At 47.4% G+C, this 288358-nt stretch overlaps 3 protein-coding genes across 4 annotated transcripts; all 3 read right to left on the bottom strand.

Moving 5' to 3' along the window:
- Positions 1 to 24131: 24131 nt before the first annotated feature.
- Positions 24132 to 32268, bottom strand: ADORA2A (adenosine A2a receptor). Its single transcript, XM_090257388.1, has 2 exons — positions 31762 to 32268; positions 24132 to 25865 (listed from the first exon to the last, which is right to left on the bottom strand). Exons 1-2 carry the CDS (start codon positions 32091 to 32093, stop codon positions 24959 to 24961), a joined length of 1239 nt encoding a protein of 412 aa, XP_090113514.1. The 5' UTR covers positions 32094 to 32268; the 3' UTR covers positions 24132 to 24958.
- A 13627-nt stretch (positions 32269 to 45895) lies between these two features.
- SPECC1L (sperm antigen with calponin homology and coiled-coil domains 1 like) lies at positions 45896 to 167142 on the bottom strand. Of its 2 annotated transcripts, none has more exons than XM_090257387.1 (16): positions 167024 to 167142; positions 142000 to 142186; positions 132542 to 132695; positions 126288 to 127921; positions 124823 to 125030; positions 116774 to 116847; positions 115506 to 115681; positions 111726 to 111889; positions 107724 to 107815; positions 103138 to 103228; positions 89890 to 89973; positions 87950 to 88106; positions 84701 to 84803; positions 51278 to 51394; positions 50302 to 50361; positions 45896 to 48598 (listed from the first exon to the last, which is right to left on the bottom strand). In XM_090257387.1, the coding sequence occupies exons 2-16, from the start codon at positions 142150 to 142152 to the stop codon at positions 48509 to 48511; spliced, it is 3357 nt and encodes a 1118-aa protein (XP_090113513.1). In that variant the 5' UTR covers positions 142153 to 142186; positions 167024 to 167142; the 3' UTR covers positions 45896 to 48508. The 2 variants fall into 2 exon arrangements, with proteins under 2 accessions (XP_090113513.1, XP_090113512.1); XM_090257386.1 differs by lacking the exon at positions 167024 to 167142 and adding an exon at positions 139799 to 139898 and having other exon boundaries at positions 142000 to 142048.
- An 11238-nt stretch (positions 167143 to 178380) lies between these two features.
- Positions 178381 to 287717, bottom strand: BCR (BCR activator of RhoGEF and GTPase). Its single transcript, XM_090292724.1, has 23 exons — positions 286337 to 287717; positions 230373 to 230554; positions 223323 to 223427; positions 222669 to 222854; positions 217437 to 217544; positions 214290 to 214350; positions 213069 to 213121; positions 211218 to 211358; positions 206773 to 206894; positions 205546 to 205714; positions 204322 to 204441; positions 203291 to 203366; positions 200507 to 200611; positions 199947 to 200021; positions 197392 to 197489; positions 195377 to 195508; positions 184676 to 184735; positions 183659 to 183768; positions 182213 to 182352; positions 181182 to 181316; positions 180383 to 180488; positions 179759 to 179921; positions 178381 to 179440 (listed from the first exon to the last, which is right to left on the bottom strand). Exons 1-23 carry the CDS (start codon positions 287643 to 287645, stop codon positions 179351 to 179353), a joined length of 3846 nt encoding a protein of 1281 aa, XP_090148850.1. The 5' UTR covers positions 287646 to 287717; the 3' UTR covers positions 178381 to 179350.
- Between the last annotated feature and the right edge of the window lie 641 nt (positions 287718 to 288358).

The raw sequence follows: 288358 nt of genomic DNA, 5'->3' as shown, positions 1-288358 counted from the left end.
GTCGGGAGGCAGTGCATGCCTGCTTGTGCACAGAGAGAAGGTGCCCCAGGTTGAGGAAAAGACACACAGACGGAGTTGAGAGACCACCGCCACAACCTTGGCTTACTTGAGAATCTCACCCAGCCGAACAGATATAAGAGCCCCTCTAGAACTTATTATTTCCACAGCTGTGACTTAACTGCTGCTTATCTTTTCTCCAGGAGATTCCTTGGAATGAAACCAATGGGAGATCAGGGTCTGGGAGAGTCTCATCAGAGCAGATGGGCACGCAGCCACCAGAAAGCTTGTTGCCTTTGGCTGAGAGCAGCATCCTGGAGCTGAACGTCTTGTGAGTAAGCCCCAGCAGGATCAGCCTTCCGCTGCAGTGAAGTTGGCCTGCTTCTCCTTGAGGAAGAACCTCCTATACTCCCCATCTTCTCTCACCTCTTGCGCATATTGAAAATCACGTTCTCAGAGAGCTCTTCAATTTAAAACCATGTTGCTGGTTAACAGCCTGGGAAGATGGCTTCTTAGTGCTTTTGGTCCCTTGGTGTATTTGGAAGTACCCGGCACGGAGGGTCAGGAGGCCTGGGTTCTGGTTCTTCCCCAACCACTAATTTTCGTTGGGACCCTAGGCCACAGCTTTCTCAGCTGTAAGGTTGTTTATAGTAATAATAGTGTTCACTATTACATATCAGACATGATTTCCTGGAAGTCTTTCAATAGTCCTGTGAGATAGGTACTGATAGGATCCTATGTAATAGATAAGGAAACTGAAGCTTAGAATTCTCATATCCTGAACACCCTACTTAAATCACCAACACTCCTTTCTCTGCTTTGTTTTAGCCACAGCTAAATAAATACTCCATACTCACTTTTTTGTTTTCCCTCTCCCCCTAACACTGTAAGTTCCATCGGAAACGGATTTTGTCTTTTTGTTAATTTTTGTTGTTCATTTGCTGAGTTCTCAAGGCCTAGAATCGTGCCCGGCACATGGTAGCATTCAAATATAGGTTAAATTTTAAGAAACGAGTGAATGAATTCTTGGTAGGAGTATAAATTGGTATAGGCTCTAGAGAAGTCAACTTAGCAATGCTAATGTTTAACACGCATTAATCTTTTGGTCCTGCAATACCATAACTAGGAGTTATCCTATAGATGATATATTCACACATGTACCTAAAGCCATAAGTGCAAGGGTGTTTACTGCCACACTGTTTGCTAAAAGACTAAAAACAATTGAAATGTTTATCGGTTAGGGAACTTAGTAAATAAATTGTGATGGGTCCCCACAGTGGAATTCTACACAGGAGCAGAAAACAGTGAAGTGGATCTGCATGTGCTGACAGGCAACAACCTGAGATATATTATTATGTGAAATAAAGCAGTCCCAAACAGAGCATCACTTCCTCCATTTGTATTCAGAGAAAAATATATGCCAATTGTTAAACTATACTAGTTTATGGCTGGGCTGTTTCCAGAAGGAGAGACAGGAAACAAATAATTGCCTCTGGGAAGAGGGGTTGGGATAGAGAATATACTCTTTATGGTATATGATTTTTGTTTGTCTTTTGTTTTTTAGTTTTTTTCCAGCAATTTATTGAGATGCAATGCACATAACATATAATTTTATCATTTAAAGTGTGCCATTAAGGTTTGTCTTTTATTACATTGTTTTTTAAAATTGTAGTAAAATACATATAACATAAAATTTGCCATTTTAACCATTAAAATTTTTAAAATATGTATATTGATTTTAGAGAGAGGTGGAGGGGGAGAGAGAGAAACATTGATGTGAGAGAAAAACATTGATTGCTTGCCTCCCATATGCACCCCAACAGAGGATCAAACTTGCAACCTTGGTATGTGCCCTAACCAGGAATCGAACACTCAACCTTTTGGTCTACAACACCATGCTCCAACCAACTGAGTCACACTGGCCATAGCCATTTTAACTGCTTTTAAGTGTACAATTCAGTGGCATTAATTACATTCACAATGTTGTGCAACCATCACCATTATTCATTTCGAAACTTCTTTATATCCCAAACAGAAATCCTACAACCATTGTATTATAGTCTTTTGTAATATTTGATTGTTAAAATCGTGTGCATGTATGTATTACTTTTTTATTCTAAAACTAAAAAAGAAAGTGAGTCACGTTTAGAAAACTAAGTAACTTGTCTGAGATCCCACAGCTTACACTCCATGGCAATAACCATGAGTTTTATTATGAAATAATAAAAATTCTTTAAAAGTTTCAGATTTTAACCATCTTTCTGGGTGCTGTAAGAGATGATGGATATCACCGAAGCTTTCATTTTACAAATGAGATAACAGACTCACAGAGGGGAGGTGGTCACCCTGAGTCTGGAAGTCCATCAGAAGCAGGCCTCCCAATCCAAAGGACAGTATTCAGAGTCAGTCACAGAAGAGATCTCTTGCCCCTTGATAAAAGTGGGGCTTCACTCTCTCCTGCCCAAAAGGGAATTTAGGAGTCTCCCACTTTAGATGTCTCTGGTGTGTCCTATGTACCTGTACTGTCTAGTAGTAAGGAATGGGGCCACTGCACCCTGATGTCATAATTTGTTTATTTGAAACTATGCAGCAAACCTTTAGCTCCTGTCTCAATTTCTACTTCTAAGAAAATATCTCTGATTGCCCTAGCACATCCAAATCTTCACTTGCTTCTTAACTCTTATAAGCATTATTATTTCAAGTGCATAATGAGCAATCAGAGAATGGTGTGAGATGTTTTATGGCTCTGTCAGTTTGAGTCCATCCTGCCCACTGGTGTGAACTCTGGGAAGACAGGAACTGGGTGGTTGCTTTCTTGTAGCAGGTACCCAATAGATGGCTATTGTTGATGGGGTTAATTGAGCTGAAAAAAGGCTGTGGTATGAGATGTGAGTGCTTCAGAGGGGTTCTCTGTGCCTCCCAGAGAGAGAGATGCCTCGCTGGACCATGGAACACTTGAAACTGATGGAAGTTGTGACCATCCCTCTGTCACCAAGAACCAGCTACGATCCTTTCTTTGTCGTGCTTTTCTTGGCATCAATGACACCCTCATCTATGTGATCGATTACAATTCATCTTCTCCTCCTCCTCTCCACCCCCAATAGACCGGAAATTCCATGAGAACATAAGCCACGTCTATGGATTCACCATCAAAACTCCAGCACCAAACTGGTACATAGTAGGTGTTCAAGAAATATTTTTTTGAAGCAATGGATGAATGAATATATCACTTTGTTTTACACATCAGGAAGCAGAGGCACAAAGAGGTTTGGCTTCTTAGTGAAAAAGCTGAGATGAGAAGTGAGGTCTCCCGGTTCCCAAGCGAGCCAGCATTCTTTCTGTTTTCCTTTGTGTTCTCTCAGTGTTGGAGTTGGGACGTCCTGGAGTCTTGTCCAACCCTTTCATTTCACAAATAGAACACAGAGGTCTAGGGAGGGGAAGGACTCACCCAGGTCACAGAAGAAGGCACTGGCAGAGCCAGGCCTAGAACCCGGATCTCCAACTCCCAAGCTAGTGCTCTTTGTAAAGACACAGAAAAAACAAAGCTGGGTTGGGCTTATTGCCAAGACCCTGCAGGAGGTCACATAGCCCAGCAGCTCTCAGAGTTCCTTGTCTATTCTTAGCCTGAACTTTTAGTGACTCTGGTCTTCAGCAGCCCTTTCCCCTCTCTTTCCTTTGCATTTGGTTTTTTGTGTATATGTGGTGTGTGTTTCCAATAAATGGTGCTGCATGTAGGAAATGGGCTTCAGCACAGCCCTGCTGCAGAGGCCCTGGAAAGAATAAACGTGAGAGAGGGGCCTTGAGAAAACAATTGGGTTCCCTTCTCTGAAGTGACCCCAGTGCCCCAGAGCCGCCCTTTCTCTGTCGCCTCTCACAGCTGTCAACAAAAGGCTATGCTCCTCACAATATGAAGGAAATCGCCAGAAAGAATTTACAAGGCGGACTGGCCATTAGTGTCGGCCGCTTATGCCTTGCTTTGATAAAGACCCAAAATGAGCTCTTCCCAGGCTGCAGTCCCTGTTCTAACTTACACTTCAATCAGCCACCAAACGTGAACTAAAAGCCCCTTTCCGACACAAAATTCTACCTTCCCAAACCTTCCTTCTCTGCTTTGCCAAATACTTGCTCTGAATGGGAGCTCAGGAAATTTAAGCAGCTGCTGATCTTGGGTTCCTTGAAAAGACCAGAAACAACAGAGGATCGAAGGTAATGAATGTTGTAACAGTGTGAAAAGACCAGTGAGAAGAACAGGTCTACATCAAGTTCAAAGGAGACAGAAGTTGCTCTGGACCAGGTGAGGTAAAAGGAAATTTGGGGGAGCAATTTGAACTGGGTCTTGTGTATTGGTTATCTACTGCTATAACAAATTTTCCAGCCTGGGGTATTAGTTGTCTATTGCTGTATAACAAATTACCTCAAAAGTTAATGATTTGGCCCTGGCCAGTGTGGCTCTGTCAGTTGGAGCACCATCCTGTGCACTTAAAGGTCGTGGGTTTGATTTCTGGTCAGGGCACACACCTAGGTTGTGGGTTCAGTCCCCAGTCGGTCCCTGGATGGGGAGTGTGCAGGAGGCAACCGATCAATGTTTCTCTCTCCCATGGATGTTTCTCTTTCTTTCTCTCGCTCTCTCTTTCGCCCTTGCCCTCTCCCTCTAAAATCAACAAATGTATCCTCAAGCGAAGGTTCAAAAACAATAAATTTAAAATACCTTCATGGTTTAAACCAATAAACATTTATTATCTCACAGTCTCTGTGTGTTGAGAATCCAGGTGTAGCTTAGCTGAGCACCTCTGGCTCAAGGTTTCTCACGAGGCTGCTCTCAGGCCCCCAGCCCAAAGGCTCAGCCGCGAGGAAGGGGAACCCAATCCCAGGCTTACTGGGGTGGTCCCTGACAGGCCTCATTCCAGGGCGGGGCAGGCCGTCCATGAGCTGCTTCAGCACTTGGTGCTGGCTTCCCCCCAGGGTGAAAGATCTAAGAGAGAGCACGTGTGACAGAGATGCAAGTCACGGTCCTTTTGTAAGCCCATCAGTTTTGCTGTTTCTTTTCTTTAGAAGCAAGTCACTAGGTTCAATTCACATACAAGGGTGTGCATGCCAAGAGGCAGAGATCACTGGGGGCCATCTTAGAGGCTCCCTACCGCACCTTGCTGGATGGATAGGATTTAAATAAGGTATAGAAAACATTCCGGGTAGAGAATAACATGTGAAGGTACAGAAGTTAGAAAGCTTTGACCAGGATGATTTGGTTGGAATAAGGCATTTGAGCAGGAGAATAGAAGGTAACTGGAGAGGTTGATGGGGCCCAGATTGAATTGGATTTTCAAATACCAGGCCGAGGAGTTTTATTTTTAGCCTCAGGCTATTGTCTATATTCCCTCACTCAACTGTAAGCTCTCTAAATATAGGAACTATGTCTATTTTATTCTTATTATGTCTCTCTGACTTATAATAAAAGTTGGCATATACAGTAGTAGGTACTCAAGAAAATTTGTTGACTGAATAAAGCTATGAAGTTCATGTATAAGGAGTAACGCAGAATTTTTAGATTTGCCTTTTTAATTCTGACCGAATTCAACCCCAAAAGAAGCCCACATAATTGCTTTGGGAACTCCCAATGAAGATTTAAGCAATGTCCCTTATTTCTAAGGCATAATTTTTCAAATTATCCAGCACATAACAAAGAGGAAAGTTGAGCTTTAATCATGGGCCAACATTCATCCCTTGGACTCGAAACGCTTTACACATTATTATTAGTATTCTGTTGAGCCTCAGAATCTTGGTACATACACAGGCAAAAGAAGGCGAACTTGGTATCTAAGAGCAGGCACATTGGGGTCCGCTCCCTCACTGGTTCAGGAGAACCAGGCACAATGAGATGGGTAAGCTCCTGACACCCGGGCCTGACCACTAGCCACACCACCTCCCCCACTTTGCCAGTGGCCAGAACGCCCCTAGCAACAATTTCTGCGCATTAGCCTTCAGTGTGAAGGGAGACTGTGTTCTGGGCAAGAGAGTAAAGGAAGCAGAACTGTTATATGGGTGTATTTGCTTGCTAAGGCGTTAACAGAAATTTATTTCTCACAGTTCTGGAGGCTGGAAATCTAAGACCAAAGTGGCAGCAGATTCGGTTTGTCCTGAGGCCTTTCTCCTTGGCTTGCAGATGGTCGCCTTCTCACTGTGTCCTCCCATGGCCTTTTCTCTCTGTGAGCACATCCCTGGTGTTGCTCCCTCATTTTATAAGGACACCAGTCGTATCGGATTCGGACCCTACCATACTGATTTCATTTACCCTTAATTACCTCTTTAAAGCCCATATCTCCAAATATGATCACATTGGGGGTTAGGGCTTCATCATAAGAATTGGGGATGGGAAGGGTGAAGGAAGTGGACACAATTCCATCTGTAGTGGTAGGCAAGGTTTATCATACAGGTGCCTCCAATTCCCTTACCCATGCTCTTCTAATGGAATGATAAGCTGCCATTTGCAGAGATGGTGATTGATAATTCTTAGAAATTCTTCACATCCACCAGTTCACGTGATATTACAACTGCCTCTCAGTTAGGAGAGGTGGTGTTATCTCTCCTTAACAGATGAGACCAGCCAGGCCGGTTCACAGTGTCTAGAACCTGGTTTCTGGCTCCTGGGCCAGCCTTCTCTGTGGTTCTATCTGCCTTCATGTTACCTGCTCGTACCCACTCAGGACCAGCCCGTCGTACCCTCACCTAGACTGTAACTGCTCACTTCTTTCTCCTGCTGAGCCCCATCAAGATCTACCCACCCTGCAGGGTCCTTTCCATCAAAGTAACAACTAGCTGGCTGAAAAAAACCATCATTAATAATCCGTGTTGCTCTGCTAGTGAGTGAGAAATTACTCAGGAGGGATCCTGGCCAAACAGATTAGCAATCTATATGCTATTTTATAGCTTGCAAAATAGTTTTTTCCACATACCACATCTAACTTATTTTAATTTTTTAAAAGATTTTGTTTATTTACTTAGAGAGAGGGGAAGGAAAGGAGAAAGAGAAGGAGAGAAACGTTGATGTGAGAGAGAAACATCGATCCGTTGCCTCTTGCATGTGCTCCACAACCAACAGGGGACCAGCCCGCAACCCAGGCATGTGCCCTGATTGGGAATCAAACTGATGACCTTTTGCTCTGCAGTACGACGCCCAACCGAGCCACACCAGCCAGGGCTAACTTACTTTAATTTTAACCAAAATTCTATAAAATAGATGCTATTATTATCCCTGATTTTTAGAGAAAGAAACGGACTCAGAGATTGGGTAGCTTGGCCCGAAGTCACACAGTGAAGGAGCGCCAGTGGGACTTAAACCAAATACTGTGTGCCCTTGTTATTACATCTTGCTCTCCTGCCAAATTTTACTCATTAGTTCAGAGTATATTTTTTTACACTGATGTTTCCCTCTAAATATTCAAAGATGTGGCTCCTTCCCTTCCGGCTAGTCTGTCCTGACCTACCCTCTATTGAGCTCCCACAGGGTTGGGCCTTGAGTCTCAGCTCCATTCCTACTTAGCTGGGGTGACCACAAACATATTTTTCCTCCTCCCTAGGCTTTTGTTTCTTCATCTTTAATTAATTTAATTGACTGGGCTCATTTTTCAGTTTCAAAAGTCTAACACACTGATTGGCTTTTATCTTTATCTTCCATTTTATTCATTCAACAAATAGTTATTGAAAACCTGCTATGTGCCAGGCACTGTGCAAGGTACTTTTTTTCTTTTTTAAGAAAATACAATCACTGAGTGTATCCTGCCAACAGAAAACAACAACAGGAGGCTCCTGTCCAGATGGCGGCGTAGGCAGACATGGCTCGCCTCTTCACACAACCACATCAAAATTACACTAAAATATAGAACAATCAACATCACTCAGAACTGTCAGAAACCGAGTTAAATGGAAGTCTGACAACTACGGAGTTAAAGAAACCACATCCAACCAGACGGGTAGGACAGGCACAGGCACAGAACGGGCTGGTCCCTCAGCCACCTGTGGTGGATAGAAGTTCCAGAGGGATATCTTGGGAGCAAGGAGTCTCAGCCCCACACCAAGCTCCACACCAGGCTCCCCGGCCAGTGCCAGGAAGATAAGTCCCCACAACTTCTGGCTGCAAAAACCAGCAGGTATTGAGTAAGTGGAAGAAACTTCTGGAGTCCCAGGTCGTTCCTCTTAAAGAACCCACACGTGGACTTACCTACTCAGACTCACTCTCTCTGAGCTCCAGAGCCAGGGTGGCAGCTTGAAGGGCAGCAGCGGTACACAGGGAGGAACTGAAGTGTCTGGCATCAAGGCAAGCAGAGACATTGTCTCTTTTCTGGGCCCTCCCCTGAGAGAACCAGTAAGCTAGTGCCATATCTGAGACTCCATCAACATGGCTAACACTGTTTGACCAGCCTTGGAGATCCCCAGGGACTCTGACCCACCCAGCTAATGGGCCCACCCAAGCTGCTTTTCCATATGAATGGTTGATCTTGGCTCCTGCTTCACAACTTCCTAAATCCTATCAAACAAGCAACAGCTGGCCTCAGTGAGCTCCAGGCCCAGCACTAGCAGCAGCCAGCCTAGGTTCACAGCTTGGCTTCGCCTGGGAATCTGCAAGCCCAGCACAAGTAGCAGCCATCTCAGATCACTTTAGAGCTCAGGCAGAGAGGCCTTGGGCAAAACACAGGTGGGGACTGACCTGGGCCTGCACCATCCAGGAAACCCCAGGGCCAGCAAACCCAGTGGACAGCTACAGACAATGTCAGAGCCCCACCACCCTGCCCCTTGCACAGCTGATCTTCCATGGAGGGCAGAGGATGGTGGTCAGTGGTCACAGCCAGTCCTTGCAGCCGACTGGCCTGGGTGAATCCCTCCCATTGACTTGCCAACAGCAACCAAGGCTCAACTACAAGAGGAGGGTGCACTCAGCCCACATGAAGGGCACACCTTGAGTACCCAGCTTGGGTGACAGGGAAGGCTGTGCCACTGGACCCTACAGGACACCTACTACACTAGACCATACTACCAGGACACAGAATCAAAGCAGCTCTACCTAATACACAGAAACAAACATAGGGAGGCTGCCAAATTGAGGAGGCAAATAAATATGGCCCAAATTAAAAAAAAGAAAAAACAACAACAACAGAACAAAACCTCAGAAAAAGAACTAAGGGAAATGAAGATAGTGAACCTATCAGATGTTGAGTTCAAAACACTGGTGATCAGGATGCTGAGTCTTTTCGCTCCTAGTTCCAGGTGTTCTTCTTCTATGCTATACTTTGTAATGTGAGTTCTCCTGAAACATGGTTTGTCTCAGCTTGCTAACGAGAGTGTGGCCTCTCCGTGGGTGTTTGTGCTTGAGCTCTGGCCCTGCACACAGTGCTGATTAGAGGCAGCTTACAACAGGACTCCCTCTCAGAAACCACCCTCCTGCTGTCACCATTTCAATATCCTAAGCAGAAACTCTCCTGTTTCCACTGCAATGAAAGGCGCGACTATACAAGAACCAGTATGATACACAGAGTACGAGCCAACCCACAAGCAGGACCTCCATGTTTTTTCCGTGTTGTCGGGGCTAGAGTCTGTGTGCCACTAGCAGATTACCTTCTTTTCCCCCCAGCTCTTCCACCCCTATCTCTTCTCCAAATTAGTACTAGAAGCAGCTGGCTATAGGTCTAGGCTCTGCCCACTCAGTATTCTGTAGACATTTGCTCACAAAACCTCCAATGCTCCTTATATTCAGTCTCTCAAGGTGAAGCCATGAGATTTAGGCTAAGTCACTTACTGAGGAGGCAGCAAGCAGTGGGGTGAGATCAGCCCCATGTAATTCCCAAATGGAAGCACTCTCAGACATATGTGTGGTTTTTTAAAAAGATTTTATTTATTTATTTTTAGAGAGAGGGGAAGGGAGCGAGAAAGAGAGGGAGAGATACATCAATGTGTGGTTGTCTATTGCGGGCCTGGCCCGCAATCCAGGCATGTGCCCTGACTGGGAATCGAACCAGTGACCCTTTGGTTCGCAGGCCAATGCTCAATGCACCGAGCCACACCAGCCAGGGCCATATGTATATCTTGCATAACACCTGGCGCCAGCAGGTTGGTACCTATATGTGAAACACCTGTTTACATGTTGGTTAATTTCACTACCCTTTCATCACACTCATTTTTAAAGTGATTAAGTTTTCTCTAAGTTATACAGGCACATAATTTAAAAAGTCATCTACAGTTCTACAAAGTTTATTAAGACTAAGTGTAGTCCTCAGCCTCCCTCCACCCACCGCACCCCACCCCACCCCACCCCCATTTCCCCTTCCCTAACGAGACCATTTTCAACTTGTTTAATCCTTTTGCCTATCTATAAATAATATGTTTGTATTGCTACTTCCTGATATTTAGGGTCAGACATTATCTGTTAACTTCCCCCCATGGGGGAAGAGGATTCAGTGCCCTTGCCCTTTTCTCTATTCACCCCCTCTATGCATACGCGCTCCTCCCAAGCCCCTCTTCTTCCCAATGTAGTTACAGTGTAATTTGGGGGAGTACAAGAATAAGTGCACTTGTTACTGGCAATGCAAACGCATATAGTCAACTCTGATGGCTTTTTCTGTTTCAACATCTTTGTTTTGATTATCTTGTTCTTTCCAAACAGTTGGGTTTCTAAGATCTTATTACTAATTAATCCTAAATTCTGCCCACTATCCATATCTCCTCTCAGTAAGTTCTTGGGAAAGTCTCTTGGAGCCTTCTTTCCTGCTGCACGGGCTGGACTGCCGTCCTGGGCCCGCTTCTAGCAGCTTCCAGGGAACTAATCCCCTTGCCACTTGCCTGTGTTGGATCAACCTGTTTCCAGGTTCCATGCCTTCTCATGTCTTGATTTCTTCCTTCTTTTTGGTGATATATATATTTTAGAACTTTCTGAGAGTGCATGAGAGGGAACTTTTTTGAAACCTTGCATGTCTGGCAATGTCCAGCTCTTGATTGCTTGGGAGTCTTGATAAAAAGTTTTTTTGCTTCAGAACTTTGATAGTGAGGCTTTATTGTGTTCTAGTTTCCAGGGCTACTTTGGAGGCCAAAGCCTTCTTTACATGTGACCTCGTAGGATCTCTTTGTCCCCATTGTTAAGAAATTTTAAAATGATGTATGTATTGTGCAGGCCACCCAGTGGCCTTTTCAATCTAAAATCGTTCTGCTTGGATTCTGGAGTGTTTTCTTGAATTAGTTTATATCTTTTGTTGTGTTTCTAAAACTCCTGTTATTCAGCTATTGGGATTCATTTCTCATCTGTTCTTCCCAGTTTCTGTCTTTTTACTCTGCTTTCTGGGCCATTTCCTCATCTGTCTTCTAACCTTCCTATTAAGTTTTTCATTTCTGTGGTCATTTTTTTTTTTTTCCTGACTGCTCCCACTGGAGACGTTACCTTTTGGGGGAAAAAGCCCTTTTAGTGGAATTTTACATACAGTGAAATTAGATGCATGTGTTTAATCCGCTATTTTTATTTAGTATCTCTATTGATAGTGGTTATTTAATAATTTAGCTGTATAGGCATATAAAATCCTTTGAGCTTTCATAATGGTTTTCTGCCAGTTAACACATTTGACCCTCACAACCTAGACTTGAGATATCTGGATAGGACCTTAGGATCATCTAATTCATCCCTATCACCTTAAGGAGAAAATACCTGATTCTCAGAGAAGTGATATGTCCTATTGGAAACTATTTATCTTCCAGAACTTACGAGAGATGTATGAGATGGATTATTTCGCAAGCACACTACTCACGTAGCTTTTTTAAAAATTCTTTTCCAAAAAGTGTTATTGAGATCTAACTGACACACAATACATAAATTTGCACATATTTAAAATGTACAATTTGATAAGTTTTGGTCCATATATACACTCCTGAAACTATCAACATAATCAAGATACTCATCACCCCCCTTTGCCCCCAGGTATCCTGTTAATTCCTCCCTCCTGCCTCCGCACCAGCCCTGCCCAGGCAACCACTGATCTGCTTTCTGTCACTATAGATTGATCTGCATTTGCTGGATATCAATGGTATCATAAAATAGATTTTTTTTTTTTTGGTCTGGCTTTTTTTAACATAGAGTTTTTGTGGGTATTTTGAAGCCCATACCTGACTGTCCAGGTGGAAAGGCTTCGTTAGCTCTACCTCCATTTAGATCCTTTCCCTTCTACCTGCTTCCCATCTTCCCGCCCCTGGGGCAGCCGCCTGCAACGTTCTCGTCTCCTCTCTGTCCAAGCCTGCTCTGAGGAAAAGACCGATTTTTCTACTCGCACTGAGGCGACAGATACAATTTTATATGTGTGATTTATACTATTGCACAGAAGACAAAAAACCATACTTGGCTTGTGCCGAAGAAATAATAAGGCTCTCGTGATGGATTTCCAAGCATGAGCAAAGAAGTCTGGAGGAGGTTTTTGGACAAGGGCCTCCCCTGAACCTCCAAAAGCACCCCGTGTAAGAGTCCTCGCGGGAGACTGAGCGCGCCTGCGGACAGCGTGCCGACAGACAAGCAGGATGCACTGAAGTCCCCTTTGGTCCCATTCAGAATTTCGGTTTCCTGCAATGTCAGCCATTTAGGAGCTAAGAAAAGAACTAATATCTTGTTGGCTTTCCTTCCTTTTGGTCTATTTGGCAGAGAAACAATCCTGTGTAGATAAAAGGTCACTCAGGAGGGCAGGGCTTCCCATGTTCCAGGCAAGAGGAGGGTCAGCTCTGTGGCCCCAGGCAGCCAGACCTAAGCCCCAGCTGGCAGCGGCCCAGGGAGTGCAGGGAGCCTGGCACAACAGCCTGGCTCCGGAGACGCCGGGCCTGTCTCACTTCTCTTCTTGCTCGTTTTCACATTTACTCTGTAATTCTTTGTTAATTAATTCCCATTTAATTCTTACAGCACTGCGGAGCAGGGAAACGGGAACTGTTTCTCCACTTTCACAAGGAGAAAAGAAAGGCAGCAGACACAATCTGCTCACCTCGAAAGCCTTTCTCAGGGCCAGCGCTCACGGCTGCTGCCCTTCACCTCCCTTTTAGCCCAACACACCTTCATGATATAATTTAAATTCAGCTTTTCCTTAAAACATCTGTGGGTCTTTTTAATCCTGACATTACAGATGAGAAAACTAAGACCTGAAAGTGTCGAGCTGAGTGGCAGAACTAGAACTGGAATCTGGTCTTCTGACTCCATGTACCATGTAAGGCTACAGAGAACCTCAGAGAATGAGAAATATAGAATGTATCTCACTTGGTCCTTCAGACATCCCTGGATAGTTCTAGTCTCAGCTGCTACAGCCCCTGGTAAACTGGTAAAGTGTTTAGATCTGGCTTCATCACTAAATCTCTGTGTGACTAAACCCGGGAAGTCAAACTCTCTGTGCCTTGGTTTCCTCATATGTTTCGTGCCAATAATCTCTGCCTAGCTAGAGCATGAGCTCATTGATAGGATCAAGTGAATTAAAGGGCCAGAAACTATAAATGTGTAAAATAAATGAGAAGTTTATTAACCTTTTATTATTCTTAGGCGAAATGCCTGCTCTCTAAGAGGATCACGAGTAGTCCAATTTGTAAAGAAATAGCCAGAGAAATTTAACTGGAGTACACATTAAGTGTTGACTTTCTGAGTTCATTCACCTTGTTGTCTGTATGATAGTTCCTTAGAGAAACAAACCACAATTTATATGAAGCCCCACCCTTCTAATCACATAATTGGGCCCTATCTGTGCTTTTTAAATTGTTGCCAATTGGCCGACTATAAGTGACTGCAAATATATTTTAATTTGCCTTTTTGTAATTACTAATGAAATTGAATGTTTTGCTTGCTTGTTTTTTTAACTTTTTAAATTAAATAAATTTGACATGTAACATTATGTAAGTTTAAGCTGTATAGCATGTTATTTTGATACATTTATATTTTGTAGTATGATTACCTATGTGGCAATATTTATCATATTATATAATTATAGTACAACATTATTGTCTATATTCTTTATACTGTACATTAGATTTCTGTGGCTTATTTACTACTCATTATAAGTTTGTACCCTAAAATACCATCAGCCTTATTCTCCCACCCCATCCCCTGGTAACCATCATCATAATCTTTTTTTTATTTTTTAGTAGGTTTGACTTTCTTAGATTTCACATATAAAGTGATATCATACAGTACTTATCTTAACCTGACTTATCTCACTTGGCAACTCAAGGTTCATCCATGTTGCAAATAACAGGATATCCTCCTTTCTCATAGCTGAATAATATTCCACTGTGAATATGTACCACATCTTTTTTATCCATTCATCTGCTGATGGGCATTTGGGTTGTTTCCATGTCTTGGCTATTGTGAATAATACTGCAACAAACATGGGAGTATATATATCTTGTTGTACTTCTGCCTGCTTTCTTTTCTTTTGGGTACATACTCAGAAATGGAATTGCTGGATTGTGTGGTAGATCTATTTTTAATGTTTTGAGAAACTTTCATATTGTTTTCCATAGTGGTTGGACTAATTTATATTACTACCAATAATGTATAAGGGAGTCGAACTTATTTTCACATGTTTATTGATCGTTTAGGTTTCATCTTTTAAATTGTCTGATCATAATTTCACCAATGTATCTAATAGTTTGTTGGTTTTTATAGGAGTTATATATTATGAACACAAATCCATTATTGATTATATGCATTGCAGATGCCTTCTCCCAGTCTGTGTTTTTTTCTTTGTACTTTATGTTGTTTTGCTGAAAAAAAAGTTTAAAACATTTTTAGTCCATTTAGCAGCATTTTCCTTTTTGGCTTCAGATTTGTGCTTTAAGAAACCCCTCTTTTCCCAGAGATCATATGTTTTTTATATTTGCTTTTAAAAGTATTCAAGGTTTTCCCACTTTTATTTGTTTTGAATTTTACTTTTCTATATGGAAACGCCATTGTGTCGAAACCATTTAACAAACACTCCATCTTTTTTCTGAGGTTTGTAATTCGACCTCTACCACATACACATTCCCGTAAACAGACAAATCTCGCTTTTAACCTTTACCTCCCATTCACTTTGCTGATTTGCCTGTTGCTGCAGCGCTCTGGTGCGGTGATTTGAACTCTATACTTTAGAGAGCTGTAAAGGCAAAGGTTCACCTTCTTCAAAAGGAAGGAAATTATTGTGGCTCTTCCTGACCCTTGTTCTTTTTACATAACTTTTTCTTTCTTTTTTTTTAATCAGAATTGTCAAGTTTTATGAAAAACCCTACTGGGATTTTTAAGGAAATTGCACTTGATCTTCAAATTAATCTGGAGATGATGGCCAATTTTACAGTTTTGACCCGTTCCCATCTATGAACATGACACATCTCTTCATCGATTTGAGGCTTCTTTTTTGTGAATACTTATTAGATTTATTCCTAGGTACCTTCTAGTTCTTGTTGGTATAGTAAATGATGTTTAAAAAATTACTTCTTATAACAGTTTTTACTACTACATAGAAATGCCATTGATTTTTTTATATTGGTCTTATATCCAACAGTCTTGATGAAATCTTGTTAGGTCCAACGTCAAAAAAAAAAAAATTTATAAGATTTTTCTACATAGACAGTCATTCAACTGCAAATAATGTCACTTTCTTTCTTTCTTTTTTAATTGTATTTCTTTATTTCTAGAGAGAGGGGAAAGGACGGGAGAAAGAGAGAAACATAGACTGGTTGCCTCTCTCACACCCCCAACCGGGGACCTGGACCACAACCCAGGCAGGTGCCCTGTCTGGGAATTGACCCATTGACCCCTCGGTTCACAGGTCAGCGCTTAACCCACTGAGCCACACCAGCCAGAGCAATGCCCCTTTATTTCTTTCTCAATTCTTGTATCTCTTCTTTTTCATGTTTTATTATGATATCTAGGACCTTTAGTACAATATGGAATAGAATAGTGGGTTGCTAATATTTTATCACTGAGTATGTTTGCTGTAGGTTTTTGAAAAATACCCTTTATGGAGTTAAGAAAATACATTTATATTTCTAGTTTGCTAAGAGTTTTTACTATGAACAGATAATGATTTTTTTAAAAAAATTCTCACCCAAGGACATTATTTCATTGCTTTTAGAAAGAGAGGAGAGGAGAGAAAAACATCAATCAATTGCCTCCCAGACACACCAGGATGAGGGATTGAACTCACAACCTGGGTATATACCATGACCTGAAATCAAACCCACAACCCTTCGGTTATAAGACGACACTCCAACCAACTGAACCACACTAGCCAGGGCTAGATATTAATTTTTAATAAAAATAATTTTCTACATCTATTGAGAGGTTTCTATAATAGTCTCGAATTTATTAATGCAAATAGCTTTGATTGATTACCTAATGTTAAGCCATCCTTGCATTCCTGGGATGAATCCTAATGGGTCATGATTTATGTTATTTTTATACATTGCTGAATATGGTTTCTAACGCTGAGTATTTTACATCTATATTCATGAAGATTATTAGCCTCAAAATTTTCTTTCTCATACTTTCCTTATAATATATATAAATGTAAATATACCATTTCATAAGAATTAGAATCATTAAAATTAGAAGGGAAAATAAAGAGCATCCAGCCTGGTCTCATTACCTTATAGTGGAGAAAACTGGAATTCAGAGAAATGAAATAACTTTCTAAAATCACAGAGAGTTAGAAACAGAGTTGGGACTGAAGTGCTTAGCAGAGCACTTATTTCAAATCACTTTTTCATTCATGATGTCATTTTATCTCTACAACAGCCCTGCAGGGAGAGTATTGCATATCACCCCTCCACTGATGGATGGTGAACAGAGGTCCAGAGAGATAACGTCATGAATTATGTGACCCAGCAGGGCTGGGACTAGAAGCCAGACTTCTGACTCCAAACCAGAGCCCTCTCCCCAACTTCTTTTGTTCTATACAACCCCACCGACAGGTCCATTTATTAGCCTGAAATGAAGGGAACCCTGAGACCTGCAACCAAAGTCATTATTTTACAATTGCCCAGCAATATCTTCACGAGCATGTCACACAGAGGGCCCATCTACAGGGAACCCCCAATGGGTTGGGATGAGGCCTTCACAGTCCCTAAGGGTCATCTTGGTGGAGGGACATGCTCAAGGCCAAGGTCTCTAAGAATGTCCCCTAAGGCAGAAATGGGTCCAAGGCCCTTAAGTGGAATCTTTCTTACAGGGTCCCAAAGGACCTATCTTCAACATCCACATGGGGTAGGGGGAGCAGTTTCTCTTCCAGCCCCCTTCCTCACCCTCTGGCCACCACCACCCCTCCCCCATATCTCTCAGCAAGCTGCTTCCTGCACCAGCACCCTTGTTTTGCTTGTGCTATTTGTGTCTGCTTCTAACAGCTGGCCCCAGCCTGGCAGCCCCTGGCTCTGAGGATTATCCAATTATCCCATTAGCGCAGCAGGTCCTTCCTTCCTCCAGGGCTATTAGCTCCCCGTCGCCCTTTTCCTCTCTCCCTCCAAAGGCTGGTCCATAACCTTCCTTGCTCCTTCCTTAGCCAGGCCCAGGGCTGGGTCAGTCCCCAGTCATGGAGATTCAGAGAATACCAGAGCTGGAAGGGATGTTTGCATCCACCCATTTGCTTCATCATTTTGCAGGAAAGGAAACTTAGCCCCGGTACCCAAAGTCACATGACCCATTCATACCAGCAAAGCCCTAAAAACCCGGGCTCCAAACCTTACGTCATGATTTTTTTCACCACTTCTGGTCAGCATGCCTCATCGTGTGCTCACTATGCTTAGCCCTGGAATGAAGGAGGTACTGGTCCCAGCCCACTCTCTGGGACCCTATAGTTGAGATTAGAACTTATGGTCTAGGTAGGGAGCTGGAACACACACTGGTGAAAACCAGCACATTATCCAGGAGGTAAGTCATACCTTAGCAGAAAAAGAGATGTTACCAGAAGTAAGTGACAAAATTCTGGGACATAGGACAGGACTGAGCGCTAAAGGAACTCAGAAGAGGGAGAAGAGGTTTTTGGTGGAAGGTTCAGGAAGGCCTCCTGGAGGAGCTGGTTCTTCAGGAGTCACTGAGGAATGGGAAATGTTTCGAGTAGTGGAGATTCAGAGGACAGCATTTCAGACGAAGGCTGAAAGGGAAAGGTGGGGGTGGAGGTGGGGTGAAGAGGATTGTAGTCTTCAGTTTGGCTCAATCAGGGGATCAAGGAGGGAAGTGGGTGGGCGGGGTCAGGGCTGGAGAGCAAAGCTGTGGCCCTGAATGTCATACCAAGGAATGAAGCTTAATCTGACACACGTTTGGGCCCCACTAAATGCCTGGAGCAGGGAGGGACATGACAGGAGGTGTGTTTGTGAAGATTAACCTGATTGTGTGGGCCAAATGGATTATGGTGAAAAGAGATCAATGCAGAGAGGTCAGTTCGGAACTTCTCCAGGTGGGTGAGAGATGATGGGGCCTCAGCTAACACCATGACTTTGGGAGGTTCTTGGGGGGTAGAATGGGTCGAACGGATTCAGAAGACGTTTTAAAAGAAGAATTAGCCGAATGCAATAGATTGGATTTTGGGAGATAAGGAAAGGAACCCCCTTTAGCAGGATTAGGGCAGTTAGGGGTGGCGGTGGAAAATATGGGGTAAAAAGGAGGAGGTGGGTGAGGACCCTCTTGTACTTCGCCCTCATTGGGTAGAGCATTTTGTAAAGTTGGCAGTTTGCTTAATACACTGCATGAAACTTTCTCTATCCTATATTCCAGCCCCTCTAACCTGATAAATCACGGGCTATACATACCCACTATCTGGCCGCTGCTGTCACCTCAGGTGGTTCTGGTGGGAGCAGGTCTAGGGCTTCGGTGCATTATGTTGATACAGGGCACTGGGCCCTTTTGATTCCTCTCAGTTCCCATCAGGTAATTGCCTCCACCTATACCCATAAACTTGATTCAGGTGATGAGTTTATTTTTTATACACTTTTTAGAACAGATTTTATTTATTTATTTTTAGAGAGAGGTTAAAGGAGGGAGAAAGAGAGGGAGTAAAACATCAGCGTGTGGTTGCCTCTTGCGTGCCCTCAACTGGGGACCTGGCCCGCAACCCAGGCACATGCCCCGACAGGGAATTGAACCAGTGACCCTTTGGTTCGCAGGCTGGCGCACAATCCACTGAGCCACACCAGCCAGGGCTATACTTTCTTATTCCCTCCTGCCTTATCCTCCATACTTGCTTTGGGTTTCCAGGACCCTAAAACTGACCACTCTGGCCAAGAAACATGAGCCATCCTTATCTGGCTTTGTGCCTTTGCAATTCAATGGGGGCTCCTTTAGGGACTACAAGGGTGTGCAGGCCCCTTCTAGGTCACTGAGCGCCTGAGAGCTCATGGAGTACACTGAAGACCAGCCATTAAATTGTAGCTTGAGGGCCTCAAACAGGAACTAGTTATTTCAGCAGAGCTGGAATTCCTACCGGGCTTCATCGTGCCCTCCAGAACAGCACAGGGCAAGCTGGTTCACTGTCTGGCCTGCTCACCTGCTGCCTAACGCTCCCCAAGTAATCTGCGACCTCACTTCCTCCAACCACCTTCAGGTTCCAGTTTCCAGACCCTTCTGATCTTGTTGGCCTTCTTTCAGCCACTTGTTAATTCTGCCAGGTGTATGAGGGACTTCCGTCCTGTGGCAGGCACCTCCACGTGGGGGATTTCAGTTTGTTGGGGAGCGGCCGTGGTGCTGAGAACCGAGCACCAGTCGCTGAGCAGGGACTCCGCAAGCTCCTCCAGCCTGGGGCTCCTGGTAGCCGTGGTGCGCTTCTTTCTCTGGCGTTTCCCACGAAGTGAGGCTGTGCTGAACTTAGCCACTGAAACGTCACGTTGTTTGGAACCGCACGACGCGAACTGATGTCTTCTCCCTGCGCATTTACTTCTTAAACTCAGTGCAGGACCTTACACCGCTCTTTGCTCAGCTTTATCTGTTTCGCCCCCTGAGGTCATTTTAAATCCTGATGCTGTCGGCCCAGACGTTTATAAATCCTTCCCTGTTCACTTCTTTGATAAACCTCAACTCCTCTGGATTCGAGATTTTAATAAACATTAAAGTGGGACAGGATGGGGCTGGAGACAGCAAATGACCCATAGCCAGTGCCCCCGCCTAAGTCACCTGCCGGTTCCCACACCCACCTCCCAGCCCCCCAAGACATCACAGGCTTCCATGCGCCTGCTTTAAATTCACACTAACGGTGCTTCTCTTTCTGGTGATGGCTGGGCAACCTCAGCAAGTGGCAGATAGAAACCAGGTGAGCGGCCCTCCTCCCCCTCCTGCCCCTCTTCCCGCCCTGCCTCCTTTCCACTCTTGGAGAGCAAGGACGCCAAAGCTGCGATTGCTTGCCCTCCTGTGTTTTCTGAACTGAGAATATATTTGTTATCATACTGATAATCATCCTGGGCATTTATGTTACAAAACCTTCCAAAACACTTTCACATTTATCCTGTTTTATCTAAAAGCAGGTCAGAGAGTGACTTGCCCACAGCCAGAGAAAACGTCAGTGCCGAAGCCAGAGTTCCAGCCTGACACTGACTCCCTCTCAGAGCACACGGAGGCAAGGTGGCTGGTGGTTGGACGGGGCGAGCGGAGGGACTATCGTGCATCTCTGGCCGAGGCACAAAAGAGAGTCAGGCTGAAAACCCCAAGAGATAGTCTGGGGATAACTGTAGAGCGCCCGGCCTGGCCTCTAGACAGTTCTACAACTGACATTGGCTGTGGGCCTGAATTTTCTGCCAGGAAAACTAGATAATTTTAAAAAATCCTGTCTAACTTGAACAATTCCCAAAATCCCTGAATCTAAACCAGGCTCTATCCCCACTCCCCGGCTCCCCTTTCCAACCTCACTGGAAAATGTGGGTGGATGAGCAGAAAAGAAAGATCAAAACTCTGACAGCCCTCTGACAACATTTTAACTTGAAAATTGCCTGTAACTGGGTGGCATAATTCCGTGTAGGCAGGTGTAGATCAAGCGTGGCACATTCATGCAGCTCCTTCTCTACCTCCTAACAACCCCCTTGAAAAGGCGCCCCGGAAAGGTTAACTCAACTTCAACCGGCCCGATTCCCGACTTGGCTGTGACCTGTTCCTCCTCTGAACTCCCAAAACCTGTGAGCTCGCGGCCAGCCCCGCCTGCTGCCAGGCCAGGTTGCGACTGGCTTCTTTTCCTTAGTGGGTTGAGGGCTCCCGGCGCAGGACCACCTTCCCCCTTCCCCCCAACCCCCAGGCCCAGTATTCAAAAGCAGGTGTTCTTTAAGCAGTTGTGAGAGGAACAGAGCCAGGAGGCGGGCTCAAGTTCTAGCCTGTTCTGGCCTAACTGCGCCTCCCTGAGAGCTCACCGGTCTTTCGGTGCCAGTCCAGAAAGCCGATTCTGCAAAATCCCACACATGCACACAAACACTTCCCTGGCAAGGCAAAGAAATGTAGATGTTCCATGCAAAGCCTTTCCCACCGGACTGTCCATCGGGGCCTTACCTCAGAGGGCGCTGGCTTAGTCCCTCCCATGACCAGCCCGGCCTCCGGCTTGATGGCACCTTGACCTGGTCTTTCCCTGCGCTCAGTCCTCCAGAGCTCCTCTTTTCTCCTCTGGTAAAAGAGAGGGTCAAGCCAGAGCATCTAGGGGAGCCCCCCCCGCACCTGGGCTCTGGGCCCATCCCTCTCCTTTGAGGCCAAGTCCCACGTTCTCCCACCCCTTCCCCAGCTCGGCAGCCTGGCGGGGGCTGTTCCAACAGCGACACTGCAGATGAGGAGTGACAGCTGTAGTGAGGGGGGCCTCAGGACAGGGGAGGGAGGGCCTGGTGTGGGGAGGAGGGAGTAGCCTGACACTTCCCACTTTTCAGAGTGATAAGGGCCCGGGGGGAGTGACCTGCCTCACAGCAGACCTCAGTACAACCTCTGCCACCAGCTGAGGCGTGTGACCAGTGTGCCCAGGCAGTGCTTGGGCCCAGCACGGGAGCTCAGGATGAGCGTGCCCCCGGTGCGGAGAACCTCAGGAGCTGCCATGCCGGGGGAACTGCGCAGCAGGGCAGTGTGGGAGCAGGTCCTAGGCTCAGAGTGCCACCCCGTGGGCCTTTCCTTAGGCCCCAGACCTGGGGGAAAGCTGCACAGAACGGTCCCATTCCCTGGCCTGCAGGTTCCTATTTCCCCCCAGAGTTGGACAGGAGGCCAGGATCCCAGCTCGGGGATGCCCAGCCCAGTGGACCCAGGGGCATCGTCAGCATCTCACTTCCTCTTAGGGCTCAGGCTGCCCCGCCTCCCTGCCCTGCGTGCCCCTGGTCAGCGTGCCTAGAGCTGAGGCTTCACCCTGCCCCCTGAGCAGACTCCTGGGAGCCTAGAGCATTTTATGTGAGGCCTCCCAGAGGAAAAGAGTCACACAAACGGGGAGAGCCACAAAGGCAGGAATTCAAGTTGAGGGGTGAGTGGACGAGGGGGAAGGGGAGCCTTCCAGAGGTCCTGTTCTTCACGGGAGCCAGTGATGAGCCCGGACCAAGTTTGAGCCAGGCCTCAGTTCCCAGGCCTCCCTGTGAGCCCAGTCCCACTTGCCATGGAGTGGGGCTGGGGCCGTCTCTCGGACAGGGCTCTCTGATGGGACCGTTGTCCTTAGGACAGGCCTGAAGGGAGCATGTCTGCCCCAGACCTTTGGAAAGAGTTGGGAGAGGGCAGAGGGGCCCTTGAGCAGCCCACAGCAGACATGTGTCTGCGCCCCACGAGGCTGGGCCAGGCTTCCTGTCTCCCTGCCGCTGCCACTGCGGACACCTGCTCCCGTTGAGCTGAGCACTGCCCACCATATGTGCGCGCGTTGACACGGGCATCTGTTCATGTCTGTGCACATGTACTTACACTCGAGATCTGGCTCACAGTGGGAGCCTGCGTGGAGTGGGTGTGGAGATAGGGCCCTGGGACCCCTGGAGACCCAGAGGGATGGTCACATGGGCCTGGGCTCCAGAGCCAAGCGAGGAGGTGGCCCCGAGAGGGCTCGAGGCTCCGTTGTCCTTGGAAGCCTTTCCTGAGCCCCTGGCCTGGTCTGTCCCCAACCCCAAAACTGCAGCGTGCTGCCCAGCACCCAAAGCTCAGGTCCCAAGGAGCCTCGGAAAAGGCTGGAGAGAGACCATGTTCCCTTCCCTGTCTTTGTGGTTTTCCTTCTGGGCTCTCCCCACCCGGGCGGCCATGCTCACGCCGCTCAGGCACAGCCCAGGCCTCTGCTCTGCCCTCAGTGCACACTCGGCCGGGCCAGGGCGTGTCAGCGGGAGGAGGAAGCCGGCCCGGCCAGGGCTGGGCTTGTGCAACGATTTCAGTGGTTCATAGCCTGGCTGTCCGTTAAGAACTCCCAGGAAATGTTTGCTGCCTGGGCCCACCCAGCGTCTCTGGGGCAAGGGCTCAGGCTTTGGTGCTTCTCAAAGCATTACTAAGGGTCTGTTTTGCGAAGCCAGCCTAGAGGACCTCTCATTGATGAAACAGTAAAAGAACGCTAAGGCCGATCTCTGCTGGTTTGGGGTTACTTACATAAGCATCTGTCTAGTAGAAGCATAAGGATGTGCAGTGGAGTGAAATGAAATCCAGGACAGTGGTTGTTTCCAGGTGCAGGAACCAGGGTAATAATATGGGGAGGGGTCAGGCACTTCCACTGTAGTTATAATGTTTCATTTTTTAATCAGAGTGGTGGGGACATGTTATCATTTTATACTTTACAGACCCCAGTGCGGCCTCTCAGCTGAGGCGTGGAGCAGGCAGCGGGGAGGGTGGGGCATGGCACAGAAGTGACTGAAGGATTTACGGAGGTAGTGACGGAGGGAGGGGCTGGGCCCCCACCCAAGGGGACGCCTGCTGCCGGGGGGTCAGCCTGTCCGGAGGGAGAGCAGCTGACAGAAAAGCCTCACCTCCCACAGCCCCTCTCTCACGGGGTCGCAGGTCTTGGGGGTTGAGCCTTGGTATTTGGATTCTGGTGCACCAGGCAGTCTGGTCACTCAGAGGACGAGAGCCCGGGTAGCCCCCCTAGGCAGGCAGGTGTCTGTCTGTCTACACACATGCACACTCTCTCACGCCTGCAACACACACCTACATATGTGTGCCAGGCCTGGCGGTGGGGCAGGGAAAGGAACTCAGACACCATTCTCGTTGGACAAGCTTAAAACACAACATGGCTCAATTTTTATTTTATCTCAGGAAAAAACATTCCCTTCAGAAAGAAAGGCAGTTGGGTAGGGCCTCTTGCTGGGCTGCTCTGAGCTACCCAGGCGCACCCGCGGCCGGCCGGCCCGGACCTCCTCCCCGAGCCCACTTTCTGACACTGCTCCGTCACAACTGCACCCTCAAGCCCGGCTCTGTCGCCCTAAGAGATGGCCCTGGGACTGACGGGGGAAGACGGCTCGGCAGCTTCCAGCAGTGAGAGATGGCTGCCAGGCCTCCCTGGGGCCCGGGCAGCAGCAGGGTGACAACAGACCCTGCATCCAGGGAGGGACAATGATAAAAAGGATATCGTCATACTTCCATTTTCTCCTGGGAAATAGATCAAACGCCACCTCCAGGCACAGCAGCGCCTGAACCCCAGGGAAAGTGGGGAGGGTTGTGTGTGTGTGGCAGGTGACCTACTGGAGCCACGCCCCAGCCCAGGGCCCGCCAGCCTGTGTGCCACAACTGCTCTGCATAAGACAAGGTGGCACTTCTAGATGCTTCTGGAGTGGGGACCAGGCCTTGCTCAGCCAAGATGCTCTGGTGCTGTGGCCCTGGCCTGGGGCAGGGTCTCCCAGCACGAAACGTCCACTTCCTCAGACTCCAAACCCTTCCTGCTAGGCCTCATGCTGTGCCAGCCAGGGCTCCCTCCGCGGGCCAAAGTGGGAACCAGCCACAGGAAGGGTCTCCCGGCACACTCACTCTTCTCCCAACATGGCTGGTTCCGCCATCCGGAAAGAGAAAGACTTCCTTCCCTCAGGAAGGGGCAAACACAGTGCCTCATCAGGACACTCCTGCTCCATCCTGGACCAGGGGGCCCTCAAGGCCAGGGGACTCTGGGCATGCCCCCCTGAGCTCATGACTGAGGAGTTCCACATCTGGGCGGCCTGTGTCCCCATGGAACTCGCAGGCACCCCCACCACTCACCAGCCCCAGGGCATAGCCATTGGGCCGCCGCTCAGGATGGGGGGCACCCCCGTTGGCCAACACCCCGGGAGGGTGGCCATTGAGGCGGAGGCTGATCTGCTCTCCATCGCTGCCATGAGCTGCCAAGGCCCGGGCACTGGTGCCAGCTGCCTTGAAGGGCTCCCGCTGCCTCAGGATGTGGCTGCGAATGATCTTGCGGAAGGTCTGGCGGAACTCACGGATGCGGTAGGCGTAGATGAAGGGATTCACCACGGAATTGGAGTGGGAGAGGATGATGGCCAGGTACATGAGCCAGGGGGGTGCGTGGTTGCACTGAGGGCAGAAGAAGGTGAAGCAGTTGATGATGTGCAGAGGCAGCCAGCAGAGGGCAAAGAGCCCCACAATGATGGCCAGTGACTTGGCCGCGTGGACTTCCTTCTGCAGTGTGGACCGAGTCCGCTCCCCTGGCAGAGGCTGGCTCTCCATCTGCTTCAGCTGCCGCCGGGCCGCCAGGAAGATGCGCAGGTAGATGCCCAGCATGAGCAGCAGGGGCACCAGGACGCAAGCAAAGAAGTTGTAGTACACCATGTAGTTCATGGGGACCACATCCTCAAAGAGACAGGCCACCTGGCCCTCCCCGCAGTCCTGTGAGTGGTTTCTGTCCTCTTGTGGCTGACTGCAGTTGTTCCAGCCCAGCATGGGTGTCAGGCCGATGGCAAAGGACAGCACCCAGCAGACGGCAATGATGCCCTTGGCCCTCGCACCGGTCACCAAGCCATTGTACCTGGGGAGAGGACACCAGCGTCAGAAACGCATGCACTACTTCCTGCCTCCAAGCCTCAGTCTCCTCTTCTGCTCAGTGGCAGGCCTCGCCCTGGACCTCACAGAGGGTACGAGAGAGCAGGCGCCCTGGAAACGAAAACCACTGCACAGATGTTCAGATGATTATTGAGGAGTATTACAAGTAGTCCTGGATTGAGGGAATTAATAAGTGGGGATTTGGGGGGGTAGTTATCACCTCCTTAGTTGATGCTAGAACAGGCTTCCCTTTAGAGTGGGAGCTGGTCAGGAGGGTGGACTCACTGGCCAGGGGCAGCGCCAGCCAGATCAGACCTGTTGGTGATTCCCACCTCTTGTACTCCATGCTCTTCCTTCCCCGCTTGTCTTAGGCTGTCCAGAAGCCCCCAAGGAGGGGTGGCACAGGGGATAAAGGAGGGGTGGAGGCCCCAGGCCAAATGAGATACCCTCTTTCCCTTCCAAATTCAGGTATTGCATATTTTCAAATTCTTGCGGCACAGCGGTTGAAAATCGCAGCTCTAGAGAGCCAGGCTCAGTCCCACACTTGGGGAGTGGCCTGACTTGCTGGCCAGGAAGCTGACCCCAGGTCCACAGGAAAAGTGGCATAGATTTTATTAAAAGAACCAAAGAAAATCTCTCTCACTGAGGAAGGTGGTTTCAGTGATCTCTGAAGGATGCCCCTGTTTCACGGTTCTGATTCTAGCAACACCAGATCACCCTCGCCTCTGCCTGGTAAACCCTACCCATTCTGCAAGTTCAGGCTCGACCGACGTCTTCTCGGAGAAGTTTCCTGCTGAAGCACAACTGATCCCTTCCCCACCTGGGCCCTGACAGCTGGGGCCAGGGGCAGGGCTCTCCTGCGTCCATCTCCACGTCACCATCATGGAGACAGGATACAGTCGTGCCAAGGCTGGGAAGCAACCACAGAAGCAATCTGTCCACGGGAGGCAAACACAGGGGCCTACAGGTAAGCGACGTGTGAGGCAGGCTGACAGGGCGTGCACTGTTCAGGAGGCAGCTGGCAGCGCTCAGCCCCTCACTGCTGCGCCCACTGCGCGCCCAGCGCTGTTGGACCTCAGGAGGGGCTGGGAGCTGCTTTTCTGGGTAAAATCTCCCAAGGTTTAAATTTTGTCAACTACTTCAAATTACGAAAACAACAACAACCTGGTGGCCTCGGACCTCTTATCTAGTCCTCATTTCACAGGTGGGGAAACTGAGGCTCAAGCAGAGGAATGGACTTGCTGTGGCCATCCCAGGAGCCCAAAGGTAACTCAGGCCATGGTAAGTTTGTCGATTCTGAAACTATGTCAATTCTGAAAGCAAACAGTAAGTACCTGGGCAGGGCCATTCCCAGGAGCTCCATGGCTCCACTCAGCGGGGGCGCGGCAGGAAGAGGGCCATAGGCTTTTGCGTTTCTGCCAAGAGCTCTCGCGCTCTGGAGCCTCAAATGTAAAGTAACAGGCTTTTCTTTTCCTTTTATTATTATTATTTTTTGCATTTAATACTTACATAGCACTTGCTCTGTGCCAGGCACTGCTTTTTTTGTACTCTTTTTCTTAATTTGAATTTATATACTCTCACTCAGTAAAGGCTCTTTTAATGTTAACATTTTCTTGAGAAAAGTATATCCCTCCCTGGGTTCTAGTGCTAGTGTGTTCCTGCCATTCTGCCTCTCTCAGCCTCAGTTTCCTCATGTGTAAAGTGGGACTAAGAATCGGGGCCTGTGAGCACTGGCCCGTAGGGCAGAATGCAAAATCTGTGGGTGGAAATTACAGGGAGGCAGGTTACAGAGACGCTCAAAGTAAAGAGCGTTTCAGCTGAGCTGTTCACAGGGGAAACGGACTGCCTCAGGCAGTAGTGAACTGCCTGTCGTTTGAGGCAATCAGGCAGAAGTAACAGTCATGGGAATGGTACAGAGGATTGTGGAGGCCACCTGCTTTGAGGATTTTCAAACTGTTCTCAGCAGCAGACCTTCTGGCCCACGAGGCAACTACAGAAGCAGCGCTGCTAGGGGAGGGAGGGGCTTAGTGATAGTTAACTGAACAAAGAGTGGTGGGGACACCAGGGCCTGGCCTGAGGCTTCTGAAATCTCTGGTCTGTCCTGTTGTTGAGGGACAGCCTGCCACTACATTCTCAAAAAAAAGCCCCTTGTGGGGACAGAAACAAACACATATTAATAGCACTTGCCTATGTGTGCAAAGAACATCTTGGGAAAAACTCCCAAGACTGCCATCCAAGAAGGGACATGGAGGAGAGGCAGGGGGCAAGGGGACAAGTGTTCTTTTTTGATGTTTTAGTACTCATAGGTATTATTTATTTAAAAAAACACCAATATTCAAAAGAAAGCCCTCAAGCTTAAGGCCCTGGACCCGGGTTCCCAAGGAGCTGGAACAGCATTGGGGCCCAAATGGAATGATGGCTGCACCACAACCTGACTCATCTGTGACTTAAAGCAGCTACATCTTGGCCTCCTGGGCCCCAGACATAGACCGTCCACTCGAAGAGGTGACACGGCCATCCAGCATGTTCCAAGGAGCCCAGGGGTGTCATAGGAAGCAGGTGTCAGAGCCGCTGCCCACCCCTGGAGGTACCACTGCCTCCCTGTGTCTTCCAGCTCACAGGCTGCCCCTCCCTGGGGGGTCCCTGTTACTGAGGGAGGGCTCACTCCAATATCCATGACTACCTCCCAATTGCAGGCGAGGCTTCATGTGCATTTGCCCTACACTGAGGAGAAGGGGAGCTTCCCTAAGTTGATCAAAAGAGCCAGTGATCCAAGACTGAAGAGCCACTGACCACATGCCATCATGGGCACTGGCGGACCTCACACTTCCCTGTCTGCCTGTTCTTCTGTCTCCACCCCCTCTCCCTGGCCCAGAACCCACAGGCTCATTCCTTCCTGGGGCCTCTGCCCAGGCTTGGACCCCTTTTGTTGTACCCCCTCACCCCCCATGCTGCAAAATCTATCAGCATCACCTCATCCAGGGAGCCCTCTCTCCTGATCCTGCCTTCCTTATAAGCCAGGGCACTCAGGTTTTGTCCCCATGGGGTGATTCTCCACATATGACTTCAGGCCTTTGCATCAATGACTGCCCTGTACTCAAGGAGAGAGGCTGCTCAGTGGGGGCTAATGTTACGGGGACAATGTTACGAAGTTCCCCAGGCAAAGAACGCCTTGGTCTCTCGCCATGGCCTCTCAGTCCTCTGGCTCCCATCTCTGCCTCTGGCCAGGCTTCTTTCTCCCCCATTTCCTGACTAGACCCTGCCCTAGCCCGCCAGTCTCTCTGTGCCTGGGAAGGAGTACACAGATTTTCCTGCAACTGAATTTTAGAAAGAAAGAAGGGAAAGAAAGAAAGGAAGGAAGGAAGAAAGGAAGGAAGGAAGGAAGGAAGGAAGGAAGGAAGGAAGGAAGGAAGGAAGGAAGGAAGGAAGGAAAAGAGAAAGGAGAGGGGAGGGGAGGGGAGAAAGGAAGACTGAATGGTGTAGGCCTGGGGCGAGGCACCCAGAGCAGGGTCAAAGGCCAGACCTCAGAGGAGCCAAATGGGTGAATGGAGTGGGAAATGGCACCAGAGCGAACTGGGTTCCCAGCTAGAAGGGGCAGGAATGGCAGCCTGGCCAGGCAGTGGCTGCAGAGCCAGCAGAAGCTCAGGGTTCTGGTAGCCCTCAGGCCCAGCTCGCCCTCAGGAGCCCTGACAAAGGCACCTCCACGTGCCTCACCCTTGCTGGCCCCCGCTGGCCCAGGACCCTTGAGGAATAGGAAGGTGGAGGGACCCAAGGGAGCCTGAAACAGTGTGAAGGGCCCTGGAGTCACCTGTGTCAGGGGACCCTTTTCCTTCTCCTGCTCTGGCCTCTCCAGGAGCGACAGGGGGGTCAGAACATCAGCCCTGGCCACGACGCCTGCGTGAGGATCAAAGGAGACGCTGCTGCACTGACATCCCCTGGCAACTGTGAGGGGGAGGCTGAGCAGGACCCTCTTCCTCATTTCTATCAGCTTCCAGATCCAAGAGACCCAGGCTGGGCCTTCCAAAGCTTTATCAGGTGAAGCTCTAATGGGTAAGATTTCGGTGGAACTAGGTCCTGCTCCAGAAGATCATGGGATTCGGGATAGGGGTGGGGCAAACTCATGGCTCCATCCAGGGGTTCGGCTCTGAACCTCCAGCAGCTCAAGAAAGAGCTGAACCCACACCCACCCCACCCTGCCAACCCTCCCACTCACTCACTGGACCCTCACAACACCTTAGTGAGCTCAGAGAGGCCTGTCGCCTCTTACAGATGAGGAAATGGGCCCAGAGGGGGACAGCTGACTTTCCACAGTCACACAGCATGGCCCGTCCTCCTACATCAGGGAGTCACTCTTCTGACTCTCAGAAAATGGAAACAAGAAGAAGCCAAGGCCCTTTCCGCTGAGCCCAGCAGCCTTGATCTCTCCCAGAATGTAGCTGCTCTTAGGGGAGAAAGTGAAAGTGAGGCCTCTGCTCTCCCGTCGGGCTGCCCAGCCCCCGCCCACACCAGCCTGCCCTGTGGTGAACACCGATCCTTCGCTCCCCAGTGCCGCTGGGGGCCTGCAGACACGCCTCCGTGTTTGGAGCCTGGACTCTGGATTCTGCTCGGCCACTGAGGCTGGCCCTCTGTTTTGACAAGGGTCCTAGGCTCTTCTGAGACATGGAGTGTCCTGGGTCACAGGGGAACCAGGCTCCTCTCATTGGCCCAGCCTGCTTTCCTCTTAGAGCCAGGTGACAGGAGTAGTCACCCGGTGCAGGTCCTGGGAGACTGGGGCCACCCTGTGACCCAGGTCCCCAAAGACTGAAGTCACAGTGGGTGGCGGGCCACATTTCTTCCCAGGCCCAGTCCCAGCTGTGCTACCAACTCATTGTGTGGCCCTGAGGCCCGGCTCCCTTCTCTGGGCCTCCTTTTTCCGGCCAGAAAAGGAGAGGAAATGACCTCTAAGGGCCCCCCTTGAGCTCAACACTAAATTTCCATTTGCTCATTGAGCTGCCTCTCCTCCCACTGAGGCTCCTGCAGCTGCTCCGCAGGTAGGCGCCCTGCCCGTTTGAGAGACTTCACCACGGGGATGGGGTACCCCCCTCCTTGGAGACCTCCCTGAGAGCCTGCAGCCACCCAGGCTGTCTCCAGGATACAGGAGCAAGGACATGCGGCAGGAGGCCCCAGGGTGCACCTTGGTAGGGACACTTCCTAGCCTCATCCTTGGCTGGGTAGCTGGAGGCCACACTAAGTAAACTTAGCCTCAGGGGAAGACTTCACTTACACAATATGTGCTGAAGTCACTTCACAAAAGATTCACCGTAAAAACACCTCTCTACCAGTCCCGCTACACTGGTGACCTAAGGAGCACAAGAATTTGCATATAGGCTCAAATGACTCACTGTGGCATGCAGCCAACTCACTTCCCCTCTCTGGGTCATTTTCCTAATGTGCAAACTTCGATGCCTGCCCAGAGGAGCTGGAGGAGGGCGGGCGGGTTTCTAGATCTGAGATCCTGTGGTTTCCCAGGGTGCCCCGCCCCACCCTAGCATCGTGCTGCATGGAGTGCAGCCCAGATACGCTGCCCAGCCTGGGCCACACACAGCTGCCAACAGCCAGCGCAGGGCAGCTTCCACATTGGGGGTGGGGGGGGGAGGCTGGGAAGGACCAGGGTTCCCTGTGCCCACAATGATCAGCTTAGATTGGTACGACTGCTGGTGAAGTGCCAAGCCCTGGGCAGCCCCAGACTGCGCTCCATGGCTCTGTCACCTCAGCACACTGACACCACAGACCAAACCCTGATCCCGGGGTCACCATGACCACAGGCACAGACCAGACCCTGGCATAGGCAGCCTGGACGTGAACCCAGCACCAGGTGCGCCCACCCGGGGCCCCAAGCTCACCGGAGTGGGATGCGGATGGCGATGTAGCGGTCAATGGCGATGGCCAGGAGGCTGAAGATGGAGCTCTGTGTGAGGACCAGGACGAAGCAGGCAAAGAAGAGGCAGCTGTGGCAGGCGGCACAGAACCCTATGCTGATGGTGATAGCAAAGGGGATGGCGAGGACCCCCACTGCGATGTCGGCTGCCGCCAGCGACACCACAAAGTAGTTGGTAACGTTCTGCAGGTTGCTGTTGAGCCACACAGCCCAGCACACCAGCACGTTGCCCAGAACGGCGAGCACGGCGATGGCCAGCTCCACCACGATGTACACGGACGAGCCCATGGTGGCCATGGCCGCAGGCGAGCCGAGTCGGTGAGGACGCGGGCCGGGCCAGCTCACGGTCCATAGCTGCAGTGCAGCCGGCCCTGCCCCGGCCCCTGAGCCCCTTCTTCCCGGGAGCTGAGAGCGTGCCTGCTAGTGAAGGGGGGGCTCCCTAAGGGCCTTTGCACAGCTGACTCGGAGTATCCAGAAATCTTGGCTCGGCTCAGCTTCAGAGTTCCCAAGGCACCTGCCAAAGGAGAAACCCGTGAGGAGCTGGACCACCACCGCGAGGACACAGCCGCAGGTCCCTGGGAGGGGCCCTTAGCCCCAGGTTCTGTTTTTTTCTAGGGCAGCCGGCAATCTTTCAAAGTTAGTCACTCATGTTAGTCCCCTGTGCTGATTCTCAAGCCTTTTGTGGCAGCCCTATTAGTCTCCCGGTCCCTCAGCTCGCTGCCACCCCTGTGACCCTCCTGGAAAGGCTCCCTCGCCTCTTGGGCTCCCCCAGGCCCACCCAACTTCTTTCTCAGCCAGCCTCAGTCAGCTCCACCCGCTGAGAGCTCCCCCTGGGAACTACCAGCACCTCCCAACACTGTCCAGGTCAGGAGCAGGCTCAGGGGCCCCTAGAGCTCCCATCTGGAAGGATCTGGGAGGCTGTCTGGTCCTGTCTCCCACCGCCGGCAGATAAGCCCTGTTGCCTCACCAGGGGCGCTGCACAGGGCGGTGGAGCAGGCGCAGAGGGAGCCCGCCCCTCAGCAGCCCCCGCCAGCTGACTGCACATCTGGGCGGGGCAGCAACATCACCTCCCTCCTCCCACGCCCGCTCCCCAACCTTCTCTGCCTGGCTGACACCAGGACAGACTGAATTCAGTCTCGTGCCAGGGAGAAAGCAGGGCCCTCAGCCAAGGCTTGCTAGGGGAACGAGGACAAGAATGTTTTTCCTTTCTGGGCCTCAGTTTCCCCATTGATATGTGAGGAGGTGGGACCCCACATAGCCTCTGGAGCCATTTCAGCTCTTGCCCATGATTCTATGAGAAGGAAATAAAAAAAAAAAAGGCTTCCCCAGAGTCCAAATGCCATAGAAACGTAAGGAATTATGGACACCCCTCAGAAGCAGAAGCAGAGGTCTTGGTCCCTTTACCTCAAACCCCCACTGTACTCCCCTGAGCTTGTGAGATGGTCTCTATCCCCCTGACAGCCCCAGGGACCTCTTCCCAGTGCCTCTGTCCCAACCTGTCACACTCATGTGTGCTCACAGTGCCCCCCCCCCCTGCCCCCGATGCCAAATTCACCCCCCTCCAATCCTGGGCTGCCGCCTGCCTGGGGACAAGAGGCCCTCAGTTTTTACCTGTACGTGGGCTCTGGGGGCTGCACCCTCCCTCCCTCCCCCAGGAAATGAGGGATTGGGTGGGACTGCGACCCTGGAAGAAGGTCGCTCCCTGTGTTCAAAGGGCCAGGCCACCCCTGCCCTGTCTGGCAGGTGACAGAGGGCTGCCATGGATGAGCCCCACGTTTCCTCCTGACTTTGATGTGCCTCAGGAGGCTAGAGCCCGAGGGGGCATTCCCTATGCCCACTAGGAGGCGGGAGTGCAGCCCCAGCCCCAGGGGGCAAGAGAAGAGGAGAGGAGGTCAAGGGTTCCCCAGCCTGTGGCTTCTCCCACAGGCTGGCACCAAGGGGCTTAAACAAGTCCCACTGAGCTCCCGCTATGCACAGGGCACTTGTCAGCCAGAGGCTCACAAAGTGAGTCCCACACAGAAGTGGGCTGGACCAAGTCTCTGGGTGCCCTTCTTGGCCACACAATGTCCCTCGGTGCTCCCAGACTGCAGCCCAGAGCAGCATTCAGCATGAGCCCCCCCCCCAACGGCAGCGGCTGTGTGTCCAGGCTCTCATCCTTGTCTGTAGCAGGAAAGTGATAAGCCCAGGACTGCCTCTCGCTGAGGTCTCCGGGCCCGGCAGCAGCAGCAGCAGCAGCAGCAGCAGGCCGCGCTTTCCAGTCAGTCCCCGCCAAGCCCAGCGAGCCCCAGGGAGTCTCCCAGCGCCAGGGAGTTGCCCACCTCCTGGGCTCCTCACAACCGCCTGCCGTCCTTCTGACCTCAGCATGGTCTCTCCAGGAGAAGCTGCACTAAGGTGTCACAGCCTCTGCCAGGCTAGAAACCTCACCTGGCCCTAGACCATCGTGCAGATTCAGACGGTCCTGCCAAGAGGCTCACGAGGTGGGGCCTTCAGTGATCCACCTGACCAAAGTATGTACCACATTTCTTTGGAGCTGAGACACACCAACAACACCTGCCCCGGATGCCAGGCTAACTCCGTGTGAGCCAGGATGCTCAATGTGGAAGGGCCTTCCACAGGCCTGCCCCGGCCCTCTGCTCAGGGAAGCTCTCCCAGTAGCCCCAGGGCCCTGCACGTGCACCCCAGTCCTCGGGGTCTCCCCGCCACATTCTGCACTCTGGGCTCCCGTGTCAAACAGCGCCTGGTACCAGCACCCTTCCTGACTAACTTGAAACTGCCTTCTTGCTGTCTGCCAGGCCTGGGATTCCCCCTGCTCCCCGCATCTCACTGGTGGTAACAGATCCTCTTGCCCAGGACAACCTTGCAAGGAGCTAAAAACAGACCTAACACCCCTGCTGGCTGGGTCCTAAAAACCTGCCTTGGTGTGCCTCTGGCTCCCCATCCACCCTTCCCACAGCATCTCTGCAGGCCCTTCCAGATGATGCTGGAACATCCCAGGTGAGGCTAACCTGGCCCCCAGGCCACTTGGGTACCTGCCAGCCCAGAGTCATCAGCCCAAAGTCTCCAGCCCCGAGCAGAGCCGCCCAGTGGAGGCTGAGGCCCTGTGGGGCAGACGGGCCGAGAAGAGGCCAGGCCGCTGCGGGAAGGTTAGGAACTTCTCAGTCCTAGGCAGGCCAATGGGCCTGGGCGTGGGGGCACTGTGACTTGTGGCCTTTGCCAGACTTTTGTGGTATATGTGTCCCCATTACGGCCAGTTTCGGGCTAATCACATCTCACTGACAGGAATTGGAATCATTGCACAAGCTGAGTCACTTTGAGACAGGTCTCCAGCCACCACAAAGCCACCAAACCCTGTGTTCTCCCAGGGGCTATCTGCCTGGATATACGGACCGCACTCCAAACCCTCTTAGCTGGCTTGTGCAGCCTGCCGGGGTGTTGGGGGTCATCTGTCTTCTAATTGTACCCCTGAACCTCATTTTACAGATAAGGAAAATAAGCCCCAAGGAAGTTAATGAGCCCAACCGCCTTCCCGTGAACATAAAAGGGTGGAATAGAGCCGGGGAAATGCCCAGGGGAAACACAGCAGCAGGAAGATTTCTAGGGGCCTCCCGGCCCTCCACTTCCCTCCCTACAGAAGCCTCTGACAGCTACAGAAAGGCTGGGAGCCCGTGGGCAGGGGTGGGGGGCCCAGGACCTGGCAATTTCCTAACCTCTCTGTTGGCTCTGTCCATCTAATTAATTAATCCTTGAGTCTTCTGTTGTTAGCCAGGAAGGGAAATTAAATATTAATCATGTATTATTTCCCGTGATCGCCCCTTGTTGGTGACAGAGCAGAGGTGAGATGCTGTCCCGTATAAACTAGAGACACAGGCTGGGGACTGCACATGACAGGCCTTGAAAGGACAACCCCATAGGATTCCTCATTGTCGTACTCCAAATGCTGCTTCTTCCTGCCTTCCTCCTCACCCTCACTGGCCTGGCCGCTTTAATTAAAACTCCATTTAATCAAAACCCACATATTTCCTAGCCCAATTCTGGCTCCTTGTATGCCAGACTAGCGAGGCTTTCTGTACACATGTCCAGATGGTGGCTGTACCTCCCAGAGCCAGCCGGACGGAGGTGCCTGCCAGCTTCCAGGCAGGACCCCGCACATCTGCTCTTGGGTGCGGTCAAGGGCAACAAACCAAGCCGAACTAGTGACTCAGACCTGTCACAGCCACGCCGGGCCCTCTCCTGGGCTCCAGATCCCGCCTTTAGAAACTTCCACTGCTCTCTCATAACAAGTGTTTCCCAAATACCTATTTAGTGCCAGGCAGCTGCTGGATCACAGGGAGCTCTGTGCCAGCTGCTGCTGAGCTTGGTCCCAGCAGGGCCCTGAGCCGACAGCAGGGGCCCTGAAGAAGGATGTGTCCTGTGAGACTGTCCTGAGAGCCAGCTGCTATCCTGGTGACTTTCAAAAACTTTAGGATCTTCAAAGAGATAAAGAAAGGAATAGCATTCATAAACAAGAATGAGAACTTATGAATCATTTGGCAGAAATAAGACAAAAAACAGGCAGATATGAATAAGAAATAATATCAAATCAAGAAATATCAGAAATGAAAATAGAGGGATTGAGACAGAGAATACAATCGTCCTGATGTGCTTCCAGAGTGCAATTGTGGATTTGAAGGCTACACAGAAACTTCACAAAGCGACAAACTCTATAAGGAGCTAGCTGAGCGACATGGAAGGCAGATTAAGAAGCACTGACATCTGTCTCATGGGACCTCAGTTGGAGAGTGGAGAGAACAAGCAAAGAAATAGTGGGACGGGCAGCCCAGCTCCTGCTCCCAACCACAAGCCTTCAGCTGGCTCTGCCATCACTGGCCTTTGTGGGGCCCAGGGACCCCCCAGCCCCTCTTGTCTGGCAGGCAGGTGTTTTCCGGTGTTGCCTAGAGGCGAGCAGCCAACAAGTACATGCTGCCTCTTCCCTGGGCTGCTGGTGGCTCCAACTTCAGGAACTTCATGTAGTCTGTGCCCCCGCCCCCCTTGCCCCTTGGGTGTGTGGCTGCAGCTCTCAGCCCCTGGGGGCAGGATGTGGGCAGGAATAGGGCGGAGAGCCAGCTCCCTGCACTGAGCCAGGCCCCCAGAGCAGACTCCACAACACCAGCCCCCAGGCTGCAGGGCCCGCCCCAGCTGCCTTCTCCCCACTGGATGCCCAGAATCCCCTCCCATCCCCACTGTCCAGGCCAGATGCCAGAGAGGCTGCAGGCCTCCCTTGTCCTGGCCTGGGGTGGCCACTCACTCCCTCACTCCCCACCTCACTGGACACCCCTGCCAAGGGGCCATTCCTCAACACAGGGTGCTGGGTGCCCACTCTCAGGTGGAAGGATCCCAGACAGGGCCCCCCTCCTGCTCCATCCACACCTCCTGAGACCCTGCGGGAGAGGCTTCCATCTGTGCGGAGGCCCCTCGTGTGTGTGCAGCAAGCCACGGGGGCAGGGGGCTGCGGCGCACCCAGGCTGGGTGACAAGCACTGTGATGTCTGAAGAGGGGACAGGGTGGGAGGAGGGGCTTCTAGATGGCCCTGAGAACACAGACTCTGGCCTGGGGTGGGACCCTGGTGGAGACGGGCCTGCTGAAGGAGCAGTGCCAGCTGCAGGGCCACAGAGGTTCCCTAGAGGGTCGCTACACTGAGGACAGGAGGGAGGCAGACCACTCCTGGCGATCCTGGAGGTGTGATGATGTGGCCCTGGAGGCTGAAGGGAAAGTGCGGGAGGGTCAGCCAGGCCAACTGAAGTACAGCCTGTGGGCTGGGCCAGGCACTGCCCCTGCTCCCTGGCCCACTCAGTGCACCCTCATACCCCATCCCGTTTGCAGAGGCCACTTAGGGGACACAGGTGAAGGTCCCTGCGACAGATGGGCAGAAAGACAAGAGCCCGAGTCGGGGCAGGGGGGCTCTAGGCAGAGACCGCCAGCCCAGACACCAAGAGGGCAGCAAGCAGCATGATGCTGCCGAGGTCGCCTTTCCCCCAGGTGACAGCTAGGCTGACTGGAGCAGCACAGAGGCCAGAGCTGCAGAAAGACAGCGCCTGCCCCTACCCAGCACTTTCTGAAATGCTCGTCCTGCAGAAGGGAGCCTGGGCCCAAAGGCATCCGCACGTCTCCTCAGAGGAGCAGCTGTCTGGGCTGGACCTGGAGCACAGGGAAGTGTGAGGAGAGGGGGAGAGGTTCCAGGCAAAGGCAACAGCCTGTGTGAGGCTCAGAGGCATGTCACAGGAGGCCTGGGGGTCCTGGAAAGCTGCAGCACCCTTCCTTCCCTGGGTGCCCCCCTTCCCTGGGCTGGAGTGAGGGACAGCTGCTCTTCCCTTCCATCCAGACCCTCCCATCCCTGGCAGGATCCCAGGGCTTCCAGGCCACAGGGGCCCCTTCCATGATTCTGTAGACTGAGGTGGGGGACCTCTTCTCCCCACCCTGAGCTTCCAGGCCCAGGATGATAGCAGTATCCTGGGGGCTCCTTTATGCATCTCAGCTCTGGGATCCTGCCCATTCCCCACTTCTCTTCTGCCATCTGGGCCCAGCACAGACCTCCAGGGGCCCACTCTTGGGCACTGTACCCAACTGCCTGGTCAACTCCAGACCATGGGGCAACCCCTCCCCTCAGTGGCCACCAGCACTTTCCTGGGCTCAGACCCCTTCCCTGGGAGCTAGGACTCATCCCCCACTTTTTCATCTTACCCAAGGATATGTTTATTAATGAGAGAGAGAGAGAGAGAGAGAGAGAGAAATCAGTGTGAGAGAGAAACATTGATCAGGTCGCCTCCAATACATGCCCCAATTGGGGATCGAACCTGAAACCTTTTGGTGCATGGGGCAATGCTCCAACCAACTGAGCCTCCTGGCCAGGGCTAGGACTCACCCTTTTACCAATTCAGCACCTGACTCCCGTGGTCAGCTCAGCATCCTGACACACACACCAAGGCCCCCTTTCCGTCCATCCTTCCCACCTGTGCTGGCAGTCTGGTCACCCTCCCCTCAGCTCTCATGTGTGCACATCTTTCAGCCCCAGTTGGAATTGTGGCAGGCAAGACAGATGTCATAGGATGGCTGGGATGGCATTTCCAGCTCATCCAGGGTAAGGTGACTCAGGAATTAGTGAGAGCTACTGCGGGGTCACTGTGGAGAGCCACCAAGGGGCTGTGGTCCTTACATAGCAGGCACTGCCCCACATCCACCCAGAGGCCCTAAAGTTTGCAGGGTGTAATGCCCTGAAGCCAGATGCTTGCTCCCAGTCCAACTGTGGTCTACATGTCCCTCTGCTAACAGCGATCCCTGTGGTGTCACCCAACCCCACAAGACTAACAGTCCCCGTCCACGGTTCCCCAGCTCAAGCGCAGACCCTGGCCTGTCCTCGGGTCTGCCCTGCCTCCTCCTACCTGGCCCCTCACCCCCGCCAATGCCCGTCTCTCATTCACTCTCCACCACAACTCTGCACAGTAAGCATTGCTCATGAGAAGATGGATACCAGGGGGAGCGATTTGCTCAATGCTGCCCAGGGAGTGAGCCAAGATCAAAACCCTGGTTTGGGCAGTAAAATCTCTAGTCCATTGGGTTGTCCATGGAGCCAGCCATTGACCTCTTTAGGCTGTGGGCTCCTAGGCTGCAGGACCAGGGTGTGGTTGGGGACCTGCATGTCACAGGCCAACATGAGGGAGGCAACATGCAGGCTCCCCAGAGCCACCCAGGACCAGCCTGACCCAAAGCCGATCTCCTGCCAGCTACCTGGGCTGCACCCAGCCTCCCAGGGGCTATGAACAGGGGAGCCAGCTTAGCTCAGAACCTGATCTGCATGAGGGGATGGGGATAAAGGGGTAGTGGTCTGAGGGACCTGAGACCCGGGAGGGCCAGGGAGACCTTAAAGGGCAAGGGCAGAGCAAGGAGGTGTCGGCACCACTGCTGGTAGACAAGCCTCAGTGGGGAGTTCCTGCCATGGGCCTGCCAAAATCTGGGATGAGGGGCTGTCCTAGAGGGCAGAGCCTTCCCGCCACCCCAGGCTTCCAGGACCAGCCACAGCTACCTCTGATTACAGAGCATCCTTCCTGGACCACTTTGCTCCTAAAGGCTCGTTATCATGGTCCTCAGGGCCAGGACAGCCAAGGACAGCTCCTGCCAGGCATGGAAATGACATAGTCTTCTGGAGGGTGCAGGGGCTGGGAGACCAAGGCAGCTGGGCAGCAGAGACCAAGGGGATGGCAGACTGAACTCCAGGTCGGAGGGGAACACAAGGCCCTGTGGGTGGAAACGGGCCTGGGTGCAGCCTGTGATGGGGAGGGAGAGGGGCTACAGGGGGCAGGCAACCTAATCCTCCCCCAGGAACCAGCAACGACTCCAGTCCTGGGGAAAAGGAGGTGGGGAGATTCGCCTTCCGGCCATCCCCTCCGTCCCCCCGCCCCTCGACCTCCCATTGTCAGCTGTACAGTGGAAGTTAAAGCCTAAAGCGGGGTGGCCTTGCCAGAACGCAGAGATGTCTGCTCCGCGGTCCGCACGCTGCCCCCTCCTTGATCCCTGTCCTGCGCCAATCCCTAGAGTACCAACACCATTCCCGCCATTCCTACCTCTGCTCAGGGCAGCCCGGCAGCCGGCCAGGACCAGTCCGAGGAGCGCACCCATCCCGCCCGTCCTCCGGCCTCTCCGGGTCCCCTAAGTCCGGTTCCCGCCACCACCGTTTATGGGACGTGCCCGCGCTCAGCCGGTCGTTCCGACTCCCCTTCCTTGCCGCGCCCCGGGCATGCGGGATGCCGAGCGTGTGCTCAATGTGCCTTCTCCGATATCGGCCCCGCCCCGGGTTGCGCCACCTATGGAAGCCCCCTCCTGTTCTCGGGGCCCACTCGCCTGCCCTCAGGCCGCACCTCTGCGTCCCCAAGCCCTGCCCAGCCCCGGCCTGGCGCCCAGAACGTTTCCCGAGTGTACCGGGGCCGGCCTGTGGCACCCAGACGGACCAACGGACGGTCCCGGCCGGTCACCTGTGGGTTAGTCCCCTCCACCCCCATCCCACCCCCACCCCGCCGCTGGGGCCGCTGCGCTCTCGCGCCCCGTCTCTTCCCCTGCTACCCCGGCGCACCTTCCGGGCCAGTTTGGGAGCGGAGTCCGCAAGCTGTCCCGGGCCCGGCTTAGGATGTGCGACCACGCCTGAGCCGCCCTGCACCCGCCATTCCAGTTGCCGCCGCCGGGCAAGACTCGGACCCCAGCCCTGCGAACTCCCGCTCAGGCGGCGAGTAGAGAAGGTCGGAGCGGCGGGTACCCTTAGTGGGAGGGGACTCGAGCCGTCCGGCTCCTACCCCTGCCTGGCAGCCCCCGACGGCCCCACACCCCCCACTCTCTTGCGACCCCAGGAGCCCGTACCCCGCACCCGGAACCCCGGCTGACCTGCTACTCACGCGCCGGCTCCCGCTGTCTTGGCTGTCGCTTGGGGCCCGGCTCCAGCTGAACCGCTCACGGGCGCCCCCTGCAGGCGGTTCCAGGACCCATGCTGTCCCAGCCCCGCCCCGCCGCGCGGGGAAACCGAGGCCCTGAGTGCAAGGGGGTGGCCGCGGGGAACAGGTGTAGCCTGCCTGAGAGTCCGGCGATGCCCACAGTAGAGTCCGGGCTGCTCTGCAGCCCCCGCCCGCAGCCCCAGCTTGCTCTCTCAGGCTCCGTCGGTTCCTAGACCTCCTTCAGCGCCACACCCCCTCCCCTATGATGAGTCTCCGGCCCCAAAAGCCCCCTCTGCCCAGTGAAGACCGTCGGGCCCGGTCCACACTTCCTCCCCTCCGAGAAGCTCCTGGTCTGTCCCTGCCACTCTGTTCCTTCCGAAGTTCTGCTGTCCCTAATCGTCAGGGCTGGGCTGGGTCGGGTTAGTGCCCGTGTGTCATCTCCTCCCCAATGTCCAGCTGTGACTCAGGAAGTGCCCTGCGCCCACTCCTCTGCAAATCCTTCCATGGCTCTCTAGTTCCTCAAGACTAAAGCCCAACTCCTTTACCAAAACTCAGGGCCCTCAGGGACATTCCCTGCCTGGTCCCTAGCTTTGCCCTTGGTGCCTGAATCTTGCTTTGGGCCGGTGGTGGTTGAGGGAGGAGGTTGGTCCCTCAGCTCAGGGGATGCCTCTAAGAAGCTGGCCTTAATTTTCAATGACCCCTCTGTTCTTCCAGCCCAGATTTTGGGCCAAGGCCCCTCCTGTTCTTACAGCCTTTGGTGGCAAGTCAGGCCCTGTGGCCCCTCCCCGACTTCTCTGAGCTAAGGGAGGAGAGTCGCTTTCTGAACCACAGACTAACCTGAAATCTCAGGCCCTTGGGTCAGGTGTTGCCTGCCCCCCAAGCCCAGGCCCATGTTCTGGAGACTTCAAGCTGGAAACGACCTCACATCCGGCCCCAGCCCAGCCATACAAGGGGACCAACCTTTGACCGTTGCATCTGGGCAGACTTGAAGTAACCTCAGGTCTGTGCACAGGATGAGCTGCATCAGACTGCCAGGGCCTTGGTGGACAAAGGCTTGCAGAAACCCTTGCACTCTTGAACTTCCTGGGGGTGGTGGGTTTCAGTGAGAGGCCTAGGGCAGAGGTACTTGCCCAGGGCCAGGCTGGACCCTGTGGTTGAGGCCAGGGCAGAAGGGTGGTCTGCTGTACAGGGGGCCTGGAGGAGCCAGCAGGTGGGAAGCAGGAATGCAAGCGCTTGGCCAGCACTTCCGAGGAGCCAGGGCTCTGAATTGTGCCATCGCTTACCCTGACTCCTGACTCAGCCTCCATCACGGGTTATTCCCTGGGTTATTCCCAGGGCCAAAGCCTGGCTCCTGTCCCTATTCAGCTAGCATGGCTCCCCTGGTCTCTCTCTCCCTTAATGCACATTGGGGCCCTCTGAGGCGGGTCAGGGACTGCAGAGGAGGGCAAGCTGGGAGAGGTCAGGACTTGGACACAGCTGGAGGTAAGCTCAAGACCTCATGGGGGCGTGGCCTGCCTGACAACGTTAGAAATGGGAAAATCCCTGTCCCAATGCCTTTGCAACCTCCAGCCTGGCCCTGTTCCAACTTCAACTCTGCCCCCGCCCCCTGCCCAGTTCAGGCTTTTGTGGAGCCCCAGCTGGCTATACCATCCTCCCCACCCCCATACACTTACCTCCTTTGAGAGAGAATGGGGACCAAAGGAGCCCACTGCTTTCTATTCAGGCCCTTGTTTACCCTAGTGAAGGAGCTCCCCCACCAGGCGGGGACACTGCCCCAGGGACTGCTAGCTGGGCTGCCCTGGTGCACACTTTCCCACGAGCTTTGCCTCACCTGTAAAATGAGACCGTCTTGTTCCTGCCCTGCTGAGCCAGAGTCAGACCAGGAGGTACCAGCAGGAGGCACTACCCAGCCAGAGGACCCTCTCCCAAGTCCCTCTGCTCTCTACCATTGCTTCTGGGCCTTCAGAGTAAACTCCTACAGGGGGTTTAGTCCCTTCCTCCACCTAATGGGCCCATATTCATTCAAGTCTTGAGTTACCTGGGTTCTGGGACTATTGGGGAGATCAAACTTCAGCCAATTGCAGGCGTCACTCTTGCTCCCTACCCCCCAGCATGGGCCCAGTGATTCTCTCCTCTGCCATTTTCATTCTGGGCCCAGCACCCTTCCCTCCCAGACCTCCCCACGTATGGCCAGGCCACACTTCTCACACAGTTTCCCACACTCAGGGACTGAAGGGTCCATTTTTGTAGCTGGCCCTCAGGGATTGCCAAAGCTCTCAGAGTGCACCCCTGGGGTCCAGCAGGCAGCTGGGTACCCCCGATCTGGGGTAGCTGTGTCCTCAAGCGAGGAGTGGTCAGGTAGGGCCTGGCTCACCTCCAGCCCCAGAGCCAGCTCGTCAGGCCCCTAGAACCTGCCTATCCCAGAGGTAGAGCCAGGTTCCCAGCCTTCCCCTACAGCAGAGCCTCTTGGTGAAGGGAGCTGCTCTAATGGTCCTGGATCATCTGTCATGTGCCTTTGTTCAGGTTTCCAGTGTAGCCATTGCCCAGAGACAGCACATGCCGGAGACCCTCCAGTTCGGTGATGACCAGAAGCAGACCCAGGGAGGGCTGTTTGCAAACTGCCTCCCCAGTAGAGCAGACACATTCACAGTTGACTCACATCTTCGCCAGGCCCCCCTGGGGGACCCTCTGCTGTTGCACCTCCCACAATATTAAGCGGCCTGCACCCTGGCACCAGGAGCCTTAAGGCTACTTCCTTGGTCTTTGCCCTGTGCCCTCCTTAGTCTTGAGAGGCAGCAGCATTCACCTGGGACAGTATTCCAGGCCTGAAGGAGCTCTGAGAGTGGGGGGCACAGGCCTGCTGCTCCTCCGTGGGCACAGGGATGACCCTGCCAGGCACCATCATCTTCTACTTCTGGGCCTTGGTTTCCCTGTCCTGCCCCAGGCCAGGCTTTGAAGGCTGTGGGCACCCGCCCTTCCTTTGGTCCAGGCCCGGGCTCCTGGGGCCAAACAGCAGGGGACAGCTGGGCTCTCCTGCTCCAGAATTCCATTCTCAGACTTCTCACCCCCTCCCCACCCCGCTGGCTCTTTGTTCCTGTCCAGGATGCACCTGGGTGGCCTCTGGCCCCTGATTGTTTGCTGTGGGGCCAGCTGGGCCACATTAGGGAGAAAGAAATGCCAGACCCAGGACGACGAAGCAACAGTGGGTGCTGGGGCCACATCATTGGGAACCAGCCAGGCCACCCTGAGGTACTCACCAACTTCTCCTCCAAAAGGGAGGGGCACCAAGCATTTCCTGGGGCTCTGGAATTGAGGAAGTGTCGGGGGGAGCCTCACAGGGTTCTAGGTTATGTTTAGACTAAGGCAGCCCTGAGAATCATGCCCAAGGAAGCTCCCCAGCTGCTCACAGCTATCGCAGCTGCAGAAGCAACCCCATCCTCCAACCCAGTCCCACAGAAGATGCTTCAGCCCATATTGGCTTCTGGGGGTCAAACAGCAACCCAACTAGGAAACCCATGCCTCTAGGCTGATTTGGGTGCATCTGTGAAGACGTGGAAACTGAGGCCCAAATGGGCATGGGCCTAGTCCTGGGCTACCTTGTGGGCTGGGGCAGCCCTATGCAAGCCAGTGCTTGTCACTCAACACCCTAAAAATGGCCCTAAGCCAGGCGCCCAGACACTGCTTACAGCAGCGGCCAGAGCATCAAACCGCCTCTCCTCCACACCCTGCGCGCCAGGCACCACCCCACCCCACTCACAGAGAGGGGAGTGCTTGGTAGCAGAGTCCAGGAGGGGCCCCTCCTTGGGATCACCATACTGCAGAGATGGGAGCATCCCCAACCTGTCACAAGTGTTGGTGGCAGACCTGTGTGTGGGGAGAGACTACACCCTGGGTGTCTAGAATCCTGCTCAGAGCAACCTGCTTCCTGTTGGATGGGTGCTGCGCTCTGGGCGCAACTCAATTACTGGATGGACCTTTGACCCTGGAAAGGGGGTTGCAGGCACAGGAAGGGTGCTCCAGGTCAGCCAGTACAAAGAAGGAGGTGGCCCCACAGGCTCCTCGGCATGTGACATGTGCAACGTGACAAGAGACAGTGTTGTTTCGGGCTGTGCTAACAGATTCATAATCATTCCACACAAGATGCATAAGAGAAAAAGGCTTGACTGGTTGCTTGCCTCTGAGTAGTGTAATTATCGATTTTTTTTTAGATTTCTCTATAATTTTATATACTCTGAAAATTATCTCCAAGAAGATACATTTCTAAAAATAAACCCCAAGTCCTCAAGGCACTGCCCCCACCCCAGAACAGCACGTGTTTGGGCTACAGCTGGGAAATGCCGAGCCCTTCAATCCTTGTGGTACAGCTCAGTGCTTCCAGGGTCTCAGCACCCGCTACAGAACCTCTGGGCTCACCTGGGCCAGACCCAATCTCAGGCCCAGGTAACTGGCCAAGGCCATAGCTGTGCACTGCAGCCCATTGTGGTACCTTTCCTGACACTGCCCCCCTCCCGCCCCCATAAGCCAGTCTGGGTGGAGGCTGGTTTTGGGTGCTCTGCCTGCCACAGCCAGTCCTGGTAGGTGGCCCACATCCCATCCACGTGAGGTCAGAAGGGCAGCAGTAGGTGGTGAACTAGAAAAGCCCAAGCCTTTCGTGTTTCGGCAATTTTAATACATTCAAGAATATTTAATAGAACAAAATTTAAAAGTATGATCAACAGAAGCCCATGAGCGAGAGAAACAGAAATGTTAACTGGCCCTTTTGCAGTGGAGCTTATGCTTGAAAGGAGGAAAAATGACTTTCTGGAAGCTTCACATCAAATGCCACTGGACCAAAAGCACTTCAGAGTATCACTTTTAGGTATATGTGACCATCTAGAATCATCCCATAAAGCCAAGTGTTACAAGGATCCTATTAGGAAAAGCAAAAAGTCACACTTCTGGAATCTTCTCACCTGTGGTCCCACATGCAAACATGGGCAGCCTGGCCAGGTACCCCTGCAGGGTTTGTTGTCAGGGAGACAGGTTGGTCCCCAGACAGGCGGAGTGCAGGCCAACCCCTCCCCTCAGCCACCCTCTGCCCTGTAGTGGACCCCAGGGCACCATGCTGGGCACTGCCAGCCCATCAGCAGTGGCCGCCCTCCTCCAATAGACATTGGAGACCCCCCGACAGCACAAGCAGCCAGGGCTGGCTCCCCTGGCTAGGAAAGGACAAAGGGGTGAACTGCAGACCCAAGAAAGCCTTCTTTTTTAGGACAAGACAGCCCCCCCACCCCAACACAATAAATAAACAAAAAACATGGCTGCAGATCAGACACACTGTGTCCAGACAGGTGCACAGGCCTCTGTGAGGGTAAATGGGAGCAAAATAAGAGGGGCAAATGACCAAGTTTGGAGAGACATTAAAGACAGTCACGCTCACCAGAACAGTCCCTCAGTGGACAGCACCTGTCAACAGAGCAACAAACAAGTACAGAACCCGGGCAGGGAGGACAGGGACAGGAGTCTACTGAGGTGTGCCTGTGTGCTCTGGGGCTGGGCTCAGCTCACCAGCCTCTTTCCTTAGTCGACAGTGGGCATGTCACAAAAAGTCTCCTGTTGAGGCAGCAGCCAGAGCAGCCAGGTTAGGACATCTGGACAGGGTGGAAGGGCATTCACCAGCCACCTAGTGACCATGGGCCAGCAAGCCGCACGCATGCACAGCCCGTTTCATAACATTCATGTTCTTTTCTAGAGTACAGACATGTCAAACTCCTGGTCTAGAACATCATGCTTGAACACAGAACCCTTATCCCACACTGGCTGGTGGCCTTCTGCAAGTCCCCTCCTTGCACCTGCGGCTGGGGCAGTGATCCTGCTTCCATTGGTGGCAGTTCTTCCTCCTGCTACCTTTCAGGTGCTAAACAAAGTTGTATTCTGGAAGCAACAGGTCTTGACATCATTCAAACCAACAGCTACTGTGTTAGATGCACGTGAGACTTGGGCTCCCCGTTTCCAAGAAGGGCTGAGTCCCAGTCTGAGCGTCACTTCCACAGAACACCTTGTAAAATAAGGCTTTGGTTCAAACTGTGCGGAAGGGGCTGTGGAGAGGCTGCCTGTTGCTTGGAATGTGGATAGGGTGGCATGGCAGGGGACCAGCTCCATCACCAGGCAGTGGCGGCGCCCGAGGCCCTCTGTGTGGTGACTCCCCTTGCAGCGAGAGTTAAGGCACTTCCTCAAATTCCTACCTAGAAGGCTTACATCCAGGCAACTCAGAGTGACTTTAAATTATACTGTCCAGATTCCCTCAGGTTGTTTAGTGTTTTATCCTACTTCCAACTCCATTCCTGGCTTTCGCCACGCCGACGTCCAGGCTTTGTGTTTTATCTCTATGCTTAGTAAAACAATTTAACTGTGGTGCTAATACAACAGGAGCTATTTTCCCTCAATATTGCTCTTGAGAAAAAAATATTTTTTTTAAACTAGAGAATTCCTTATGATCAATTCTTTTGTCCTGAAACCTGAAGTCAGAGCTGGGTTTCCAAGCTCCTTTAAGGCCAGAGGACAGGCTGGCAGAGCAGCGGCGAGGGGGCCCCGGCTCGTCTCCCGTCACCAGGGGCCCAGCTGCGTGGCTGTTCAGTGGCAGCAGAGAGCCAGGAGTGCAAGTCTTCATCATCTGTTAGCTTGGTTTGAAAACATCTAAATCATGTTGGCTAGGACAGCCCCGCCACATGAAAGGGGTAGCTGTCCCACTGCTGTGGTGACACACTCCTTGGAACCAAGCCCAAGTAAAGAGTTGAGGCCCCCTGCCTGGTGCCGGGAAGCAGGAACCTCTGTCAGGCGCCAGGTTCCCTCCTTGGTTCGCATGGCGACAACACCTGCCCTGGAGAGCAGTCGGGGTGCTGTGGCTAAAGCTTTCACTAACCCCTGTGAGCTGCCCACATCATTTAGCCCCCTTTCCCAAGTTTAGCTGTATGTGAGCCTTATTTCCACACCCTGCGGCACTAACATAGTTCAATATTCTCTTCAGAAGGAATACTCCAGCAGCAAACCAGTGTGCCTGATGGGTGTTGAGCCCACCCTGTGCTCTGACTGGACGGGTCATGTGGAAGGAGTCCGGTCAGAGCTGTGGGCGACAGAGGCCCAAGTTCTCCCAGCTTGGACGTCCTGGGCTGAAGGCTCACACGCTTTGGGGCAGCCTACAGAGTTGCTGAAAGCTTTATGGGGCGCGTAGCTAATGGTATTGGTGTCGCTTGGTAACTGGGGAGGGTCCTCCAGGTGTGCTCAGGTTTCGAAGTATTTGTAGATCGCCGTCACGTACAGCATCACGTTTTGCCAATCGGGCCGTTCAGTTCGCACCATTTCATTAATGTCCTGGCAGAGAAGGAAGAGACCTGATTACAATTCCATGTCACCTCCTGGCCCATCTCAACAGCCTCCTGGCCACAGCAGTACAGGCTCTTGGGGTTGGGCAGGGCCTCAAAGGACTTTGGTCTAAGCCTGATCACACATGCCGGAGGCCTGGCCAAGACGCCCGCTCCATTCCTACCAGGTGTCCTGGGAAGCGCCTACTCCCTGGGTGTCAGTGTCATCCCTAAGCTGCCCGTTCCTGCTCAAGTCCCACATGAGGGTCGCCTCCCCGCTCTCCAAGGCTGGGAGGGTTTCATTTCTTAGAACCCCCTCCCCTGCTGCCTCTCTTCTTAAAACTCTCCCTGTGGTCACTTCTGAGAGCCCCTCTCACCCCAGTCATTGTCCTGGGAGGGCCTGTGTAGTGAGGGCCCCAGAATTCGGCATTCCAATGCCCTTCACGGTGGCCATCATGGCAGATCATCAAAGGTCCTGCTCTCTCACTGCATTCTGCAGAACACCAGTGATCTCTGAGCTGTTAACTGATGTAGGGGAACAAAGGTGGGCAACCCCAGATGTTGTTATATGACTGGAGGTCTCCCAAAGAGACCCGCTGTTGCTGAAGAACATCCGTGACTTTCCAAGGGAGCTGGTCGGTCTGAACAGCATGGCTCTGAAAGGTTCCCTGGGTGAGGCTGGAAAGGCTGCCTACTGGTGACTTGGTGCAGAAAAAACACCACATCTGATCAATATAAGAATCTTGACTAAAAGTTTTTTAGGGTGGGGAACTGCCCACTTTTTATATATTAGAACTTTACATGTAATGAATGTAAAATATCCAGATAATGGACCTCTATGAGTTCAGAAGATGTATTTATGGAACGCCACATGAGCACTCTTGCATTGTGAGTACTTTTTCAAGTCAGGGTGATGGGTACCCTTGGGGTGGGGCCATGGCACCCGAAGGAGAGCTCGGTGGTCCTTGACCTGGCCCCATGGATTCTTCACTCTGTGGAATCCCCCAAACTGTGCACTGATGATCCCATAAGCAGGACCTCAGCAAACGGTTTATTTAATGACAGTGTCCCCAGGTATGAAAGGGCTGGCTTTGCATTCAGATGCAGCATTTTCTCCCAGCAAGTCAGAACCAGTGACAAGGAAAAGCCGGACAGAAGGATATCTGTTACAAGCTGTTGCAGGTGCCAAGCAGAGACCTAAACAAGACCCTGAAACATGTGGGTTTTTACAACCCATTTCTCGCACTGTGAGTGGCAGTTTCCCATGACCCTTGTGAAGTGCGGAGCTGCTTGTTCGGCTTCAAAAGCCACCTTCTGGGATTCCCTCTAGTTTGGCAAATTCAGACAGACTGTTGGAATGCGCCTTTGACAGTGACATTTATAAACTTGCTAGCATTTTTCTTCTGATCCCAAGGATTCAGTGAAGGAAGAAGGTGACTCTAAGGAAGAATCTGGCTCAAGGTTGCTGGGGCTGGAATCAAGAGCACCCCTCCCAATTTGGGGCACTTCCTGTGAGGCATCAAGTGCTGATGGGGCTGGGGTGAAATCCCGTCTGCACCCTCACCCAGCAGGGCACTTGCCAGGTGGGTGCAGGGCCTGTGCTGCTCCTTGTTACCAGGCCGCCACATCACCTGGCATCTCCCATAATAAGAAGTGAGCACTTCCTAATGCAAAGGAACTGGCAGGGACTCCTTGTGGGGGAGGGGGACTTACCAGGGTGGATTTGATGCCGACACTCTCAGCCGCCTGGAAGGCCAGGGTGAAGTTCCTTCGCTGTAAAAGAAACTGTGTGACTGAAGTAGACCAGCAAGGCCAGGAGAAAGGTAACCTAGACTATATAAGATGCTGGGGAAAGAAGGATGCACACCTCCACTTGGTACCCAAAACAAACTACAGGAGAGTACTCAAAACTCCCAACCGACACCAAGGGCCCAGCAACGTGCTCACCACCCCTTCGCAGGGCCCTGCCTGCTCCATGTGTAACTAGCTGTGGAATGACCCCCAAACACTCGTTCCTTCTTCACTACAGAAAATGGTCACTTCCAACACATTAGCCCCCAGCCATCTGAACCCCAAAAGCTAGTAAGAAATAAGAAACACTGGTTAAAGAGAGTTTCTTCCCTGTGGGGCTGATGCTGAGGTACACAGGAGACCAGAGGAGAGCTTGCACCTGGGTCCTCTCCCAGTGCCCATCTGGGCAGGGGCTTGTCCCCTGACCCTATCCCCAAGCAGTTCCCTGAATGGGACATCTCAGAGCACAGCCTGGTCTGCATGAATTGTGCTTTTAGCTAGTCCTGGGCCTGGAGGTGGTGGGAGGCTGGCCTAGTATGGTCAGTGCTGCCAAGCTGCTCATTCCTTGATTAGCTCTCCTCAGCCACTTCTTGGTAAAGCCCTGATCTTAAATGTTGTCATCGGGAATGACTAACGGCTCCTACTGGGAATGTCATTACTTGGGGAATTCTGGACCAGGCAAATGTCCCACACAAGGTCGGTGAGGGACTCGTTGGTCGAGCACTAATCATCTAGATCCAGAATAAGACCAAGCCAGAACAGGGCCATCATAAGCCAGCACCGTGGTGTGTGCACCGTGGTGTGCGCAGCGCCAATGGTGTGGCCCCCGTCAGTGGAAGGCTCTGCCTCCCCCGTGGTAAGGACGCCAGCAGCTGGGCCGTCGTGTAGCCTGCCTTACCTTATCTTGGCTGTTCAGTTCCTGATACGGAATATGGGCTGGAAGGTATGTATGCAGAAGTGCACAGAAGGCCAGCCCGTCGTTCCAGCTGCTGCTGAAGTTTGTAATGTCAATATTCTGAAGGAAAAGTAAAAAACAAACAAAAAACAAAGAACACTTAAGTAACACACCCCGTGATCTTCTCAGGAGAACTGCTGAGGAGGGTGGAGGAGACCTGAGATGCCACACAGCCTTTGGATCCTGGGCAGGGCAAGTCTTGGGAGCAAGCACAGTGTGCTGGGGGCCAGGTCCCAAGACCTGTCTGTTGTCAGGGACTGGCCCTCTCATCCACTTCCCGACTCCATCCTACCCACCACCTGCAGATCGCGGCCACCACAGTGGCAAAAATTTGAGCCACCCTACCCTCATCTGAAGAACCTTGGGCACATGTCCCATAGCTCTGCAGCCTCATGAGGCACTGGAGAATACAAGGTCTAAGTTAAGAAAAGTTCCAATTTAGCCTGGTCTCCCCTATTAGGGACTTAAGGCAAACATTTACAAAGTTAGAAACTATATTCTGAAGACATCATCAGCCACCATCTTGCATTATCTCACTCCATATTCAAAATAAATTATTTGCAACTAAAAAGATAACCTACCATTCAGAGTATTTTATTATATGATAATGTAATTCAGCTCATAGGCAACCTTTACCCTTATTTGCAAGAATCCTTTAGAAGATAAAACCCCACAATTAAATTTTGGAAATTCACACACTTTATGTAAATGCCACAAAATGAAAAAAGAAAAGCACTTCCCAAACCCTTCTTGTTTTCTAGCTCACTGTTGACTTCATGCCACCTTCAACTGCACCAAGAGTTAGCTTCCTAGGTGACTGAGAAAGATCACATTTTATCACTGAAGGCAAACCACCTGCTCCTGGGTACTAGTTCTTACTCCTCCCAGGAACATATTGGTATAGAGCTTTACAAAGCTTGCCACCTCTGATCCCCTTTTTACAGACAGTTAGGTCCTGACACCAAGTAGGGGACCTGCAGCTCACGGACGAGGGGCAGATGGAGAGGATGGGGACCAGGCCAGGTGACCGGTCCTTCGGTGGGCAACTCTTCATAGGTTCTGTTAACAAAACAACTGCCTGGCCCCTGACCGCAGGCACCCAGACCGCTGCCCTCTGGGTTCTTCTACTCAAACATAAGCCTTCTGAAGGGCAGCAGCGCTATGGACAGTTCTTCCAGAGGTCATTTCCCCTCAGTAACCTGATGATCTGCTGCTGCCAACTCGCAGATCTGGCCGGGAGGCACTGCTCATAAACTGCTGAGGAAAGTTACCAGGTAACAGCACAAGGGGATGCAAACCTGCCAAGAGGCACAGGAAAAGGTCGCAGTAAGCTTGCAGTGAATGTGCCATGTGAGAGTACACCTGCCAGTCACCCAATGACACCCAATGATGTGGCCTGGGAAGATCCCTGCCTCCATGCTCACGCTTCCTGGCCCTGCAGACACAACCCTGCTGCATTCCTGACAGGCCTGGGCCCCCCTCCACAGGGCCTCTGCTCTGATGACAGTAATACTCAGTGCCTCCTATGCAGGTGTGACAACCAACGCTTGACAGTTACTGTTGAATAACTGCCACAGCAGCACACTTGCCTCTTTTATCACATCTGGATCTCAGGAAGCAGCCAGCCAGGGGAACCAGCTCCATCTGGGAGAGTAGGGAAGTGACCTGTCCAAGGTGCTAGGCTGGCAGTAGGTGGACAGGGATGGGAACCCTTGTCCCAAGCATCCTACAGGCAGTATGTCATTTAATTCTCACAACACCCAGGAGTGTTTAAGGAGGCTGGGGCTCAGAGAGGCCCCAGCCACATAGCTGATCTGGGTGATTATTCAAACTCAGGTCTAAGTCCCAACTTCGACCGCGCTTTCCTAGTCCCCATGACTAAGGCCCCTAATGAAAGAGCCAAGGATACTGGGCGTCATCGCATGGATCACAGGACAAGGAGCTTCTTATTGATATGTCCCAGCTCTGTGCAAGGCCAATGGCAGCATGTGCTGCTGAGGACTCCCAACCCCTGCCTCCAGAGGTCACATTCACTTCTGGAGGAAAACAAATCTCCACTTCCTGCTGCTGTGGCCCCTTCTCCAGCTCCCTGAAAGGCAGGCGTCTCTGGCAGAGTCGCCTACGTGCCTCGCCTCACCGTGCCTCACGGCAAAGGCTCCTGCACAAGAGGAAACCACTGCGCCCTGGCTCTCCAGCTGTGGAAACCCAGGCCTTCCCCCACTTCCTCAAGACAAACCCAACACCAAACCTGGAATCTTCAGTCAGAGCAGCAGCCTCACTTACAAAACATGCCAAAGCAACTTACAGAAAGAGGAAATGACAGCTCCTTGAGTTCCAGGGCAGGGGGGTCCACTTTTAAGTACCTGACAACCAGACTTCCAAATCAAAACAACTCAGGCGCAAACCCAGGCAGACTAGCCAGGGCGACCACCTCCCTTACCCTCGGGGAGGCAAGAGGGAAGCCAGACTGGGTATCCCACCAGCAGACAATGAGGTCAACAAGCATAATACCCAAGTGGGATCTCAAAGCGCATCCCCCACCCCTTCCCCTGCTAACCTGGTCCAGAGAAACCCTGGGGGAATGAGCCAGGCCTTGGAATTGAGGTGCTTCAAAGAACATGGGAAAAGCCTTCAGTGTAAGCAAGCAAGCAGACCTGTACCCTCTGCTCCCCATCTCACTACTTATTTGTTTTTAATGTTTAAGGCTAAAAAAAAAAAAAAAAAAAAAAATCAAACTACTATAAAATTATGCAGACAGAATATAGAAGTATACTAATAACAACAAATCTGGTTTGGAGGCTGAAACACACAGTGAAGACAGGACAGTTCCCCTGGCTTTCTTTCTGGAGCTCTTAGTTTCATAGCGTTCACAGTCCGTCAATATTATGACAAGATTAACAGAAATAAATGTACGAGAGACACAAAATTGTATTAAAAGCTAGAGAAATGGCTGTCCCCACAGGAGCCAGCTCCCTTCCCACTCGATGAAGACCACTCGCCCCAAAGCCATGACTGGAGCCCAGTGAGGCCCTTGCTAGCACAGCTTTCCTCCCAGCACTGCCGCGCACACCTGGAGCCGCCGCCCAGGACCGTACATGCGCTCCAGACTGCCAGGGCAGAGAAGTGACAGAGCAGTGACCCTGGGGCCCTAACTGGGTTTCCTTGGTGATGGAGACCAGAGGGGCAGACATGTTTACCAGCTGCCACTAGAATCAGCCTCTCGCCATCTTCCCTCTTCACGCCTTTGCTCTCCACCTGAACGTCACAAAAAAGCCTGCGAGAGGTCTGGGGCTACACTTTCCCTTGCTGCTTTCTGTGCAGGGTGGCAATAGGCACAGGTAGTTCAATCTGCCTGTCACTTCCCTGTCCCTATAATTCGTGATTGCTTTACCTGCCCACGAGGGCCGGTTAACAGTGGTGACCCTGGATTTTGCTGGCGCTCAGTCCCCCAGGGAGCAGCTTCTCACCTATAAAGTGGGCATACAAACCCCCGCCCAGGTAGGGTGATGAGTTGTTAACACTATGAAAACTGTAAGATGGTTTACACATGTGAGGGGCTTTTACTTGTGGAGGAGATAGAAAGATACTCTGTAGAGATGGTACCAACAGCATCTGGGACAAGAGGCAACAGGATCCCTGAAAATGTCCCCGGCTGCTCTTAAATCACTGAAGGCCCTGCTCTTGGCCACACGGTTACAACTCTGCCGGCCTTTGCTGTACTTAGGTAACTGGTAAACCTCCGCCACCCATTGGGGCTTTCACATAAAAATATGGAGCGACCTATATGGTGTTTGAAATGGACCGTGAGCAGAAAGGAAGCCTCAGACCAAGCCTCTTGGAACTTGCTTGTGCAAGAAGCATGCAGAGAACAAGCCTCCAACAGGTCACATGGAGCAGCCAGACAAGTGGGAGAAACGCCGGAAGCCGAAGGTAGAGTGTTAAAATGGTCAATAGCATTAGTGCTCTGACAGGACAAGAAAACTTGAAAAATGTCCTAAATTTAGTTAACATCTGGGTTGCCATTAATCATGGTGAGCAATGGAAAATTATTATGGGAAGAACACTCACAAATTTTGTAAAAAACCACCTAAATGATCTGTAATAGTTTTACAACTTTCACAGACTTTTTTACATGTTTATACATCTCAAAGGTTGTCAAAAATGGAATTTCTATTTTCAGGGTGTGAGGAAAGGCACTGATTTTAAAACATATTTTCCAATACATCTCCCTCCAGGCAGAAGGAGCGTTTTATGCTCCGCAGATTAACCTAGGGGCTGGGCTGCAAGATCTGGGGCCTTTCTCCCTGCACGCATCCTGACTCCTTTATCGGCAGCTTCTGGAGCAGGCCAGCCAGCCCATTTCAAACAAACTATTCTTTGAGCCAAAACCTTGCTGCTTTGAGGGGAACATGCCCACTAATGGAAGAACTGTCCACTGTTCACTTATTCACAGGCAACGGTAACAAGCTCTCCAAAGAAACAACTTTTAAACTAGAGACACACAGTGATTACAATGGAAGTTCCTAATTAATGAATTCAGATTTTGCATTTATTTTTCAGGTCACTGCAGGGTTTTTCTGCTGTACAAGATAAGTCTATGCTTGGATCAGGGCAGAACAAAGCAAGAGGGTTATGGTACGTGCCAGAACAAAAGTTCAAAAAAGTCCCGAGTACAAATTCAAATGAGGCACTTTGCCCCATTTTCTCATAAAGGCACACATCCTTCCATCCAGGAAATGTCGAGTAAGGGATGATGGGGCAGACGAATATGGCCTGGTTCACAGGGCCATCTGCTGTCCTTTTCACGTTCATAAAAACTTAGACTTATAAAATCACCAGACAACCTCAGACCCTCTGTGGAACTGGATGGGCATTTTCTACTCAATGCTTCTTGAGCTGAGACAGAGCCCTCTCCCGCTCCTGTGACTAGATAGGATGCTCTCCTCTCTTTGTGACCTTCAGGTGGGCCTCACTTTAGTGCTCCTTTTTATGCACTGAGAGTGGAGGGGTGGGGTATGTGAGCTAAGAAATTACACAAATTACACACACACAAACACACATACACACAGAGTCATAAAATATCCTAAATTCTTAATTTGTCTGAAGTTTGGTAAGGGCCATAAAATACATCCCCAAATATCACGTGTTCTTTCAATAGTTATTAAAGTTCTGATCTATTTAAGGAAATGCCACCTTTATGGGCAGAGGGCAAGAAGCCAGAAACCATGACTCATCCCTCTGCTAACAGCGCACGCACCCCCCACAGGTCCAGCACAGACAGAGGCAGGGTCCTTCCCATGTTTGATTAGTGGGAATGACACAAACTGGGGGTCAGAGCCCAGCCTTCAGGAGGCAGGAGTGAATTATAAACAAAACCCCTACCCACAGTGGCCCAGCTGCCTCAGCCCCAGGCCGAGGGGCAGGATTTGGAGGGTGCTTGTGAATCGCAGTGTGGCAGGTAGGGCGTGCCTTTTTCTGTGTGGTGTTGTGGTGGATGTAATGTCTAAAAGAGAGGAAAATATTCATCAAGAGAGTTTTCACCACTGCCAGTGGTGACTGTTATATGCAGAAGGCCCCAGAAGGCCCTGGAAGTAACAAGGAGAAGCCCAGGGTTGCTGCTCTGGCTGCAGATCTAAGGCTGTCTAAGGGTGTCTGAGGGAAATTTAGTCAAACTCTGCTCCAGGTCAGGGAAGGGGAGGTGGCATGTGTCCAGGGAGAGTCTGAGGCTCGCTCACATGTGGTCCAAGTGTTAAAGACAGAGGAAGGAAGGAAGCCAGGGCAGGCAGCCCAGGGTGAGCCACCAACCCTGAGACAGAGTCTTTCTTCTTGTGCCCTGGGTGGTGGGAGGAAGGCTCCAGTATGGACCCTCAATCCTCACTGTGCAACAGAATCCCCTGCAAAGCCTTTTCAAGGGGATATATGCTTGGCTCTACTCGAGGGAGGCTCATCCACTGATGTGGGCATCGTTTTCTTTAAAGGTCCCCAGAAGACCTGAGTGCGCAGTCAAGAAGCAAGAAGGACCACCGATCTAAACACTAAAGGTGGTTGAAAGTGCAACAGACAGGAACATCTAAGAGGTCAAATCCCTGAGTTCATGATGATGCTCCTAGAAGTGCACTGGCCCAGCCTGGAAATCACTCAGGATCCTGAGTGCTGGCAAACCAAAGCAGAGAATCAAGCACTGCGTGAAACTTTCCTGACTACACTGGACGTGAAGGCAATCCAACAGCTGGGGAAGTGTCTCTACAAAAATGAATTCTAATGAAGGAAGGAGAGTGACAGACGGAATTAGAATGGCATCATTTGGCAATAACAATGCCAATGGCAGTAACATCAGAGAAAGAGAGAGTAGGTCCTGCTTGACGCTCCCTGGAGAGACACAACTCCACAGCTCAGGTCTTTCTGCCATAAACCTGAACTGGAATCAGAACTAACCTCCAGCTCTATCTACAATTTATCCAGGGACAGCACCCAGGGCTGCAGCCAGCAAACCCTAAAATGGAGAAGCTCTACAGAACACCCAATCCAGATCCTTCAAAAAGACAAACTGAAAGGGAAAAGAGCTGGGGGTGGGGGGGCAGGAGATTTAAAACAGATTTAAAGAGGCGTATTATCCAAATGCAATTTGTGAATCTTACTTGTATATTAATTCAAGCAAATCAACTGCAAAACTTTTTTAATCAGGAAGTTTGAACTCCATCTAAGTATGTGATGACATACATGGCTGGGATTTATTTGTTTTGGAATCACCCAGGTAGGGATGGAAGAATGAGAGGCCCATGTGCTGATGACTTTTGGCTGAGCAATATGTACAGGAGGGTCATTTTACTATTCTCTTACTTTATTAAGTATCTGAAAATTTCCATGAAAAACAAACAAACCTACAACTCAACAACAGAAAGACAAACAACCCAATTGCCAAATGTGAAAATGGGCAAAGGCCCTGAATAAACACTTCTCCAAAGAAGATAGACAAATAGCACATGAGAAGATACTCAACCCTATTAGTCACATTAGGGAAATACAAATCAAAACTACGACTTACCATTTCACACCCACTAGGATACATAGTATTTAAAAAAATGGAAAACCAAGTGCTAGTGAAGATGTGGAGAAATTAGAACCCTCGTACAATGTGTATTGCTGGCGGGAATGTAAAATAATGCAGACACTGTGGAAAAGTTTGGCAGTTCGTCAATAGTTAAACACAGAATTATCATATGATTTAGCAATTTCACTCCTAGATATACAATATTCCCTCACTTATCGCGGGTATTGCGTTCTAGACCCCCCGCCCCCCCGCGATAGGTGAAAATTCGCGACGTAGGAACCTCACATTTACTTTAGTATTTATACATATTTTAAGGCTTTATAAACCCTTCCCATACACTTATAAACCGTTCCCAGTCGCTTATTAACCTTTCCCACACTTTTATAAACACTGCTTATGTTCTTAAACATATTCTACACTCAAACCTATGTAACTTTAACAACATACGTATACAGTATACAGTACCGCAAAATCCCGCGATACAGTGAGGCTGCGATATAGAGAGGGACTGCTGTACACCTAAAAGAACTGAAAACAAGTGCTGAAACAAATACTGCACAGGAATGCTCAAGCTGCAACAGCCAAAAGGTGGAAACAACCCAGATGTCTACCAATGGAGAAGTGGATAAACAAAGTGTGGTCTCTCCATACAATGGAATATTGCTGAGCCATAAAAAGAAATGCAGTAGTGATTGATGTTACAATGTGGATGAATCCTGAAACATTATGCTAAGTAAAAGCTACTTACAAAGGCTACATATTATATTATTCTATTTAAATAAAATACCCAAAATAGTGAAATCCAGAGACAGAAAGCAGACTAGCAGTTGTCAGGGGTTGGGGGTGGGGAATAGGGAGCAACTCCCAATGGTGTGAAGGTTCCCAGTTGGGGTGATGAAAGTTCTGGAACTCGACAGCAGTGATGGATGCACAATACCGTGAATATACTTCATGTCTCTGGATTGTAGTCTTAAAAATAACTAAAGTGGTAAATTTGTTGTGTATATTTTATCACAATAAAAAAAACAAAACTGGCAGACGTTCTCAAGTAGCTCATGCTTAATAACACTATACACCAGGCAGCTCTCATAAGCAACTACTTTATCCTAAAATGTTTACTGAGAAGTAACATGCTTAAACATCATAATTCATGGGTGACTTTTATGGGAATTTATTAAGGTCATGCTTAATTTTTTTTTTTTTTTTAATTTCTTAAAAACAAAGCAGCTAAAGATAGGAGGCTGGGTATGAATCTGTTCCTTTACCACTAGGATAAACTGAACAACTCTGGTAAACCAAAAAGAAGCTGGTACGTCTTCCTCTGCAATCGGCTGCTCCCAAGTTGAGGGAGGGAAGCTGCCTGGGACTGTGAGAAAAGTGGCCACATTTAACCACATGCTGTTGCCCAGTAGGTTCAAAGTAGGGAGCACACTTCCAGGATACAGCTCCAACTATATTAAAGCTTCACAAAAACTACATCTAAGGTATAATAATCCACTGGGGTTTAATATGCTAACTTTTCTAAGTCAAATGAACCTATTTTGAGGGAACAGTTCAGAAAAAGTCAGCAAATATCACCATAAGAGACAGGATGTATGTCCCCACGTTTCCCACAAACCCCTCTAAAAGGAGACTTTGTGTGGACGAGCACACAGGAACCATGATGTTTGCTTTTTGAAAATCCATGAAACTGCCACTGGGAAGAGAGGGTGGGTGCAAGCTGCTGGCTAAGTCACAGCTGATTCATGAACCTGGGGCATGTTGTTAGCAGTTTTATTAGCGGCTTAGGACTTAGTCCTGCCTTTTCTAGATTTAATTTAGGTTCAGCAGGGGTTATTACTCACTAAAATGCAATTTTGACTCAAGGAGACACAGTAATCCTCAACGACGTTCAACCTGCACAGGCTCTGGGAAAGGGCTTGGGTGAAGGAAGAGAGGATGGAGTTGTGTCTCCTTATCCTGATCTCCAAAAGCTTCCTGAGAACAGGTGGGTTTGAGGGAAGAAAATCAAGCATTCCAAGGCACCGATGGGACAGAAGTCACCACTTCTGTACTGAGGCAGTGCAGCCTGGGTGGTGCAGGTCTTGAAGGCCACCCAGTAAGCAGCCACGACCTACATGGAAACCCTATTCAAACGCCTACTCTAAGAAAAGGCTCTTTAGCCTATGCTAGAACCTTCTGGTGACAGGAAGGAAGCTCTTTACCTCAGAAGGCTGACTTCTCCTCCACTTTAAGTTTATGAAGTTCTTTATACCAATTTGAAAGCACCTCTCTGTAGATAACGATCTGAAAAATAGGGGGGATGGCAGAGGAATCCTGGGTTTCAGAGTCCCATGGACATGGGCTTTGAGTGGTGGGCCACTTCTTCCTAGCTACAGAATTGGACATACAATTTAACCTGGAGGAGTCACAGTTTTCTCACATGCAAAATAGGGACAACACCCAGTTATGAGAATTTAATAAGTTAGTGTCTGTAAGGTATACAAAACAGCATCTCTGGCTGGAGTGCGACATGTACTGTCCCCTGAGACAGTGTTGATTCCACCTTCTAAAATACAAACAAGTGTGAACGGGACCGCTCCCCATGCCCAGAAGAGAGCGTGGAGTACCGCCGACAGCCACAGTGGTTCTGAGTCCCTCTCCTCTAGTCAATACCCAGAGGCCTTTAGGACACCTGCCATGTGCGCCAGACATGAAGGTTTGATGGTCCTGTGCGCAGTCACAAAGACGTTGGCTGTGGGTCTCCGATGTGCCTACCACAATGAACAGTACTTATAAGGCTTTGTTTCTCTCTCTCAGGCTGGTTCTTCACCAAGTGCTGAACAGAAAACCTGGCACACTCTTCAGGCAAAGTTTGGTGAATAATGTGCAGTTTAAGAAAACTCTGAAGGAAAGTTGAGAAATCCAGAGGATATGAGAGCTTCAATATAGAGACAGGACTTAAAAAAAAAAAAAAAAAGTCCCAGCTTCTAAAAATAAGGGCTGCTAGAAGACAAAAGTATAGACACAGAGTATCTCTGGACTTGGTTCAAATACCCTTAAATTTTATTTTTAAAATATTTATTTATTTATTTTTAGAGAGAGGTGAAAGGAGAAAGGGCGAGAAGTATCAATGTGCGGTTTCCTCTCACGCGCTCCCAACTGATGTGCAACCTAGTGATGTGCCCTGACTGGGAATCAAACCAGTGATACTTGGTTCGCAGGCTGACGTACCCTTAAATTTTAAAAATACAATTAATGCAAAAAAGGCTACTACTACACAGAGACTACAGTCTACTATTCATTCGATACAGAGAGCAGAGTAAGACTACGGCATCGGTGGTGAATCCCAAGCACGGAGGATGCCTGCTTGGACATATCATTCTTCTCCTGTGCTCACATGTCAGAGGAAGGTCGCCTGTCAGCCCTGCCCTCCCCCTCAGAACGCTTTCTGATGTGTGCCAAGGCAGTGAGCCTGGAAGTGGAAGGACCACTGGGCTTCCCCGGCATGGCACCTCCCACTTCTGAAATCACAGGTAAATAGGTCTGGTCTGACTCAGGGCAACGAAGTACAAGGCAGATGGGCGTGAAGTGGCCTGCAGTCCTACAGCAGCTTGGGAAGGAAATGACCTCAGGAAAGAGATGAGATGGCTCAGTATATGTGTTCAACTTAAAATGAACTTATTTTATTGCTTACAGCATAAACTTACGTGTTCTTTTAAATCTGTCAGTGTATTAGTTTCTACAGCTCCAAGGTACCATTTTGGCAGAGGGAAAATGGCAAAACATTTAAAAAACATAACACACCTGTGGTACCACTCACCCTCTTGTACTTGTCTCCAGAGCCCCAAACTCAATAGTTAACTTCTCTTTTCTGTAGTGCAACAAATTAAGAGAAATGGTAAAGACACTTTCCTTTGGACCAGCTATGATCAGGTACCAAAGGGTGGAAGAACGTGATGGCAAGAGGGAGCCTGTGTTCTACCAGGGCCCTCTGTCTGGCACTTTCTTCTGACCCCATACTTACTTTTTCTGGTTTTATTTTACATACGCGTTGGTTACAAACCCTATTCGTTGGTTTCTTTGTATAAAACTCTTTAGAATGCGGCCAGAGAGAGGGTGTTGAGGGCTGAAAGGTGGGCTGCAATGGCAGTTGAGAAAAATATAAAGACCCCTCAACCTGGATTCTACATAGCATAGCAATGAATGTTTGTAATGACAATATGAGTCATGAAAAAAGTTAAACTATATTGCGAAAAAGGTATGATTTTAAAAGGCCTAGAAATATTACGTTTCAGAAATAATTTTGAAAGTTCCCTGAAGGCAAAGATTATACTCTAGACTGCACTATATCCCTCTTCGTATTTAACGACTTCTCTGTGCACAGCAAGTTTTTGAGCCAAAAAATTTAAATTTTCACCAGTTTAGATGCTTGAAGGGGAGAGTTTGCGTTACAGAGATACAGCCACAAGAAGTCTCCCCCACAGCAGGCACAGACCTCAGGAATTTTTCTGTTACTCTGTCACCATGGCCAAGAATGGGAACTTGCCCTACTTGGCAACCTAAGGTCTGATACCTACTCCAACAAGGTCACATCCTTTGTTTTCTCCACAATTAATTTTCTCTCCAGAGTACTGTGGTAAAAAGTATGGTGCATTTTATCAACCAGAATCCGAAGCCCATTCATCTGCAATCTATCAAAATGTCTCTTCTATGAAACTATTGTTCTTTTTTCTCTGCTTTGAAACATCCCTCCCTTGGAGGACAGATATGTCCTCTTCCTTTTACCTGTGGTATTATGTGGCAGCTCTTCATTCATGTCTATTACATGCCATCCTTCACAACTTAGAGTACACATGATGAAAAATTAACCTCACTCACAGCTTTCACAAAAATTTACTCAAAATGGATCACAGACATAAGTGTAAAACCTAAAACTGTAAAACTTCCAGAAAAAGACAGAAGAAAAATCTTTGGAACCTTAGTTAAGCAAAAGTTTCTTACAAAGCATGTATTCTCCATAAAAGAAAAAAAATGAACGTATAAATTAGATGTCATCAAAGTAAGAGCTTCTGTGCTTTGAAAGGCACTTTTAAGAGGCTAAAAAGTCAAGCCACAGACTAGGAAAAAATATTTTCAAATCATATATTTATAAAGAACTTGTATCCAGAATATTTAAAAGAAATCTCAAAACTCAAGAAAAACAACATGACAAGAAATTGGGCAAAAGATCTGAATAGACACTTCATCAAAGATATATGGATGGCAAATAGGCCCATGGAAAGATGCTCAACACCACTAATTCATAGGCCACTGTGAAATTAAAACCATGATGAACTATCATACACCTATTAGAATGGCTAGAGGCCAACCTCACAAAATCTTGGCAAGAAGGGAAAGGAACTGGAACACTCGCACACCCCGCGTGGGAACAGGAAATGGCAGAGTCACTTTGGAAGACAGTTCGGCAGCTTCTTAAAAACCTAATTCCATACCTACCACATGAGCCAGATGTCTATACAAACACTGCCTGTGAATGTTCATAGAAGCTTTACTTAAAATAGCCAATAACTGGAAACAATCCAAATGTCCATAAGCAGCTAAGTGGATACATAAATTGTGGTGTATTCATGAACTGGACTGCTACTCAAGACAAAAAGGGGAAATGAACAATTGATACGTGCAACAATATGAATGAATCTCAAAATAATTATGCTAAGTGTGAAAAGCCAGAATCTCCCCCCACCAAATTATAGATGTTATGATTGCATTTATACAAAACTATAAAAAATGCAAATACTATACAGTGGCAGATCAGTGGTTGCCTGAGGATGGTGATGGATGGGGAGGGGAGGCAGGACCAATGGAATATAAAGGGCTTGAGGAAACTTTGTGGAAATAAATTTGTTCATCTTGTATAAGGATAGTTTCACAAGTGTATATATGTCAAAAGCCATCAACGTGTAAAGTTTAAATATGTGCAGTTTACCTTATATCAATTCTACCTCAATACATCTGTTCAAAACAAACAAACCCCAAGAAGTCCCAGGACCACAACCACATTTAGGTACCATACAGGCTCCCTCACCTTTTAAGCTTTTTTACTTATTCTTGGTGTTTCCTGGTTTGCAACTGAATGAAATACAGGGTTAAACCATGGCAGCCAGATGCAGGCCTCATACAGCCTGATAGAAGACACCCTGGGTGGTCTCTTAAAAGGCAGAGGGTCATGCCTTTGAGTGTTGCAGGACACAAGCTAAACAAATCTAAGTGATTTGCTACCACAGACCTGCAAAGGCAAACACATCCAGCAGGCATAAGGTAGAATTCTTTTCCAGATGGTCACTAACGTACCCAGGTTCCTTCTCATCTGTGGGGCACTGCTTTTAGAAAAAAGAAATCATTGTAAGGTTTTGCCAAGTTAGTGTCACATTATTCACTTCTCTACTTAAGTTAAGAGACGGCAGTCTCTGTGGCAGTTTGGATTTTTCAAAATGGCCATAGCAGTAGAAGCTTGCTGTGCCCACCAAGAGATAGTTTCTATCTCCTGTCCCCTTGTAGTTGAGCAGGCCTTTGTGACTGCCTTGACAAACAGAATGTGGCAGAAGAGATGCTGTATGACTTCCAAGACTAGGTCATAAAAGGAGAGGGGGTTTTTGCCTGTCTCTCTCTTGGGACATTTGCCCTGGAATGCAGCCAGTGCCCTGTGAGGAGGTCCAGGCTACATACAGAGGCCGCATTTGGGTTTTCGGACTCAGCCCGGTGAAAGTCTCAGCCAACAGCCGCCATCAAACACCAGACATGTGAGGGCGGGAGCCCAAGATGATTTGGCCCTCCAGTGCCTCAAAAGAACTGAGTGGAGTAGAGATGAGCTACCCCCACCAAGCCCCCACTCAAATTGTATACTTATGAGTTAAACGTCATCATTATGTTAAGGCATCAACATTTCAGGTGGCGTTTGCTATATAGCAGTAGATAACCAGACAAGCCTTCTTTCTCCTGAATCTGAAGAGCCCATCTGGAAAGGAAACTACAGTTGTGCCTTGAACAACTCCTCCTCCCCAGGGGGCCAACCCCCAATAGTAAAAAATCTACAGATAACTGACTCTCAAAAAAGTTAACAATGCTTGGTATCCATGAGAAATTGGTTCCATGACCCACCTGAGAATATCAAAATCCACAGATGCTCAAGTCCCTTATATAAAATGGCATGTATCAATGCATACAGTTAGCCTTCCACATTTATTGAAAAAAATCTGTTATTCACAAACTCACACAGTTAAAACCCATGTTGTTCAAGGGTTAATTGTAGCTCCTCTTCCCTATGTTATCTATGGTTAACTACCCTTCCTATAATTATATATCAAGACAGTAATACAGCATCTTTACAAATAACCTGCAGACAGGTCACCCTAAATTTCCTGAATGACCTCAGGCTAAATTCATCTGTGAAAAGACAGAGCATCACGTATAAAATGAAATTAGCCTGTCAAATTTCAACTCCTCTGTGGACTTCACATTATGTTGGCATCCCATCCAGAGTGGGTGAAGCACAAGGGAAAAAAGTAAGATTTCTCATGATATAAATAATAAAGAACTGCATGCTATTTGGGATAATATACATAAAGATTACTTAACAAAGATAACTTAATGATTCTGCTTTTAGCAACATAATTGAGCAGAAATTAAAAATGTTACTTCTCTGATTTCTGTTTCTTAGCACTACTTGTAATAAAAATACTTACCTACTGGAAACTTCCTGAAGAGCCTGTAACACTGTTGGGGAGGAGACAGCTATAAGGTCACCATTTCTGAATGTCTTTCCAAATCTGGGGGCCCTGAATGTACCTCTGAAAGATGATCATCATGAGAAGAGTGAAAACCAGCATTTAAGAACTGGTGTTATATGTAATTCCTCCATTCTTTCACCTGTTATAGGAAAATCTAACTGGTGTCAGCCACGGGGGTAAAAAACTTGACTGAGTGGTATCTCCTCCCACACACTAAGACAGTGAATAAATGAATGAATAGTGATGGTACTAAACAACTACAGCTGACCCTTGAACAACATGACAGTTGTGCCAACCACCTGCACAGTCGAAATCCATGTGTAACCTGAGTTGGTCTCCACAGGACTGGATTCCTAACCACCAGCTGATACTTAACAATGCAGATTTGAACTGCGTTAGTCACCTGGAAAAATGTGTAAGTGAATCTGCATAATCCAAACCTGTGTTGTTTAATGGTCAACTATAATTTTAAAAATTTCAGCCCTGACATTTCTGGAAATAGATGTTAATAGTTGCTGTCAAATCATATTTAAACAGAATGTAAGAAGAACATCATGATTCTGGGAAAACTTTGTTTCCCAGCTGTTATGTTTGGCACTAAAAGGAATCCCCTGAAAACAGGAAACAGTTCTTTCACTCCATTGTGACCATGAGGAGATTGTCTAACTTCCACTGTGCACAAAAAGGACACAAGCCCGGGAAGAGCCCATGATGTGAGCTGTTTCTATTCCCTGGGGCCCCTTGTAGACACGTGAACTTCTTGCCCAGCTGCTGTAAGCTTTCTGGATGAGGATATCATGTCATCAAGACAGACCATGGCAGTTTTGATCGCCTTATTGTAGAGAACTGTGAGTATATGTAAGTCCACATAAAGAATGGGTGGGACTAAAAATCTGGCTATTCTTTTTCCCTTTGTTCAAGTATTTTTAAGTCCTGGAACACAGTGATATTTACAAACAATAAGATCTTTCTGTATGGAACTTAGTTTCCATGCAAAGTGACAATGTAAAATTGAAAGAAAAAAAAAAAGACTTTCAACCTAGATTTGATTCAAATCAAAACCCTTATCTACTGCTTGCACCTTTAAAAAACTTTTTTTAACTCTGGGGAGCCATTTCTGTGACCTAAGATTCCAGTTATAGAAGAGAAAAATTAAATCAACTAAGCTTTACTTTAACTATCAGGAATTCTGAATGTATTATTTTAACTGCACTCTGTCTACTGCCAGAACTCCCAGCTTTTCTAACCTTTCCCATTCCACCCTTCCCTATCCCAGTTCTAACTTGGATCACAAAGAGAGGATGCTAGGATAGGAGAGAAAGAGAAGGAAGGACTGGGGGAAGGGCATTCTATAATGTTTTCCCAAAGGAAATTGAAGACCTCTTTAAAAGGAGTGAGGAGAGGTATCAATAGAAATAGCAGTCCAACCTCAATTTTGGGAAGAAGGGCCATGTATACAGAGGATGCTTCTCTATTTTCTGGCCCCTCCCAGCATGCAGTGACCAAGAATAATCACAAGGAATCTGTGCTTTTGGGGCCAATCTCCTTGTGTGAGGAAAGTTCCCTTTATATAGAAAATTCACTTACCCCCAAAGCTTTGAAATGTTGGGAATGAGTACCTAGCCCAAGGGAGTGTAGCTAACACCAAGAGACTGAGTTATCCAAGTAGACACGAGCAAGTATCATAAGAATACTTCATATGATTTATTAAAAGAACTTCCTTTATTTGTCTATAGACAATCCAATATTTCAAAGGAAGCTATGAAGGACTGAGTTAATTTTATCTGTCCATTAGTTCTTACTCTACTGGCTCTATTCAATCCACAGGGACATACAATTCTGGGAGGCTCAAGGACAAGTGCTCCTTTGTTGTTTAGAGAAAGAGGGTCAGAAAAATAAAAAGGGAACCCTGTGGTGGAACACAGGTTGACCAATCCTCTCCCTAAAAATCAAACATGACCTGGACAAAATTGTCCAAAAAAATCATTTCAGGGCTCTGGAAGTTAATCAGAGGCAAATAAATAGAGAAGCATTGTTCATGAAAAAGAACTAAAATTTCAGGTAAGTACTGGGAGTCTGTGACCCTTTTGATGAAGCTATCTTCACTTTTCCCCTTTAATTAAAAAATATATATATATTGTATGAAGCAATAATTATAACACTGTATTAATGTATTTATAACACAAATAAATTGAATATAGATAACAATAATAGTACAAAAGAAGAGGAAGAAAATGGACCTACACTGGAGCAAAGTTGCTATATTATTTTACCAAATTAAGTCAGAAAAACCTTAAGTGAACTGTGATAAGATGTATACTATAATTCCTAGAGCAATAATTAGGAAAACATCTTTTAAAAATAGTAATATGTTAATATTCAACTATATGCTACCTATAAGAAATGCATTATAAAAATATACATCATGCAAACTATAATTTTTTAAAAAGCTAGAGTAGGTGTATTAATATCAGACAGAATAAGAATAGACTGCAGAGCAAAGAATGTTATCAGGGATAAAGAAGTTCATTTCATAATGACAGAGGTAATTTCTCAAGGGGACATAAACCTTAACATTTATGTACCCAATAAGAGTTTCAAAATATACAAACCAAAACCATTAAAACAATAAGGAGAAATACAGAAACCTGTATTATAGTCAAGAGATTCCAATATACCTTGCTCAACAACTGACAGAGTAAGAAGAGAGAAAATAGTTAAAGATACAGATGTGAACAACAGTCTCAATCAATGGGATCTAATTGACATTTACCGAAATAGCATTTAAAAAAAACTATATACCATGTTCTGGGCCAAAAAATTATCCTCAATAAATTTATAAGACTGATTCAAGTCATAAAGAGTATATTCTCTGACCACAGTGGATTTAAATTAGAAATCAATAACAGAAAGATCCCTGGAAAATCCTCAAGCATTTGGAAACTAAATAATATACTTCTAAATAATCCATGGGTCAAAGATACAAAAGGGAAATTAAATTAGTATTTTTAACTAAATGAAAATGAATATACAATATATCAAAATTTGTGGGATAGCACTAAAGCAGTACTTGTGGGAGAAATTTTCTAGCAATAAGTAACTATAGCAGGAAAGAAGAAAACGTTCAAATCAAGATGACAACTTCTACGTTAAGAAACTAAAGAAAAAGAGCAAATAAAACCCAAAGTAAGCAAAATAAAAAAAAATAATATGGACCAGAGTATAGACCAATGACACAGAAAAACAAAATCAATTAAGGTAATAAGATAAAAAAAATGGTTCATTAATAAATATGATAAACTTTTAGCCAGATTAATCAGGAAAAAAGAGAGAATACACAATTGCAATACCAGGAATGAGAGCAATGACTACACCTCAGATTCTACAAATATCTAAAAAGTAATAAGAAAATATTATGAACAACTTTATGCCAATAAATTCAACTCAGGTGAAATGGACAGATTCCTTGAAAGGAACAAACCAGGATAGTCCTATATATAGTAAAGAAAAAGAAATTGAATTTGTAGTTTAAAAACTTTCCCACACAGAAAACTCCAGGTCCAGGTGGCTTCACTGGAAAATTCTACCCAACGTTTAAGGAAGAATTAATACCAATTATACATAAACTTTTCCAGAAAACTAAAGAAGAGAGAATTCTTCCCGACTCATTCTGTACAGTCAACATTATCCTGAATCCAAATATTGGTAAAGACATTATAAACAAAGGAAACTACAGACCAATATTCCTCATAAACACAGATATAAAAACTTAAAATTTTAGCAAATTCAATTCAACAATATAGGAAAAGGAAAACACATCATAACCAAGTTTGTTTCAGGAATGCAAGGTTGGCTTAACATTCAAATATATCCTAACCAAAAGTTAAAAAAAACTCACTAGGAAAATTAAAAAATAATTACAGATAAAAAAAAAAATTAAAAAATAACATACAAAAACTTAAAGGACACAGCAAAATAAATGTTAAGGGGAGATTTATAGCTGTAAACTCTTACATAATAAGAAATAAGAAAGGTCTCAAAACAACAAACTAACTTTATATCTTAAGGAGCTAGAAAAAGAACAAATTAAACCCAAAGCCATGAGAAGGAGGAAAATAATAAGATTAGAGGAGAAATAAAATAGAGACTAGAAAAAAAAAAAACAGGGAAAAAGCAATAAAGCCAAAAACTGGTTCTTGAAAAGATCAACAAAATGGACAAGCTTTAGCTAGATAAAGAAAAAGAGAACTCAAATTACTAAAATCAGAACTGAAAGTGGAGACACTACTACTGATTCTACAGAAATGAAAAGGATTATAAGAGAAGACTATAAACAATTGATTGCCAACAAATTGAATGACCTAGGTGAAATGAACATAGTCCTATAAACATAAGACCTACCAAGACTGAATTATGAAAAAATAGAAAATCTGAACAGACCTTATCTAGTAAGGAGATTGAATCTGTAATCAAAAGAAAGAAAAGAAAGTCATAGACCTGATTGATGGCTTCACTGGTGAATTCTACCAAACATGTAAAGAAGAAATAAAACCAATCTTTCTCAAACTTTTTCCAAAAACTGAAGAGGAGTGAACACTTCCTAACTCATTCTATGAAGCCAACATTATCTTAATACCAAAGCCAGTCAAAGACACTACAAGAAAGTAAAACTACAGACCAATATCCCTTATGAACACTGATGAAAAATCCTCAACAAAATACTAGCAAACCAAATTCAGCAGCATATAAAAATGATCACACACCATGACCAAGTTTGAATGCAACATATGAAAATCAAAGAATGTAATACACTACATTAACAGAATGAAGGAAAAAAAGCCCACATCATCTCAATTGAAATAGAAAAAGCATTTTACAAAATTCAACATCTTCCATGATAAAAAAATTCTAACAAACTAGGAAAACTACCTCAACATAAAAGCCATATATAAAAAACCCAAGCCAACATCGTACTCAATGGTGAAAGACTGGAAGCTTTTTCCCTAACATCAGAACCAAGCCAAGGATGGCTGCTTTCAACACTTATATTTAACATAGTACTAGAAGTTCCAGCCAGAGCAATTAGGAAAGAAAAAGAAATAAAAGGCATCCAAATTGGAAAGGAAGAAATAAAATTATCTCTGCAGATGAGATGATCTTACGTGTAAAAAAACCCTAAAAATCCACGACAAGCCCCCCTAAACTGTTAGTTAACAAATGAATTCAGCAATGTAGCAGGATACAAAGTCAACACACAAAAATCAGTTGCATTTCTATACACTAAAAATGAGCAATCTGAAAAGGAAATTTACAAAAATAACTCCATTTACAATAGCATTAAAAAAATAAAACCTGGAAATCAACTTAATCTAAGAGGTGAAATCTAGCACAACCACAAAACATGGCTGAAAAAAATTTAAAGACAAATGGCAAGACATCCCATGTCCATGGTTTAAAAGACAATTTGTTAAGATGTTAATACTACCCCAAGCAATCTACAGATTTAATGCAATTCCTATCAAAATCCAATCACATTTCTTTGTAGAAATAGAAAATCTCATTCTCAATTTCATATGGAATCTCAAGGGACCTCAAATAGTCAAATGAATCTTGAAATAGAACAAAACTAGACTCACACTTTCTGATTTCAAAACTTAACTACATAGCTACAGTAATCAAAACAATGTGATACAGTATTCCCCCAGTTATCATGGGTATTATGTTCTAGACACCCCCCCCCCGATAGGTAAAAATCCTTAAAGTAGGAACCTTACATTTATTTTAGTATTTATATATATTTTAAGGCTTTATAAACCCTTCCTACACACTTATAAACCATTCCCAGTCCCTTATTAACCTTTCCCAATCCCTTATTAACCTTTTCCACACTTTTATAAACACTACTTATGTTCTTAAACATATTCTACACTCTTAAACCTACGTACTTTAACGACATATGTATATAGTACCTCAAAATTCCGCCATATAGTGAAAAATCCACGATAAATAATTAAGTATAATATTTTTAAAAATCCTGTGATACAGTGAGGCCGCGATAAGTGAACTGCAATAGGTATAGAGAGGGACTACTGTAAAGACCAACATATATACCAATAGCATAGAATAGAAAGATCACAAATAAACCATAAGGTTATAAACAAACAAATGTATGTATGTATGTATATATGTAAATAGTTTTTGACAGTGGTGCCAAGACTACTCCATTTGTCATTTCAACAAAGTAGTACTGGGAAAACTAGATATGCACATGCCAAAGAATGAAGGTGAACCCTTACCCTTACACCATAACTCATGGAGCAGGGACCTAAAACTCTAACTCTTAGAAGAAAACATGAACTAAGGCTGTACATTGGATTTGGCAATGATTTCTTGGATGTGACACCAAAGACACAGGCAACAAAAGAAAAAGTAGACAAATTGGATTACAAAAATTAAAAATTTTGTTTATCAAAAGGTACTATCAACAGAGTAAAAAGGCATCCTGCAGAATGGGATAAAATTATTGCAAATCATATACCTGAGAAGAGATTAATATTCAGAATATAGAGAGAAATCCTACAACTCAACAACAAAAATAAACAACCTTGTTCAAAACTGGGCAAAGGACAGGAAGTGACATTTCTCCAGTGAAGATATATAAAAGGCCACTAGCATATGAAAAGATGTGCAACATCACTAATCATTAAGGAAATGAGATACTAGTGTACTATACACTGAAATATGGTTAAGATAAATTTTATGTGTATTTTACCACAATAAAAGACTTTGTAAAATAAATGATGTAATTCTCCATATTAACAAATTAAAAAAGAAAAATCTTATGGTCATTTCAACAGATACAGAAAAAGCATTTGATTAAAGAAGTTTAATAGATTAAACTTCTATTCCTGATTAAAAAAACAAAGAACAAAAACTCTCAGCACTCTGCGTATAGAAGGGAACTTTCTCAACCTGATTAAGGGCACCAACAAACCTAGAGCTAATGGCATACTTAATAATAGTAAAAGACTGAATGCTTCCCCCTAAGGTAGGGATCAGCAAACTATGGCCCTCCTGACTATTTTGATTTAAACACAGCCATTAATATTCATTTATCCCTGGAAAACTTTGAGGTACATGGCAGAGTTGAACAGCTGCAACAGAGACTTTTGACCCACAAAGTTTAAAATATTTACCATTTCGTCTTTTAAGAAAACAATTTGCTGACCTTTGCCTGAAAATCAGAAACCGGACAAGGATAGCTGCTCCTATCACTTCTACTCAACATTGTAATATTGTACTGGAGTTTCTAGCCAGAAAAATAAGGCCACACACAAAAAAAGGACATCAAGATTGTAAACGAAGAATTAAAACTGTCCTTAGTCACAAATGGCAAAATTATTTACAAAAAAATATGATGCAATTCATTTTCCCCCTTTCTCATAATTACTAGCTACCTAGTACTTATAACTCAGAAAAGCCTTCCTAGACCCCATTAAAAGTAACCACTATTTTGACATATCATAATAGATTGATCCTACTGCTTTGGGGGCTTCAAGTAACTCACACAGTTTGCACTTTTTTATACATATAGATGTGGCTGCTTCTCCTCAATATTATGTGTGTGATTCATCCATGTTGAAATATTTTGTTCTTTTTTGTTTCCATACAGTTCCCTCACCTCCCAGGGCTCCAATTACACATGTGTTAAACCTTCTATTATGTTGCATATGTCTATTACACTCTCATGTATTTTATTTCTTGTCATCTCTGAGTGCAATGCATTGTAGATATTTTTAACTGATCAATCCTCCAATTCACAAACACCGTGTCTAGTGTGTTGGTAAATGTATGTATTGAAGTTAATAAGTACAGCTAATGTATTTTTTAGTTCTAAAATTTCTATTTTATAGATTCCAATTCTCTGGTAAAATTCTCTCTCTCTTCATCTATTTTCTTGAACACATTAATCAGTCATTTTAAAAGCCTAGGAGTTCTAATATCTGCATCACCTGAAGTCTTTCCTACTAATCATTTCTTCTGATTTTCAGTCATCTGATTTTTTCCCCCCCTTTGGCATGCTTGGTATTTTTGATGGAATGTGAGACATTGTGTATCAGAGTTAGATGATGGCACCTCTGTCCAGAGAGGTTTTAAGTTTCTTCTTTTAGGCAACCGGAGTAAGGAATGATCACCTTGATCTAATCAGAAAAGTTTTGAAGCTGAATTTCAAGCTGATCTCTTTCAGCCAACTTATTTGTAAGGCATAGTTTGTTTGAGCCCTCTACTAAAATCCTGTGATATTTGCCAGGGTCATTCCTCTTTGGCTGGCCTTGAACTCTACTTTTTGTCTCTGTACTATGAGAACAAAAGTAGTGCTTAAGTTTTTATCCTCATGACAGTAGTTTCCTGCTGAATTTCTCTAAGTCTACCACTACACATCTTAGGATATAACAAATAACTTGAGGGCAAAAACTAAGTTCACTACTCTGAGATTGTCTTTTCCCTAGGATTCTGGACCCTCAAATCTTAGCTGCCTTCACAGCTCTGAATTCAAATTTTAGTCCTCCTGCTAAGTAATTCTGAAACAAGTTCTGGACCACTGGCCTTCTGTTTGGCCTAAGCCCCATGTCAGGATCTAGCAAATTCTCCAAGAGCTTAAAAAAGCAAGGGTAAATACAGTGTACAACTCAATGTGTTTTCTTTCTTTTTTTAAGTAAATTTCTGTGCTTTTTGTTTGTTTTTAAGAGAGACGGGAAGGAAGGGAGAAAGAGAGGAAGGAAAACATTGATCAGTTACTTCTCACAGGTGCCCCGACTGGAACTGAACCCACAACCTAGGCATGTGCCCTAACTGGGAATGAAACCTGCAACCTTTCAGTATGTCGGATGATGCCCAACCAACAACTGAGCCACATTGCTCAGGGTTCAATATGTTTTCTTTCTCTCTGCAGTTTTGGCTCCTGCCAAATTTGTCCTGGCTGCCTTGATTAATCCTCAATGCTTTAAAAGGTTTTTTGTTATTGTTTTTTTGTATTTTAAACAACTTTTATAGTAATTGTCAGATTTGGTCTGACATTCTCTTATAACCATAAACATAAGTTCATATTGAATTTTAATTATTAATATGTATTCTACTTACTAGTCCAAGGCTTCCTGAGAATATTAACTACCTTCTTATAACCCAATTTGTTTCAACATCCAGCACATCGTTTGGCTCAGAGCTTAATATGTATTTGATAAGTTAATTTTTATACTAGGAAAAACTGGTAGAATGTAAGTAAAGCAAAGCATTTCTAGATCACTCGTGCCCATCAATTCTGATTCCACTAATCTCCACTAAGAAATACACAATCTTTTCTTCCTCAGCCCAAACACTAATGGGTAAATCTCTCAATAAAACTGAATATTCTTAATGTCTATTTGAGATTAAATTACCTCAGGCAGTACTAAAAGCTTTTGTTCATTTATTAAAACTATTCTGTACTAGAGTAGTAATATTTTTTTCTGATATATCGCCTCGGACAAGGGAAACAAAAGAAAAATAAACAAAATGAACTATATCAAACTAAAAAGTTTTTGCACGGCAAAGGAAATTATCAACAAAATGAATAGACAACCCATTGAATGCAAGAACATATTCACCAATAATACATCTGATAAGGAGTTAATATCCAAAATTTATAAAGAACTTAAAAAACTCAACACCAAAAAGATAAACAATCCAATTAAAAAATGGACAAAGGACCTGAATAGACACTTTTCCAAAGAGGACATACAGACGGCCAACAGACATATGAAAAGATGTTCAGTGTCACTAATTATCAGAGAAATGCAAATTAAAACCCACAATGAGATATCACCTTAGAACTGTCAGAATGGCTACCGTCAATAAGTCAACAAACAAGTGTGGAGAAAAGGGAACCCGCTGTGCACTGTTGGTGGGAATGCAGATTGTTGCAGCTGCTGTGGAAAGCAGTATGGAATTAAGTTCAAAAAATTAAAGCCCTGGTTGGTGTGGCTCAGTGGACTGGGCACCAGACTGTGAACCAAAGGGTCGCCAGTTCGATTCCCAGTCAGGGGCAAATGCCTGGGTTGCTGGCCAGGTTCCCAGTTGGGAGCACGGAAGAGGCAACCACACATCGATGTTTCTCTCCCTCTCTTTTCTCACTCCCTTCCCCTCTCTCTAAAAATAAATAAACAAAATCTTTAAAAAAAATTTTAAATAGAACTGACTTATAACCCAGTAATTCCATTTCTGGGCATACATTTGAAGAAACCTGAAACACTTATTCGAAGGAATACATGCACCTCTGTGTTCGCTGCAATATTTACAACAGCCAAGATCTGGATGCAGCCCAAGTGTTCATCAGTGGATGAGTGGATAAAAATGCTGCAGTCCTTTTACACAATGCATACTACTCGGCCATTAAAAAAGAAGGAAATCTTACCCTTTGCGACAGCATGGATGAACCTGGAGACCATTATGCTAAGTGAAATAAGCCAGTCAGAGAAAGACCCATACCACATGATTTCACTCATATGTGAAATCGAATGAACAAAATAAACTAACACACAAAATGGAAAGAGACTCATAGATAGTGAACAGACTGACAGCTGTCAGAGGGGAGGGAGGTTACAGGGCCGGGTGCAAAAAAGGTGAAGGGATTAAGTAAAAGAAAGCCCCCCAAAACAAAAACAAAAACAAAAGTCACACGCACACACACAAACACACACATACACACACACACACAATCCTCACAGACACAGACAACAGTACTGTGATTACAAGCGGGAAAGAGGGTTGGGGGAAGACAGAAGAGGGTATAGGGAGGAAAATGGTGATGGACAGAGACTTGACTTGGGGTGGTGAACACAAAATACAATATATAGATGATGCGTTATAGAACTGTACATCAAAACCAATATAACTTTATTAACCAATGTTACCCCAATAAATTCAATAAAATATAAAAGTTTTTTAAAAACTGTTTTGTACTAGATTAAGTGATTTCATTATCCTTTGTGCTAACTAATCCATTTCTAGGTCTGGCATTTTATCAGATAACAAGGATATTTTTCATCCAAAAGTAAAGCTCTCTTTTATTTATTTATTTATTTATATTTTTATTTATTTTCAGAGAGAAGGGAAGGAAGGGAGAAAGAGGGGGAGAGAAACATCCATGTGTGGTTGTCTTTCACACCCCCCCAAGTGGGGACCCAGCCTGCAGCCCAGGCATGCGGCCCGACTGGGAACTGAACCGGTGACCCCTTGGATCACAGGTCAGTGCCCAATCCACTGAGCCACCCCAGTCAGGGCAAGCTCTCTTTTAAATTAACCTTTAGAGGCTATAAGAGAAGTTATTAAATATGAAATTTAGAACCAAAGAAAAGTTTGCTGAAAGCATAAATTGTTTTCTTCTATAACCTGGTTACTTTCATATAATCAATCTTATATTGTCAATCCCTAGAGAACCAGCTAAAAGAACTGAAAGTAGCTGCCTCTGGGAAGCAGAAATTACAAAGGTGATGTAATCGTGCAGTGGGTTATCACTTCTCTTTAAAAGTACTTAAAAATTATTAGAGTTAATTGCATACTTAAATTTTAATGTTAAAACATAATTGGGTACTAACTGAAGTACTGATTTTAAAATAAGGGGAAGACATAATCCTTAAAGCAATAGTTACAAAGGTTGTTTATATAATGCCATGAACTCATGATACAGCCTTAAGGAAGTAATTTATCCTTGTGGAGATTTCAGTCCTGCATTTGTAAACCTGACAGTAAGAATGTCTTGGCCTTTTCAACAGTAATATTCTAATATTCTAAAACATCAGTGAACAATAAGTGGCAGGGCACAATTTAAGAGAGAAAAATGTAATTGTTAGATAAAAGGCCAACTCACAAGGGCTTGTTTTGTAATGGGTGGTTAATGAAATTACAGTGATTAGTACAATTATTTTAGGATGACTCTTAAGAGAGTTAAAGGAAGGCGATACGGGTATTAGGGAATCTATCTCCGTCAATTAGACAGCTCCTAGATATAAAGCATGCATGGTCCAAACATTAATGATGCATTTGGGGCCTGAGAGAACAGTACGTGCTAATTGTCACGTAAGAGCTCCTGCTCTAGTGAGCTAGTCAAGTGTCACAACCTGCCCTTTCCTGCAGATTGTGAATAGCAGAGACCAAACAAATGGTCCTAAACGGCTAGCTCCAAAGATGGGTATGCTCACCCATATTTACAGCTAGATAAGCAAAGGGCTCTGGTACTTCTTATAGAGTTCTTAACAAACCCAGAGCTCTATCAGATACTTTTTTAGTTTAAAAAGGTTTCACATTTAGAATATCCAATTTTAACTCACAGACCTTGAAATAAAATAACCAGCATCCTGTCTACTTTTAAACAGCAAGAACAGATATCTGCCTTTCAGGAAACAAAAGCCAGACAAACAAAAAGCCATATATCTAATATGTCATTACAGAAGTGATCACAGAAAGCAAGCAAGGAAGCATTAAGACTGGTTAGTGTAAAAAAAGGTTCTTCTCTATATATGTTAACTACCCTGTTTTACATTATATTTCCTCCTACATAGTACATACCCAGTAAATTAAAAAACTTAAAATTATTTATTGAAGTTCTTAAGTAATTGATGTGTGTATTTATTTTTTAACCTAACACAATTTACCTTAAAATCATAGACTCAAAGAATTCATGTGGGAAGGAACCAAGAGATATTAGTTAAATCATTGATTTAATGTTTGAACTATCTCAATCAACTTGATTATTTACCGTAATTATTTAATCAATGTGATGGTTGGCAGAGTTCCATAATGAAAGGAGGTATTTTATAATGATAAAAAATGACTCAATTCAAGTAATATTCTAGGAAAACTTAAAGCTTATGTTAGAATAACATAGAATAATTTTAAATAAAATAACTTAAAAGTCTATTAAATGCATAGCATATGCTGGAAAATGTATGTGACTCCCTCAGTTACTCCTCCATTTTAGTGGAGGAAACTGAGGCTCAAAAAGGCTAAGTAGTTTTTGTAAGGTTGCACCGTAAGGAGCAGAGCTAACATTCAAAGCTTATCTGACACTCAAGTCCAAGATCTTAATCACTACTCTATGGGTGATTATTATTTTTAGTCTATGAATCACCTGCAGTGCTTTTAAAAACGCAGATTCCAGGGTTTCACTTTATACCTCTATATTATACATCTTTAGGGTGGGTCTTAAGAATCTGTGGGACTTCCAGTCAGGATGGAGGCATAGGTAGACAAGCTTTGCCTCCTTGAGCAACTATAGAAAGAATTACAAGGAGATCTCAAAACAAGCAACCGCCAGAACCATCAGAAAATTGAGCTATATGGAAGTCTGACAACGAAGGATTTAAAGAAGCCACATTCATCCAGAAGGGAAGGAGTTGCAGAGATGGGGTGGAGAGGTGGTGTGGCTAGGACAAGTGGCGGCAAATGGACAGTCCCACATTCACGTGTAGTGGATAAAAATCGAGAGGAATACCCTGCGAGCAAGCGACCCCAGCCCCAGGTCAGACCACGCAGCCCAGGATTCCAGCACTGGGAAGATAAACCCCCATAACCTCTGGCTATAAAAACGAGTAGTGGTTGGGGCAGCAGAAGAAACTGCCAGATTTTAGCTGCTTTAAGGGTCCACATGATCTTAGAATATAGGCAAACCCCAGGGCAGCAATTGGAAGGGTGCCAATCACATACGGGAATAGGGTGAAGTGACTGGAAATGGGACAAGTCCCAGGCAAATCACCAGAAGCCAGGCAGAGGCATTATTTTAGAGAGGAGAAGGGAGGGAGAAAGAGGGGGAGAGAAACACAGATGTGAAAAAGAAACATCAATTGGTTGCCTTGCATACAACCCTGACCAGTGACCAAACCTGCAACCCAAGCATGTGCCCTGACTGGGAATTGAACCGGTGACCTTCCAGCTTGTGGGATGACACCCAACCAACTGAGCCACACCAGCTCAGGCCCTTCTTGTCCACTGGTGTGAGTAGACAAAAGCTCACTCTAGAAAAAGAGACAGACATGCAAACTGACAACATCAATTCCCTTGTGATATACCCTGTGAGACTTGGGAACACAAGGAAAATGAGTCACAGATGCAAGACCCCCAAAGAATATACCCTGAGATACACAAAACACTCTGTTCTGTATCAGGTTCAAATCAAGGAACAGCTTGGTTCCATGAGCTCTGTGAGGAGGGAGTAATGGGGAGGAGCACGTGTGAGGGATGAACCCTCACAGGGAAGAAGTGGAGCAAAAACAATTTTGCACAGATGCTAACTTCTAAACTAAAGGAGCAGATGCTCTCCAGATGGGAGGGATAGAGTGAGAGGATAGAGGGGCATTTGGGGCCAAGGTGAAACCAGGATTTCACAAGAATAAGGGACCTACATGGGGTCCAGATCAATCATAAGGGGTCTTATTCTCTATGCCAAGGATCTTGGACTTTAACCAAATGACCAAGAGGAAGTAGCTTAAAGAGAAATAAGCAGATCACAGTTTCAAACCATTCTGGCAGCAGAGTTGAAGAACAGGAGGATGAGAAAATTACTTAGGTCCATGTAAAAACCTTGTATACAACATTCATTGCAGCATTGTAGCCAAAACAACCCAGAAGTCCATTAACAGATGAATGAATAACAAAATGTGGTATATCTATACAATGGGATATTATTCAGCCATAAAAGAGTGAAATATTGATAACATGCTAAAACACAGAGGAACCTTGAAAACATACTAAATGAAAGAAGTCAGTCACAAAGGACCACATATCGTGTAATTCCATTTATGTAAAGTGCGCAGAATAGACAAAGTTATAGAGACAAAAAGGAAATTAATGGTTGCTTGCAGCAAATGGGGAGTGACTGGTAATGGGTAAGGGATTTCTTTTGGGGTTATGAAGATACTCTAAAATTGTTCATGGCAATGACTGTACAACTCTGTGAATACACTAAAAAACAATCAAATGTACATTGTGGGTGAATTTACTCTTATATGAGGTATATTGTAATAATTTATGCTTGATGTTTCAGTTCTAAATCAAACTTGTAGCCACCAGCATTAATGTTGTTGCTACTAAGCAAAAGCTGAGACGATGGGTTTTATACCTGCTTTCAGGTCTGGAATATCAGTCTTTTAAGCTGGAGTTCTATTTTGGTTTCTTTCACTTAGCCTATTTTCAAAGTTTAGCCATGTTATAGCATATATCAAAATTTCCAATCCATTAACAAAGGATGCCTTCCAGTTACGTAGATTTTCTTTAATTTCTTTCAGCAACTTCTTGTAGTTTTCAGTGTATAAGCCTTATGCTCCCTTGCTTAAATTTATTTCCAAGTATTTTATTCTTTTTGATGCTTTTAAAAATGGAGGTATCTTAATTTCTTTTCAGTTTTCTTTGCTAGTATATAGAATTCAAGTGATTTATACTCTGACCTTATATCCTACAACATTGCTGAATTTACGAACTCTAACAATTTTATGTAAACTCTTTAAGGTTTTCTAGGTATCAATCATGTCATCTGCAAATAGAAATAATTTTATTCTTCCTTTTCAATGTCTTTTCTTTCTTTCTCTTTTTGCATTCCTGGGATAACTCCCACTTGGTCATGGTGTATAATTCTTTTTGGGGGGGGGCGGGGCGGGGGATTAGGCAATGGGTTTATTGAGGGGGAAAAAGGGGGAAGTAGGGAGGGGAGAGGCCCGTAGGAGCAAGGGGAATGGGGAGCAGAGAATGGGGACTCTCAGTCCTCCTCGTGGGCCAACAGGAGTCCCTTAATTCTTTATATTTACTGCTGGATTGTATTTGTCAGTGTTTTGGTGAAGATTTCTGTGTTGTAGTCTTTACTTGTAATTATCTTTTCCCGACTTTGTTATCAGGGCAACACTGACCCCACACAGAATGAGTTAAGAATGTTCTCTCTTCTATTTTTGGAAGAGATTGAGAAAGACTATATGTTTGGTAGAATTTAGCACTAAAGCCGTGTTAGTCCGGGGCTTTTCTTTGTTGGAGGTTTTTGATAACTAACTCACTCTCTTTAGTTGCTACAGGTCTATTTTCTTTCTTCTCCAGTCCATTTTGAGAGTTTGCATATTTCTAGGAATTTGTCCATTTCATCTAGGTTATCTAATTTTCCAGCATACAATTGTTCATAGTATTCCTTTTTAATCTTTTTTTTCCTCTAAAATTATTGGTCATGGTCTCTTTTACTTAATTTTAGTAATTTTAGTCTTCTCTTCTCTTTTGTCAATCTAGCCAAACATTTGTTGATTTGCTGTCTTTTCAAAGAACCAAATTTTAGTTTCATTTTATTTTCTCTGAGTTTCTATTTCCTTTACTTCTGCTCTAATCTCTATCGTTTCTTTCCTTCTGCTTGCTATGAGTTTAGTTTGCTCTTTTTATCCCTTACCCCTACTTTCTTAAGGTGAAAGGTTAGGTTATTGAATTGAGATTTTTCTTCTTTTTAAGGCAGGTGTTTATAGTTATAAATTTCCCTCTGAGAGCTGCTTCCGACACCTCCCAAGAGTTTTAGTATGTTGTGAATTTTCCTGCTGTTATTAATTTCCACTTTCATTCCACTGTGATCAGAAAATACTTTGTATAATTTCAGTCTCTTAAAGTATATTGAGACTGATTTTATAACTCAACATATAGCCTATACTGGAATATTCTTTGTGTACCTGAGAAGAATGTATACTCTGCTGTTTTTGGGTAGAGTGTACCACAGAAATCTTATAGGTCTAGTTAGTATATAGTTTATATACGTAGTATATAGTTCAAGTCTTCTATGCCCTTGCTGATTTTCTATCTAGTTGTATCCAAATCATTTACTTTTTATTTTTTGCTAACAATTTTTTTATTGTGTTAAAATACACATTAACATAAAATCTATCATTTTAACCATATTTAAGTGTACAGTTCAGTGGCGTTAAGTACACTGACATCACCACCACCTATCCCCAGAACCTTTTCACCTTGCAAACTGAAACTCTGTACTCTTCAAACAATAATTTCTCACTGGTCCCTGCTTCCAAACCCTGGCACCACCATTCTACTTTCTGTCTCTATGAATCTGGCTACTCATATAAGTGGACTCATAAATATTTATTCTTTTGCGTAGGGTTTATTTTATCTAATACAATGTCTTTAAGGTTCGTCATCTGTGAAATGTGTTAGAAGTTCTTCCCTTTTTAAGGATGAGTAATATGCCACTGTATATGTATATTGCACTTTGTTTATCCATCTGCTAGACACTTGGATCACTTCTATCTTTTGACTACTGTGAACAGTGCTGCTATGGACATGGATGTACAAATGACCTCATCCAGTCTAAGCTTTCAATTATTTTGGGTAGGTATATATACATTAGAAGTGGAGCTACTGGATCATATAATAATTCTATGTTTAATTTTTTGAGTAACCGCTACACTTTTTTCTACAGCCACTGCAGTGCACAAGCATTCTAATTTCTCCACATTCTTGCCAACACTACTCGTCTCCTTTGTACCTAATGGAAGCTGGAGACACGTAGACACTTAGCAAATGCTCATGGATTACTATGACTTCCTGAGAATTGAAAGTCCATTCCAGTACACTTGGCTCTCTACGCCTAAATGAGCTGAAGATCACTGCTTGAAGTCATGTATGAATTTGTCCAAAAGGGACTTCCTTATGCCAGATCTTAATCTGGTCCTCCACTACTTATTAACTCTTTTACATAAAAATTATCAGAAAATATTATAGCTAGATCTTATATGTCATTTTGGTGAGATAAGAATTCATGTAATGAGATCAAAAATATGAACTTTAATACCCTTCTCGTGCTGTATTTCTGTGTGGTTGCACCGAAATATGAAAGGCAACTGAGAACACTGGCTGAAGGCTGGGAAGAGTCTCTGTAACTAAAATCATATGTGAGGACACCGAAAATCTAACTATACTTTTTAGCAGTCTAGTGGATATATTTTAGAGCTTTCTATTGTGTGTAGAATGAGGATTTCCTCTCTAAATATCATATTTAACATCACTTAAAATAAAATAGCGAAAGGGGAGAGACAGACACAGACAGGGGAGGAAAGGGCAGGCTATTAAAATAGTCCAGATGCGAAATGATTAGGGCACAAATACAGCACAGTAGGAAGGGGGAAATATTACGAAAACAACTTAGGCCTAAGGAAAACTTCAAACATAATAATTAAAATATTAAAGTAAAATAAACATACTTTCACTCTTAAGTCCAGATGAGACCTCGACAAAAGCATTTTCACCAGGACTTACATACGAAAGTGCTACAACAGCCGAGTAACAGTACTGCAAAGGTGCGCTACTCTGGAAAGTAAGAAACTTGTTTAAGTAACACCACCGAATTCCAAGTACATTTTCAATGGATTAAATGTATTCCTGAAATTCAGTATAGGACTCATCATTTCTAATGTGAGATGTAGTAAATATACACCCCAGTACTTGATCTGGCAATTGCTCATGTGGGACAAAAACCATGGTTACCTGATAGCCTTCTGTTTTCTTCTGACACCACTTTAGCAAGGCGTTTCTCTTTGATCCTCCATATTCTCTTGCCAAGGCTGAGAGAGGGTCCTTCCTTTCTTCCCTGATGAATGAAAATAAGAAACCCGAAGCTGAAATATTTTTTATTGGAGCACCATTATCAACCAGAAATCCAACAAACAGAAAAGAACAGCATCGGTTTGCGTTCTTGAAGAGGATAAATGCACACACGAAGAATCCACAGGCATCATGTAGCTTTTCATTCATGTGATTTTACTTTTCAATTTTTACCGGGTCCCCAGAGACCCACCACTGTCAGGACTTTCTGCTATCTGAAGAGAGGGACTCTACTCATTACCCACATGAAAGCTGGTGAAGATGCAGTACACATGCATTCACAATTAATGGAATGCATTTCAGGATGCTCAGAAGGGGGAAAAGTCAACCTGATACTGGCAGTATCTGAAAACCGTCAGCGCTGCCTTTCATTCAATGTCTTACCTTTCCATAATCTTTGTGCTCTGGTTTTATTTTACTCATTTTGGTTCCACCTTTATGTCTATAATCATTTCACCTTAAAAAAAATCATTTATTGTAAATACAAAAGACAATGTTATGCAAGGAGAAGAATTATAAGGCACAGTTCCTGCCTTCGAGGTGCTTAGGAAAAGCAAGTAAGACAAAAGATGGCAATAAACATCCACACACTATCTCAGGTGTGTTACTGCTAAGTTGTACGCTCTTTGTTGACTGTAGATGATTAGAATTTTACCTTGCATGGAAAATGGAATTTTTCTGTGACCTCACTCATTCAACACCCGCTATTGAGCACCACTGTGCCAGGCAACGTGCAACTGCTGGACAAGGGATTGTGAACAACACAGGGCCCTGACCCCGCAAGGAATTTCAGAGTTTACTATAGGATGGACATACTATAGAAGCTTGGGGGGAAAATTCAATGTAACTCATTTTAAAAATTATACGTAGGACACTTTAGAGCACTGTTAATTGCCTTGGAGGCAGAATAAATATCCTGCCCCAGACGAGACACTGAATCAAAAAAAGATTTTGTGAGCAAGGGAGGCATCCAACTGTATCCTACTCATTAAACACTAAACTCCCCTGTCCAGCAGCTACTTTAGAAGTAGAACAGAACATTAAGGAATTCCTGGAGGGGAAGCTTTGTAAAATAACCTGCTTGTTGACAAATGGCATACTTGTAAAAACTTGGCCTATTTTTAAATGCTTATTTTATAAAGGAGAGATTCCAGTCCCAAGTTCCATAAACTTAAGCCCACTAAGTGCCCTAGAGGTTATTACATTACAAGTGGCTTAGTATTCTTCAGCGCGTTGATTTCTGTCTGTATTTACTCTTCAGAATACGTTAGGAAATCAAAGAATACACATTTAGAATTGAAGCTTTTCCAACTGAGAGGTACACTGAAAAAGCACCAATTTTTACTGTATCTTAGAACCAAAATTAAACACAAAAATATTTCAATATGCAGTTAAGACTGTTGCCATGAAGAAATATACTTTTATGTTCCTGCTTTGGTTTAAATGGTTCAAAGAAGTTTGTTATAACACTACTGAATATAGAAAAAGAGAATAAAGATTAAAAATTTAAGATAAGTGAATGAATGCAAGCCCCACCCCTAAAAAATGTCTCCATCATGCTTAAAATCAAAGTATCTACTATAATCAATGTGAAAAGTTCCCTCTGGCTCACACCAGATCTGTTTTATTATAGAAACAGCATAGCAAGAATCAAAGAAAGAGTAAACTTCATAGACACAATAAGAAGCTGCAGAAAAGAGCCTCTTGAGAGTTGGCGGGTTGTCTCTTAAAACTTCTTCATTGTAAGACGAGGAAACAAAGGCCAGGAGAGCACAGCGTCTCAGTGGGAGAACCAGGTGCCCTTCCCACAGGTACAAAGACGAGTACGAACAGCAGTCCCCCCTGGTCAGCCGGGGCAGAGAGCGACTAACCCGCATGACTGCAGCCCTACTTACCCCAACGGTGCACCGCTCATGGGACCACTATTCTAAGAGGCTTGTCCCCTAGAGGCAGGGCTTTACTTTAAAAGTAAGTATATAATTTGAGTCTGAGAGGCCAAATATCCACTCTGTCCTCAAACCTGTAAGTTAGTACATGGCTAAATTTCTGAAACCCATCCCTATCCTGCCTTCAATTCCTAATACGTCTTAATTGTTTTTAATTCCTTTTTATGCTTAATTCCGCCTATGAGTTTTTCCTCATTCCTATAAACAATGTATGCTAAATTTTGACATCTATTATCTTCTTCTAAATTATAAATATTTCTTAGTCCCAAATAACTTCTGACATAAGAGAAACAGGAATAAGAATAAAATATACTACTACATTTTCATGTATTGTTTCTCAATTATTAACACAGCCTCATGTTCTGAGCATCCAATCTAAACAATCAGGGCCACCTTTGGTAGCTCTCATTCTTTCATTCCTTTTCTAATTAATCATATTTCTGTTTGAAAAACCTCCTGCGTCCAACCCTCCCTTCACTTTTTCCACTGCTATCACCCAGGTCCACGCTTGAAAACTTTGTCACAGAAACAATATCCTTTAGCTGCTTTCCTCAACTTTGTTCAGAGTAATCCTTGCATCATCTCATACTAATTTATTTACCCCACTTTATAGCTACCACCACATCAAAGTGACTCAATTTGACTTTAAAGAGGTTCCACTGCTCAGCCACACCCTGCCTAGTCAATCTTCTCCCACTGCCCCGATGCGGTAGGTACTCACCTTCCTCTGGCTTTCTGTGCCCATCCTCTCTGCGTGCAGTACCCCCTGCTTGCTGATTCGTCCTTTGTACATTCCCTCGTCGCTGGCCTTGACCGTCCTGTCCAACCCCCATCCCCATTCAAATTCCACTTTTCTAAACTTCCCTAACATTCCACCCACAGCCCTAGTATTTGAATTTCACAATACTTACTTTTGTATTCAACCATTCTCTAATTTAAAAAACCAAAAACAGAAACAAAAACACCAGCTGCTTGGGGAAAGAAACTATCTCTTTAACTTTGTTTTACTTCTATACCATCTTACCCAATTCTGGGTATAGAAGAGGAGATCAAGAAATACTTAATAACACACAGATTTTTTTAAAAAAAATCAGTGTCTGAATGCATTACTTTATAACTTAATCATTTATTCTTAAAAGGCCAGGAAAGAGACGCATGTAATGCATCAATATTAACTGTTTTCTACCTTATCCGGCTTCGCGTGGTGGGGGTCACGGACGCTGTGGGAGAGGAGGAGAGGGAGAGCTGTGGTGACGTGGTGCCCATAGCCATAAGAGAGGCTGGTGACGCTCCATCGGGTGCAGAGATGTCTCGTTTCATCTCTTCACTACTTCGTCGAGACACTGAAAGTAATCATTGTGCATTTTATAGCAAAAATGTTTTAAACTGAGTTCTTTAGACATTTTTTCAATAGTTCCCAAAAAAGAGCAGAAATTACTATACAAGAGAAAATAAATTTTCTTTAAGTTAAAATAATTTATTTTTTTTCTTAAAAAGTTATAAAAATGATGCAGTAGTGGAAATATGCACTAAACCTCATATCCCCCGACAGTAAGCAGTGTGTCTTACCCATCCCTGTAACACTCACAGTTCCTATGTAACATACAGTAAGTACTCTGCAAACATTAATTTAATCACAAAAACAACTAAAAACCAAAGGCAGTACTTGACAACTATTTATTCTCCACTAAAATCAACATGACGCTTCTGAATTTAGCCAAAAACACTGTTAAAGGGACCCAAAAGAGATACGCGTACACTTAATTCTGGGTCAGGCTATGTTTTTGAAAACATAAATTATAAATCAATGAGACAGAAAACCAAAAGATGTCAAGTCAGCTACTGAGAAATAAAAGCAATCAGAAAAGTCCTACTTTGAAAGTCTGGCATAGTAAGACATAGTATCTCGTTAGAATTATAGAAAGCTCAAACTGTTGTGTGGAAGCAATCCCTTTGGCTATTGATAACAGAGCCACAATAAAAGCAGCTTTCTAGCAAGGATGTGCTGAGTACAAGCAGGTGCTCCCAACGCTGGGCTGAGCACAGTGAGAAATGAGCTATGAGACAAAGTTCCTGACCTCAGACAAATTCTCTCTTTCCTCAGAAGACACTGGATACGAGGGAGCCATTAACTGTATCACCTCTGGGCTGGTTGTAATGCAATCAATGTTATACAACAATAATTTCCCCTCGATTAGTGAAACTGCCTCCCTTTTATTGGTTAAATTTTTCCTGATGATTTTAGGTAACCACAAGCAGACTACAGGATCTTATTAGAATAAAAATGCACTTACATATTCTGACATAATTTTATCATTATTATTTGGTATCTTTTAGTGGTATGCTATGAAACTGAATGAGAACACTTTTCATAGTTTTATATAAAACAGAAAAAACAGACTGAGAAAGAATAGGAAGAACTCTGTTACAGGAAATGACTTTGGAACCTGGTGTTTGGGGTGATCATTTTGGTTGGACTCCCCACTGATTTAAAGACCGAGCTATGAAATATAAAAACTGCTTATCTTAAGTCCACGTACAAGTGGGACGTTAACTGTAGGAGGCAGAATTACAGGACTTTCTCCTTTCATAGTCCAATTTATATTAGGTGAGCTACTAAAAGTTAAGAAAAGGCCACAAAAAGAAAATAATGTGAAGAAGTGATGAACTGAAGTTAACTCTAGGAGAGAAACCGAGTAAGCCCGTCAAATTCATCATTACAGAATGGCTTTATAGCAGTGGAAAAAATCTGGCTTCCGGAGAACTTTGGACGTGCTCTGAAATGACTTCACAGCAGGCACAACACACCCTGGGGTAAATACTCCAACCTTTCCCAACTGCATCCACTTGGGACGAGGCTATGTTGTCAGCACCCCTCTCACCCACCCGAGGCACGTAACGCATACTTTTTAAATAAACAGAACTACTTAGTTTTTGTTTTTTTAAATCAGGGCCATATGATTTCTATGGAACCTGGAAGATACAATATGGCAAATTCAGGTGAAAAATAACTCAAGAACTAAAGAGGCACGTAAAGTCAACTAAGTCTAAAGAGAAAGTATTCAATATCATTACTAAATGGCTGGAAGAGTCTTTTTAAAAGAAATTTTGAATACAAGTCATTACCTGAGATGGTCTTGGCACTTTCCATGGCAGGTACTCTTGGCAGAGAAGCAGGTCGGCTGGTGGAAGATGTTCTTAATAGATGCTCTGCACAAAGTGGAAAAGGTCATGATAAGGAAATCTGACACTGAACACTGAAGTAACAAAGGTAGCAAGAAGGTGAGTTTTACTCCTCTCACTCTTGAGGCTTCTCCTCCTCTTCTTTTTTATAAACATTACTCACTGTTCATATTTCATTTATTTACTTATTTTTAGAGAGGGGGAAGGGAGGGAGAAAGAGAGGGAGAGAAACATCAATGTGTGGTTGCCTCTCACGCACCCCCAACTAGGGACCCAGCCTACAATCAACCCAGGCAAGCACCCTGAACGGGAATCGAACCAGAGACTCCCCGGTTTGCAGGCCAGCACTCAACCCACTGAGCCACACCAGCCAGGGCAAGGCTCCTCTTCTCTCCCAATCAAGGGCACTTCAACAATTCCCCGAAGAGTCTACTTATACAAAACAACTTCCATAGACAGGGACCACAGGAAAAATTTTGTTCAATGTATTATTTCTAGGGATGAAACATTTGACACAGATAAAAACGCTTCTAAATCACCAACTGCTACTTACCTCTTTGATGCAATTCAAACAAAACTCACAGATCCCCTATTGTATCTAGGTCTAAAAAGTACACACTAAATAAAAGCCTGGCTCTTGTACCTACATAGTTAGTGGGGAAGCCATACATACATATATATAAAAAACAGACAAGTCAGGATGGAATTAATCAGAATACTAGAATGATAAAGTGATATCAAACCACAGAGAAAGAAGCCATGCACACTTTGATTTCAGGAAGCAGGGAAAGCCTCAACAGCATACTGTAATGACATTAAGATGGACTTTACTAATAAAGACTAATAAAGGTGGGAAACAGCATTTCAGCCAGACAATACCCAGAGTAAAGGTACATGGACATTCAAGTTAAAGAATAATGAAATCCTAGCGTGACTAAAACATGGGGCACATGGAAAACAGAAAAGAGGTTTTAAAGGGTGGATGAGGCTGACTGATGAGAACCTTCATTACCTGGTATGTAGACTTTAGTCTTAGGGCAACTTTCAGGGAAGGACACAATCAGATACAGCGTCAACCATCTGTGTGTTTGCAGCCTCACCTTGTAATACTCCTCCCTTGCTTTCTATACACAAGCTGCCTACGGAATTTCCTGAGTCCCTTGAACACTGGCACAAGCTGTTTCCACATCTCTTGTATTCCTGCACTCCTTCTGACTGCCTTTATCATCCTGCAGGTCTAGTTTCCACACTGCCTCCTCAGGACTGCTGGCCATAGTGGGGGCTCCCAAACACAGACCAGCACACTTCGTACCTGAGGCTACAAGCCTGACATGTGGCTTGTCAGGCCAGGCTGGCAAGCACGAGGGCAGACTAGACGTGCTCTGCCTGGTCGGAGTGTATTAGGGATGTGTGATTAGGATGAGGAGAAACACCACCTCTTCTATTTAATGAAGACTATTAGTTTCATTGACCAAGAAAGTCTCTACAGCAAACATTTTTTTAAAAGTGAAAAGGCAAGATTTACCATCTGTCAAACAGGTTTATTCAACACCTCTATTTAAGAATTGACCATTTAAAATATACTTCCTCTCATAACATCATGATACCAAAAATAACGGCATATGACATTATCTTTCAATTTAAAATTTATTTTCTAAGCAAATGAAGAACACTTGGTTGTAATTACAAACTACCAGGAGCAGAAAAGGGTAGGGAGGATGAACTTACTTTCCTAGTGAAGACAGGATTTATATAACCTAGAGTCATTACCTCTTTCTTGCTGAGAACAAACATCACCTCTGTGCAAAAAGCCTACAAAGCAAGCATCACCCAGAACTCTGAGCCCTGTCGCAGCCGGCGTTCATCCTCACCGGAAGAGCAGTTTATGCAGAGACTGACAGAACGAAGTTGGTAGTGCTCGGAAATAGTAGGAAACGGATATCACATTTTCACTTTAATTACATTTTCCATTTTACAATTATGATACCGGGCATTTCCCTAAAATCTTAATCTCCCAAAGAACACAGCAAATGAAAGTGAAAGCAAAAGGCTATAAAGGCAAATGAACCAAAACTAGTGTGTTAGCTAAGACAGACCTCGTCATGCTCTAAGTGGAAAGGGTTCCTAAGCTGCCTTACTTCTTCCTCTTTCACATGGCACACTCTAGGCACACAACCGAAACGAAGCTCATGGAGCAAACTGCTGATTCATTCGCCCAAACCAGGTTAAGACTTTCTTACTGCATGTCTAAGGATCCAAGCCTGTCTCAACTTGGCAGACACTTCCTGAAAATATACAAAACAGTACATATCTCATGGCCCTCCTTTAAACAGTCCCCAAAAGTTATTCTTTTCAAAATTATTTGTGGTAACTTTCAACTGGCACAACACAGTCTGCTACCATTTCATGAAGCATTTTCACCGGGAATCAAACAAGCACTCAGAGGCACTTGTTACAGGAAGAATACGTGTCCATCTACTACTGTAGTAAGCCAGCTGGATTCCATCTTCATGTCAAACTGTCAGTTAATCCCTCTTTAGGAAATAAGATTAGTGCAGTGTGGCACACAGAAGAGATTATATTTTACAGTAATAGAGTCTACTGCCATATGGAGCTATTCTTGTCTTTAATCATTTATTAAACAAAACTCATTTGGGTACCCACTACTTGCCAGGCACTGCGCTTGGTGCAAAGGTCAGAGAAAGGAAGATAAGAGGCAAGAAACTTGCCCTCATGGAACTCGGAGTCTAGAGCAGAAGCCAGATATTTAAAGAATCATTGCAAGTGAAGAATGTTAGGACAGAACAAATACAAGGGGCTCTGGGAACGTAGCAGGGGATGTGACCTGCTCTTCAGAGATCTGGAAAGGCCTCTGCAGGAAATGACTTCTTAGTTAAAACTATTAGGATAATTAATAGCTTTTATACAGGCAAAGGAGAGCTTGGAGAGGATTATTCGGTATACACCGAAAGAAATCTCAGGGTGTGGGGAAAAGAGGAGTAGGTGAGGCTGCAAGGAGGCTGGGAGGACCAGACCAGGCAAGGGCAAAGCATGCAGGTGAGCAGGCCAAATCAAGCATCTTTCTGGCAGCAGCAGATTGGAGGAGGAACAGGTAAGACTGTACAGAGGTGAGAGAAAAATGGTTTGAACTTGAGTGGTACAAAGAGACAGGGAGAGAAGGTTCAGGGCTCTTCAAATAGGTAGAATCAACAGACTTGCTGATCTACTAGCTATGGAAGTGAGAAAGAAGGGGGTTCCACATATGGAGGAAAGAAAGGGGAAAAAGAGCCCTGGCTGCTGTGGCTCAGTGGAATCAGTGCTGGCCCGCAAACCGAAAGGTCGCTGGTTTGATTCCCAGTCAGGTCGCATGCCTGGGTTGTGGGCCAGGTCCCCAGTTGGGGCACATGTGAGAGACAACCGGTTGATGTACCTCACACACACACTGATGTTTCTCTCCCTCTCTTTCTCCCTCCATTCCCCTCTCTCTAAAAATAAGTGTATTTTTAAAAGGGCGGGAGTGGGGGGGGGGAGAGTATTATGAGAGGAAAAGAGATGATAGAACACATTGAATTTGAGAACCACATAAGCTACCCAGGGAAAGATGAGGAACAGGCAGTTAGCGTGAAGTACAGAAAAGTCAGAATGAATACAGAGTTTTGGAAATTATTGGCATATAGCTGATGGCGTGATAATGAACTTGGTGACAATGAGTTTATGGTAACCTTGGTCAGAGCAATTTCAGACACTGGTGGGGACAAGTAAGGTAAGAACGTATTGAGGAGTGAGTAGGAGAGAGGAAGGAGACAAACTGCAAGGAAAAGAGAGAAAGTATAGTAGCTAGAGGAGGCAGTGAGGGGGGAGGGTTTTTTTCTTAACACAGGAGAGACATAAGCACTTTAAAATGACAGTGGAAGGGAGCCAGTAGAGGGTAAAGTTGAAGATAGAGGAGGGGATCAGGAGGCTAATCGTCGTCGGCAGCCGTCCGTCTCGAGAGACGATGGTGTAGCTTCCCAAGAGTCTATCTGCACCGCCGAGAATGGCTGTGCAGTCTGACTCGGGAGTGACACGGTATCTGTCTCCTCCCGTGTTGAAGCTACAGAGCCTGGGCAGGGTGATATGGAGGGTCTGCTGTTGCCCATGCAGCAGACCCCCCCTCTCTTCGCAGCTGAAGGGTCCAAGGGAAAGACGGAGTCAATACAGCTTGGCTTCAGGTGCGCCGCAGGAGTTGCCGGTGTTGACTACAACGTCAAACCGCCTTAGGGACTCCGGCTCCGGATTTTCTGTCGGGGTTTACTCCCTTAGCCTTTCCCCTGAAGAGGTATGCCGCAAGGCAGCGGAGGTTTTTTGGAGTCAGAGTTTTCCTTCTCTGAGGAGGCTAATAGCATCTATGAAAGCCCAAGGGGATGAGATCCAAAGCTAAGATAAAAGGCTAAACCTACACAGAGACACTCTGTGCACTTCCACAGACTGGTAGCAGTAACATGAGCATACCAGGTCTGCTACTTAATTCTCTCTTATTTTAGAAATCACAGAAACAAAGAGGCACAGACAGTTGTCCCTTTATTGTTTCCCTAATCATATTTACAGGCAAAAAAAAAGTGGGTTTAAAAAAGCACTCAACTTCTGTTCACAGAGGAGTAGTTTCAAATGGACCAATTTTCATGCTGAAAACAACTATAACATCTGGAAAAAAATATGAAAACCAACTAAAGACACTAAATAATCAAAACAAGAAAAAGGTGAAAGATTTGTTCGATCTGAAGAGAAACCAGAGTATGCAAAAGGAAAAAGGACTCATGGACATGGACAACAGGATTGCTGGGGGTAGGGAGCGTATAAAGGGACTAAATGGAGTGCTTATGGATCTCGGAGGTCACTGAAAGATTAAGGTAGAGTTTATATACAGAATTTGTAACTCTTTTCTGGTATTTCCCCTACCCCTCTCTTTCCAGCAGTTTTGGTTGTCTCCAGATACGCCCTCTGCTTCTTTAAGGCAGTAAAGCTGTGGGTTTTCCACCAGATTGTTAGCTGCCCTACATGGCCTTGGCTGGGGCCTGTACTCATGCCTACAGCCATAAAACTGGGAAACTTACCCAGTGCTATTTCCTTCTTCCGAGTGTATACTCCTTTTATTTTCTTCCTGCTTTGGTTTCTTTTTAGTTTTTTGATATGTACATTTTAAAATTTCTTTTCTTTAATCTTTATTGTATTTTTAAAAAGATTTTATTTATTTTTAGAGAGAGGGGAAAGGAGGGAGAGAAACATCAGTGTGTGATTGCCTCTCACACGTCCCCCACTGGGGACCTGGCCTGCCCCCCAAGCATGTGCCTTGACTGGGAATCAAACCAGCAAACCTTTGGTTCACAGGCTGGCGCTCAATCCACTGAGCCACATCAGCCAGGGCAGCAGAAAAGAATTTCAATCTGTCGTCCTACACACATGTTCAGCTTTCAACAAAGAATTATAACATTTACAAAAACAAGGAAAAAATACATCCAGCTCACTCTATCAAGACACAAAGTAATCAATAAAACCACACTCAGATATGGTACAGATGTTGGAACTATCTGACAGGGAACTTAAAAACACTATGATTAATATGTTAAAAGCCTCTGATGAATATAGTAGACAACATGCAAGATCACCTAGGATTCCCTCACTCACAGTTTCCAACTCTCTGCTGAAATTAGACAAATAAGGCTGTGAGAACCATGGTTCTTAGCTGGGTGCAATTTTGCTCATGTTTTGAGGCATTTTTGGTTGTTACAACTGGGGAGATGGGGGTGCTACTGGCTGACATCCTAGAGTGTGTTCACTGTCCAGTGGGTAGAGGTCAGGGGTGCTGTTAAATATCCTACAATGCACTCAACAGAGTAAATTTTAGTGTATATAATTTTTTTAATCAACCAGAATTTGGGGAAAGGAAACAGAATGCAGACTGTGACAAAAGTAATATAACTATATTATAAATAACCACATTGAGCTGACCTAAGTAACTTTGCAAAGAAAAAGTGTTTTGACTGGATACGCTAAGGTTAAACACAAAAAGAACTGTACACAAATGTTGTTCTCTGAAAAATTTGTTTCTCACAGGGGTATAGTTTAACGATTTTGAAATAAGCAAATATAATGTAGATCATGAGAGCCAGGTTTCTCACTGTCAAGAGAAAGAAGTTATCAATAAGGAAAAGAAAAATACTAGAATGCACTCTTTAGTGCTGGCTTAGACCCAGAGGCATTAGTATATATAAACTCATGGTTTTTGATAAACAGATATAGAAATAATAGTTTTATGTGTGTATGCATGGATTGATGATACATACAAAAAATTTTCCTAACTCTATCCAGAAAGGGACTGGAGGCATTGAAACCTCAGTAGAAGTAAGTACATTTAGCACACTATTCTCTAATAAAAACAAACAGGGCTCCTCGGAGTAGCTGATTCCAGAGCTAGTGCAGGAAAAAACCAAGTCTGGATCATCCTGTAGTGCCCAAAAATAAGAGAATGTTTTTGGGGGGCTGGAGGGGAATGGTGCATCAGTAGAGCAAGGAATCAGTGAAAAAGCGCTCCCAATGGCCAAATGTGGAATAACCTGAGCAACAAAATAACAATAGATTATAACCCAAAGAATAAAAGAAATATTCGTAAGTCTATACTAATACAAATAAATGCTATAAATATAACAATAAGTATAATAACGTATGTAATTCATTACAAAAAGAACGAGGAAATAGAAAACCACCACTAGAACACCACAGTAGTAACTGCTGTAGGAAAAATGCACAGATGCTAAAATTAGTGGAAGTTTAAGCAGGAATAGAATATTTATTAATTACTAGCAGACTTACCACCTTAATCAAATGATCAAGGTCAATATCACCAATATCACCAATGTGCCTCCTGATATGATACACTTAGACGGGCATACCACTTTTGTGGTATCCTTCCCAATAATACATAACCTCAACCTAATCAGGATTTAAAAAAATCAGAAAAACCCATACTGGCAGATATTCTAAAAAATAACTGAACAGTACTCTCTAAAAGTGTCCAGATCTGCCCTGACCAAGTGGCTCAGTTGGTTGGAGCATTATCCCATACACCAAAAGTTTGAGGGCTTGATTCCTGGTCAGGGCACATACCTAGATTGTGCGTTCGATCCCCAGTCTGGGAACATATAGGAGGCAGCCAATCGATGTTGCTCTCTCACATCAATGTTTCTCTTTCTCAAAAATAAAAAACAACAAGAACAAAAATCAATAAATATATCCTCAGGTGAGGATTTAAAAAAAAATCTCAAGATCGCAAATGATAGGAAAAGAGTGATAAACTGTTGCAGACTGGTAGAGGCTTAAGGAGATAAGACAATGAAATGCAAAGTGGGGTCCTGGACTTGACCCTGGAATAGAAAATGAACATCAGTGAAAAAAATTGGTGAGATCCAAATAAAGTCTGTAGTTTAGATTAACATTTCAATGATACTGATTTCTTATTTTTCATCATTATTCTATAGTTATGTAGGATGTTCACATAAAGGAACTTGGGTGAAGGTTGTAAAAGAACTTTAATATTTTTGCAACTCTCTGTAAATTTAAACTTATCTCTTTTGTATTTAAAGAAGAGAGAAAACCTTAAATACTGCATAATAAGTGTACTGTTACAACTTATCTTGAAAAGTATTTTAAAAAGGATAGATTAGAAGGATGAATATGTGACAGAGAGAATATAGGAGTACACCTGAAACCTATATAATTTTATTAACCCATGTCACCCCAACAAATTCAATTAAAAATTTTTTAAAAAGAGAGAATATAGGAAAATGCTGCAGGATATAGGTAGTGAGATGTGGATATTCACTATACAATTTTTCCTGTATGCTTGTAAATTTGCATCATATTTTGGAAAAAATGTGAGCCTAGTTACTTTGGTTTATCAAGAACCACAAAGAAGAGAAGGAAAATGAGGTGGGAGGGTGTAGAAGTGAATAGATACCCATTAGACTACAAATACAGGAGGACGGGATTTCTACCTGAATTTCTCCTAGCAATTTTCCCATCAGGGCTAGATCTAGGGCTGAGCCAGAATCTGATTTAGATCTACCCTTTGGAGAACGAAAAGTGATGTGTATCTTTTTAAATAGAAGGTTCTTTTTCTTTATTTTAACTTAAAAGTAAAGAGAACACTTTTAACAAAGGTCTGGTTTTCTAATAAAATCTCCTAACTTTGTGTCACATTTATTATATGTACCCTTACCATCAATTTATTTTTTCAAAATACTGAATTTAAAAAAAATTTTGTTTCTCTAGACATCAAGTAATACAATTTGGACAGATAACAGTTCTTTACAGAACATGACTACAATTAGATTAATCAATCTTCTCAGATATCTATATGTCTGAGCTGGTGGCAACACATGGCATTCACAAGGTCACGCTGATACTGGGCAACCTCAGGCTCTCCAATCATCTGAACCATCAGTTAGTTCTTCACTTCACACTCTGGACCTTTAAAGATCACAGCGAAAATGGGGACAGTAAAGACCTTTTCAACTACTTGTATCCATGTACCTGGTAGCAGATCTATCCTTTTCTCCTTTGGCCACAAACGCTAATGCACATCTGTCTCTAAAGACTCACTGAGGCAGTACCAGTCTTGACCCAGCCATTTAACTCAACTGCTGACATTAATAACAAAAGAGCATTTGATTAGTTCCTTTATAATAAGATTTCACTGGTCTGAAACATTCTCTTGCAACTGATAGACAAGCATGATAATAAAATAAAACAAACAAACAAACAAAAAAACGCACCTATTATACTAAACTGGAAAAAAAAATAAAACAAAATATTATCTAATTTAAGTGTAGTAGAACAAGAGGCAGCACCTTTTTAAATTTCAGTAATGAAGCCACCAAAACTTTCAAAATGAAAATTTTTAATTCATGCCAAGATAAAAGAGATAATCAAGGAAGAAAAAAGGCATTTCAAGACAGAGTTCGGAAATTCTACTCTTATCATGGTTTGCATAACCACGGTGGTTTTTATGACCAAGAATCATTTGGTTGGTCCCAGTTTTATAAGTGGTTTCTTTCTCCAGTGACTGTGTAAGATAAGATCACGCTATCAACAAACTCTCAGATACAAATTCATCTAAGTGTGTTTCCCTCTGTCTCCTGTATTTGCATTGCTTCCACTAAACCCCATTAAGGCACGATAGCAGACTGCAGTGGAGAATTAGACCGGCATTAACACAGACTGCCCGCACACACTCCATGCCCAATGGCATTATCATTTGATACGTTACCAGATAATAAAATGAGGAAAGCCAAAAAGAGATTTGATTTAGCATATCCCAGAGACAACACATTTAGTCTCTGTCTTCAATAACCTTGGCTCACAGACCTTCCACACCCCATTCTCTACCCACAAACACCAAGGCAAAAGGAAAAATGAGACAATAATCCTTGCCTAATTTCCCAAATTTGTTCTTTCCTGAAAAGTAACTTGGGCTCCTTATGAAAATAAAGTTTCCAAACTCCCTTTCCTGGAGAGCGCATGTCAAAAGATCTGAAATAAGGCCCAGGGTTCGATATTTTACCTAGTGACTCAGTAAGTCTCATCAATAGGTAAGTTTGAGAAACACTGCTGGGGCTGGCTTTCCCTGGGAAACTTTGACCTGCTGTGAGCCAATTAAGATGAGTCTGGAGGGCAGCAGTCAAAAGGGGAGAGGGCCCCCGAGGGCTGGCTTCCGGAGGTTTGGAAAGGCCTCGAGTCATTTCTCACTGGAGTGTCCCTGCCCCCCTCCAGGGGCAATGGGGGCCTGGGGACTCAGTATTCTTTGGTGTCCCAGGATCACCTCAGTGCTCTCCAGATAGGGGCCTCGCCCACAGGGTTGTCACTGGCCCAAGGTTATACATTCTCAAAGGCGGTGGCGTCCTGGTTCCTGTGACTGAAGACCGAAAGGCTGACATTATTGACAGAACTGGGGCACACGTAATAGGCAGGGGAGTGGGAGTGCTCCTGGACCTTTGGCTTCCATCTTTGCTCTCAATGCATGCAGCTCTTTTAAGATGCTCAAAACATAATGTGTATGATGCTTTCTCACAGCCACTAGTTGGCAGCTAAGCAAAACCCTGCAGACCTTGGTTGCTTTGCAATGAGCTAAAATCTTTTAATAGTGGACAATTAAGAGCCATCATTCTCAGCCACACGTGCTACTAAGAAAACGTTCACAAACAGTAATAAAATATAACAGTGAGTATTTACTATGGGCTAAAATCTGTGCTCAATATTTTATATGCTTTAACTCTATTTCATTCACTAATCTCCTAATTTTTTATTAAGAGCCCCAAACTACTATAGGTGCTCAGGATGCTGTGACCTTGTGAACCTTACAACCTAGGGGAATGGAAGAAAACCAATAAAAGCTACAGACAAATCAACTATAGAGTATGTTACAAGGGATAAGTGGTAACGTTAAAAAAGAGATCCGAGAAAGGTGCATGGAGAACAGAGTGGATTACAATTATAAATACGACGCTGAGGACCTCACGTAGGTGAAATGTGAACGAAGCCTTGCAGGAGTAAGCCCTCCTCCTGGACAAGAGTTCCAGCAGAGGAAAAGCCAGCATAGGGTTGCTAAGTCAGGAGTGTGCCTGAGTGCCCCAGGACAGCAAGGGAGCCCCTGTGGCTGGGCAGAGTGACCAAGAAAGAAAGGTGATATGGCCAGAGAGGCAGCTTGAAGCCAGGCTAGGAGGGTCTGGAAGTCACTAAGAGAACTCTAGTTCTTCTGAAAGAAATGGGAGCCAGGGCAGGGTTCTGAGTAAAGTGACATGTTTCCAGTTATATTTTTCAAGATCATACTGGCTGTAGCTGAAGAACAGACTGGGAGAGGGATCAGAAAATCTTTTGCCAGAATCCGAGTGAGAGATGGCGGTAGCTCTGACCGAGAAGGTGGTAGTGGAGGAAGGAGCACTGCTCTGATTCCAGCTGTATTTTGAAAGTAGAGCCCAGGGAGTTTCCTAAAGAACTAATCAGATCCCAGATACGGACTCTAAGACATGACCCTAAAGGGAACTAGGAATGATTCCAAAGTTTCTGAAAAACAAAATTGCCAATAACTGAGGTAGAGAAGGCAGATTACAGGTTGAACAAGTTTGAAAAATGAAGATTTATTCTGGACAACCTCAGTCTGAGTATATTCAACATCAAAATGGTGATGTCAAATAAACAAATGGATATATGAATCGGGAGTCCAGAGGAAAGGAACAGGCTGGAGACAGAAATTTGGCAGTTCTCAGAATAAAAACAGTAGTTAAAAGTAGAAGCACACAGGATACAACAACAGAGTGAAGACAGGCTTAGGGACTGAGCCCCGGGGCATACCAACGCTTACTGGTCGGAGAGGATGAAGGAGCACAGAAGATGGAAGAGCAGCCAAGGAGAAAAGGAAAGGTGCAAGTCTGGTGCCATGAAAACAAAAACGAACATCCTGGAAAAGGGAGTTCGGCAGAGTCAAATGCTGCTGACAGTTCACAGCAGATTAGGACTGAGAGCTGACTGGGTTACTGACACAGTATGATTGGCAACCCTGATAAAAACAGCTTGATGGAATGGTCAAGGGCAAAAGCCTGACTGCAGGGTTGAAGAAAGCATGGGAAGGGAGGGACTTAAGAATCCCATGAGCTGGGTATTTGTGATTATTCCTGATTTACAGACAAGTAAACAGCATCAAACAGGTCAATAGGCAGAACATGTGAGGCTAATGATCTATGCACCACACACATACATAATCCTTGATGGATCCATCTGGAAGGTGAAGGCGGGAACAGGATTAAGATATAAAGAGAGATTTTTTTAAAAAAGATTTTATTTACTTATTTTTAGAGAGAAGGGAAAGGAGAGAGAGAAACATCAATCAGCTAGCTCTTGCATACCCCCACTGGGGACCTGGCTGGCAACCCAGGCATGAGGCCTGACTGGGAATCAAACCAGCAACCATTTGGTTCACAGGCCATCGCTCAATCCACTGAGCCACACCAGACAGGGCTAAAGAGAAACTTTAAACCTTCTACTACTGGTTCCAGCAGCAAGAGGACCTTCTATAGGGAGAAAAGACATCAGGTCATAGTAGACGAAAGAACCAGAAGCCAAGTAACACGGGTAGAAAGCAAGTCTTTGGGCAGGGAAAGCAGCAGCAGTACCATCTTCCATTGTCACATAAATGTATGCACAACCAGCTTATCTGAACACTCAGGACTGGCCAGTATAGGACCAGTTCCATTGCCAGACTGAACTCTTCCTACACTGGTGGTACATGCAGCCTGTGGAGCCCATGGAGCTGGTCCTCTAGGTTCTTTAATGCAAGTACTCTCACAAGTCCGCTTATTTCCTCCCCACACCTGTCAAAACCTTGTAGTCTTACCCGCAAAGCCTAACGCCTAACTTCTACAATGGAGAGAAGCACAAACACACACATGGAGGTGACTGGCCTGCGTCGGCTAAGAGAGGCCCTTGGCTCCTGAGTGACGTGCACGCCTGCTGAGCATCTCCACACCCAACCAAGATGAAGAGCTGCTTTTGTTCACAGCACCACGCCGGTGCCACAAACCATTTCCCAGCATGGTAAGAGAAGGAGCCCTGACCTCAGAAGGGAAGAGACTTGGGTGCTGGTGCTGCCTCTACCATAAGAGCTGTGTGAAAATGGGCAGGCCCCTTCACAAGTGCAGAAAACAACCACTGGACTTCATCTTCCAGAGTCTCAGTTTTTCTTATGAACAACAATAGACAGCACAGAGATTTAAAAGATGGACTTTGGAGTCAGGCTGCCCAGGTCTACTGTTTAGGAACTATGTTAACCTACATTAAGATACCTTATGAAGCCTCATTTTTAGTATCTGTAAAATGGGGATTAACAATCCATTCAGCATAGAAAACTATGAAAACACAGTGCCTAGCAATGGCAATTCTCTATTACCTATCATAATGCAACGGGAGAGTTGTCTTCCAAGATGCACTTATTAATAACTAACCTCCACATTTGTAATAGACATATTATTAGTAAACTTCTGATAAAGATGTATACCAGACTGGTTTAAATGTCAAGAACAAAGAAAACAATTTAGTTAACAAAAAAGGTCAGAATTTAAAAATTAATAAAAGTAAAATATTGAAACATATGGGATCATGTACCTTGAACAGGGATTTCCCCATAGTTTGGTCTCTTATCTGACAGGGCTGTCAGGGGTTTGGATGTAGAAATTGGTCCACTTATGGAATGTCTCTGAAATCATAAGATAAACAGTATCAAATTAGGTTGAATTTAGAGCTGGGACTCACAAAGAAAGTTGCAGAGAGTAAATATTTAATTATGAACTTGCATAATCCCTTCCAAATTGCCATAAGGCTGAAACTAATTCGCATTCATCTTTGTTCCCTTTTTCTCTCTTCTGCTCTCTCTGGCATATAATGTGGTCAATGTACCACTTTAAAACAGAAAGATCCCATGTGTCATTTATTCAGTGTTCCTCCAAGACAACATCTTGTAAATCTATAGTATAATATCACAAGCAAGATATTGATATAGACAGACAAAATGTTTTCACCACCACAAGGATTCTTCCTATGGCCCTTTGACTGTTACACCTTCCCTCCCCCATCCCTGGACACACATCGCTGACCCCTGCCAACAGTGGTATTCTGATGGTATTCTGAATATAATTTCATTCTTTTGTTTAAAGAGGATTATTAAATATCACATACCAATTAGAGAAATAGATGTGCTCTTATTGCACTTTTATTGGCTATTCAATTCATGCCCTGGTTCCAAACAGGTCTCAATTTTATCTTCTACTCTCTAATTCTTCTACTGCAGCTGCCCCAATACAGCCCTCCATTGCTTTGTCAACAGCTTCCTCAGTCCAGTCTCACACATACCGCCCTCCGCCATCAGCCAGAAGTATGCACCAAATACTTAAAACCTCTCATTTCTTCCACGTCATCACCTGCCTCCTCTACATAACACTGAAAAACCACCAAACTGCTTATTTCCACACACCATGTTTACCATCTGTGTGCTTTTTCTCAGGCTTATTTCCTCATCTTTTCCCCAGCTCTTTTTTATCTAGCTACCATCTAACTATACATTTCACATTCCCAGCAGAAATATGCAAGAAATGTGGCTTCTCCACATCCTTACCAACACCTGATGTTGTCTTTTCATTTTAGCCATCATATAGGGTAAGGACCTCAATGTGGATCAAACTTTCACTTCCCCAATGACTCCTGATGCTGAGAATATTATATGTGTTTCTTGGCCATTTTCATATCTTCCCTTGGGAAGGGACTTTTCATATATTTTGTTTATTATTTACTAGGTTAGGTTGTCTTCAACCAAAAAGACAAACAAGTCTTCTTTAAATACAAGGCTTTTGATGGATAACTGCAGTATGAATATATTCTTCCCAGTCTATAACCTACCTTTTTGTTTTTTCAATGTCTTTCAGAAAAGTTTTAAATTTTGATGCCAAATTTATTCATTTTTGTATGCTTCATTCTTTTTTGTATTCTACGTAAGAAATCACTGCCTTCTTGAAAATCATGAAGATTTTTTTCTAATGTTTTTATCTAGACGTTTTGTAGTTTTAGCTACTACATTTAGGACTACAGTCAATTCCAATTTTTCTAAAAGCCATGGGGTAAGGGTTATAGTTACTTTTTTTCCCGTATGGATATCTAGTTGTTCCAGAATCCTTTGTTGGAAAGGCTAGCCCTCTCTCATTAAATTACCTTGGCTCCTCTGTTGAAAATTAAGTGACCTATTTATGGATTTCTACCTAGTCTACTGATCAAATATCTACATTTGAACTTATATCGGTACTACACTATCTTAATTCCCCTAAAATCAGGTAGTGTAAGCCCTCCAAATTTGTTTCTCTCCCCTGCTACCGATGCTTTAAATATTCACGGTCCTTTGAATTTCCATATAAATTTAAAATTATATTATTTCCTGCAAAGAGCATACTGAGATTGTAACTGGGATTGTGTGAATTTGCAGATTAATGTGAGGGAGAACTGTAAGATATGAACAATAGTGAGTCTTCCAATCCATGAATATAATGTATCTTTCCATTTAATACTTCACTTATTTCTCTCAGCAATATTTTTGTTTTCATCACACAGGTCTTATGCATTATTTTAATAAAGTTATTGCTAAGTATTTCAAATTCCAATTGTTCACTGGAGTGACTAGATCTAACAGGAAGCAAAAGGAGTACTCAAGACAGAAGCTAATCTCTTTATAACCTTACCTTGTAAGTGACATCCCATCACTTCTGCCACATTCCACTCATCAGAAGTAAGTCATGGAGTACAGCCAATACCCCAGAGGAGCACACTGCATAGGGCATGACCACCAGGAGGTGCAGATCATGCAGAAGCATTTCAGAGGCCGCTCACAGTTCCTTACTGATCTCCTTGGTCCTTTTGAGGCTTATTTTTAAGTCATTCAGGGAAGGTCTAGAATAATGTTTACACCAGGGCTATTTATTTCCAGTTTACGATGTGGCCCTTGGGGGTTTCTAATAAATGTTCCAAGTATTCTAAGTGGTTTTTCCACAGTGGCTGGTGGGAACTCAAATAATTAAATTATCTACCCCATGTTAACTATGGTGAACTATGGAAAGCATGTGTCTGACAGTTTCCTGTTCTTTCCTGGGGAATTGTTCTTGCCCAGCCTTGTAGGGATTCACTCTACATGTGCTGACAGACATTCAGACAAAGACTCAAAGGGACACCTCTGCAGAGGGACCCCCTTTTCTGCACAGCTTCCCCCTCCCAGGTCCTCTGTCCACAAATTCTAGCACTCTCATTTTCTCCAGCACTGATCTGTGTGTCTCCTGAGATCCCACTGGTTTCTCCTTTCCTGCTCCATCTGGGCTCATCTTCCCTGCACCACCATCTGGAAATTGCCAACAGGAAAAGTAGAGGCCACAGAAGGATTTACTTTATTTCTTAAACTTATATTTATGGATCACAGTCTTATACTGCCTGTTGTACAAGGTCTGAATATAATTGCTTCCTATTTGTCCAGCTTTCTAGTTGCTTGTGGTGGCAGAATAATCAAGCCTGTAACTCCCTCATAGCCAGAAGTAGAATTCCTACCCAGGGAGTTCTGAAAAACTAACAGTTCCAATCTTAGGCCCTACTCCCCAGAGACTCTCACATACTGGGACAAGGCCTGGGAATCTATGTGTTTAAAAACTCTCCACATGATTTTTATGCACAATTGTTTGAGAAGAACTGTGCTAACTAATCAAGTACTTAAAAGTTACTGAATATGGCTTGTAGTTATCAGTGTTTTAAGCTTTTTCACCTCTCTACAAAGATTTACAGAGTGATGCCTTGTCCATTAAATCTTAACTAACACTCGGTTTATTATATTATGCACCTTTATTTTGCTTTTATTGATATGTTCAGGTCTTTAGAAGTTTAATTAATAGAGCATATAAAAAGCTCATTATAGATGAAATATGGAATGCCCTTTGCCTTCCTTTTAAATTTTGAGTATAACATTTTCTACATAAATGTAAATGCAAAGCCACTAACTTGCCACATTACAAATGCAGAAGGAGCACACTTTAACTCTAAACTTTACAAAGAAAAAAGTTAAAAAGTTTACTCACAAAGTACATGGCCAGTAGGAAAACCTCTACTTCAGCCACTTGTCCCAAAAGCGGCTCACTTGCAAGGACATAATGAGAGGGCCACTTGAGCATTACAGAGAACAATCATCTGCCCTGATTCTGGTTTGCATTTCCAGAGAGGCAAATAAGAGCGCCTTCTGAACCTTGTTTGTAATGGGTCAGCAATGCCCTTGTGCTAGACTGCTACAAAACAGCCACAACGAATCACAGTTCTTGAATTCATGCCTTGTGCAGATCCTCCCACCCTGAGTCTGGGAGGGCCTTAGGACTGCTTAGACCAAATGAATGGGACAGAAATAACATGGTCCAAAGTCCAAGCCTAGGTCTTCACAGGCTTTGCTCACTTTCAGTTTTCCTCTCTTGGAGCCTGAGACACACTGCTGTAAAGGAGCTGAGAGAAAATACCACGTGGAAAGAGTAGCCCAGCTGACCCTGCTGAGCCCAGACTCCAGCCCACTGTATCGCTGGGTACAGCTGCAAAAGTGAGCCCAGGCAAAGCCAACCAAGAACTGCCTAGTCAACCCACAGAAATGTGAAAAATAATAAAATTGCTGTTTTAAGCCACTAAGTTTTGAAGTTATTTGTTATGAAGTAGAGGCTGAGACATGCCAACTACATATCCAACCTAGAGAAGTATTTTAGTATAGCGGATAAAAGCATGGTCTCTGAAGCCACACAACCCAGGTTCAAATTCCAGCTCTCCCACTTCTTACTTGTATGACTCTGGCAACTTGCTTACCCTTCTGGGCCTCAATTTCTACATGTGAAAACTAGGGATGAAAACAGCACCTGATACCCAATAGAATTGTCATCAGGATTAAATGAGTTAACATTATAAAGCATCTGGAACAGTGTAGAACAGAGTAGTGTTCAATACCTGTTAGCTATCACTATTAGAGATTTCCAGAATGAAACATTGACATTTACATAATTTATTTTAATTACGGATATTTTAGGGGGAAAAATCCCAACATATTCCTCACATGGTAGTCATTAGCTTCACCCTCACCTGACGCAACTGTCAATGACTTTGAAGAGGACTACCTTTCAAATGCTGAGACTTCGGAGCCTTACCTGCATAGGGGAGACAGCCGCTGCAGGGGGCGTTTTCATAGGACTCGGACTCAGAGGTGTTCGAGGAATTGCAGCTGCAGCAGGGTTTGGTACTAGAAAAACAGCAAACAAACAAGTACATAATAAATGCACCATGGTATAGCACAAGCTTTCGTAACTGGTCTCCCCTTATGGGTTCATCAAATTAACCGATGCTCTCAGCTCGCCCGGAAACCGCCCAGACTGATGCTGACCTCTGCTGAACCTCAGCTGTGCCCACCAGCCAGTGCTTCTCCCGTCACCAGGGGAATTTTTTGTTCCCTAGAGTAGTTGTATTTATTTCCAACCCTGGTTTTGCCAGTCATTTTATTTTTGCTAATTAGTTTAATGAAGGTTAAAGTGCTCCTCAAATCAATGAAATCCAAGAAGAAAACAAACAAACAAACAAACAAACCCAAGAGGAGTGCTTCTGTTAACTATGTCAGGTGAGAAGCCTGAAACGTAGTACATGTTCACTCTCTGTATTAAACAAAGGAAAGCTGGGCTCCCGCTTATCTTTGCTCACTTTCCCCTCTGGAGTATATTATTTTCTGGTTTACATTTAATGCATGGAAGTTTAATTATACACTCATGTGTCAGCCTTCCTCTCTTGACTGAGCTGTTCAAAAGTAGGATCCATAATTTATTCACTTCTAGATACTTGGGCTTAGCACAGATTCTAGTAGAGGGTGCATAAAAATGGTTCTTCATCTGAAGCCAAATGAAAATCAAAATGCAATCAGATGCATCACATGGAGCAAGATGAAGTAGATCACTGCAGACCTTTTTATGTAGCTAAGTACATATATCTAGGACTGTTATTTTTAGATGTATTTTTTGTTAAGATAAAATTCCCATAACATTAACCATTTTTAAAAGTACAGTTCAATGGCATTTATGACATATTTAACAACTAAAATTATCTCCACCTAGTTCCAAAACATTTCATTACCCTCAAAGGAACCCCAGTATTTTTTAAGTAGTCACTCCCATCTACTTTGTCCCCTGGTTCCTAGCAACCACCAGACCGCTTTCTGACTGCATGGATTTACCTATTCTGCATATTTTATATAAATAGAATCTTACAATATGTGGCCTTTTGAGTCTGACTTCTTTTGCTTAGTGTATTTTCAAGCTTTATCCACATGGTATTGTATATTAGTATTTCATTCCTTCTTACTACTAAATAATATTCCATCATATGGCTAAACCACATTCTGTTTAGCCATTCATCAGTGGATGGACATTTGTCTGAATACTTATGCTTACTTCTTTTGAGTATATAACTAGGAGTGGAATTGCTAGGTCATTCAGATGTATTTTATTATAAAATATTGTTTTTTTATAAAAAGGTCAATATAGAAGTAGTAAAGCCCATTTTATTGAAATTTTCATAATTGCATGGTTTTAATTTAGTGTAGAGATTCCATTATCATTTTATTTTAGAATATACATTTTCAAAGTCTTTTTTCATCTTACCCCATCATTATACACAGAGGTAGCGATTAAGAACAGTACCAAGTGCATCTTTTTTAAACTTTCAATGAAAATATCTATGTTCTTTGAAAAACAAAATGAGCCCTCACTGGTGTGGCTCAGTGGGCTGGGCATCATCTCACAAACTGAAAGGCTGCCAGTTCGATTCCTGGTTAGGGCACATGCCTGGGTTGCAGGCCAGGCCCCCAGCTGGGTGTGTGTTAAGAGGCAGCCAATCAATGTTTCTCTCCCTTCCTTTCTCCCTCCCTTTACCTCTCTCTAAAAATAAATAAAATCTTTTCTAAAAAACCAAAAAACAAAACAAAATGAGGCCACATTATATAATAGTTGTCTTCAACTTGTTATAAAGGATTGCATACATATTTTAATATCAGTGCTTCGAGATTTACCTCATCTTTATTAAAGGAGGCATAGTATTCTATTGTATTAATGGGTCATAAGTGACTTAACCATTTTAATGGGCAGTTAAGCAATTTCCAGGTTTTCCATTTTTTTCCTAACAGTAATTAAAAACTGTGTGTGTGTGTGTGTGTGTTCCAGTATCATATATAAGAGGTTTGGGGACTGTAAATATGGCATTTTACATTGGAAGATACTGATACTGCCTAATTGTACCCCAAAATACCTGTACCAAAAGTGTATAAGTGTATACAAGTAATTTTTGCTCTTATTTTAAGTCAAAGAAAACTGATTTTGTGTATAATCAAAGAATACAGATTCTAGAAATTATATTCTTATTAGAGTGAATTATAATAAAGCCTATCATGACATTTAAAGAATTTCTAGATGAAAATTTAAGCTTTAGGCACAATTCAATTAGTAGTTTTAACAAATTTCATTCCTTTCCCTTTCCCAGAGCTGAGGAGGTTAAAGGGATGAAAAGGAGCCAATTACTTGAAGGTGGGGAGGGTGTGCTTCCAGGCAGAAAAAAGCTTATATGATACAGAGTGTGGCTTGCTTCAGGACCCAAAGTGCAGTGCCGCTGGAGTGCAGAGGGAGGAGGAAGAGGGGTTCAACTGAGTAAGAGGAAGGCAGGGTCAAACCATGTAGGCATCTGGGAAGCTGAATTTCATTCTAACTATAATAAAGCAAGTAAAGAATTTTAAGGAAAGATCGATCATGAAATAAAATGAGGAGACTAAGAGGTTACTGGAATTAATAGTTGATGGTGGCTTCAACTAGTAGTTGATTGTGCCACTGGAGATTGAGAGAAGCAGACAAAGCAAAGATACGCATGTTAAAGGCTGGATCAAAAGGACGTGCTATGGATTAGATGTAGAGGTGAGGAAGAAGGGTTGAAAGCAGGAAGATTTCTAGATTTCTGCTTGAGTAACTGGGTGGAATGGTGCTGCCATTAATACAGAGAAAAGACTGAAGCTGAGGGATGAGATTTGGTTTTGGACATAATGAGATGTCTAGGAAACACCTGAATATCAATGTCAGTAGGCATCTGAATATACAGGCCTGAAAAAGTTCAGAGGAAGGGAAAGGGCTGATGTCATACACTGAAAGTTTTTTGGCACACAGAAGGTTCTCAAAGTCATAGGCAGCCCAGGCTGGTGTGGCTCAGTCTGCAAACCAAAGGGTTGCTGGTTCGACTCCCAGTGAGGGCACATGCCTGGGTTGCGGGCAAGGTTCCCAGTTGCGGGCACGCAAGAGGCGACCACACATTGACGTTTCTCTCCCTTTATTTCTCCCTCCCTTCCCCCTCTCTAAAAATAAATAAATAAAATATTAAAAAAAGAAAGTCACAAGCATGTTTGAAAACACATCTGTCGTCGTCGTCGGCAGCCGTCCGTCTCGAGAGACGATGGTGTAGCTTCTTAAGAGTCTATCTGCACCGCCGAGAATGGCTGTGCATTCCGACTCAGGAGTGACATGGTATCTGTCTCCTCCCGTGTTGAATTGACATCTTGCGATGACACTGAAGCTACAGAGCCTGGGCAGGGTAATATGGAGGGTCTGCTGTTGCCCATGCAGCAGACCCCCCCTCTCTTCGCAGCTGAAGGGTCCAAGGGAAAGACAGAGTCGATACAGCTTGGGTTCAGGTGCGCCGCAGGAGTTGCCGGTGTTGACTACAACATCAAACCGCCTTTAGGGACTCCGGCTCCGGATTTTCTGTCGGGGTTTACTCCCTTAGCCTTTCCCCTGAAGAGGTATCCCGCAAGGCAGCGGAGGTTTTTCGGAATCAGAGTTTTCCTTCTCTGAATGTTTGTGCATATACAACTCATATGATGGATAAGGAGGACTAATAAAGTTCATGAACCTGTAAAAGCTGATACAGGCACAAGCCTGAGACCAAGATCTCTGAGGCTGAAAAGTTCCCAAATCTCCTGTTAACACCTTTTAGTAAGACTAATTCATTAATACTGTAAGAAATTTCATGAGACTCAGAGAGTAAGACAGTAAAGAATATCAAAGTAGACCAGAGAACACACAGTAAGTGAATATGACTGCCTGCCCTTGGCACAATGTCTAAGAAATTACCTTGAGATGCACTGTCGAAGGACTTGATGAGGGTTTTTACAGTAGGAGTAGGCTCAGAGGAAGTCGAGGATCTTCTACTCAGCCCCATCCCTTGCCTTAAGGCTGCCAGGTCTCTCTCAACAGCATTCATGTAGTTATACACCCGGCCTCGCTCCTCCTCTTGCCTGAAAACAATATTGAAATCAGGGCATTTTTTTTTTACATATATACACATTTTCCCCTCCCAACCAAAAAGCATTAAAAAGTATCGGTTTAAAATTTAAAAAAATACTACCAGTTGAGCTGAGTAAATTACTTGGTCTAATATTCTCATTTGCTTGGTAAATTCCAGGAAATGATACTAAAATTTTTATATCAGGTTAATCTAAGTCGGTTAAGTAACCATCAGTTTCCATTTTCATCTGAGTTAAGTGTAAGGTGAGGACATCAGTAATCAATTAGCAGTAAAATGGGAGGCGGACTGGCCAAGATTCTGACTCAGAACATGGGATCACAAGGTTCTGAGCTGCTGAGAAGGCCTGGCCCCTCTCAGGAGAGCCTGGGAACTCACCAGTACATACATATAATCTATTCTGGCTCTATCAAATATGCCATGTTTACACAGAGAAATACAAAGAGATGAAATCAAAGCCTATACTTTTAAAATAAAATGTAAAAAACTGCTGTAGTCTCCAAATAGAATTTCTCAAAAAACAAAAAAAAAAGGACTGAGTCCATATTAGTAACATGAGTCCTAGATGCTCAGTGCAATGGATCATGAGTCATCTAAAAAAATCAATTGCACTTCATTTCTGGCCAGTTCTTATTCACTGAGCTAACACAGAAGTTTTCATCTGGAAGGAAATTTCAACTGCAGAGTTTGTACGTGTCATATAACTATCAAGTAAGTTCATAGGTGAACAAAAATTAAGCCAGTCTTTAGAAAAATTTGTCATTTGGCTCTTCTGACAAGAGTTTTTTGCCTCAGGATATGCAATTAGAAGTTTTAATAAAGATTATACAATGTGGGGATTGACTATGGGAGAAGGGGTGGGCAGGGTGGGGGAGGAGCAATGGGGAAAAAAATGGAACAACTATAATAGAACAACAATAAATAAATAATTTAAAAAAATAAAAAAGAATATATAACAGTAACTGTCAAAATTTTTGGTCTTAGAGTTCATTTCCACTCTTAAAAATTACTGAGGACCCCAAAGAGCTTTTTTTATGTAGATTCGTCGTCGTCGGCAGCCATCCGTCTCGAGAGACGATGGTGTAGCTTCTCAAGAGTCCATCTGCACCGCCGAGAATGGCCGTGCAGTCCGACTCGGGAGTGACACGGTATCTGTCTCCTCCCGTGTCGAATCGACATCTTGCGATGACGCTGGAGCGTCCTCTCCAGTGAAGCCGAAGCTACAGAGCCTGGGCAGGGTGATATGGAGGGTCTGCTGTTGCCCATGCAGCAGACCCCCCCTCTCTTCGCAGCTGAAGGGTCCAAGGGAAAGACGGAGTCAATACAGCTTGGCTTCAGGTGCGCCGCAGGAGTTGCCGGTGTTGACTACAATGTCAAACCGCCTTAGGGACTCCGGCTCCGGATTTTCTGTCGGGGTTTACTCCCTTAGCCTTTCCCCTGAAGAGGTATGCCGCAAGGCAGCGGAGGTTTTTTGGAGTCAGAGTTTTCCTTCTCTGATGTGCCCTGACTGGAAGATCGAACCAGCGACACTTAGCTCGCAGGCCGACGCTCAATCCATTGAGCCAAACCAGCCAGGGTAGATTATATCTACTGATATTTACCATATTAGAAAGTAAACCTAAGAAGTATTTAAAATATTTAACTAATCTAAAAATAAAAATAAACCCAGGGCTTTATGAAAAACGTCTGTATTTTCAAAAACCAAAAATATTAATAAAAACAGTAGTGTTTTTATATTTTTGCATATCTCTTTACTGTCTGGCTTAATAGAATACTGCTAGGTTCTCATTTCTTGTACATTCAATCGATTGCGATGAGAGAATAAAGCAGGCTCTAGAAAACTTCAGTGATATTAAAATATATAATTGGGTTTTTTAGATAATTGTGGCTATTCTTCATTGATGCTACACCAAAATGCAACAAGTGGTAAGTAACCGTTTCTTAAAAGTTAGCTGCAACGTGGAATCTGAAACCATATCCATTAAAATCCCCTGATCTATCTTGTACTTTGGAAGTATCTTTTAGCTATATATGATTGTGTTACATCATGCACTGGTCATATGGAAAATATTGGTTCACTGAGTTACACGAACTTTCCAAATGTTGATGCCTGTCATTATACCATTTATTTTTTAAAAGGCACATTTGTTAATATCACCAATGATCTCATCAGGAAACTCTTTAAATGTGGAAAGCTGCCAAGCTTGCAATGCACACACGAGTTTTTCAAAATCCTAACTTTCACTTAAAAGCCCATATTTTATCACTGGCACAAAATGCTGACAGATGTTTTCCTTGAAGTGAAAGGCTTTCTTAATCATTTTCAAGAAATAGCCACCAAATACCAAAGTCTGAATATCCATAGTTAGTCTGTTACTCAGTCTCAAGTAATAAAGGTGTTAAATGAATTTTTTAAAAAAGAGCAAAGAACATGTGAGCATTATTATGGAAGAAGTTTGGCCTCACAGACCTCACTTTGAGAACTGCCACTCTGCAAGATGCTACTTATTTCAAAACAGTTCCTTTAAATATGTTTCTCAAAGACTGACAAGCTTTCAGTATCCAATGGAATGATTCTTTAAGAGTAGAATTTCAGTCACTCAGGTTAACTTAAGAATGGCGCATTTCTGATACAAAATCCATTTAATAGTATTCAGGGGGAAAAAAGTAATGTAATACAAGTTTTAAACCAGTGGAAAAACAGTAATCTTCTATCTCATTCTATGTTCTGCTTAAAGAAGCCAAAGAAAAGTGAGCAATACTGTCCACTAGAATTAGGCAACAATAAAATATGATAGCTTTTCAAAGATAGTCTGTTAAATATTTTTCTAAATTTTTGCCCTATGCCTACTTAAGAATTATTCAAAATAATGAATAATCAAATTCTTAGTAATAACCTCAAACACACAAACTACTCTCTCTCCTACTCATAAAGAGTCTCAATGAAAACCTCAGAGAAAGCCACTAATGTCATCTCATAGAATACTTTTTATGGGTTTCCAATGATCTCTATGTCAGAAGTGGAAAAAATACCACTGTGGAGATTCATGTAGTTATAAGTATAAAACAAGTGAAAACTCAAGCGAGTGATGGGGAGAAATTTACTTTGCATCCTTTACTTGGGTCTCTAACAATAGCAGCTAAAGTAGGTTCACCAGGGTCCTGCAGACATATCCCATCGGAGCCTTACAAACAACACTGTAAAGTAAGTAGTATTGTCTTCATTTTAAAGATGAACAAACTGAGGTCCCCCACCAAGATCGTTCAGCTAGGATGAGGCAGAACTGGACAGGTGAGAAGTCTGTCTGTCTTCAGAGTCTACACCCGTAATCAGGAGGCTATAATTTAAAGAAAAGGGCTAGAACGTGGTCCTTTCCAGAGAGGTTATGATTAGGGACACTGAGAACTCTGAAGGATCCACACAGACTGCGCTACTTCACAAGTGTCACCCAATGAGGCCAGAGAAGTTGAGTAGCCTCCATGGGACCCAGACTCAGCCATACCAGTGTCAGACCCCATGTTCTTTCCATCGTATATACCTCATGACAAAACTGGGACCTAAGTGTGCTCTATTGAAACATGTACACTACTGGTTTCTCCAAACATACTTGCGTGACTTTATTTCTTCCAATTCTTTTGTGAGCTTCTCATTTTTTTCCTGAGCCTCATGTAACCGGCGCTTCAGATCACCAATCTCCTCTTGGGCTTCAGATTTAATGTCGTTTGCAATGACCACTGCAGTCTGAAGATCAGCTTGAAACTGCCGCCATTCTGCAGATTCTTCCTGTATTAAAATAACTAAATTTTTACTTCCAAAAGAGAGCAATACTTATATAAAAACAATAAAATGTTTTTATGATTAAGTTGCTGTAATGAACTGTCCCAAATGATGATAAATTCCTTTTAAATCCCACAGAATTGTTATTACCTACAGTTAACAGGTAATGTAATAATTATTACTGAACTTGTTCTTAATGAGGAAAAGATTTTTCTAGCCATCTGTCTACTAAGGCATCAAGGGTTCAAAAAGTGCTCAATAAATATTAATGACGGTAATGTCAAGCCTTCCTCCCTCATTCAAGTTTCAAAGTAAGTCTTAGGGAAATAAATATATCGTCCAAAATCATAGCACTTTACCCTGAAAAGCTCAAGAAGGAAGATAATGATGTATGAACCATACCTATAAATATCCTGACATCAAAAACTAACAGGAAAAAAAAATCAAAATTAAAGGAAAAGGAAGAGGAAGCCAGAAGAAAAACACTAAACTTAATCTAGGCAGACAAAATCAGAGAGAGACAAAGAGAGAAGCTAAGGAATTGTATGGTCCACTGCTTCCCACAGTCATGGAGGATGCAGGTGTGGCTGGGTGGGGAAACCTCCCCAGGGCAGTCACCTCTACCACAGCCGCCCACTCCCAAGCCCAGCACCCGCCACCCCCAAAGTAATGTTCTGACACCGTGAACGTAGCCTGAGCAACTGTGGCATGACCCAGACTATGAAATTAGCTTTCCCTCACCCTCTGCATCAGAGTGGCATGGCTGTTGGCAAGCTGATCAAATCCACAGAAGACTGAAAACAGCTTGGTTTGGAATATTTTATAATCCAGAGCTAGTTAACTTTCTTTCCAAAAATATAACACTTGCTTTTTAACTCCATGTTTCTAAAATTACCAGTTACAAATTCTTCTATCCAGAATCTAGTACCAATCCCAAATTGAAATGATGACATTTGCTTTCTAACCAAAGCCTAGTGGGGTCAACATTATAATTGTATTTGAAGCTTAACATGAATGTTAACATGGCCAATGACTACCTTATGCTTAACTTTCAAAACCTTGTTTTCTAATGAGGTAGCATATAAAGATCTATCCTACCCGAAGTCTCCTGTGTAGTGTCTTGATTTCTCTTTCCATGTCATGTTTTTGGTCCTGGAGTTTTTTAACCGTATCTGAAAAGATCACAAAAGTTTAAATATTTATTCTTAAAGCTGTATTCAGAAAGAATGGTATAAAGGGAGGAGGTAATTAAATATGACATTCAAAAAAAGTCATCTTGCCCAAAGACTTTTTATTTTTCATAAAAAAAAAATGTTCACTCCAAGTATTAACCAATATTACTTTCTAAAGAAAATGTTGAGTTTAAATCACAATTTCTAGATTACTTCCTTCCTCAGTGTCTTAAATCTAAAACAAAAAGTTAAGTAAAATCAATTGTTAGAAACACATATATTGTTGGCTCACAATCAATCAAAACAATATTGACTGCTATCACAATGTGAACTTTTAATCACAAGGATTATTAATCTAAGTATTTGTGCGAGCATAACTTAGACACTGGAATAAAAGTCATGAGTTAATAAAATTTTTACAAACTTAATTATATAATACCCTTGGGAGCTGCTACTTACATTAATTCTAGGGGAATTACAAAATAAAAAATATATTTATAAAGTAAATCAATACTCAAGTTACTTCTTGCATAATATGAATTTTCTTCAACAATTTCACTCACTGTAAACACTTAACGAGCACTAATACATGAAGTTCCATACGAGATAGAGTGGGGGTGCAAAGATGAAGACACAGCAAGGCCGGTCAAATGTATGGAGAAGTCACACTCCAGTCAGGTTCTGCTCTAAAACCCATGCTTAAGGACAAGCGCCTTAGGAGGGTGCCATGCTGGTGACCGCTGCTCAGTAGATCCACCACAGCTGGTTATTTCAACAGCTCAAGAACAGGTGACTTTCTCTGTGGTCAAGTACCAGAAAATGCACATCTGGTGACAAACACTCTGACTTTACCAACCGTCCCCCACCCCAACAGATCCCTGTCCTTTCTGTGTTCCAACTCTGCCTACACCGCCTTGTAACTGGTGCTGCGAACACTGAGATGTTGCTTTATACGTCTGTCTCTACCACAGGCCTGAAAACACTCCAAAGGCAGGAGCCGTGTGGTGACTTCACAGCCCCAGCACCTGCCACATGGTAAGACTAGACTGTAAATGGAATAAATGTATAAAGAAAGGTAATGGAAAAAGCGAGAAAAAGCAGCACTAAAATCGTTACCTAGGATTGTTTTTAAAATATTCCATCGATAGAACTTGACTCTATCTTATCAGGGATATCATAGCTATAGACATGATGTTTCTGAGGAAATATTTCCTTCCATTCCTTACACTTGTGACAAGAACCCAGGCATAGAGAACACTTGTGTGCAATGATACATGTAATTAAAAAGTCCTCCTTAAGGTAACAAATGACTGATTAGCTTTTAATCAAGACCCTAACATATGAGTAAGCTGGTATTTTTTTCTTACATTGCTCAGTGTCTTCCTCCTCCCAGTTCCATTAGGAACTGTGACATTATACCTTTAATTCAAAATTGGTCAACGGTGTTATGATATTTTTAAACAGCATGAATTCATTTCAGTAACAACAAAAATCCTAGAACATTTATAACAATTATATGTGTAATCATTAGAAACATATAATAACGATACATTTTTATAAGCAGGATTTAAAAAACAAATGAGAAAATATGAGGGGAACTGGCCAGTTTTGGCAACCTGTAGTAAATTTCTTCCCATTCTGTACCCCCAAAATTGTTCAACAATGTTAGGGACTACAAAAGACAAAGGATTTAAAATTTACTCATTAATTCAACAAGTCTCAGAAGTATCTACTTGGTACCAGGAAAGCTGGCATGTTGTGCCAGGCTTTTTTCTAGGTGCTTAAGATATAAGAGAAAGGAAAAACAGACATAGTCCCCAACCACTTAAGAGACAGAAAGACCAGCCTTGTGTCCAGCTAGCAAAGATGGATGTTTTTACATAAAAATTTCATTCATTTACAAGTCCATCTCTATACAAGCTACATTACATCGGTCCTAATTTAACTGAGAAACTAAGGGTCAACCAGTCATCCAATTTGTTTAAGAGGACACCAAGGTGAGTGCGTGAGTCCAATACCATGATCTGTGTCCCCAGAGGCAAGGATTACTCTGGAACCAGCAGGGTAACTTGGCTCTGTATGAGGAGCCAAGAGTCTTCATGATATTATCACACACAGATTAAGGAGTAAGGACAGAAGCTGAAATATTTCTACTGTTGAAAACACTAGGGATTCCACCTTCCATTTACACTATATTCACTTATGCAGGAAATAATTTTACAATTAAAACAAACCAAAAGTGTAATTTCTCCTCCTCTACTGAAAATAGTTTTCCTTTTCTTCTAGTCACAAAGGACACATCTATCCATCTTTAGATAATTCGCATGAAACAAATGACAGCAATCTTACTACAGCTCACTTTTTACATCTGGTGTCTTGATTCTCAGATGACATTTTAGATTGATCATAAAACAGCAAATTTCATTCATTTCATCCTTTTTATCAACTTCTACCATTCACATGGCCACAAAATTCACATAATCACTATTCTTAAAAGACATTCTTCTTCATCCAACACTACATATTTATTATTGTCACGTCTTCTTATTCCTTTTAAGTAGTAGAGAAGCTGGCGGTCAGTGGACATAGAGGGTGGGGAAAAAGTCGGTTTACAGTTGTGAGTACCCGAAACACAGTTTATTCTTATGTTATTATTTATTAATCATTGTATTATTTCCATACGAACAACTGTAAAGCTATTTTTTTAAAGCTGCCTATATTTGGGGAGGATAAAATACACGAAAAGTGTCACGAGGGAAACTGATTTAAACTTTACAAATCATAACTGTATTGTCACTTTGTAATATAAAGTACTAAAAAGACAATAAGCTTTTTCTTCCTTAGAAGCAAAGGAGTCTGTGCTTAAGTTCTTGTCTTGAAAATTAGCTTGGCCCAATTAACGGTCACACAAAAGGGCAGATATACCTTCAACTCTGGAGCCTCTAAATGCACTTTCTTTCTTCAGTTTTCCTGGTGTGAGGGACACTGCCATCTACTGTCCTCAACTCAAAAGCAGCATTAAACTAGCAAAGTACAGAAGTACTATGATCTCATTTTTAAATTACACCTTATAACTCAATTTTACAATGCTATTTTTATTCTAGAAATCAGGTAAATTGCTATTCTTATTGTTATTAGACCAATTTTGCTCTGAACAATTTTGGGCCTGTCCTGCCTACTTAATAGTGTTGTTCATAATCCTTTCACCACCAAGACCTACCAACCCTGACAAATCAAGATCAACCAGACTTCCACTCTGGCTCCAGCTACATGCTCATCACTCATGTAGATGCTACTAGACAGCTACGGGCACAGACCAACCTATGACCCTTGGGGGTGTAAAGCGGTGAAAGTTCCCAAGCAACCTTTCAGGCCCTCCAAATTCAAGAAAACCCTCAAGGTACTGATACCCAGTGCTCTGTCAGGCTCCTACATCTGGTCAAGTACCTCCAACGAATATCAGGCACAATTTTTAGAAGAAGGAGAAGAGTCGTCGGCAGCCGTCCGTCTCGAGAGACGATGGTGTAGCTTCTTAAGAGTCTATCTGCACCGCTGAGAATGGCTGTGCAGTCCAACTCGGGAGTGACACGGTATCTGTCTCCTCCCGTGTTGAATCGACATCTTGTGATGACGCTGGAGTGTCCTCTCCAGTGAAGCTGAAGCTACAGAGCCTGGGCAGGGTGATATGGAGGGTCTGCTGTTGCCCATGCAGCAGACCCCCCCTCTCTTCGCAGCTGAAGGATCCAAGGGAAAGACGGAGTCAATACAGCTTGGCTTCAGGTGCGCCGCAGGAGTTGCCGGTGTTGACTACAACGTCAAACCGCCTTAGGGACTCCGGCTCCGCATTTTCTGTCGGGGTTTACTCCGTTAGCCTTTCCCCTGAAGAGGTATGCCGCAAGGCAGCGGAGGTTTTTTGGAGTCAGAGTTTTCCTTCTCTGATGTGCCCTGACTGGAAGATCGAACCAGCGACACTTAGCTCGCAGGCAGACGCTCAATCCACTGAGCCAAACCAGCCAGGGGAAAGAAGGAGAAGAGTAACCAATCAGTTAAACCACCCCTCGGGGGCAAAGGAGAGAGGCAGGAGGTGCATCCAACCGTTGGGTCACAGCTTTATCCCCAAACCAGAATTCCTGATGTGTAATGAGGACACAGATGAGCTTTAAATGAACGATTTACTACTTTTATTTTTCTGTATTTTTAAATTTTTATTTTACTCATTTTAATTTTTCTGAAAAAGAAATAGATATAACTCCCCCCCCCCTTGATTCTAAAAGTAATACATGCTCACAATAAAAAGTCTTGAAAGCATAAAAAGGTAACAAAAATAATTATCCACAATTTGCATTAGGCATATATCCTTCCAGACTTCCTATGTGTTTATATATATTTTTAAAGCAAAACATATTATACTATTATACTGCTTCAAAAGACTTCCTACACAGCAGTAGATTATGATCACCTTTATCAATAAATACAGATCTGCAGCACCATTTTGATGGTTATGTTAGTATTCCATCAATTGGATATACAATGATTTGTTTCAGCAATTTCCTATCAACAAAGTTAGAATGATTCCAATTTTTGTTATAAACACCCTGACTGCCTTTATACAGTTGTTCAGATATTACTTGAAGATACATTTCTCGAAGTGGAGAAATGATGGACTATTTCAAACTATCAACAAGATCCATTAGAAGGTTCTAGCTCAAGAATGCAGAATTTTTTTGAGAAATCACCAAGTTATAGAATTTACTGTACAGCATACAGTGAAACCAGTATTTCTTAAGGAATACCATTTTGCCTAGCTACGATTTCAGTGTAATGTTGTATTTAAAGCTTTCATGGTTTTTAATTATAGAAGTAATACACATGGCTCACAATGCCCTACCCTATGACCTGCTTTTTTTCATCTATGACATTTCTCTGTGCCTGTATACACAGCCTGCCTGCTTTGCCTTCACTGGTGAAATGGCAGCCACATTAGGGATGCACTGTGAACATGGGTTATTATTTAGATCTCGACTTTTGAAAATACAGGTACTTTCCAAGTTTTTATGGTAACCAGCAATTCTGCAACAAGCATACACACACACATATATATATATGTACACATTTGCAAACTTCTAAGAATGTTTCTGAAGAGCAGATTTCTATAAGTGGATTGCTAAATTCCTCCTAAGTTTTTGATCAATACCCCCAAAAGCTGCAGGAATCTATACTCCTTCCAACAGTATGAGAACATCCATTTTCCCTATCTTAACCATTATTAATCTTTTTAATTTTTCATACCTGTTAAGTAAACATTGGCATCTTGTTTTACTTTGGGTTTCTTTGCTCTTTTGTGAAGTCAAGCATATTTTTTAAACCCTCACCCAAGGACATGCTTATTTAGTGAGGGTGATGGTTGCTAAAACATTTCACAGATCTCAATTTTTCCATAACAGTATTCCTTGCCATTAAGTCCATTATACCAAGTGCTGACTTAGCATGAACCCCAAATGCTAGAATTCTCTAGGAAAAAAAAATTAACTACCACAAGACTATGGAGATATAACGACTAAATGTAATGCATAAAACTTGTTAGGATACTGCTTCTCATTAAAAAAATTAAGGATTTGAATATGGGGTTTAGATGATTCGAAGGAATTATGACTAATTTTACTAAATGTGGTAACAGTATTGTGGTTATGAGGAAACTTCAGGAGTTACATGTTGAAATATTGAAGAGTTAAGTGTCATGAGGTTTACAACTTACTGTCAACTGGTTCAGTTAAACACACATACACACGAAATACTGTAAAATATTAACAACTGTCAAATCTAGGCAATGGGTGCTAACTATACGATTGCAGTATTTCTGTATATTTGAACTTTGCATTTCAAAAAACTGGGGAGAAAAGCTATATGGCTAAAAATTTATTCAGAGTTTTCAGCCTTTCATAATTAAAATCCATATAATGTTATTGTAAGTTTATTTTGTCAATGATTTATAAAATTTTGGCCTAGGACTCCTGATCATCTAACATTTTTCTAGCAATTACCACACGGTGTCACTCTTTTCACATTCAAATCAGAAGTCTTAGGAGGGAAAAGGCTATTATCAGGACAAAATCCAAAAACACACTGAGCTTCCAAGTTAATCCTTTTACGTTTAGAAAGTAAAGTAAATCTTCTCAGTTGAGAGATAATGAAATAAAAACAAGATGTTAAAAGTTTTTTAAAACTTAATAGAGAAAGTTTATCTCTATGACTATCACTATTTCCAAGAAATATAGCCCCACAGTCAGCTAAGTTAATGTCCAGATACTTCAGAATGTTCCAAATAACCCTGAGGTCAATCTACAAACACTAGGTCAACTAGCCCTGGCTTAGAACTGCCACAGGACATGTTCGGGGCTTCTGCAAATGACCCAGCTCTCTCCTGGAGAGCTTAAACCTCCCCACCCTTTGTATTCAAAGCACATGAGATCTGGCTCAGTACTCTATCTGCCTATTGCCCTCTGTCAAGGTTAGAGCTCAAAGGAGCAGTATCATGAACCAAAAGTTTAAAAAGCTTTAACCAATGCATCCCCCAAAATGTTACTCCCCTTCTCCTTGTCCCCACCTAGGCATCATTATAGTGTAGTATAACCTAAAATGTGTCAATATTTGATGAATCTGAATGAAAAATACATAAGAATTTTTAAATGTATTATTTGGAAATGATTTCAGATTTGCAAAATATAGTACAAAGAATACCCATATATACCCTTTTACTCAGATTGTCTATTGTTAAGTTTACCCATTTGTCTGATCATTTGCTAACGTCTTTTGCTGTCTATCTCTAACTATCTATCTATGTATCAATCATATCTATATACCCCTAATTTTTTTTCTGAACCCTTTAAGGATATGTTGTACATCATGGCCCTTTATCTCCAAATATTTAGTGTGTGGTTCCCAAGAACAAGGATGCTCTCTTACATAAACACAGTAGTTATCAACCTCATCAGTTTATACTGATATGTTTATCTAATCTACCATCCACATTCCAATTCTGCCATAATGTCCATTACAGCATTTCCCCTGTAGCACTGGACCCAGTCTAGGCACAAGCATTGCATTTAATTGTCATGTCTCCTCAGCCTCCTTAATCTAGAAATTTTCCATAGCATCATCCATTTCTGTTTTTAGAATATGCCTCATTTTTTGTCTGCTTAATGTTTCTCTATGATTAATTGAAGTTATGCCTCAGCCAGATTACAGCCTAGCTGATGTTGTGGCCAATATCTATGTGCCTCTGTCACTTACATGACCACCCTGTCAAAACGTAGCCTGATTTTTCCACTGTATAATTTCTGTTTTTATCTTTTCCTCACTTGCAACATAATAAACAGCCTGTGGGAAGACATTTTAAGACCATGCAAATTTCTGCTCCTCATTAACTTTTCTCACAGAAATGCTTTGTACTATTTTTGCAAATTTTTTATGTCTGAAATAACTACAAAAAAATTTTAAAAACTTTTATTTTAAAAAGCAAACCAAGTAACTTAAAATCTGAGTCTCAGCTCCACCAGATTATAAAATCTCCAAGGTAGGCAGGAAAATCAGACAAATAAACAAATGAAAACCTGTGCCTTAGGCACAGATTACAAAGGATCAACACTTTTTGTCTCAGTGCACTGGCAATCACTAGAAGTAGATATTAAGTGGTTTTTCCTAACTTCTAGAAAATAATAACCCCATTAGCTTTCCTCTTAAATAATTTTCCATAATTAAGCACGGTTTTAGAAATAATGCTTCCACTTAACAGTTCTTCAGGACACTAAACGCAGCTGTCCGAAGACGAGCAACGATGTGGACTACACTTTACCACAAGCATATTTCTGCTAGACACTGCCTTTGACTACCGCAGTCGAAATCACTGAATGTAAACTACTCCCACGTGATAAAATGGGCAGGACAAAAAGGAACAGAATGCTCCCCCATCACTTACTCTCTAAATCAGAAATAATGAGGTTGTCATGAAGTTTCACGGCTCGATGTTGTTCTACTTCATCTTCAAGTTCAAAAATGGTTTCTTTCATGTCGCTCCTTTCTGTTTCTTTTTCTTCCAGCTCTGATCTTAATTTTTCTAATGTCATGTTCAAATCTTCTATTTGTTTTTTAGCTTCTTCTTGGAAGGCTCTGTACTCATCTTCTACCTATATGAAATTGGTGAAGGTTAGAAAAGTTAAGATTTGTTTTAAGATAAACTCTAGAACTGAGGTATACACAGTTTCAAATGGAAGCTAAGTGTGAGTTGCTAGCAGTTCATTAACTAAAACAACCTGTATAATAATTGTTTAAAAGTGTGAAAAAGCATCCTAAAATAGGAACTTTATGTAATATACTTAGCATAATCTGTCACGACATCACTGACTGAAATTATACTGACAAATCATTGAATTTAACTAGATTATTTAGGAGGAAATTTTGGAAATTTTCCCTCTTCCAAAGTTTGGACTGAAGGCACGCATTTGATGAATGATTAACATGCTCTCCCATAACAACATGTCCCATTTGTGACAGTTTCCGTATCAAATTAATAATAGAAACAAAAAGATCTCAAATATCGTCATTGAAAAAGTATTAGTTCATAGTGCCTCCAAAATATATATGTTCTCCAACAAATAACATACCTAAATTATATCTTTAAAAGTCATCACTAAAACAATTAAGGTCTGTTACTCAAATTTTGATCAAAGACATATTAATGTTTCTTACTTTAAAAAAAATCATTGCACTAAACTAGGAAACAAATGTAAGATAGATTAATTAAATAACTCATGCAAATAAACACTACATCAACAATCACATGGGGCGTAGAGCCCTGGCCAGAGTAATAGCAGCCCCGGGGTGCAATTCTGAGTCCTCACAATTATGCTGCATGCAAAACAAGGGGACTGGACTAATGATCTCGAAGGTCCCCACCTGCAACAAACCATAGGCCTCTCAGGTAAAGGAGTCTCCATAGTCCAAAAATATTTTAAAACTCACAACAGAACTCTATTTGAAAACCTACAACCACAACAGGATAAGAGGTAGTAGACACCACATGGAAAAATGGCTCTTCTTCTTTGTTATGCCAAAATACATTAGCAATGAGGATATAAAATTACATGACATGCTCCCCCGGATGTGCCCAGAACCAGAAATAAATTCAGTTGTTAGTTCAAACTCTAGCCTCATCCTCTCACAGGTGGGAAAATAGCAATTACAAAATGCAAGCAAGTGAAAGTGACATTATAAGATTACTTTTCAATCTATCCAAGTAAAAGAAAACATCCTTAAGCTTTAAAAATATTAGCTTAAAAAAAGCTAATGACACCCCATACAAGTAACACTAGCTCTCAGTAAGCATGCTGCGTACCACAGCTACACGATGCTGATCCAGGACATTGTATCTACTTAAACAGTACCTTTGCAATGGTGTCCTGCAATCGATTGGCATCGTTTCGGGTATGAGCCAGATCTTCCTGCAGACTACTAGCCAAAGTCTCTGCTTTTTCCTTGTCCAGCCTGACACTCTCCAGGAGATCCTGAATATCAGATTTGTCCCCAGAGTTATGGATGGAATACAGCTCCGCCACTTTCTGCTTTTCATTCTCCAGCTGGGCCTTCAGGCGGTTCATCTCGATCTGGTCACTGGCCACTGTGGCTTTGTACTCCTCTAACGTGACTGCTAGGGCCGCTTTACCCTTCTGCTCAGACTCAATAATTCGCTCCATGTGGTGATTACGTTCTTTGAGCGCCCCTATCATTTCTTGAGCTTCCTTATTATCTTGTTCTGCCATCTTCAAAGTATTACTTAAATGCTGCTGGACACCAAGGAGCTGTTCTCGTTCAAAACGGGCATTCTCAGCGAGATCCATGTAACGTTGTTCCAGTTCCATATAGCGTCCACTTTTTACATCTTCATCTATGACATAAGAAATGTGGTGTTCATCAAGAAGGGAGCGGAAATATTCAATTTGTCGGCTGAAGTGTTCCAACTTATCACTCTGCTGACACAAAGACTCCATAAGAATAACCTTCTCCTCTCCGAGCCTTTCATTTTCACTGTTCAGTTCTTGGGTGATCTGCTGTAAGTCGGCTAGCTCTTGCAGAGTTGCCTGAAGCTCCTCACTGGTGCTGTGCTGGTTCTCTTCCATCTGGTGTATCCGCTCAGTCAAGCAAGCAACAGACACTTCACTGGCATTCCCACTGCTTCCCTTCCGAGAGCGCTCTGTGCTTGGAACGCCTTCCGACTCTGAGGACGATGGTGCATCGAGGGCGTCGTCGCTCGACGTGAGGGGCTGGTACACCTCACTGCACTCGCTGTCTAAATTGTCCATAGAGTTACTGTGCTGATGGTCCATCAGAGTGTTTTCATCCTGACTCAGAAGATCCTCCACTGACCCAGGGGCAGAGCCTTCCACTGAAGAAGCCAGAGTCCCTCCTCCATCACTCTGGTTACCAGGGGTGATTTCTGGGCTCAGGGACTGATAGCCAAACAGTTTTTCAGAATTGTCTAACCTCTGCTCTAGGGAAAAGCCCAATGCATTCAACCTGTCCTTTAACATTCTGTTTTCATTTTTCAGCTGATTGAGTTCTTCACGGATGGCAGTGTTCTGTTCCTGTAACTGCAACAAAGTGGACTCAACATCAGTGGGCTGGTGAGCAATAATGGCTTCTTTCTCCTCAGACTTTTCATCCCCCTCAGAATGATCCTCATTGATGCCCAGTTGAGCACGCATGTCTCTAAGTTCATTTCTCAAATGTAAAATTTCCACGTCTTTGGTTCTTGCCAGTGTGAGAAGATCTTTCACTTTGGCTTCCAGAGCAGCTTTGTCACTGATCTGATTGTCTGACTTAGACTTGCTCATGCGAACATCACATTCCGCAGCAGTGCGACTGCGGGACCGTTTAGCCAGCGCCACGTCATTAGCTCCTTGACCTGCAGAAGGTAGTTTTTTGCTCTGATTTAGCCGGGTACGTTCACGTAATCTTTCTCTAGTAGAACTGGATTCTTTATTACCTGTGGAAGTGCTCCGCTTGGTTGAAGAACTTGTGCCTACGTGTTTAAAACAAAGAATTTGAAGCAAAAGTATTAGTTAAAAAAAAAAAAAAAGACACATAGTTTATGCCCAGGTCTAATGAGATAAAGTCTAGAGTTATGCATATTGATTTTAACCTACATTACTCTCACCTTAGAGTCTGGTTACCGTAAAATTCAGTTTCCTCAAAACCAGAAGATCACTCATCTTTTAACTACCAATGGAAAAGAAGTTACACACTGAATTGTGTGCTTTAAATGGGTGAATTTATGAAATGTGAATTATATATCTCAATATAGTTGCTACGTTAAAAAAAAGTTATACACATTAATTTGAATCTTAAAGCCTGGTTTTAAACAGGTGGTCAGGGACATAGCCCAGGGAGGCTGGATGAAGATGACTCTAGAATTAGCTAGTCAGTTGGCAAATTAACCATAGAAACAGATGGTAAAGAAAGATCACAGAAGAGCAAAAAGAAAAAGCCTCCAGAAAGAACAAAAATCTAAACTACCTACAGAAAACACAAAAAATGTGATCAAAATAAACACAACAGAGTACCACATAAATAATAATAAGTTAACATGTAGTTAGCACTTACACATATGCATGTGTGCATTAACACTTCACATACAATAATTTATATGAGCCTCACAAAACTCTAAGGTAGGTACTAACTATATCATCTTGTTTTACAGAAGAAGAAACTCACACAGATGTGAATAATTTGCCAACATCCCACAGGTAATAAATAGGTGAGGCAACATTCAAACCTAGGCAATCTGGCTCCAGAATCTGCAACTTAACCAGTATGCTCTACTGCAGAGGTCCCCAACCCCCGGCCATGGACTGGACCAGTAATCAGTCCACTGTCTGTTAGCAACCCGGCCGCACAGCAGGAGGCGAGTGGCAGGTGAGTGACTATGAGAGTGAGCGAGCAAAGCTTCACTGGCATTACCACCTAAGATCCACCTCCTATCTACCCCCGAACCCCAACCCCCAACCCCAGGTGCAGTCCAGTCCATGGAAAAATTGTCTTCCACAAAACCAGTCCCTGGTGCCAAAAAGTCTGGAGACCACTGCTCTACTCTGTCTCTAAATGTTAGAAAATAATGATGCATTAATGCTAAATAATGATGACATGTTCCTCAAGTATGCTATACAAATTACACTGTTACTTAACTGCTAAAATTTTAAACCTGTGAAAATAATTGACATGATCCATTGTTTAAGATAAAAATAACAGGAGCCCTGGCTGGTGTGGTTTAGTGGATTGAGCACCAGCTTGCGAACCAAAGTGGGCCAGGTCCCCAGTTGGGCACGTGTGAGAGGCAATCACACATTGATATTTCTCTCCCTCTTTTTCTCCCTCCCCTCCCCTCTGTCTAAAAATAAATAAATTAAATTTTTTAAAAAGTAACAGAAATATGTTTAAATACCCACAAACACTTAAGAAATAATTAGAATATTTTTTACTTTGAAAAATAATATCTAGACCTAATGAATATTTTAAAAGAACCCACTGGTTCTTTATGTAGCAGGCACCAGGCTGCAGAAGTAACAGGAGCAAAAGATCTACATGATGGAAGAAGACAGTATTATAATTTTGTAGGCCTCAGGTGCAGTGGAGGGCCACAAGACAGGTGAAGGGATGAGCTGGCAGAAGTGAGCATGGCACAAGAAAAAGTAAAGTAAGGCCGCACAGTTAATGGAAATAGCAGGTGATTTCTTTTCCATATAGCCCTGAATGTCACGAAGAATTCAACACATGTTCTTGAGCAGGTAAGAAGCATAAGGAAAGAGCCTTTTTATGAAAGTTAATCTAGAAGATGCTAAGTGGAACTTATGAGGAAGAAGGAAGAGCAGTGAAGGGGGAACATGAGCAAGCAGCGCAGTGAAACTCAAGTCTTACATGCAGGCAGTAAGATCTAGATCTCTGTAAAAACAGAGAAGAGATAATAAATCAGTAACAAAGGCCCAAGTAACAGGACTGGAAGTAACAACTGCAAACGGAGGCCAAAGAGCACAAGGACTGCTGAAACACGTTCCCCAATATTAATTCCCTCCCCCATTTCTGTAACTCATACCATCATCCTTATCTAAACCAGAAACCATACTAAAAAAGGAAAGAACTGTGCACAAACAAGAAGCAGAAAGGAACAAGCCAGTAACGAGGAAAAGAACTGATAATGTCCCAAAAGGAAAGAAGATGTAAAGAAACAAGAAGGAGGAGACAGAAGAAGAAAAGCTCCCCCTCTGGGATTATTGTGACTAGTAAGTGGATGGAAGAATCTGAGGTACAGACAAGGGAATTGGTCTTAGGGAAATCATCAGGAGTAAGTAAGCGCAGAGCAAGTGAACTGAAGAATTAAGGGTGTTGTTATGAGCTGAACTGTGTCCCCCAAATTCACATGCCAAAGCCCTAACCTCCAGTACCTCACAATGTACTTGGAGATAGAGTAACTTAAAGAGGTAATTAAGGTAATTAAAATAGGGTTGTTAGGGTAAACCCTAATACAATATGACCAGAGTCCTTGTAAGATGAGGCAGTTAGGACACAGACACAGACAGATGACCGCGTAAGGACATAATGAGAAGGCGGCCATCCGCAAGCCAAGGAAAGAGGCTTCAGAAGATATCAAGCCTGCTGATGCCTTGATCTAAGACTTCCAGCCTTCAGAACAGTGGGAAACTAAATTCTGTTGTTTAAGTCACCCAGTCTGTGATTTTTTTGTTATGGCGGTCCTAGCAAACTAATACTGATTCAGGGAGGTTATAACTGAATTCAGCCTTGTGAGGGCAGGTAGCATTGGTCAGCTGGGAACCATGTGTGCAAATACATGGGATCTCTCCCAACAAATTCTAAAAGCTGAAAATAGGAAGAGATACAGATGGTATTAGAGTATTTAATTTCCTTTTAACCACACAATAGAGCATTTCATTTCCTTTTTACCACACGAACTGGAATGTTAAAATGTAGTGATGATCCCAGACTTGAGAGTAAAAGAGCTAAGATTCAGTTCTTGCTCCACCACCAGTTTTGTGGCCTGGTACAAAATAGGGGCCCAATATTTACTGAGCAAATGAATGCATGCCCTTGGGCTGGATACTTGAGCTTTCTATGCATAACTTTCTCATCTCTAAAATGAGGAGAGCCCTGACTGGTGTGCCTTGGTTGACTGGATCGTCATCCTGTAAACTGAAAGATTGCGGGTTTGATTCCTGGACAGGGCACATATCTAGGTTGTGGGTTTGATTCCTGGTTGGAGTGCGTATAGGAGTCAACCAACTGATGTTTCTCACTCTCCCTCCTTCTTCACCTTCCTCCCTCTCTAAAAGCAATGAAAAAATGTCCTTGGGTGAGGATAAAAAAAATAAAAGAGGATAACAGCCTCTATCTACCTCATAGGGCTATAGTAAGGATAAAATGGAATAATTCCTGGAAAGCACAAAGTGAAACATGTTTCCTCCTGGTAATTGTACCAGACTGCTATTAAAGTTAACAGTGAGGCATGATCTGGGAAGAAAGGAAGAATACACAGAGGGTTAAAGCAGGACAGAGGACAGTAGGTAAACATGGGCAAGGAAAAAAAGTTTAATACACACAAGAAGGGCTAGCTACTTAAATAATGATGATAAAAGGTCTGATACAATTTTTGCCAATTTGCTTTCAAAGCTTTATTACAAATGTATAATTTATGTTCATTAGAAGTTTTAAGTTTTTTTCTTTACGTATATAAGTAAAATATGATAGCATTACTCCTTGAACAATAGGATGAGTTAATTTATGGACTCCATCAAATCTAAAAACAAACTGCTACTTATGAATGAAAAAAGAATGGTAGAATTGGAATGAATGAATCTAGGCATTGATCATCAAAAGCTCCTAACTTCAGGGAAAGAGAGACAAGTAGAAATGATGTGCCTGCTGCAGATAAACAACTACCACCTATGAAGGAATCCTGGGGGAAAAAAGAACCTGAATCTGTCCCATCAAGACTCTAGATTCAATGACATTTAAAGTAAACAAAGAGAACAAAGGAATACAGTCAAGGACTTCATGAGAATATGACAAAATCTAGATCACAGAAAACTTTACAGCTCAAATGAGCAGTTGCTATAGAAATTAAATTGCAAGAAAAAAATTAAACAAGCCCACACATTAAAAAAAAAGACTTAAGAGAAACATATCCCCAATTATTATATATGGATCTTAAATAAATCCTGACTCAAACAGACAGTAAAACATATATCTATAATATTTATTAGATAGTTGGAAATTTAAACTTATTGAATAATTTATGATGAAAGGGATGATTAATTATTTTAAGGACTGATAATAGTATTGTGATTATATTCTTTTTTTAAATCCTTATATTTCAAAGATAATGAAATATTTATGGATGGAACTATAGGACATTTGGAATTTATTTCAAAATAATAAAGGAGAAAAGGTGTGTGTCAAGGAGTTAAGACTGGCCAGCAGTTGATAAGACTGATGAGCCACAGGTTGAAATACCAGCTTACTTTTGTACATGTTTGAAAATTTCTTTAATTAAATGGAATCCCCTAATACCACTACTCTCTGCCTCGTCAAACAAAAAGGCAGTTTTAACTTGTAGACTCACTGCCACGAATACCTGTGCTAATTTTGGATTTGTTCTCCACAGTGCTCATGGCAGGGGCAGATGCTGAAGATGCTGCAGAAGGGCAGGTGCTTTTCTTTCCTTTAACACCATTAGTCACTGTCACCCCTCCAGCCATTCCAGCTAAAAGGTCATCACTGCTCTTGGTCTGAAAGCAACAGAAAATAAAAATAAATTGACTAGATGAAGCAAGATTAAATAATATTTGGAGAATAAACAAGGCTCTTGACTTATATTGAGTTCAAGAGTTCTATGAAGACTTTCTTACATTTAGCAATCAGTGCATCACATTGTGCTACAGAAACAGAACTTCTCAACTAGTTTATAAACAACCACACTTCTTTTTAATATATAGAAATCACATATGTAATCAAAAATTTTATGAAAGCCTGCTGTGTGCCCACATGTGCCAGATTCATTGAGGGATGAGAAAAAGTGAAAACAGGACCTTGTTACTCTTTCATCGAGGACATGACTTATGGACAGAGATCATTTGAGCGATACCACGTGGGCTATCTCAGGGAAGTCCCATTATGCCACAGGAAATGCCATCTTGCAATTTCTAGAGGGAAATATCACTGAGAATCAGAAATAACCTGCATTGCTCTAAAATGATTCAATGATGGAGCCAATACCTAAAAAAAATTATTCTGAATTTTTTTCTTCCTTCACCTAACTTTTTAGTAGTCTAATTTAAGCCAAAAATGAAAGATTTTTTAAAAGGCCTACGTAATATATAAGTAAAAACTAGATATTTTATGGTTAGAGTAAGGATTAGTCAGCCTAAATTATCATACTACTTGAGAAAGACCATTTTAAATATTTATTTATATTTTATAAAGATGACTGAAAAAGTATGAGCTTTTCCAAAAGAAAACAAGCACTCTAGCCTTGGCCAGTGTGGCTCAGTTGGTTGAAGAATCATCTGGCAAGAAAATTGAAAGGTCACAGGTCCCATTCCTGGTGAGGACACATGCCTAGGTTGCGGGTTTGGTCCCTGATAGGAGCACATAGGAGAGGCAACCAACTGATGTTTCTCTCACATCAGTATTTCTTTCCCTCTTCCTCTCCCTTCCGCTCTCTCTAAAAAAATCCAGAACCATGTCCTTGGGTGAGGATTAAAAAAAGAAAGACAAAAAGCACTCTGAAGAAATCTGTTTTTACTTCTCCTAGAAATGAGAGAAAACACAAAGTTAAAGATCTACAGGAAAAAATTAAAAACTACCATTCAATGAAAAAACAAAGAAGTTTTGTGCCAGTAGGTAAAGGCACAAGTTAGTCAACTGATTTATGTTGTTTTCTAGCTGGAACCATTCTTACCCTTAGATAATCATAATTCATTCCCATAGATTAAAATGGTTCATAAATAAAACTACTTTCTAAAATCTCTTTCAATTCTAAATGTCAGTGGTCTCATATGGAGTAGATTTTTCTCTTATCATTCAATTATGAAAATTATCATACAGTAGTACCATTAGATAGGTCTATTTGTCTTACTAAAAGAGGCAGAAAAAGGATTAATATTTTAAATGAATTAAACAGAAATAAGCTTTGGTGATTTAGGGTTGTCACATCATGAAAAAAATCTAGGTTATGTACAATAATAAAGAAGGGGGATAACGCATTACTTATTAAGGATTATTCATATTAAGTTCCTGTTAATAAAATTTGTCATCAACTATGAAGCCAAAAAAAAAATTGTCAATCGAAAGTTACACCTCCTTCCTGTCAATATGTCCCTCGTCCATTAAGTCAGTAAATAAACTCACCAAACTCTTACATTTTCAAATCATCTCTTATATTCTATTAATAAGTCAAAATGACTTCTGAACTAATTTTTCTTTCTCCAAAGTCAAATATTCCTTTTTTATTTAATCCTAATCCAAGGATATATTTATTGATTTTTTTAGAGAGAGGAAAGGGGGAAACAAAGAAAGGGAGAAACATCAATTTGAGAGAAACATCAATTGGTTGCTTCCCGTACTTGCCCTGACCAGGGACCAACACCACAACCTAAGTGTGTGCCCTGACCAGGGATCGAACCGGAAACATTTTTGGTGTACATGACGACGCTCCAACTAACTGAGACAACTGGCCAGGGCAAAGTTAAATATTCTTTACTTTCATAATAATCACATCTAAAAACTACCCTACAGAGTCATGTGAAATGTGGCTTGTCACACTTCTCTGGTTACCATCAGTCTTCAGGTAATGGGAAAGTTAAGTATACATCAGAGCACCAAATGAAAAACTCTGATAAATACCAAAATAACTAACAAAGTATAGCATTGGCGCATGAATAGGACCAAATCCAGAAAGAAACTGCACAGACAATTGATATATGACCAAAGAGGCAGTACAGGGGGTAAAAAAAAAAGGTTTTCACTAAATAGTGCTAAGTCACTTATATATTCACAAAGAAAGAAAAAAAAAAAAGAGCCCTATTTCACCCCATATCAAAAATAAATCCCACCCTGGCCAGGAAGCTCAGTTGTCAGAGCATCACCCTGATATGCCAAAGTTGAGGATTCAATTCCCAGTCAGGGCACATACAAGACTCAACCAATGAAGGTATCAACAAGTGGAACAACAAATCCTTTCTTCCTTCCTTCTTTCCTTCCGTCCTCCCTCCCTCCTTTCCTCTGTCTCTCTCTCTCTAATGAATACATAATAAAAAATAAATCCCAAGGGCTATGATTCAAAAGCCTCAATCATAAAACAAAAAATTGATACATTTGATTGTATGAAAATGAAAATCTATAAAATAATTATTTTTCATTTTTGCATGGTCAAAAAAATCATAAGCAAAATAAAAGATCATACATACGTATACATACAGAAAGAGAGAAAGAAAGAGAAAGAGAAACTGGGAGAGTATATGTGCAATATCTCACAGATAAAGGGCTAATATCCCAAATACACAAAGAACTCCTAAAAATCAAGGGGAAAAAAAAAACTACCAAAAACCATTTAGAAAAGTGAACGAAATAAATAACATATACAGTAGTCCCTCTCTATATTGCAGTTCACTTATCACAGCCTCACTGTATCAAGGGATTTTTAAAAATATTATATTTATTTATCGCGGATTTTTTGTTATATCGTGGGATTTTGCGGTACTGTATTTGTATGTTGTTAAAGTTACGTAGGTTTAAGAGTGTAGAATATGTTTAAGAACATAAGTAGTGTTTATAATAAAGTGTGGAAAAAGTTAATAAGGGACTGGGAAAGGTTAAGGGACTGGGAACGGTTTATAAGTGTGTGGGAAGGGCTTATAAAGCCTTAAAATATATAAAAATACTAAAATAAATGTAAGGTTCCTACTTTGTGGATTTTCACCTATTGTGTGTGGGGGGGGTGTCTAGAATGTAATACCCGTAATAAGTGAGGGAATACTATAATCAATTCACACTCACATACAAAAAAGATGATCAGTCTAACAACAGGAAAAATGTAAATTAAGAATTAAGATACCACTTCTGACCTAACAGACTGACAAAAATGAAAAAGAATAACGTATTCATTCCTTTAAGAATAATATGGAATAGCAGGCACACTCGAAAATTGCTGGTAAAAATGCAACTTGACATAAATAAGCCTTATCTTTGGGAATCTGGCAAAATCTAACAGAGCTACAGATGCTCTTATCTTTTACCTAGCAATCCCACTTCTAGGAACTTACCCTGAAGATACACCTCCAGTAATACAAAAATACTGTACATATGCATAAGATTATTCACTGCAGCATTACTTTTAATTGCAAAATATTGTATTGTAAGATGCCTGTGCATATGAAAGTAGCTGAATCAACTATAATATAGCCATACAATCAAGTTTATTAAGCACCTATATAAAAAAAGAATGTCAACCCCAATAAAATATATCTATAAAAAAAAATTGAGGAACACTGCTATAAACTGGTATGGAGAGACTTCTAGAATACATTGAGTGAATGGCAACTTTTATGTAAGAAAGAGGAAATACCTGCGAGCTAAGTGTCGCTGGTTCGATTCCCAGTCAGGGCACATTACTAGGTTGCATGTCAGGTCCCCAGTTGGGGGCACGAGTGAGAGGCAACCACACAGTGATGTTTCCCTCCCTCTCTTTTTCCTTTCCCCTCTCTCTAAAAATAAAATAAACAAATAAATAAATAAAATAAAATAAAAAAAGAAAGGGGAAATAAAAAAAATATACACGTATCTGCTCATTTATGCAAAAAGAAACACAGGAAATATAAACAAAAAACAAATTACCTCCAAGGGATAGGTGGAGAAAGAGTAAGAAGTAATGGAGAGGTGGGAAAGGGCACCTCTCTGAATACATCTTCTCATATAGTTCTGGCATACAGAACCGTGGTAGCATTTCACATGTTCAAAATAAATAAATAAATTAATTAATTAATTAAATAAACAAGGGTGGGGGAACCCTAAAATGAAACACAATAGGAGCAAATGGACCCAACTACATTTCAAATGAATGACATAACTATCATGGGGGTTAAGGGGGGCAATCCAAACATCCTTTAGAACACAGTACACTGACCATAAATTCCCAAACTCTCAAGCTAAAAACAAAAAAAGTGTAAATATTGAACTCCAGCTGGTATATTTGTTTTTTGCAGTGGTATGGGTGAACAATTTTCTATTTTCTGTATACACTAGGATTGAGAAAATAAGTAAATATATTATAGCTAATGCAAGCCAGGTTTCTCACTGTTGGACAAAGATTACAATTATGGAAAGTGGAAAGGTTACTATGAACCTTGTATGTTAACTGGAATTGAAAGTATCAGTATGAACTCAGAAGTTTTAATACATATGAAAAGAAACAGATACAGAAGCTGATTAAGGTATGTATGTATGCACATGTGTGTGTGTTTCCTATCTCTGTCCACCGAGAGGGCTCAGAAACAATATACTCAAAAGCAATGAGGACACCTGCTTCCAGATGGTTTAGGTTCCACCCTCCCTAAAAGGAACAAGGCCACGGCGGAGGTGCAGGTTTGCTCTGTTTCTTATCAGGTCGTGGCTGCTTGTTCCCTTTGTGGTGATTCACTAAGTTCAACACAGATGCTTTGTGAACTTTTATGGACGTATGTTATATTATACTTCAACAAAAAAGTAAAAACAAAATAAAAACAACTCTGCTCTTCCAACTTGGCTTTTACATGAAACTACTGGCAGGCTCTCTTAAGTTTTTCCCCATTTCTTTTAATATTTAATACCATTCTGTAAACAACATGTGCATCACCACATGTAAATATCCTCCATCAGCAAAGTCCAAAAAAATGAAACTGATGAAGGAATAGACTTTTAGCCACTTTTTAATGACAGATGCAAAATACAAATCATTTGTTAAAAGCATTCCAGATACAAGCAATGAAATACATGCTTCTTAAGGTAAAGTCCAAGTTTCATAGTCTGCATCTTCATCTCAAAATTTAAGATTAGTTTTAAAATTTTACCTTTCAAATTTCAGAAATGACTTGCTCAATCATAATGTTAACTCATTTTATACTAAAAAGGAATGATCACAAATAACTGTCGGGTCATCAATTATGTAGATAAGACTAACTGAAGTAACTGAAGCTTATTAATTCCCATCAATTTTTAGAAAAAAAAAAGTCTCATCAGTACAATGAACAAGTATATTACTTCTACCAGGATGAACATAAACACCTGAGCAGTGTGTGAAACCTGCCATGTGTAGGCATGTAGGAAACCATCTCTACGTGGAAAATAATCTCTTCTACTGGCTGTAACAAAAAGGTATTAAGCATACAAAGGCCCCAAAACAGATGTCACATCTACTGACAAGAGTGGGAACAATGTCACCAAAACTCACTGGAAACAGCAATCGTACTTTATTTTATTATTTGCAAAATCTCCAATCAGCAGTGAGGTGCTCTGGATCAAAGAATGCTTTTCCATACCACTCAACTAGATCTAGCCTCAGACAATATTTGAAATGAAGTTTAAAAAAAAAAAAAAGGGGGAACCCTAGTGCACTGTTGGTGGGAACGCAGACTGGTGCAGCCACTGTGGAAAACAATGTAGAATTTCCTCAAAAAACTAAAAATGGAACTGCCTTTTGATCCAGCGATTCCATTGCTAGGATTATACCTAAGAATCCTGAAACACCAATTCAAAAGAACCTATGCACCCCTATGTTCATAACAGCGCTGTTTATAATAGCCAAGTGCTAGAAACAGCCTAAGTGCCCATCAGTGGATGAGTGGGTCAGAAAATTGTGGTACATTTACACGATGGAATACTATGCAGCAGAAAGAAAGAACTCCTACCTTTTGTGACAACATGGATGGAACTTGAAAGCATTATGCTTAGTGAAATAAGCCGGGTGGCGAAAGACAAATACCATATGATCTCACCTAATACAGGAACCTAATGAACACCACAAACACACGAGCAAAATAGAACCAGAGGCATGGAAACAAGGAACAGACTGACAGTGACCAGGGGGGAGGGTGTATTCAAGGAACTAGTATAAATGACCCAAGGACATCAACAACAGGGTGGGGATTGACTGTGGGAGAGGGGAGAGGTGGGCAGGGCAGGGGAGAGCAGTGGGGGGAAAATGGGGCAACTGTAATAGAACAATAAAAAAATGGAAAAAGAAAAAGAAAATATGGTTGTAATTTTTATAAAAGAAAATAAAACCTAGTAAATTGAAGGAAACAAAAAAAAGGCATATCTCAGTACCCTGCCATTACAAGAAGAGTGTCATGAGGACACTGTACAATGACAGACATGTATATGTGGGTGTCCACATGAGAAAATGAGTATATGTGCATAGTGTTTAAATAATTAAAAGCCAAACACTTCATTCACCTGGTTAATCATCAATGCTTCATCAGTTACAGGAGTTCAGGTTGTGGGGAGGTATCTACATGCTAGAGAACCACAGTGAAATATGAAATTAGAAAAATAAAATAACACTTAAGTTTGTGGATCTCCAAGTCTTTTTAGTTTTGTTTTGTTTTTCTTTCAATTTTTCTGGTCATTGTCAGTTTCCTTCTTTCCCTCTGTGTCTTCTTACTTCACTTTCTATTCAAGACTTTTTTCTCCTCTCTTAAGTTCCCCAATAGCTTCATCTCTTCAATGACCCTCCCCACGACACACACACACACAGAACTTCAACCAACCAACACAGCAGGGCCAAAGCTATGGAGAGCTGGCACGTGCTGGCACACAGCAGGTACACGCTTCTGCTTTACAATTAAAAAGTACTCACTGTTCAAGATCAAACTACTAGCAACTCCGGATCCCAAGCCTCAGGAGTTCCGACACGCCTGCACTGTGCACACTCCATTCTAAACCTTCAAAGACACTGCCTGCCAGGGATAAGGAGGCAACAGAAGGAAGGCAATAGTGTAAACCCAAGGCCAATGTTCAACCTGTTCTTCCAGTCACGTAAATAACAGGTCACACAGGGACTCCACTCCAAAGACAGCCCCAGAAACTGCGTAACCAGTTAGGTCAGAAAATGTCAGCTATCTTACACAAAAGAGTGGCAACACTGCCACCAAGGAAATACTTCATGGTGTTGATTCAGACTAACGGGAGTAGGGCAAAGGAACACTCCTGGTACCATCCCTTAGGCCCCAGGATGACACCAGCAGCTCATCATGGCAGTAGCAAGGAGAAAATCTAGGGGCATCTCCAAGCCCATGGAGTAAGTCTGGGTCCAGGGTTGACAACCCTGAAATAGAAAAACCAGCATTTCCTGCTAGATCTTTCAACACATATAAGGAAGTCCCTCACCAGCTGTTCCTGGGAGGTACTTCTAAAAATAATTAAGCCTGCTCCGGCTAGTGTGGCTCAGTGGATTGAGCACCAGACTGAGAACCAAAGGGTCACTGGTTCGATTCCCAGTCAGGGCACACGCCTGGTTTATGGGTCAGGTCTCCAGTTGGGGGCGCGCAAGAGGCAAGCACACAGTGATGTTTCTCTCCCTTTCTTCCTCCCTTCCCCTCTCTCTAAAAATAAATAAATATAACCGTTTTAAAAAATAAAAATAAGCCTCAATCTGTCAAAGCCTGCATGGACAAAAGGCTCTTAAATGGATCATGCTTCAGGCAGTGCTTGGTTTTCCCTATCTATCAGACTAACTGAAACACTCTCGAAGTCTTCCCCATTGAGTCAAAACTACCCAGAACACCACATCCCTAAAACAAACAAGCAAAGGACAAACAGATGAATTCTGGGCTGAGAAAGCTGGAAGACGACTCCACGACTGCACAAATCTCTGCAATGACCTAAGACTTGACCTGGAGCCATCATGTCCCTTAGATGGTCCCTGACAATACCCAGGAAGACTTCGTTTCAGGAGTCAATCCTGGGCTAGAGAAAAGTTTCTAGAGCGAACCAATAAAAATGCTAATTTACTAAGCAGTTGCTGGGAAACAGACCCTGTACCAACTGCTTTCATACATTCCCCTCATTTCATCATGACCATGGCCCTGTGAAGTACATATGAAATCCACTTCTGTCTGCCCCTGAAGCCTATGACCTAACAGAGCGACTTTCACCCTTCTTCACCTCATAGCCCACAAAAAACGAATTACTAAAATTCTGTGGCACACAAAAACTAGATTATATACTTTTTGCTGATCTGGCAAAAATAGGTATAATTTTATTCATTCACATTGTTGTGTTGGCTGCTGTCATTTTTTTTTTTTTTTTTTTTTTTTTTTTAATTTGACAATCTAAGGGAAAAGAGGTCAATGTCCCTAACTAGTCAGGTATGGCATGTTTTAAAAATTCTCACAGCACACCAGTGCGCTTCTTGAAGCACAGCACACCAGCTGAAAACCACTCAGCTAATGAATCACTATTCTATACTGACAAGAACTATGCCAGCCTATAAAGGAGTGTGAAGAAAATCTGTGTCACTCAGTTTTAACTAGAATTAATACTGGATCAGTTGTCAGAAAAAGAATAACAGTTATGGTGTGTAAGGTAGTGGAGGTGGAAATTAAAATCCCCGTCTAGGGGTCTCAGGAATTATATTGCTGGTCATCCTTTAAGATCCACATAAACCTTCTGGCTAGAAATAGTACCTCCCTATTTGAAATGGCTTACACTGTTTCTCTCCTCTCCCAGGGCACCTGATTTTTTCACATGTATTTTACTTATTCTGTATGTGACCCACCTCCATCCATTACCCCACAAACTCCTTGAAGGCGGACTCTTTATCTCCAGCTAACATCGGCACAGAGCCTTGCACAAGGCAGCCACTCAATGATTTGTTTCACAAATAAGCTATTTGGTTTCATTCATACACACCAGTTATGAACTTCTTATCAAAGGCAATGTGTTCCCAGCCAGTAAGAGGGTGAACCCTAAATAATGCCTATTTAATAAATCAAACATCATATTAAGATGCCCCATCCTAAAAGTCCATCATATATTCAAACATCACCCCAGTAATACCTTTGACAATGGTGCTGCTGTTCCGGGTTTTACAAGTTTGCCTCCTGTAGATGCTGAAGAACTGTTTTCAGGTTTAGTTTTTTCTAACGTTTGCGTTTTGTTTATCCCAGACACTTTAGGCACTAAGCCGACACTCCTGCTTGCTTTCTTCATTCTGGGCCTTTTCGTGATACATTTACAAGCAAATCTGTGGAAAGAAATGGTATACTGAGAACAAAACTGAGAGAAAGCTCCTTAGAAATTTGTTTTTGAAGAATTTTACCATGTTGATAAATAAAAATGTTTGAAAGCTAAATGTAGCTATAAAAAATAAAAGTTGAATAATACTTAAGATATTTTAATGCACCCTATTTGCAAGGCTTTCTTCTTGACTATTACTAACTTGAAATTATTTTTGCATTCTAATTCAGTCAGTAAAAAGAATATCCTAGATCACTAACGGAACTGGCTAAACATAACAGTGTACATTATCTTTAGCATTTAATGAAGCAATAATCATCCTTGCACCTAGAATTAGCCATTTTGCAGGTATCTAGGGGGTGATTAGACTTTTCAAATTACCCAGCATAGTCTGGATTACAAGTCTTCGTTGTAATATCCCCACACAAGCCAGCAGAATATCCCCCAAATTCCAACACTCAGGATCCAAATATATTTCCCAGAGTATTTTTCTTTTTTCTTTTCTTTTCAAGACAGCATCAAAATTCTTTATCAGAACATGCATCTCAATTTTTGGTTCAGAAAATAAAGGACTTCTAGCCCTGGCTGGTGTGGCTCAGTGGATTGTCAGCCTGCAAATCAAAAGGTCACCAATTCAATTCCCAGTCAGGGCACATGCCGGGGCTGCTGGCAAGGTCCCTCGCTGGGGGTGTGCAAGAGGCAATCGATCGATGTTCTCTGCACATTGATGTTTCTACTCCTCTCTTTCTCCCTCCCTTCCCCTCTAAAAGTAAATTTAAAAAATCTTTTTAAAAAGAAAAGAAAGGAAAGGAATTCCATACACCCATAAGGAATATGACAAATCTTACACCCAAGTGGCAGACAGTACAGCAGGTCCTTCAATAATGTCATTTCATTATAACATTAACAGAAACTTAACTTTTATTATATTAATTAGCTTATGGGAAACCTGGTTTTGTTATACCACAGTTACAAGAACCTACTGACAACATTAAGTGAGGACTTACTGTACTTGATTTCACAGCTGAGAGGACTTGGAATAACACTGGCAGCACACAAAGTGGTGGCCAAATAAACCCTTAAATATACCTTTATTAACTGAGCTAGATAAGCAGTATCTATGCTAATATCACGTTTGGAAAGACACCATGGACTGTTTTGGGTAGAGTAATACAACTAACAAAAGGGAAGCCTATTTTGAATGTAAAGAGGTTTATGTATGATGATTCTGAGAAACAAAAAGCAGTTTAGTTTACTTTTATGAAGATTTCTACACACTAGTACAAATGAAATTTCTTTTTTAAGAGAAGAGGCTCATTCCAAAAGCCTTAACGAATGTTTTACCTAGACTGTGCTCCAACACTCCAGATTTATCTTGCCCTGACATAATACAAACTGTACGAACTGGTTTGGTGGCAGGAACAGTGAAACAGAGCAAAGGGGCTCTGCTCTATCCTCAGAGTGATAAGGCCTTGTAGCAAAAAGAACACTTATTAACATCAACTAACCAGCAAAACCTCAGAGACTCTCTCCTCTAGCCTTCCTCCAACTTCCTGGTTTTCCTTATAGAAAATGCTGGATACAGTTAATGATCAAATTACCTCTCCACTCTTAATCCTTTTGCTCTCTACCTTCCTATTCTCTCTATACGGGTAATCTGCCTTCTATCAGTGTTCCCTCTAGTTCAGCTCTACCATCTACTTCTTGCACTTTGCCAGAGGATACTGAAAATGACCAAGGTAGATTCAAGTAGCTTCTGACAACAGGTACAATGTAGTTATACTGCTCCCTGCCAACCGGCAATTCTATGCCTTTCTCACCTACAAAATGAAGGAATTTGACTGGATCCATCACTAACTCAGGTACTAAAGAAAAATCAAATTCCTAAGAAATTTTCTTCAACTTCTCACTTTCCCTTATTTACCTTCTCTTTTCTTATATCTTGTAAATGGTTCCCCAAAGTTTCATTCCTCCCTTGTCCAAATTCCACGCCTGCATTCATTTCTACACCACCAGTCAGACCCTCTACCACTCTCCGCCTGCTCTTCTACCCACTGTCAGACTGACTTTCTCTCCACCAGCACCATGCAATAGAACTTACTGTGACAATGGAAATGTTCCAGTCCAATACAGGAGCCAATAGCTATTTGTAGCTAATGAGCACTTGAATTGTGGCTAGTGTGACTGAAGAACTAATTTTTAAATTTTATTTAATTTTAATTCATTTAAATTTAAAGTTAAATGATTGCTACATACTGTACAATGTACTAGACTGTCCCTTTTCTGCTGTTGTCTCTGTCCCAGAGTTAAAACCTAATGAACAACCACTTCCCACCCACTAGAACGACTATAATAAAAAAAAAGTAGATAGTAACAATATTGGAAAGGTTGTGGAGTGATGGGAACCCTCACACACTGCTGCTGGTGAGGCCACTTTGGAAAAGTGTGGCAGTTCCTCAAATGGATAAACAGTTACCATAATGATCCAGCAATTTCACTTCTGTATTCCTGTATATATACTTAAGAGAAATGAAAACATCTGTCCACACAAAAACGTACGTACAAACATCCATAGAAGCATTATTCATAATAGTAAAAAACAACAAAAAACCCTCATAAAGTACTCCCAATTAAACTACCACAGAGTTCTATTCTATTGGCATTTAAATTACTTTTATTTATTAGCCTGTATTTGTTAGTTATTGGATACATAATTGGATCCATATTGTCATATAGTTGTTTATATGCTTTCTACATACAAAGTAACTTTTTGTTTCAATTCCAAGTGTCTGTCAATTGATGGATGGATAAACAAAATGTGGTAAACCTATTCAATGGACTATTATTTGAGCATAAAAAAAGGAATAAAGTACTGAGACATGATATAACATAGATGAACTTTGAAAACATTATACCAGATGAAAAAAGCCAGACACAAAGGACCATGTATTATATGACTCCATTTATACAAATAGTCTGGGACAGGCAAAGCCATAAAAATAGAAAGTAAATTAGAGGTTGGTTGCAAGGGGATAGAGGTAGGGAAATAGATACAGACTGTTAATGGATATAGGTTTCTTTTGGAGATGAAACATTCTAAAATTAGATTGTGATGATTATTGTACAATCCTGTGAATATACCAAAAATCACTGAATTTACATGGTAAGTGGGTGAATTGTATGTAATATAACATATTACAATAAAGCTGTTATTTTTTTTAAAACCCTGGGGGTGGAATAAAAACCAATGAACAACATCATGAAAGGACTTCTGGAAAGTAGAACCCAACACTGTAAAATACGCAATAAGATAAAGAGGACTATAGCTTTACAGAGATCTGGGAGGAAAAAGCAGCACAGCCTAAAACTTTAAAGACGCTGAGATGCACATACTGGCGCAGGAAACTGGCAGCTTCAGATCTCGTGAGATCACTTACACCAGTGGTTCTCACCTGCATTGAATCCATAACTCCCTTTCTCTAAAAATTTGAAAATATACTTTTACTACTGAAATGAAATCCAAAAATAACCTACTCATTATATAAATACATTTTTAAAAATCCTCACCTAAGATACAGCCACTAATTCAAAGAGAAAGGAAGGGCAGGGGGCGGGGAGAGAGAAAAAGAAAGAGAATGAACACTGAACATCCGTGTGAGAAATACTGGTGGGTTGCCTCCCACACGCTTTCCAACCAGGGATTGAACCCACAACCAAGGTATGAGCCCTGACTGGGAACTGAACCCTCAATCTTTCAGTTCTTAGCAAGATGCTCCAACTAACTGAGCAACATTGGCCGGGGCACTATCAATACTTTCTTTAAAGTACTGACAGCTATTATATAAAAAATAAAAATAATTTAAAATAACTATGAATTAATATGCAACTATCGAATCACTGTGAATTTGGCAACCACAAATAATCTTGACTCAGTTGGGCTTGTGATACGGGCAACTTATATCATGATATCATGCATGCTATAAATAATGTAACTTTCTAAATAGGTGAATCACTCTTGGTGGGATGGTTAATTTTACATATCAACTTGACTGAGGCACAAGGTGCCCAGACCAGACAGTCAGTCCAACATTATTCTGGGTGTGAGGATGTTTCTGAATAAGATTAACATTTGAATTAATATGCTGAGTAAAGTGGACTGCTCTCCCTCAAGTGGATGGGTCTCATCTAATTAATTGGAGACCTGAATAGGAAAAAAAAGAAAGGCTGAGTAAAATGGAACTCCCCTTTAACTGACTACTTGAGTTAGAATATTGGACTTTTTCTGTCTTCGGACAGGAAGGCAATACCCTCGACCAGCAGAAAGATCACCACTCACTTTATTGTGATGGTCTGGAACTGAACCGCACTAGCTCTGAGGTATGCCTGTATAAATATATTTATATGTGTGTGTGTGTGTGTGTGTGTGCGCGCGCGCGCGCGCGCGTGTGTATACATGTACATATATATAATTAGTTTTGTTTCTCTGGAGAACCCTGAAGCTGAGAACAAAACAATTCCAATTCCCCCTCAATGTCTACAATAATTGCATTCCTGAAAATTCCATATATACCAAAAATGTTTTTTAAAATGCTTTCTTTATGTAAAATGGAATTAGATTCTAGGCTACGTCATAAACAGCTTTTTTCAATATATATAAATCATTCAGCAAGATATTGCAAAGTTGTAGAGACCACAGGAAAGGTATTCACTTTGCAGAATTATCACTTCATTGAGTCTAAAATTCATGGGTCTGATCTATTAAATGCTAATAGCATCCCCCAACTATTGAGATAACCAAAAAACGGTTCCACAATTTTCTAAAACAACCCCCTATTAAGGGTAAATATCCTCAAAAATTATAATCCTATAATTTACCAGTAGATCTTGCCCACCCTCCCCACCCCCAAGAACTCACTGCCTGGTTAAGAAGGAAAAGTAGATCTTCCCTAGAAACCTCCTTGGGTCCCTGGGCACGGGAAAGATTAGAGGGAAGGGGAAGAAACAGCACAGTTCACAGCATTTCAAGTGTCTGAAAGCTGAACACAGAGGGGTGGCGGAAGTGACTGCTATCCCTTTCCCACCCTGCCTGAGTATGCCACAGCAGCGCCCACCACCACCACTAGTCCAATGAAGTCAGCATCTGGGGGAATAAAAAGTAGCTCTTCTCACAAGAACAGTATGCTAAGAATCTCAAACTATAAAAATCCATTAAGTATATCACATGTATTTCTCAAATAATATATGTTTTTATTTTTTTTAATTTTATTTCTTTTTAGGGAGAGGGGAAGCGAGGGAGAAAAAGGGAAATAAACATCGATGCGTGCAAGAAACACTGATGTGCCGCCGCCTCCATACCCCCAATGGGGAACCTGGCCCACAACCCAGGCATATGCCCCGACCAGGAATTGAACTGCAACCCTTTGGTTCACAGGCCAATGCTCAATCCACTGAGCCACACCAGCCAGGACTCAAATAGTACTTCTTAAAAACACCAAAATAAATGCAGGATGCACTGCTACCAAAATAGGGAAAGACACTGAAGGCCTTGAGACCCTTGCATGGGGTAGGCACCATGTCCCAGCTGTGCCATACTCCACACAGCTCACATGGGCATTGACCAATGAAGGAACCGAGGCTCAGAGAATAGAAGGAATTGTCCCTGGGTCAACCATTCTCAAGTGACAGTAGTCTGAATCCAAACCCCACACCCTGCCTACCACTCCATATAAGTTCTAATGTGACCACATACAAAGCTTCCTCGGGAATGTGCAATTTTGATCTCAATGACTATTTCACAATATACAACATGAAGAAAATGTAACAACACTAAAATTGTACTGTTCAATTTGCCCCCTCTAGATGTATCTACTTGTACTATAGGTCAGTGCTGGTATTCTTGACCAATTTTTTTTTCATTTTGAAGATACTGGTTACCATGATATTTAATATAAAATCTGTATTTTTTAGACCAGAATATTTATTACCAGTAAAATTCTTAGCTAACATCATATTAATGTATAGATACCTGCTATTTTTCTATTTTTAATAATTATTTGTTAGGCATGGGCAGAGACACAATTGCCCTCGTTCATAGAAATAACCCTGCTTTTAGAAGGCTGCAGTCTGGGTGGCCAGAACTCTCACCAGGACGCTTCCATCCTCAGGCTCCTCAGGACAGGATTTACAGCTCCCAGAGCCCTGCCTGGAATTAATTACACACCCACAGCACACAGGAAGCTTGAGTTTCTTTTACATCGTTGAAGACATCATATAATTAAAGCCCACTGAGGAAAACAAATAAAAAGACATCTTTTACCTTCCACCTGTGGTACATAAAATAGTATTTAAAAATCAAACCACAGATACTTAAAAATGGAAAATATCACGGAGGCCATTTATAGAAAATCTCATAAGCAACATCACTGACAAAAAAAAAACCTTCTAGTTACAAGATGACTATTAAAAAGTGATGAAGTAAATCATTTACTCAACATTCACTGAACACTTACTCTGTGCCAGTGGCAAGCCAAATGCTGATTCTCTGGGAAGCTAGTAGAAAAACAGTCTAGTGGAAAAATGAAATAATTTCTACTGAAAAAACAAGGTAAGTACAGTCGACCACTGAACAACACAAGGTTCGGGGCACCAACTTCCCATGTAATCAAAAATCTAAGTATAATTACAGTTAGTCTGCCACATGCACAGATTCTCACGCACAGACGGAAAACAGCTGACCCTGGAAATAACAACTGAGCTTCTCTTAATCTAAGAGACCCTTGCTTTTTTAGAAGCTACCAGAGGCTCATATTGAATTTATAGTTACTTAACACTTATCACACAAACTGCTGTCAAGCTGCTTTTCTATTTTTCCCCTAATATTTTATTACGAAAATGTTCAAACACACAGAAAAGTTGAAGAAATTACATACAGTAAACACCCGCACTTTTCTCCCTGTCATAGCTGTATAATTTATATAGCTGTTAAATTTTTAATTTGGTGAGATTCAGCCCAAGTTCTCAGCCTCTGGGATATTTTAAAATCCTGACTTTGATGTGAAATCCATTAGTCCTCCCTCCAACAAGCACTGTCTTCAGTCTAAGCACCTGCCCACTCAGGACTCTCACCTACAACAAAAGGAGGACGGAATCTAAGGATTTTCCAAAGTGCCTTCTAACTCCGAAACCTTCTAGTTTAATATATAACTCACGTAACTGCTGTGATATTACGTGTACTGGACAAAACACCAGGCTCAGTGCTGCACCACCAGAACCTCCCTCCGGTCTCAGAGCAGCAGCAGAGCACTCACCGCAAAGTCAGGAGAGCCGAGTTCAAGCTCCAGCTCTAACATACAAACTATGTGACCGTGGGCAAACCACTCAAGTCACTTTGTATCTTTGCAACCCTGTTTCCTTTTCTATGAAGAGGAGTAGATAAAAGCTAACTTACAGAGCTCTTGTACAAAATAACATAAGTAAACCGATAAAAAGAACAAAAATCCTGGCATACTCATTCCAGAAGAAGCAATTTCATCAGGGCTCAAATATCAGAAAAATGGTGCAACAATCCAAGATCAGGGATGGCAATTTATTGCAGTGATTCAGAAACTCCACCCTCCCAAACCATCCACCCATGAAAACATACCAATCAAGCTTCAGAAATAATGCCAAAAGGACCTTTAGAATTTATCTTAACCGTCACTATATTGCATCAAGAAGGATCCACACTGAGTGGAGAACATAATGTGTCCTGGAAGCCAGGAGGGAGCTCTGAAGCCATCCCTCTCAGAGAAGCTCCTTCAGCCGTGGCACAGTCTGGGATGGGAACCCTCCCAATCCTCCCTCCTGCCACACCAGGATCTTGACTGCTGTCACTACTTTTTCCCTTGAACTCCTTCTAGTCACCATTTCCCCCCTCTGTTATAAAAAATGTATTGCTATTTAAAACTATTTAAATGTAACTGTTATCTAATTCATATTTTCAAATCCATTGTGCTTAAACTTTTTAATTTTTTTTCTTTTATTGATTCTAGAGGGAGAGGAAGGGAGAGAGAGAGAGAGGGAGAAAAATACTGATGTGAGAGAAACACTGATCGGTTGCCTCCTGCACGTGCCTGACTGGGGACTGAACCTGCACCCCAAGCATGTGCCCTGACCAGGAATTGAACCTGTGACCTTTAGGTTTACAGGACGATGCCCAACCAACTGAGCTTACTGGCCAGGGCCCATTGTACTTAAAGAACCAGTATCTGGAAGACTACCCCACCATGTCTGATCGTATCTGTATCCCAGGGACATTACTTAACCTCTCTGAAATCTCACTTTCAAAAGTAAAATGGGCTGGTAATAACACTACCTACCTTAAAAGAATATTAAGAGGATTAAATAAAATAATGAAACTAAAGTGATTAGCAGGGTGGCTGCCCAAAGTAAAGGCGGTCTGAATGTAAGCTATCATAATTTATAGAACACACACTACATGCCCCAAGTATGACTAATATTTTTAAAAATAAAAGCAGCCACTCAAAAGACACTTTGTAAGAGAAACTCTATATAATAAGACATGATTAAAGATTGTTTTTACTTACTACTTATAATAAATTATATACCACAGTACACAGATGTCAACAACTAACACTTGCTTCTGGTTCTTTCCCACTGAAAATTATATATCACGAACTACTGAAAATATATGGTAGGAAGTAAATTTGAACAATAATCAAGAGACCTGGATTGTGGTCAGAGGCCTGATGTCTGCATGACATTGAGCAAGTCATGCTAACTCTAAGCCTGGTTTATAAGGTGAGGAAGGATGTATTAGGATCTTTCTTTTAGGAATTCAAAAGTTCTATTTTATGGCCCTGACTGGGTAGCTCAGTTGGTTAGAATGCCATCTCAATACACCAAGGTTGCAGGTTCGATCCCTAGTCAGGGCACATACAAGAACCAACCAATGAATGCATAAATAAGCAGAACAACAAATCGATGTTTCTCTCTCTCTTTAAAATCAATTTAATTTTTTTAAAAATTCTATTTTACTATTTGTGCCTCAGAACCAGGAATCAAAACTTTTCAAATTGAATTTATTAGGAATGACACTGGTTAATAAAATGATATAGGTCTCAGGAATACAATTCTACACAAAACTCTTTTAACAAAAGGAAATTGCTTATTAGTTATGATTTTTATGTCTATCAATATCCCATTAAAAATCCAAAAAGTGTTTGATTTAAGCAACCTAAATACATTTTTCTCTCTTATTTCATAAACTCCATATTTAAAATGTAGGATCATGTTAAAACTGTAAACTAAGAACAGACTTAAAACACTGAGGAGAAGGAATCATACAGTCAGAGGAAAACTGAAATTTAGCAAATTAGCTACATTGGAATCAGTATGTAAATATTGCTAAATGAATCAAAATCAATAACCAATCTGATAAAAGCATGTACACTATAAAAACCAAACAAAACATTGAACAGATTCAATAAAATATGCCTTAAAATTAAATAAATCATAATGCACTAAACTGTTCTTATACTGAATTCTTTAACATATACATGTTTTTTACCTTATTGTGAATTTTAACACACAATCAGAAAAATGCATTTAAATGTATACATTTTAAAGACAGACTTGGAGTGGGATACAAGGCTTACTCAGAGGAAAAGCCTGAGCCTTGTCATGTCAAAAACAAAAACAAAAAACTGCACATGTGCCAGCAGGCATGTATTCAAGGTGCACAATATTCAAGGTGCACAAAACAGAGACAGGACAGCAAGAGAAGCCCAAGTGAGATGCCTTCAGATGCGTGATTCTCTGCTTAGTCTGAATCCACATACAAAAGTCTGTTTCTGCTCAAAGCATTTTCATTCTTATTGACAATTTTAAGTACTTATTTTTATTATAAGATTATATTTTCTGATTTTTAGGCATGAAAGATTAGGATGTGATTATCAACTAAAATGCACATTTAATATGGTAGTTCTGTTTTCAGAAATCAGTAGCACAAATGACTTACTGAGGAAAGATGGCATTTAGATCTACCTCTCCTCCACTTCCACCTCCAGCCCTGAGAGGGGAGGAACTTCACCTGTCCTCTCCTTATTCCAAGTGTGCACTCCCCTGACCACCTTCGTGGTCACAGGAGTAACAAGAAGCTCCTCCACGATTTCCCTTTCCCTCCCAGCTACCTCCAGTGCCTGGCCACACTCTGTGAAGGGGGCCTGGGGCTGTTCAGCCATGCCCAAGGGGAAACTAAAGTAGAGATAAGGAGGTGATGGCAAACCAGGCCAACACAGCTTCAAGCCGAAGCACAGAGACCAAGTCAGACTGCACTGGAATGGGATGAGAAATTGAGTAGGAGATGAAGGATAAAGAACTTTTCAAAAATTTGGCTGAAAGAGAGTCAGGGAATAATGAGGAGGTTGAGACACTCTGCCCATGTTGCTATTGTTTAAATACCAGAGCAAGCTGCCTGGAGACGGCCTGCTGGCCAGAGGCGAAGGCCCACGCTGCACCAACATTAGCACATTTGATTCTCATAATCGCCCTACGTGGCTGGAAAGGAGGAAGAAACTGAGGATGGCAGCTTGCCCAAAGTCTGAGCTCTTTCTTCTAAACTATCACTATGATAACATGCTAGGAAAAAGGAGTTAATTATCAGCAACAAAAATTCAAAAGCACAACTCCATTCCCTCTGGTTCTGGCCACAGAAAAGCCTATTACTAATGCATGGTTTGTCTCTATTACTTGACAAGATCTAACACAAGAAAATATTTAGAAATAACTAGAAGCTCCCTGGATTTTTCGAACTTAGAACCATAAGTCTTCTTCATACTGCTTTCCAAAGAATAAAACAAAAAACCTAATCTTATACCAAGATCTCTTCAGATCCCTTTCTAGAGATCTTTCTTTGTAACACAAGCTGCTGAAAGGCCGTTAAACTACTGACAATACTTAACATTCCAGACAAGTGACAAGGCTGGAAAAGGACAGCCTAAAAGAATTTCTGGCTACAGTACACAAATGATTTTTCCAAACATAGTCCAAAACAAATTGGTTCCCAAAGTTCAAATCCCAGACTGCAAGAAATTCTGAGTCTCCTCTGGCCCTCCCTCCTGAGCCAAGTTTCTGAATATTTATAAAAAGAAAACGTTAATTCAGGATCTTTGCAAACCATGGCCTTAAACTCCGATTTTTGGCAGGCAGTTTTAAACATGCAGAATACTGTATTCATAAAATTAACTGTCAGCATATTTTTAATATAAAACACTTATTTGATATATTTGTATATTTATAACAAACACTGATCTGAAATACTACAAAATGAAACATTTACTTCTGTATTTCACTAGTCATTGAAATGTATCACTACAAATACTTTAAAAATAATAAGCTTAACGTTTTATTTTATCCTTACCTGAGGATAATTTTTCATTGCTTTTTAGTGGGCAGGGGGGTGGTGTCATCAATTGGTTGCCTTCTCATATGCATCCCAACCAGGGATTCAACCCACAACCCGGGTATGTGCCCTGACTGGGAATCGAACCCACAATATTGAGGTCCACAGGACAATGCTCCAACCAACTGAACCACACCAGCCCGGGCTAAGCTTCAATTTTTAGATTAGAATTTTCTTTCCAGTGGCACAAAGAAAATCTTTCTAAACCAAACATTCAATCCTCCTTTATCCGAGGAGGTGGGTATGATGGTCAGGTCCACTGCAGGAAGACCAGCTGGCAAACGCTAGAGCAGGGGTCAGAAGAGATGTAACTCCAAACCCCACACCATTCCACCACAGCTCGATGACTCCCTGGGCTAACTTTCTTTATCTCAAGGGGTGGCCTGTACAGTGAGACTTACAGAAGGCTTCTGGGGTGCTCTGTCTTTAGAGATATTTCAAAATGATGGAGATGTGTCTTGGCAACCAAGGGGAGGTTTTCAGCTTACAGCAGTCCCTTCCCCCTGTCCCCACCACCCCGGCCAGGCCTGCTCAGCCTCTTTCTGCATCAGGGAAGTATGGCTGCGTAAGTACCAAAGCCTCCTAAAGTTCTCCCCGCCTTCAATCCTCCTGCACCACACAGCTTCTCCACACTGTGATGCACAAAGCCCACCCTGCCACTCCCCTGTCAGACCACGTGCCTTGGTGACCAACAGGCTGCCCTCAGACCTGGCTCCCACCCACTTTCCCTACCTTGTTTCCTGTTTTACACTCACAGGTAGCCAGCCAGGCTCTTTCAAACACTCACACTTCTGCTCCTCTAGGTCCCTATCCCTGAAAGCCCCTTACCACCTTCTTGGCTGACAATTAACACGCTGCACCATGTCAAGACTCAGCTCGAATGCCATCCCCTTAGTCCCTTGACTCTTCTAGATGGAGTCAGCCCCTCCTCTCTGGCACCTGTACAACAGCACTCACCTCACGACAGTTTGTCTAGGCAACATTTGCGGCATACTTAGACTAAAAAAGTACTCACTGTTTATCTGAAATTCTAATGTAATTGGGGATCCTGTATTTTATCTGGCAACCCTAGCCCTGGCACACAGATCCTCTAACAGGGAGAAAAAGAAAGGCAGTGGTAGAGAATGAGTAATACACGAAGTGAACCATGACAGAAAAAGAAGGGAAGGAGTCTTGTGCCACGACCAGCAAGAATATTAACCTGAGTCCCCTTGCTTGACAATCAGTCCTTCATAAAACAGCCTGACCTACAATTCCAAAACCACTCTCTGGGCCTCCCCTCCAAAGAGCCTAAATTTAGAGCAGCAGGTCTGTTTCACTTTCATGAAACTAGCAACCCTGTGCCTGTCACTCTTGCTGTTTCACGCAGCTCATTCCAACTGGTGTATTACTCCCTCAGCTTCAGTGTCCATAAACTGGAAACTCCCTCCTCCTTCAAAGCCAATTCCAAAGGACAGGTACAGCTCAAGTCCCCTTGAAGCTCTCCCAGTACCCATGCTCCCACCTCGTCTCCCCTACTCATAAAGCTCCCCAGCACTTAAGACTATAACTCTTCCAGCACCTATCAGCACACCTCAGAGGGCAATGTGTGTATACTTCTCCCACAGGCCTCACTTAGAATGCAAATACTTTACATATGAAAGCAAGGCAAGGCAAGGCCAGTGCCTTAAATATAACTTTCAAAAATTATATAGGAAATGGAATCAAACACTAGAAAAACAGACAAAATCATGATGGAAACAGCCCAAATCACTGCTGAAAAGGACATGTGTTAGAAGGAAATCTTAGTAGACTCTTTCTAGAGAAGTGAGTTAATCACCTATTTTAAAAAAAGAGTTCACAGCCTGTTATAAGACATCCTGTAACAAAGCAGGGAATTTCTAATTCACTCATTACTGGCAGGATGAGGATGTGAGAGGTAAAAAGAGGAAAACAGAGAGCGCTTCCTTCTGAGTTCAAAATGTCATAGTCCACACTTCCTTATTAAAATGCTGAGATACACCATATAACTCAATTACACTGATTCTGCTCTTATCAGTTTAGGATCAGACTGTCTGTATTGCACAAGTAATGTATTACGAGTTCAAGCAATAAGGTTCAATTTCATGTCAGAATTTCAATATAACATAACCAATCAGGTATTAATAGAACATGGAAAATAAATGTTTTTTTCTAATACTTCATTCTAATTTTTTTTAAAGTACAATTTCCAAAAAAGTAGAATTTCAGGATAATATTACATGATGTTAAAAACTTTGAATTTCAGTAAAAGGTTACTACTAGTAGCAGGTGTTAAAAATAACAGACTACCATACACATATCACAGCAGCTTATCCCCAACTTAGTAGATGGGAGTCTTCAAAATCTAAGCCTTCAGCCTCAGCCAGTGTGGTTCAGTGGATTGAGCACTAACCTGCAAACTGAAAGGCTGCTGGTTCAATTCCCAGTCAGGGCAGAGCCTGGGTCACAGGCAGAGTCCCCAGTTAGGGGGAATGAAAAAGGCAGCTGATTGATGTTTCTCTCCCTCTCTTCCTCCCTCCCTTACCTTACCTCTAAAAATAAATAAATAAAAAACTTCAACTAAATGCAAGAAGCAACTCCTCATCTGTTAAAGCTTTATCATGGTATAGCAGCAATTCAACCACGTTTTCATGCTCCACTTCTGTTTCTCTTGCTGTCTCCACATCTGCAGTTACTTCCTCACTGAAGTCTTGAACCCTTCAAGAGTCATCCATGGGGCTTGGAATCAACTTCTTCCAGATCCCTTTTAATGGTAGTATCTTGACTACTTCCCATGCATCATGAATGTTCTTAATGGCATCTAGAATGGTGAATTATTTCCAGAAGGTTTTTCATTTACTTTGCCAAGATACAGCAAAGGAGTCTCCATCTATGGCAGTTATAGCCTTACAAAATGTATTTCTTAAATAATAAGACTTGAAAATTGAAATGACTCCTTGATCCATGGGGTACAGAATGGGTGTTGTTAGCAGGAATGAAAACATTAATCTTATTGTATATCTTCACCAAAGCTCTTGGGTGACAAGGTATATTGTCAATGAGCAGTGATATTATGAAAGGAATCTTGGTTTCTGAGCAGTAGGTCTCAAAATATGTGCTTAAAATATTCAGTAAACCATGTTGTAAGCAGATGTGCCGTCATCCAGGCTTTGTCATTCTATTACTTCTGGAATGGTAAATGAGCATTGGCTTCAACTTCAAGTCACCAGCTGCATCAGCACCTAACAAGAGAGTCAGCCTGTCCTTTGAAGCACTGAAGCTAGGCACTGACTTCTCTCTAGCTATGAAAGCCCTAGATAGCATCTTGGCTGTTTTGCCTACATTGAAAATCTATTGTTTAGTGTAGCCACCTTCATTAATTATCTCAGCCAGATCTTTTGGATAACATGTTGCAGGTTCTACATCAGCACTTAACATGAACTTTTATGTTATGGAGACAGCTTATTTCCTTACCACATGAACCCAACCTCTGCTAACTTCAGACTTTTCTTTTGCAGTGTCCTCACCTCCCTCAGCCTTCACAGAACTGAAGAGTCTGAACTGGGTTTTGACTTAAGGGAATGTTGTGGCTGGTTTGATCTTCTATCCAGACCACTAAGGATTTCCTTCCTATCAGCCATAAGGCTGTTTCGCTCTTATCATTCATTCATATAGTCACTGGAGTAGCACTTTTAATTTCCTTCAAGAACTTTTCCTTCACATATACAACTTGGCTAACTGGCACAAGAGGCCTAGCTTTCAGCCTATCACAGCTTTCTATATGGCCTCCTCACTAAGCTTAATCATCTCCAGCTTTTTTTTTTTTTTAAGATTTATTCATTTTTAGAGAGGGAAAGGAGGGAGAAAGAGAGGGTGCTGCTCCAGTTGCTTTTCACACGCCCCACCACAACCAGGGACCAGACCTGCAACCCAGGCATGTGCCCTGACTGGGAATCAAACTGGCAACCTTTCAGTTCACAGGCTGGCACTCAACCCACTGAGCCACACCAGCCAGGGCATCATTTCCAGCTTTAGATTTAAAGTGAAAGACATGAGACTCTTGGAAAAAAATAGAAAGAACTCTGGGAAATTCTCAAATACTTGGAAGCTAACACACTTCTAAATAATCCATGAATCAAAGAAATATAAAGGGAAATTAAGAGTGTATTTTGAACAAAATGAAGATGATGTATCAAAGTGTAGAATGTCCCTAAAGTAGTACTTAAAGGAAAATTTATAACTCTAAAGACCTATATAAGAAAAGACAAAGGTCTCAAATCAATACACTGGCTTCTACCTTAAGAAACAAGAAAAAGAGCAAATAAAATTCAAACGAAGCAAAAGAAAAACAATAATATTTAAGCAAAAATCAATTAAACAAAAAAGGGAAAGAGATCAATGAAACCCAAAGTGGGTTCTTTGAGAAGATCAATAATATTGATAAACCTCTAGCCACACAAAAGAAGAAAAGGGAAGACATAAATTATCAATATCACAAGTGAGAGAAGTGACAACACTACAGATTCTACAGCTATAAAAAGTAAAGAAGAGTCCTATGAACAACTTTATGCCAGTAAAACAAACTTAGATGAAATAAAGTTCTTTGAAAGACACACTATCAAACTCACTCAAAAAGTAATAACCTGATTAGCCCTATATTTATTAAACAACTTGAATTCATAGTTAAAAACTTTCTCATAAAGAAAACTCCAGGCCCAGATGCATTCACTAAGGAATTCTACCAAACATTTGAAGAGGAAATGAAACAAATTCTACATACACTTTAAAAAAAAAAAAAATTAAGAACAGAATACTTCCCAACTCATTCTATAAAACCAGCATTACTGACACTAAAACCTGACAAAGACATTACCAAAAAATAAAAATAAAACTACAGACCAATATGTCTCATGAAAATAAATGTAAAAATTCTAAGCAAGCTTTTAGCAAATTAATTCCAACAATCTAGAAAAAGAATAACACATCACAACCAAGTAGGGTTTATCTCACAAATGCAAGGTTGGTTTAAAATAAAAAAATTAATGTAATTCACAACATTAACAAACTAAAAAGAAAAAACATAATAATCTCAATAGATACAGAAAAAGCACTAGATAAGAGTTGATATTCATTCCTGATTGTTTTTTTAAAAATCCTACAATTAAAACATGAGTAGAAGGATCCTACTCACCCTGATAAAAAGTACCTCTGAAACATCTACAGTTAAGATCATACTTAATGGCATAAGACTGAATGCTCCCCCCCTAATATCAAGAATAAGACAAGGAGGCTTCCCTTCTTTGTGCAATCACAAAAAGGAATTACAACTAAATCTCAAAACAAACAACACTCAGAACTCTCAGAAAATCAAACTGTATGGAAGTCTGACAACCAAGAGTTTAAGAAGGCACATTCATCCAGACAGATGACTTTTACAGGGAGTCAAGGCAGTTCTACCTAATACACAGAAACAAACATAGGGAGCCTGCCAAATTGAGGAGACAAAGAAATAGGGCCCAAATGAAAGAACAGAACAAAGCCCCAGAAAAAGAACTAAATAAAATGGAGAAAGCCAACCTATCAGACGCAGAGTTCAAAACACAGGTGATTAAGACGCTCAGAGAATTCACTGAGCACGGCAACAACATAAAGGAAGAAATGAAGTTTACAGAAAGTGAAATAAATATATACAGGGAACCAAAAGGGAAGGGAAGGAAGCCAGGATTCAAATCAACGATTTGGAACATAAGGAAGAAATAAACATTCAACCAGAACAGAACGAAGAAACAAGAATTCAAAAACACTAGGATAAGATAAGAAGACTCTGGGACATCTCCAGACATGCCAACATCTGAATCATAGGGATACCAGAAGGAGAAGAGGAAGAGAAAGAAATTGAAAACTTATATATGAAAAAATAATGAAGGAAAACTTCCCAAATTTGGGGAACAAAATAGACATAGAAGTCCAGGAAGCACAGAATCCCAAACAAGTTGGGCCCAAAGAGGACCACATCAAGAGCACTTGCCAAAGCAACACAAAGTAAATCTATTCCTTTTCCATATGAAAGCTCTTCAAGTATTTCAATTACAAAAGAAACAATGCCGTACCTAGGTGTTCTAGTCTCCAGGCTAAAGAGCACCCTGGCAAATGCATTCTAGCTGAAAGGCAGCATGCTACACTGAAAAGAACATAATAGGACTTTTAGCCAGAAACCTGGGCTCAGATACAAGCTTGGCCACTGGTTGGCTCTGTAATCTTAACCTTGTTTCCTCATTTACAAGTTTAAGGAAAATAATTGTTGTTCTAACTACCTCAAGATATGTTGAGAGGACCACATTTAATGAAAGAGACACATGAAATGCAGGCTTTTTCAAATATGCTGCTTTAGGTGCTCATTAGACTCCACAGTACTGTTAATATAAACTTCATAAACCTTGTGAATTAAATTAGTTTTACAAAGTTTTGGAACCTAACCCACCTGAATCACATGTGGTGGGGGAGGAAAAATCAGAAGCTACAGTAGGAGGTGGTAACGAAGAATTCCAGTCCAGCTAGAGGGCATCCTGAAAGATATTCTACACTAGACCTTCGGCAATAACATTTTAACATAAACTTGTATTTTTTAAAAAATCTAAAAGCAAGGAATATTAGTAACTAAAATGCCAAAAAAAATATTTTGCAAAATAACAGTTTATTCATCACAGTGAATTTTTGATTAATAAATGCTATGACTGACCTCTGTCCCAGACTGGAGGGTCTGCCTAAGCACAAGCCATTGACCTGGTGGGTAATAGGCAAATGAGTACATCAGTGTCTAAAGAGTGCATTTCTAATTTCATTTCAAAATCAAATTTAAAAAAAAAGGAAAGACTAGAAACATCTTACTGCTTATTTTACTTCTAGGGCCAACAGAGAGGTGTTAGTGCAGGTGCCCCATTGGGCTGCAATAGGCTGCAGATCAATATAATTTGCCCTTCAAGAGGCGCAATCACTCAAGATAACCCAAATTATTTTCTCTAAACGTCAACATGAATAACTTAAAGTAGGCTTTACTGCAGGGTACAATCTCAATAATCCACTGGGCAATATAATAAACACATACAGGGTCAGGAAAAAAAGACTGGAAGTTTTGCCATGTCCCCTCACAGTACTCTCAGCTGCATCCATCAGAAACTTAAAACATGTATCTTTTGGTGAAGGGTGTCTATCACTTGTCACCAGAGTAACAGCATGTGGATACAATTTATAAATGTGCAAACTTTGCTATCAAGGGCATACACACTTATCTTTCAGGCTCATCAGTTTATCTCCCAGAAAAACTCCATATCCACATTAACCAGTTGTTGTTTTTCTACTTTTTATTTTATGAAAATGTTTTCACTTTTGCCTGGAAGGTGATTAATACTAACATTGCTATAGTATGCTGCTGCCTTTGGTACTCAGAAAGCTACCGCAGACAATCTGCACAGGTAAAACCCTATGCTATATTACTTGTTTTCTGACTACCCCCCCACCCCACATACACACACACAGTACAAAGTAAACTCTAAATAAGAGTGTAGAGGGTCTTGTCTCTTTTGTTCAATGCCGTTGCTCCAGAGCCTAGAACAGTCGCTGATACATAACAGCTACTTAATAAATATCTGCTGAATTGAATGAATGAATGGTTTATTTATACAATGGAATACTACAATGAAGCTATTAATTACAATGAGTCAGAGTGATAACAACTGTGTTACTGGAATTTCCAGAAGTATTAAGTAACGAAAACAAGAAGTGGAAATGTCAAAAATATGACCCTATTATTTAAAAAGAATATCCTGAAAGCCCATACATTGGTCAGAAAGTAGATAACTTGAAACTCTCATACACTGCTGGTAGGAATGTAAAACCATGCAGCTTGAGAGAACAGTTTGGTGATTCCTCAAAGTTTAACATAGCTACCTTGTAACCCAATGATTCTATTCCTAGGTATATATATACCTAAGAGAACTGAAAACATATGTCTACACAAAAAGTTGTATAGGAATGTTCATAGCAGCATTATTCCTAATAGCCAAAAAGTAGGGGGGGGGGCGGAGGACGGCGACACAAAAACAAATGTCCATCAACTGATAAATAACGTATGAACTATTATTTGGCCATTCAAGAAATGAAGTACTAATACGTGCTACAATATACATAAACCTTGAGAATATTATGCTAAATGAAAGAAGACAGGACAAAAGTCCACAAAAACTGTATGATTCCACTCATATGAAGTATACAGAATAGGCAAATCCATAGAGGCAGAAAGCAGATTAGTGATTGCCACAGGTGGAGGGAGTGAAGAATAAGTGACTACTAATGGGTAGAAAGTTTCTTTCTGAGGTGATTAAAAAAATAAAAAGGTTCTGGAATTAAGAGTGTAGTGATCAGGGCACAACTTTGTGAATATACTAAAAGTCACTAAAATGTACATTTCAAAGGGGGTAAACTTTATAGTGTAAGAATTATATCTCAATAGTTATTATTTTAAAACATGTTTGCTAATACATACATGAAGAAATAAAATGCATGAATGATGAAGAATGGTGTAAAAGGTTGATGATCCTGGTGATGCAGTATGGGGTGGGGAGGGAGCCAAGTGTGAGGCAAGAAGGAGATACTAAAAAAGAGACTAAAAAATATATATATCCAAGGCTGGAGGCCTTGAGTAGGGGGACTGGGCAACCTGAATAAGTGTGCAGTGAGGTGAACGTAAAGAATAAAAATGAGGGAACCGCAGGTAATCTGTAACAGGGGAGAGAAAGCCAGCCTGAGCAACTGTATGATTCAGTGGAGTCTGCAAGAAAACATAGGCTGCCAGAACATGGGGCCAAAGACTTAAGACAGACTCAAACCCACCAAAGGTTTAAAAAAAAAAAAAAAAAGTAGGCAAGCAGAAAATTCAATACCTCCTGCTCAAGAATTCTTGGGACTGGTGGGGCAGACCCAAGACATGACAACGAGACGCTTCCAGGGAAAGAAGGGAGTGGGACTCAGGACACCATATGTCCTAAGTGAGAGAAGCGAGCATCTCCTGGGAGAAAGTGTCCAACTGTCACTGTTCTGGGAAGAAAGCAGCCCCAGCAGACTGCCTTGGGAATTCCTGGTGGAGATGCCACTGAAAAATGGCTGAGTTGGGATTTTTCTCTAGAAGATGAAAAGGGAGAAAGGAAAAAAGGGACAATTTTAATTTTTACGCTTGACAAATCTTAACACTGCTGCCCGTTCCTTTGCATGCCTCTTTCCTGAGCTTAACCAAGGTCTTTTTACTTCCTTCTGGGTAAGCTCAGCTCTTCTGAAAAGAAGTGTAATATGGGACTTTTTAAAAAAAGAGAAAAGGTATTTTTCCCCTATCACTTTTTTGTTTTCCCTAGGCTACATGCACAATAGATAAAACTTGACATCTATTATCTTACTCCCAAACATTTACTGTCCAAACACATCAAATGAAAAAAGAAAAAAATACCACCTCAAGGTGGAAGGTACACAAGGTAAAAAAGGGAAGCAAAATGAGTATTTCCAGCTTCTAGAGCTGGAAACAAGGACAGCGCTCACCTGGCTTCTGGATGACACAATCGACGTTAGAGACAGAGTCCTCTTCAAGGAATAAGATTTTACTTAGACACTAAGATACAATTAAATGGACTTTGCAAGCTGATATGCATGACTGGGCGGTGTCTCAAGGCTGCTAAAGTCAAGTGCACCTGCAGTGAAAAGCTCCTTAAGGGCAGGGATTAAAGTGGTCCCAGACATGTCCAGCACATACCACACCCAGCAGGTGCAACAACTTTACCTCAAGCCACACACTTTGCTATGCACTGTGGTGTCACTGGCCAGTGGAGGGAGCAGGAGAAAAACAGGGTGTCAAATCCTTACTAAGCAGGGTGCTGGACAGGTCTGCAGGAGACAGGATAAGGGATGACTTCCAGGCAAGGTAATATCTGAGCTGAGTTTCAAAGGTGATAATCAGATGAAGTGAGAGGAGAACATTCTAGCAGAGGAAGACAAGGAAACTGGAGAGAGTTCAAGGGATCAAGAGTTGTTCAGCAAAGCTCAATGAAGCACCTAAAAAGAGGTGGGGGAAGGATGAGAGTGGAGGCCAGAGCTCAATGATGAAATGTCCTGGATACCAAGGTAAAGACTGGTAGACCTGATTATGAGACTGTGGGAGTCTTTGAAGGATTTTAAATTGTAGAGGTGTGAGTGAGGGAGTGACTATGAACAGATTACTATTTTGTAAAGATAGAGGAACAAACCTCCGGATTTAACCAAAGAATAAAGAACGACAACGAAGATGTGGGAAAAGGTCAGGAAAAACACTGTTAACACATCTGCACTCTCTTCTCTCATGGACAAATTTCCTTTATGGGGTTACCAAGTTATCCTTTGAAAATGGAGAACTCATAGGTGGCTGAAGGCAGTCAGTCCTCTGAATCTAGAAACGAGTATTACGAAGAATTAGAAACTGAATGATCGATTTTAATTTTAATTCAAGACACTTTTAAAATGGATGTCTGACATCTTTGATATACTGTAGCTTTGTGAGTACAAAAGAAAAAAAAAGATTTATAACTCTAACTCTTCTCTTCTCTTAACAGCAGACCAAACAAAAAGATCATCTGTTCCATTCACTTTGGAACAGACCACAGCCACTTTTCCCCCTCAGCGCATCTGAAATACAATCTGTAAGCCTGATTTCTTGATGGTCATGTTGTTTCACAGTAAAAGACTGAGGCCACAATACTAAAAGATTTCTAAGCTGACAAGAGAACCCCCATAGGGGTTCTTTAACTTCACAGCTCATCTATTTAGCACTAACAATCCCAACCACCAGGAGGAATTTCCTAGACTTACTTTGTTGGCATAGCACGCATTTAAAAAATCCCGACATTTTATATTCAGTAGGAAAAAAATGATCAGAATAAGAACATCTTTAACACCAACCAAATTTAACAGAGCTTTCTTGGTCCCTGGTGGATTGTGACTAATGACCACAAATTTGAATTTACTCTTTAAAAATAATCTATATTTTAATCTTCTTAGCAGCAAAAGTCTCAGGAACTTTTTCCTAAACTCCTTAACAACAAAACAACAGCTTCTAGACTGCTTTTCAAATTTTTTAGATTAAAAAAATTATTTTTCAATTACAGTTTACATTCAATATTATTTTGTATTAGTTTCAGGTGTACAGCATAGTGCTTACTTCTGAAAATACCTCATTCTGATACGGTAACCAACCTTGTATTTGCCATTTACAATCACCATATGCCATCATTTACTACCACCATGATGTCCTAAAAGATGCTTAATTTTAACACCAGAAAATGACAAACATTTTTTTGAAAGACAGTCCTTTAATTGAGTAAATTTAGTTTTATAAACAAAGTTGCCAAAATTTTTTCTCATCAACTTATGTCTCCTCTCCCCATCCTTGAGGAGGGACCACAAACACCGCCATGGAACGAGTGAGAAGACCCAGTTCTCCCCCTATCTAGAGGACTCCCCCTAGCTGAAAAGGACTCTGTAAGCAATGACGCATTAAATGTTAAAACTGGCAACTCAAGCACCTTCCCAACTCCATGCTCAACCCTCACATTTTATACGTGGGGAAATGAAGGTCCAGAAAGGAATATAGACTTGCCCAAAGCCATAAAGCCAAGAGAATTTCTCTAGCCTACTGACGCGCTGTCACCACTCCTCTACTGAGAGGGACAGTTTGCGTAACACCAAGTACAAGGCAGCCATGTGATTTAAACACTATACGGCTCTACAACTCTTACAGATTATAACCCAACCCTGATTGTAATTTTGAACTGAAACAATACTATCATCTGAGTCATCTGAAATACAAAATGTACTCTATCAAGTCAGTTATAAGGAGAACCTCTGCTTTAGAGAAATCCCATCTCAAGACAACATATTGCACTGCAGATATGCACCCTAAAAGTTCACCTTTAAAATGGAAGTTTTGACACAAACTTCACCTTAACCACAACTGTTGTAATTACTATCCGATCACTATGATACGGCCCTTGATTGACACCAAGATATTTGGACTTATCACCAAGGTGCAGTGATAAAGCTTTCCTATGGCTTTAACGTCAAGAAAATCCCCAGGTACCTGGACTATGCACAGGCAATTAGGTAGCATTCTCTAGCTACCAAAGTTGCTGAGTCTTAAAGACGCTGCCTGGTGCATACTAAATTAGAGAGAGAGACATTATTTTATAGAGAAAAAAATTCGTGGGTCAGCCATTTCTTTATAGCAACAATTTTATCCAGATCAATACTCTATTTCTGTGGCTACTTTATAACCTGCACGTATTGTGCTGAGGTCTGCTGATGTCTTAAGAGCACAGCTCTGATTTCATCACAAGATGCATCCTCCTGGGTAACAGCAAAACGCAGTTGGGCTCTGCAACATTTTTTAGTTTCTTGAATCTGTTGTAAACGCAGGAAAACATTATCCATAGCTTGAGATACTCGTTTCACAACACACTTTTCCTTGTAATCAAAATAGGGCAGAGAATTTATGGGAATTTTTCCTGGGCCATGCCGTACTTGCCGGCAAATTATCAAAAGCACCAACAAACCAAGGTTCTCTGTATTTGAACGATGACAGGAATTCTTATTTGGTCTAGTAAACAAGCTGGAACTACGTGGAAACTGACTTCTTTTTCCAGACACCTCCACGGAAGCTGCCCAAGAACGAACTATAGTACCTTAAACATAACTGCTTAAACTAAACAATTACCAGATTTCGGGAAATGCACATTTTTTCCTGAGCAAAACATATCTAATCTAATGCAACTAACCAGGTGTCAAGGAAAAAGGACAGTCCGCCTGCTTCGGGCTGACCTCCCAGCGGAGCGGGACGACGTTGGGTGGGAGCGCGGGCCCCGGCGGAAGCTGAGCCCGCAGGAGGCCCAGGGTCCGCCGCCCGCATCCTCGGGGTCTCAAGCAGCGCCTTCCCGCAGGGTACATGGGACCAAGACGGTGAGACGGCGGCCCCGGCCCCTCCTGGGGCACAGATTAAGAAAAATGCAAGTGTCGCGCCCGGTGCCCCGGCTCAGAGGGTACCAGCGGTTAAGGGGGACCACTAACCAGGCCCCAATACTAGTCAGTGGCAGCGCGCACACCCACGGTCCCCGGCGCAGACAGTGGGTCGTCCCGGGAGCCCAAAAGGGGTACGGCGCAGGCGCGAGACGGGCTGCGGGGGTCTGGAAGAGGGGACGGCGCAGGCGCGGGCCCGCCGGGGTCTGCGGGGCTGCCGCGGCCTGGCCGCGCGGGCGGCGCTGAGAAGACGGACTGGCTCTCCAGGGCACACTGACGGGCCTGGGCCCTGGCTCTTACCGCGCGGCGCCGCCTCGCTCGCTCGCTGGCTCCGGGCTCGGGCCGGGCGGCGAGGTCGCCCGGTGGCGCGGCCCGAATCCGTTGAGTCCGGCCTCAGGGTAGCAGCCAACCCCACGGCGCCGTTCCCCCGGCCCGCCCTGCCTCCCTCGCAGACCCCGCCCTCGGCCCGCCCCTTGCTGGCCCTACACCACCGGCGCCAACTGAGCAGGCGCCGTACAGGCCCTGCCCATATCCCCGCTGCCCCGCAGGCTCCTGCAGCCCCTCCCACTCCACTCGTGTTGCCCCTGGTTCTGGGTCGCGCAGGCGCCGTGCCACTCGGCCGGCCACGAAAGGGGTTGGGGCAGCCAGTACGCACGCGTTAGGCCTCTCCCTGGAGGCTCCAGCTCGCGGGTAGTCTTGGAAGCCTCCCTGGACGCAGACAGGTGATAGTGTAGGCCGCCCTCGTCCCAAAGGTTTAACTCAGCTCAAAGGTCCATCGTCGCGTATTTACAGTGTGCCAACATGAGCTAGATAGTGGTGAAATAAACACGCAAGCCCTGCCTTCCTGGCGCACCCAGTGCATCAGGGAAGAGACAATAAGAATGAGCCATAAAGAAAAAGAAACCGGGCTAAATATAGTTTATCAAGTTAAAGAAGTTCCCTCAGGTCGTAATTACCATACAGGTTTTTTTCCTTTGATAGTTTGAAATACATTAGTAGCTTTTGATTGCATCATCATAGTTTCCTAGGAACAGGACAACTTGCTTGGTCTTGATGTATTTTTAATACATTGCTAGACTATTGGCATTTTTGCATATTTGTCCATAAGTGAAATTGTGTTATTCTTTTGCTTTCTTCGATCCATTTATGCTTTATGATTAAGCTTATAATACCTTATAAATACACAATGAGTTGAGGAGACTTATGTTTTCTTTACCTGGAAGATTATGTATAAGATCAGAATTTTCTGTTCTTTATAATGTTGACTGAACTTGACTATAAATTCATCCAGGCCTGGTGTTTTCATTGGTTTTGTTTGTTGTGAGGTATTTGAGGGGATAGGATGCAGATTTTAAACTAAGCCTTTCATTCTTTCTTTAATGGTTCTGGGTCTAGACAGAATTTCTGTTTTTTCCTATTGTTTTTACTAAGTTATTTTTTTTGCAGGGAAGTGTCTGTTTTGTTGATGTTTTCAAAATCATTTGTATAAAGCTGTTAATGGAATTCCTTTATGGTTTTTGTTTTAATTTTATTTACCTTATTATTTATTTCTGAATACATTTCGAGTACATTTACATATTTCAAAATTCAGAAAGCATTTATTCCTATAGTTCCTCTTCCCAGATGCAGCTACCTCTATTCAGTTTCTTGATATCCTTCTAGAGATACTTTATGAATATTAACAAATGTCCATTAAAGACAGGTATTGTCATCTGCTTCTCTCTTTTTTTTACACAAATGGTAGTCTATTATTCATTCTAATCTGTACCTTTCTTTTTAAAACCAGAATAGCCATGATGTTTTAATGCTTTGAAAATAATCATTCAACTCTAGTGTAGGTCTAAGGTCCTGGTCCTCATAACCAAACAGCCTGGGCTTGAATCCTGGCTTTATTACCTAGTAGCTTTCTGTCTTTGTGTTTCGGTTTTTCCACAAAATGGGTACTATTATGGGTTGTTGTGGGAATTAAGTGGGATAATGGATGAAGAGGGCTTTAGCATGATGTCCAGCACCCAGCATATGCCTGGTAAATGTGAGGTGCATTAATGTTGCATCATTTAAGCATTTACAGTTCAAAAAGGCTCAACATAACTCAGGTCCTTGCACCAGCCCGGCAAGAACTGTGCAGAGAACAGAATTGAGGCTCTAAGATGTTGTCTCACTTACCCAAGGCCACCCAGTTAGGAAGTGGCAGAAAAAGAACAGAACTCGGGTCACAGGCACTGCCATCACCTCTTGGTACTCACAAGCCACACACACTTAAAAGATTTTCTTTTTCATATTAAAGGACACCAAAAAAATGTACAACTCAATGAGGTATCAAAAAGTGAAAGTCAAGAAAAAGAACTTTAGCTGTTTCCCTGCAAATACATCCTCCTCAAAGGTAATCACCATTCTGACATCTAATTCAGGATTAATATGGACTTACTTTGGACTTTTAATTTTTTATTATTTATTGATCTTAGAAAGAGGAAAGGAGAGAGAGAGAGAAGTAATGGTTCATTGTTATACTTACTTATACATTCATTGGTTGATTTTTATATGTGCCCTGACCAGGGAGTCGAACCCACACCCTTGGTGTATCGGGACAACACTCTATACCCCAACACTATAACCAACTGACCTACCCCGACAGGCCTGATTTTACTTTTTTTAAAGATTTTATGAGAAGGAACAAAACCAGCAACCTTTCAGTCCATAGGCCAGTGCTCAATCCACTGAGCCACACCAACCAAGGCTGATTTTGAATTTTAAATAAGTGTCATCATATTGTATTGGTTTCCTAGAGCCACTATAACAAACTACTATAACACTGGTGGCTTAAAACAATAGAAATGTATTGTCTCCTCATTCTGGAGCCCGGAAGTTGGACATGGAGGTGTCAGCAGCTCTGAGCTTCCTCCAAAGGCTCTAGAAGAGAATCCATTCCTCACCTCTTCTAACATCTGCCCGCTGCCTGAATTCCTTGGTCGTCTTTCACTTGTGGTTGCATCACTCCAATCTCTTCCTCCATCTCTGGCTCTGTGTGTGTGTGTGAAAACTCCGTCTGATAAGATCTTTCTTATAAGGACAATTATGATGGCATTTAGGGCCTATCTGCATAATCCAGGATAATCCCCCACCACAATATCCTTAGTTTATCACATCTGCAAATACCCTTTTTCCAAATAAGGCAATATTTTACAGGTTCCAAGGATAGGACCTGATATCTTTAGGAGTCATTCATTATTCAGCCTACTACAAGTGTGTATTCCTTTTTGTTTTTTTTTAAATTAATTTTAGAGAGAAAAGGGGAGATAGAAACATTGACTTGTTGTTCCACTCACTTATGCATTCATTGGTTGCTTCTTGTATGTGCGCTGAACCTGCAACCTTGGCTCATCAGGATGATGTTTCAACCAACTGAGCTACTCACCCAGGGCCAAGTGTACAGTATTCCCTCACTTATTGCGGGTATTACGTTCTAGACGCCCCCGCGACAGGTGAAAATCCATGAAGTAGGAACCTTACGTTTATTTTAGTATTTATATATATTTTAAGGCTTTATAAACCCTTCCCACACACTTATAAACCATTCCCAGTCCCTTATTAACCTTTCCCACACTTTTATAAACACTACTTATGTTCTTAAACATATTCTACACTCTTAAACCTACGTAACTTTAACAACATACGTATACAGTACCACAAAATCCTGCGCTATAGTGAAAAACCCGTGATAAATAAATACAATATTTTTAAAAATCCTGTGATACAGTGAGGCTGCGATAAGTGAACCGCAGCATAGAGAGGGACTGCTGTATATTCTTTTGTGTCCGCCTTCTTTCACTCAAACATTAGGTCTATGAAATTCATCCATCTTGTTGCATGTATCTGTGGCATGCAAAATGAATATTATTTTGGTTGCTGTGTAGTATTTCATTGTATGAATTTACCATATTGTGGTTTATCCATTCTCCTATTGATGGACATTTGGGTTGTCTCCAGTTGTAAGCTATTAATGGAAGAAAAATTGGATTAAGGAAATAAGATTCCTGGTGTCTCCAATGGATCCTTGGAAAATGCCCTTGTGGGTTATCTGATTCTGATTCTTTGGGGTCTCTGGGCCTTTTATTGTTTTTGAGCTCTTTTACAACTGTAAATTGTAGGAAACCAATGTCAATGTATGATTCTTGTCTAGGGACATGCAAATAATTTTTATCTAAGGACAGTGGAAAAGCCATTTTGCCTCCACTTGCAAATTTATTTCAATTTTTTTGATCTGTAAATGTATTTAACTTTTGCATTCTCCTTTGAACTGATGGTAACATTTTACTGGTTCCCTAATTTAATTAAGGAGTTAAGTGAACTTTATATTTGTGTAAAATAAACTTGTATAAGAGTCATGATTTTATTTTTTTAAATTACCTTTTAACATTAGGTATAAAGTTCCTTATGACCACAGCTAAGTACTTTTAATGAGGCAAATCTGCTAAACTAGATTTTCACCTCTGAAATTGCAACGTGAAAGAGCCATTTCCCACCAAGTGGGAAGCTGCTGAGTTTTCCTGAGCAGCGACCAGGCCTGTGGCACCTGCCCCCGTGCCCAGGGCTGGGGAGGGGGCAGAGATGGCTTCCACGAGGTCCCTAGCCTCTAAGAGCCTCCTCTGTCTGAGGCAGCAGTGTGACCAGGTTTTCAATCCAGTGAGATGCTGCTGAGGTGGCATGGAGGAATCAGCAGATTCTCAGAGGAGGTGGCATTTCGGCAGGGTTTCCCTAAGGAGAAGGCACATCAGGGACAGTGAACTGCAGCAGAAGGAGCAAGGACGTGAAGGCACACAGGGCAGTCTCAGGGAGCAGAGGCTAAAGGTGCAGGGCAGAGCAGGGAGCGTGGCTGTGCATGTGCAGGTGGGGGTGGGGGGCAGAGCAGAGAGAGCCTCCCCTAACCCCAGCCATGGAACTTGGGTTCTGTAGTGTGAACAGGAGCCGATCACTGCAGCTTTGGGACAGGGAAGGGAGATGCTGTGAGATCATCTCTAGGATGACTGGCCTGGTGGCACATACAGGACAGGGAGGGTTACCCTAGCAGTCAGAAGACCGGTTTATGGTTCTGGGGACAGGCAAGGCTGGGAGGTCTGGAATGGTGATGGGCTAAAGGGGAGGAGACAGACCTGAGGGCAGGGTACACAGAATCATTTGGACTCAGTCTGTGGCTGGGCCTCAGTGCTGGCATCTGGGTGGTCCCATCAGCCTCAAGCACACCTTGTTCCTTGCCCTTGATCATCCTCTTCAGGAACTCCTGGCCTGGAGCCAGAGGGGAACTAGGGAAGCAGGTCGCTGACTGCCTGTGCAGGAGGCCACCTATCAGCGTGAGTTCCTCTCAGGGCCCAGCCTCCACCTCACCACGGACACCAAGTGACCTCCATTCATGCTGGCCCTTCCATGCTGGGGTCTCATCACCACTGAGATGGGCTGAGCTTCCACAGCACCTCTGGTTTCCTGCTGATCTGCTCAGCTCACCCTGATGCCCAACCCAGTCACTGACTACCCCCTCGGGCCCAGCTGCTGTGTTCGCACCACAGCTGGAAGAGCCAAACAGACGGCCAAGTTTTAATCAGAAAACTGTTCCCAATAGTTAGCACACCATCAGCTCTGAGTGCGAGGACATCGAGCTGGAATTCTTGGCATGCCTCCCTCAGAGCCAGGGGAGCACTGGGTCCCGGAAAATGTGCAACTGCCACACAATTGATGATGTGTCTGCAAGCAGAGATAGGCTGTTGGCCTTCCATAACCATACTGCTCACGTTAGGAGGGACCAGTGAGCCCGGCGACCACAGCCGAAACCTAGGAATGGGAGCTGGAGGGCCAGGGTCTGGCCACAGTGTCTGGTCTTACTAGCTGAGCGTACTGTATTACAGTCAAACCTCGGTTCTCAAACATCTCCCATCTCAAACAAGTCGGTTCTCAACCAAGTTGTTCACAGAATAAATATCTCAGTTGTTGAACAAAACTTCGGTTCTCAACCTGATAACCCTTTCATGCTGATGCTGTATTTCTAAAGGGAAAAAAAAGATTCGGTTTTTTGAACAAATTACTTCTCGAACAGCCTTCTGGAATGAATTAAGTTCAAAAAGCGAGGTTCCACTGTAGTTCCTAAGGCTGTCATAACACCCGACCACAGACTGGGTGGCTTAAAACAAAAGAAATGGGTTCTCTCCCACTTCTGGAGGCTGAAGTCCCAAGTCTGGGTGTCAGCAAGGTGGTTCTTTCCAGAGGTCCTTCCCGTACCCCTCTCCTGGCTTTTGGAGGTGCCAGCAATCATTGGTGACCGTTGACTGGTGGACCCCTCACCGCAGTCAGCCTTCATCTTCACATGGCCTCCTGTGTGTCCCTGTGTCTCCTTTCCACTCCACCACCACCCTAATCCAGGATTACCTCATCTCAAGATCCTTACCTTAATGATTTCTGCAAAGACCCTTTTCCCAACAGTGTCACATCATGAGGCTTCCCAGTGGACATGTTTTTATGGGGGCACAATTCACCCATGACAGGAATCATGGAAGAACCACTTCCCTTTTCAAAGGCCTTGAAGTGTCTGTACATCTGGATGCTCTCACAAGGAGAATAAGAGGGAACGATGAGCCAGCTTTAGGGACCACTTGGTCCAGCTGCGACAGGCATGTGGCTTCAGTTCTGAACATCTTGAGAGCAGTGGCCATGCAACACCAGGGCCAGAGGCTGCAGCATGCGCCTCCTGCCAAGGCACACGAATCCGCTGGCAGCCAGCCTGCTTCCCCAGCGTGAAATCGCTCCGTTGTGCTTAAGAAATCCTCAGTGCCCCAAGGCCTCACTGCCTCACCTCATTTTTGGATCATTGTTGCTCAATCTCTCAGACACTGCTGCTGCTCCTCAGCCTCGCAGCCCAGGACCCAAAGCTGGAACCTCAGAACTTTGGGGGAGGGGACTTTGAGACTGAGTAGCTAAGGGGGTGAGGAGAGGCTGCTCAGGGGCTTTGGGCCCCCAAAGGTGACATTGCCTGGGGAACCTCTACAACAAAACAAGCAAGCATGGGGGCTGAAGCATGAGATGACCTTGTATGTGCTTGCCCTGGACAATGGCTCTTGTTAGGTCACCTGGAGGACCCTTGGGGGTGACTGAATTGGAAGAGTTTCAAGCTGGCAGAGGAGAAGGCCACATGGAATCTGTTTGCCCAAGAGGCTCATGATATGGCCTGGATAAGGGAGGCGACAACCCCCCTGTGGTCAGCCAACACCATGGGCCCCCTCTAAGAGGGTGCTGAACAGGGAGGAGCACTCAGGTTCCAAGCTTGGTTCCACATTCAGGGGTCTGGATGGCCAAAGGCCATCGTATTAGTCAGCTCAGGCTGCCGTCACAAAATACCACAGAACAGGGGCCGGAAACAACAGAAATTTATTTTCTCACAGTTCTGGGGGCCGGAAGTCCAAGGTCAAGGTGCCAACAGGGTTGGTTCCTTCAGAGGCCTCTCTTCCAGGCTTGCAGATGGCCACCTTCTCACTGTGTCCCCATGTAACCTGTCCTCTGTGTGCACCAGAGAGAGAGACCTGAGGTGTTCCTTCCTATTCTTAAAAGGACACCAGTCCTACCAGATCAGACCTCTGTTTAACCTTAGTCATCTTCCTAAAGGCTTTACCTTTGAATACAGTCACATTGGGGGCTAGGGCTTTGATATGTGAATTTGAGAGGGGCGTACATACTTCAGTTCCTAACCATGAAGTGGTAGAGTTTGAAAAACTCCAGGGCAGCCAGTCGGGGTAACACCAGCCACTGAACTCTGGCACCCAGGGTGGCCTCACCAGGAGGTGGGTTTAGCACAAGGTGGGCTGAGGCTCCAAGAGAGGCCTGAGGCCAGCGGCCAGCCTGCAGGAGAGAACAGGACTCCTACAGCAGCCACTCACTGACCTGAAGCTCCAGCTCAGCAGATGACGGGAGCCACTTAGGAAATACAGCTCAGGAGTGATGATCTAATGGAGAACACAAAGGTCATAGATGCCTTAGCTTGTTCCAAATAACTTCTGATCAACACCCTCCAATATTGTAAGTACTGTTTTCAGAAATTAGAAGACACAGCGGCTATTCCCCTCTTCCCATTGTTTCTCTCTCCTTCTGACCCCATTCCCCCCGGAGCCCAGTGGCAGGGCAGGGGAGGTTGGGCTCACTGGGGCACTGGACAGCCACAGGTAGGAGTCAAGAGAGCAAACCTGGGGAGGGGGTCCATCCATGCCACCCCAGCAAGGCAGCAGTCATCAAGTAATTTAAACTGTAGCTATTTTTAAATAAGCAGCTGTAGCATCTGCTTCTCTCTGGATGGGTCTGGATTTCCCTTGCTGGCCATGCCATAGGTTCAAAAGATCTGTCTGCGGTCACTCAAGCTCTTGAGCCCTGGGGAGCCCCCAGGTCTGGGATAGCCACCTTCTAGTGCTTCCTCTTCTGGTGTCAGCACAGCCTGCGGCTACTCAGGACCTGAGCCTGTTTCTCTGGCTGGAATCCCATTTGAACCTAAACATCCCCAGGCACCTGGCTCAAGTTTCCATCAAGTGACTGGAAACCCTAAGGAGAGTTTGTGGTCAGGCCTGCCCGGTTCCACCCACAGGAGGGGGTCGGAAAAGTGGTTGGTATGTAGACTGAGCCCTCACTGTTCTAGCTGAAGTGGTCAGAGAAGCCCTGAGGCCCGTCTCGGGACACTGAGCCCTGTGAAGTCCAGTCGGCTGCCTGGTTTAGGATACTCAGCTCATCTCTTCTGGGAGCTCTCAGATGGGCAGCCTTTGTCCCCCTATCTGGACATGTCTGGGAGATGTGACAGGGCCCTTTTTCCAGAACATTTACACGGATGCCGGTTTGCCATCATGGCCCTGGCTGGCCTTTTCCTGGGAGAACTTAGGTGACACGATGCAAGGCTCCGCCTGGCAGCGGATGCATTGTTCTCTCCCACTCATTACACTGACTAAGCTCCAGCCCCCACCCCCCCCACCCCGGGTCTGACAGTGCCCCCCTCAACCAGGGGTGATCCTTAGCGTTGATCCTGCCCGCTGACCCATGGCAGCAGTTCTGGGAGGCCATTTGGGCTTCTTCAAGAGTTGGGTGTGTCTATCACCCCCTCACTTTTTGTTTATCTTTCCAGAGCTATTTTCTGATGGCCCATTAGTCTGCAAACGCTTCCTTTTAAGGCAATTGGGGCATTCTCGGTGGGGGGCGGGGGGGTAAGTATAAAAATTCTTCTGAGATTTTTATACAAAATTCTGCCCTCCTTTTATTTGCCGAGGGTGTGTGTGAAATGCTGAGAACTCAGCCCAAGTGCCCACATCAGCCCAGCCACGGCCAGGCCAGTGCAGCAGTCTGGCTGTGGTTAGTCCAGCAGAAAGGGAGTGCATTTTGGGACAAGGGGGCCATCAAGACACCGAGATCCCCGCTTCTGCTCATAACCAGCTCTGGGATGTCATGTGAGGATGGGAGGACCACTGTATGCCTCAGTTTACCCATCTATGAAGTACAGGCTTTGGACTAAGAGGCCTGTGGTGGCTCTCTGAGGTGTAGGGATCTCAGATTCTGGGCAGCAGTGAATGCCACTGGGCTGGGCTCGGTCAGACAGTCCCTGCTCTCAGGAACATGGGTACAGTCAGTTTTTGCTTGAAAAATCAACTCCTAGTAAGAGATGCAATAGAACTTTTTTTAAAAAGGGTTTTCAAAAAGGACTGGGAAGGGGCCAAATATTCAGTGAAAGGTAGGTGACAGCTAAGAGTGACCCAGGCCTGCAGGCAACAGAAAGGCTGGACTTGGTGGCACCGCGACATCTCGGTCCCTGCAGGAACCACTGAGAGTAAGGGGGCTCTGCAGGGCCAGGCTACATATGGCTGGAGTGCTCCCTGCCCTTGGGCTTGGCACAGCCAGTGCCCTCTCTGCCATCTCTAACCAGATGGCCTAAAGCCCTTGCTCCTCAGAGTGACTCCTGCTGCTCCGTGTGTCCTAACGCTGTCCTGTGGTACCACCGGGCCTGGCTCCTCCACATAAGTGTGCACATTACCCTCCTGGAGGCCCATGGGGCACCTGGGCCCTTCACTCCACCTGCTGCTTCTTCCAGCTCCACTGCTCACCCCTCACCCCATCCCAGAGGCGCGGATCACGGTTTTCCTTTTCTTAATGCAACAATCACCACTAAGGCCAGGCAGTCTCAGGTAACTTTAATGAAAGTGTCAGCAGTCCTTTCCCCACAGTGGTATATAGATGGTTGAGCTCAAAAGCAGAAATGCAGCTGCTGAGACACCAGTCTCCCACAGTGGAGGGCCGGCTGCCCTCAGCTCCAGACCCAGGGCCTCGGGCTGAGAAGCATCACTTCTTGTCGAGTCTGGCCGCCAAGCCTTGTGGAGGGTCGCCTCCGGGCTCCAAGCCCATGCTGGCTTGGCCAACCCACAGGCCTGCATGTTAGGTGGGACAAAGGGGCAGCTGAGGATCCCAAGTAGCCACTGCCACTGCGGCCAAGCAAAGGAGAGCTTTTGCAGCTACAGGGGAGTGGTCATTCCATCTTTAAACAACACACATTCTATATAAATAAAAGTAAAAAGGGGAAGGAGGTGGGAGAGGGAATGGAAATTGGCACAGACATCAATATATTGCTTTCCAGTTTCAATGCAACAGATGCAAATCATGAGACACCAGGGGAAACAGAAACAAGGTCTGGGTTTAGCTTTTCTAAGCAAAGTGTGTTCCCCTTGCAGAGCTGGAGGTCTGCTGACATGGATGGGAATGGAAAGCTAGGCCGGAGGAACCCCAGGAAATCCACCGAGTCCAGGAATGTGCGGAGGCCAGAGGACCCTGCTCCTGCCCTCGTCCCCTGGGAGAGCGGGACTGCTTTAAAATGGTGGGTCTACTCTCCTTGAAAGAGAAAAGTACAACTAAATAAATACAGAATGCAGAAGTAAGACCTTCAAGTGACTGTTTTCTGCCCCCTGGCTCAGCAGGTCCACAGGCAGAGGAGAGAGCTGCCTACTGGCAGACTGGGTGAGCCCCCCTGCCCCCCAGGGACGTGGGAAGGATCATGGGACAGTGCCACTGGTTACAGGTGCAATCACATGACAACCCAACACCCTTTCCTGAGTCACACCATGGCTTCCCTCCTCCAGTTAGTTACATCCTCTCTTCCTGCAAGACCAGCACGGAATCTTTGTCTTTCACAGTTTCTTTTCTCCTCGCCCTAACCCCTCTTTTTATAAAGTTCATAGACTTGTTTCTTCAAAATACTTGGTGGCTTCCACAGTTCTCTTTCCTCTGAGTCAGATGGTCAGGAGGGTTACTAGGAATGTCAGGTGGGTGGAGAGTGAGGAGGGTGGGCAGGGCTGTCCTCCCACCTGCTCGGGGATGGGAGTCCCCCTCTCAGCCAGGCCTGTGGAGCAGCCCCTGGTCCTCACCCCCGGTGCTCAGGAGACTTCAGAATTGGCTCCCGACGAGAACAGAGCTGGCGCTTGGAGGAAGACAAAATGCTGCTGGGACAGGGATGCCCAGAGTACGTTCTAATATCTTATTAGGTATCTGAATCTGTTAGGAAAAAAATTAGAAACTATGTATAAAACTTAAAAATATTCAAGTATCAAAAGGCTATTCGGATCAAAGTTTAAAACAAGCTGTCAGCCAGATGCCGCCAAGAGGAAAGTTTTACAAAAATTTACTGAGTTTGTTCAGCAGAGAGCGAGGAATTGAAGCAATCCATAAAGGGGGAAAATTAGGGGAAGGGAGAGAGGGGACCGGTGGGGGCGACAGGCAGGGGTGAGCTAGAGATCAAGGCCTTTTTAAGCTGAAGAGGAGAGCATGTGCCCAGTTGGGTGGCTGAATAGTGGGCAGGGGTCACTCTCCCTGGACAACAAGCCATAAAGTGCGCAGCCTGGGTCTCCCGCTGCCTGGTGTCCGTTCCTGGACTCTACACGGGAGCTGCCTTCCGAGGGGCACATGGCCAGCAAAAATAATGCAACAGGACAGAATAGGAAGAAGACCCATTTCTGCACAGAGATCCTTCTAGAAAGAAAGAGAAGATAGGAGGGGAGCGGAGTCAAATGCTACACAGTGTTGACTTAGCTTTTCAAACCCTGTCACACACAGGAGTTGAATTTTTACGTCAGGAAAATCTGAGTGCCCCCACCCACACAGGGACAGGGCTGTGGCCCCCACGGTATGAAGCAGCAGCAGTGTTTATTCAAGACACAACAGTGAGGGAATCTGGTCGTGTTCCCTTCTCCCTGGAGAGGGTGCATCTTGACAAGTGATCCAGCAGAAATCTTTTAAACTCTGGTAAGTTCATAAAAACCAGTCCCTTCGCCTGGTCCCGGGCCAGGCCTGCACTCTGAGCCGTGCGGGCTTGGGGCGCCCTCTGGTGGCAGTATGTAAAATCAGAGTCTGAGGCCAGCTGGGAGCTCACATGCCCACAGGCCTGGGACCCAGAATTGCCCAGGCCACTTGGCCTTTTGCCTTGGGTAGCTAGCTAGCTGTCTCGGCAGACGGCCTAGTTCTTGGGGGCGACCCAATTACTCCTCATGAAGATTCGGTTCCTGCTCTGTGGATGGACTGTTCCGCCAGGAGTTTTCCAGGCTGTTCTGCCAGCCTCTTGGAGATGGAACTGGGCCTTTACACTTCAGTGGAGAAGAGGATGCTCTGTCTCTTGCTGTCCGGAGCAGGGATGGCCTCCAGCTGCAGGAAGTACAGCAGCACCTGGACCTGCCGGGCAGAGCAGGAGGACGAAAGCAGCTCAGTGGGGTGCTCACAGCTGCAGGTGGGAGGTCTTCCTGGCCAAAGCCCAGGGCCTGGTGACTAAGGCCAGCTCAGGGTGCTGAGGGCTCCTTCTGGTGACATGAGCCCCTCATAGCAAGAGATCTGGGTGCCCCTGAACGACCACCCTGAGAAGCCCAGTAAGGTATAAAGGCAAGTCCCCTCTCTGAACCTTGGCAACCTCCCCTCTACAATCTGAGCAGCCACTGGCAGGGCCCAGTGCGGGGCAGGCAGAGGCCACCTCCGTGAGGCCGGACGCCATCGTACCTGGGACATGACCTCCAGGGACCAGCTGTCAGTCATGGAGATGGGCTGGCTGGGGTTGGCAGGGAGCTTGCTCTCCTTCTCCGAGGGCCGCAGCAGCGTGGGGCCAAAGACCGTGGCAAGATTGTGCAGGGACATCTTGTTTACTGTCTCCTTTTCTGCCACCCTGAGGAGGGCCAAAGCAGAGGGTGCTACTGGGACACCATCTTCAGGACAGAGGTGAGGCAGAGGGGCTGGCCCACCCTGGAGTCCTCAGGGAACCTGGTGATGGGTACCACCCCTTTCTGCCTCTGGCTGGCTCCACAGCACAGCTAACCTGCTCCTGGGTGTGCTGAAAGGAGACCCACCCTGGTTTTCTGGGTCTGAGGGGCCCAGAACAAAGAGTCCCGAGGCCACCTGCTGGCCATGACCTGGGGGACAGGGAAGAGTCCAAGCACAATGCTGGCTGTGGCCACGCTTCAGGCCATGGTGCGGAGGGGGAGGGGGGCGTGGAGGGAAGAAGGCAGCAATGACTCTAGGACCCAGAGGGGGTGAGCAGCCCCAGAGGGCGGTGGGAAGAGAAGGAGCTTCCCTTTGCTGCCCGGGGGTCCTGGAACCCCGAGTGCCCCAAGGAAGAGCTGGGGTTACCTTTTCAGGTGGTCCAGAAGGAAGAGGAAGGTCAGCAGGTTGGCTTCCGGGAGCGATAGTAACAAGTTAAGCATGCAGCTCTCTTTTGCAACAGGGTCTGAAAGAGCTGCAGGTGGGGGGTAGCCTGTTACTTCTCAGGGTCACTGGGCACAGGACAGTCCCGGGCTATCATTATCCTGGCTCATATAGTACTAGCCCCAGTCGGGACCCTGTGACAGGTGTTGGGTGGGGACAAGCCCCCCTGAACACCTTTTCTCTCTCTGAAAGAGGTAAAAGCCATGACCGGAGGCACTGGGCATCATCACCGGCCGACTCTGCCATTCCTGCCTGTTTGGAAGAGCACGAGGCAAGAGAAGCTAGCACAGAATGAAGCACACAGGCTGAGGGGCAGGAGGGCTGCGAGGCCCTGGGGGCTCCCTTATCGCCCTGTGCATGATGGTAGGACTGGGTCCCCTATTGAACAGCCTGGAGGCAGAGTGCAGAGGCTGCAGCTGCCCCATACATCCCGCCCCCAGTCTGGACACTACCCTCTAGGTAGACTTGGGGTCAGCTGGTTTTGAAGGTGGGTGCACTGACATGCCAGGGCCTGGTGTTCTAGTGAGGACGGTGGCCTCCATGACCCCATACCCAGCTGTGTACCCACTCAAGCTACTCAGAGGGACAGGGACAGGGACAGGGGGCGGCTGGAGGACAGAGGCCTTCCGGATCTGCTTGGTCCTGGGTCCCCTCGGCACATACACACTTTGGGCTGAAAGGGTGCAGCAGACAATGGGGAGTGGGGGAAGCCTCCCGCACTCACCAATGCCCTCGGCGAAGTTGGGGTAGAACTCGTCGGTGAAGAGGGGCTCAGGCAGCTCGCGGAAGTAGAGCTTCAGGGTCCCAGCGATGGCATTGACGTCCATCTCACTCATCATCACAGACACATCCTTGTTATCTGGGTGGAGCACAGACGTGGAACGTGGCTACTTCCAGATCCTGAATTGGTCTGTCCTTGCCTAGCTGACTGCTTTTTGGGCTCCTTTCCTTTTAGCGGCTCATCTTACCCCTTCCAAGCAACCTCCACATGTCCTGGCCACACCTCCCTGCCGGGCACAGGCAGCCGGGCAAAGGAGGACAGACATAGCACCTGGGTGGTAATCGGGTGTCTCTGCCCTGTAGCCAACTGCCCAACTGCCAGTGTCTTCTGATAACAGGAAGACACTGGGTTATTTGTTCCATTTCAGTGGTTAAGCCAGCGCTTTCCTGTCAGATTCAGGTGGCCACTGGTCCTTTGTGCCATAGGTCACACCCACTCCGGTCATCGGGGGTTGGGGGAGCTCAGCCTTCCCAGGCTCCAGCCCAGGGAGGGCAGTGTGTAGGTACTAGATCTTGGCTCTGCCAATCTTACACTCCGAGGGCTTTCTGAGGCCTCGGTGTCTTTGGCAATTGGGGCTGTTCCACCAACTCGTTGGCAGGTGAAGGTGAGGGAGACAGAGATACTGCAGCATTGGCTGGACCCACTCGCCTCAGAGCCCTTTGCACTGGTCAGACTGCACTGACCCACGGGCTTTGGTTGGCACCTCTCTGCCATCCCCAGGGTGAGCAGGCTGAGCCCCAGCGGAAAGGCCCCACGGGACCCTGGTCCAACCCAGTAAGAGCCATGTGTGATTACAGGTGTTAAGAACTGGCTTCTGCAGAACCATCTCCCACAACTGTGTTGTCACCCCATTTTTAGTGAAGAGAAAGTGCAGAGTGTGATGTAACAAGCACGGGCCATGGAGGGAACCCTGAGAGTCAGCAGGGATGCCATGCCCGCATCTCCCTCCACCACGGCCCAGGGCCGACACTCACTGACGTCAAAGGCCGCCTTCAGTGCCTGGATGTCTGTGGCCACTCCGGACACACGGTAGATGCCCACTTCCTCCATGCCCCGGCGCTCGATCTCCTCCACACACTGGCGCACAATGTAGGGCACCTTGGACCTCTCCCTCCTGCGGGGAAGGGAGACACTGTTAGTGCCCAGGAGCCCTGGTTTGTGCCACAGTGGAGCACAACCATTACCCATCTGGACACCTGGAGACAGGGGTGATGAGGGTGCGGGGTCTGGGCTGCACACAGAGCCTTGTTCACACTGTGAGCTCATGACTATCACTACTGATACCTTATCAGAGCCTTTGCATGCACTCCAGGTAGCCAGATGACTACACACAATCTTGGAGGGAAGGTCAGGAGGCCTTCCTAAGTGAACTAGACCATAGGAGTCTAGTTAGAAGATCCCAGGCCTTGGGTTCCCAGGCACCTGCATGGTGTGCTGGAAAGCAGGCTGGGCTCTGAGTTGGGAGATGGGACCCAGCTCTGGCCCTGCCACCCACTTGCTGTACGAGAGGCAAATCCTTCCCCCTCCAGGTCTCGGTGACAGATAAGCCCTGTACACAGCAGGCACTCAACCAACGTCTGCCTCGTGAAGGGCTCCACAGGGCCACCTAATATCAGTGCTCAGAAATCAATCCTTTTAACCACTTTTCTCTTCCAAGGCCTAACAATGGACAATTCCAGTACCTCCACGGAGGACCATGGAGTAAGAATGCTTCAGACACAGGAGACGGTGCTGTTTGGAGGGCTGGCTTTAGTCTAGTTGAGGAACTGGATTCACAAGCCCAGGAGGGCTCTTTCCAGAGTCACCCTCATTAGTGGTGCTTGCTTGGGATAGTTGCTGACAGAGTCCTCTCTGCTCATACCCAGAGCCTTCCGGAGGTGCTTTGGGGACGGCTGGGGTGCAGCTGAGGGTGGGGAGTGGTATTTTGACACAATTAGGTATCTGGGAAACACATGACACGGGCCTTGGCCTGGACAACCTTCAAGGTCAGGCCCTTGGCTAGATTCCATCTGGGAAAGTGAATCAATTCTGGGAGGAAACGGCCTGTGTCCTGAGAACTGCCCTCAAATCAATACACAGGCTTCTCCTCCCATCGGACCCATCACAGAGGGGCAGGAATTGCCATCGTTCAACAGGAACCCAGATCATGACAAATTGCAAGTGTGGGAAGAAAACCCTGTCCTCGCACAGTTCCGGGGGCCAACCCACCTGCACAGGAAAGGGATGTTCCTGAACTTGCGGGGATATGTTCTGCAGTAAACACGGGGGGCAGCTAAGCACAGTGTCCCCACAAGCTTGGTGGGCATCCTTGGGCAACGACCATTCTTGCACAGAGGAAGACCCACACCTGCTCTTTCCTCTAGAAACATCTTGGGGGGAGGACGACAAGAGATCCGAGAGCCCAAGCCCCTGGCACTCACTTGGTGACCACAGCAATCTTGACTCCGAAGACCCCCGTCTGTTTTCGGGAAGGCATTCTCTTCAAGCTGAACTCCCTACTGGTAAACTTAACTGAGAGTTTCACTTCAATCTGTGGGCGGAGAAGGGAAACAGCTCTCTCACCCTCTGGTCCTCACAGCCCAGGTTCCCGGAGCAAATCTTTCCACCCCTGGGGCAAGCAGGCCAACATCCCAGTGTGAGGCAAGAGCCACCACGGTTAAGGTGGTTTAAGAACCTGTTTCTGCAGAACCTCCCCCACAATCCCCATGACATCTCTTTTTAAAAAAAACTTGAGATACAACTGATATTTAACATTAGTTCCAGGTATACAGTGTAGTAACTCAACATTTGTATATAGTGTGACATGATCATTATAGTAAGTCTAGTTAACATCCATCACCTCACAAAGCTACATGTTTTTTTCTTGTGATGAGAACTTTTAAAATGTACTCTTGTAACAACTTCCAAATACACAACAGTCTTAGTAACCATGGTCACCACGTTGTCCTTCACTGCCCAGGACTTATTTATCTTGTAGCTGAAGTTTGTGCCTTTGACCACCTTCACCCATTTCACCCCCCCTCCCCACACCTTGCCTCTAGTAATCACCAATCCGTATCTTTCTTAATCATAAAAAAATAACTAGAGAAAAAGTCCAGAGGATAATAAAAAGCCATGACTTATCTACCAAATGTTAACATTTTGTCATATATGCCCAGTGTGACTGTTTTTTTCAAAGGGCACTGAGGACTCATCTGGAGTCCCAGTTTCCATGGTGGACCCCAGGGTTGAGGCCCCGCCTGTCCTGGTGGGGCCACGGGGTCAGTGTTTGGGAGGGAGGCTCAATGCCTGGTCAATGACTGCACTCCAATACCACACGATTCCTTCTTGTGCAGCAATTCTGTTCTCCAGGGCCTCTCCCTCCTCCAGTCATACTCCCCTTCCAACACTAACCTTCTGGGGTAAGCGGGTGCCAACAGAACCCCATGGGTACATACCCCGTTCATGGCAATGACAGTCCGCTGCCAGTCTCTATCCTGCAGGGCCTGGGGGTCCAGCTGAAAGAAAGGAGTTATGATTAACAGACACCCTGGGGTCTATGCAGAGGCCCTGCCAGGCAGCAGCCCAAGCCTGCTGCTTTTCCACGCCTAAGTCGAAATCAGAGCTGGCTCTCGGCCAGCCCTTCTATCCAGAGGCCAAGCAGAGCCCAAAGAGGAGAGGACCTGCTGGAAACCTGGGAACCTTAGAGCCATCCTGTTCCCAGACCATCGCTGTCTGGGGCCCAGGTGCACCCTGTGTATGAGGTGTTGACAGCTCAGGGGCCTGCACCCTGCTGCTCCTCCCTCCTATCCAGATGGGAGCTAAAGTCCATGCCAGCAGTCCAGAACTGGGGGCCACCCTGCTCCCCATCACCAACCATCACAGGGGCTACCTACAGCTCAGTTGGAGCCGAGTAGTCAGTTGAAGTGACATTTCAGGAAGCCCCATTGCAGTAGCAACTTCCTGGGGGCAAAGCCATCCAAAAGTTCACGCCACTGTTCCTGCCCTAGTGTGCACTGTGGTCTGGCTGCAGGGCCTCGTGCAGCAGGGGCCTCCAGCCAGGCCAGTCCTGTGGCTTTGGGGGTCTGGCCCAGAGGAGCCAGAGCCCAGCTCCAAACCCCAAAGCTAGTAAGGGGGCTTTAGAAGGCCCCTCTAAATATCTACCCCCACAGAGCACTGCCTAAGCACTGGTCTGTGCTACTGTAACACACCTGGCCGTCAGTCAGGTCCCATGACCCTGTCCATGAGGGCTCTGTCTCCCTTGTTCTGGGGAGCACACGCTCCCCGCCAGTGGGCTGGGCTGGATGAATGAACACCTGGGGAGATCTTGCTAAAACAATACCTCCCTGGGTTTCACTCACAAAGTTAAACAGCAGCTCAGGGTGGGCTCTGAGGTTCAAATTATTAGAAACCTCCCCAGGAGTTGTGGTGTGAAGCCAGGTCAGGGAGCCACTGTCTGTTACCATATAACCTGCTGCTCCTCACAAAGGGCCTCGGAGGTCATCCCTTGCTTGGGTGATGGTTCACTGCTGCTACTAGTCAAGCACTTAAGAGCAGGGACCACGCCTCATGATTTCTGCACACACAAGTACACAAACACATGCACACACACAACGGACTGAGTCTAGTGCCAGGTCTGGGGTGGGGGGGCTCAGGACAGGCATCACACATTCATCCACTGCCAGGGACCTGAAAGGTCACAGCTCTCTGGGCCTTGTGCAAGTGAGGTGGCTGGAAAACAAGGCCCAGCGGCCTCTGCCTCCCAGGAGTGTGCAGCTGGGCATGTCTGGTACCCCTGCTCTGCACAAGGCTCATTCCAGGTACTCCTGTGGAGTGAGCCTCCTCACCTCCCCCTTCTAGGTCCTATTGGTTAACATTCCTAAGGATCTGAACTATACAGACAAGATGACCCAGAAAAACCAAAGGTGGCAGAGCATCTTCTGGGGCTGTGTGGTCACAGGTTCTCATCTGGCATCTGCCCCAGGGGGTCCTTAGGGGCCATGGTCCCAGATACCATACTGAGGGGCAGGGTGTGTGAGCAGGGCCCAGGCAGTCACTCAGAAAAGGAACCCCCTGGTGGCACCTCCCCATTAGAGTGAATCCCAGGTAATGGCTTCCCCAAGGGCAGGCAGAAGGGGTGGCACCAGAGCCCTTCCACACCCTGGGGCCAGCACAGCTCCTGGCTCTCGACTGGATGAGGAGGGGCGGAGTGGGTGAGGGGAGTACACTGCTGCCCCATCACCCCCAAATCCATGTCCTGGCCACCCAGGAGAGGGACAGGTGCTCTTCCTTCTGCCCCTAAGGAACGGGGGAGTTCAACACCACCTCTGGGAGTTTTAAAAAGGGGAAAGAAGCAGATTCGGCAAAAGAAACTCTTCCCTTTTCCTCCAAAGACTGGTAATCACTGGGCCCTTTTCTCCTCAAGAACTGGGAATTGGCAAACGCAGCAGACAAGCAAAGGGACAGGAAAAGGAGACGACCGAGACGTCTGGGCAGCAGAGACCCTGCCCTGACACGGCCCCCGGGGAGACCGGAGCCCACCGCTGGCCCACCTTGCCCTTGCACATGAGGTTTCGAACGTGGGTCCACAGGGCGGTGCCTCGAGCACACAGGCGCTTTTCGGCAGCGGCCGCCCGGCTCCGGTGGAAGTACCGCAGAAGGCCCTGCAGGGCGGCGGGGGTGGACGGCGCCTCTCGCATCCTCGGTCCTGCTGGTCTGAGGGCAGCACAGCTGGGCAGGAGCTTGGGGGCTCCGGCCTCTGCAGCCTTTTGACCAGGCTTCGTGGGAAGCCCCACCCCCGCAGCCTGGCTCGCCAAGGCCAAAACTTCCTGTTGCCCGAGGTTTCTACTTTTTGTCTCTGTGCGGAAAAAAACTCCCCGCCAGCAGCCTATTGGTTACGGGAACTGTTGTGTCAGTTTACTCTAAAGCCCAGAAAAGCCAAGCTTCCTTCTCAAGTGGCTGATTTCCTGTGGGCGCTTTTGGAAACACTGAGTCACACGGCTGCCTGGCCAGTCCATTTCATGGCAAGAGGTGCTCTGGGGACCCCCCGGGCCTGCACCACCCCAGCCAGTAACCCCAGTAATGGTGGGCACTGTCGCGGATGGACTCAGGGCAGAGGACAGCCACTCTCCTCCCTCTGGAGTAGCTGGCCTAGTGATGAGGGAATTCGGTGCCATTGTCCACCCCAGCACTGAGGTCCAGACCCACACCACCTGGCCCCTGGGGCTGCGGCATGAGCTGGCCTCCAGAGCGAGACCTGTGCCATGGTGCTGCAGGTGGCCCCTCACAGAGCGCCATCCCTCGTAGTGGCCCTGGATGGCGGCTCTAGTGGGAAAGGACAGCCCCAGGCTGGCTCGGCTCCAAAGAACAGAGCGTGCTAAGCAGAGCGGAAGCAGCATCAAGAATAACACGACGATGAGGCTGAGGGTCGCTCAGTCCAGCCGCAAACAACGCTCAAGGCTGGCAAGCTCGCTCGCATGGCTATTTAAAGCACCAGAGAAATAAGCAAGTGGGGGTTTGGAAAAAACAGATGACCAACTAGTGAGGACCAGGAAATGGATGTCTCAGGAAAATGTGAGAGGGCTCCAGACGCCCCCTCTGGGTCTCAAGGTCACAGTGACGACCAGGGGATGGGGACTGGCCGGCAGGTGATGTCTGCTCAACCCAGTGTTCTCAGGAGAATGGTCTGGGTCCTGCTTGTGTCCCCAGGTTTGGGCAAGGTGGGGGTCTCAGAGGAACAAGTGTGAGCGGTGGGCCTGGTGGCCGGCTGCCCAGAAGTCTGCCTAGAAACCTGCCCTTAGCACCCATTCCAAGGAGGTGGTGGGTGGGAGGGGCCCAGTCCAGGTGGGGCAGACATTGAGTGTTGCCCTGAAGCAGCCTGGCTGGGCACCAGACGCTGCCCTGCTTGCTCGGTCGCAGGCAAGGCCAGATGGGTCACCAGGGGACAAGCACAGGGTATCCACTCACCCACCTGCAGCTGAGGAGTGGGGACAGGGCTGACCTGTCCACAGGAGGAAATGCCATTCCCTCCTCATCACCTCCTTGGACTCTGTAGTCTCCTCTGTGCCAGGCCACCCAGGATGGACCAGCAGGGTTTCCCCAGCACTCCTGACTGAGCCCCATATGTTTGCGCCATAACCTACTCCCTGGGGTGGGTTTTCTAAGGGACTAGAGAACAAAATCTGGTCGGTTCTCTTATTATCACCATCTGTTCTCTTGGGGTTCATCACCCACATCTTTTTTTTTCTTTTAATGCTCACCCAAGGATATGTTTATTGATTTTAAAGAAAGAAAAAGGGGAAGGGAGAGGGAGGGGGAGAGAGAGGAGAGAAGAGAGACTGAGAGAAAGAGAGAAAGAAACATCAATCGGTTGCCTCCTGTACACGCCCTGACCAGGCACTAAATCCACAAGCTAGGCATGTGCCCTGACTGGGGTGCAAACCTGCGACCTTTTGGTGTACAGGATGATGCTCCGGTTAACTGAGCCACCTGGCCAGGGTCATAACCCATGTCTTTTAACTTTCCGCTCTGCTTTCATCCCAACCAGGCTCTATCATCACTTAAAAAAGATAAAGCAACCTCCTCTAGGATGGCTAAGATTAAAAAGTCTGTAGCAGTGTTGGTGACGATGTGGAGAAACAGGCACCCTCACACCGTGACTTGGGGTGCAAAATGCTGCAGCCACTCTGGGCAGTCCCTCACAGTGAAGCCTGGCTGTCCTGCCCGGCAATTCCACTCCCAGGCCCCCATACAGGAAGAATGCAGACATCTGTCCACAAAAAGACTCGTGTACCTGTGTTCACAGTAGCACTAACCATAATAGCCCCGAGCCTGAAACCACCCGTGTCCACTAACTGGTGAATGGCTAAACAAAACACGGTATACACACATATACAGTGGATTATGATTCAGCCATAAAAAGGAATGAAGTACTGATACCTGTTATGACATGGATGACCCTCAAAAACATGCTAAGTGGAAGGAGCCAGACACAAAAGACCACATGATATAGTATGACTCCATTTATATAAAACATATACAATAGAGTGGGCAAATCTATACACGAAAGACAGAGCAGTCTGGGTCTGGAGTGGGAACAGGGAGTGACTAAATGGGAACAAGGAAATCATTTTGGGATGATGGAAATATTATAAGTCTGGACTGTTGATGATTGTACAACTCTGCAAGTTACTAAAAACTTATACAATTAAAAATGGATGCATTCATTGGCCCTGACTGGTGTGGCTCAGTTGGTTGGGTGTCATCCCGCAAAACAGGACACTGCCGGTTCAATTCCCTGTCAGGGCACGTGATTAGGTTGTAGGTTTGGTCCCTGGTGGGGGCACAGACGAGAGGCAACTGATCGATGTTTCTCTCTCACATCAATGTTTCTCTCCCTCCTCCTCTCTCTAAAAATAAACAATCTTAAAAAAAAAATTGGATGCATTGTACGGTATGCCAGGTGAAGAAGATAGAAGGGCCCAAACTGGACCAAGGCAGAGCAAGGAGGGCCCAGGTCACCACTGCCACACTCTCTCCACAGTGGCAACAGTGACTTCCTCAGGACAATCCTGGGGAATCTCAACAAGAAGGATTTGCTCACATGGTTTTCAATGTTCACATTCTTTACAGCCTAAAACATTCCTTAAAGGTTTGTTAAAAACAATCACTACCCATTTTATGCTCCTGGTGCAAGAGACCCCAGCCCCCTTCAAATTGCTTTAAGAGGTGACATCAGTTTCTTTCCTGGGACACGGGCCACATCTCACACATCTGAGCCCCCGTCCAAGGCACCCAGGAAGGAACCACTCTTCCCAGGCACACAGGGGCACCCTGGCATGGTAAATGGTCACATGGGGAGAACACACATGGCTTTTTCATAATCTTTTGCAACCGCAGGGGGGACTGTCAGTGCCTTTATAACAGTATCTGCTGTCCCTGACCACTCTGCTGAAAACCAGGTCTCCCTTCGCCCTCTCTCCTTCCTGCCTAATGTATCTCCACAGACCTGGGAACAGGGCTTTTGTCTGTTTTACTCACATTAAACATTTAAAAAAAACAGTAAACATTAAAAAAAATCAACTGAACCCTGACTGGGCAGCTTGGATAGAGTATTGTCCCAATCAACCAAGGCTGCAGGTTTAATCCCTGGTCAGGGCACATATAAGAATCCACCAATGAATGCATAAATAATGGAACAAATCAATGTTTCTCTCTCTGTCTTTCTCAAGTCTCTCAAGTCGATTTTTAAAAATTAAAAAGAATCAACTCTGATGCCCCCAGTGGAATGTGAGTTGTGAGCCCAGATAGAAACACAAAAGATCAGGAGAAACAAGGAAGACAAAATTCTAGGACTTGATATAAAGTTACCCTCTAAGTAGCAGAAACAGGCTGAGGGAATTTTAGCAACACAAAATTCAGAGAAGCGAGAAGAGACGGAGGAAAGAAATTCCTAAAGTTGCAAGGCTCCAGCTGTCCTGGGCTTTGCTGACCCTGGCAACTACTGCAGATGCTGGTCCCAGCGCCCTGCCCAGGGTGTGACTTCAAGCCCCCATCTTGGCCCAGTAGCGCTTAGTCAGGTTACTAACTGGACGCCTTCAGACAGCCTCCAGCTACATGAAGACCCATGCATTTCCGTGAATCCTGTGCCTTTGTTGGTCTTGGAGTTCAGGATGTTGACGTCTCCATCTAGGAAAATCTTTCCCCTGAAGCCCAGACTCAGTGATCCCAACTGGGAAGATTTCTCTGTCCCCTCTCTCCGTCCAGGCCACCTGGCCAACCCAGGCAGGCCCTGCTCTGGATCTCAGTACATCTGCAGCATCCTTCCTGTCCAAAGCTCTCTGCTGTGGGCTGTGAAGCCTGCGGGCAGATGTCTTCTTGTTCTCGGGATTCCTGGGGCCTGGCACCCCTTCAATCCCTAGGGTGGCACAGTGGACTCTGGGTGTCTGAGGATGGCTGTTTGCCTGGAACAGCCTTGATGGTTCAGAAGTCTCAACGAGGCTCAGCACTGGCTTGGAAAGAACCCTTGTCAGGCCCTCTGCACCTGTCCCCACTCAAGGGCTTGGATTTGGGAGTTTGTGACTTTATTGGATAGTTGGCACCCCAGGGCTGTGTCCTTGCTGTACACTTTGTCCTTCTGCCTTTCTGGCCCAGGGCCTAATGCTCTGAACAAACCAGCTCACTTATCCTAGGTTCTGGAGGGGGAGCCCTCCACTCTCCTCAGATGGAGCCTGTATCTTTCAGGAAGGGAAGTGGGGACCTGGCAACTCACTTAAGACAGTCACCTGAGGAGCAAGAGCCCAAACCTGAGACTCAGGCTGGTGGTTCCTGGATCCTTGGCTTATCAGCACCATGTAGGGTAGTGAAAGAAGACTGATCCAGCACCCCAACCCTGGGAGTTTGAAACCTAGCTCCCCAGGAGACTGTGACAGCCCCTGCCCAGGCACACATGTGAGCAGCTTTGCTAGAGATATGACTCCAACCCACAGCTCCTTGGAGAGGCCCCTCAGGGCCTGCCCTGGAAGGCTCTGGCCTTCTCCCTGGTCCCCCATGGACACTCTTGGGGTGCTGCACCTTCCCCACCTCCACCTCACAGGAGGAGCTTTCCACTCAACTCACAAGTCCAAGTGCACGTGGGGGACAGGGAGCACCTTGGGGGGGACACAGGTCATGCTCCAGCCATGAAGCATTCTAGGAAGGTGCCTGAAGTTACTGGGAAAAGCCTGGTCTCAGGATGGCTGGGTCCCAGGAGTCATGCAACCCCCTGCCACCCCAAGGAACGCCCCACACAAAACCAGCATCCGCAGGGCTGGGCAAGAGAGGACTGACTGGCTGGGGTGGCAGGGCCTCATCATCGCTCCTCCTCCTCCTTCCTTCCTTCTTCCTCCGGGGCAATCCTGGTTCATTAAAAAGCCGCCAGGAGCCTGAGTCTCCAGGGACCAAGCCAGCCTCCTACAGCATGAGTCACAGACACCCCCCCATGACGTGCTAGGATTCTTTCCTGGCTCACAATGGCTTGGGGGACAGACTTCCCACTCCTCCCTCCCACTGAAGCGGAGACGAGGAGGTGGAGCCGAGTCTGCCTGCTCTACTAACAATGACTACGAATAGTAATATCAGTGGCTGCCGACAGGGAAGGCTCCCACCTCAACTCACAGGCGAGGAGGCACGTTAGGACGGGTGGGGCAATGACTCGCCCAAGGTCACAGGAGGTGTGGTGGGGCACCGGAGTTGACAGTCTCCCCTTGACCACTCTAGCCAGGCCACTCTGAGCTCCGTCTTCCAACGAAGATTCATCCTTAGGCACATCCTCATGAGCATGATTTTAGCAAGAATCCTGCTAAGTCTGTTTAGCCAGAATCCCCCATCCCTGATAGCTGATCACCCCTGACAACTGACCACATTTCTCATCCCACCAACCCCAAGTGATGTCTGTCCCCCTGGCCTGCCTTTGATAAGGATCCCATCAGGTCCGCTCAGCCAGAATCCCCCACACCCATGAAGTTTTCTCTGACTTCCACGCACTGACACACCCCTCACCCTGCTCCTTGGCCAGAAACCCCCTCTTCCTTGGCGTGTCTGGAGTTGAGCCCTGTTGCTCTCCGCGGCGGCAAAACCCCACCGCAGAGTTCCTCGCACGTTCTGACAGCCAGTCCCTGGGTCTGGGGGCGGGAATAGGAAGTGACTGTCAATGGGACCGAGAAATCGTTTTGGAGTGATGGGAATGTTCAACTGGACTGTTGGTGATAAATAAAGCCTATTTTTAGAAAAAGTCTGCCTTTTTGTTTTAAGAAGTGTCACAAATAGTTTTTTTTAACCCAGACCACATCCTCTACCCGCCTGCTGTCTCGTGTCTGGATCCCCCTAGGAGGACAGTCGGACAGCACCCCTCCCTGCACACGGGGAAACACAGGCTGGGATCGGATGGTAGAGAGGAGCAAGGAGCAACCAGGACCCTAGCTGGCCTTCCACTACCTTACTGTTTCCTCCTTCCCTGGGGTGTGCCTGGTCCCCCAGACTGTCAAGAACTATTTTGTTTATACCCAGTAGTGTCGTGGCAAAGGCTTTACAAAAAGGGCCTGGTTTCAATAAACGAGGAAGAGGAGTATGAGTTCTTTTCTCTCTCCCACTGGGACCTCCATGAATGGACCCAGGGATAGTCCTCAGAGGCCCTGGTTCAAACCCCAGCACCCCTAGGGCCCTCGTGGTGAAGGTTTCGAATGGTTCTAGTCAAAGGTTGTTGGAATCTGAGCTGAAAAAAGGAGCCGGGCACCCAGTGGGTCAGCACCCTTGACTCACTGGACCTGGGTGTGGGTGAGGGGTACCCAGACTGCAGACAGATGCAAAGATGGAAAGGGAGGAGTGGGAGGAGAGCAGTAGTAGGGCAGAGGGTGACGGTTCAAAGGACCATGCTATGATGTCACTGTCACCTAGTAGGTGTGAAACATGTTGGTTCTCTACAGAGGCCAGCATTGGGACACTCATGGAAGAGAAAAGCTGGAAACTGTCTCGGCGTCCATCAAGAGCAGAATGGCCCATCCATTAGGTTGGCTCCTGTAGGGCCACGATCTATGTGGAAATACAGGGCTGGATCTCAAGGACACAGTGGGAAGTCAACGCATGTGAGCTGTAAAGTGGTAAGTATCCATATCCCACACGTGAGCCGCTCCCACACAATGCCCTGTCTGTCAAGGTGGGACACACACGAAGCTCACATGGAGACACTCGGAGGAGGGAGAGACCCGGCTGGTCACAGATGCTTGATCAGGACCCATATGGGGTGACTGGGAAACACTGCCTTGTGTTTCTGCTCTGCCGAGACCCTATGAATGGCCCGATGACACGTGCGGCTCAGCTGACGGGGAGCAAGGAGGAGCCACCCTCTCCTCACCCAAGATCTAAGCCCCAGGGAGGTGTCAAGACATCTACTGAGCGGCTGTGGACCAGGAGTCGGCATTGGTAAACCGTCCCCAGCTGAGAGGGGCCGAGAATCCTGCCTTCCCTGTGCTGGGCAAGGCTGCTGCACTGCCCCCCAACATGGACCAAAACCTTAGCGTCATCCCAGCCTGGTCTTCACCCTTAGGAGAGCCCATCCCTGGGTCCCATATAGGGTCAGCCAAGGTCAGGGGCCTGCTCTCCTAGGAGCTAGTAGGTGGGGATGAGGGCAAGAACAGGGTGGATAGAGGGACATTTCTGCTTTTGGACCTGGTCTTAAGGTATGGGGATCCCCAGAGGCCCTGATCCAGAGATCCCTATAAGCTTCCAAGGTGGGAAAACAGGCAGATCCATCTCCCAAGAACCTGCTGAACCAGAGCAGCGTCGGGAGCCACCGCGAAGTGAGGACTTGCTTCTCTGACTGATGAGCGTGTGGGCCCAGCCAGAGGACAAATTACTCAGGGACAAGTCATGCTCTCTCCATCATTCCTGATGCTCAGTATTTCACCACTAAAGGATTTTTACTTCCGGCCCCTATGGGAGGGAGGTGGGGCTTCCAGCACCTGGAAGGCCCAACCCACTCCCCCCAGAGGCCTCACCCCAGGGTCCGAGGGTACTAGGGGGGCGGGGAGCAGTTACTGCCCACCTCCAGGGCAGGGCTGGGAGGACCTGCTTAGCTGAGTCTGGTAAGATACCCTGCAAGAAAGAAGATACCAGGGCTTTCTCTCATGGGAAGCAGAACTGAGCAGGAGAGGCCACGAGAAACACTGTAGGCAGCAGCGCTCCTGTCTGCCGAGAGCTGGGAGAGCTAGGTGTGGGCTCCCAGGGCCTGGGTAGACTTCCGAAGGACCGAGGCTGGATAATTCTCCCTGAGGACTCGGGACCCCTCACTGGTTGTGTGTGGACACTTATTCTTGGCCTACTAGGGGGCTTCTATACCAACTCTTGGGGGGACCTGGGCTGGCACTGCAGCCCCTGGAACCTGGGTCCGGATGCCAGAGAGGGGGCGTCAGGCCGGGCGGACTGAGATTTTTGTGCTTTTCCCAGAAGAGCTCGCTTCCTGTCTGCCAACTACAGCCCATGGCACCACCTAACCGTTTGCCTTGAGGAACTGAGGCTCGGCTGGAAATACAAGTTTAACTGAAATTCCCTTGGCGACAAGATGAGGCCTAATAGACACTCAGCAGACAGACGGGGCGGGGGTGGGGGCGGGGGGGCAGCCTCACCTGGACCTGGCCCTTCCCCATGATCCTGTCTGTGCTTTCGCCATCCTCCTTGGCGATCCTGGTTTTGTTGTAACACTTCTCGTAGCACAGAAGCCTCAAGGTCTGGGAGCCTTCCAGCTCGATCTCAAACTCCTGCAGCTCCAAGAAAGAAGGAAAGCCCCACATTAACAGACGGGCCAAAGGCGTGGTGGTCAGGGCTACAGGCCGAAGGGGCCTCTGCAGGGCAGCTCCTCAGCAAACAGCGACCTCGCCGCCCCAGGGGGACCCGGGCCTCGAGACCTTCCTCACTTCCATCCTGGGATGCAGACCCACAGAAGCTACGTCTCTGTGAGATTCACATTGTGACCCTGTCTAGATGTTTCTGGAAGCTCCGATTGACTCTCAGACCTAATCCAAACTCCTTAACCCAGCACTGGCCCCCACATGGCCTGTATCAGCCTAAGCGAGGGGGTTACAAATGCAGAGAAATTCTGTATATGGACTTTGGGAGATACTGACGTATCAGTGTAGGTTCACTGATTGTAACAAATGTCCCGCTCTGGTGCACTGACAGCGGGGGAGATTGTGCATTTGTGTCTGTGTGTGGGGGGGGGGGGTGCAGAGGGTATATGACAGTCTCTGTCCTTTCTGCTCAGGTGTCTTATGAACCTAAGCCTGCTCTTTCTATGTTTGAAAGGGAAAAAAGAAATCGATCCAGGAGGTGATACAGGAGAGGGAGGGACCTGCTTGGGTAGCCTTTCGGGCTGTCTGCTGTGAGGTGTGTGGCGGTAACTGTCCCTGCTGCCACCCCACACCCCTGCAGTAAATGCTGCATTGTGCACCAGTGCTTTTGTGGGCATGGGTACTCGGTGGGGAAATAAAGAAGAGTGAGGGGAAAAAAACAAAGCAGGAATTTCCATGCTGGAACGGAAACAGGATGGTGTGTGCGTGCCAGGCACAGGTAAGACCCCAGGAGCAGCTGTAGGCACAGCCAGGGCAGTGGCCAGGTGGCCTGCTGCTGTGGAACCCTCGTGCCTTGGTCCCGAAAGCCCCAAGCTGCTTGTACCTGAACTCTGCATAATGTCTAGAACCCTCCACCTTGTTGCCTGTCGGGTCACGACCTTCTCGCTCTCTGCAAAGCTTTCTGTGGTAGATCCACATGGCTCTCATCCCCTCTCATCACAGCAGCCCCGCAGCCTTTCTGCAGGGACGCCCAGAGCTGTAAGGATCAGGTAATTCTACCAGCTTCTTGTACCCCAGCCCCGGAGAGGCAGCAAGTCTAACGATCAGAGTAGCTGATGCTGAGAAATGAGACCTAGGTTCTGGCCCTACCACCCTACCCGTCACAGGATCTATCTGGGACCAGGCAGCGCAGTGGGTCTCAGCTTCCTCCTCTGCAGGGCAGCAGGTGGGTGGGTGGCAGCTCTCGGCAGACAGGCTGCCTCCACCACATCCTAAAGCACAAGGCCCTGCAGGCCACAGCTGCTCCAGAGGCCAGGAAATAGCACCCCTCAAGGACTGGGGACGTCATCAAGATCTGCCACCCTGCCATTATCCTTTACTCCCAAAGGCTCAGGGCAAGCCAGCTGGGTAAGTGGGTCACACAATAGCTCTCCGAGGTGCAAGGAAACAGAGTAGCAGCCCCCACGCCCACTACCTGGCACAAGCAAAGAGGACCCTTCCCCCAGGGCAGAGCCCCAAGCTTCCAGAAACCAGGAGGGCTCATTCCAACTTCAAGGGAAAAATGTGATGGAAACTTACCAAGTAAACACTACGCGATAACAAAGGCAGTACAAGAAGCCCTTTAAAATTCTTTTTCCAAACACTTCTCTAGCAAAACAGGTCATTTCTTTGTGATGGGGGAGGGAGGGTAAAATTCTCAGGAAGCTACAGATAAAATCTGTTGGACAAGTCGCCTCTCCCCCACAATGTTGGCAGTGCTGCCTTCAGGGGAAGCCACTGGGGAGCCCCTTGGGGTCAGACTCTCGCCAAGACCAGGTCAGCATCCAAGAACGGCAGCGGAAGGGGCCCCTCACCTCATTCCAGTTGGGCTCAGTCGTGTCCCTGTAGACGCGAGTCTTGGCTTTATTCACGAAATAGCCGAAGGAGTCCACCTCCAGGGTACAGTACAGATCTGCAGGAAGGTGACACAAGAGGGTGACCCGCTGCTCCACACTGCCCGAATTTTATATAAGAGCAGGCGTTATTTTTGAAATTAAAAAAAAAAAGTTTTGATTTTCTTTTTAAAATAAAACATCAAACCAGAGCAGCCCCTCACTCAATGACCTGCCCCTTGGGGGCAGCTGGGAACCGGCACCTCTCAAGAGTGTTGGACCATTTGGTCACTCGGCAAACCCTGGCTAACATGCTGTGCTGGTGGGCTGGGCAGGGGTGAATGTGCCATCACCGCAGGGGGACGCAGGGCTGGAGGAAGTGCCTATGGCCTTGGCAGGCCCCACTTCTGTTTTACCACGTAAATCAGGGCAAAGGGCACTGCAGGCCAGCACTGGGCACTAAAAGCAGCATGTGCTGGGAGAGTCATGGGGTGCAGAAGGAGAGACAGGGTTGAAGGCCTGGTGGTGGGGACCAGGGAGGAGGCCCTGCCCAGGGCTGGATGAAGGGCGTGGCAGGTGGCCGGAGATGATAAAGAAACTGCACTGATGGCGATGGCATCTCACTGATACAACCAGTGAACAGGATGGTGGGTTTGGGCCTGGTCACGTGATACAGGGTGGTGCCTCTCACTGGGGCAGGAATTAGCAATGACGACAAGTCACAGGTTTAGTTTGGGGATGCGGAGTCTACAATACAGGACACTGAGGAGACAGATAGTGGCTAGGAGAGAGAAGTGGGGTGGAGAGGCAGCTCCAGGCATCAGCTGTGTTGCTGCCAGAAGGGCCCCCAGTGTAGGAAGAAGGGAGCTCACGCAGTGAGGGAGGCAGGACCCACGGGATCTCGGGACACACCGGCATTTAGGGGACAGCCTGAAAGGCGCCCAGGTAAACAACTGTGGGTGCTGCAGCTTCATGGAGGTATAATTTGCACACCATACAATCCATCCCTTGTAAGTGCATAGTTTGAGGATGTTTAGTAAATTTAAACACTTGTGCCAATAGCACCTCCATTATTTCAGGACACTGCCATCCCCCAAAGGTCCCTTGGGATCATATGCTGTCAATCCTCCCTCCCACAAAGAACTTACATGCATGACCCATGGGCAAGAACTAAGGGAGGGGCGTTGCTGGAGGGAAGGGGGGTACTGGGCAAAGGGGCTCAAATGGGGAACAATTGGGACAACTGCAATAGTGTAATCAATAAAATATACATTAAAAAAATATCCTCCCTCCCACCCTGAGTCCCAGACAACCATTGATAAGCTTTCTGTCAGCATATTTTGCCTTTTCTAGAAACTTCATACACACACAGCAATATAATATATAGTCTTTTGCATCTGGCATAGCATAATTGTTTTTAGGCTCGTGCATGTTGCTGCCCATGTCAACAGTTCATTCCTTCTTATTGCGAAGCAGCAGAGTTCCATCGCATGGGCGAACCATGTTTTATCATTCATGTCTGAGTCTTTCTGCGGACTTATTTTCATTTCTTGGGGTGGGGGGGTGGTGGAGCGGTGGTTGCTGGGTCATGCTGAACTTCTAAAGAAACTGTGAAACCATTTTCCAGGGTGGCTGAAGCATTTTGCACCCCCCCAGCAGTGTCTGAGGGTTCCAATTCTTCCACATCGCTGCCAACACTGTTTATCTTTCTGATTACCACTGTCCCAGTGGGTATGAAGTGGTAGCTCACTGGGGTTTCAGTTTACATTTCCCTTAAGACAAGGAGCATCTTTGCATATGTCTATTATCTATTTATATTTCCTTAGTGAAGTGTCTACCTAAATCTTTTGTTCACTTTTAAATTGGGTTGTCTCTTTAGTATTGATTTGTAAGGATTCTCTATGTATTCTGGATACAGGTCCCTTATTTCATAAACATAGTATTCAATATCTTCTTCTTTCTGTGACTTGTTGCAGATTATCTGTTCTGTAGCAACAGTGGGAAAGGTCAGCAGGACGGTGCCTGCCCTATGTCCTCCTACGAGGGATCTGAGAACTTGCACGCAGGTACCACGCTGAGAGGTGTAGTGTGTGCTGGGTGCGGACAGAAGAGGGGCCAGCCCTCACTGCTCTAACAGCTCAAGTAGCTGGGAAAGGCCCCCTGCCTTGGAGAGGAAGTTGCAAAGAGTATCCATTCAGCTGGTCAGAGCAGCCAAATCCACTCTGCTGATCAGGACCAAGGTGTCACTGACCACGGGGCTCCTGGTTTGGAACCTCACTGCATTTTCTGTCTGTAGCTAACTCCAGCCCCTGCAATTACAAGACTCACCTGCAGGGGTCAGCTCACCAGCACACAGGACCTGAGACAAGCCGGGGAACGGGCAGGGTCCACTCCAGGAAAACAACTCCACACCCAGCACAAGCATCTCCAGTGGTCAGGGGTCAAAGATGTCTGATGGTAATTTGGGCCACTTCCCTGATTCCCCACACCCTCTGGCTCAGTGCCCTGCTGCCTTCCTCCCCAAACCAGATACTTACTCAAACTCTGCTTAAAGCCGGTGGCAGAGTGGACGATAACATTCAGGAACCCATAGAGCCCAGGAGATTCATCATCTGTGCAAGAAATGAGAGAGATGAGTGTCTGTCCTACTGAGATACGGAGGTGACAGGCTCTACTTCACAATCAACTCTCAAGGGGGCACCCTGTGGCTGCTGCTTAGATGGGGTGTGTGTATGCACAAGCACATACCTGTGTGTGTGACTGAGTGTACACCAGTGTGTGTGACAGTGAATGCAAAATGCGGCACAGCCAAAGGTGTGGCAGGAGGCCGCTGGCTGGGGAGGGCTGGCAGGACAGGGAATTGGGACCAGCAGTGGAGCACAAGCAGTCTGAGGAGTGAGGTGGGGTGAGGGAGGTTATCGGTCTTCTCAATCACCCAGCTGTGGCTGCCTGGGGACAGACAGCTCCTAACCTGCCCCATCCACTCCTGGGAGAGACCAGTGGGCCCTAAGCGCAAGTCCCTTCCAAATGGAAATCCATGGTCCCGAGGACAGACTAAGAGCAGAAAGGGGCATTGGCCCTTGGGAGGCTGGCCCACCTTCCTTGTTGATGGTCAGTGGGATGCTGTGGACCGTCTGAAGTTTGACACACGAGTTGGTCAGCATCTGCAGCTCCACAGACGTCAGGGAGAAGCTTTTGAAACCTGAGAAAGTGGAAAGACAGTCGGCACAGGTTCTCGGCCCTTTCAGGACACCCAGGGACACTTTCTGATGCTCCCCCACACTGAACCTTCAGCACGCCCTGGTGAGGGGGCACGACAAGAAGGGTGATCTGCTCCCTGGGAGCGAGGGGTGCCCCCAGAGGGCCCAGGCTGGGTCCAGAGAGCAGGCGAAATCTTAGCATGACCCTTACAAACACAGGAGCCAGCCTGCCACCTCAGCACAGCCACAAGGCATTTCTGAGATGGGGATCTGGAGCAGCTTCCTGTGGGGTCTCCCCAGATAGGCACCTGGCACATCTCTGTCCCTACTTTGCTAATACAGGTCCCTATTGTTACAGAGTGGGGGTGTCCAAAAATCCCCAGAGCCTGCAGGTTGGGGGATGGGAAAAGGAAACAGCTTTTAAAATGCTTTCACATGCCTGTGGCTGGTGGCTAGTGTCTTTGTTACACAAATGGCTTTGATACTTCCAAGGCCCCAAGAAGATGGGAGGGTTTTTTTTGACCATGGAATGGTACAGAGAGCACACACAGCCTGTACAAGGTTCTGTGAATGGTCAGAACTGGTTACCATGCCCACTGCGTCACAGGACGCAGTCAGGGATTTAAAAATAAGTGGCAGACATTTTTAGGAGGGTTCTCCCCATGAGGTTTTGAGAAGGGAGAATACCATGCAGCTTTGAAAGGGCAAAGGGAGAACCATGCGTGATCCAGTGCAACACGGCACATGCTTTCCTGGACTGGTATACGAAGGTTGATGACATCGTACCCCAGATCCTGAAGGAGACAGCTGACAGATAAGGGATGGGGAACTTCTGGGCATGTTTTTGGCTTATAGTCTTTTGGGGAGCAAGGTAAATGCTGGGTCCCATGGGAGAACAGGGCTCTGAGCTGAAGTGCTCACTGCCCTCCCCAGGTTGGAATACTGTAAATAAAGACCTGTTTTCCTCAACACTAGTTGTTGGGTTTTCATACCTGGCTGGTTTGGCTCAGTGGATTGAGCGTCGGCCTGCGAGCTAAGTGTCGCTGGTTCGATCTTCCAGTCAGGACACATCAGAGAAGGAAAACTCTGACTCCAAAAAAACCTCCGCTGCCTTGCAGCATACCTCTTCAGGGGAAAGGCTAAGGGAGTAAACCCCGACAGAAAATCCGGAGCCGGAGTCCCTAAGGCGGTTTGACGTTGTAGTCAACACCGGCAACTCCTGTGGCGCACCTGAAGCCAAGCTGTATTGACTCCGTCTTTCCCTTGGACCCTTCAGCTGCGAAGAGAGGGGGGGGTCTGCTGCATGGGCAACAGCAGACCTTCCATATCACCCTGCCCAGGCTCTGTAGCTTCAGCTTCACTGGAGAGGACACTCCAGCGTCATCGCAAGATGTCGATTCAACACGGGAGGAGACAGATACCGTGTCACTCCCGAGTCGGACTGCACAGCCATTCTCGGCGGTGCAGATAGACTCTTAAGAAGCTACACCATCGTCTCTCGAGACGGACGGCTGCTGACGACGAGTTGTTGGGTTTTACACCGAGGCACCACGTGAAAGAACCCCCTCTCACTCTGTAACACTTTCTCTTCACCAGATGAGGGAAAAAGCATTATTTCTGGTACAATACTGAGCAGGGAACAGACGCTGCCATGCTACAAATAATTTAGGTCCCTGGTTTTAACGGGAAACCCTGGGACACAAGCACAGCAGGGTGCCGGCCACCAGAGCTGCTCCTAGATGCAGGGACACAGCACTGGCACAAATGACAAACTCGAGGGATGAGAGCCTGTGTGCAGTCTGTGTGCACAGGTGAACCAAGACAGGCCGTGGCTGTGGGAGGACCAGGCCTGTGATATGGCTCATCCTGGCCCTTCAGGGACAATGGCACATAGGGAGTGCCTGAGGACCCCTTAGCAAGAATGGCTCAAGAATCTCAAATCACATGCCTGGGGGGGTGGAGGAGGAAACCTCCCTGCAGCTGCAGCCTCAGGACTTGGGTTTGGGGTCTGCCTTCCCACCCCGAGGACTGCTAGGCAGGGCTGGGGCAGCTGAGAGCTCAGGAGAAGGAAAATCCTGCTAACAGAGAAGAACCAGAGGAGGGGCCACCCCAGAGGGGCGTGCATGTCCTGTCCTGAGAACAGTCAAGTGTTGGCCACCTGGAGAGGGGAGTGTGGCCAGCACAGTGTGGCCCCTTCGGCATCAGCTGCCAGGGCGTGGGGAAGCCTCAGGAGGAAGGCCAGGGTGGGACAACGGGGAAGGCCAAGGAGACCAAGGGCAGACAAGGCCAGTGGGCCAGAGTGCCAGGCCCGAGTGAAGGCAGCAAGGGTCTAGGGGACCCCAGGGGTCCAACAGGGATCAGGGTAGGGAGGCCTGGGAGGCAGCAGGGGGAATTCAAGGAAAGCCTGGCAGATGGGAAGAGGTTCACAGCAAAGGTCAGAGGGCAGGTGGGGGATGGTACACAGGGGATTTGGGGGAGGCCCAGAAAGGAGGGAAGCACAGAAGGCAGGGAGTCAGTCAGGACAGCTTCTCTCCCATTTATTTTCTGAGTTAGGACTCCACCTAAAATCTCACTTGAATAAGAAACCTGCTGCTCAGGAGGAAAAAAGGTCTGAATCCACAGGATGAGGTAACTGCTCAGTCCTGACGTTCCTAAACACAAGATGTCTCTACACCACTTACATTTCTTCTGCTGTTCCCGGATGTTCTCTCTCCACTCAGCGCGCTCATAGTCGGATGAAATCAGGAATGTGTAGCTCTGGGGGCAAGGAGAACACACCCTAGTTATGTCTGCCCCAGCCAGGCTGGCACCCAACACGCCCAGGGTACTGTTCCCTGTCACCACCCATGGGCGGCACACCCCACCAAGGCATAAGCACCTCTGTGCCTCTGGCCGCCTGGAGCCCAGTGGCCAGGTGTGCTCACGGCACAGCTCATCGCTTCCGGCACTCTACCCCCTTCATGCCAGCCAGGCTGTAGGCCACAGCTCCTGGGCCCTGTTCAGAACTGCCCTTTGGCACCAGCCTCCTGCCTGGGCTGCCTGGGTCAGGGCGTGATGTGCCCTGATTGAGGGCCATGAAGAAGGCTGCCAAGTGGAAATATGCAGAGATAAGGGTTGATGCTGCCCCGACTACCTGCATCTAACCCACCAGCCCTGCGCTGAGACCCAGAGACCAGGCTCCCGCAGAGCCCAGCTGCATGTCGACAGATGTATGCGATGCCCGTCACCTGTCTGTGGGAGAGGCATAGGCTACAGACGGCATCAGGAGCCAGGCTCAGGAGAGCAGGGGCCACCTGGCCCAAGTTTCCAGACAGCATCCTCCTACCAAGGCCGGGTCTGCACAAGTGTGCAAGCCCCCCCGCCCTATTTAGACTCCTGGAGACCCACCCCTACCTTTAAACTGTGGGGGCTGAGCCAGCTACTAGTCAATCTGGGGGCTACAGCCTAAAACACTGGTCAGAAGGATCCGCGTGCCTGTGTATGCAAGGTAGGGCAAGCCTCTCTTAGTATTGGAAGGCTCCCCGGGGGAAAAGGCTGCTGTTGCAAAGGCCACGTGGGAGCCGGGGGCCACAGCTGCCACAGGGACCAGCGGGTGGGTCCTGGCCCTAGCACAGCGGGATATTCCTGCTGCATGGCAGCCAGGGGCCAGGAGGGTCTGCGTGGGGGAGCGGAGCAGGGGCTGGCCAGCAGCGAGACCACGGTGAGTACTAACCTTGCCATTGCGGTTGTGAACCCTGAAGGCCATGCTGGGAGACATGAGCAGGAGCAGCGATTCCTGCTCCGACAGCTTCTTTTTCAGCCTCTCTATGGCCTTGCTGCCCTTGTTTGCTCTCTGTGGGGAGAGGGTGCACAGTCACATTTCCATGCCGGGGCCAGCCCCCAGTGCCTCCAGTGCTCGGCCCTCGAAGGCCGGCGTACTGCCTGGCAGCTCAGCTCAGCACAGGGCCTCAGCCAGCTGCTGCTGCTGTTACGGGGTCAAGGCTGGGCACGCGCTTGGCCAATATTCTTGAAGGAATTAAATTCATCCCCTCATGAGGGCAGAGGAGAGCCCTTTACAAACCCCCCCTTTGAATTTTTTCACACCTAGACAACAAGCAGGGGGCTGTTGTGACCCCAAGGGCCCCTCCCCAATCCTCGATTCGCTAACATTTCAGCATCAGGCCCCCTGGGAGTGTTTCTGAGGGTCCTAATGGAGGGCCAGATGCATCCCCAGGACCTAATCAGGAAAACTCTGCCTGCCCCATGCCATGTGCCTCCCTCCTGAAGCGCCTCCATTCTGGGGAGCAAACCATGCCGCCTGACACGGAAAGGTCCCCATGTGGACATACAGTGGTGGCAGCACACAGGGCTGAACAGCCCCAGGAACAGAGCCCTGGGTCCCCTCCGCCTCAGGACACTGCCCTGGGGGCTGCAGGGCCTCTGGACCAACGAACGACCTTGTGTTCTCACTGGTCTGCCCACGCTTTCCTCAGCCCGCTGGGCTTCCGGTGTGGTAGGCTGCAGGTGGGTGAGCAGTGTAGGGGATCCCTGTCCTGCCGTGCCCACCGGCTGGGTGTCCCTGGACTGAGGCCCAGTCTTCTAGGGACCCATCTCATCTGTGGGTACCGCACGGCACCTGCTCTGGCCTGGGCGGAATCTACACGCGAGGGGCTTATCCTTACTGTTCCTAAAGTCTTCTAAACCGTTCCAACAACCAGAGGCTGCCTGGGGCCGTCCAGGACACCTAGAGGGGGCTGCACCCCCCACTTGGGACACGCTTCCTATTACGATAGGTGGGCACCTCTCCTACCACATGTCCTGAATGGCTCCAAGCCTGAGAGGGATGTCCTATGGGTCCCAAAAACCAGAGTGGGGTCAGACGCCCAGCAGAGCTTGCCCAGTGGCCTGTGCGCTGCTGCCCACTCCAGCTGCAGAACCTGGCCTCCTCCCTCCCCACCTTCTCTCTTTGGATGTCACTCTTGATCTGGGAGATCTTGATCTTCATGGCATCCAGCTCCTCGTCCAGCACCAAGGGGATGCTGGGTGCGGCCTCGGACTCGTCCACCGTCTGGAAGCTGAGATCCGTGAGTGGGATGTACCATTTGCAGTCATACTGCTGAGTTTTGCTGGGTGAGGGAAGAAGCACGTTAACATTCTGTCTTCCATGGCTAACATCGCTGCTTTCAGAAGCTGGAGGACCCTGAGTTTTGGCCGCGAACAGTTTACCCAAGCGGAAAACCCAGCTTGTGGTCCATGCGACAGGCTGGCAAGGCCACTGGCAGACACTAATGAGCCAGACGCACAGACTCCTGGGAGTGGGCATGTGTGACTCAGGTCCCGGAGGGTCTGCCAAGCCCTGAGTCACCTTATCCTTGCTGATGGTGGCAACTGACAAGCTCTGTGACGTGGGAGCACATCATGGTGACCCAATGACAATCAGGACAGGACCACAGATGCCCCAGGTGCCACAGAGTTTGAAGAGTTGCAGATCTACCCAGTGTAACCCCTGGCTCTGACCTATGGAAAAACTGAGGCTCTCATCTGAATTGAATGATTAAGTCCACTCAGCACAGCAACGGCAGAATATGGGGAAGAACCCAGTTCTGGTCCTTCCAAGGTGGCCTTCCTTCCTCCATTCCAGCCTCTGTAAGCTGGGTGGTCTGATCTCTGGGGAGGGGGTAGGGAGTTCACAGACCTATGTTGAAAATAACTTAGAAACCATCACCAGCTTTGGGGAGACAAAGTGCAGCAATCACCTAGTGATGCCTGCCAAGGGCAGGGGAGGGGCAGCCACCTCCCTCACACACACACCTGCCAGCCTGCACCACAACCTGTAGCCCCCCTGACCTGTCACTCATACTTCCCGGGTCGTGACATGACAGTCTCCTAATAGTACCTGAAGTCATAGTCAGATCCCCCTTTCGCTGTAGGAGTCCACGGCCTGATCACTGACCCTGACCCAGAATGCCTCCAGACTGTTAATGACGACCTCTGTCCCTGAGCCTGGCGGCACATCCACGTGGAAACAGAACGTAGCTTAGAGGACACCTGTCCACACAGTGACTGACCTCTTCAGGCTCACATTGAAGGGAAAAACACAACTAGGTTGTCTCTCTATATGAAGTCAACTACATGCCCCCAGAGACTCCACTCCCAGCGGGGCAAGGGCGACGAGGTCACTCACCCTCCGCTCTGCTTCTTGAGCTTGGTGCAGAGGAGCAGGTCGGTGAACAGGAAGACGTGGCGTAGCTTGCGGGCTCCCTCCACCAGCTCCACCATGAAGCTATCCTTCAACAGCTGCCTATGCTGTGGGGGTGGGGCAGGGGCTCAAGTTACGGCAGTGGCCTTCACTCCCTCCACCTCCGACCTACACACCCACTTTCCAGAGTGTTCCCTCCATCTCATCGGCCCAAGAACATACATGCCATGTAAGTTCTTTGCTCAATTGTTTTCAAACCCCTCCTGGATGCTTGGCATGTGAAAGAGGATGAGTGGACAGGTGACAGCCATTGGCCTGGAGGCTGGGGAGGATGTGTTACAGCCGAGCCACCAGTCTGCCTTGAAATGATGGCAAGAGAACCCCTCTAAGCAGGGTAGCCTGTCTTTCTGGGACAGCAGCTGGAGATCAAGAATGGGCAAGAGGCCAGCCCTGTGAACAAGGGGACATTCCCTCAGAGATCTGTCAGAGCTCAGGCCCTACAGTGAGAAAAGCCTAGAAAGTGAGCAAAGATGGGGCCACCTGGTGAGTGGGGAGGAGACAGACTTGATACACTCTGAGAGGGGGCGGCCAAGGTGGTCAGTTACTCTAAGGATGAAGTCTGGTTCTGAGGGTACCGGGAGGCCAGGTGGGGTCTAAGCTGTGGGGGACCCACAATCCAGTCCTCCAGAAGTTCATGCCCACTGATGGCAGGGGTTCACATAGGGGCTACAACTCTGATGCCCATCTGGACACCTGCAGCCTGAGGCGGGCAGACCAGGCTAACTAGCTGCCCTCGAGGCTGCATTCCCTGAGTTCACCGGACCGTGAATGAGCAGGGGACTAGAGACACCAGCCTCCACAAGCCAGCCCTGTGCCTCTGCAAGTCGGTCCTTCATCTGAGAGATGAGGGATGACCCCACTGGCTTACGCAGCCCCAGGGGCTGCTGATGAGCACACCAAGGCAAACCAGTAATTCCCAGGACAGACAGTGCCCAGTACCTCATCTGGGTCAGCACTGTGCTGGGCAGAGGACACGGAGACAGGCAGAGAGGCTGACATGGCCGGGCCTCCCTACACACATCCCAGGCGTGCTGTGCAAGCACATGGCCTGATCACTGGGTGCGATCCCCACACATCTGTGGGCAGGACCTCATGCCCATTTTGCAGATGAGAAACCTGGGCCTCAGGGAGCTCTACCACCCATCCCAGGCAGCACAGTGAGCGAGTGGCAATGTGCAGCCTCTGCCCCCAGGTTCCCACAAACCCAGGGCAAGAGATCAGGTGCTTAGTGGGTACCTGGTCCACCAGGCCTCAGGAAAGACCTCTGCCCTGCCCTTAAAGAGGGCAACCCCCGCCCCCTGCTTTGCTGCAATGGCTGGGGAAGAGCCCAGCAGGTCTGCAAGCACCACAGCGGGCTGGGCCCTCCAACATTCCTGGGCGTTATGGCCGCACATCACTGTCACACAGAGCTCAGCCCACAATGACCAGCCAGTTCCTGGCCCAGGGAGCTGACGATTTAAATGGGAGGCACTGGTGCCTACGAGCCCATGAGTGGAAGGGCAGGAAGGTGGCTGGTATGCCAAGGCTGTGACTCATCATCACTCACACTGACCCCACCTGCTGCAGGCACGCTGCATGTCTGGCTCTGGCCCCCACGGGAAGCGAGACAGTGCATGTACACAGAGAAATGCCCATGTAGTGCTGGAGACCCTGGGCAGGTCTGGGAAGGGCTCTGGGACACTGAGGTAGGTCCCCAAGGAACGAATGGACAGATGCCTCCTAGGCAGGTACACCGCATAGGGTCTTCCAGCCCAGGAGGCGGGACCAGGGGAAGGTCTGTGAGGGGTGGGGTGGTGGGGGGACATGACTGCAGTCCTTTCCCCACACAAAGGAGCTGAGCTTCTGGCCACCACCAGCAGAGGGCACCCTACGCCCAGCCCAGAAGCGGACTCAGCAGGGTCCCCTCTGCTGGCAGGTCAGAAAAGTCCAGACTGTCCCAGCCCTGACCACCCCCCAACGTCCCAGCTGGCCCACCTACTCTCCCTGCCAGGTCCTGCCACTCACACATTCATCTGAATTCCCTCCTTGGGCGTCCCCCTCATTCTCCAGGAGGCCACCAAGTGTTACCCTGGCACTTGTGGCAGCCAGCACGCCTGCCCTGCTGGGTTGAGGGGACATGGGGCTATGAGAAGCACCTGGGCCCCTCTGGGCTCTGACAGATGGACTCGGTCACCTGGCCCCTCCCCATGCATCCCTGCCCATACAAAGACTCCTCTTTCTAAGAGAAGCCTCAGATCCACGGGCTGAACACTTCCAGCCAGCCTCACCGCCCCTGCATGCAGCGAGCAAAGGCCACAGGAACACAGTGAGAAGGTGGCCCTCTGCGAGCCAGGAGGCAGGCCCTGGGCATGCTGGTCCCCCAACTGCAGGCTTGCAGCCTTGAGGACTGAAAAATGAAGGCCTGTTGTTTAAGTCACTGTGTTGATGGCATTTTGTAAGGGCAGCCCAAGCAGACTAAGATACACATGTGAGTTAGCAGGGACCACAGCTCCGTGGGGTGCCGAGACAGTTTCTCAGATACAGGAACTGGAGTTTGATAATGAAGAAATCAGCAGGGACGCCAAGTAGGACCAGGAAGAGTTGCCATGAAAAGTCCAGGTGAGGGCAGAGTGTAGGAAGAGGGCCAAGGTGAGGACAAAGGTGGAGGTGTCAGCTGAACCCAGCAGGTTGAGGAGAGCTGGCTGGGTTGTGGGTGGCCTGACCCACACTGCCCATCAGAGTGTGCCTGGCTAGGGGGGTGACTCAGTGGGCTCGGCTGCTTTAGCACGTGGGCCAGGAACAATGAGGGACCCCAGCCAGGCCAGGGGTCCTGCCCGTCCCTCTCTCCTTCCCTCTTCCCTGTTCTCAGGCTCTGGGCAGTTGGCTCCTTGGCCTCCCTGCAGAGCAAAGCTCTACTCCCTGGCACCTAAGAAAGCCTCTCGGTTCCATGCCCTGGAGACATATCACAAAACAACCCATCAGGGGGATGAAGTAGGGCATGAGGTGGCTGAGCAGAGAGAGGAACCTGGGAAGCACACTGCTGATTCACAGCAGCAATGGTCACAGACACCTTCTAGGTGCTGGGCCCTGTGCCGAGGACGATGCGTGGAACGTCTCATCGCACTGGGCGGAACTGTCCCAGGCAGCAGCTCCGCCACTTACCGGAGAAGGAAAGGCTTCGAGCGGTGAACAATGTGCGCCTGCTCCTGGAAGACTCAACCTGGCCCACACAGGTGAAGAGTCTAAGCTCCATTGGGCACTGGCACTTGCTCTAAGGTTTCAGGTTTTGGGTTTGTTGTTTTGTCTTCTGTCTGCCAGGGCTTCCTTCAGCCTCTTATGGGGGATTAGAGGGAAAAGCTGATGGCCCCCGGTGGTGAACACACTTTTAACACTCTGGTTAGGTCCACTCCTAGCCTGATCAGACTCTGGGCACATGGGAGCTTTCCGCTCAGCACGCAAGGGGCCGCTTCCCAACGACGTGGGGGGAGGACGGATGAAGAGCAGCCTGTCCACCAACCCGGGGTGGTAGAACTAAAAGAAACCCAGGTGCTGGGCAGGTTGGCCCCTGACACCGAGCACCTGGCACATGAACCACAGAAAGAAGAGGAAGTTGTTCTCAGCGGCAGCTACTGTCAGGTTCACTGCCAGCCCGTGTCCTGTCCGGGCCAGACGACTCCCACCCCTGCACGAGACCCTAGAGACCACGAGTCAGTTCCCCTTTGCATTAAGTGCTTCTTCTGACAAAAATGTTCACGATGGAGTCTGGCTCCTTGACTGGCACCTTTATTGTCACACTACACACTGCCCACCCGGGATGGCACCTGCCTGGCACCACCTGGGGCCCCTCCAAGGAAGGGGCAGGGCAGAAGCCACTGGGCAGGCCAGGCCAGTAGGTTCTGAGCCCCTGTCAGTGAGGGAGGGAGGAGAGGGAAGGAGAACGTCCCTGGCCGAAGATGCCATGCCCATGTTCTTGACATCACAAATGCAAACCGCACATGCCTCCCTTTCTTTCCTCATTTCAATCTTTAAATCCAACGATAACTGGTCTTTAAAGAAAAGAACACTCAGGAGAAACGAGGTGGTTCCAGGCAGACTACATGCCGTCCTCCTCTCACTGCCTCCTCAGCGGGGACCCGGAGCTGGCAAGGTGTGGGGGAAAGGGGGGGGGGCACAGCCCACCATGACGGAGAAAGAAAGGCGGCGGAGTGAGACACGCACTCGTGAAATTCCACTTTGATGCTCTACACACAGGGCCAAGGACCCCAAAAAGCAATGCATTTCCCGTGTTCAGCTGAACTGTCCAGGGACAGTCTGCTGAGGACCAGAGAGGACCCCACATCCTCAGCTCAGGTGGGCTGGGCCAACCCCGACCGCCCCCCTGCCACACTTACCTCTCCCTTCTTCACGGTCATGGACTGCCGGCGGGGTGTGATCTCCTCGTTGATGCTGGACAGGAAGTTCTGTGAGATGCGAAGGGCGTCCTGGAGTAGAGGGTGGTCAGGGTGGCTGCAGGGCGTGTGCTTCAGCAAGTCCTGCGTCGGGGTGAGAGGACTGGAGTTAGAGAGTGAGGACTGGGCACCCGCCTCTGTGCGCAGACCCCAGACACATGCCGGCATAACCCAGGGCCATGGGCTCTCCAGGCATTGCCGCTACCTCTCCCCTGGGCCCGCGCCCATGGCAGCGCCATGCAAGCATTTGGGGAGCAGATCCTTTTCAGCACTCCCATGAGCCCAGGCTGTTCGCATGCTGCCCAGAGGGGCTCCCACCCTAAGGGTCTAGGGCAGGCTTTTCCCACCTCAGCACTGGTGACAATTTGAGCTGAATGATCCTTTGGGGGGGGGGGGGCTGTCCTGGGCACTGTAGGACTTAGCACCATCCCTGGACTCTACCCACTAGATGCCAGTAGCACCTCCTCATCTGCAGTTGTGACAACTAAAAATGTCCCCAGATGTTGCAGCATGTCCCCTAGGGGGCAGAATTGGTCCTGGCCCAGAACCACTGGTCACGGCAAGGTCAGGAGAAAACCCCAGCAGAGCCTCTCCAACTCCTCCTCTTTTGGATAAGAGCCTAAGAACTGAGATGGGAGGATTGACTCCTTCTCCACCAGGAATGCACATGATTCGTCCTCAAGGTCGACAGCTCCTTGGCTCAGAGAAACAAAATTCCCTTAACTCCCAAATCCTGAATCTTTGCACTTAGAAGAGATGGGGGAAGCACAGCCCCAGGCCAGCCCCACAGAGAGCAGCCCCACACCACTCCCTGGCAGCTCCAGCTTTCCCTGCCAGGACACTCGGCTAGGCAGGCCTGGGCTAGTCACAACGAGGGGACACAAAACAGGGCCTCTGAGACTCTGACGAGCCACCCTCCAGATTCTTCCAAACTGGAAACCTCATCTCGTCTCCCTCCTTCCAAAATCTCTTAACTGGAGGATGGATAGAAATTATGAAATGTCCGCTCAATGGAATACCACCCAGCTTAGAAGAGGCGGCGACAGAGCTGTCTGAGCCTAAGCTGGACAATCCCCACAATATGATATTAAGGGGGGAAAAAGCAAAGTATGGAACAATATGTACGGCACGACACCCTCTGTATAATTAAAAGGTATGTTCACGTGTGCTGGCATGCGTATGAGGAATCTTGTGGTGGCAGCTCCTTTGCGGGGAGGAAATGGGACAGGAAATGGAAACCTCACACACTTTAGCAGCTTGGTTGTACATTTGAAATACTCATGCACAACTTGCTCTAAAGTCACCTGGGCAGTAGGATAAGGGGCTGTTTCTGTTTTCTGGTTTTGTTTCTTAGTATGAAGATAACCCCTTCAGTAACTCTCCATTGCCTTCAGAAATAGCCCTACCAAGGCTGGGCCTCCCCATGCACCCTTTTCCCACACTGGGGGGCAGCAGTCATCCCCAAGGTTCTGGAACACACCCATTATCTGCACCCCCATCCTGACCTCCTTGGAGTCCCAGTTCACACACTGAGACAGCAAGGCCCTTCCTACATGAGACAGGATGATCCTTCCCTGTACCCATTCCACAGAAAACACCCAGGACACCAGGACAGCCCCCACCCCCAACCCCATGAGTCCCCGGATGGCGGGGGCACCTCATTTCTGCATCTCCAGTAAAGTCAGGGAACAGAGAAAAGGGAGTAGGTGGGCAACTGATAAACATCAGTGCCAGCCCAAGGAGAGCAGAAGCCAAGAACCCCAGGGTAAGAAGGCCCTGGGCACGGCGACTCACATGCAGAACCAGTGTGCTTCGTGTCACCCGGTCCACAGGCTTGTACAGCAGGGCTGCGGAGAGATGGCCACATGTGGGGAAAGCAGACCCAGACCACCCGCCTACTCATCCTCGCTGCAAGGACTCAGCTAAAGGGAGCAGCCTGAATCGCCACACCCGCTGGGAGCCCCACCCCCCCAATGGTGAGGGCAAACCCAGGGCACCTTGTTCGGTGACAAGGCCAAACCTCAAGCACCAGGAAGGCCAGGGCCCATGACTTTGGGCTTCTAGACTGTGCCCTTCATGTGGAGTCCAGAGCTGCTGTTCAGAACTCGAGCCTACATGGCTGACTCAGTGACAACCACTGAAAGGGCTTAGCGTCAATGACCATCCCCTGGGGCTGGGGAGCCCACCAGCACCCTGGTGAGGGCGGGCCAGTGAGGGTCCCCCGGGAGCAGACCAGCATGCCGCTCTCTCCTGCACAGTTTAGAGGCCTGATTGTGAGAACGGCAGGAACCAACTCAGGTGCTGACACAGTTCTCAGCTTTACAGGTGGACAGAGCCCTGGACAACGTTGGCTCTCCCCACTTCTCCATGGGGGGCACAGACGCTTAGATGTGTTCTGATTCACATCAGGTGCATTTCCTCACATGACTCCCAAGACTTGTGTAGGGAGTGCATTGTTATCCCCATTTTACTGACAGGGAAACTGAGGCTTAGCATGATGAAGCTCTGAGCACCAGAGGCACGTGTGCTGTACTCTGTGAGTGGAACTTTCCCGTTACCCTAACAACTGGAAGTGATAAGTGACCGATTGTTCCTGATACCATTTTCCACTGGCCTGGGAGCTCTGGCTTCACCCTCTGTCCAGTCACTAGGGACCTGCATTCTATGTGGGTTACATTTGTTCTAAACTTGATCTGTCATATGAAAGAAAAGAAAATAAAGTCCTCCTTACAGGGCTATTGGGGACTACATGATGACATTTTTTTATGGCCGCCAGCGCCTGTCTGTGGGTGTTTGCTAACGCCTACCATTCTTCCTGGTTGTGACTATTGTTGGCAAGCTGGTCCTGACCTCATCCCCCTGCTACCCCTTCCGTGTCCCCGACACCACTACTGGAAGTCTAGAGCAGCAAAAGCACCAGAGGGTGATCCTGTAAGGCACCATGTTTGCTCTTTCAGCAAATGCTCCATCTGCTTGCAACTGCCACCCCCAGGGGCCTCAGCATGGAGAACTCACTTTCCAAATTGTTCTTGGTCGTCTGATCCTTGGCATCCTTGTTGCTTCTGGCTCTCAGGTTCTGAAAAGAAAAAAAGCATATTTTCACAGGGGACCACTCAGGCAGCTCTGATGTGGAAGGAAGTTCCACAGTCAGGAACCACCAACAGAAAGCGCATTCTCCTCTCACTGCAAAGAACTCGAGAGGCGGCAAGCCATGAGGGTGTGTCCTGAGCCACAGTATGAAAAACAGGGCGAGCTGAGCACATGATGTGTCCTGGATGCTGCGGGCTGGGACAGTTTCTCAATCCTGGCACCAATGAGATTTTGGGCCAGAAATTCTCTTATTTGGGGCCTATGTGTACTGTGGGATACGAGCAGCATCCCTGGCCTAACTGTGGATGCGGTAGCACCGTCCTCCTGTTGTGATCATCAAAAATGTCCCCAGCCATTGCTAAGTGTCCTTGGGGATAAAATCACCCCTGTTTGAGAACCTCTGACATAGAGAACCCTGTTAACTGAGGCTAACTGCAATGCCTTTCCTAAATGCACGGAACTGCTTTCCCGGGGCAGATAACAGGGTGCAGGGGATGGTTGATTGGAAGAACACATCCCTGGAGATGGCGGGGCCTCCATGAGACCCACACCATATTCCACCTCCACCTCACTCTTTCCTAACTTAGCAAACGTACTTGCTAACAAATGAGGGGCTGAGATTCCCACAAGGGGGGCAGCACTTGTTAATGCGTAGGTCATGTTTGGTACAACCACATCAAAGACATCACTGATTTGGTCCAAGGTACCTAGAAAAATGAGGATGAAAGATCCCTGTGTGGCTGAAATCATCGCTGGAAAGCAGCTGTGGTTAACTCCAGTTCTAGGCTTCTGAGCAACAACAACAAACAGCACCAGGACAAGACTGGACTCAGAGGTTGATTCCCCAACTTCTCAGCCAGAAACCTCTCAAGACTAAAAAAAATGTTTTTAAGATCACTAGGGCTGAACTCCACAATGCACTTTGGCACCTTTCCAGAGTATATCACCCCTCGCGGTGATTATTCTGCTGTACATCTTCCTCAACAGCTGCCAAAGAATGTGAGGGGGCGCAAGAGCTAAACCTGAGACTCTGTAAAAACCGGGTGCTGTGCTCATGTGAGCCTGGGACACAGCCCACATGCCACATGCCCCTGGACAGTGTAATGTACGTGAGTACTGGGAGGTCCTTACAAATCTGGTTTAACCTCCCATTTCCCAAACTTACTTGACTCCAGAAGCCCTTTTCACAACCCAGCCAGGGCAGCTCTGACCTAACTGGACACTGGTCCTAGGAGAAGATGTAGGGCCACCGCTCCACCCACCCCTGTCCTCGGAGACGATCATCCAGTCCCCACACTCTGACTCCCCTGAATACCCCCAACACCTCTATGTGGCCTGCTGCTTCCAACTCCTTTGGCTTCATTTAGGACACTGAGTGGCTCCCATTTCCCAGGACTTTTTTGAAAAGCGGATGGAGAACCAAAGTGAATGCCGCCCAACAGTACAAGCTTTCTGGAGGACTGGCTGTTGGCTGGCCCCCAGGTGTCACCCTACACGGCCTGCACCCAGCCTTGGCTTAGATTCTCACTCGTGTGTAGTCGGTGGGTGGTATCCCACCATGCTTCCTCCCTCCTCTGTAGAAACCTGTCCAGGTGGCCTTGAACTTGACCCCAATTAACCACAGCCTGCCCTTAGAGAATTAGGTCTCTAATCTGTCAAGCCACTGGGGATGCTATGCCAACATTCCAGCTATTAAGAGGTGTGGGGTTTGTAACTGAACAAGCTCAGGAAAAGAATGAACTGAACGCGCCAGGTGAAACCAGGGCAGCTGGGAGGGACGTCTGGAGGCGGCCTAGAGCCCTGGGTGTGTGTAGTCCGTTACCAGCAGCACCAGGCAGGAGTAGGGCGCCGCGTGGGCTCTAGAGCAGCGGTTCTCAACCTGTGGGTTGCGACCCCTTTGGGGGTCAAATGACCCTTTCACAGGGGTCGCCTAAGACCACCGGAAAACACATATATAATTACATATTGTTTTTGTGATTAATCACTATGCTTTAGTTATGGCTGGGGGTCACCACAACATGAGGAACTGTATTAAAGAGTCGCGGTGTTAGGAAGGTTGAGAACCACTGCTCTAGAGGAACATGTGGCACATGTGATCACCACAGGAGACAGTAAGTGCCAGGACCCATAATACCTCACCTCCTGTAATAGATTATAAAATGGCACAAAGCCCTTGCGAAAAAGGCAGGTATGATAGTCGGATTGTGATTAGCTCCCAGCAAGAGCCCCAACTCACTCCCGATTTCTAGTTTCCATTCCTCTTTCTGAGGCTGCCTTTCTCACAGGAAGATCTCTCTACCTAGAATCCTTATTTGGTGGGGGAGGGCGAGTCATAGCTCTGAGGAGTGGGAGACATCAAAAAGCAAAGTTGAGTGCAGGCCCAGAAAGAAGAAAATGTCACCCAATTGCCACGGAGGCATAAACAGGATGAGAAAGGGCGGGAGAAGGGCTGTGGGCTCTGGTCCTGGCGTGGCCACCAGCCCGACAGCTCGTCCTTTTTGCATCCGGGGGGCTCCTTTGAAGCCTCTGTGCTAACACTTCAGGGTGTGAGGTTTCAGTCCTCCAGGGGGCCTGGAGCTTTCCTTCCACGTGGGCCTACAGAGTGCAGCAACTCTAGCCCCGCTCCCCTGTGCTTGCAGCTTTGCTTCCTCAGCTCGCAAGGTCATTGGCAGCATAGAGGTTGAACAGAGCATGATGCCTCTCTGCCTGCTCTGCGGTGGCAACGTGAAAAGTTGACCTCAGGACTCCTGTGTTCAGACCTCTGTTAACAGGGCAGAACTGTGGACACCCCTCACTGCACACAGACGGTGAAACAGAGCATCTGCGCGGGGGACCCGACCAAGCTCCATGATCCTGGGGAGGCAGGAATCTTGGATGCTCCTTGTCTGCTTACAACAGCGTCCCTGCACAGGGCTGATGGTGCCAACCCAGAGGCATCTGGAAATGGCTGGGGCTTATGACTGCATCTCAGTTTGATGTACCTTTTCTCCTGTGCCATGGAGTACCAACAACCAACCCATAGCTTGCCCATAGGAGGCAGAGGTGCACCTGTCTGAACAGTGTCATGTATACCTCAGAGATTTCTGCAAACTGAGCATTGGCCTGACAGCACTTCTCAGCTGTTTCCATGGCAACTCCGTAGTTGTCCACAAAGGCCCGGTACACACCCAGCTGGCTGGCCTGCAGGGAGGGAGGAAGAGAGTATGGGAAAGGTGTGAGACAGGTGCCACTGCTCCCCATCTTTCTGAGAAAAGAGCTTCTGTGCACAGCTCTGGAGAAACCCCAGGTGCAGCAGGCAGTGCAGAGCTGCAGACGGCTGAGCTGTTCTGTGCTGCTCCCTCCCACTCGCCTCCCCTCCTCACGCACCAAGCCTGCTTCCCTCTCCCACAGCAGCACGAGAAGTGACTCATGCCTGGAGCAGGTAGCAGTTCCCTTCCATAGCTGCTTATTCCTCCCACCTGACTCATTTAAATGGTGCCATTTGGCAGCAGCTACAGTTCAAGGTTGTCAGTGAATGCAGACAAAGGTCTCTACGTTGGTGGGATGGAGTGGCACCTACTCATTCTGGCTGTAGGACACCAACGTGGACAAGGAGACCAGCCCCCCCGAGCCTGTGGTGGGTACAGTGCTCCACTCGCATCTGATCCCTTCAGACATACAAGGAACATGCACTCTAGCTGTCCTTGCAGGGGCTCCCACTGCTCAGCTCTGAGCCTGCCCAGACCTGGTGGGGGCCTCAGGTGTCACACTGCAGACCCGGCAGGTGGGAGACCTGCTGGCTGGCAGCTACAAGGCGAGAGCCATTTCAGTTGGCCTGTGTCAAAGCAAAGGCATTAATAGAGGGTCTCCTCACACAGCCAACTCAGACACTTAGCTGAGTTAATAACTTCTATGGGGAAGAAGGTGTGTGCAGCCACCACCATCTCTGAGCCCCAGGTCAACTTCAGAGGCAGCTGGGGGCGGGGGTACCAGCCCTCATATTGTACCAGAAAACCCAGGCAGGCCTAGGGAGGGTAAGGGAGGACCCCAATGACCCCCCCGCCCCCCTGCCAGGCCTCCCACTGCAGCCGACCAGGAACTGGAAGCCTCAGATTTTCACTGATCCTGGTGCTTCTTCTGTGCAAAACCTAAATTTTATTTCTACACAGATTTGCATTTATATTGAATTCTATGTTTCTTCAGATGACAATCTCAGACACTGGGTAAGCCAGGTGCCCTTAGCACTGTCTGGTCTCCTGGCGCAGCTCCCAACGGAGGCTGTATGGAGGGCCTGGGGGCGCGGCAGCCGGAGGAGGCCCTGCCCGGTGCCCCGACGCTGACCTCCTGGACAAATTGCTGCATCCGCATACCCAGTTCTGCACCATCGGTACCACGGTCAGACCCAGAGCCCTTCCTCCCCTCCCTTCTTCCTCCTCAGCAGGTCCCTGAGCGCCTCCCACCCAAACGAGGCCCTGCTTCAGGCACTGCCGCCTCAGTCGTGAATCACTCAGACACAGTGCGGCTAGCTGGCAGGGGAGATGATAAGTGAGAATGAACAAACACGTGACACGGCAAATGGCTGAAAGGAGAGGAGGGGCTGAGGTGATGGGGCTGCTTTAGGTCATGTGGCCAGGACAGCCTTTCTGAAGAGCCGATGTTCGGTCAAGTCCTGAGAAATGTTACTACTGACTTTCGTGCCCTCACACTGAAGTTCCAACACCCAGCACCTCAGAACGTGGTTGCTTTCAGAGACACGGCCTAAAGAGGTGAGTAGGCTAAAATGAGGCTGTCAGGGCAAGCCCTCATCCAACAGGACAGGGGGGTGACCAGGTGAAGGCACAGAGAGACCATGGCCATCTCTAAGCCAAGAAGAGAGGCCTCTGGAGAAACCAGCCCTGCTGACACCTTGACCTTGGACTTCCAGCCTCTGGAACTGTGAGAAAATAGGTTTCTGTTGTTTGAGCCATTCACACAGTGGCAGCGCTGGCAAACTAAGACAGGGTCTACGGGAGAAGAACCCCTTTCATTACTTCTCCTGCCCCTCCCCCAAGAGGCTCACATCTTCCACGTGGCGTTTGGGAAGTTCCAGGCAATGCAGTCGTACATCTTTAGCTCATCAAAAACCAAGCTGCAGCAATAATGGGACAAATGGAGATCACGTGCCCTCAGATATGACGCACTGAGAAGGACACAGCAACACTGTATGGTATTTCCCCACCCATTAACACAGAACCCAAATCCATTCCTGAGGAAACATTAGATAGACCCAAAAGGGCCTGTACCCTTCAAAAAATAAAAATGTCAAGGTCATAAAGTATAAGTAAAGGCCAAGAAACAGGTACAGATGGAAAGAAACTAAGATGTGACAACTAAGTACATCTTGTGACCCTGGACTGCATCCTGAATCAGAAAATGGCTATAAAGAACATGATGGCTGGGCTGGGGGACATTTGCATATGGGTAGCATATTAACTAACAGCACCATATCAGTGTGCAACTTCCTGCACTTGATGACTGTACTGTGGGCCACAGAAGAACATGTCCTTGTTCTTAGCAAATACACAGTAAGGTACTTAGGGGTAAAGGGCAGAGAGCGGCAATTTATTCTCCAGTTGTTCAGTGTGTGTGTGTGCACGTATGTATAACAGAGAAAAAGATAAAGCAAATGGGGCAAAAATGTTACAATCAGTATACCCAGCACATGGGAGTTATCTGTGCTATTCTTATAACTCTTCTGGAAGTTTGAAAAGAACAGAAAAACAAAACACTAAGCTGATAAAATTTCAGCCGGAAACGAAATCCTGAGTGGCGACAGCTAAGCATGCATTTCCACGGGAAGGGGAGTCAAGGTGCAGTCCCTTTCGGTTCCCAGACTCTCCCAACTGTACAGCTGGACAGAGCAGTGCTGGGTCAACCCTGCTATGCTGGTCTGAAAGGGACAGGGGCAGGAACCGTGCCCATCTGTCCTTGGGGAGACCCCAGCACTGAGCCTGGGTGGCGCACACGTGAACACTCAGCACACAGTTACTGGGTCATGACTTTCCTGCAGCCCTACCTCTGCCCCCAGTCTCCCTGCTGCAATATCTGATGTACAAAGGTAGCTTTAGGACACCAGGGAAACCAGAAAAAACGTTCCAAATTCTGGCATTCATCAGACTATTAAAAACTTTAAAAAAAAGTTTCCAAGTGATTTCAGAATGTTATTTGGGGAAGTGCCGGTTGTGGGTTTCTTCCCAATAACACGATTCTCCGTGTCTCAGGAGGGCTTCAGGCTGAGTCAGCTGAGTCACATCCACAGGGTTCAAACCTGTAGACACATCAGAGAGAAACAGGGGTGCTTCAAAGGTTGGGGGCACCTGCATCAAAATGCAGCGTCTTGCTCTCCGGCCACGGGGCAAGGTTTCCTTGCACCTTTGCCCCAGGGCAGTGAGGGGAGGGCACCGCCAACAGGAAAACCTTGCTGCGGAGAGGAATGCGGGAGCCTAAGCCCAAGCCGAGGCGAGGCCAGGGTCCAGCCGACTGTGTGTCCGAGGGCCCAGGAGGGCTGGGGTGCCAGCTTTTCATGAACCGCCATGCTCTGTGCACTGATGGGGGGGAGGGGCAGTGACCTTGGGTCACCTCTACCCCTGCTTCAGGGAAAGTGCTTGTGCACAGGAGGCTCAGATAACCCTGGAATCAGGATCAGGGGATCTCAGAGGTAGAATTCCTGTCGCACGGGCCTGGCCAGCACACATGACCTTTAAGGGACTCTCCTAGGATGAGGGCTGTCGGTATGGGGAGGAGGCCTCTTTGCCAGGCTCTTATACCCAGACACCCCCACTCCCAACAAGCCTCCGCCTAACAAGACTGACAGAGACCTGCAAAGAGTGGGAGACTCATTTTCACACGTGAATCTCACATGTTAAAGACAAAAATCCACCTGGCAGCTCCCATCTGAGTCTTCTCCTTCATCCCCAGCTCCCTTAATTGTCTCTTCCTTTTGAGCAAGTCCCACCTATCCCCATCTGGGTTAAGTGTGCATCCCGGATGCAATCCCTGTCCTGGTCAGTGTGGCCTGGCCAACACCAACGAGTCTACCAACCCTTTCATCGGATCACCAGATTTTACCCGCTGACTTTAATAGCTGCATCCTTGGCTGCTCTTGGGCTCTGTGGTCAGTGAAGGCCAAAGAGGCCTTGGCCTGCCTTCACATGGGCCTCTCCCATCCTGTGACTCATCATGGACACGTCTGCCAAAGAAATTTGTGGCCAGTTTTGGCTCACTGAGCCTTTCAGAAATCCTTATTCTGTCATTCTGTCACCCGCCATCACCGGCCCTTCAGTTTTACGGCTCCTGAAAGCCAGGCAAGTCCAGGCAAGAGACCTTTCATTCCTCTGTCTCCTTATCTGCATGGTGGGAAGATGGGATCTGCCTTATATGGCTGCCTCAGCTCCGGTGCACACACACCTGCGGCCCCCCCACCTTGCACCCCTGATCAGAGCCGAGCCCATTACTCAGGAACCAGCAGACACACAGTGCAAGGCCGTCCCATGGTCCACGCTTCCAGCTTACAAACCCACCCCTCCTGCATTTCTCCAGCCTGTCTATAAGGATGAGTCCCGATTCCTGCAGGGCACAGGGTGTCACTGCCCAAGTCGCCAGCATTGAGTACACCTCCAGGTTCTGACAGGAGCCGCCAGTGGGAGCTGAGGGCCCCTCGGATGTTCTGTTTTTACCACTTTTCTCAGCCAGGGCCCTCCTTCAGGACTGAGGGTACTTTTCTTCCCCACTACCTTGCTTTTTACTGTCCAAGTTCCCGCCCCAACCCCCAGCACCTAAATTCTGCAAGTGATACAAGAGCTTTTATTCAGATAACTGCAAAAATGAAATAAAGTATAATAACCCCAACTCTGCTCCCAGGTGTGCTCACTCCTCCAGGCTCTGCCCCACCCCCTGCATCGTATTCACGAGTCCTGCTCTCCTGGGCATTAGCATCTCTGTGGTCCAAAGCGGACCTCAGGGGGTGGCTGGACCAGCCTGGAGACCGGGAACCTTGAGTAAAACTGAGCAGAGCCCAGAAGGACCCAGGCTGATGAAGTCAGGGACGGGTCTCGTGTGAGGGTCCAGTGTGGATGCCGTGGCAGAGCCCCCCGCTTGCAACCTGACCTCTGTCATCTGAAGTAGTGAGGCACACCCCAAGCATCTTATTTGACACTGTCACTCTGATGTCCCAAGAGCCTCAGCAGCATACACATGCAGGTCTCAGGAGAGGCCTGGCCCCCGCCCGGCCACCTCCACACCCCAAGCTCCTGGGAGGCTGTTGTGCACCTGCTCCGAGTCACTCACCAGCTTCTGGAAGAGGTCGCCCACTTGCTGCTGGTGACTCCACTGCTGCACGCGGGGGAAGAGCCCGTCGTAGAACTCCTTGTGGATCTCGTAGAGCTCAGGCACTTTGAAGAAGATGGTCTCTATCTGCTGGCTGGTCAGCACTGGCTGCGATGTGGTGGCAGCGGCCTTCAAAGGCTTCATGGGCTGGAAGGGGGCACAGGTGAGACCACGCAGGCGACAGGTGAGGTGGCAATCATGAAGGGGTTCACCATTTGTCAGGTGCATGGCATGGCCACAGAAAAATCATGGTTATGTGACACATGTGCTTTCAATTTTATATTATATTTTAATTTTTATATTCCATTCAAATTTTATTTACTTATTTTTGATTTAATCTTTATTGTATTCTTTTTTGTGCTTCTATTTTTAAATTCCATAAAAAAAAAAATAATTTAAAACCAGCTTGGTTTGGCACCTGTCCCACACTGCTATCCTTGGGGAGCTCCAGCTTCTACACAGGTGGGATGTTCTGGTCCTCCTGCAGGTGTCTCAATGACTCCAAGGAGAGGGGGAGTCCCAGGCTCCGCCAGCTGACCTACAGCCTAGGCTGTGTGAGCAGAGATCTCCCCTTGCCCCTGCCCCACCCCACTCAGCCCCCTGTATCCTCCTCACCAGCAGCAGGGCCTCCAGGTGGCTCAGGTAGGTCTCCTCACTAGCCAGGATTCCAGAAAGGACCCATTTTCTCATCTCCAAGCCCTTTTCCAAGTCCAGCTCATCCTGTAGAAGAAACAGATAAAAGTCAGACCTGGGAGATGCTGTCTTAGGTGGCCCATCTCGAAGAGGAAGGCTGTGTTGTCAACCTGAGGACAAGACTCTGCGATTGTACCAGGTGAAATGAAAGGGAGTCACAGAACCCCAAGCATACCTGTCACTCGCTCACGGTCACTGCCAATTCTGGAGGGTCATCCAGCCAAGCTGAGAGCTACCCTTAGCCTTGACACTGAAAAGTCTGGAGCTGAGAAGTCAAGCAAGGCCTTCCTCCACCCCTTCTGCCTACGACCCAGGAGTGGCAGCCCCAGGAGAGGCCGAGCTGAAGGGTCATTGGAACCTACCGCACAGCCACCCCAACTGCCTCTGCCACTTGTCACTCCTTGCCTGGATTCTCTGACACCGTCACTTGACCCTTGGACTGAAGGGATGGGCAACTCTGCCTCCTTCCATGCACCCTCCCTCCTGGCCACGGGGCAGAGCTGGCAGCTGCTACCACCTGACCAAGGGAAACCCGTTCCTTGGGCTCAGGATCTTTGTCCCTCGAGTCTGCTCTTCCGATTCTGTTGTCAGGGACCCTCTTCCGGGTGGGCTACGGCAAGGCCCCCCACTCCCATCAATACAGCTCTACTGCCTTTGCCTCTGAAAGACAGAGCTGCCTTGTCATTGGATGATGATGTGGGGGGAGACAGGGTCCACAGAGCTGGTGACCACACTCCAATCCCAATTGTGACAATACTGTGGGCTGCAATGTGTCTCCCGGCACCTCAGAATACGACTGCATTTGGAGTTAGGGCTTTTAAAGAAGTAATCAAGTTAAAATGAGGTTTTTAGGGTGGGCCCTAATCCAATATGATTGGTGTCCTTACAAGAAGAGCTTAGGTGATCAAATGGTACAAACCTCCAGTTATAAAATAAAAGGTCCTGGGGATGTAATGTACGGCACGGTGACTATAGTTAATAATACTGTACTATATATTTGAAAGTTGCTGAGAGAGTAGATTTTTAAAAAAGATTTTAATTATTTTTAGAGAGGGGGAACAGGGGGAGAAAGAGAAGAAGAGAAACATCGATCGGTGGCCTCCAGCACACACCCCAACCAGGAACCTGGCCCGCAACCCAGGCACATGCCCTGACTGAGAATCGAATCAGCAACCCTTCGCTTTGTGGAATAATGCCCAACCAACTGAGCCACACCGGTCAGGGCAAGAGTAGGTTTTTAAAGTTTGCATTAAAAAATTAAAAAAAAAAAAAAAAAGTCTGTAACTATGTGAGGTGATGGATGTTAATTAGACGTACTATGGTAATCACTTTACAATATACACATATACCGAATTGTTACGTTGCATACCTGAAACTAATATAATATGTCACTCTCTATTTTTAAAAAATAGAGAGAGAGAGATTAAGATGTAGACACACACAGGAAGAAGACAGCCATCTCTAAGCCAGGGAGAAAGGCCTCAGGAGAGACTGACCCTGCCAATACCTTGAACTTGGACTTCCAGACTCTAGAAATATGAGGAAAAAATCCCTGTTGTTTAAGCTCCCTCCCGTCTGTGGTACTTTGTTATGGCCACCCTGGGACACTCACACAGAAGATGATGCTAAAAACAATGAACACTGTTGTGTGACTGCCAGGTGGGCAAAGCCTGGTGTTAGAGGTTGGCCAGTCCCCACTGTAGTCCTGGGGGGGGGGTCCAGGTGGGGAGGGGCCCTCCGTTCACAGAAGGTGACATAACAGCCTGCTTTTCCCACCACCAGGCGTCCCAGCCTGCAGAGTACATGAGACCACCCCCGCTGTGGCAGCCCTCGGGTGTGGGACTGGAACACTGCCCCCACAGTTGCTCACTTCCCCAAACCTCTCAGGGAGTGTCCCGCTTGGGGGCAGGTTCCTGGCCCCCCACACTCCTGATATCTGGGGCTGGAGGATTCTCTGTTGGGTACTGGGGGCCATCTTGTGCCTTGTAAGGTGTTGAGTAGCATTTCTGGCCTCTATCCACCACATGTCAGTAGCAACACACAGACGCGAATGTCTGCAGACGTTGCCACGTGTCTCCTGGGGCCCAAATCAACCCCAGGTGGGAAATGCCTCATGACCAGCAAGTCTGGAATCAGGACAATGGTATGGCTCCTCTGTGCCTCCAACCCTGATGTCCCTCTCAACTCTCCTAGCCTGGTGACACAGAGGCCCTTTGTGGTACAGAAGGCAGGCCCAGCAGGAAGCACCCAGGGCCAGGAGTCAGGGAACAGGGTTGCAGAGCCAGATCTGCCCCCTGAGCTCCTTCTGCCCTGATTCTTGGCTGCCTGGGTGTAAACTGGAGAAGGGGACCCAGTCCCTCCATCCCATCTACTTCTGCTTTCTGTGTCACCTCCTCGTTGTCCTCTGGGAACATCTGGTCTGCTTTGGGAATCTTCTAAGCGCATACGAGCTAGGTGTATGCCTGTGTGCCTATGGACGCACCCGCACTGTGTAGGGACCAGCCATTAAGATCTTGGCAGAGAGCCATTCCAGGGAAGGGACATCCAGGTCCCACAACCACAGAGCCACCTCCCTGAGCACACTGGGCATGGGTCTGCAGGCAGGAGTCTTTGGGGCACACTGTGCCTCATCGGGAAACTCCCTATGTCAGCATAGCGTCTGGAACATGTAAGTGCTTGATGAAGATTCACTGAGCCTACAAAACAGTGAATGGATCTAGAACTCCATGAGGGGCCCGTTTGGGCTGCAACCTTACAAAGCTGTGGGCTCCTTCTGGAACACTCCTCTATGAGACAAGCAGGCCCCAGGATCCAAGACTGTCGGGGCAGCCGCTCCAGGGCCTGAAGCACTACCGGAGCTCAGAAGGTCTGGTGCGCACGGTGCACAGACCGGCAGGGTGGGGGTCCCCGATGCCTCCTCTCACTGCAGCCCACCGAGCCACACCTGAATGGGGCACCACCTGGGGGAAGCAGCTCGCAGCCCATCCTGCACGTGCCGCCCACCATGTCTAGGACCCTCTGTCCAAGCAAGGGAAGGGGTGAGGGCAGCGGCAGCTACCCACCCAGCTGCATGTTCTGAGGAACAGTCCTGCTACAGTGAGTGTGGGGAGGCTGGGGTGACAGCCCCACCCAGCACAAGAGGCTGGTGCTCATATGGGCTGGTAGTAGTATTGTGCCTTGTTCCCACCCACACGGCTTGGAAAACCGACAGGAAAAAGCGCAGGCAGAACGGCACCGAGGTCAGCTCTCCCTGTGTCGATGGGCATGGCCAGCTCCAGGGAACATCTGGCCTGGCGACCTCTCTGGACTGGGAGGAGACTCGGGGCACAGGCACCTTTACTCAGATCAAGAATCTTCTCCTTAGTCCCTGAACAGGGCTGGTGGCATCAGACAGGCACAGCTGGGACACCAGCCAACTTCCTCTCGCAGAAGAGAGGGCGGGAGGAGGAGTGCAGAAGAGGGGAGCACAGAGAGTAGGGCCGGGGCCAGGTGATTTATAACCCCACCCTGCATACATGCCGGCTCTGGAAAGGGCACATGAATCCAGTCAGGGCCAAGACGGCGGGGACACCGCGGTGGGAGGAAGCTGGAGGAAAAGAGCAACTGAGAAAAAAAAGCAGGAGCAGAAGGAAGGCCTCCCACTGCTGCCCAGGAGGAGGCAGGGGAGTGGGGCAAGGGAGCGAGCAAGCAACACAAACCGTGACACTAAAAGAAGAGACAAAAACAAATTGGGCCCTGGCTTCGATGGTTCGTGGATTGAGTGCCGGCCTGCGAACCAAAGGGTCACCGATTTGATTCCCAGTCAGGGCACACGCCTGGGTTACGGGCCAGGTTCCCTGTTGGGAGCATGTGAGAGGCAACCACATGTTGATGTTTTTCTCCTTCTCCCTCCTTTCCCCTCTCTCTAAAAATAAATAAAATCTTAAAAACAAAACAAACGAAAAAACTGGGCATGATGACAGGTAGAAAATGCTGGGTGAGGGATCCAGGTGACCAGAACTGCCACCTATCAGCCAGCTGCCAAACCCACAAGGAGCCGAGGGATGGAACAGAAACAGAGCTGCAGAAATGTGAGCAGCGGCAAAAGCGTGTGGGGCGCACCCCTCACCCCCATCCTTAACCTTGGGGATCGGGGCACAAAAGCCCAGCCATGAGGGGTAGGTTGCTCCCTGCTGGGAGTTCAGAGCCAGCACAGCCGCTGGACGAAGCTGTGGGCAGGGGCTGTGTCTGGACACTGTCCTGGGGCCCGGCCAGCAGATGACAGAGGTTGGCCTCTGAACAGGGCCACATGTTGAGGGGACAGGGGCAGCCCCAGTCCCCCAAATAGAGGTGGAAGCACACAGGGCAGGAAGCATGACTCCTGTGCCCACCCCCTAAACCAACTCAGTAGGTTCTCAGGAGAGAAGGGAACAGCCTGGGCTGGCACCAAACACCTGGTTTCCCCAACTTCTCAGAGAAGACAGGTGAGGCCAACCACTAACACTGTTTAATTAAGTCAGGGCCTCAGAGCTGGGTGACATGGCCAAGCTGAGTCATAGGGACACAGGTGACATTTATCCTACCGCGCCTGGTGCAGAGCCTCGCTGGGGCCCCTGAAGCATCAAAGCGTCCGTGACAAGTGAATCATAAAAGTGAATAAACTTGTAGCTGCTCAAACAAAAGCACCAGTCAAGAGGTGTAATTTCTGCTCCACGGCCACAACTGTTGACCAGATATACTGAGTACGGGGCTGGCCAACAGCAAAACCGTACAGCGGGCCTGTTTGTCTTCCAACACTCCTGAGCCAACTTTAACTCCCTTTGTAAAAATGCAAAATTGACTTCTGAGTAGGGGTGACCAATTAAATATAAGCGTTTACTTTGGCTTCCTCCAAAAAGAAGAAAAGAAAAAGAAAAATAACAAGAAGTCCCAGAGCATCTGTGGGCCCTGCCAGCCACCTGCCGAGGCAGCACACGGGCACAGCCACTTCTGCAGAGCTGCACCCAAGCACACACACTTTCTGGGCCCCTACCTGCCCCCGAGGGGCCCCTGGCTGGAGGGCCTCTGCACATAAGAAGGTGTGGGCTGGGGTCGCATCTGCCTCTCCTAGCGGGTCCCAATGTCGCTGGGCGTGCCCCTTGCTGGTACCCCAGGGACAGGGCCCAGCAGTCACTGTGAGGAGCAAAGTCACACACTGTGTCACAAGGCATGGAGCCTGGGGAGCAGGGGCTGCTCAACAATGTCAGCTCCCTTCTCTGTGCATCGATGTCCCCCGTGAATGCATGGATGGGATGCTGCCACAACACTAGAGAACCCCAAGAAGGACTGACCATACTGACCTAGCAGCTGAGGGTAATGCCTGGACCCTTATTTCTTTCCCTGACACTGGCCAGCTGGCAGCTCTGGCCCCAGACTCCCAAGAGAGTCCATAATGCTGCTTTGCTTCAGTTGCGATAGTGGTGCCAGCTTTGCCCTCCCAGCAGAGAGGGCAGTGGTCATGGAAACGGCCTGTGAAAAGCCTGCTCTTCCCAGTGTCTCCAAGTCAGTGCAGAGGAGGGTCTCAGGGCAGGAGTCTAGGGGCAGGTGGCCAAGTCGCACAGGGCCTGGGACACAGGGTGGGCTGATCAGTCTCCTCAAGGGGCCTGAAGGTGGAGCAAGGTCCTGCCAGGTAAAGAGCCCTCAGGGACAGTAGATGGGACAGGGAGGTCCTGTCCCAAGTTCAGAACTCCACCTACTTACTCAGGGCCCTAAGGATCCTTGTCTGTACCAAACCACATTTCCAAAGCAAGAAGAGAGGAAGTATACTAACAAAGGCAAGGAAGTTGACGGGAAGTGTCAACTGAGGGATCAGGAAGGCTTCAAATGCCATAGCTGCGTGGCCTCGAGCAAGTTGCTTCATTTCTCTGGACCTTGGTCTCCTAATCTGTAAACTGGTGAAACTGGACAATGGATAAGAAGCTACGTGGGGCAGGTGTGTGCTACACACTGGTGTCCCCTCCCATCTCCATGTTTCAGAATGAGAAGCCTGCCAAGAACCAAGGTCATTAGAAATCTCAAGGCACCAGCCCAGAGAAGCAACTGCAGTGAAAAGACACAGTTTTAGCTCTTCTTTGGAGTCAGGGGGAAAAAAAAGCAGATTCCTCTCATTTTTAAATCTGGGATAGAAATCACCCAGAAACAAGCTGTCATCAGGGACAAAGGGACCAGAAAGACAGAGGTGCGATCCGCCTCAGGGGCCGGGATCTTCTCGAGAAGGAAGGAACCTGAGAGGTCAAAGGGGTGCCCTTGCCTCAAAGGCAGGAGATGCATGTCTGGGCCCTAATGCACCGAGGAAGTGCTCTCCTGAGCCACAAAACTGCAGAGCAGCGAGGACTCTGTGGCAGGCTGGGCCAGCGCACCGGCTCTGGGACGACCCCAGGGCTATGGAACCAGGAGAGAGAAGCCAGCCCAAGGGCTACCCCAAGGGCACCTACTGAACGTGCCACTTTGCACTCACCACGCCATCTTGGGACCTCGGTTCCACATCAGTAAAGTGGCAGTGACAGCAGGATTGTTAATGACAATGAGATCTCAGAGAAAGACTGTGGTCAAATGGACGGGGTCAACATCAGCACCCCGTTTGGTAAAAGGGAGCAAATACACTCTGCGGAGTGCAGGGATGGGAGTCTGGATGCCACCCTGCTCCGTAGCACCACTGGGGCCAGCCCACAGGCCCTCAGCTTGTGCTGCCTGCCTCCTCCATGGCTTGGCTGACGAAGTTCCAGGGTCTCCCTGTTAAATGCACCGGGCAGGGGTCCCTGTGCCCCCGATGAAGGAATGAGAGAGAAAGGAGCTTTAGTGTCTCAACATTCAACCGCAGCTGCTCCATCACTTACTTGTCACTTGCCCCTGAGCAAAGTGGCTGCACATCAGGGAGCCTCTGGGACAGGGGCAGCTGGCCTGCAGCTGAGCCCAAGCCCCAGCTCACACCTGGCCTGCTGCCCTGGGACTCACCGCTTTGGTGGGTTCCAGGGCTCCGGAGGCCAGTGCATCCCGGCTGCCCCGGCCCTTGCTGCCGAGGTGGGGCGAGGAGGAGGGCGAGTCGTCGATATAGGGCAGGCCGTCCTGGGGTCGGCGCTGCTCCTCAGCCCGGTCCGCGGCACAGCCGTATCCAGGTGCTGTTCCGAATGACGTATCTGTGTGAGCAGAGAAGCAGCCTGTGTCAGAGACGGGAAGCAGGGGCTGGAGGGTTGTCCGCCTGGGAGTGTCTACACCCTGCCTGCCCCAGCAGGTACCCAGCTGACAACGTCTGCCACCTGCAGGCATCACACAGGGACCTTAGGCACACTGACCTCACCTTCACAACTGACTGGCCAAAGACCCCAGGGCAAGGAAGGGAAGAAACAGCAGCTCACTCTCTAGACAATATGAGACTGGGCTTCTGAATGCTGTCTGGGACACATCTGCCCTTGACCCGAGAGGGGGGCGTGAGTCATTATAGAAAGGTAGGTCCCAAATTCTAATGTTTTGCCATCAGGGATAGTCTCATATACCTGTCCATGGGGATGTGATGGGGTGAAGAGCACAGGCAGCACAGTGGCCCAGGTGCAAGCCACAGCCACCATGAGCAGCACCCATACCTGCCCGTCCCAGCTCAGGGAAAGCGCTGCAGCTCTCTCCCCTCCCCCACCCTGCCCTCGGGCTCACTCCCAAATGGTCTGGCAAAATCCTACACCACCTTTACCCCAACCACTGGGCCTTTGAGGACAGAGAATGGCTTATCCTACAACACGCTCCCTGATATTGGGGACTAGCTAGTTACAGAGAGTAATACTTCCTTCCCATCTGAAGACAGTAACCCCTCCTTCCCAGGTGAAATCATAAAGCCACACCCCTTGGTCTTCCTGTAGCTCTGTTCCCAGACCCCGCACCAGGACACCAAGCCACAGGGCCCAGCCCTCTCCAAGCCTCACAGGAGGGCCTCTTTTCCTCCCAAAGGGCACTTTCATGACCCATGGGTTTTCTGACAGGTCGTGCTGATGGATAATGTCAATCAGACCACATCACCTCCACCCTGACTCGCCTGCAAGCAGCCCCACCTAAAGGTGACCACCACAGGTCGTCTCCGCAGTGTTCATTCACTAGTTTACAACAACTTCCCCCACCAAACACACCCACTCTGGGGCTCAGGCTCCAGGTGCTGGCAGGGACCAGACTGCCCAGGCCAGGTGGGCAGAGGGTCACCCACAGACTTCCGAGTTGACCCAGCAATCCCAGAGGGGGACTGTTTTCAGTTCTTTCCACATGCACAGGCAGAAGGAGCTGTGGTGGGAGTGACCGGGTGCTCACTGCGAGCTAAGACTGGCCGCCAGTGTGCTGGGCGACTCTTCTGCCGAGCTCCAGGTGCCCACGGATGGCCGAAGTCCCAGCTTCCTTCCTCCCACGCCTCTGCCACTCCCCAGTTCTCTTCCTCCCAGCAGGTCACACACCCTCTAATAGGTGTCCTAAGCCCTGGCTACACGTCAGCATCACCTAGGGAGCTTCAAACACAACGCGGCTGGGCCCAACACAGATCAACCGAAGCAGATGCTTGGGTTGGCCTTTCCCTCCCGCCCCCGTGGCTGTGAAGGCTTCTCCAGGGATTCCAGCAGGCAGCCACAGCTGACACCTGCTGCACTGCTCCAACCAGCGTCTGGCACTCTGCTGGTTGCCAGGCTGACCCACCTAGGTCCCATGTCTGCACACAGGCACCAGCTGCAAGGCCAGGCCGGGTTCTGCTTCTGCTAGGACCCTTCTGCAGGTTGACAGTAGCAGATGGGGTAGGGGGACCCAGAGAGTGGATGGCCTCCTGCCGAGTCCCCTAATAAGCTGTGCAGAGGTGCCTTGGTCTCCTTGATCCACAAGCCATTGAAAGGCCATCAGTGGCACCAAGACCATCATGTTGGGATTAATGCTCAGCCCACTGGTCTGTGGGTATTGTATTGTCATGCATGACAGTCAGAGGCCATGGTCAAGTTCTGCCTCCTCTTCTGAAAATTGACCTCTCACCCAGCATCCCTGAGGACAGCTGGGGAGGATTCAAATATATTAAAAAACACAAAACCTTGCTAATGCAGAACTGTAACCCTGCACCCCATGCCGAAAAAGGGGTCTGACTTCAGCATCCAGTTCCTTTTGTGGAGCCGGATTTTTATTTTTATTTTAATAAATGAGCACAGAGGCTTTCTTATCTACTTAACATCCAGAATATAAAAGCTATGTCACAGAAACCCCTACTGGAGACATGCCCACCATGGGTGCTACTTCCAAAGGCAGCCAGACCAGACAGAAGGCCTCAGCTGTCAAGTGGGGGCATCCTCACGGCCTGCATAGTCTCCTGGGCCGCAGGGTCTCTGCCGTTCACATCCTCCAGATGGGGCAGGGTAGTCGGCTTTAAGAGCTGTGGCTGGACTTTTGTAGAAGGGAGGCTTTGGTCCCACTTGCCGTCCCTCAAGCCGTCCATGTCTCAGTCGTCATGACTTTAAAATGAACTACGTGACCAACAGAGGCCCACTCAGCTCTAAAATGTTATTGTCACTCTGGTGTGGCCAGCCATGCCCTCCCTACCTCCTGAACCCACCTCCTGGGTTACAAGAGCCAAGTGCCTGGCAAGTGTTTGCGGGCAGTGTTAAGCGGGCCATCAACTGGCTGATGTGGACACTTCCCCATCACCAGGTGAGCCTGGGGGACCAGGTTTTGCAATCAGACTCCAGTGGATAATTATGAGGATCTGGTTAACTAAAAACCCAGGTGTTTTCCCACTGTGTATGCATCTCCCCAAACTGATGCTTTTTAAGTCTGGGATCTGGACACCCAATCACACCTGCTGCGCTCCACCTGAGGGCCGCGGCCCACTGTCCCAGCTAACACAGACCGCCACCTCCCAAGCAGCAGAGCCAAGTGAGAAGGGAGGCTTGCTCTCCCCTCCTCTCTTGGGAACAGCCAGTGGGAAAAGCTCTCTGGGCCTGGACAGACACCTCGGGCAGCAGTGGAGACCTGATGGCTGAAGCAGCTGAGCACTTCCTGCAGAGCTCTGCCCCAGGACGAAACAAATACTGGCATCCTGTGGCTACAGGAGTGTCAGAAAGATGAAGGAGGGTCATCTGAACAGCTAACCAGCTGAGGAGGCGGAGAGCAGGCTGATTCTAGCCCAGAGCTCTGCAGACAGCAGCTGGCTTAACGTGGAAAGGTGATGTATGCAGTGAAATTGAAAACCTCTCCCCTTCAGGCAAGTTAGTTTAGCAGCCCTAGTCCCAGAACTGTGCAAATCTATTCTCTGATGCAAGAAAAAAAAAAAGGCAAAAAAGCCCTAACAAAACAAAACAAAATAAAAACCAAGAATAAGAAGTCAGGAGCAGGGGGCTGGAACAGAGGATGTGGTCCCCCCAGTCAGTGCCCAGCTCACATCCTCTTCCTACATTTCAAAAACAATACTGTTTTTTTGTTTTTGTTTTTAAATCCTTCAAAAATTTAAATACAGAATTACAACATGATCCAGCAATTCCACTTCTGGGTACTTACTCAAAAGAACTGAAAGCAGGGATTGGAACAGATATTTCTGCACCCATGCTCACAACAGCATTACTCACAATAGCCAAACGATGGAAGCACCTCAAGCGTCCACTGATGGATGAATAATAAACACAATGCGGTTTGGACATACAATGGAGTATTACTCAGCCGTAAAAAAGGAAGGAGATTCTGATGCATGCTACATATGGATGAACCTTGAGGACATTATGCTAAGTGAAACAGGCCAGTCACAAAAAGACAGATTTATATAATTCCACTTATACGAGCTCAGTCCCTAGAGCGATCACATTCACAAAGACAGAAAGTGGAATGGTGGCGGCCAGGGGCTGGGGGATGGGGAATGAGGAGCTGTTGTTTAATGGGCACAGTTTCAGTTTGGGGAGATGAAAAAAGTTCTGGAGACGGCTGGTGGTGATGGTTACACAACACTGTGAATGTGCTTAATGCCACAGAACCATACCCTTAAAAACTATTAAAATCATCCATTTAATGTCATGTATATTTAATTAACTATATACACGCATACACACACACACACACACACACACACACACACACACACACACACACACACACACATTGCTAAGGTCCCTCCCAGCCAGTGGCAATGTTGGGGGGACTGCTGAGGGAAGGCATGAGGGGGCTTTTCTTGATCGCCAGCGGCCCCCTGCAACCACATCCGAAAGAAGCACAAAACAAGCACAGAATTGAAACTTCCAAGCAGTGTGCTTCCGAGTTGATGACATGGACACCGTGATGGGATATTCCTCTGCCTCTGTATCTGTTTAATAATGAAGACAGTAAAGGACAGCTTTGCACATGCTTGGTCCACGTCACCTCCAGAGGAGCCCCTGGGGTCACACTCCTGGACCACTCAAACTGGCACAGCCACTGCCTGGTTCTGAGCCACCCGTCAGCTCGTACAGAGGTAACACATCCCCTTTCCCGGGCTGTTTCCCTTCCCACCTGCGTTTTTCCGATCCTGGCTGGATGAGATTCCTGCCAGCAAATTTTCTGAGGTCAGAGGAAAACCTGGCCATCAGAGATCACGCGCAGTGCCCTCACAGGCCCCTCTCTGTGGCAACTGCACGACACGTGCCTGCCACCTGCAGACGCCGTTCTCCGTGCTCTCAGGGAGCCAGCCCACCTCGCCTTACAAGCACCAGCTGCCTTCACTCTAGCCTCAGCCCCGTCGGCACCCCAATACCTTGCCTGTCTGTCTCTTCTCCAAGCCTTGGTTCAAACAGCTCCCAAACTTCGACACTCCCCTCCCCATTTTCAATGCTATAAGTAAGGGAACATGCATGTCCCTCCAAGGCCTCTGCCAGGCCCTGCTGGGGCCCGTTCTGCAAGGGGCTCCCGGGAAATGTGTGCAGACCCAAACTCAGACTGCCAGCCATGCATCTCCTGGGAGCAGCCAAGCAGAGAGGCCCTCCTGGACCCGACATGCCTAGAGGGTCCCCAGATCCTGTTTTTAGATGCCTTGGTACTGCCAGAGGCATAGGGCTCCAGGATCCCAGCTCCTTTCCCATCCTCTGGCCAATGTGCTCCAGGGTCAGAGCCTGGAGCAAGACCTTGGGAGAAAGAAACAAAGGTTATGCTCTCAGCCCTCCCCACCCAGAACAGATGGGAAGGGCCAGGGGAGGGTGTCTCACAATGGGATCCAGGGGAAGGGAGGAGGGACACCAGGAACTTGGTGCAGAAAAGACCATGGGAAGGGTGGTCTCCCATCCCTGTTTACACTGTCAGCAAATGGCTGGGCTTTATTTATTTACAAAAGTAAAAGCCATCAAACACCACTGTCCTTCCAGTGGCTGGACCAGCTGCTGTGGAGAGGTCTCTGCAGAGGTGGACACGGAGCCCCCATCCCACCATATCTGCAGCAGCCCTCCTTCCCCAGCTCCTGGCATCCTCCCTCGGCCCTGTGTCCTCCCCTGGGTCTCAGGCAAGCAGCACAGTGGCAGTGCTGTGGCAGTGCTGCTAACCTGTAAAGCCTGCAGCTCACATCCTGGGAGGGGCCTGCCAGGTAGGTATTGCCCCTCCAGGAGAGCCTATGAAAACCACAGCCGGGACAAAGAGGTCCAGGTCTCACCAACGGGCCCCAGATTCCACAGGTCAGTGCTGGCTCTGGACCCCACACTCAGCCACAGCCCTAAGTCTTCTTCCCACTGTCCTGGACGCTGAGAGCAGACTCCATCCACGGGTCCTGGGGCTCAGGGGCCAAGGGCTGGCTCCTCTATTATGTAGCAGAACCCCAGGTACAGTCAGGGGGTAGCTGTGGCACTTCAGGGAAGTAAATTTTGCAAACAGTGGAAAAGCCTCAAATCGCTGACATGTATTTGACAAAATAACTACTATCCATTGCTGGGTACGTCCTCTGAGCTAGGTACAGTGCTGACCACCCACACCCCGTCATCCTTTTGAATCCACCCCCGCCCCCTTAGTGGGCGAGAACATCTAGATGTCTATTTTTCAGACGAGGAAACCGAGTCTCCAAGAGAGAAACAGGTGGATCCTGACTACATCCAGTGTGACCTGCCTATTCAGTCACTTTCCAAACACATTCCAAAGGAAAGACATTTCTAAAAGCCAACCTGATATGACCCAACAACTCCCCTCCTAGTATGTAACTAAAAATGAAAACAAGTATACAAACCAAAACTTGTACCAGATTGTTCAAGCAGCATTATTTGTGATAGTAAAAAGATAAAATAGCTTAAGTGTCTATCAACTGATGACTGGGTAAACAAATTGTGGCATATCTATACAATGAAATTTTTCAACTTTACAAAGGAATAAAGTACTGAGACAAGCTACAACATGGATGAGTCTTGAAAACATTATGCTAAGAATGCAGTAGCAAGAGACCTGACTCCATTTAAATGAAAGTCTGGAATACACACATCCATAGAGACAGCAAGTAGACACTCTAAAAGCATGGGCTTCCGTTTGGGCTGATGAAAGTGTTTTGAAACTAAATAGAGGTGGTGGTTACACAGCCCTGTGAATATACTAAATGCCCCTGAACTGTTCACTTTAAAACGTTCAGTTTTATGATATATACTTTCACCTTAAAAAACCCCACCAACATACATCTGTTTTCCTCTCTTAAAACAGGGAGGGAGCCCAGAACATAATCCAGCTGTTTCCTGAAGACCAAGGGCATCATTCTGGACAGACATCAGAATTCCCTGGCACCGTGACCCTGGATCAGCCACAGGCAGTGAGAGGCTGCTATTTTTTCTGAGTTATCTGGTGGGTTTGGGTAGTTTTTCTGTTTTTTCCTCCAAGGTCAGGTTGGCAGCTGTTCCTTCTTGCATCTACACCAAGTGGGGCAAAATCCTTTATAAACGAGACACATCTCCCATCCAGTTAGTCACTGCACCCTGGTGGGCAGTTTGTCTTTAGAGCCCTTGGTTCTGTGAGAGAAGGGGCACAGAGAGCACCTCAGGACCCTGGGACCTTTCAGCCCTCATGCTGTCACCCCAACAATGACATCACCAGGCCAGCATGGAAAACCCCAGCTGCCAGGGTAGGGGCAGGTCACAGTCCAGACCAGCGTCTGTCACACAGAAGGCCCAGAGGCTAGTCAAGTCCTCCCAATAGGCCAAAAGTGCCAGCTGGGAAGGGCCTGAGCCCCCCACCCCACCCCGCCCCACACGTGGCTCATGGCCTGTGTCCCAGCTCTCCAGGTAGCCCTACATGCCCTGAATGAGGCGGAGCTCTCTTGGAGAACACAGGCTGGCCCAAACAACAGCTCTTGGGGTTCTTCCCGCTTAGGGTTCAGGTTCCAGCTGGTTGAAGACTGAATCATCCGGTCAACTCTGCCAGTGCCTTTTAGCACTAGGACTAAGTGCCCCCCTCATGGGCAGGCAAGGACCACCAATCAGCATTCAGATGTTGTTAAAGGACCTTCTACTGTCTCCAAGGACCCACCTATGCCTGAAGATCCTAGATCTTCAAAGAGGAAAAGATTATTTATGCTCTGCGTCTGGGGCTGGAACCAGCTGGTTCCAGGGCAGGGCAGGCAGGGGCTGGAATACCAGCTGGAACGAGCTGCAGCCCTCTGCCATGGATGATGTAATTATTATTTTTTGGCAACCTTGACTCTGCAACAACAGGGCTCAGAAAGATTTCTTGGAGGCATTTGGCCTCAGACTAATGTACTCATTGAGCACGTAATATTTAGTCAAGATGTACAACACCCCTATTTCACGCTGGGCAGTGTGCTGGCTACATGATATGAGAACCACAGAACCAGCCTCTGCCTCCAGGATCTGACAGAACCCTAGGAGCCACATGACATGAGGGGCAGCTGGACTTTCAGGTAGTGCAGCAGAGACCATCTTTCCAGGGAAGTGACCACTGACTAAGACCTAATAGAGGAAAGAGAGGCAGATGTTGGCTCCCCTGGATCACAAAGAGGGAAAGGTCACTTTAGTTGATTGAATGGTGGCCTCAAAAGGTATGCCTACATCCTAACTCCTGGAACTTGTGAGGGGGACGTAATTTGAAAAAAGGGGCTTTGCAGATGTGATTAAGTTAAAGGCCTTAAATGGAGATCACCCTGGATTATCCAGTGGACACTAAATCCAACAATGTGTCCTTAGAAGTGACAGGAGCAAGATGTATACAGATGGAGGCAGAGATTGGAATGATGCAGCCACAAGCCAAGAAATGCATGAGGCCACCAGGGGGTGGAAGTGGTAAGGCATGATCCTCCCCTGGAGCCTCCAGAGAGAGTAAGGCCCTGCCCCCACCTTGATTTTAGACTTCTGCCTCCAGAACTATGAGAAAATACATATTTGATCTTTGAAGCAGCTGAGTTTGTGGTCATTTGTTACAACAGCCACAGGAGACCAATGCAGTCCATGGCCTGTAAGTGGTGCTGTGCCATTGGAAGAGACCACCTGGCCTGAGAGAGGGCCAGAGAACTTTCCAGAGGCAAGGGCTGTGTGAGAGAGAACAACTGAGCCTTCATCCTGCAGAGGGGCTGCAGAGACAGCCCACAAAGGGAGTTATGCTAACTCAGCTATGGGACATCCTAGGGCTCACAATGTGGAAAGGCTGGGAATAAGGTGAGCAAGGCGGGAAGGAGGACCTGATTTAGGAGGTATCAGGGGCCATGACGGTCTGGAACAAGAGTAGAGCCCTGGGGGACTCAGGAGCAGGTGACACTCGGGCAGCACATATGGTGTGATGCTGGAAGTGGGACCAGGCTGGAGGTCTCTGTGATGGTCACACCAGGTGAATGGCTTTGAAAATACAATGATCAGGGCCAGGTGAGGGGGTGTGGATGAGGTCTTTAGGTTGCACTGTGTCCTTATGAAAAGGCGCATTTGGAGACAGACTGGCTCATATGGAGAATGGCGTGTATGCACGAAGATGGCCACCTACAAGCCTAGGAGGGGGCCGAGGACAGATTCTCCCTCACAGTCCTTGGAAGGAACCAGCCCTGCCAACATCTGGACTTCCAGCCTCCAGCAATGAGACAGTGATGCCCACCATGTGAGCCACGCAGCTGGTGGTTCTTTGTTATGCAGCCCCAACAAACTAACGCACCCAGTAATTGTGGAGATCAGACACCCGCGCTGAGGAGCTGCTCCCCATCCAATGTCTCAGTAATCAATGATTCACCTGCTCATGGAAATGAGACCCTGGCCAGGCAGCTGCAGCTGCAGGGGGCCGTCCACACTCAGCATCTCTGCTTCTGCACTTAGACAGCAGAGAGGCAAAGCAAGGGGCAGCCACTGAGCTCTGCGTGGTCAGAGGCCAACAGGCCAGCCCCAGGCTGCACACCCCACAGCCATTCAACACCTCCGTGCCCTCCTGGGCTCTCCCCTGTAGCGAAGCTAAGTTACTGCAGATCTGCCCAAGATCCTCCTACTTGAGAATGGACCAGAACCACCTGGGTTTCCGCAACTGTACAAGTCAGAAATTATAGAAACCAGGTCACATTCTGAACCCCCTGCACAATACAGTCAGCTGACTGCCCCTCCTCAAGGACAGTGGGAAGGGTGAGTGGCAGCTTCAGATTCTTCCTCACTGACCACAGGGCCTGAGGGGGAAGCTCATCCTGTTCTGAAAGTGGGGCTTACCTGCCCATAAGGAAACTGTACGTACTAGAGTGACAAGTTTGTAACATCTGGAACTCAGACATCAATGCAGGGGACAGGCTGGAAACAGGCCTATGAACTGTAAGGGCTGAACATCTGTGCCCCGCCCCCCATTCATATGTTGAAACCCCAACCCCTAAAGTAATGGCATTTGGAGGTGGAGCCTTTGGGAAGTAATTAGGTTTAGATGAGGTCATGAGAGTGGGAGCCCCTGATGGGATTAGTGTCCTTATAAAATGGGATTATTGTTCTTATAAAACGAGACACCAGAGTGCTGGTTCTCTCTCTCTGTCACTGCTATGTGAGGACAGAGAAGGCAGATGTCTGCAAGCCACGAAAAGGATCCTCACCAGAAACCAACCAGGCTGGCACCAATGTCTGAGACCTCCAGCTTCCAGAACTGTGAGAAATAAATGTCTGCTGTTTAAGCCCCCAGAGCCTATGGTGCTTTGTTAGGGCAACCCACTCGCCCTCGGTTGATCACTGGCTTCTTGATGCACACAGGGGAAGGCACCCAGGATGCCAGCCTGAATTGGGGGCTCTGAGACCCCCAGAGGGCAACACACAGCAGCGGCGACAGGTACTGTCCAGGTGCACTGCCTCGACCGCTTACACCTCCAAAAGGGAGCCCCTGGCATCTCCTTTTATAGATGAAAGTTGAAGCAACATGCCCTGAGCCGCACAGCTAGCAAGCTGAGTTACAAAGCAGGGCTCCAGCTGGGCAGGTCTACCAGGCAAGGACACCTCCCGGAGCCTCGGAGGGTTCAGTCACACCCTGGGCTGGATCCCCAACTTCAGGCAGCAGAATTCTGAGATGTCCCAGGTGTGAGCAGATGTGAAAAGCCAAGAAACAGACCAAGAGATAATAAGAGTTTCAAAGTCCAGGCTAAAATGGATCCTGAAAAATCTTCTGCTTGCGAATCAAGTGGCCAGGAACTCTCCCATCCTTAACTTACGTATTTGGAAAAGGAAATACAATTCCTCAGTTCCCAGTCTTCCCTATCCCAACCTTCAGGGCCTTCTTCTATCATCCCCAAAAAGAGACAACAAACAAACCAGGCCCCACAGAGGCTCGTTTCATCTTGATGTTCCCACCAGTGAAATGGGGATAATGATGGTCCACCCACACACCCTCGGGGAGTGACAAGCAAGCCAGAGGAAGGCAGGTCTGGAAGCACAGGTATCATTAATCATAATTATTGGAAGCCTGGCTAGTCACATGGTCCAACCTGGGATAGTTATAGGTATTATGTCGCTCCTTCCCAGAAAAGTGCATGATTTCCTTCTGGCCGACTTCTCCTGGTGCAGCTTTGCTCTCCACTTCCACACCACACTCCACCTGGAGAAACGTGGCGAGGCCCATGTGTTCGGGAAGATTCTTCTCAGAAGCCACATGTCAGCAGGGCCTGTGGCACCTGTCAGGCCACTGGGTCAGAAGGTGACCCTGGAACGGTGATCCCATCTGTCTGGCCCACTCCACAGCCCCTTAGGGCCCTCTCTGCCCATCTCAGAGGCCCAGAGCTGGTCCACCAGGACAGCCAGAGCCCTCCATCACCCCAGATGCACGGTGCTTCCGCAGTTCTCGTCTATGCCAAAAATGAGCAGGAGCAGAGCACTTCCCAGTTCCCAGGGGCCTCGGAGTCTGCATGCCACACAGACTTTCTGGGGAGCACAGGGTCTTGGAAACAGCTGAGGAGCCAGCCAGAAAACAAGCTGACAAGGAGCTCAGTCCAGATGCAAGAGGAGACAGAGGACTAGCCTCTGCTCTTGACCTGAAACTTGAAACTGCCATGTGGAAATTACCACCTACAGCGATAATCCCAGTTGTCATCACGGTATGACAGCCTGGACCAGGCTCTGTGCTTACTCCCCAGCTGGCCAGATTCCCATCCTTCTCCCCCCAGGCACAGCTGTCAGATGCCACTCAGGGCTCCATCGCTGCCACCTGCCCAATTGGGAAAGCAGGTCCTGACAAGGGCCTGGGGTGTGCTTGGTTTCGAAAGCACCTTTGGGGAAAAGTGAGTCCTCCAGGGAGGTCTCAACACAGGGACAGGGCAGTGTGGACCACCGCACCGCAGAACGTCCTGGGCCCGCCAAGTGTAGACACACTAGGAAGAGGCCCACCTCTCGAAAATCACGTGATCCCGGGGAAGACAAGGCATCTGGAAAGGCTCCCAGAGGTATCCGACACCAGCCCTGAGCTAGTGCTTGTCCCAGAAATACCCCATATGGCAGAATGTCAGCTTGGCTTGACCGGTCGCCCTGCCCAGCACTCACGCTGTGAGGCTGGCACCTCACTAGGGTACTATTCAAGGCACAGAATTGGAGCTCGGACTTCCTGGACAGGCCTGGGGAGAATGAGGCCAATCCCTGCACCTCACAACCTGGACCCCTGCCCACTGCCTGAGGTCCCTTTCCTGGCATCCTTTTACCTCCAGAGTGGGCACAGACACCCTCCCACAGAGGAGAGCACTGGAGACCCAGTCAGATCATACCCCTGGCAGTGCCTGGCACATGGCAGGCACCTAACAGCTGTCAGGCCTCTCCGTCCTTGTGAAGGTAACCCTTGGGCTTGTCACTCTGCCCACGTGGCTCCTTCCCATAATTAATGCTTTCTGTCCTCTTGCAATCACTCATGGCTGTGCAGGTGCGTGTTTCCCTGTTCTAACTTGAAGTGTATACTCTGCTCCTGGCCAGAGGGTAGGGGATGCCACTAGGAAAGCTGGGGCCATCCAGCTGGACGCAGGCCCCCTCAGAGCCACCAGCTTTCTCCCACCCCTTCCAAAGAGGCTGCATGAATCAGCAACACAGCAGCCATGGAGACAAACATCCCCTGGCTCCCTATGTGGCTCAACCACGGTGCACCCTGGTATTGCAGGGTGGAGACCAGGGGAAGGACACAGCCATGCTCGGAGCCTCATGCAGCCAGAGCAGGGCTCAAGGCACCTGTCTGGAGAGACCAGCTTTTCTGGAGGAAACTGAGAACCTGGGCGGCACTTGGGCTGCATGTGAAAGGCCTTCGAATTGGGCCTATAGTCACCATCCCCCTCAGCCCTGGGGACTCTGCCCCCACAGGTACAGACCCTTGGCCTTGTGCAGGAGGCACTCTGAGATGTGCCTCCCTGAAAAAATCTGACAGATGGACACACCCACCTATTGCAAGTTCCCAGAAACGCCCATGACTCAGCAGTGACACAACACGTCCCCTCCTTTCTGCAGCCCCTGTTATGCCTCAGAACTCACAGGCCTGGACACTGACGTCCTTGCTGCTTCGTGAAGTTCCCTTAGTAGGAGAAGCACTGACCTGGGTTCACACCCAATACTCTGTCCCAGGGGGCGGGGCAGCGACGCTGCTGCTTCCAGGGAGGTCAAAGCCCTGAAAAGACTATTGAAGAGAAAGGGGAACTGAGTCTGTTCTCAGGCCCACGTGGTTTTCACCTTCACTGTGGCTCAGAAACAAGAGCATCAGGTACAAGGTACTGCTGAGCCACTGCTGAGCCAGAAAAGGTGACACTGACCTTTGCCAACTGGCCCCTTGAGCAGCAGTCAAATCATGTCCACACGTCCTTTCCCCTGCCCCCACCATTGTCACAGGCTTCAGGCCGCCCTGGATGCACACGGGCGGGCCCTGGTCCCACTGCTCTAGCTCACACACAGGCCCCGCCAGGGCTCACGCTCACCACCCCGGCTGCCTCCTCACTTTGTAGTTTAGCTCCGCAGTCCCCCTCCTGTGCCCTGCAGCCCCGCCAGACTGGAGCCCTCGCCCCTCAATGCTCCATTCTGGGCCTTGCACTACACCTTCTCGAACGAGATAGCTTCCCTTGGCCTCTGAGTTCTACCAATTCTTCACAGCCTGCCACTCCAACCACCCTTTCCCCAATGTGACCCAACCTGATACCAGCTCCCCCTGGCCAGGGGGACACTCTCCCAGGTTCCTTCTCTCGCTCCCTGTGTATGAGAACCTCCTCAACTCTCTACTCACTTTACAACCCGCATCCTGATGCCTGAACCCTCCTTGACTACTCATAAGCCTCTCTGGATGGCCCTGAGTGCTGTCCCTCATTAGGCCACTGACTGCCCAGGCCTCATGGACCACTTAGTCAATGCACGGTGTCACCTCAGGGTCCTGATCAAAATGAACCACCACCCACCCATACACACACCCACCGAGACACAGGAGTGCCAGGAAACACGAGGTTAAAGGCACCCCCCCCCCCAAAAGCTGATGACACATAGTACCATTTCCGTTCACTGTCTCCAGAGAGCGCAGCTGTGCACGGGCTCTGTGAAAATGCTCCCACCGACACCCCACAGCTGACTGCCATCCGGAGGACTCGGCCTGGGTTTCAGAACATCTGAGGGGAGTGTGGGTTGAGCTCATTTCTGAGTCACAAAAATGAAAAGTGATTTTTTAGGGCAGTGACAACCGGGAGAGCCTCCAACATCTGCCCATTGACCTCACGTGTCCATGGCCAGAAGACGGAGTTTCCGTGGCACGCCTCCTGCAACAGGTAAGGCCACCGTGCTCCACTGAGACCCGGGAGGGGAGGCGCTGACAGAGAGGGGAGTGGGATGCTAAGGGCCCAGGGACCTGCTACCTGCACACACACAGCCAGCACTTTACATGCATCAGTGAACTTGGGCCTCGTGCTTTGGGGAAGTGGGGGGTACAGCAGTCATGGTGTCTTTTCTGTTTCCAAACAACAACAGCCTGTCACTACTGGGCGGAGAACTGCCACAGGCTGCCTCTGCCAGAGGAAGGGCCAGTGGGAGCAGCAAGAACAAGCTGCTGGAGCCTGGGACTGGCACAGACTGCTTGGAAGCATCTTTCAGGAACTGAGCATCCAAGTGGGGAGATGTGGGCCCGTGGGAGGCTCCAGAGCAGACAGTCCCCACTGCTCAGGGCTCTGCATGGAGCTGCCAAGGGTCCCAGGAGACCGCAGCAGGTGCAGAGGAACCGCAGAGGGGAGAGTTTCCACCAGATCCTGAGAGTCCAGAGCGATTCTTCTCTCCAAGGGTTTGGACCCAAGTGCAGGCTGAAACCATCTGAGCAGTCTTTGCCTTTGACATTCCCCTCCTTGCACAAGTGTCCTCTATATGTGTGGCACATGTGTGCAAATATGCCTGTGGATGTGCTGTTGTGTGTGAAGTATGTCTGTGGCATGTGCGTGTGTGCAGGTATGTGCATATGCGTGCAGCATGTGCATCCACCAAAGGGGGTCTAGCCCAGCTGCTCAGGCTGGCAGCTCCCACTTGTCTTTGCCAAACTGACACAGACCAGGGGCTCCATGACATGGCCCCACAGCACCAGACCTTGTTAATGAGATCTCTCTGCATCTGTGTGACGCAGCAGCACTTACAGTCTCTCATTGGCCACCTCGCCTTGAGGCTGAAGCAGGACGGGGCTATGTGTACACACAGGCGCATCAGATGGGGTCTGACCAGCCACCAGGACACAGAGTGGGTGACTGGCCGAGCTGGGCTGGAACCTCGACCTCGGTTAGATTCCATCTGCCCCCCAGGCTCCTGCCTCTGTAGGAGACAGAGCCAAGCAACCCCTCTGGCAGGCCCATAGCCACTGCCCAGGCTGGCTGCATCTCAGCTGCTGGTTTGGGGCAGTGGAGACATTGGCTCACAGCCAGCCCCACCACTACCAAGGTGAGTGACCTTGGCAAGTTACATCTCCCTGGGCCCCATGCTTCTTATCAATAAAAAGAGGGTTCAGCTGGTCAGCCAGGGGCACGCTCTGAGGAGGTACAAGGCACTGTGCTTGGTGCTGCGTCCAGGATGGCGCCCACCAGAGGTTCTACCACCCTCGCTGGGCCAGGAGCTTTGGTATCAATAGGCCCTGTCCTTGGTGGAGCACTGGGCCTCAAGACTTCCAACTGCTGGGGAGCCAAGAAAGCAACATAAAATTAGGGAATAATACTAAGGTACGAGTTAATAAGTCGACAGTGAATCCCTGGATGAGAAGACTAGAAAGGACAAACCAGCTCAGTATTGGAAGGGTGAACAGCCTTTGGGCAGACCAAGGGTGCTCTGGGAACAGGCAGGCAAGGCAGGGCCATGGGGGAGCCAGACAGGGCTGAGAAAGGGGATGAGAAGATCCCAAAGACTGACTCCCTCTTCTGGGAATCCTCTCCCCACCTGTAGCTCTAGCCTGGGATCAGGTCCTCCCTCTGAAAATGCGAGCAGGCGTGGGTGGGGACATAGCTCACGGGCCCATGTGCTTCACGAGCCCGGCCAGATGGTGCAGGTGGCCCGGGTGTCCATGGAAGAACGCACTGTGCATTCCTTCTGGATTCCATGCCTGCTCTGCGCAGCAGCAGGCAGGGCGCGGGGAGAGCACAGCCTCCTCATGAGGCAGCCTGAGTCCCTGGGGCCTTGCAACCCCACAGGTCCTCCAGCATGTGTTGCTGTTCCCTTTGCAAAAGTACAGAAGGGAAGTCACCTCAAACTAAATCCCTCCTTTCCCATTCCCGAGCACCTACAGGGAGCTGGCTGCTACTGCCAATCTCAACACAGCCCTACAAATTCCTAGAATCATTCCCATTTGACAAATGGGAAAACAGACACAGAGAGAAGTAATAACTCACCTGACACCATCCGCTCCATCAGATGGTTCTGGATGCTGTGCTCCCCAGTCCCACGTGGGGGACCCAGCACAGAGAAGCAGGAACCCCATACCACAGTGGGGCACATTCCACAAAGGAATGCTATGTGTCCATAACAACTGCAGGGAGTGGGTGGGGCTCTAGGGAATGACAGCTGGATGTGGGGCTGGGGACGGGTCTGCTGGGGAGGCAGGCCTGGCATGCAGGAGAGGCAGGAGGGGGAGGCAATTTCTGGGGTCCTCCAGCCAGGAATCCCTGACTTTACCAAAGGTCTCCACACATTCGTGGCCTGAAGCCTTACTCTCCCTGGAAACATGGGCAGAAACTTTAGTTAATATGCAGACAGCTGTACCTACCTGCAAAGACCTCTGAGTCAGACAAACCATGGAATGAAGGGCAGGGCCTGGAGCAGAGCAACGATTGGGCACACTAGGGTATGTTGCTGAGTAACCAACCAGTGGGAGGCGAAGAGAGGAGCTTTTGCAGGACTACAAACAGGAAGGTGCTCTGGCTGGTCAGGGACAAGGCCAGGAGGGCCCTAGAGTGCGGGCTGGGCCAGGCTCGAGGTTTTGGGATGAGCCATAGGGAAGTTACTGGGGAAGTCTTGGGTGCCCAGCACAGGCCACAGCCCTCTGAGTGATGTCTAAGGACAGTGGTCAACCCAGGAGGCATCACCACACAAAGACAGGACCTTCAAAGGCAGACGCTTTAACTTCCAGTTTCCAGAGAGACAGAGAAAGCACACTCCACCCTTCCTCATTCAGAACTAGAAGTTCTAGACAAAACACATGAAATAGCTATGATGGGCCTCTGAAAGGCAGGCAAGAGGACTGGGCAGGAATCTCAGAACTTGAGGGACACCCTGGCAGTGAGCTGTCTAGTGTCTTGTTTTTGTTTCTTAAACGTTTTTCTTTTTAGAGCAAAATTGAACAGAAGGTCTCCTATATGCTCCTTTTCCCCCCACAGCGTCCCCCTACTCTCAACATCCTGCACCAGAGTGCGGTATTTGTTACAATCAAATGTGACCATCATCATCACCCAGAGTGCACCGTTTGCATTAGGGTTCACTGTTCGTGCTGTACACCCTATGGGTTTGGACAAGTCAATAATGACATGTGTCCACTAGTATAGTATCATACAGAGCAGTTAGGGGGTTTTGCTTCCTATCTATCCCGGCCTGGGCATAAGAGCAGGCCAAACCACCAACAGGTACAGACAGAAAAGGAAAAAAAACGAACAAACACAGAAAAGCCCGCTCTCTCTAAGCCGAAGGACCAGGAAGGAGGGATTAAACCCTCCGGATCATCCTGACCCGGCTCCAGGTGGGCAACAGCAAAAACAGGCACCCGTTCCCTTCCCCACAGGCAGTGGGCCCCAAGGCGTGGGGCCCTGCGGCATCTCCTGTGTACACTAGTGTCCCTGCTTACACCAACACACGACAGGCCCTCATGGTGGGACTTGGGTGACAGCACAGGGAGGCTGGGGCCTCAGCCTTCTAGTCAGAGCCTGGGGAAGTAGGAACGTGGGGAGGATGACGGAGAGGGGGCGCTGAAGAAAGGACCCTTTAAATCTGCGTGTGAAGCCCTGGGCTCACCCCAAGCTGCACATGTGTGAAACCACTTGGACTCAGCACAGGACCGGGAACTGAACCATTCCTGTGAGAATGGAGACAGGCTCCTGCCTTTCAGACCCACCCCGGGAGGTGCACAGCAGGGTGGCCTGCGGAGTCACGGGCCACAGGAGGAGAGCGGGCCAGGACGTGCGGTCTGAATCTACTGGGTGGACTCCCTGTTTAAACAACTCAATCAATACCTCCAGAACATTTAAACAGAAACCACAGTCTCGTAACGTCATATTCAAAAATGTCCAGGATACAATCCAAAATTACTTGACAAAGAACCAGGAAACCTAAACAACTGTCAAGGGGAAAAGCAATCAATAAACATCAATCCCCAGGTAAACCAAAGGTGCCTCAGAGAAACCCAGGTGGATGTTCCTCAATCCAACAGGATAAAAAATAGTTTCTGCCCTGGAAGAGAGGGAAGCCCCGACCCACTCACTCTCTCCTGGAAATCTCCTGAGACTTCTGGCTCTGGGTTCCTCTCAGTGGAACTTTCTGGGGAGCACCCATCCAAAGGCTCAAGCCCCTAAGAACTCCTAGGGCTGACAGAGGCTGCAGGGATGGAGCCCGGGGCTGAGTCACTGAGGTGGATGGAGGCTCAGCACACAGGCACAAGGACCTCATGAGACGGTCCAGCCTTCTAGATTTCTTAGGTGCAAAGACTGCCCAGAAACCAAATGTCCAATAACTCAGGACCCTGAAAGTTCTAAGGGGACTGGATGCCGTCATGATCGGCCAGCAAAGGGTTTGCTTGGGGAGGGGCGGGGGAAGAACTGCTGAATCAGAAAGGTCAAAGGGTGTTCTTCAGGAATCACTGTCACCAAGTGCTGAATACCAAGCACTGAAAACACACGTGATGATAGCTCATCCTTTCCAGAGCTCTCCCCAGATGGGAATTTCTCACATTCCTTGACAGCTTCTCCCAGTGTTTAGCCATGCATGCAGTCAAGATGTTCCTCCTTCTGTCCCACAGGGCAGCTCAGATGCTGGCTAATTCTTCCCTGTGCCGGGGCTGGACCACAGGGCAGCCTGCTCCTGAAGGCTCCCAACCTGATTCTGGGCTGGGTGATACGCATGAGACGCACCCTCGGAGCCTCTGCTGGCTATTGGGGACAATGGGAGCAACACACTGCTGTGCCTGGCACATAGTAGGTGCAGAAAGAGGCAGCTACCGATAGCAAATGGCACTTGTTAGTCTGTGTCTCCAAAATATAAAAATCCACATCTTCAAATATTTTCTGAAAGGCCCTATTTTCTACCCTTTCAATCACTCAGCTTATTCAGGCAACTCAACGTCTGCATGGTTTTTGGCTTTAAGGGGATTTTTTTTTTAAGAAATATATTTTTTACTTGATAAATTTGACATGTTACCTTTTGTAAACCTGAGATGTATAGCATGTTACTTTGATATATTTATATATTATGACTACCACTGAAGCAATTTTATCACATTACAGTCATTATAGTACAATACTATTGTCTATATTCATTACACTGTGCATTAGATCTCTGTAGCTTATTTACCGCTTGTTATAAGTTTGTACCTTAAACACCATCAATCTTATTCATCCCTCTCCCTCCACCCCTCATCTCTAGTAACCACCATTTTCTCTGTTTTTTTTACAGACTTCACTTTTTTAGATTCCACACTGAGGGAATTTTTTAAAGCTCAAGGTGAAGCCGTGTTGACAGCAGGTAGCTCATCTGTTCGAAAGGATCCCATCACAGACACCCATACACGGCCGTCTCCAGATCGTCATCAGCTCCATCCTGGGCCTGGTCCTAACCCAAGTCGAACTTCAGTCTGCCCACAAACCCAAGTCCTTCTGGCCCCTTTCAGGTAGAATTGAGAGGGCTTGAGTTTCCAGATTAAATCTAATTTAAAGGACAGAACTGCTGAAGAGCAGGAAACTCTAGGCCTACTATTCTGGGGCCTCTCTATCTCTGTGCTTTATCCTAAACCAGGGAATTCTCAAGCTTTTTCTGCAGATCTAGCCAGCAAATATTTTCAGCTTTACAATCCATGTGGTATCTGTCACAACTACTCAACTTTGCCATTACAGTGTGAAAGCAGACATAGAGCATGCATAGACCAATGAGCATGTTGTGTTACAATAAAACTTTATTTACAAAAGCAAGTGGTGGGCCATATTAAGCCACAGATTGCTGACCTCTGGCCTAAATGGCCAGGAGAGGCCCCAACCACAGTCCTCTCTCTTCAGTGTCAGAACTTGGCTCTTTCTTGCTGTCATCATAGACCTAGAAATTTGTTATGCAGCTTAGGAACCTCTCTCTTCATCTCTGCCCAGGCATTTAAATGCTGCCAAGACCTTACCAGGCACCATGCCATGAGACAGAAGAATGTCTTCCCTCGCTCCCTTCACGTGTAGCACCCAATAACAATACATACACATGCTCCTGGAACTAACAAGTATAAAAGAATGACTTTGGGCCTTGCGGGAAGAATACTTCTGAAGGGAAAGCTCACATCAGCCACAGCAGAAAATATGAGCCGGGATCTTGATTCACACTTAACAGAAATTCTGCTGGAAAACAGCACAGGACTCTTGGAGGAAATGAATCATTTATGGAGTCCAGGGAGGAGGTTTGCACTGTTCCTAAGGCAATGCCTGCCCCACCCTGCCCCACCCCAAGGAGGGTCCTCCCCCCCTTCAGCAGGGCCTCCAGGTCCTGGGGATGGAGAGCAGGATGTGGGCAAGGGAGTCTGCCAGGCTGGGTGGGGAGTTTGTTTATGTAGGTTTTACCCGTCTGTTTCCAAAGGATCTGAGGCAGCCTGAAGAAAACGAACAGTGTAAAAATAAAACCACTGGGAAGAGAACAAAAATGAAGGACCAAAGAATGTTTTAGGTCTGTGGGATGCATTAACCAGGCCAACCGAACACTGAATTTGGCCCTGCATTTCCTGATGGCAAAGGCCGGAACAGGGGACTGGTTTTGGATAAGCGCTGCTGTCACACGGCGAGCTGGGTGGCTGGACCACATGAGGGCCTGGAGTTCTTCCTCATGGACTCCTAGGTCTGTGATTCCACCCGTCCCCCAACTTGCTGCAGCAGGGTGCAAATACACGACAGGGGGAATGGGTTGCCAACTAGAGGTCAAGGGTGAGAAACACGCCCTGGGTCATCCAAGCCACCTCCAGACGCAAGGTAATTTCCCCAAATCAAAGTCCTGGACAGCGGCCAGCACGGCTTAGGCACGGGGTGCTCAGGCCATGCCCCCAGAGTCCCGGCCGAGAGAGCCTGGGACATGGACCCTGCACTCCAGCCTCTCATCTCCGGCCTCCGGCTGCTCATGCCTTTGGTACAGCCCACACCCTCCACCTGGCTCAGCCAGTCCACTGCTGGAGGGATCTGAGAAGCAGGGTGGGTCCACCGAGTGGGCCCAGAGGTGCACAGAGAGGAAGTCCCAAAATAATCACAATGTGCGCTGCTCTGGGCTTGGGTGATGTCTTTGGTCCAGGCTCCTCAGGGTCGGGTGTTCTCTATTTAAATGCAAGAGGGGAACCAAGCACAGGAAAAGCGTAACACCAAACTGTTTCATTAAGCAGGATGCACACACGGGGGAGGGGGCGATCTCAGTACCAATGAGGACAGGCTGGGCCACCTCCTGCTGGGGCACACCCTTCTGGAAGCAGCCCCGTTAACTGCCCAATGCCCGGCCTGCCTGCCAGGTCTCTGAGGCTGTCTCCATGCTGTGTGGCTGAGAGAACCAGAGACATCAATGAAAACACTCGGCTCCAATCCCCCCTGCTCCAGGCTCACCAAAGGCTGCTCTGCTCAGGTTTGGGAGGGAGTCCATCCTCCTCTGATGAGAGGAGGGTCCCCAGGCACACTGAGGCATCACAGTGGGCAATTGGGTGGGGGACGGGTTCTCCTTCTCCAGCCTCTGCAGTCTCCTGGGAGAACGTGGCTCACTCACTTCACAAGGTCACTCAGAGTGAGGACACTTCTGACCCACCCTGAGGCACCGACGGAAGGTAAGCTTTAGAAGAAACGGTGTCCCTCCCCTGTATACTAACCAGGCTGGCAGGGTGAGGGCAGCAGCCACTTCATGTGAAACACAGTGACATGGACAGGTCACCCCCAACACCCCCTTGCACAATCTACAAAGTCAAAAAATATCAATGCCAGTCTGAAAAGCCACCTCCGAGGAGAGCCCTAGGGAGCAGGGAGGTAGGCCCAGGACATCAGGAGCGACTGCTGAGTGGCAGTCGGGCGGATGCCTAGGGACCGGAGCCCACGCCCATCTTCCTGTTGGGGAGTCAGTCCCACATTTGCTGTTTCGGCACCAGCTTCCTTTAGACCATGTGGAAGGGAGAGATAAACCGGCCCTCTCTGCCGGTGGCCAAGATAAGAGACCTCCTGTCACTCCCTTTGAGTGGCAGCCCAGGCACAAGGGCCTCTGCCCTTGGGAAAGGCAGGAAGAAGCAGCCCCCCTTGGGAAGGCATGGCCTGAGTCAGGGTTTACAGGGGGAGAAGGAAAGAAGAGGTCAGGGAAGTGCTTGTCCTGCAGAAGAGGATCAGAGCCCCTGGCCAGCTCTGTGTGGGAGGCTGGATGAAAACCATGTGCACTGGGGCCCAGCCACAAAACCCCAAATACCAAGGCTGGTGCCACAGCCTTACTGTGCACTGGGAGGGCAGAGACATGGCCGGCTTCTCACTCACTGGAATCCGGGGTTTCGAAGAAGGCCCCGTCCACCTCATCTCTCCTTGACCCCTCATCCCAGCCTCATTTGAGGGTCCAGCAAGTCAGGAGAACTAACACTCTGAAGGGCAGGAGGCTCTGCATCGGCAGGCACATGCATCCAGGGCCTGCCGTCCACACGCTATCACGCGCAGGACTTTGCGCGTGCTCTCACTTCCTCTCCAGGCACACGAAGATGAAGTCAGCATCCTCATCAGAGATGCTTAAAAAACGTGCATAGTGCAAATCCCGGCCCCCGAGCTACTGTTCCTCACCCAGTGAGATGCGCAGGCGTATGCATGCACGCACACACATGAATTCAGACATGCATGCACACATATATACACACGCTCACACCCGTACCCTTGTGCACTTGCTCTAACTCCCTTGGTTGAGCCCTGCCCAGAGACCTGGATGGACTGAAATGGGGACAGGAATTCTGCCAGGTACCCACCTCAAGGTCCCGACTGCCCAAGAGGAAGAATCAGGCTCTCAGGAACACTTGATGAGTGTCACTTTTCTATAACCAAGATGACCCCCCCACCCCCAATCAAAGCTGTCTCTTGAAGAAATGGGAGGCAGGCAGAAAATCTAGTAAACCCAACCAGAAAAACAAAAATTACATTCAGCACCAACTGGGGATTTGACACCAAGTCCTGAGAAATAGCTTCCTTCACCCTGGAAGTGAGATCCCTTAAAGACCCAATTGGAGCTGGAACCTCCTGTAAGAAGCACTGAGCAACGTAGGTGCCCTTCTCTGGCTTCTGCATTCAACACAGAGGTGGGTAAAGGGGTTCCCTGCTCCCCTCCCCTCAGCCTCCTCCACAATCCCCCAGTCCCTTGCTCCCAATCCATCATCTGGAACCCCTCCCATGAAGACAGCTCCCACCTGTCCTGGTCTTGGGGGAGGTGGTGCGGAAACAGGACCACCACGTACAACGCTGTCAAGAGGGGAATTGGAGTGAAGGGGAGAAGGCAGAGAAGCAGTTGGGGCAGGACCAGGAAACAGTCCTCCACAGCTCCCCCCAAAGCAAAGGTTCCTCTGCTCCCTCTGGGGAGAGTCGCTCCAGATGTGAGCATCAGAGGCCTGAAGTCTCCATCTGAAGCATGAGCAGGTCATTTTTCATCTTCGCTTTGATTCTCTGATTTGTAAGAAAAGGAGCAAATTATGGCTACAAATTCCCCGTGCCCTGGGAAGAATACAGTATGGCACTTGAAGCAATTCTACTTCAGTATCAAGGAGGCTGGAACCAGGAGGTAATTAGAAGGTACTGTGAGCGCATCAGAGTGGGGAACTGAACCCAAGGAAGCCACTGTCTGCAGATTCTGCCCTATCATCAACAGACGTCCTAGCAGAGGCTTCAAAGATGCCAAGAGGCTGTCACGTGAGGAAGACTTTCTGAGTGTCCTCAGGGACCTTCTGATACAAAGAGCAGATCCAACCCCTTACCCAGAGCAATGCAGAGCCAGAAAATGAAATACATCTTGTTAGCAGCCCACAGCGCATGCTGGCTCCTCTCCTCTAATTTTCCCATCTCAGAAGCTTATTGCAAAGAGTATGAAAAAGCCCCAAGTAAAGAGAGACAGAAAGTGAGCTGAGCTTTCTAATGGGCAGGGATGGAAAGGCACTCCCCAGCATTTCTCAGGCCCCAGGCTCAGGGATCCCCATATTCTCAGCACTTCATGTCTGAACTTGGCCTGGAAGCAAATGCAGCTCCAAATATAAAGCCACTGAGCCCAAAAGACCTGGGTAGAGCAGCAGTCTGGGCAGGCCATTTCCCAGCCACCTGGTGTCACCTGCACCTCGCTTCTCCAAGGATGTTGTACACCACCACCACCACCACCACCCCGCCCCCAACAAAGCCCACCTAGGTGGAATCTAGCATGCAGCTGTCACTACACTGCAAGGAAAACCTCAATGCAACCCTCCTTTTTTCAGAAGCACATTCAACAGAAGGAGGTAGGTACTCTTGATCACCACTGGAGGGATGGAAGTGCTTCATGGACCTATAAGGGTGGGGGCAGAGCAGGACCTCTGCATGCTCTGCTGGTCCTGGAGCTCACTAAGAAGACTGTGCCAGGCAGCCTCAAAGGACGGGTGGCAGGAGAGCCCCCCTACTCCTTCCCCAATCAGCAGCCCCCCACCTCCACCCCAGGGCCATGCCTTCAGAAGGAGGGGGTGACTGTAACACCAAAGGGAGTTGGGACAGTACACAAAGAAGGTACACATGAGGTGCTGGGAGAGGTCAGAGCAGGGAGACAAGTCAAGGGAGAGGGCAGGATGCTGGGGTGGGGGACACAAAGGAGGCTCATAAAGGAAGTAGCACTGAAGCTGGACCCTGGAGGACACGTGGATCTGGACAGGTCAGGATACAGGGCCGGGAGTGATGTGAAGGTGAATCTGGCACACACCGGCTGGCCTGGGGAGGAGCTGAGCCAAGCCCAAGGGCAGGGTGGGGTCACAGCCAACGTGAAGGTGTCAGTCCAGTCCACTGGGTACTGGGCTGCACATGGGGCTGGTTTTGGAAGCATGGTGGGGACAGTCTGGGGGCAGGAGGCTTCTTGCTGAAATATGACCTAATGTCAGAGACAGACGTGGAAGATACCCGCCCTAGCACCCACCCACTCAAGGGTCTTCGGTGAGCACCGCCAACTTTTTGCTGACTCACTGGAATTTCCAGCTCTGAGAAGCACAGCCACATTGGAAGCCGCTTCCCTGCAAGGGCCTGCTGTTGGTTTAGACGCTTTGCTTCTCTTCACTTTCTCTCCTCCCCATGGATTATTTTTAAAAGATTAGGTTTCCTGTTTTCACTGTCTGGCTGGCCGGCCCTTTGTCCATCCGTCTGTCATCACGGCCATTGGGGCAGTGGCAGGGCAGGCACACTGCAGGCCCTCTGAGCTCTGTAACAGGGATTAACCACCTCTGCACCCTGCACCAGCTGGCTGCTCAGTAAACACCACTTTCTCCCATGCAGGGCCAGGCTGTGACCTCTCCCACGGGCAAGGGGCCTCTTAATGAAGCAAGGAAATAGGCAATTCATTCTAGCTGCTGACAGTCACGGACCCCCAGAGATGGCTCATTCCAGGACAGAAAAAATAGTCCTTTCACAGTAGGTGCCTGGCCTGGCCTCCCCTCCTCTCTCCTGCTCTGCTCCAGCAGCGGAACCTGGACAACAGTCAGCTGCCCTGAGCGATGAGGATAAAGGTCCACCACGCCCGCCCAGTCACTTGTGACTTGAGTGGTCAGCATGCTATCAGGTTGGTTCCTAGCTGCCATTGCCCAAACTGACAAGCAGCAGGGCTCACGACCTGTCACCAGGCCCCAACTATGCACCATATCGCCAAGAGACCAGAGCTTTGTTCACTGTCATTGCCAAGAACAGGAGGGCATGGACTGGGCTTTCCCAGCTCTCAGACCCCCAGTGGCACTCAAGGTGAAATAGTGTAGGGGAGGGTCAGCCAGCTTCATCTGCCTTATATATCGGGGGTACCACGAATTCTGCCTAATCGAGAGTTCTGCAGCTGCTAAGGAAAAAGCTGAAACCCAGTGGATCAGGGGAGGGAACTCAGTGCCTAGGCACCCTGTGCACCAAGCACTGTCCCAGGTCACCACTTGGAATTCTTACACAGCCTCAGGGGACAGCAAGAGGGGGCTGAGGGGACAGAAGCTCCGAGGCTGATCTGCAGCAAGAGTCGACCTAGACACTCACCCAGTACCAAGTACTCCCCACTGCCCCCAACCCGCCTGGCAATCCAGGGCATTAGCAGGGCCTGAAGGCTAGGTCACAGCACAAACCCCATGCTAAGGGGGCCAGAGGGGGCCGGCCAACATGGTTCTGAGGGCTTGAGAGTCCAAGAGGAAGAGAAGGGTGAGAGCAGGGATGCCGAGAGGGGGCAGGTCCCCACATCACAGAGGAGGAACTTCTCTCATTGGAAGGAGGTTATTCCACGGCCCTCAGTTTCCCCTAGAGCGAGGCCCATAAGCTTGGGGCAGGTTCAATCTCCTTCCCAGCTCTCCTGGGCACAGCTGTGGAAGACCCCAAGTTCCTCCACAGGGCAGACTCAGGAACCCGGGCCGTGGCCCTTCCTTCAGCAGGATTTGGGCCCTTGCCCACGGCTGAGAGGGCTGGTGGCTACAGCTCAAGCCCACCGCCTGCCCACCCTGCCCAGAGCCCCAGCCTGCGTGGGAACACCCTTCCTCCAGGCCTCATAGCCATCCCATGTGCAGGCAGAGCACGGTTTCCGTGTATTTATTTATTTAACTTTATATTTTGAAACACTTTCAAACCCACAGAAAACTTGGAAGAAGAGTACAAAGAACCATTTGTTTAGAACAGCCATAACCTAAAAAAGGAACCTGGAGGGACAAATAGACCTTGTGCCCCCGACTCAACCACCCAGACAGGACAGCACTGCCCTTGGACACGAGAGTCCCCATGATGCCCCCTCATCCTGTACATAGTCAGCTGTCACTGGCTGGACCCATTCCTGCTGACCAGTACCCCCAATGGCCTGGGTCCCTTTATGCTGCAGCCAACGCCTGCACACCCTCCATGCAGGTGACAAGGTAGAGAGAGCATGGAGGAGCTCAAAGGTGCCCCACAGGGCCGGTCACTATCTCTGAACGTCTTCTTCCCAAAGTCGAAGCTGCAGAAGTCCTGCACTGGGCAAGCCCACAAGTCCACAGCACCTAGGAGTCGGGTCCCCCACCCATCATTCTCAAGCTAGGTGCCCAATGGATAGCACGCAGAAAATAATTTTAATCCTATTATATAAACATGGCAGTAGCCAAAATCTAAAGGAAAAAAATCACCCATAACCTCACCTCCTTGGCCTCCTCTAGGTTCATTTTCCTATAGTCCCTTTCAGTCCCTGTCCTGGGACTACATCACTGAAACTCCAAGGTGGGCGGCACAACCGGGAGCCCAAGAATCACATCACGTCTGTCTGTGTCCATGCCTCATGGCCTAAGGTGCCACTGCTCCTATCAAGAGGCCGAGTCTGGTTTTGGTTCAGCAGCTCTCTGACCTGGGCCAGCCCTAGGACCCACTTTGACCAATATAGCGCAAGTGACAGGGTACGAATTTCCTAGCCCAGACCTCAAAAGTCCTTGCAGCTTCTGACTTTGCACTTGCAACCCAGCTCAGGCTACACGGTGAAACAACAACATATCACAAGAAGACAGATCCCAGGCTTCCAGTGCTCCCAACAGGTGACAGCAACAGAATAAGCAGCCACCAATCCACAGCCACAAAAGACTAAATTGGGTTGTTTTAAGTCACTACCTTTGGGGAAGGTTTGTTACACAGCAGACTGACAGATACAAATCCTAACACAAACCAGCTCTGTATGTTACTTTTCCCACTCATGAGCAAGTTCCCCTTCGCTACATAATTTTCATTGTTACCATTTAATAATTACGTAATAGTGCACCCAGCTAATGGAACCCCTTTTCTACTTTGGGATGTTTAGTTTGTTTCCAGTTTTCCACTGTTATAAATACAATGATGAGCTTTATATAATAATATCAAAAAGGAAAAAGGAAAAAAAAAAGTTCTATTTCCTTAGGAAAATACCCGAGGGTGGGATTACTGGGTCCAAGCTTATAAATATACTGATGACTCTTAAACAATGTAGACACTGAAAATTCAAAGAGAATGACGCCCCTGAACCACGATGAAAAGGGCGTTAGGAGTAAACTCAGCTTTGCAGAAACACAAGCATCCGTGTCCGAAGCCAGGCCCCACCTACGTCGATGCTGGTGCTGCTAACGTTTATCAAAGCCCCCAGCTCCAACCAAAGAGGAAAGAGCTTGGAGCACCTGTCCATAAAATGCACCCACAGCTTCCTCCCGAACTATTGCTCAAGGGAAACAGAAGGTTGCATATGAGACATTTCTCAGTTAGATTTCGTAATTACCAGCTCAGTCAGATTTCCTGAATGTGGCAAAACGAAAGGGAATCTAATTACTCTAGAAAATGACCCAGGTTTCCAGGAAAGGTGCAAATAAATGCCTAGAGTCTCAGTCACCATCTGACTCCTTGACTCACTGATCCCCTCTCTCTCTTACATGTCCCCGTTCCCTGAAGGCAGTCTCCAACCTGGCTCCTGAACTGCCAAGTGGGGTACAGAACCACAGCCCCACTCCAGGGCCAGCCCAACACTTTGCGGTGCAGCCTGGAAAAGGGCCTGACCCACCCACCCTATTCTGCTTGGGAAGCAAAGTGTCAAAACCAAGCTTGTACTTGTCCTACCTCAACTCTGGTTTCGTCACTGACTTGTCTGAGGGCAGATGGAATCACACAGAAACACTCCCCCATCTCCCTGGAACCTCACTGGAGGCTTACCAAGTCCCTGGAGTGGCTGACTCAAGTTCTCCTGACAGAGAATACAGCTGGAAACAGAGGTGGGACCTGCAGCCAGGGACGCCCATTTCCAAGACTTCCAGCCCTCTGTATCCATAACCTGCTGCAGTCCAGACGGCTGTACTCACCTAGTTACTGCAGGAGAGAGGCTGCCTTCTCCCATCTCCCCTCAGCAGGGCTGCCTGGTGCCCTGGGTGCTCACACAGGAGGGACCTACTTGCAAAGCGTCAAGAGGAAGATTTGCATGGCACCCCTGCTCACAGCAGCATCAGTCACAAGAGCCAAAAGGTGAAAACAGCCCAACTGCCCATGGATGAATGAATGAGTTAAAAAAAAAGTGATATATTCATACAATGGAATATTATTCAGTTTTAAAAAGGAAAGAGGCTCTTGTCGGGTAGCACAGTTGGTTATAGCACCATCCTGATACGCCAAGGTTGTGAGTTTAATTCCTGATCAGGGCACACATAAGAAGCAACCAATGAACGTGTAAACAAGTGGAACAACAAATCCATGTCTCTCTCTCTCTCTCCTACCTCCCTTCTCGCCTCTCTTTAAAGTCAATTTTTAAAAATTTTTTAACAAAATGAAAAGGAAGCAAATTCTGACACATGATAACATGGGTGAACCTTGAAGATATTACACTAAATGAAAGAAGCCAGACACAAAAGGACAAACACTGCAGGGTTTTACTTATACAAGGTCTGTCCAGAAGGTATCCAGCCATGTAATGTGTAAACTACAGACATGTATTAAAGAAGATACAAGATATAAGAAACACTGTACATAGGACAATGACACCTCAGTCCCCTTCAAAGTAGGCACCTTGGGACCTCACACAATTCTCCCAGATGCCATCAACTGCCCCTTTGTATTTTCCTGAATGTCATCAGTAGTCTGAAATCTCTTCCCTTTCAAACATGATTTTAGTTTGGGGAAAAGCCATAAGTCACAGGGCATCAAATCTGGGCGGTAGGAGAGCTGAGTCACCTGGGTGATTTGATGTTTTGCCAAAAAACTCTGCAGGAGATGTGATGCATGAGCGGGTGCGTCATTGTCATGAAGCTGCCACTCACAGGTGCCCACAGATGCGGTCTCCTGAATCATCTGAATAGGTCCCATGAAGGAATGTTCAAGCTTCACGCAATATCTGATGCAGATTCGTTGCTTTGCTCGCTCAGTCATTTTGAATGTGACAGCCACACAGTACACATGCTCACTCAATGGCATCTATGACCCCCACTGACACATACAGTGAAGTTGTCATTGTTCACGCATGTGCATTCCAGTCCACTCTCCCTGGCTGCCAGGTCACATGATGTCACACAAACCATTCTCATTATATTAATAATGGCTGGACTTTTTCTGGACAGACCTCGTATGCGGCACCCAGAGCAATCGAATTCACAGACAGAAAGGAGGACGGTGGTTGCCAGGGGCTGGGGGGAGGGGAGAACGGGGAGTTGTTTAATGGGGCGGGGTTTCAGTTTGGGAAGGCGAAAACTTCTGGAGATGGATGGCAGTGATGGCTGTAGAACAATGTGAACATACTTAATGTTATTGACCTATATGCTCACAAATTTTACAATTTAAAAAGAGCAAAAGCAAAGTTCTGTAACGGGCCAAAAGCCTCGCCTTTAACCACTTCTGAGTGCAGCTTTGGACAGCACACGCTCACAAACAGAGGCTCCAAGCTACAAGGTCCCTTCATGTCACCCCACATACCACAACCAAGAGCTGGTCATGCCTGGGATGTCACTCCTGCTACCTGCCTGGCCAACTCCACCACAGAGAAGACACACAGGGCACCAGTTCTCAGGCACGTTCTCCCTACAGATTTCTGGGCCGCCACTCCCAAGAGAGCACATATAGAATGAAAGATCAGCCAGAAGGAAATAAACATGGGTCCTCAGAGCCACATGGAGGCTGCCAGCAGCCAGTGGTGGGGTGGGGAGGCTGAGCTGGACCAGGCTCAGCTACTGGGGCTCCTTTCTCATCTGTTTCATGTAGTAAGATGTCATCCAAAATGTCATTTAAAAAGAAGGGCTCTGTTCCTAAAATAAAACAAAACTGTCTGAAAAATCACTGCTTGGAAAGTGACGTTCTGGGCTTTTCCAACTCTCATTTTCCACTACACCACTAAAAAAAACCCCACTGAAACCTTCAGCCAGCTGATGATACCGCCAACATCCTCTCCTGCTATCTGTCGTAACAGCAACTACGGTAACAACAAAAGGAAAGTACAAGTGTTATCAGGCAAGTCGAGGAGTACTTTTTCTGCACACATCACCTCACTGAATCTTCACGGCAAGTCCCTGGGAACGTGACGTCGAAAGGTGACTTCTATTTTACAGATGAGGAAACAACAACCTTCATCAGTTCTCAGGCACGCATTTTCCACAAATTTCAACGCAAATGAAAAAGTGGGACCTTAAATGGAAGTACCGCCTTCCTTCTTAGGAGGACACCGGGCTAATGGTGTGTTCAGCATCGAGGGCGTATCAGAGTGAAGGGACCATCAACGTGCCCCAGGATCCCGGCTGGGATGGGGCTCTGTGTTCCTCAGAAGTTTGAGCCCAACCATCCCTCAAGGGGGGCTCACCACACCTCTTAGCCCAGCCCATGCCTCACTCAGGACCCCCAGAACTTGGGAACACAAGTCAGCAACACTGCTATCCCACAGCCAGGCCAGTGTCTGCCCAGGGAGGCTGAGCCCTGACACTCCCACCAGGCTCAGGGTCATGGGTGTTCACAGGGCCAGCTGCAGGAGCCAGCCACATCTTCTCTGGAATGGCTGCCCCGGGATGGCCAGCCCTGACCCAGACAAGCAACGGGACAGCTGGGCAGACGTGGCCACAGTCAGAACAAAACCAACAAAAGTGGTTCTCACGGCACCGTCCCAGGAGTGCTGTTCTGTGGAGAAGCCTGAAAGCCTCCCAAAACAGTGCTCACCGCACTGTCAGTTCTTGCCCCTTCTGTGGTCCCCACCCCACCCCAGCGATGGAGATGAAAGCCCACCATCCCTCACATCTCCAAGCCCTCTGCAGATGAGACACTAACTCATGACTAAGTAATTCCGTGGTTGGAACAATACTTGGAACTAGAGGCTGCCACCATCTCCTGGCCTGAGAGCAGGTGCATTTATTTCCCTGTTCAAATGAGGAAACAAACACACGCCCTGTGCATCAGAATCAGAGAGGGTGGTCCATGGAAGCTACTGTATGTGTCGGAAAATGTGTTGGCAATGCTCATGGGTGGGAGTCACCCTGGGATGCAAGTCTGCAATGCTGTCTGGTTCCAAAAGCCCCCTGCACTCCCAGAACAAGAACGGTGCATCCTCTGGAGAGGCTGGCAATCCCAGCCCCGGAGAGCCCAATGGGGGCCTATTCCAGGCCCTGGCAGCCTGGTGCGTCTCAAGCACCTACACAGCAACCGCTGCGACAAACTTCCTACTGCACTTCCTGCTGAGGCCCCGGAGTCTTGGGCGTCCCTGTAAACTCCAAATTCTGCCACAGTTCCCAGGCACACGTGTCAACAGGCACAGGTCCAAGGACCACAGGCAGTGAAGAGATCCAACTGAGATCACAGCCCAACCTGCAGGTTCTTGGTCCTACAGAGCCAGCGAATCTACCAATCCTAACAGCAGTCCGTCCGCGACCCACAGCTTGGATTGCAGGCTGCAGGCAACGAGCATGGCCGTATCCCACAGCAGCTTTTACTCCAGCCTGCGGTGCCCTTCCTGGGGCCTGGCCAATCTGGCAGCAAAAATAACAAAGGGGAACTCAGCAGCTGGACTCCTGGGGAAGAGGAGAAGCACACGGGAGAGCTGCAGGCCCCCTCTTAGAGGTCAAAGGGCCCGACCTCCCATCCACCTGTCCCCTCTGGGATCCACACTTCTGTGTGAGGCCGAGGGTGAGACAGGCAGAACCTGGTTATGGGAAAGGGGCACCAGAAGAGAAAGGAGTTTTGTTCCCTGGTACCCTGAGGGGAGCAGCCCCTAACCCGGAGAGAAAGGTTAGACTCAAGGAGTAGCTGGGAACATACTGAGGGGGGAAGCTCCTTGTCCCCACCTCCCCCAGAATGCGGTGTGGCCTGGATCTTCCAAGAGAAACTAAAAAAAAAAAATAAGAAATCAGTGTGCCCTGGCCAGGTAGCTCAGCTGGGTGGAGCATCGTCCCAATGCACCAGGATTTCCGGTTCGATTCCCGGTCAGCACATGGGCAAGAATCAACCAATGAATGTGTGAATAGGTGGAACAACAAACTGATATTTCTCTTTTCCCCTTCCTCTCTCTCTAACATCAACTAAAAAGAAAAAAGGACAGAGTCTACCAAAAGCCATGTACTGTATGACCTCATTTATATGCAGTGTCTAGAAAAGGAAAACCCATAGAGAGAGAGAGAGAGATCAGTGGTGGCCAGTACTGAGAGAAGGCATGGGGAGAGACTGCTGTCACATATGGGGGTTCTGGGTGTGACAACAACGCTCTGGGATAGACAGTGGTGGTGCCTGCGTCCCCCAATTCTGTGAATATACAGAAAACCACTAAATGGCATGCTTTAGGTGGAGGAGCTAGGTGGGAAGTTGTATCTTAATAAAGCTGTGGGAAAAATCGGATAGGGACTGTGTCAACCCATCCATGTGATAAAATACTCCTCAGGAATAAAAAGGAACAAGCTATCAATACACACAACAACTTGGATGAACCTCAAGTGCGCTGTCTAAGTGAAAGAAGCCAGATCCAAAAGGCTCTCACTGTGGGATTTCATTTATTCAATATTCAGAACTGCATGGAGAGAAAGGACATCAGTGCTAGTCAGGGGCTGCAGGTGGGAGAGATGGCTACAAGGGACACAGGTGACAGAACATTCTCAGGGTGATGGAACTCTCTAGGGTGATGAAGCTTTTGGGGTGATGTACCTATTATGTATGTTGATTGTGGTGGTGGTTTCATAATTCTGTCATAACTCACAGAAGAGTACATCAAAAAGTGTGAATCTTATAGTCTGTAAATTACATTTCGATGCATACACATACACACACACACACACACACACACACACCTCTAATGACATCATAGCATCTTTTGAACCTCTGATATTTTCTTAAAAGGGCAGATTAATTTAAAAGATATATATTTTTTTACCCTCAACCCAAAAATTTCATTTTTCTAATGGATCAAAATTCCTGTAATTGGAAATCTGTAAAAAGAGGAAAAAGAATTGGCTGTAAAACAAATAACTGAAAAGAAAAATCTGTAACTATGTGTAGAGATACATGTTAACTGAACTTACTGTGGTCATCATTCTGCAACATATACATGTATCAAGTCATTGTTACATACCTAAAATTTATGTTACATGCCAATTATATCTTAATTAAAAATAAATGAATAAATAAACCAAATAGCTGAAGGGAAGGAAAATATAAAAATCTGATGTTAAAGGAAGGCCAATGAATTTGTAGACTCATGTTCACAGCAGCATTATTCGCAACAGCCACAGGCGGAGGCCCCTCAAGCGTCCATCAACAGAAAAATGGTTAAGCAAATTCAGTGCATCCATTCAAGGGAATATTATTCAGACCTAAGAAGAAAGGACATTCGACAAATGCACAATAGGGATGAACTGTGAAGATATTATTCTGAGTGACATAAGCCAGTCACAAAAGGACAAATACTGTATGACTCCACATATATAAGGTAGCTAGAGTCATTAAATTCACAGAAACAGAAAATGAAATGGTGGTTGTCGGCGGCCCGAGTGGGGGTAGAGAGTTGTTTCAGTTTGGGAAGATGGAAAAGTTCTGGAGCTGGGTGGTGGTGATGGTTACACAACAGTGTGAATGTGCTGAATGCCACTGAGCTGTGCATTTAAAATGGTTAAGACCCTAAATTTTATGTCATCTGCATTTTACCACAATTAAAAAAACAACAAATAAACAAATCCCCAAATCCCAAGAGCTCTCCCCACAGTCATCAGTGACCACACTGCCTTGGGCCTGGTGGAGCCCTGACATTGCAGCCCTGGCTGCAGGCTTCAACCAGCCACAGACCCTCAATGTCACGCAGACACATGCACAGGTGTGGGGGGACGGGCCCTGGGGGAGCAACTGCTGCTCTCTGTGCATTCCAGCCCCAGGTACTCACAACCACTGAGAGGGCCTGACAGCCTGATGAGGAAGCAACTGAAGTATCAAGTTCCACAAACACTGAAGCTCCTGCCTGCCTGTTTTACACACAGACACAAAATACCACTCTGGACTGGTGCTTGTCAACTGGAGACTGAGCCAAGGAGCCCAAACAAAGGTGAGCACAGGTAGGTACATCTGCCTTGGCCAGAGCAAGGCTGTCACCTGTGGCAGGAGCTCTATCCAGGAAGAGTCCAGGAGGCCATGGTGGCCCAGGCACACTGCAGGGTAGGGCACTGGGCTGGCAGGGTGGGCTCGCATACCCTGCACTCACCATTCTCCATGCAGGCATCACCAGAAGCGTCCTCTGACCCATGGGACACACCAGACTTCCCCACCTCTTCAGCAGCCAGTCTCTCACCCCAACACCTGCTCCAGCTGCCTCAAGCCTCACAGAACCCTGCAGCAGGTCAGGCCACTCCACCCCTCCACGCCTCTATGCACAGGCCTGCCTCTGCCTGGAATGCTTCCTCCAACACCCCCCCCCCCGCCCCCCACAATGGCCTAGCCCTAACCCTTCTCATTTGGGTCCATTCAAGACCCAACTAATAGACTGCCTTCCTTGAGCTAATACAGCAGAATTAGTCCCTTCTCAGTGCCCGCTTGGTACACACCTCCATGACAGCGCCTGTTTGTCAGCTGTTATGTGTTGATGGATTCCTTGGGGTCATGGACTGTGTCAAAGCCTAAGCACAGGGCTTGGACTCCAGCAGGTACTACATAAAATTCATATGAACAGACCGATGGACGGATGGCAAGACGATGGGTGAATGGGTAAATGGATGGACAGATGGATGTTTGGATGGGTGGATGATGAATGAATGATTGATGATGACTAAATGTTTGTGAAACCTAACCTGTAGGCCTTTGGGAGGTGATTAGGTTATCATAAGGGTGGAGCCCTCCTGAATGAGATTGGTGCCCTTATAAAAGAGATCCCAGAGAGCTCCCTCTCTTGCTTTTTTTGCTACGTTTGAGGATGCAATGAGAAAATGGCCATCTATGAACCAGGAAGTGGGCCCTCCCCAAATCTGTCGGCACCTTGATCCTGGCTTTCTAGACTTCAAAACTGGGAGAAATAACATTCTGCTGTTATAATCCACCCACTCTGTGCTATTCTGGTACAGCAGGTCAAATGAACTAAGGCAGATGGTTGAATGGACGGATGACGGGTGGACAAACAGATGGATGGGTGACCGATGGAGTGGCTTAGGCGTGGCTGCTGCCTTCTCAGGCATGTCTGCCACTAGGAAACAGGTGAGCAAGAGTTTACTCACATACTGACAGCTTGAGGAAGATTCAGAATTCTAATACTCTTCTCTCAAGGCGGAGGGATTTTTTTTTGTTTGTTTGTTTTTTTTTAAGAGCTTTGATCAATTAGTAATTCCTTTTTCGACTTTTCATTATGGAAAATTTCAAACCCTTACAAAAATAAAGAATACAGTATCATGAGTACCCACGTCCCGTCACCCAGCTTCATCGATTATTAACCTGTGGCCAGCCTTATTTCAGTGGACCAACAGTCAACACTGGCAGTAGCAGGGTGTATGAGAGAGAAGAGGGAGTTGTCATCCACCTCCCAGCTCAGCTCTAGCACCTGCAGTGACTTCCTGGAGGAAACAGCCCTCAGGGGGACAGGAAGACCAACCCTACCTGCTTCACAGGTTCCATGAGGAATCATGGGAGCTCCTGAACACAGATATAAGACACCCACACACATATCCGACACCTCATTTCATAATCACCAGGAATTAGGAGGCAGGTCTCTGTAGAACAGAGGCTAACAGGGCCCACAGGCCAAATCTAGCCCGTCACTGCCCATTTTTGTGTGACCAGGGATCTGAGAATGGTTTTAAATATTTACATTTGAAATGTCTATATAAGTATTTACCCAACAGCCTTGATTCTGCCTCTCAGCCACAAAACCTCAATTAGTTATTATCTGGCCCTTTAAGAAAAGGTCCGCCAGGCCCAATACTGCAGAAAAAAGAGCAGAGGGTCAAATAACTGCCTTTGGTTGAAAGCCAGAGTCTGCCACGGAAGCTTCTTACCCTTCTAAGCTCCTGCTGTCTGAGCATCAGCGTGGCAGGCACCACCTAGCTCCCTGCGGAGTGCAGTGGGGCTCAGATCCCAGAAGGTACATGGGATCCTGTTACAAATTGTAAAGCCAAACCCAAGTGCAAAGTTCCAATAAAGGGTGTTGAGGGGGCGGGTGTCTCTCTTCTGCAAGACCACAGGAGAGGGAACACTGGAACACTTTAGGGGGCTCATGTACAGTGACCTAAGCCCACCAGATGGAAAGTTCCGGAGGACAGTGCAGACTTGCACTGAGACATTCTCGCCTTATAGGAGAGCCGATGGTACGCACAGACTTCTTCCTGCCCTCAGGCCCTCCAGACAGACCAACCCATGACTGGGACTGACCAGCTCAGCAACATGGCAGTCCCTGCTCCGGCTGATACTGGGAATGCCCAGAGAGCTTCCACTGCAGGATGTAAACTTTGGACTCTGATACCAGGTGGGGCCTTCACAAGGCAGCAAGGCGCTGGAGGACCGGTCCCCTGGGATGAAGGTAAACAATGGCCCCAAGGTGCCAATGTCCCTCACATACCACCACCGAGATGCACGCAGGCAACACCCTGCACACAAGCCTTGCCCATCTCAGCACTGGCTTCAGCACAGCACTCCTGACCACGCAGGGCTGCTCTGGCTGGCTAGACACCAGCTGGCACTGCCAGGCCTCCCCCTGCCAACCACCTGCCTGGACACCATCACCTCTGCCCTGGCAGACGCCTTCCTGCTGCCCATGCTCTGCATTGCAGCACACTGCCCAGGTGACACCCACCCAGCTTCGGAGCATCTGTGTCAGCCCTGGGGGCTGATCTGAGGACCCCTGTCCCTGGTTAGTGGGGCAGTGAAGGAAGATGACAAATCAACCAGCCAAGAAGCATCCTGGTTCCCATTAAACTTGTACGTAGAGCCAGATCCACCCCCTGGCCCACCACGGCTCCCTGGACCCCAGTCACCACCGGCAGCCAGACCCAATCAGGGTCTTACACAAAGACTGCTTTGGGACATGCGCCAATAAGGTTTTCCAAGTCGTTTTCTGGGAACTCAGGGTGACTTAATTTAACTTGGAATCACAAAACTAAAGGGATCTTAAAAGGCGCTACTGTGTGGCTTCCTCATTTACAGGTGGGAATTCAGAGGCCCATGGCGTGTAGTGATTCACCTAGCTTCAGACGATAGCTGACAGCGTAGCTAAGATGGGAAACAGAGAGCAGGAAAAGGACAAAGCATAAGCCCCAGCTCTATAAACCCACAACCCGGGGACGGCTAAGACTCCTGAACTGCTGGCTCTCAGCTGCAGCATGAGTACTAAACAATTACATGGATGCCCACTGCAGTGAGACAGCTGTCGGTGTCAGAGAAACATGCGTTCCTCTCTTTTCCTCCCCATTATCCTCACTGCCCTCTCTCCAAAGGCAGCTTCCTGGGTCTGTCCTCACCTCCAACCTATACAACCACACAACCTACACACTGCAAGTCCTCCGGCACAGTGAGGTGTTCGACCTGACAAACCCAGCAGCGTCCTACTGCCCTGGCCTGGCTTCTGCCTGCTTCTCCCAGCTGAGTGCAGCGAATACTTACTGCCTTGTTTCCCTCTGTAAGATCTCTTTTCCACAGCAGCGTTCCGTTTCCTTGGAGCTTCCCATCAAGCCAGGCAGGAACTCCACAAGCCAGAATTAACTAGACAATGCTATCTAGAGCAAACCAAATCACTGGCCAGAACGCAGAGAAAAGAAGCCAAAATGCTTTTCAGATTCAGTAACAAGCAGTCCAGAGCAGCAATAAACTAACAAATTTCATGATAAACAAGAGGACAAGGAGTTCTTTCCCTACCAAGCACTACTGAACTGCTAAGAACTATCACATAGCCAGTAGCCTCAAGGATCTTCCCAGTGTGGCCCCAGCTCAGGGCCTCTTCTGTTTCCAGAAGCATCAAGGAATCAGGAGTCATGATGGGACCCAGCGTAGGGCAGATGCCTCCTAAGGCCAACATTAACCTCAGCTCCTGCTTCTCTAGATAAAAAAACCCAGATCACAATTTTGGACTTGAGGAGGCAAGGCCCCACCCAGCTCAGCCTTTTTATCACCTGCTGGAACTACTTGGGTAAAGTCTTGCAAAAGAACAAGAACAAGAAAGACATCAAAGAAGAGCAGAAGATTAATTGTGAAACCAAAGGTAAACTGGAAAGTTTCTGGAAGGTCATTGGGCAGTAGATATCAACAGTTTTAAAACCAACCACACCTCTGGGTAAATCCACTGACAGACGTCGACCATGGTGGAAAGAGACAGAATGCAAACAGAAATCCATATAAACATACACACAGAATATAATGAATCCATTAAAGTGTACACTTCAAACAAAATGTGGTAAAAATAAACAACTGAATATTACTCAGCCTTAAAAAGGAAGGAAATTCTGATATATGCTACACCATGGATGAACCTCAAAAACATTATACTAAATGAAATAAGCCCTGCCGAGTAGCTCAGTTGGTTAGAGCGTCGTCCTGATGTACCAAGGTTGTAGGTCTGATCCCCTGATCGGGGCACATACAAGAAGCAACCGATGAATGCACAAATAAGTGGAACAACAAACTGATGTTTCTCTCTCTCTTCCTCTCTCTCTCTAAAATCAATAAGTTAAAAAAAAGAAAAGGAAATAAGATAGTTATACTGTGTGATTCTACTTATAAATGAGGTACCTAGGATAGACAAGTTCATTGAGACAGAAAGTAGAATGGTAGTTGTTAAAGGCAGGGGGAAGGAGGAATAGGGAGTTATTGCTTAATGAGTACAGAGTTTCAGTTCTGCAAGACGAAGTAAGTTCTGAAGATGGATGGTGGTGATGTTTGCACAACAACGTGAAGTGTTTCATACCACTGAACTGTACAATAAAAAACGGCTAATAAAAAATAAAGTAAAATAAAAAGTTAGAAGGGTAATGCTTATGTTATATATATTTTACCACAATTTAAAAAAATTAATGCAATAATATATCAAAAACTATTGACTGTACACTTGAAAAGGGTGAACTCTATGGTATGTGAATTATATCTCAATAAAGCTTTTTTAAAAAAATAAATGCACTGTCCCAGCCCGTGTGGCTCAGTTGGTTCAAGCACCATCCCCCGAACCAAGAGGTCACCAGTTCGATTCCCGGTCAAGGCACATGCCTGGGTTACAGGTTCCGTCCCCTGGGCGGAAGGCACGGAATCAATGTTTCTCTCTCCCATTGAGGTTCCCCCCTCCCTTCCTCTCCCTCTAAAATAAAATAAAATAAAATAATAAATGCACTAAAACATAATAACCAGCTATATACAGTAAACACTTTAAATGTACAACAAAATTATATTAAACTATAACTCTTTTACAAAGTAATAATGTGGCTATTAAAAATGTTTACAAACTATTTAGTAAAAACAAGAAAATGCTCCCGTTAATTGATAAAAACAGGACACCCAAGTAGTCAGTGAAGGAAACCAAAATTCTGCCATCCTGATTTAAGCTGCCCCTTTGAGATATTGATTTTAAGCTGTTTGTTAAGAAACAAGACTCAGAAGGAATGTTTGAGCCTGACCCCCTTTCCTGACCAAGAGATTCAGACAGAGAAATCTGGTTTGGGAAGGGAGCCTTGGCTCAATCACCTCGAGAATCTTCACCCTAGCAGGAGGACTCCAAGCCTGTTAGCTAGACAGCCGCGTCCCCACTGTTTGCGAGCTGCCTAGCAAGGACTTTGCTGCCATGTGTGCTGCTATTCCTCAACTACCTGTAAATCAACCATTCTCACGCCTTAACTCTAATACCCCACCCCCTCTCCTTTCTCCTTTGTCCAAAATGTCTTACATACCCAATGTTGCCTGTCTTTAGAATTTTCATGCCTATGTAAATTCCCACGCACATGTATTAAAATTTTATTTTCTCCTGTTAATCTGTCTCTCTTAATTTGATTATTAGCCCAGCTAGGAGATCTCAGAAGATAGGAGGAAAAGTATTAATATTTTTTAGTCCCCCACAACAGTAAGATCTCTGTGACAGAAAATAATTACAGGTATGATTTTATATAAAGTCAGAAAGAAAAGAAAATCTTCCTCAATCTTGGCTGCAGAGGAAATAACCCAAGGATCTCTTCCAAAAACCTATGCTCTCTCAGGGGAGGAACTCAAACAGCCACATGTGAAATGTGTAGGAAAAGGGGCAGCCTCAGAGCTGGGGGCAGCTGATAGCCAGCAAGAAAACAGGAACCTCAGTCCTGCAACCACCAGGAACTGGGTTCTGCCAATGACCTGAATGAGCTTAGAAGAGGACATGGAGCTCCCAATGGGAATGCAGGCCTGGCTGACACTTTGCAGCTCTGGCAGACCCTAAGCAGAAGACACAGTTGTGCCATGCCCAAGCTGCTGATCCATGGAAATTGGGAAATTTAAAAACATAAGCAATAAAAGCTTCACCAATCAGATTCCCAGAAGTAACCAGCTATGCGTGTGCGTGCCTGATTATTTTTAACTACAGCAAAGGCTACAGTCTACATCGGCACTTGGGTGGAGACCTGCTGCCGTCAGTCTCTGCCAGGCTAAGTGCCCCCATTGCCCATAACCATTCTGCTGACAATCTCTAGGCTTAGTGGCACTAGGCAGAGAAAAGCTATGGCCTCCCAGAGCCTAGATACTTCCATGGACACCAGTCAAGACTTGGGCTCCTAATGTCACCTGCTGTCCTGCTGACCCATAGGCAGTCCCAGTCAGATGAAAACCCCCAGGCCTTTCCTAAATGAACCACAGACCCGACCAGCATTTTAAAAAGCCCCCTTGAAGCTTCAAAACAAAATAGCTCTAGAAGGCAACAGCCAAGGAGACAGCCCATGGGTTCTGACTCATTGTCCCTGGCTGGCATGTGCACCCCAGAGCCTGAGCCCTGGGATGGCATGGGTGTCTGAGCTCACACCATGACGCCTGCAGGTCCAAGGATGTCCCCACGAGAAAGTCTCGCCTTGGCCTTTGATGTCCAAGGTCTTATTAACAGTCGTGCCCCGTCATATCCCATCTTAAGAGTCCCATAAACATGAAATGACCCTCCTCCCTTAGAAGTGACTCTGACTAATTCACATACCTGACGGAGCTCAGTGCTTTGAGGGCAAGGGAGAAAAGAGAGAAAAAGAAACATCCATTTTCCATTCTCTTCCCATATCCCCTACTCTCATGGGGCCACCAGGCAGGGCATTCTTGTTCTGGTGGCCATGTCCCTGCCACCTGTACCCAACAGCTGACTGTGACAGCTTGCAACTGCAAATTAGACAGCAGGCCCCTCGCTGGCTTTCTGTGGGCCTGGCTGCCCAGCCCAACACAGTGGACACTCCCCCAAGAAAGCCCCACACTTCCTGAGCAGCGAGAACAAAGTGCCTCTCCCAGAGAGCCAGTGGGCCGGGTCTCAGCCCATTAACCTTCCAGGACTTCCTTGCCAGAGTTCCTGGAACTGACGCTACAGACTTTACAGGGATAAATAAGCAGGCGCAGGGCTCACAGGACTGGGAATCCAGGAGATGACAAAGGCGTGCTGGGACCAAGTCTCCCACACTTCCTCACACACCCCCTTCTGGAGCGCCACACACCTTTCTAGAGCCTTGTACAGCCCTTTCTGGGCCTTGCTCGCTCTTCCATGGAGAAGAGTCTGCTTCAGGGACTCACACCATCTGGCTGCTGAAGAAACGCCACAGGAAAGGAAACCAGACTTATGTTAATAATCACAACCCAGATTTTCTAGGGCTGTCACAGTGGTACACCAGCTGCTTTGGGGGTTGAGGACAGACCCATGTGGCTGCTCCACGACAAGATGCCGGTCACAGGGTCTCCATACCTGGCACCCACAAGCCCACCCAAGTGCACGGCTGTTTTAGACCTCAAACCATGATCACAACCCCACAGGGCCCCAAAGCCCGGCTCCACACCTGACACCCCATCAGCACAGCTCCTCACTGCATCCCTCTCCACCTACCCTCTGCCTCCAGCCGCGGGGACGCCACTCCACGGCCACCCTTTCTATCCCCTTGCCCACCACCTCCCTTTGTGCCAGCCACATGGCACAACTCCCTGTCCCCTGGCCCCAGGGTGAGCCATGTCAACACCCTTGAAATATCACCATGTTCCCATCAGGTCCTAGTGACCAGACGCCTACAAATCCACGTCACCCCCGGCTACTGTTCACTAATAACCTGGCCACTCCTCTGCTGGGGCCGCCAACCTCCCTACAAGACCCACATACACCTGAGTCACTTCCCTGGAGTCCCACTTGGACGATCTACCCCCCAGGGACCCTGTCGCATTGGTCACCTCCTCGACATTCACTGTCTAGGTTGCTCCACCAGCAGATGGGGACATGGCCCTGCCCCGGGAACGGAGCAGTTCCACACTCAGGGAGCACTCAGACCCCCAACCCTAATAAGCCTCTGACCACATAGGCATCCTCACTCCCCACGGCCAGCACTCTGGGCACTGCGGTCCCCACGCAGGACTGTGGTTTCTCCTTCGCCCTCTTGCAGCCCCCCCCCCCCACTGTCTCCTAGTGGTCACTTCCCTTTAGCCCTTCTGCAACATTAACACGCCACTGCCCTTCCCACCTCATTTCTGACTCCTCCTCTCTCTCACGTCCTCCAAACATGCAAGGCCCCAGGCCCACTCCAGCCCTCCTCGCTCCACATCCCCTCCCCTGCTTCTGTCCTTCTCTTCCTCCCCAGCCTGACCCCTTCTCTCAAAGGCCACATCCTGCTGCCCACCCTGAGGCCCTCCAGCACAGCCGTCACCACGCCAGGCCCGCCTCCCTTCTCTTTACCTCACCCCGGCCAGCCAGCTCACTGGCATTTTGCCCATCCCCTGCCCATCCCCACCTCACCCCAGACGCCAAATCCAGGTGGGCCAACTCCCACCAGGCCGGCTCACACAGCACTGCCAAATGCACCTGCCCGAGGCAGAGCTCCAAAGGTACCCTGTCCCCTGCTCAGCATCCTTCAGTGGCTCCCTATGCCTGTCTGAGGAAACACAAGTCTTCCTCAGCCTGGCTTCTGGGTCCTACACTGTATCACCCCAACCCCCCTATCTGCCTTCACCTCCCCTACTGCCCACATTTTACACCAACTCACCAACCAAACACCTTCTGTTATATTGTGAGTGAACTGAAACTTCCCAGCCTCTGAGCTCTTGCCCACTCCAGATGCTGCCAGGAACACAATCTTTTTCCCTGTGCCCTGAACCGCAGGACAGACGTGAGGCTTCCCTTCTTGCATCTTCACTCCATGGCTCTGCAGAGCCTTGAGCTCTGCCCCACATTAACGGCAGTTTAGGCGCCTTCCCGTCCCTGCTCCCACCCTGGTCTGCAGGCTCCTCCACCCCAGTTAAGGGCTGAGTCTGAACAACCTTTTTATCTCCTAGGATATCAGGAGGGACAACCTGTCCGAAAGGCCAGGTCCATATGGCCTCGAGTCCTTCACCACTGACAGCTCAGCTCTGGGGTTCCCCTTGCTCCTCCACGAGGACACCTATGAGGGAAGGTGCCCTGGAAAAGGCAGCATGGTACCCAAAGTGCATCTGCCCAGCTCAGTCTCTTCATGGTTTGCTGTCCAGCCACTACCCAGGCCTGGCAATAAAGACCCGAGAAAGAATCCTTGAAGACATCATGCCAAGTGACGCAAGCCAGGTGCAAAAAGACAAGCCCTGTGAAAGCCCATGTATAGGAGGCACGTATGAGAAGTCAAACTGACAGAGAGGAAGGAGGCTGCCTGGTGTGTGCCAGGGGTGGGGGGATGGGAATGAGGGGTGATTGCTTAATGGGCAGAGTTTCAGTTTAGGAAGATGAAAAAGTTCTGGAGAGGGATCGTGGACATGTGAATGTGCTTAAGGCCACAGAGCTGTACACTTAAAAACGTTTACGATGGTACACTTTATGTTCTGTGCGTGTCACCACAATAACAGGGCGTGGTGGCTAGGGGAAGGCCACGGCCTGAAAGGACTCTGGACGGGAAGGCCTGTCTCTGAACATGATCCATGTTTTCCCATTAACTCTGCTCCTTAAGAAACACTGAATAGGTAACAGTACTGAATTCTGCACCTAAAAATGGTTAACATGGTAAATCCCATGTTATGTGCAGTCTGCTCCACAATTAAAAACAAACAAACAAACAATGAAAACAAGGGAAAGAGTGAGGCAGGCTCCGCAGGATCCTGGTGCTGCTGAAAGGTGCTGCTGCGTGGGGTGCGCACTGTCCTCATCTTGCTACACTCACAGGAACTTGAAAATGGGGAAAGCACGTGGAAAGCACGTTTCAGGGGACAATGTCCGATGCACAGGCCGAGAGGTGGGGCCCCCAGGCTGGAGGCTGGAATAAGCTCCATCGCCCCAGGCCCCCTTCCCTGGTGAGCCCAGGGACTCTCAGCCATCAGTTGCCCTCCAGCGTCCCATCGCCCCACACACAGCCCTCACAGGTCCCAAAACCCAAAGGTAGGTCAGGCGAGGACCCCCATGAGCCAGCAGAGAGTGCTCAAGAATAATCAGAGCCCGACCACCTTCACAGGAAAAGGCCCTCTGGAATAATATGCAGCTACAAAAAGGAATGAAGTCCTGATGTGTGCTACCACGAGGGTGAACTCTGAAAACCTTACTCTAGGTGAAAGGAGCTGGACACAAAGGCCCCATGTTATATGATTCCATTCAAGTGAAACATCCAGAGGAGGCAAATCTATAGACACAGGAAGCAGAGCAGCAGGTGCCTAGGGCTGGGGGAGGGAGAGGGTCATGGCTGAAGGAAGGTTTCCTTTTTATAAAAAATCTTTTTAAAATTTATTTATTTATTTATTTTTAGAGAGAGAGAAGAAGGAAGACAGAGAGAGAAACATCAATTTGTTGTTCCACTTATTTATGCATTTATTGGTTGCTTCTTGTATGTATCCCAACCGGGAATTGAACCCACAACCTTGGCACATTGGAATGACGCTCTTACCAACTGAGCTACCTGGCCAGGGCCCAGAGTTTCCTTTTGAGGTGATGAAACGTTGTGAAATTAGACAGAAGTCATGGCTGTCTAATTCAATATACTAAAAAACACTGAATTATACACTTTAAAAGACTGAATTCTCCAGTGTGAATTATATCTCAGTAAAGCTGCTTAAAAAACACCAGCCTCACTCAGGAACATAGCTGGAAGGCAGATGCCTGCCCATCAAGACCCCAGGCACCAGACAGGATGGGACCTGCCCTTGATTCCAGGACTCCAAGCCAAAAGCTTTCTGGAGCTCTCAAAGAGGGTGGGGAGAAAAAGAGACAAAGCCACACACAACCCAGGTTGAGGCAGGTCCAGCTGTCCCAGCCCCTCAGGAAGTAGGGGCTGGGCACAGCTGGTGGACAGGGGATGGCAATGGTCACTGTGGCCCTCACAGCCTCTTGGTCCCACCACAGACAGGGCTGGCTCCCAGCCCGCCCTGGTGTACCCCTCACCAGCACCTCAGGGACACACTGCCAGGGCCAAGCCCACCCCTCCAGTGTCCTCCCCACACTGTATACAGGGCAACACGCCCTGGTCTGCAAGTCCTGGGAAATGTGCAGATGGAGCATGGGTATGCCAAAGTGTTAGTAATTTTCAGAGCTTCCTCCCTTCCTCCTTTGTTTCCTATTAAAATAAGAAAGTGCCTTTTACTTCCTCTCTTAAGGCCTCACAATCACTAAAAATGACAACAAAGGGGTTCTAAGTCTTCCTTCTACAAACCTGGGTGGGTGGTGGTGGGGGAGGGAGGGGCTCTATGAGAAAAATCAAGAGCTCTGTCTTCCCCCAGCTCCTAGCTTCCCAGGCCCTCAAAAGCCACCAGGCCAAGCCATCCAGGAATACTGCAAGAGGACCCCATGGTACCCCACACGGGGGTGAGTGTGGCCTCAGCACAGTGCATGGCCCCAGATACGTTGGCTGATGGAACTTCACACCAGATGAAATAAGTAGCTGGCTTTCATTGGGGCCACAATGCAGAAAAATACATACCGTACCTTTAAGATGTAAGAAGTCCCCTCAGCCCAGGAGGACACACTGTGAGAGGAACGGAGGGGTATGAAGGCCACAACAGATGCCTCACCCCACCCCCCACCCCCTGGCGCTCATACTGGACACTTGCTGAGTCAAGAGGGTGAATCTACTGAATTATGCATCTCTCCTTTAAAATCTTGCTAAGTGGTGTTCAATCAACTGACATTAGATGCCTGAGGGGAGACTCTGAGAGACCAGACAGGGGGCCAGCCCCTCCCCATGTATTCACATCCCCTCAAGGCCTCCCAAGGCAGGGGTGTCCTCTCCAGCTGCCACTTAAATCCCTGCACAAGGCCACATGCTGCTGGCTCCTGAGCAAGCCCAGACCTTCTACCTTCAAAGTCTGTGTTCTTTTCCTGGACCAAGTGGATTTACGTTGCTTCTAGGTGGTGACTTCTAGAATGTTCACCATGTTACATGCAAGGTTATATGCATATGTCATATGCAGAAAAATCTCCACCTGTTCCACTGGTTTCCCAGCCGATCCCAGCAGCATCTTCTAAAAGGGGGCAGTCAGGCATGTGAAATAAAGTGAGTCTTCAAAAGCTCTTCTGGAGCCAACAGAAGCCCTTGAGTGGAGGACCCCCTCGGGCTGTCTGTCCCCTGCTCTGCTGGCCTGGCCCCCCTGTGCCTGGAGCAGCAGGTCTCACCCTCTTCTTTCAGTGCTCCCTTGGCTGCCTCCTGGCCAGCTGGACATGGCTGCTTTCTAGCACTTCCTGGTCACCAACCTTGCTCCCTGGGCCACGGCCCTGACTCTTTGTGCAAAAGGCCAGCCACCTGTCACATCTCCGCAGCCAGGCATTATCCCTCTGCATCTCCCAGAACCTGCTCACAGTTGGGCAGGGTCAGCATGTGCCCACCCCTCCCCACCAGCCCTGACTGTTAGATGCAAAAGGAGGATAAAGGGCAGTGTCCTGCTAACAGACCTGTCCTCTTGGGTCCTTCACCACAGACCTTGCTGGAGCAGTCTTAGCAAAGTGCCCCAGGAGGACACATGGGAGGTCAGGAAATTCCTTTCCCGGACAGATATGCAAAATAAGAGACAAACAACATTCCTAGATGGCTGATACCTTTGTGGACCTGCCGGAAGGCCAAGGCCAGGAGATCCCTATCAGAGCTTGTAGGTTTATAGGTTTGCTTATAGGAGGCTTACGTGGCCTTGGCGGTCTCCCTACCAGACTGAAAATGACCTGCTAGGAGGCCTGTCTAACACAGCAGGTCCCCAAACGTGTTTGCAAAATGACTGGTTGAGGTCCCCTCCACTTCTAGGAGGTCACTCTCTGTTCAATTCCATGGGATCGACCTCACCCCACACTCTGAGGAGAGAGGCCAGCCCCAGCCCCTCTGCTGACCGCCTGACCTGGGCGGGTTATTTTAGGCCCATGTGTTTGTCTCACACACACCCCACCTCCCGGACCCAATCGGCTGATGGCTGACATATAATTATGATAATAATCTCACTCCACCACCTCACAAGAATGTTTTGAGGGCACATGAAACAGCATCCCCACTACACAGAAGGGGCGTCACAGTCTCCCTGCCACAGACCTCAGCAGGTGCGTCTATGAACCCACCAGTCGTGTCTGCCTTGGGCCCCAGCCACCACCCCTGTCCACAGTCATGTTGCAAGGTCGCAGAAGTGTTTGACAGAATCCAAGACACTAATTAGGAGGTCCCAGCCTGTGGATTCGAGACACTCTCTAAGGTTTAACAGGGAAGCTCCAGCCTCAGCAAAGAAGGAAAAATAATCTCCAGATCACCTCCAAAGCCAAAGCTTCCATGGTGGAGTACCTGCACCATTAGGCCCCTGAAAATCCACCACCACTTATCAGATGGGGTTGAGAGGGTTGGGCCAGACCTGGGAAGGGTCTGAGTAAACAGAAACCTCAGAGATGGGGCCTCACTGCATCTTTGACTCACAAACACAGCACTGAAGACACACACCTGTGTGGGCTCAGATCACCACCATCACACCAGACACTGTTAAGGGCCTAAGGTGAGGCATACCCTCTGGGACACTGAGGCAAGACAGACTGTCCTGATCTTCAGGATCTCATCATCCTTAAGAAGGAAGTCAGAGAGACACAGGATTAATAGGAAATAGCTGCAAATATACGTAGTTAGAGGAAGATACACGATTAGGGAAGACTGCTAGAACACAACTAAGGTTTTGTTTTGTGTTACTTTTTAAAGGATTAGGCTCTTGGAGCTGAGCCTTTCCACAAATCCATGAATTAAGCCAAAGGCAAGAAAGAATTCCCTCAAAGATAGTGCCTGTCACATAACAGATGCTCAACAAATACCTTTGATTGACTGAATGGGGGAGAGGTGGTTCCTCTGTAAAGGAAAGGGAGCTATAAACCAGGATTAAAAAAAAATATTTAAAAACCTGTCTCAATAATAATTTTAAAATTTAAAGAAAAACATTAAAGAATTGAAAGAAAGGATCTCAGCAATGACGGGGTCCAACCCCTAACTTCTCAGATGAGGACAGTGATGGCAGCCCATGAAGCATGGGGACAACTTCCCCAGACGCCCCATAGTGGAATCCAGGCTCCACCACACAACTTGGCTCACCTCAAATTCTTCTAAAACACAGCTGGTGAGGCCAGAGCAAGCACCTCTCTCTCTGTCACAGCAGCCCCTTCCTCTGCTGCCCACTAAGGCAGAGTGCTGCAGGCTGTGAACTGTGCTCCCCCCAAACTTGTGTGCTGAAGTACCAACCGCCAGTATCTTAGAGTGTGACTGTATTTGGAGACAGGGTCTTGACAGAGGTGATCAAGTTAAAATGGGGTTGGTTGTTAGGGTGGGCTCTACTTCAATCTGTCTAGTGAACTTAAAAGAAAAAGAAAACTTAGCCCTGGCCGGGTGGCCCGGCTACTTGGAGTGTCATCCCATGAACCAAAAGGTTGCAGTTCAATCCCCCATCAGGGCAACCGATCAATGTTTCTTTCACATCGATAATTCTCTCTCTACCTCTCTCACTCTCTCAAATCAATAAACATATCCTCAGGTGAGGATGGGAAAGAAAAGGGAAGGGGCGGGGAGGAAATCAGACACACAGAGACAGCAGGGGTGCGTGTGCACACGGGCACATCCAGCGAAGATGCAGCAAGAGGACGGCCCCTTGATCTTGGACTTCCAGCCAAGTTGTTTAAGCCGCCCGGTCTGTGATATTCTGTGATGGTCGTCTTAATATACTGTGACTCTTCAAAAAGGTGGGTGTGAAAGCCAAGGAAACCCTGCCGTCACTAACAGCTGTTCTCCTAAAGAGAACGTTCCTATTAAGGACCAGAGATGGGGAGTTAAGGACGAGAATGCTGCTCCCAACTTCAAAAACCCTACCTGGGTGACCGAAACCAGACACAGAGGACAAATATATGGTCCCACTGATATGTGGTACCCGGGATAAGCAAATTCGCGAGGACAAAGCAGAATGGTGGCTGCCAGGGGCTGGGGGTGGGAAGATGAGTGATTGCTTCGTGCGGATGGAATTTCTGGTTGGAAGATGAAGACATTCTGGGGGTGGATGGTGGTGATGGCTGCACAGGATGTGAATGTACTTAATGCTACAGGGTTGCACACTCAATGAAGTTTAACATGGTACATTTTATGATGTACGTTTTACCACAATCAAAAAACCCATCGCATGTTACATAAATAACATAGCTTAATTAAAATCACTACTTTTTTCTTTTTTTCTAAAGGAAAATACTCTACACGAGCCACAGGAATTGTATGCCAGTCAGGGTCAAGAACCCCTATGGGGTTCCTCCTCCCCCAGCCGTGATCTAAAAAGGAGCCCCAGTCAAAACTCAAGCCTATTGTTTTGTAACATGACAGCACTTGAGGGTGTCCAGCCTTGCACTGTGAACGTGGAGCCCTCTCAGACCACAGGGACGAGCTGCGTCCAGGCTCAGGCACTGCTGAGCTCCGTCCTGGGTGGGCCCCCGCGCTTGGCTCAGCCGGAACCTTTGCCCTGGTGAGGACAGCAGTCTCACACACACAGATCCCCTGGGCCACAGGACTCCCAGCCAGAGGTGGCGGCTGGCCACTGAAGCAACAAACGACGCAAAAGGGAGAAGTGTGAAAGGCTCGTTGCCCTGGACCCCCGCAAATCAACAGCACTCCCAGCCCCTCCTTTAGTGGAAGGTTCTGGAATGCTTACTCTGTTCCCAAAACAGGAAAGGCATCCTTCCCGAGCCAGGACACCCTAGTAAAATTCAATCTAGACTTCATTTCCACCCTGCTGATGACTTAAGTGGCCTCAGGACTGCCCGGTTCTGTCCACTCTCCCTCTGCGCACAGAGTGGAGCCTGTACTCAATTTAGAGGTGACCACAGGCTCTGGTCTAAAGAAATGACAGAGCCAGCACAAGGCCTGGGTGACCTTTCACTGCCCCACGGTTACTCACTCTAAATGGTCACTGGTCCATTCAATCATCCAAGGGAAAAACAAAGCAGTAATCATTCCGGTGACAATACATCACCAGAACCCAAAGGGCAAATTAAGCTGCTTGATAAATCTAAAAACACATGGCAGAAACTTACAAGAGAGCCCACAAAGAAACACGAGATCTGGGGGTGACATCTCACAGCTGACCCTTGGAAAGGGCTGAGGGGCAGAGAGGGCTGGGTGCTCAGATTCAGAATTCCTCACACTAAAAAAAGGACTAAAAACGGAAAGGTCCTTGAGCCCGCTGACCTCCTCTCTCAGGACAGGGCTTGCCAGTTCCTCCAGATGGGACATTAAAGGACAGGTATGGAGGTAGGAAGAGACAGGTGCAGCTGATACGACATTTCCCAAAGACGAGCTCACCTTCCCAATTTCCCGGTCCCCACCCCACAGCTGTGAAAAGAGGACAGGACCTTCTAGCACCTGCTGTGTGTCTTGCTCTGACTAAGGCTCCACAGGAGACCCGGAATGAGCCAGGGATCCCTGCCTTCAAAATGCAGTCTGTGCTATCACATGGATGAAAAACTTGGGGACATTATGCCAGACACAGAAGCACAAATACTGTGTGATCCCACTTCTACGAGATACCAAGAATAGTCAAATCATAGCAACAAAAAGTAGAGTGATTGTTGCCAGGGGCTGAGGGTGGGGAAATGGTGAGCTGTTGCTGTTCAACGGGTACAGAATTTCAGTTTCGCAAGATGAAGAGAGCTCTGGAAATGGGCAGCAGTGGCGGGGAGCACAATATGAATGTACTTAATTCCACCGAACTGGATATGTAAAAATGGCTAAAACGGGTTCAGTGGTAAATTTTATTTACGTGTATTTTACCACACGCACAAAAAAAAGTACACAGTCCAAGTCACAGAGGGCAGAAATGGGTGCCTCGGAGCCTTTGCTCCCACTGCTCCTGGGGGCAGACGGCTCCCTCACCCTCTGCTGCTAGACCTGTATGTGTGTGTGGGTGTGTGGGTGGGCGGGGCCCCTCTCCAGTGCCAGGCTTGCGGAAGCTGCCCTGATCTCACTCGGAACACATAAAGGAGGTGTGTGCTCCTCTCTCCTATTAACTTGTGAGCTCCCAGGCAGCCAGGACCACACTCTCTCCTTCCATGTGGACCACACAATACAAAGGGAGGGGCTTGTACAGAGCAGAACTCACAGATGTTATAGACGACCCCCTGGACAAGCCAGTCATGCTTCTCAGGCACAGAGTAGGGTGGAAGGAAGAACACCCTAAGGCCACTACATTCTAGAAGGGACAGCTCTGCATTCCCACAGGGGCCCCAAATCTCTGCCATTGCCTGGTTGCATCCTTATTGGTGGGCAGGGTAGGTAGGCAGCCCCACCATGGGGTGATGTAAGAGTCCAAGAGGGACCCTACAGGAAACACACTGTCACGATGCCTGGCACACAGTGGCTTGTGGTCATTTCAGCTCCTTCTCTCAAACAGAAATATGAGGATCCACTCATCCAAAGGGATTCTGATCCTATTGGACCCAGGCCCCCCTGTGTGCTGCTGCAAAGAATTAGGCTGACTTCCAGGCCCATCTCACACTGTCATTTTCTTCACTGACCCTTTTCGGTGGCTCGACCCTGGCCAGAAAGCTCCATGGCTGTCTAAAGAACATTAGTGGCACTGGTTGGTGTGGCTCAGTGGACTGAGTACTGGCCTGAGAACCCAAAGGTTGCCAATTCGATCCCAGTCAGGGCACATGCCTGGGTTGCTGGCCAGACCCCCAGTTGGGGGCATGCGAGAGGCAGCCAGTCCATTTCTCTCGCACATTGCTGTTTCCCTCCCTTTCTCCCTTCCTTCCCTTCTCTCTAAAAGTAAATAAATAAAATCTTTAAAGAACATCAGCCCTGGCTGGTGTGGCTCAGTGGATTGAGTGCTGGCCTGCGAACCAAAGGGTCACCAGTTCAATTCCCAGTCAGGGCACATGCCTGGGTTGCAGGCCGGGTCCCTGGTTGGGGGGTGCGTGAGAGGCAACCACACATTGATATTTCCCTCCCTCTCTTTGTCCCTCCCTTTCCCTCTCTCTAAAAATAAGTAAATAAAATCTTTAAAAAAAAAAAAGGACATGGGTGAACAGTTGGGACAGAGACAGATGGCTGAGCCAGAGCGGGACTCTCCTTCCCCTCCAGCCACAGCCCTCAGAGGAGAGCACTGGGTGCGGAGTTTGAAGACCCCCAGAGCTAAAACCACCAGGAGTTTAAACGCCTAACAGGAGAGAGAATGTGGGACCTTGAGGACATTCAGAGAAGGATCCAGAAAGTCCTAAAAGTGAAGTTCAAGTTGTAAAATTAACTCATCAGCCATTTACTGAGCCAGGGTCTCAGAGGCAGGCCAGGGGTGCTGATGAGAGTGGGGTAGGACTCATAGGGAGGCCCACTGAAAACACATTTCATCCAGTTGGACCCCACTTTCTGGAAACTCAGAATTCCCCACCAGCAGGGAACGACGTTTCAGATCATAGGTCTGAAATTTTCGTCTTTGTTACTAATGTTCTCCGGCACCACGGCGCTCAGGGCCAGCCCAAGCTGGCTCGTTCGGCTGACACCTGGCCAGACAAGGCTGGTGGTGCCCAGTGACCACAGGGCAATCCTCCAGACTCTGGACGAGCTGATGTGCCTACAAAGCAGGTTTCTAAATACTACAGCCTTCCACCCCCCGTGAAGGACTTAGGGAAAACGGCTGGGCCAGGCCCCAGGTCGGAGCAGCACGCTGCAGCCACCCCCAGCTGCAAATGGAAAATCATCTCCTGGATATACCTAAAACAAACAGGACAGAGTGCTGATCACAAAACAGGCGGCTCACAGAGCCAAAAATAGCCTCACTTGTTTCAAGAGGATTCTGACCAATGAAGCACAGACAACTCCATCAGCAGAAAAAGAAAAATCAATGAAGTGGAAAACTGGATCAGCCCAACTGGGACCAGGAATCCAGGAGATTCCTGCCAGCCTCACACCCCACCCTATCCCACCCAAGCCCCACACCCACCCACCCACTCTCTCCTTACCCCAGTTATAAACTGGGCCTGGACCTCAAAACCCAGTCCCATCACCCCAATGCCAATGGTATTTGTACACAGTCCAGAAGTTATGTAATATACACAATCCCACAGGTTTAGTCTTAGGGTCAGCGCCAGACCACAGACTGGGAGCCTAAAATAGGCACCAGTGGGCACCTGTCCTTGGGATGATGAGGAGGCAGGAACCCAATGAGGGATCAGAAGCTGCAGCTGGGGTGAGATGCTCAGAGGAGCCTGTGGGTGAGTAATGACGGGTGAACTCTCCCACTAACACCCGGCGATCAGAACAGGTGTGGCTCTGCTTCAGCCCTGGATAAAATCTACACCCCTGTTGATTTTCAGTGTCTTACTGAGTCAGAACTACCTGTCATCTCACGTCCTCCTTTTAAAAAAAAATTTTTTTTAAAGAGTAGGAAAGGAGGGGAGAAAGAGGGGAGAAAAATATAGACAAGGGAGAGAAACATCAATCTGCTGCCTCTCACATGTGCCCCTACTGGGGACCAAACTCACAACCCAGGCATGTGCCCTGACCTGAAATCAAACTGGTGACCTTCCGCTTTGCAGGACAATGCCCGACCCACTGAGCCACACCGGTCAGGGCGCCTCACTTCCTTCTAATTGGTATTCCACCTGCTGCTGGCTATCAAGCAAACCTGACACTTCTATGGCCTGGGAGCACCTAGCACATCTTGAGTTCCCCAAACGTGTCATGTAACTCCTGTTTCAGGACAGGAAGGGCGGGGGAATGCCCAAGACACAGATCAATCCTCGACAAAACCATCTGACATAGATGGCAGAGATGACCCCTATTTATACTGTCCCCACCGCCTAGCATGGAGGAATTAGAGAACAAGGAGATGACTGCCCAGAACACCCTGGTCCCCATACGCAAGCAGCACACACTTTAGAACCGAAGGGACAAGCCACCTACCATCCCACACACCACCCCTCCCAACCCAATTCCATTCCAAACACTAGGAACCTGCATTCAGGAAGGCAGGAATGGAGCTTGTCCAGACGCGGGATAAGCATGAATCCTTCCTGTCGACAACAGTATCAGAAATTCACTCCAAAAAGCATCCCTCTGTTCCTCCCCCTCCAACGTCCCCCTTCCTATTCCCTCTTGCTGGCTCCATGGTTTCCAGCCAGGGAGCAGATGTGCCCACCTAAGCTGGTGGAGGTACCCACCTGTGTCTCCATGGAAGGTGCCTTCCTGAGGCAGCCTGCTAGACAAGCTGTCCCCATCACTGGGCCAGATCTGCCCAGTCTTGCGGACCCCCACGATGGTGGCCTCTGACACCACGACCTGGCACTGCCTGTGCCGCTTCTGGCACTGTGGCGTGGGGGGGCTGCTGCTGTCGAAGGACTGCTGTGAGTTCTGGGAGGGCGAGCGGCTCTTGTCCCGGAACATGCGGTAGGTGGTGGGGCTCGGGGAAACGCGGCTGGACTGGCCCGAGGAGAAGTCCTCCTCGCTGGAGGTGAGGTTCTCATTGGAGCTGCAGTCCGGGGTATAGCCGCCCCCGCTATCCTCAAAGCTCCGAGGGGAGTAGGACCGGCGGGGCCAGGTAAGGCGCTTCTCTTGCTCCGAGGTGCTCTGGCTGCGCAGGAGCGGGCCCTTGCCCTCCCCTTCCACCATCATGCCCCCCACGTAGATGCTCTGGTAGGGCTGGTACTCCAGGGGAGGCCAAGGGGGCCTGCCACCGCCATTGGTGTTGATCAGGTTGTCTTTCAGGAAGCGGGGATTCAGCTCGGCGTCTTCGTAGTCATCGAGGCCGCAGCTGCTCTCCGAGGCACGCCCCCGGTAAGAGGGCCTGGGCGCATCCCCCAGGCCGGGACCGGCGCCGTGCTGGGACTTCTTGCGTTCCATCTGCATGGCCTGGCTGCCCAGGGAGCTGATCCGGTCTGACACCTCTTTGTCGTTGACCTTCACCAGGCCGCGCTCGTGGTGAAACTCGACGTTCACGTAAAAGGGCTTCTCGGCGTCGCCCGCCCCGGGCTGGCCTTGGCCCTTGCGGATCCTCTCGAAGTTGGACCTAAGCGCCGCCACGCTGGTGGGGGGCCCCCGGTCGTCCCGGTCGGCGGGAGCGGCGGCCCCGGGCCTGCGGGCGGCTGTCGGCCTGGCCTTGCTCGGGGACCCCTCTCCGTCGGGCCGGGCCTCGGGCTCCTCAGCGGGCGGAGGGTCGGCGCCATCGGCGGGAGCGGGCGGTGGGCGAGGAGCTGGCGCACTGGGTTCAGCGGCGCCGTCGGGGGGCTGCGCCGCGCGCCGGAAGCCCCAGCGCTGCCGGTCGTAGCTTTTCTTCTCCTTGGCCAGCAGCGTCTGCAGGTAGATCATGCGGAAGCGCTCCTGGTTCACCTCCTGCTCCAGGCGCCGGATGGAGGCCTTACAGCGCTCCAGCTCCTGCTCGATGTCGCCCACCGAGCGCAGCTCCATGCGCGGCGGCTCCGAGTCCGGGAACTGCGCCTTCCACGCCTCGGCGAAGCCCACGGGGTCCACCATGGCGCAGTCAGTCTCACCTGCGCCGCCCGGGTGCGCGCGGGGCCCGCCTCAGCGGCGGCGCGGCGGCCTCGCCAGGCCCGGCCCGGGGCGCCCGGCGGCCCCCATGGCCCCACGCGGCGGCGGCGGCGGCGGCAGCGGGCGAACAATGCCCGCCCCCTCCCGGGCGGCAGGTGAGGCGGCGGCTCAGCTCCCGGGTGGCGCGGGCGCGGGGCGGGGCGGGGCGCGTCTGGGTGCGGACGCGCGCGAGGGGGGTGAGGGGGCGCGGGCTGCGCGCTGTGCTATTGTGTTGCGGGGCTGCTCGGCGCGGGGCGGGACCGGAGCTGCCCTCCACTCGGCGGGGCGCCTCTAGTGCATGGCGGCCGCCAGGGCGCTCCTCTCTTTTCGCTGCCGCGCCGCCCAGGTCCGGACTGCCACCGCCTGCCCGGGCGCTGCGCTCAGCCCGGCCCGTTCTGGCCACATTCCCGCCCGGCCCGCATTCGGCGCCGCAGGAAGGGGAGGGCCGGGGGGCGGTGGCCGCGGCGGCTGACGGAGCCGGGCGGGCCTCTTAAAGGGGCCGCGCTGCAGGCGCCCGGGGAGGGACGGGTAGAGGGGCTGCCGGGGCGGGGGTCCGCTCCCTGAGCCACTGCCCCGCGTAGTCCCTGCGCTTGGTTGGAAGCTGAGGCTCCGGCGGCGAACCCGGCAGTACAACGCAGAGGCCCCTTCTGCGCTCCTGG

Source organism: Furipterus horrens, unplaced genomic scaffold (genome assembly GCF_987537825.1).
Source record: "Furipterus horrens unplaced genomic scaffold, mFurHor1.1.pri manual_scaffold_11, whole genome shotgun sequence".
NCBI classification, from domain to species: domain Eukaryota; kingdom Metazoa; phylum Chordata; class Mammalia; order Chiroptera; family Furipteridae; genus Furipterus; species Furipterus horrens.
This window is presented reverse-complemented; position numbering and strand designations above follow the sequence as displayed.

Bases quoted from the DNA above. Each gene is read 5' to 3' on its own strand.
- ADORA2A (XM_090257388.1), bottom strand. From the start codon at position 32,093: ATGGCCACCATGGGCTCGTCCGTGTACATCGTGGTGGAGCTGGCCATC. The intron at 25,866-31,761 runs GTGAGCTTGGGG...TCCTCTCCCCAG, and splicing joins GCCATCCGCATCCCACTCCG to GTACAATGGCTTGGTGACCG.
- SPECC1L (XM_090257387.1), bottom strand. From the start codon at position 142,152: ATGAAGAAAGCAAGCAGGAGTGTCGGCTTAGTGCCTAAAGTGTCTGGG. The intron at 132,696-141,999 runs GTATTACTGGGG...TGTTGCTTTCAG, and splicing joins CAGCAGCACCATTGTCAAAG to ACCAAGAGCAGTGATGACCT. The intron at 89,974-103,137 runs GTACATGATCCC...CACTTTGTGCAG, and splicing joins TGGGGAAATCCCTGTTCAAG to AGCATCTATTAAGAACATCT.
- BCR (XM_090292724.1), bottom strand. From the start codon at position 287,645: ATGGTGGACCCCGTGGGCTTCGCCGAGGCGTGGAAGGCGCAGTTCCCG. The intron at 222,855-223,322 runs GTGAGGAGGATA...GCCCCCTTCCAG, and splicing joins ACCTGGAGGCCCTGCTGCTG to CCCATGAAGCCTTTGAAGGC. The intron at 181,317-182,212 runs GTGAGTGTCGGC...TGCTCCACCCAG, and splicing joins GAAGGCGGCCTTTGACGTCA to ATAACAAGGATGTGTCTGTG.